This window comes from Sus scrofa, chromosome 1 (assembly GCF_000003025.6).
Source record: "Sus scrofa isolate TJ Tabasco breed Duroc chromosome 1, Sscrofa11.1, whole genome shotgun sequence".
In the NCBI taxonomy this organism is placed as follows: Eukaryota; Metazoa; Chordata; class Mammalia; order Artiodactyla; family Suidae; genus Sus; species Sus scrofa.
Genome location: NC_010443.5, coordinates 77,999,321 through 78,287,678, shown reverse-complemented (window position 1 = coordinate 78,287,678; position 288,358 = coordinate 77,999,321). Strand labels below are relative to the sequence as shown.

Here is a 288,358-nt window from a genome sequence, read left to right as displayed (position 1 = left end):
CACCCAACTCTGAGTGGCTCTCTTGGAGATTCCTTTGTGAACTACTTTATCTAAGAAAAACTATGAACGTTCATAAGAAATCTATAGTATACTTTTGTCTCTAGGTTGGAGCCATAAGCTGAGAAACACTGGTGCAACATGATGGTTGTGGTAAAGAATACATTTTTTAATAAATAAAATAAAGCGAACTGTTACGATGATTTCCATTGTGCAGTTCTTTCTACATACAGTTTTATCGAGATATAATTCATACATACTCTACATTTCACCCATCTGAAGTGTACAATGGTTCCTAGTGTATTCACAGAGTTGTGCAGTCATTACATCAGTTTTAGGACATTTTTATCATCCCCAAAAGAAACCTCATACCCATTAGCTGTTGCTCCTCATTTCCCTCCAACCCCCTCAGCCATAGGCAATCATCAACCTGCTTTCTGTCTGTAGGGTTTGCCTATTCTAGACATTTCATATAAATGGAATCATATGATATGCGATCCTTTGTGACTGGATTCTTTCACCTTGAGAATTTTCAAAATTCATCCACACAATAACATTAGTACTTCTTTTTATTGCCAAGCATCGGTCTATTGTATGAATATGCATTTTATTTATTTATTTACCAGCTGATGGATATTTTGGTTGTTTCTACTTTGGGGCCATTATGAATAATGCCTAGAAACAGTCATATACAAGTTTTTATACAAACATGTGTTCTTATTTCTCTCAGGTTTCTAACCAGATGTGAAACTGCTAATTATATGGCTTAAACTTATATTAAGCTTGAAAGAGACTGCCAGGCTGTTTTACAAAGAACCTGCACCATTTTACCCTCCCAAAATTAGTGCATGAGGGTCCTTATTTTTCACCCTCTCCATCTCGTTATCATCTGACTTTTTATTATAGCTACCCTAGTGGATGTGAGGTGATATCTCGTGTTTTTAATGAATAATGATGTTGAGCATCTTTTCACATGGTCAGTGGCCATTCATATGTATATAATATTTGGAGAAATGTCTATTCAGGTACTTGCCCATTTTTAATTTGGTTGTCTTGGTGTACAGTACTTTTAAAGTTCACAAGATGCATTAGTATATATCACTTCAAATATCTTGCACAACCCAGTGCTATGGGCATTATTATTATAATTCAAGGAAAGAGAACTGAGACTTGAGATGTCAACTGACATTCCAAAGTCACTTGCTATCAAGTAGCAAAGCCGAAATTTGAACCCAGCAGAGGTTTATCCCCTGACATAACTGTGAGCTCTGGAAAAAGAAGAAAGACAATTTTCCTTGTATCCCACCTGATCCTGACTGGGCAAACCAGTGTCCAAATGTGACTAAATCAAATGACACTAGAATCTCTACACTGAAGATAACTGCCCAGGAGGGGTCAAGCCAGAGCACTCAGTATGGGTTGCACAAATGACCATTCAGTTATATTCCTGAGCAAGAGTTCTTTACAGGGCTTTGCCATGAACTGCATTAATAGCAAATTACCCCCTTGGCAGTTCATCTTGCTGTGACCATAGATAGCTCTAAAATCATACTACCATACGAGGCCCTACAGATGCCCTGATTTTTTCTTCATTTCAGGTTGGAAAGTCTTCAGTTTTCCGGTGATTGATAAGAACTTTCAGATGCTTCCAAATGCTTCCAGATACAGTAGGTAGACCATTCCATGGGGTTACTGGAAACAATCAGAAACCATTCTCACAGTCTACAGAGTTCCAAAGAACTTTACATGGGACACAAATTAATGACTACCGAATAGGCACGTTAAGCCTTGTATTCATTTTAACATGAACATAGCATGAAAATTACATAGTTGGAAGGAAATATTTTAAAATGAAGAAAGGTAGAAAAATATGGGGTCTGGAGTCAGACCGTCTTGATTTTAATTGAACATTAAGTAATTTTTTTTTAATTTTATGTGACACAAGTTCTATTTCTCTTCTGTAAAATTTTGTTTCTTTGTTTGTTTGTTTCATGGGCACATCTGCAGCATATAAAGTTCCTTGGCTAGGGGTCATATCAGAGCTGCAGCTGCTGACCTGCACCACAGCCACAGCAACACCAGATCCAAGCCACATCTGTAATCTACACTGCAGCTTGAGGCAACACCAGATCCTTAACAAGTGAGCAAAGCCAGGGATGGAACCCACATCCTCATGGGGACACGATGTTGGGTTCTTAATCCACTGAGCCACAATGGGAACACCTCTTCTGTAAAATATTAAAAAAAATTTTTTTTTTTTGTCTTTTTGCAATTTCTTCGGGCCGCTCCCACGGCATATGGAGGTTCCCAGGCTAGGGGTCGAATCAGAAATGTAGCCACTGGCCTACGCCAGAGCCACAGCAATGCGGGATCCGAGCCGCGTCTGCAACCTACACCACAGCTCACAGCAACGCCGGATCGTTAACCACTGAGCAAGGGCAGGGATCGAACCCGCAACCTCATGGTTCCTAGTCGGATTCGTTAACCACTGCGCCACGATGGGAACTCCTAAAAAAATAAAAATTTAACTTATTTTATCCTCCGGGATTACCTCAAAGTTAAATGAATTGTGGGTGTAAAGTACCTGACACATTACACTCAGTAGTGGTGCCTGGTTTTTGAGAACTGAAGAGAACATCTGTAAGATCTTGGCAATATTTGTTGCATTTGAAAAGAACAGCTCTAAAAGGAGGAGTACTTTTCTAGATCTATATCTTTTAATATAGTGGAGGAAAAAAGATTGTTCAAGGCGATAAGAAAGCTCTTGGAAACATGGCATAGACTTTATGGCTGAGCAGCTAATGTATTGCTGGGAAGATTTATAACTTTGAACCAATAATACAAACCTACAATATTGACACAGCAATGGTTAGATGGAAATGAAAACATTTTTTGTCCTTTGCCTTCTTAAACAGCTCATCACTCACTCTTTCAGCAAGACCTGACATGATTTTGCCTGTCTTCCCCAGATTCTGTTCTTTACTGAATGAGAAATGACAGAAGCATTTTATGAATGACAAAACTTTTTTTTTTTTTTTTTGTCTTTTTAGGGCCACATTGGCAGCATATGAGGTTCCCAGACTAGGGGTCAAATCAGAGCTACAGCTGTCAGCCTACACCACAGCCACAGCAATGCCAGCTCCGAACCATGTCTGCAACCTACACCACAGCTCACAGCAATGCCAGATCCTTAACCCACTGACAAGGTCAGGGATTGAACCCACATCCCAATGGATACTAGTGGGGTTCGTGACCACTGAGCCACAACAGGAACTCCTGAATGACAAAACTTAATGGAAAGTTACATTCTCAGAAAATAGAAAGCTTGTGTCCAGCTGGTAGCCTCAAGCAAGCATGGTGAGGACAGTCCAACAGTTCGGGCTCAACATGAAGACTTCTGGGCAAGTTAATCAAAATTTTTCATGGAACGTGCTTGAAAGAAGTTTCATATGATTCTCAAATATTTCAAAAAGAAAAGACTAGGACCGAAAACTGGCCAGTGGCTTTGATTATCAGTGAAGTTGAACATTACAGGTATAATATTTGTATTTTCTCTTCTGTGATTGGTATGTTCGTGACTTTTGCCCATTTTCCTATTATGGTGTTTGCCTTTTTCCATGTTGGCTAGAGGTTTTAGTACAAGGAACATTAATATGATTATCAAATACATAGTAAATATTTTCCAAGCTTCTGTTTGCCTTTTCTGTTTATGATGTTTTTGATGAAGAGATGACTTCCATTACAATAATTGAGTCAAAGTTGTCTTTTCCTTTGTGAGCTCTTGCCTTGAGACATCTCCCTCTTGGATTTCCCATCATGGCACAGCAGAAACGAATCCGACTAGGAACCATGAGGTTGTGGGTTCGATCCCTGGCCTCGATCAGTGGGTTAAGGATCCAGCGTTGCCGAGAGCTGTGAGGCAGGTCACAGACACGGCTCAGATCTGATGTTGCTGTGGCTGTGGTGTACGCTGGCAGCTTCAGCTTCAATTGGACCCCTAGCCTGGGAACCTCATATACTACCAGTGGAGCCCTAAAAAGCAAAAAAAAAAAAAAAAAAAAAAAAATTCTTCTTTATTCAAGCCTGATTTTACAACTCAGCTCGGTGTCATCTGATATTACAGATAGGTCTGGGAAAATAAGGGTTAAAGAGTAGCTACTGGATTAAACAATTAGAATGCCTTCGATTACTTTTAGAGAACAATCTCTCTGTGCTTGTGAGCTTTGACACCAGACTGCTAGAGTACAAAGAGTAAGTACAGGAGTTCCCGTCATGGCGCAATGGTTAATGAATCCAACTAGGAACCGTGAGGTTGCGGGTTCGATCCCTGGCCTTGCTCAGTGGGTTAAGGATCCAGTGTTGCTGTGAGCCGTGGTGTAGGTCGCAGATGTGGCTCAGATCCTGAATTGCTGTGGCTCTGGTGTAAGCCAGCTGCGTAAACAGCTCCGATTAGACCCCTCGCCTCGGAACCTCCATATGCCATGGGTACGGCCCTAGAAAAGACAAAAAAAAAAAAAAAAAAAAAGTAAGTACAGACTAAGATTTCAAGAGCCTTTGTATAAATGGAAATAAATACTATCAAAGCCTATCGATGGGGAGAATGAAGAGCTGAGTTGACGGTAGCGACTCAACCTTTGACTCTGGCAGATCTGACATGACTTCAGAGAGAAAATGTCTTTTCCCCTTGGTGGCTATGACCCCCTTTGATGAATAATTATATCCTCAGAAAGAAATTCCATGACTCTATATTAGATGATTCTCAAGGGAAAAAGAAAGGAGGTTATGCATCATCAAAATAGAGGTAGCAAATGAGTTTGAAAGCTTTGAAGCATTTCTCCATATTATTTCATTTTAGCCTCAAGTGTCAAAACGAGATAGGTAGAGAGCTATCATTATCTCCATTTTACAGAAGAAGAAAATGAATTTCAGAGAGTTCAAGTAATTGTCTAAGCCCAATGTGGTACCCAGTGTGAAATACCAGACTACATTCGTATCCTCATAAATGTATAGTTCTGTGAGTGAGATAAGATATATTGTAGGAGTAATAATCAGAGCACCCAAGAGAATACACACTAGCATCAAATTAAATGCAATAAAATACTATGAGAAGTGGGGTTAATAATAAATGCTGAACAAATAGCTGTGAAAGTGTTACATCAATGTTGCCTGATGATTAGATTTGATGGGAAATGAGTATTTCAAATGGGAGTTGGATTTTGGCAGGTAGAAAGAAAACATTTCAGCCAGGAACATAATGAGAAAGCATTAAGGTAGGAATGTGAGGCCTGGTGTAAGGGAAGAAAAGGAGGCTATGAGGAGGCTGGACTGTTAGAATACCCTTGTTAGGAGCAGGATATTAGGCTAGAGAGGGAAAGTCAAAATTTAAAAAGCCTAGACTATCTGGGAGAGATACTTGAAATAGAATGTTTAAGAAACAAAGAAGCACTGTAGATATTTGCAAAGGGGAGGGAAATAAAGACTTCTGTAGGAAGAGTGGTATGATGAGAACATGCAGAGCAGATGCTAGAGGCTAGAAAAGGAGTCAAAATAATAAAACCACTGTCCAGATGTGAAGCAATAAGGTCTTTATTATGGTAGTAGGGATAGAAAAGCACAGTGGTAAATTCAGAATCACAGAAGCTGAAGAAACTTCTTCCCAAGAGCTGAGTCCCAGGGCATGAAGGTAATGAAGGTAGTCTGATACCAGTGAAAAAAGACAGGCAAAGAGACCTATTTTTATACCTAGATCTACATATGTTACATATATATGTGTGTGTGTGTGTGTGTGTGTGTGTGTGTGTGTGTGTGTGTGTGTGTGTGTGTGTACATGTAGCAGGCACCCAATAAATGCCCATTCTCTGTTCCCCCTCCAGGGCCCTGGAGATGACATTAGTTTGGACATAATAACTAGGATTGTGAGAATAGATGAGCCCTCAGATGCAACAAATGCAGAAATTAAAAAAAAAATTAAAGGCCCACAGAGAAAGATTCAAGGAACATGCACAGTTAATGAATGGGAGAAACGAACAAAGGCGATTAAAGGAGCAGGGTGAGTGTAGCTCCCTCTGACAACAGCACAATCACCTTCTAAAGCGTTAGGTTTAAAGCCTCATATGCGCTGTAAAGGGTGTGAATGGCTAAATTAATCGAGAAAGCAGAGTTATTCTGCCAAGGAGACCCATTTGAAAGTGAAATAGAGGTCAAAACCCCACTCTAACATGGAAATTGGAAACTGCCAGATGTTCCAATGCTGCGGTATAGTTCAAAAAGGGCAGAATTGACGGATTATTAACCGTGCCAGCTGGCATCATGGAATTTATGTTTTCTTTGTTATGTGAAATGTACAACCATAACAGAAACATTAAAAACCTGAGTAGGTTCAAGGAAGGGCACAAAACAATATAAATCAAATGTTACTGTAATAAATATAACTAACAGCAGAGGGCTCCCTTCGACACCTGGCAAAGTCTCAAGGCACACAAACTCCAAATGAAGGAGCTTTTTATTTTCTACTAGCAATTGAATATTTTCATATATAGGGTGAAAAAAAGCAACTATGCATTTGTAAGTAAATTACAAACATAATATTTATATCATCGGGCTCTTCAAAGTTTTTTTCCCACTGTGCTTTGGCTAACAAGAAAGTTAATCGGAAGTTAAATAAGTTAATACAGTAATTCAGGATTCAGGTCTAGTCATAAAATCCTCAAGACAGCAGAGTGACAACATGTTACAATCCAGAACAGGCAAATACTTGGCAACTATGATTTTGAATCATCTGATAGGATTTTTTAAAAATAAAAGTAGGAGTTCCCGTCGTGGCGCAGTGGTTAACGAATTCGACTAGGAACCATGAGGTTACCGGTTCCGTCCCTGCCCTTGCTCAGTGGGTTGACGATCCGGCGTTGCTGTGAGCTGTGGTGTAGGCTGACAGCTACAGTTCCGATTCGACCCCTATCCTGGGAACTCGATATGCCGCGGGAGCGGCCCAAGAAATGGCAAAAAGACAAAAAAAAAAATTAAAAAATAAATAAAAGCAATGATTTTTTAGAATTAATAGTTAACATACACTCAATGCGGGAAATAAAAAGAGAAAGAGAAAAAAATCAATAAGCTTACCCCCCAAGTATATCCTAAGTTAATGCTTCGGTTTCTTTTTTCAATCTCTTTTATGTATAACTTTGTTTCCATGTTAATACATAGTTAGATTAATTATAATATTATGTATAGAATTTATAATTTTCATCTTGCTTCCATAATTATTTTATAAACATGTCATGTTCCATTCAAAATGTATGTGTATACGTAACTTAAAAAGTACTTAACATTCAGTAATGTGAGCATATGTACTAAAAGGTATTTAACCAAATACAGTTGGATGTTGAAGCACATTCTAAATTTTCTTTTTACATAGTATAATTTTTTTCACTTAAAATCTCTTTTTTGTGTTGTGAATTAGTTCCTTAAGCTAGTTTCTCAGATAAAATTTTTTTTTTCTTTTTTTTTGCTATTTCTTTGGGCTGCTCCCGCGGCATATGGAGGTTCCCAGGCTAGGGGTCCAATCGGAGCTGCAGCCACTGGCCTACGCCAGAGCCACAGCAACGCGGGATCCGAGCCGCGTCTGCAACCTACACCACAGCTCACGGCAACGACGGACCGTTAACCCACTGAGCAAGGGCAGGGACCGAACCCACAACCTCATGGTTCCTAGTCGGATTCGTTAACCACTGCGCCACAATGGGAACTCCTCAGATAAAAATTTTTGCCAAGAGACTATGAAATACATACTCAGTTTATTTTTTTTTTCCCACTGTACAGCAAGGGGGTCAGGTTATCCTTACATGTATACATTGCAATTACAGTTTTTTCCCCCACCCTTTCTTCTGTTGCAACATGAGTATCTAGACATAGTTCTCAATGCTATACTCAGTTTAAACGTAACTTCTGTTTAAGTGAGGATGACACAGTTAACTGTAACACCTTCGTGAAGCAAAAAAAAAAAAAAAAATGACCATTTTTAATCAAACGGCTGTCCCTGAAGGATAGCTGATGACAGGTGGGAAATACAGCATAGAATAGAAGGGACCATTATTCACCTCAGATGCACATTACAGTTGTATCTATATTTGTGTATTTTTATATTGCATTTCAATGTATTTATATGTATTTATATTCATCTGGGAAAATGGACATCCTGAAATATAGGTACAATTATTTATAGGCATAATTATTTTATTAACTCATCATATTGTCACTTTAAAATCCTGAATTAAGGGAAAGAGTGGGCATTATTTAAAAGAGATATGTGAGAGTTCCCACTGTGGCTCAGTGGTTAACGAATCCAACTAGGAACCATGAGGTTGCCGGTTCGATCCCTGGCCTCGCTCAGTGGGTTAAGGATCCGGTGTTGCCGTGAGCTGTAGTGTAGGTCACAGACGAGGCTCGGATCTTGCATGGCTGCGGCTGTGGTGTAGGCTGGCAGCTGTAGCTCCCATTAGACCCCTAGTCTGGGAACCTTCATATGCCCTGGGAGCAGCCCTAAAAAGACAAAAGACAAAAAAATAAATAAATTTTAAAAAATAAAAAAATAAGAGATATGTGAGCCAGTTAGTACTCACTGACACTTAGAATGAAAATTCTGGTGCTTGGAGAGCAGACCAAACGCACACCCTTTAAAACATGTTGCCTGCCGGGGTGGGCTTTTGGCTTTGCACGGACCATGAAGTGTGAGTGGTGCAATGGACTAAGCACAAAATCTGCAGTCAGATGATTTGGGTTCAAGTTTCACCCTGATCATTACCAGATGTATGATTTTGGACTAGTTAGGTAATCCTTGGAATTCACTTAGGGGATTAAAAAAAAAAAGACAGCAGTGTGATTCCTCTAACCCCTGTAATGTATTTTAGGCTATTCACCTGATTACCTAGCGTTTCCATAAAATTGCAATTTGGGGGCCTGTAATTCCTGTATTCAAAGGCACAAAATAAAAGCACCAGAGAGAGAGAGGGCTGCACTCTGTAACCAGGGCTCTAACAAATCAGAGCCTGGAGAGAACCAACATCTGGTTAACCACTAAGATATTTTCAAATCACATCAAACAAAATCCTCGGTGCAGTGGGTTAAGGATCCTGCATTGTCACTGCAGTGGCTTGGGAGGCTTCTATGGCATGGGTTCAATCCCTGGCTGGGGAACTTCCACATGATGCAGGAGCAGCCAAAAAAAATAATCAAATCAAAATCCTATTTATATTTTTTATAAGTTATTTTTGAAGTAAAGTGGTTTGAATCATTTAAAAGCATATTACACTACATAATAGACTGTGTAATTCCTTCATATTTTCAACCAACCATTTTTAATTTATTATGAAAAATGAAGATACAAGTAGATTTTGCTCCAAAATGTTGTCATTGAATTTGCATGCTGTCCTTAGAAAGGACAATGATTTTTTTCCAAAGGCTAGTTTTATTGCCAGTTAAGTAGAAAATTCATTTGAATACTGATATTTTTATTTAAATTCCTATGTTTGATAGCTTCTTTGGATTCATCAAGGCATATTATTAGCTACAGCGGGAGTCAGCAAATTTCAGCCCTTCAACTCTGGGGCCAAATTCAGTTGGCTGCCTGTTTCTGCACAACCTATGAGTGAAGAACAATTTTTATATTTTTAAATGGTTGAAGAAAATCAAAAGAAATACATTTCATAACACATAGAAATTATATGAAATCCAAAGTTGTGTCCAAAAAGTTTTAATTTCAATAATAGAAAATTTGTGGAAATTTTTTTTTCTCTCTTGTTATGTAAGTACTTACATAATATCCTCAGTTTTTCTTCTTGGCCTACAAAGCCTAAAATATTTTATTTACTAACTAGTTCTAAACAGAATAGGCTTGCCAAACCCTGAACAGTGCCAACACCCAAAGTCACTATTTAATTAATGCTCCTTGGGTTTTTTTTCATAAATAATTAAATACTTTTCCCCTTTAGCATCAGAAGCAAATAGTCTATAATAATTTTTTGGTTCCCAAATTATCTGCACTTTGGAATTACTAGGGTAGCTTCAAAAATATTGATGTTTGGGTCCAAGCCCCAGAGATGGTGACTTAATTGGTCTGGGGTATGCACTCAGTTTTAAAGTTTTAAAAGATGCTCAAGTGAGTCTAATGTGGAATTCGGGAACCACTGGTTCAGTACCGATTCAGTACTAACCAAATGCACCCAGGCCCTTCCTTCTCCTTCTGCTGATTCCCCAGCACATGGCCTACCACCACTGCCCCAAACCCTCCAAACTCTCCCTAAGCTTCCATTCCCATTGCCCCAGGTACCATTACTAACAGCAAGTGACCTCCTCCCCAAGCTGATTGAGAAGATCAAGGCCAATTCATCACCAAATTTGCCCGTCTTACTTCCTGAATGGAATTCCTTCCTTAAGCCCATTCGTTTCTGTCCACCCCTTCTAAATACTATAGTGGTTAAAAAGAGGTCTTGGAATAGGCAGATATGAATTTGAATCCCTGTTCTTCTACCTATATGACCTTGAACAAATTATTCTATCAGTTTGACCATCAATTTTCTCATTCATGGAGTAGGATCAAAAATAATCCTTACTTCATAGGGATCTTTATGAGAATTAAATGAGATTGGCTTGCTACTTAATGCCTGGTCCTCAGACCAGCATCATCAGCATCACCTAAGCACTTGTTAGGGATGCAGAATCTCACATTCCACCCAGACACTCTGAATCAGAATCTGCATTTTAATGAGAGTCAATCATGTTCATACTAAAGTCTGAGAATCATGGTGCTAGGAAGCTTTTCATCTCACTGCCGGCCCAGGCTGGGTCTCTTCTCAGCCCTTCAATGATGCTGTATATATATGTCTTGCTGGTGCCTTTGAGAATGGTTTTTATGTACAAAAAGAGATTTGCTTAGTTAAAACAAAATTGATCTCTCAGCAATGTACAAGATAGAAACTAGGGTGGGGATAAAATATGGTTATGAAGTTCAGGGTTACCTTCACACAACTTAGGAAAAGATACTCCCTCTGAGCATTTATGGCCCCAGAGGCGCACACCTGGTGGGTTAACACAGTCCTTGTGCAATTTAGAAAAACATGCTCCTCTGGGCTGCTGCTGCCCTGTTTAAGAGTGCAGAGATTGCCAGATACAGCAGGGGCTCAGCCAGCTGGCCTCAGGCAGTATGTGGCAACGCTTTGGAGATGAGATTAGATGAGGCCCTGAACTAGCCTGTGGTCAAGTGGAATGAAAAGCAAGGATGGATTCCAGAAAATGCCAAAACAGTGGAGGGTAATGGGAGAAAGCTAGGGTGGAAAGTGGGCCTGGGGTTATTTAGGAAGACCTCTGGCAAGAGGTCAGATTCAACACAAGTATTTGTATAACCAAGGTAGGGGGAGGATGTTATAAACAGTACTGGACTCTGAGAAAGATGAAAGTTAGAGAGTGCCAGCCAGTGGCCACCAAAGCAGGAAGAACAATAGACAAGAAGGCAAGAGGGGTATTGAAGAGTCTCAATACATTAGGCTGTGACTTTGAAACCACATTTCTTTCTTTCACTAATGGCACCCAACTGTGCTAGACCAAGCCATCCCTCCAACAATAACAGCCCCAGTTTATGCTTTTGGTCACCTAATTTGATTAATATCTAATGTTATATCCTATTTGTCACAACTTTCTCCCTTCCTTTAGCCAGGGGGGGGGGTGCCTTTGTCAGATGCCTGCCCCCTTCCTCCTCTTGCCTCTTTAGAGTTGGGACAGGACAGAGGGAGGGTGCACACCTCCCTTTAACCCCCATCCCTGCTTGTCTCTGGTGCCAACGTGCTTCCCTCGCCAACACTCCCTCCAAGCTGTAACTCTAGGTGTTGGCAGTTCCTTATGAAATTGGGCCACATCTCTGGCTGGCCTCAGCTGGCACTGTTGTGTCACATTCTTACGTTCCTCAATATGAGATTCCCCTAGAGACACTTGCTCCCAAACTCTAACTTCCTTGGCTACTTAGTAGCCCTGCAACATGTATATGTAGAAACTTTTCAGTATCTCTTGAAAGGGACCACATGTCAATGGAGGGTTAGAAATTCAAGTGACCTCTCCACCTGAGAGTTCCTTCTCCAACATGCAAGTACATGTACTTGCACATCTGCACGTGCACGCACACACACCTAGCCCCTCAGTGGTAGTACATCAACTCTGCTAACTAGGCAGACATTCAACCAGGGAATGAAGTGTCAGTCTGCCTTTCTTTAGCTGCCTCCCAAGACAGAAATGATTCCATTAGATCTCTTTCTCTTGCCTTCAGGAAAGGAGGTGAAGAGAGGAAATGACCCCTTCACTACCCACAAAGGCTTTTCTTCTCAATTTTATTACATCATCAGGGGATGAGAGAGAGTGGAGCAGTAACACCAGGTTTGCTGGAATAATCCATCTCAGGAAAGCCTCCAAAGCAATAGCAGGTCCCAGTAGCTGCCATTCTCAGGGCTTAGAACTTGGGGGACGATCTCAGCTCTGGGTCTCACTGATGAGGATGGGAGAACAGAAAATTGCACCCAGGCCCTGATGTTGCACTGTTACAAGATTAAGAAATTAATACCAAGAGAATGGAAGATGTTTGCCCAATATCAAATAAGAGCTGTGATTTTAAATACCAACACCATGCTCTTTCCACTGGTTCCTGATAAGTCAACTTACCTACCTACCCATAACCTGAAAGCTTTTGAGGATGATGACTCCAGGAAAATGAGAGGGATCAGACACATTTTGCAAGCACAGCCACCAGTTTATCTCAGTGACTACGTCTATGTGCTTTTTACAAATTGATATGATTAGCCACAGTGCTGAATGCTGAGCCTAACTCATTCGCCACTTACAAGCATTTCAGCGTGTTATGTTTCTTTAAGAGAAAAAATAGAATTCACTCCCCATTATCCACAGTATCCATTACTTCACAGATTTGACTGGTGGAACACTGGGGCAAATGCTAAAGTGCATTAATACAACCAGCAAGGAAATGGGGAAGAACTTTCCTTGAGAACACTGTTCTACATACTCAAGACATTCTAACCTGTAGCCACAGACAGCTACACTTAAGCTCCCTGTGCCTTCAGAAAGATCAAGCTGGAGATCATCTTAAGTAAACATTTATTTTTACTTAAGGTCTATACAAGCAAAGGGAGATAGACTGTTTCACCATTAGCTAAAGCATTTGGTTCATCTCCAAGGAACAAACCAAGATCCTTTGCAGACATGTTTAGAGGTAGGACACTGAGCATTTACTTAAATCTTCAAGTTACTGAATATTTATGCAATCTTTCATTTTACTGGGGATTAGAGAGTCTGCCTACATGGAAATACAACTCTGAGAAAGCCAGGCCAGAGCTATGACCAGGAGGTCCATAAATACCACTGGGTCAAATGAAGGTGCTTTAGAGGCAATTCAAGTCAAACATTACTTCAGCAAACAAGTATTTGGTGAGCACCTGCTCTGTGCTGAGCTCTGTGCAGGGGTTGTAAATCATGACTCAGTATAACTTCTCTGTGAGCCAGAAGGATTTTCTATTTACTTTCCTCTAAAGGCACAATGCAGAGATGTTGTGGTTTGGCCAAACTCTCAATGCTTTGTTCATCCTTGTTATTGCACTGATCCATGCTGCTAGGTCCAAGATCTTTGGTGCTTTCCAGATGGGATGTTGGCTTTCCCTCTTTTGATATAATCCATTTTGAGCTGGCACCAGCTTGGAAATCCTTGCTTGCCTCACTTAATTGAAATGTTAGTCCAGTTCCCTATCTAGGTTTGTTTTTGTTTGTTTGTTTAGGTTTTTTTTTTTTTTTTGTAAATAATGGAGGAAAGGAAAAAAAGCAGGAAGAAAGGGAAGCTAAGGTTAATTCTAGCCCCTTGGTTTATAGTCTTAATCCATGGCATTCTGAAGTGGATTTAACATGCCCTTCTCCAGATGCTCCATTTTGCATGCTAAGGAGTCCCAAAGAAATGTTCAAGCACCACTACCAAAGTATCTCATTGTGGTCAGATGATGCATTTCCCTTATTTATAAGTGTGTCTTCTTCCCCCTTGACAAGAGGTCAATATTTAATGGATGAATGGAAAAATAAACAAATGTCCAAAGAGGCAAGCTCGGTGTTTTAAGTGCCTGCTCGCAGGAGCTAATGACCCATGACACCTGAGGAAAAAAGACAAAGGCACAAAGAAAAGGTTCAGCAGAGGGGTAGAGCTGCTCAGACACAACATTATTGGCCAGGGGATAATCTCTAGATTTATAACATTTAAAGCATGCAGCAGAAACAATAGAGGCTGTGAAACCTAGATCTTTCCTATGACTTGGAATAATGAAAATTTAACCAACTTCCTTCGTAGAATGAGCTCAGTCCTGTTTAATACAAAGAACCAAGCTATTCTTTCATTAGACATAAGATCAAAAAATAACAACACAGAAAGTAGAAGAGAGAAGATAAGCAGTGGGGAAAGGGAAAGGGAGGTAGGAGGAAGAGAGGAGGAGAGACTGAGAGACACACAGAGAGACGCAGGTGGGGGCAAAGAGAGAGAGACTAATTTCTTCCCCTAGAGCTAACCTGGGGATATAGACTCATTAAATAGAGAGTGTGTCTCTACTTGAGAGATGGCATTAGGCTTGAAATAATGCCACGAATAAGACATCAATTTTCTGCTAGTGCCACTATGAAAAGATGAAGAGTTTCCCATGGTTTGGGGCAGCTTAGTGATAACCAGGAATCTGCAGTCTGTTTGCCAAGTTTATTTCAGAAATGGACAAGGGATGAAATGAAACAAAAAAATTTATGTTCCCCTTTGGTCCCCAGCTGAAACATCAAGCTCCACTGTGAGAGATGAATGCACTCTCGTTCCCTGGAGTGTTCTGTTCTCAAGAATAAGTGCTTGCCTGCTCCAGGAGAACGGTATTTGGTAGAAAATGCAACTGTGTGTAATCCAACTAATGGACATCATTACAATGTCTGTGTTTCACTTTAAAATACTTCAGTACAAACAGCGAGTGTTAAAGTAAAGCCTTAGGCGTAGCGCGTTGTCCTAAGCAGAAATTCCTACCACCGGGATTGTCAGTAAGCTACTTAGTGGTTAAGTGTAAATCCACACTCCAGAGGAGGCTAGAACAAGCCTCCTTTTCTCCAGCCACACCAGAGACTTAGGAAATTAGTGTAATGAATATTAGGAATGGGCTTTCAGTGGTGAAACTAATGGCAACCTAGATATACAGAGAAGATGAAATAAGTTTCAAGAGACTCTCCGCCTATAATAAAAACTTAACCTGATCTGTAGACTGTTGCCCTGTGTCCTATATCAGCTGAAAGTTCACAAGACTTCTGTTTGCCTGACATAACCTATTGGGATAACAGAATCCTGCCACCAGGAAATCAGTGTGTCTGCCTCAATTAAACCTTCCATGTGATGGGTAGTTAAACCACTTAACGTCAGAGAGCTAGGACCTCCTCAGCCTTAAAGAGTAGGATAAGCTGGCCTGGACCTGCTTAGTAATAAATGTCAATGATCATCTATATGTGACTCAAAATTTTGTTTGAGAATTTCTTTTTTTTTTTTTTTTTATTTTCCCACTGTACAGCAAGGGGGTCAGGTTATCCTTACATGTATACATTACAATTACATTTTTCCCCCACCCTTTCTTCTGTTGCAATATGAGTATCTAGACAAAGTTCTCAATGCTATTCAGCAGGATCTCCTTGTAAATTTCTTTCATCATCGCTTCATATCAAGGTGATGAGAAAAGAGCATCAAACCGTGGGAATCTCCTATTATCTACCAAAACTAATTTAAGAGTTGGGCATTTCCAAAATGGCCTGGCTCAATCTGCTATAGACAATCAAGTTGAACAGTAAGAGCTGCTGCTGCTTTCAAATTTGTCTCAGATATGGTATGTTCAGCTCAAAGAGAGTTCCCTGGAGCAGCAGGCTGCTCAGCCTGAATGGTAACAATTCTGGCTGCTTATTATGGAGACTATCCCTGCTGTGACTTTGGCCTAACCCTCATGGTTGCTGAAATGAGTTGCCTCATGCCACAATGGCCAGTTGGTTCCCAGTAATGAACATTGCTTTCAGCACTTCAAGGCTGCTTTTATTTCCTATACTACAAGATTTATATGGCCAATCTCTCTCTCTCCCCCGCCCACCTCTCCCTTTCTGTCTCTCTCTCTCCATATGTATACATACATGTACCTAGGATATTAATGGGGAAGATTAGGAATAATGAGGGAGATCAGTGTACATTTTAGACAGAATGTATCCCACCATAATGAGCACTGGCTCCCAAGAATGACAAACGTGCAATTAACAGTTCAATATTAAACCATTTTAAACACACAGCAGCAACATAGCTTGTGTTCAACAAATAAATTCTTAGCTGAGACTGAATAGTAACTTTGAAAGAGAAATAATCCAGAGTGTTTGATTCAAAATTTGGAAGGTTCAATGAGGGCACACAGGCTCATCACAACTAACATTTTTTTTTTTTTTTTTTTTGTCTTTTTGTCTTTTCTAGGGCCACATCTGTGGCATATGGAGGTTCCCAGGCTAGGAATCAAATCGGAGCTGTAGCTGCTGGCCTACACCACAGCCATAGCAAATTGGGATCCAAGCTGCATCTGCAACCTACACCACAGCTCATGGCAATGCCAGATCCTTAACCCACTGAGCGAGGCCAGGGATCAAACCCGCAACCTCATGGATCCCAGTTGGATTCGTTAACCATTGAGCCATGACAGGAACTCCACAACTAACGCTTTTAAGCATGTTTCCTTAGAGGGTCTCATTTTACCAAGAGTTTTCATTTCTTAATTTCTAAAGCATTGCTCTGCTCACTTAGCAGTGCTTGATTAGCAGATGAGTAATTGAAGAATAAAAATTCCTGGAAAAAAAAAAAAAAGGAGTTCCCGTCATGGCTAAGTGGTTAACGAATCCGACTAGGAACCATGAGGTTGCGGGTTCGATCCCTGGCCTTGCTCAGTGGGTTAACGATCCGGCGTTGCCATGAGCTGTGGTGTAGGTCGCAGACACGGCTCGGATCCTGTGTTGCTGTGGCTCTGGCGTAGGCCAGCAGCTACAGCTCTGATTAGACCCCTAGCCTGGGAACCTCCATATACCATGGGAACAGCCCAAGAAATGGCAAAAAACAACAACAACAACAAAAAAAAAATCCTGGAGTTCCCGTTGTGGCTTAGTGGAAATGAATCCGACTAGCATCCATGAGCTTGTGGGTTCGATTCCTGGCCTCACTCAGTGGGTTAAGAATCTGGCATTGCCATCATGAACTGTGGTGTAGGTCACAGACGCAGCTCAGATCTGGTGTTGCTATGGCTGTGGTGTAAGCTGGCGACTAGAACTCTGAATACCACCCCTAGCTTGGGAACCTCCATATGCCACCAGTGTCACCCTAAAAAAAAAAAAAAATTCATTTGTTTGGTCCTCCAGTATGAAAGGACAAAGCCCAAAGGAAAGTGACATTTTGATCATATCTTCCTTCAAATCCAAATCATAGAGGTAGACATTCTAACAATTAACTAGTCCTACAAAAACTATAAATTAAATTTATGTAAAGAAGTCAGATTATGAAGAAGATAGAAAGTTTGAGGGGAACAACCTAAATGTCCATCAACAGATGAGTGGATTAAGAATATATGGTACATATACACAATGGAATACTACTCAGCCATAGAAAAGAACAAAATAATGCCATTTGCAGTAACATGGATGGAACTAGAGACTCTCATACTAAGTAAAGTCAGCCACAAAGAGAAAGACAAATACCATATGATATCATTTATATCTGGAATCTAATATATGGCACAAATGAACTTTCCACAGAAAAGAAACTCATGGCATGGAGGACAGACTTGTGGTTGCCAAGGGGGAGGGGGAGGGAGTGGGATAGACTGGGAATTTGGGGTTAATGGATGCAAACTATTGCCTTTGGAATGAATAAGCCATGAGATTCTGCTGTATAGCACTGGGAACTATATCTAATCACTTATGGTGGAGTATGTTAATGTGAGAGAAAAGAATATATATATGTATGTGTGACTGGGTCACCTTGCTATACAGTAAAAACCTGACAGAACACTGTAAACCAGCTATAATAGAAAAAAATAAAAATAATTTTTAGAAATAATAATAAAAAAGAAAGCTTGAGGGGAATTCTTTGGAGAAATTTATGCTTTGACAACCAGTTCTTTTTCCACCTAAAGGGCAGAGATGCGAGGTCAGTTTAAACTTCTTTAACTTCAAGTCCAAAAAAAGAATGGGTTTTAAAGCAACTGCTAAAGGTAATCACACATCGGCCTGGCGGTGGAACACACGTGGAAATGTTTCCAACTCCTGCCCAGGAATTCTTGAAGGAAAGAGAAGCCAGCAGGCCACTTTGGTGGGAAGACAGACAGGAAGCTGAGTTTGTGCTGAGAATTGTGCTCCCCTCTGATGGTGGGTCCAAAGTCCATGAAACTCAGGATCCAGGGGTAGAACTTTCTGAAAGTATGATGGACACAACCCAAGGTGACCTCCAATGAGTCACCATCCTATGTAATTTCCTCCTGTTGAATGTGGGCAGAACCTGTGACTGGCCACCAGCTGATCAAATATGGCAAAGGTGACTTGTTGCTGCTTTAATTGAGTTACACTGCATAGCAAAGTGTTGGAACGACCCTCCCTTGATTAGGCAGATGATGCAGTAGTCACTTGTGCCATTATATTACATTGCATTGCATAAGACTTCCTCTTTGCAAACAGGATAGAGATTCAACTTTTGTCTCTGACAGAGATGTTGCCGTGCTGTCAAAGGGCAATAGATGGAACGTGACAGAGAACTGCATGTTCTAGGAGCTAAGACCAGCCCCTGATTGATGGCCAGCAAGAAAGCATGGACCCAAATCCTACAACCACTAGGAACTGAATTCTGCCAACAATCTCATGAGGTAGAAGAGAACCCTGGGCTGCAGAAAGGAATGCATCCCATCCAAACTTTGATTGTAGCCTTGTGAGACCTTGAGCAGAGGACCCAGCTAAGCTGTATCTGGACTCCTGACTCATGGAAACTAAGATAAGAAATGTGAGTGTAGCTTCAAGTCACGTTTCTCGTAGTTTTTTACACAGTAAAATAAAACTAATATAATAAAAATTACTTTCTGAGGTAGTATCAGAAAGGATCCTGCCAAGAGCACAAAAGGACCTCCAACAAGAGGAATCCATGGAGTGATCATCTAAAACCAGAAGCTGATGGAGGGCTGGGAGTGGCCTGTCGCAGGACAACATGAACTGCTCATCATATCAGAAGTACCTGACAATGGGAGTCTCCAAAGAACTCGCAGGGCAAGGAGAAGAGGTGAACTCCCTGACAAGTCTAGAGAGCACAAGGCCACTGTAAACAAAGAAAGCTGTTAACAGGACCTATTTCAGAAATAGCGCTTTGAGTGGCTCATCAATGGAATCCTTTCCTGACTTAGGAACGAGCCTTCCTAGCACCGTGATGCAAATTGGTCATGAAACGCCTCCTAAACCCTGGTCAAATTTATGACCAACGAGGGGCACTGTGAAAAAAGAATGTTTCCCCCCATTCTAATTCTACAGGGATCAAGTCATTAGTCACTGCAGCTGCTGACCCTCAAGCATACCCCGAAAGGAATTCGGGATGAAGCATTCCATATTTTGAATGTATGGGCCTCTTGGTAGTTAAAATGCCTATCAAAGGAAGAATTTCAATAACTTCAGATTCTTGCATCTTCCCATACATAGAAAAGCACTAAAGTCATGGAGAGATCTGATCCTAGTGACTACCAGTAACTTTGCACTGAGATCTTGGCTGCATGTATATATACTGGCTCCTCCTCTGCCTCTTGGGAACAGTTTCTCAGGGCTAGCTAAGAGGCTGTCTCCTAGGTTATAGTCCTCAGCAAGACACTGAATCGACTCGACTCATAGCTCTTAGGTTGTGTTTTGGTTTTTTTGTTTTTTCTTTTCCAAGTCAAAACCACCAAGGGCCAGGGTAAATAATGAATGAATTTCCTCATTCTCTGACCTATGGTGTGTTAGTAAAATAGCTATCCAGAGGGGGGAAATCCTGATTTACAGCACCTGCCAGTTTCTGTGGTGTGAGTATACCCACCATGACTGATTTCAGGCTACCAACAGTTTAACAAGCCTCTCACAATTTTCCTGATATTCAACAAGTGGCCCTTGGGAGCCAGGGCTCTAACCTCTGCCTTTATTTCCTCTACCCCTTTCTTCCACCCTCGAGGAAGCCTCCAGGAGTAGTGGTGGGGAGAAGAGAAAAGAAATCTGACCTTCAACATTAGGTCTCCAGAAGAGAGAAAGGGTGAGAAGAGACTTAACCTTCATTGGAGGTTAAAGTGTTGATACCTCAGACTGGACTGCTAGAACATTAAGAGTCCATGTTCATGACTTAAGAAGATGTAGAACTGCCTATTTTACAAGAAGGAGGGAAAGGTCATAGGATCTGCCCAGATTTTCATACACATACTCACATGCACAGGAGCACATGCACCCGTACACACATAAAATGTGCTAACAAATTTAATTAATTTTCACTGTAGTTAACTATCTAATATAGAGATAAAAATTGCAGAGCTACCATTTTATTCTTTTTAAAAAATGATTTCTTAATAGTCTTTTTTCTCAAAATGTCTTTTTCCTTTTTTTTTAAGGCCATACCCTCAGCATAGGGAGGTTCCTAGGCTAGGGATGGAATTGGAGCTGCAGCTGCCAGCTACACCACAGCCACAGCGACACCAGATCTGAGCCCCATATGCGACCTGTACCACAGCTTGTGGCAATGCTGGGTCCTTAACCCACTGAATGAGGCCAGGGATTGAACCCACATCTTCACAAAGACTATGTCAGGTTCTTAACCCACTGAGCCACAATGGGAACTCCTCAAAATGCCTTTCTAAATGAGACGCCCCATAAATTCCAAAGTTCTAAATAGATGAATGATTAAATGACTAAAGTTAGCTTCCTAATGTGTTTGTTTAAAAGTGTCATCTCTGTCTCAGGAAGCCCCCTGCTTAAATGCAGCTATCCAGTTAAGGCATGCACGAAAGTGCACAGGTGTGGAGTGTCCCAGGAGATTCCCAGAAAAAAAATCTGATTTTAAAAGCAGTGAGACGTGAGTGGCTTTGCATACCTAACCGTACCTGACAGCTAAATGGGAAGAGACATGGGGCTAACATGAATATTTGCTTCAGGAAATTCACAAGGTGCAGGATCAGGAAAGACACTTAAACCTTGGGTGGAGCTGGGCCTCTAGGGTCAAGATGAATCTTTCTGCACTGTTTCCACTGGATTTCCACTCCCAAGTTCCCTGGTGAGTCATCTGGAGGCAGTTTGTGAAGTAGCTATGGCTTACCCTCCTTTAGAACATTTCTCAGAGGGACTGAAGCCCTGAACTTTCCCTCCACGTATACCAAGTGCTGGAAGAATATCATTTTGATTCATACATCAAACAGCTAGACATGAGCTGCCTGTGGCAGCTGTTCATTGTGTACATTATTTTGACACTTATGATTCACACTCATTCTGTTCAGGTGAAACTAGCAAAGTCTGCTTGATACAAGAAGCTCAAAAGTACTGAGTCTCTGACATACCTTTATCTTCATAGAACTAGACTTGCTCTCAGCTGCTAACCTTAATTCTCACTTTGCTGAGAAAAGAGAAGCAATTAAAGAAAATTTCCACAGGCGTCTATGAAAATGCCCACCCATATTTTCTGTGTTTCCACCACTTCTTGGATGAAATCTCTATTCTCCTAAGTATCAGTCCCCTCTCCGTGTACTAGACCCATCCCTCTTGCCTAACCAAGGATGTCAATCTATCAATTCTATCTCCTACACCATTAATTTTCACTGTCTGTTAGATCATTTCCTCCAGGATTCAAACATGCTATTATTTGTCCCATCTTAAAAAGAAAAACAACCCACCTGTTTTAACCCCATGGTACTAAACCCAGTGGGTCAATTCTCATGGTTTCTCTGTCAGCTTAGAATGTGACAAGGTTGATCACTCACCCCTCTTTTTTTTTTTTTTTTTTTTTTCTTTTTTATGGCTGCACCCATGCCCTTGGAAGTTCCCAGGTCAGGGATTGAATCTGAGCTACAGCTGCAGCAGATCTATACCCTTAACCTACTGCACCACAGTGGGAACTCCTCACTCTTCATTAATGTAGTTTATTTATATGCTTTCCAGCAGGACGCACTCCCAGGTTTCCTTCTTCCTGCTGTTCTCTCCTTCCCAGTCTCCTTGATCAGTTCTTCTGCTTTCCCAGAGGTTAGTGTTGGAGAGCCTCAAGCTCCGTCCTTGGCCTCTTCTCTTCTCCCTCTACCCTCCCTCCCTTAGTTATCTCATCAAGCCCAGACTTCCTCATCATTTATATTCTGATGACTTCCAAATGTAGATCTTTAACTCAGATCTTTCTCCCAAATCTAGACTCCTATAGCCAGCTTCTTCCTTCATATCCTCAGTAGGATGTTCACCCTCTCAAATTTAACAGATCCCAAACTGAACTCCTGATCTCCCCAAAGCTGCTCCACCTGCAGCCTGCTCCATCTCATCTGAGGACAACTCCATCCTACTTGTGACTTAGGCCCAAAACCTTGGATGCGATCCTTCTCCTCCCCAGTATATACAACCAGTCAGAAGGTTGTACTGGCTTTACCTTCTAAATACTCCAGACCCTGACCACTTTCCTACCATGTCCACTGCTCCCTGGTAGTCCACACACTGTCCTCTCTCATCTGAATTACTAGAATAGCCTTCTAAACAGTCTCCTGGCATCCATCATTGCCCTCTAGTGTCTTTTGCAACACAGCAGCCATTAATTTGAAACACAAACTCTGCTATCCTCTGCTTAAAACCCTGCAGTCTGCAACATCTCCTGCAAGGCAATTTCCTCAAGGGAAACCACTACAGAGTCTTCAGAGCTTCCTTAGTCAGAGAGGGAAAGCTGCTTCTACTAACAAAGTAAACAGAGTTTAGAGGTACATTCTATAGTTATATGAGATTCTACATGTTCCCATCCCCATTTTCAGGCTCCATTATGTCCCAATCAATGCTATCACTTCAACATAAGAGATCCTCAAAAGTTTTGAATTCAATGAATGGCTTCTGCATAGCATACTGATTATGTCATACAGTATTTTCTTTGTCGTTAGTTTTTCCCTAGTTTGTAACTGGATTTGATATACTTGTTAAATGAAGAGTTGTTTGAAAGAGTGCTTTTAAAATTCTAAATGTGGAGTTCTCGTCATGGCTCAGCAGAAACAAATCTGACTCAGCGGAAACGAATCTGACTAGTATCCATGAGGATGCAGGTTCAATCCCTGGACTCAGTCAGTGGGTTAAGGATCTGGTGTTGCTGTGAGCTGTGATGTAGGTCACAGATGTGGCTCAGATCTGGTGTGACTGTGGCTATGGCCAGCAACTGCAGCTCCAATTCGACCCCTAGTCTGGGAACCTCCATATGCTGCAAGTGCAGCCCTAAAAATACAAATAAAATAAAATAAAATAATTCTTTATAAATGCATATATATTTTTTAAAAAAACTTTTTTTTTGGCCACACCCATGGCATATGGAAGTTCCCAGCTCAGGGATGGAATCGGAGCTACAGCAGTGACACAAGCCACCTAAGAGACAATACCAGATCCTTAACCCACTGTGCCAAAGCAGAAACTCCTGGTTTCTTCTTCCTGGAATACATTAAGATTTTATTTGTATTCTAATGAAAGGACATTGAGTATAACTGTTTTCAGTGTGTTTGAAAAACAACTAAATTCTCTACTTTTATACCTGGTTAACATGTGAATTTTATTTACCAAATTCTCCTCTAGCCTTCCGTAGCTTGTGTTGACTTGATTTGTCAAATTCTGACAAAAGTATGTTAAGGTTTATATTTTTGAATCTATAAAAACAAATCAAGGAGTTGTCATCATGGCGCAGTGGTTAACTAGGAACCATGAGGTTGTGGGTTTGATCCCTGGCCTCGCTCAGTGGATTAAGGATCCAGCGTTGCCATGAGCTGTGGTGTAGGTCGCAGATGCAGCTGGAATCCTGCATTGCTGTATCTGTGGTGTAGGCCAGCATCTACAGCTCCGATTAGACTAGCCTAGGAATCTCCATATGCCACTGGAAGCGGCCCTAGAAAAGGCAAAAAGACCGAAAAAAAAAAAATCAAAACAGAAGAGAAAAATACATTCAGTGCTTCCCATTTCCTTACAGTGGCTGCAAAGCCCCAGCTGCCTCATCACTCTGATGGCCTCTTCGCCTATAGTGTTCTCCTCCCTCACCATTGGCTAGATTCCAGCCAGAAGTCTCCTTGCTGCCCCCCAAACACGGCCTTTGTTCTCATTGCTCCCTCCACTTGGAATGCTCTTCCCCAGGACCCACTCGCTAACTCCCTCACCTCCTTTGATTCTTCGTGCAAATCGCACCTCTGCAATGAGAGGTATGCTTTCACCGTATTTAATATACAAAACTTTTCCCCAATCCTAACTGGCAGTCTCAACCTCCTTTATCTGGCTCTATTTTTTCTCTTTGTCACAGCATTTATTTCACCCTCTAACATACTATGTAGTTTACTTGTTTTGCTTATTCTTTGTCTATCTTGAACGTAAACTCTGTGAGAGACAGATGTTTATTTGTTTTATCAACTAGTTTATTCCAAAACCCCAGAACTGTGCCTGGCACACAGTAAACACTTTGGAAACATTGTTGAATGAATGCCCTCCCTTAGACGGAAGATTTGGTTTTGGTCTTCCTTCCTGAGGATGTTCCTTGAAGTCCAAGACTTTTCTCAACTCTCCATTGGGAAAAATAAGTAAGACTTTATTTGTATTCCAATAGGTCATTAGCAATAGGTCTTGTTAAGAGATTAGATCACATTGCATCTATTTTCCAGCTATTTAATTTAAAAGTGTAGTATTTTAGTTAAAATAAATGTATGTTATTGTTAACTCAAAAGACTACACATGACCAACATTTCTTAACTCTTTTTGGCTTACTGTCCTCATTGAGAATCCTGAGAAAAATGTACATACATATATTTTCTTTCAATTTCAGAGAGTCTAAGGGACCCCTGACATCTTTTCACAAATCTCTAGGCATTCATTAACCACAGTTAGAAGTTCTGTGCACACATACACTCACAGAGACATGAACAAACACTTGGGATAAAATTTACATGGCTTCTCTGATTTCGATACTTTTTTCCAGTACTTTTTAACTTTTCCCTATATCTTACCAAGTTTCTTTTTTTCTGTTTGTTGAAAAATTTTCGAGGGTCACAGTTTCACAAAAAGCTTGCAAGTACAGGACAACCACATGAAAACCCTACTGGAAAGATATCTTGTGTAAATTTTCACTTCAAAGCAAATGCAATGCAAAATGAGGATGTGGAAATAACTTCCTGGCCCATAAATATTTAATAATCTTTGGGGTTGAGGGGTGTCAAATGGCAAGCTTAAAATGTACTGTATTTAGAAGTAAAATACCCAAGTCTCATGCAATCCTTAGTGAGATAAACTATTCAATCTACCAATTATATTCCTTATAGTCAGAATCATTTATGCCTTATAATTAGTATATTCTTAATTATAATTGTAAAAGGTGTTTCTGGTTGTGGCCTCTGAGCAATTGTTTTCTACAAAAAAATGTAAAGGTCTACATAGAGGAAATGTCATAGGCATTCTTTGTTTGTACTGTAGACAAGAGGTTTTGCAATACCTGGAGTATATGAGGCACTCCTGTGCTCCTTTACAATTATGGATTGTAGTTTTCTTGGATCGACCACAGTCCTACTGAATCAGAATTTCCCAGGTGAGGCCCAGGCATGAAATTTTGAAAAACTTCCAGATGAGTTTTTCTAGGCAAGTTGAGAAGCCCTTGTTCAAGCAGCAGTGGGATATATTGCTTTTTCTTTTCTTTTTAGTTTTTACCTTAGGGTAATATTTGATTTATAGAAAAGGTACAAAAACTATACAGAGAATTCCATATATCTTTCACCCAGCTTTTCCTAATCTTAACATTTTATATACCCATGGATTATATGTCAAAACTAAGACGTTAACCCTAATACTTTACCATTAATTAAACTTCGGACTTCATCTGGATTTCGCCTCACATTTCCCACTCGTCCCCTCATACAGAGGACATGAAGTCTCAATCTCTTCTCACTGGGGAGGGGATCACAGGGTTAAGGTGCTGTCTGCTAGTTTCCTCCACTGGACAGGGACACATTTTCCCTTCTTTTCTATCAGTACTGCATTAGAGAAGAGGCACCAAGTCTAGCCTACACTAAAGGAGAGAAAAATTAAGCTACACCCCACCCACCAAGAGAGGCATGGTATCTACATTATTTGTAATTCTTCTGCAAGAAAGATTTGCCTCTTCTCCTCCATTTATTTATTTATTCAACCATTTATTTATATCAGTATGAAACTAGAAATTTAATACAACTCATCCAATACCATGAGCCAGCAATAGCAAGATAACCACTGCTTACATTTTGGTGGACTGTGTGCATGTGTATGTGTGTTAATTTTTTTTTGAAAGTATGTATTATTATCACCATTTTATTTATTTGTTTGGTTGGTTTTTGTCTTTTTAGGACTGTACCCACAGACTATGGAGGTTCCCAGGCTAGGGATCAAATCAGAGCTACGGCTGCCAACCAACACCACAGCCACAGCAATGCCAGATCTAAGCCACCTCTGCAACCTACACCACAGTTCATGGCAACACTGGATCCTAAATCCACTGAGTGAGGCTAGGGATAAAACCTGCGTCCTCATGGATACTAGTCATATTCATTTCTGCTGAGCCATGTTGGGAACGCCCTGTGTGTTATTTTTGGTAATAACTGAAATTATTCCTTATATTCTTCTGTATGTTCTTTTTCCACCAAATACTATGAATTCTTAAAGAACTATAGGTTTATAGACAGAGGCTCTGCAGATAAAATTCATGTTGTAAAGGCCACTGTGCTGGCATGAAAAGAATACAGTGGGGGTGGAGGGAAGGAGGGAGATAGTGAAATCAGAAACACTAGTTAGGCAGATAGAACTAGACTGAGAAATAAAGTGACATGTTTAGAGTAACAATGGATTCAAGAGGCATTCAAGATAGCACTGCCAGGATTGTAGTGAATGATTTGATACTGGAGTGGGGTAGAAAGAGGAACTAAAGTACTCTGCGTATGCAATGGATCCATCCGCAGCGATGACATTTAGCAAATCCACAAAAAACACAAAGCAAAAGATAGGTTTGACCAGAGAAGATGATAGTTTTATTTTCTCATGTATTAAGTTGGAGATGCTTCAGGTTTTCTAGCTGGAACAGTTCAACAATCAGTTGGAAGTTTGTACCTGGTGCTCAGATCGGAGGATCAAGCGGGAGGCAGAACTTACAGAGAAACTGTTAATGTTCATGCCAAGAGATTGGGTGAAATCAGTCAGCATGATATGTAAAGCTGAAGAAAGAACAACCAATACAGTTGGAAATTTAAGTAACATTTAATATTTGGTCAAAGGAAGAGGAATCAGTAAAGGAAAGAGAAGAAAGGGGAAAGTGGTCCAAGAACTAAGACGAGAACCAAAGGTGAGTTGTTTCTAGAAAATAAAAAGGGTTGGAGAGCTCAGAGAATGGAGTGGGTGACAGTGCCATGGTTGTGGTTCCAAAGATGAGGAGGTTCCCAAGGACCGAAGAAGGCGAGGACATTGAGGTAACTGCCAACTTTCCTTCCAAGAATGGGAAGGTGGAAAGAAAGAAGCATAGTGTGGTATCCCGAGGAGAAGTCAGGATGGATGAGAGGCATTGTTTCCTTTCTCTCCCTCCAGGTGAAGACTGGGAACACTGACAAGCTAAAAGGTTGCGGTGAGGAACTCCCCAAAGTCTGGCTGGGCCAGGTGGTCTACTGTTATTTTTTTTATTTTATTTATTTATTTTTGTCGTTTTGCCTTTTCTAGGGCCCCTCCCGCGGCATATGGAGGTCCCAGGCTAGGGGTCTAATCAGAGCTGTTGCCACCGGCCTATGCCAGAGCCACAGCAACGTGGGATCCGAGCCGCGTCTGCGACCCACGCCACAGCTCAGGGCAACGCCAGATCCCCTAACCCACTGAGCAAGACCAGGGATCGAACCCGCAACCTCATGATTCCCAGTCAGATTCGTTAACCACTGCGCCACGATGTGAACTCTGGGTCTACTGTTATTTAAGTTACCCTTCTAACCGAGAGTCCTGGAGAGGAGTTACTGCCAAATGTGAAGAAGGTGGAAATTCTTAGTGGGGGGTTAGGTGAGGGCAGGCCTAACACAAAATATTATGTCTTCGCAATTTACACACACAGAAAGGCAAGAAGAAATAACAAAGAAGGTCAGTTGTTTAAAATTGTGTTGGGAGTTCCTATTGTGGCACAGAGAAAACAAATCCGATTAGTATCCATGAGGATGTGGGTTTAATCCTCACCCAGTGGTCCAGGCATCCAGTGTTGCCGTGAGCTGTGGTGTAGATCGCAGATGGAGCTTGGATCCCGCGTTGCTGTGGCTGCGATGTAGGCCGACAGCTGTTGCTCTGATTGGACTCCTAGCCGGGAACCTCCATATACCACAGGTGTGTCCCCAAAAAGCAGAAAAATAAAAAATAAAATAAAATTGTGTTTGGGGGAGCTGTTGTATAATACAGTTAAAGCTACAGTTAAAAATTCTGGGATTCCTTGAAGAAAATTATAAAAATACAACTTTGTGCTTTTTACCCATGATGTGGTTTTTAAACTCAGTCAATCTATAATGTTCAGATGGTTCAAGAACAATAATACAATGTGTTTCCTCAGGGTTTCAGATGTGTAATGACCTTGAGTATGAATATAACTCCAGTTAACCATTATAATACCGTGAGAAAAATCTAAGCCTCAAAAGAAAATCTATATTTTATCACTCATGTGGGAGTAAATGTTTTAGATTTGTCTAAACAAACAACTTTATTTATTTATGCTACATTTTATAGAAGAATGCATTGAAAACATAAACAACACTGAACTGAAATATGGGCTGTTTATTTATTGAATGGCTCTTTTTAAAGATGATAATAATGTGAGTCACAGAATTTAACTGTTCTCATTTATAATATGATGTGGAATTTCTTTTGAAGTGAGCAAAGATATGTTTATTTACAAGTAAAGTAAAAAGAATTTTTTTAATTTTTAAAATTAAGGTAAGTACACTGATTTATATCAAACTGTGAATACAGATAGAAATTCTACTCTACGCTCTGTACTCACTATACTACTATACCATGCCATACTATACTATATTATACTCTATACTTATATTAAAAAGTATATTCTTTTTTTTTTCTTTCTTTTTAGGGCTGCACACACAGCATATGGAAGTTCCCAAGCTAGGGGTCGAATTGAAGCGACAGCTGCCAACCTACACCACAGCCACAGCATTGTGGAATCCGAGCTGCATCTGCAACCTACACCACAGCTCATGGCAATGCTGGATCCCCGACCCACTGAGCGGGGCCAGGGATCAAACCTGTGTCCTCATGGATACTAGTTGGATTTGTTTCTGCTGCGCCACAACAGGAACTCCAACAAGGGAAGTATATTCTGTGGAAGAACCTTCATGGTGAGCCTTGAGTGCCAACCCCAGTTCCGTTGCCAAATGGCAAGTTACTTGCTGTCTCTGGATTTTGATCAGAGCACATTTTGCTAGTTCTTTGATTTCAGTGCTCTCACATGAAACATGTAATTCCACTCTCATCTCTGGAAAGCAGAGAGATAAAATCTTCTGATGAGATGACTAAGGCAAAAAGAAATTCATTGACTTAACAGAAGACAAAGAACAAAGCCATCAAAAGAACCCGAAGTAAGGTGGAAACTCGCAGGTCACACCAGCACAGCACAGTGGCAAACAGCAAGGGCTCAGGATTTGGACTGTCTGGGCTCAAGTTCAATACTTGTCACTTGCTGGCTGGAGCCCTGGGTGAGTTACTTAGCCTCAATATCCCCATCCTAAAAATGGGCTAATAACAGACCTACTGTTTAGGATTGTTGTGAGAGTTAAGGAGTTAGAATAAGAAAAATGTTTAAAATGGTGCCTACTTCATGCAAAGCCTCAAGAAATGTTAGTTATTGATATTACTTGCACTACCTTCCTCCTATTTAACCTTCAAGGGTTTAAATTTCTTAGTCAAACATGATATAGATTAAATCACTCATCAGAAAGTTACTCAACCAGGGCCAGATCCAGATAATAAATGGCCTGAAGATTATACAATTTTGGAGAACTATGAATTTTGAAGGCAGCAGATCCCCTGTCAGAATCCAGGCATCTGAGGAGCCTGAAGCATAAACATCATCAGCATCCTTTTCTCCCCATCCTCCTCTCCCCTCCACCATCACATACAGCATGTTGCTGTGACTTGGAAACGCTCCCTTGTTATAAAACAGAACAAATGTAGGAATTCTACAAATCAGCCACAGCCTAGTCCTCACTCCACTGAGAGGTTCTTGGATCCCCTACAACTCACGGCTAAGAGACTCACAGAATGTTTCAAGCTGGAAGGGACCAACTGGATGTTTTTATTATGAAAGCATGTTCTACGTGCAGGCCCAGAGGCCAGCTCTGTAATTGCTGGGTCCTGACATCCAGGAAGAGCAGACGGAGATGGTGAGGCTGCCAAAGAGCAGGGCCCCAAGCAGCTGCATGTGGCGTGTGGCGTGTGTGTGTGTGTGTGTGTGTGTGTGTGTGTGTGTGTGTGTAGAGCCAGCTTTCCCAGACAATGCTCTGGAGGGCTCAAGTTACCCAACGGCTGGGTAAGGTTAGCTGAAAGGATAGAGCTAAGGCAGGAAAAGGACAGGAAAGGGTAAAAGAGAAAGAAAGCAAAGATTGTCTCCTGCCTGTCCTCTCAAAAGGTAAGGATGAATTTTCCCTAATGGCCTCACTCTGACAGGACAACCAGGGGGAGAGTTTTCTTATTTAAAAAAAATGTTTTTTCCTTGCAAACCATCCATAACCCCTACAGTTGTCATTATTTATCTCCACTAAGCAAGCTTAATCATGAATATACTAAGGGAATTTCATCTTCCTTTGTGTGGGTCCAGGCAGGGGTGGTGTTATAGAAGAAGAAAAAGAGGAATATTGGAACTATCTTTATAGTTCATCTGTAAAACTCCTTCCCTTTTGAAGAAGGCAGTACAGCCCAGTGATTAACACGGCCGGCTTTCATCTATATCCTGGACAGTGGGGAAATCTTTCTTAACCTTAGTTTCCTTGAATGTGAAATGGGGAGGGACACTCATGGGGGTGCTGGGGAGGCTGAATGAGACCAGACAAACCAAGCTCCTAGCAAGGCACCTACTAAGTGCTCTCTAAAAGCTCAGTTGGATTATTTGACTATTAGGCATGACCTGATATTTTCTTAATCCAATCCCTTCACTGATCAAAGGAAATATGATCTAAAGCTTTCTTGAAACAATTACTAAACGCTTCTTCCTTTTTCTTGGTTGTTAACTTGTTGTTTCCAGATTTGTTTTTTCAGCTTTTAAAATGTAAAAAATCACCAACTGAAGGTCTCCAAGTTGAACATTTCCAAAGAACACTGGCTATGGCCGAAACTGCTTTAAGAAATCATGTTCTCAGTTGAGAACATAATGTTTGGAAACTTGTCATTAACATCTTATTGAAGTAATACTACATGTTCAAGTTCCAGCCTTCCTGAAATCTATTCTGAGGGGGACACTCAGATATGTTGCAGAAATAGAGAGTGTGGTTCTTGGCCCTGAGAAGTTTCTCATTTAATAGAGCAACTGGCTGTAGACAGAATAACATAAATAAATGTAACAGAAGCACATGAGCAAACATTTATACATAGCTGAGCATAGCTGCTTAGATTTGCACAGGTGCAAAATAATATATCAAGGAAAATTTTTAAATGGTTATTACAGTTCTTGGCAACTAGAATATAGAGCAATACAAATTTTGAAATTGCATAGAACTACATACACATGGTCTTCATGGTTGCTAAAAAGTATGTGGAACCTACAGAAGCTGAGAGATTAGTGAAGAAGAAAGGAATTCCAAACTCAAGGAAGAGTAGGTACAATGGATTGGAAATGAGTCAGGTTGAATTGTTATTGACAGTTATTCATGACCAACATTTGAGCACTTCCTTTGTGCCAGGAATAGAGCTTTAAATGAACCATTTCATTTAATTCACACAACAATCCAAAATGGCTGTGTTCTTATTACTCGCATGTCACAATGAGGAAACTGAGGCTCAGGGAAATTCAGTAATGTGACCAAAATATGTGCCTAGGTGTCAACAAGTGCCAATAGTAGAATTTGAACCTTCATCTGTCTGATTTTAAACCTGCGCTCTTAAGCTATTACTACATTTCCTTGCTGTCAGGAATGGAATAGATAAGAAAGGCAAAAGGGATCATTTTAAAAACAGGCAGGGAGATGAAGACTGTCTACTAAGCCCCTTAAAGCCCCAGATGATGCTCATGAGAGGACCAGATTCTGTGGAACAAAGAGGTGGGCATGAAGAAGAGGAGTCTTAGATAAGGAGAAGCCAGCAAGGATACCAATGTGCACAACCATCTTCTATCTAAAGTATTACTGACAAACTCTTCCTTCATTACTAAACAAGGTTCTTTACCTGAAAACTTCAACTCCCTAACAAAGACTGCAGCAGCATCACAATACCACACTATAAAGAGCAAGTCATCCCAAACATGCATGTAAGTAACCAGAGTGAGTACTAGTTATCCACTTGGTGACCTGGTCAGTTGGTAAATGAACTGGAAAAATAGCTGCTGCCCTGATAACCACTCTACCAAGTAATCTTCTCTCAGTGAGTTCTTTGTACAGCATTCTCTGTTTAACCTACCCACTAGTGTAAGAGTGAATCTTGGGGAAGGTTGGACCTAGACAAGGATCCGAGTTCAAATTCCTGTTGGCTCTGTAATCATAAGAAGTCTGGGCATCATCTCTAACATATGCTAATAGATCTATCCTAGGGTTTTGGAGAGGATTAACTGAGTACAATGCTTAGCCCATAGTAAGTGCTCAAACATATTAGCTGTTGTTATTAAAAATATTATAAGACAAGTAAAGCACTTCATAAACTCTTCAAAGCAGTCAGAAGCATCCTTTCTCTTTGCTACTGAAATTAGCAATGCTATTCTTCCACCGGGGATACAGAAATCTGCCATTTAGTGCCTTTTTATTAGGCAAGCACCACATTTCTGGTACCACAGCAGAAATGTGGGATAGAGATGCATTCATGTGGAATTAGACATCTAGTGAAGCACAATACATGCGAACTCCAACAGTCAAACTCTATAGCTGTAGTGGTAGATGGAGGGGGGCAGTGAGGAGGGGGGAGTGGGCATCACTGCTAATTTAAGCATATCCTCTTAGGTTTTTTGTTTCCCTCTGGCTTCCTGTGAAGCCTGCCCGGTACAAATGCAGCCAGGGTTTGCAGCACAGTTAAATTTCACTCCCATTGAACAGTTCACAAGGTTTGTTTGGGTGCTGTTTGGTTAAAATGATGTGGGGGTGGGGGGAGTACAATTTACTGCAGCTGTTCATCATTATCCAGATAAGCCTGAGCAGCCTCCCAATTAACCTTCGTGTGTAATAAAGCCAATCAGTACATGAAAACAAGAATTTCTCATTTACTGAAATGATATTTGGCTTGTAATTGCTGTCTGGGAATGTTGAACCAGGTAGAAAACATTAAGAAAATTGCCCTCCTCCCTACAAATTTACACTTGGTGATTATTTGAAAAAAAAAAAAAGACAGAGTTCCCATTGCAGCACAGTGGAAACGAATCCAGCTAGTATCCATGAGGATGCGGGTCTGATCCCTGGCCTCACTCAGTGGGTTAAGGATCCAGTGTTGCCATGAGCTGTGGTATTGGTCGTAGATGGGGCTCAGATCCCACGTTGCCGTGGCTGTGATGTAGGCCGGCAGCTGCAGCTCCAATTGGACCCCTAGCCTGGGAACCTCCCTAGGCCATGGGTGCGCCCTTAAAAAGCAAAAAAAAAAAAAAAAAAAAAAAAAAAAGACCAAGAATTTCATATAGTGTAGCCTAAGCTGTTAGGTAAGAATAGAAATATATATTATGTCTTTTGATGCAAAATAATATTCTAGAACACACTTGCAACTTAACACCTGAAATAAATTTATGGGGCATATAAATGTTTTCCTAAGTCCTTGTGGCTTAAAAATATAAATAATAGAAATTAATTCGGAAACATTTTCCTTGCAGATATGTTCCATCTTTTCAGAAAAAGAAAATAAAAATATAGCATTTATGTAAAAAAGGAATGGACATCTCACCATAAAAAATTAATAAAGCTAGTCAAATGATGATTTTTTTTTTTTTTTTTTTTTTTTTTGCCTTTTCTAGGGCCACTCCCACGGTATATGGAGGTTCCCAGGCTAGGGGTCAAATCGGAGCTGTAGCCACCGGCCTATGCCAGAGCCACAGCAACACCGGATCAGAGCCACGTCTGCGACCCACATCACAGCTCACGGCAACACCAGATCCTTAACCCACTGAGCGAGGCCAGGGATCGAACCCGCAACCTCATGATTCCAAGTCGGATTCGTTAACCACTGCGCCACGACGGGAACTCCAATGATGCCATTTTTAATGATACCATTTGATCTCATTTTTTGAGATCTTGCTGCGTACACATTACTGTGTTATGCTAAATGATCAATATAATACTAAGGGTGAGAAGAATAAAGCTCATTAATTTTGTGTCTAATAGGTCCTCAAGTGTTTATTGAAATGATTATATTGAATTTCATTAAAATGAATTTTATTGATTTGAATTAGGACAATTATATGACACTGTCACTATACTTAAATCTCCAAACTAGCTAAAGAATTAAAATATAAATGTATAAAATTTAAATAACACAACTAATCAATAACAATGCAGTACTATAATTTTTTTAAAAATAATGGCTGTTCTCCAGAAGAGTAGTTGTTTATTTCCATCCACCTTATCTCCTACTTGCCACCAACCCCATGGAAAACTCAGTGGACATAGGTATGAGTCCCCTGAGGCCCCAGAACTATCTTTTTGATTGTGAACTAAAAACTAACAAAGATAATCACTTTAAGGTGGATAATGATGAAAATGATCACCAATTATCTTTAGGATTGGTCAATTTAGCAGCTAGTACAAAGGATGAATTAAACACTATTGAAGCAAGGGCAGTGAATTATGAAGACAGTCCAATTAAAATCACACTGGCAACTTTAAAAATGTCTGTACAGGCAGCCGTTTTCCTGGAACACTTTGAAATAACACCACTTGTGGTCTTACTGTTAAAATGTGTTTCAGGGCCTGTGCATATTAGTGGACACACTTATAGTAGCTGTGAAGGAAGATAGAGATTCAGAAGATGAAGAGGAGGAGGATGTGAAGTTCTTAAGTATACATGAAAAGGCTTTCTGTCCCTGGAAATGATAGTAAGTTCCCACAGAAAAATGTAAAACTTGCTGCTGATAATGTTGATTTTGATTATGAGAAAGCTGAAGAAAAAAAGCTCCAGTAAAAAAAAAAAAAAAAAACTATATAAGACACTCCAGCCAAAAATGCACAAAAATCAAACCAGAATGGAAAAGACTCAAAACCTTCAACACTAAGATCGAAAAGTCAAGAATCCTTCAATGAGTTCCTATTGTGGTTTAGCGGGTTAAGAACCCAACATAGCATCCATGAGGATGTGAGTTCGATCCCTGGCCTCCCTTGGTGGGTCAAGGATCTGGAGTTGCTGCAAGCTGTGGCGTAGATCACAGATGTGGTTTGGATCCCATGTTGCTGTGACTGTCATGTAGGCTGGCAGGTACAGCTTCAGTTCGACCCCTTGTCTAGGAACTTCCATATGTTGCAGGAGCAGCCATAAAAAGAAAAAAAGAAAAAAATATCCTTCAAAAAATAGGAAAGAACTCCTAAAATGCTGAAAGAACCTAGTTAAATAAAGACATTAAGGCAAAAGTGCAAGCAAGTATAGAAAAAGATTGTTCTCATCCCAAAGAGTTCATCAATTTATGTGAAGAATTATTTCCAGATGACAGACCAGGAGTGTATCCAAAATCCCTGGCCTTGGAGGAAGTCTCTTCAAGAAAATAGTTTAAATGGCTTGTTAAAAATTTTCCACCTTATTTCATTTCTGTAATGGTCGACATCTGGCAGTCCTTTTTATAATGCAGAATGAGAACCTACCCTACCATGTCTGATGAATGTTTTCCAGGTTCTACTGCCAAGAATGTGTTGTCAAAAATGCCTGTTTAGTTTTTAAAGATGGAACTCCACCCTTTGCTTGGTTTAAAGCATGTATGGAGTGTTATCATAAGGCATAGTAAGAGTGGTAGTCAGACAAATGGAAATGGTGGGGAGACTAAAATATACATGTGCCATGAATCAATATGTTAATATAGTAAAAATTAAAAATATATAAATAATAAATAATGGTAGATAAACAGAAAGTTGGAAAAATGGTACAGAGAATCCCATGAACCCTTTAACCAATTTCCATGGTGCCATTTTATGACTGTAGTATAATATCAAAACCAAGGAATTGACACTGATACCATACTGATAACTAGACTGCAGACTTTATTCAGTGTTTCCCAGTTTTTCACCTGCTACTCAATTGTATGTATACTTATGTGTGTACTTATAAGTGCATGAAGTTCTATGCAGTTTAATCCCCTGTATAGATTTGTGGAACCACCACCACAATTAGGACACAGAACTATTCTCTCATCACAAAGGGACTCCTTCAGGTTACCCTTTTGTAATCACACCCACCCCCAATCACAACCACTAATCTGTTCTCCATTTTTGTTTTGTCACTTCAAGAATGTTATGTAAGTAGAATCATATAGTATATAACCTTTTGAGATTAGCTTTTTTCACTAAACATAATGCTCTTGAGATCCACCTAAATTGTTGCATTTGTCAGTAGTTTGTTCTTTTTTATGGCTGAGTAGTATTCCATGATATGGACAAACCAGAGTCAGTTTAGCCATTCATCCATTAAAGGACATTTGGGTTGTTCCTGATTTAAGGCTATTATAATTAAAGCTGCTATGAACATTCATGTGTAAGTGTTTTTTGTCAGTCTAAGTTTTCATTTCTCTGGGATGAGTGCCCAAGAGTATAAGTACTGGGTCGTATGGCAGTTGCATTGTTAGCTTTGAAGAAACTGCCACACATTCCCACCAGCCTATATGAGAGATCCAGCTGCTTCCCATGCTCTATAGTATTTTAGTTTTACTACTATTTTTTATTTTAGCAATCCTTAGCCTTAGTATTTTAGGTTTACTACTATTTTTTATTTTAGCCATTAGGCATGTAGTGATACCCACTGTAGTTTTCAATTTGCTTTTCCTTAATACACAACTACAATTTAAGGGATGTCACTAAATTGTATGGAAATTTTTTTCTTTTCTATTTTAGTGGTTGTCAGTATTGACTTCATGTTAGAATCACCTGGGCAGCTTTCAAACTATCTCCACCCAAGCTATACTTCAGAACTTTTAAATTTGAATCTCTAAGGGTAGACCCAGGCATCATCACTTACTTGTTAAAATTACCCAGATAATTATAATATACAGCCAAGCTTCAGAACCAGTGTTGAATCCAATTCTACACAGACACCAGAAAACTAATCATAGTTACAGCTTATTGCTGACTCCCCATAAGCTGTGCTGCAGATAAAACACAAGCTCATTGACTGGCTGCTCCAAATTTTGCTCCCTGCCTATTCCTCCAGCCTCATCAACCTCCACTTTCTGTCTACATTTTTATGCTCTGGTAGTAATGAATTATTTTAGCTTGCCATGCACATTGCTATGTTTTATGCAAAATCCCTGCAGTTAGAACCTTAGACTGTGCAGTTTTATCAAGGATTCTAAGTGATCCTGGTGCACAGTAATATTTGAAAGACACTATACTACCACTAATTTCAAAATGATTGGTAATTTTTTTATTATTCTAGTCTTCATTTATTCATTTATCAAAAAAATATTGAGAACCTAACATGTAGAAGGCACTGGAGAGAATGGCTTATGGTGCAGAGAGGGAAGGTCCTGGCAGACATGTGAAAAATGTGACAAGTACCAGGTGGGTAAACACAGGGTTCAGGGAGCTCACAGGACTGGCTCCCCACCTAGCTATATGTAACTTGAGATTTGAAGGATGACTAGGAATTAGGCAGACAGAGAGGCAAAGGAAGGGACAGAGTTTTTCTAAAAGAGAAAACAGCATGTTTAAAGGCTTAACAAGAGAATGATACAGCTTGTTCAGAAAAATTTAAGATAATTGGTATGGCTGGAGCAGGAAAGAAAAGGGATAAACACACACAAACATCAAATATTCAAATGTTTTCATCATATTACTTTAATGTCTCTAATAAAGTAATACCAATAAATAAGAATTAATGGCTCTGAATGGGTAAAGTCATTTTTCTTAAGCAAACAGTAATTTCTGATTGCAGCTTGAAGGGCTTTTGAAGATTCAATGGAAATGGATTTCACCTCATTAAACTCTATAACAGCATTTTTTTTAAGCTTCCGACCCTACCTAGTAGTTAACCTCAGCTTCAGGGTCAAGAGATTTGCTTCGGGCACTTACTTCAGACCCTAAATTTTATGGGAATGAAGTACTCTCTCTCAATCCAAGTGTTCATCTCTGATGGAGGAAATAGCTCTGTTCTCAAAATGACACTAACACTTCACTTTTCAAATACATGTCAGCTGTGTTGCTGAGCGTCTACAGATGCCATTCTGCTGCCTGATCAGTGACTCAGAGAAGCTGTCTTCCCAGCAGTGTGTGTGTGTGTGTGTGTGTGTGTGTGTTTGGGAGAGGGTGGTAGGGATTAAAAAATAAGATCTCAACTGAAGCACTTTAAATTGCTAAAACTGCTGCAGTAGTCCATAGGAACTAAATGGAAACAAATTCTTCAACTAAACTGCTCAAAAAGTTATCAAGAAAACTGAAAAGGAAAAGAAAATCAGTAAAATTTAATTTTCAAAGATAAAATAAATTTTTTTATTAAAAAAAAAAAAGCAAATCTCATCTCCCTGGGGAGCTATTGCTAGTCCAGAATGATTTTAAGTTCACTTAGGGATATTTCAGTTTTATTCATGTTTTGGCAAAATTTATGAGCTGCAGATCATTGCCTGAAAATAAGACATTCATATGGTCACTGCCAACCCTGGAGTCCATTTCATTTTATCAGGCAAAACTCGTCATGCTCACAATTAAAAAAAAATATCCCAGATGATAGGGGGGGATTTTTCTCTATCTTCTGGATCTCTGAAAACAGTAAAACCATAGTGTCCACTCAAGGGAGCGATTCTGCATTAGAAGACCCTGACCTGGAAGTCACAACTGACCGGCTGTGAATTAGGATGTCTCATTGCCATCACCACAAAGTTTTAATTAAGAATCTCTGTGAACAAGAGGCCATGCAGACTAACTATGGGGCAGATCTGATAAAATTGAGGGTATTTCAAGAGCCCACAGAGAGGAACATGTGAAATCAAGGCTATCTCAGAAAAATTGAGGGCATGTCGGCACTGTGCCTACTCTCAGCTGACTTACCGTCTAAACCCTGTTGACATGGATGAAGACCAGGCCAAAGACATCATACTCTTTGAACATGTATTAAGCATGGTTAAGAATTTATTCTAACCAATTATCTTTTTTCACTGTCAGCAGCTCGCAAATCCTTTGAATATTCAAAACTCTGACATGGAAGGGGACATTAAAAAGCCCCACTGGCCAGCTTCTCCAGCTACTTATTTTTGCCACTTTTAATAACAAAACTAAAAACAAAACTCCAGAATCGAGGCTAGGAAGATGTCTGTGTGTGTGTGTGTGTGTGTGTGGTGTGTGTGTGTGTGTGTGTTGTGTTGAGAGAGGTTAGAGGTTGAATACAACGCTATAGAGATCCTACCACATGCTTATTGAACATCTTAAGCCAATATCCATGCTATCTGTGATTTCCCTCTTCCAAAAGCAACTCAGAGAGGCCACCCCTTAGAATTTCACAACCCTGGTATTTCCCTGAGGACAGCCTGAGAGTAGCAGGGTTTTTCTCTCCTGCCTCAAGTCCAAGTTCACCCAAATTTGGCCCTTTGGTAAATGGAGCATTCAATATGAAAACAAATTAAAATGTCCTCCAAATCACTACCAACGTTGAGGCAATTTCTCTTCCCCAAACTCCTACATTATGTGTCTCCCGCCCATCTCAAAAATTAAGTAGGACAGGTAGAGGAGCAGCAAATTTCAAACTTTTTCCTCCCCTCCCCCACCCCAGCCCTTCCCTCCCCCTCCCCTAGTCTTTGAGTCTTTGGCCTCTGACCTAAAAGTGTCTTGTTTTTTTCCCTTCTTGTCATCTGGCAGCCAAGAATACTGAATGTGGCTTGAAGAAATAACATCATATGATGGAACCATTCTTTTATTAAGACAGCTGACAACATATGTTAGTGCATGTAGTCATTCTTTAGATTGCTATGCCATTTTAGGGCAGAGAGAGGGTTTGGATGAGGTCTTCACGCTATTTTTCAAATTTCATGTGCTGTGGAAAAAAAAGCAAAGCTTGCCATTTTTCATTTTTGCAAGGTTATGAGGATTAAGGAGTCTTTTTTCCATCCCATGATTTAACATGACTTTGAAAATTGCCTGTTAACTCTCAACATGATTTTGATATTGTAGAGCCCAAACAATCCTTAAAAGGAAAAAGCAGAATATAGCTAATTAACAAAGAAAGAAAGGTTCCTTTCAAGGAATAGGATGGTACATTTCCAGGGTCTGGCCCAGCAAAGAAGGGAAACATGATCTTCATAAATATGGCAAGTTCAGGCCTTTAGGCACAATTGTCTTTCTGCAAGTGTGAGCTTTCCTTTAAGCTCACCTGTGAAAGCCCTGTATGCAGGCTGTTCCCTCCCAGCCCTTCCCTCTCTTTTTTATAACCCTAACTCTTCTCTTCCATAAGAACTAAGCTGCAGGATGGTAAAAGGAAATGACTTCATTTGGGTGGAGAAGGGAAAAGATATAGCTTTAATCCCAAATCTTGTAAGTCAAATGTGCTGTGCAAGAAAAAGCAGCTGCCAAGCCACCAGCTGAGTCTCCTTAAGCGGAGGGCCTTGCTGAGCAGCATCCCCAAGGGAAGGAGAAGCACAGGGTGGGGACGTGGAAATGATAGTACCAAGACTTGCATCTTGGTTCCAGGTACATAATTCTTTCTCTCCTGTCATCCTTCCCTGCTTTGTTTTAGCAGAGAGGGGGCTCTCCAGAGATCTAGAGCCCTATGCTGGCCTCTGAAAACTAATCTGAGCAATAGACTCAGAAAGTAAGATGCTTTTCAAAACCTACATTTAAGATTCTATCTCAAGAGTTCCTGCTGTGGTACAGTGGGTTAAGAATCTGGATACAGCAGCTGGTGTCTCTATAGAGGTGTGGGTTCAACCTCTGGCCCAGGAACTTCCATAGGGTCTGGGGGCTAACATTTAAAGGTTTTTTTTATTATTTTATTTTATTTTATTTTGTCTTTTTAGGGCCACACCTGTAGCATATGGAAGTTCCCAGGCTACAGGTCGAATCAGAGCTGCAGATGCTGGCCTACACCACAGCCACATCAAGGCAGGATCCAAGCAGCATCTGTGACCTACACCACAGCTCACAGCAATGCCGGATCCTTAACCCACTGAGTGAGGCCAAGGATGGAACCCCTATCCTCATGAAAACTAGTCGGGTTTGTTACTGCTGAGCCTTGATAGAAACTCTTTAAAAAAAAATTTTTTTTAATAAAATAAAATGAAATTGAGTGTGAAGAGTTTTTTTTAAAAAATTATTCTAGCCCAAACCAGAAAAGCACAATTAATCCTTAGGAGGGAAAATATTACAAGGTATGTGGTAATTAAACTTACCCTTGCTTACTCTGTCATGCTTTCTCTTCGGCAAGCTTCAAAGAGGAGGAGAGGCAGAGTGCACTGAAATAGCCTGGGTTATTTTATTCTGGGTCACAATCACACCCAGAATGAACATTGGTGGGCTTCCTACATGTAGTGAGGGGAGTGGGCTTATCAAGCCAGCCTCTGGGGAGCTCAGATTTGTGAATAGCTGTGCACTCAACTACTTCAAATATCAATTTTGTTGGTGTGTCTGTTAATCTTTTTTTCTTTTCTTTCTTCTTCTCCTCCTTCTCCTTCTTCTTCTTTTTGTTAAAACTTTTTGGATGGAAATCTTTGAATGTCTGCATTTACCTCTGTCCTCATAAAGATAGGACATTTGAATTATTTTAATTGTTTGATGTCCAGGGTCTTTTTAATTAATGTTCACCATCTGACCCCCGTCTTTCCCTTTGTCAGCTCACTGCCTTTCTAACTCTTTCCCAAAGGGAAGACTTCGTTAAACTGATCCAGAAAATTGTAAGATGTTGACTAGGTGACAATTCACCTGAAGCAGGGTCCTTCTGCATCAACAGGCTCCTGCTCACTTGCTCCTCTTATGGTTTTTCTAGATAACTGCCCAGAAGTATTTGTTCCTTTAAACATCCTTCATCCATGCACCTAGTAAGCAGGTGCCTTAAAATCTACTGGTGGGCACTGCAAATACTACCCTAGGGGGTTTTATCATTAAGCCTTCATGAAAACCCATGAGGTATGTACTTTTATTCCATTTTACAGATGGGAAAAATGAATTTCAAAGAACGTCAGTGACATACAAAGTAGGTAGAGAGACAGCATTGAAAAGGAGGCAGTCTATCTTCAGCCCTTGCTCTTGACCTCTACACTATGCAGCATTTAATCTCACCCCCAACTGCTGGATCCTCCACATGAACCCTAATATTCTGCCAAGCACCCAGTGCTCTCAAAGTGTGTGTGTGTGGGGGGGTCCTTCTACAGGCCATGGACAGCTATATTTTAAGCAGAGGCAGGAAGAAAGCCACATCACCTACTTGGTTCTATACTGGGTCATCTGCAGGCCAAAGCAGCCATGCTTCAGTTCTGGTTTTTTACAATTCTTCATGAAAACCACCCTTCAATTCTGCCATAACCATTCTGAAGGCCAGGCATACATCTGTAGACCACAATTTTACCCACCACCCCTCTCCAGGTCTCCCATCAGCAGGCATTTGGAATATTGTTCTGTTTTCCTTGTGAGCAACACTGCTGTGAACATTCTCAAGCTTGAGTCCTGTTGCACATGTGCAAGTTTCTCCTGGGAATTCAGTGAGATGCAGAATAGCTGGGCCATAGGTATGAGGATGCTCAACTTTACAATCCAATGTCAAACATTCTCAGGCAAGCATGACTCCTAGTTTAGATTTAAATAGGAACCCAAGAAAGTAGCTCCTCCAAAGATGTGAGTCAGCAGCTCGTGTAGATCTACACTATGGAGAACGCATAGTGATGAGACCTAGACCAGAGATAGCTAAGGGCTTGACTAATTCTGGTGTAGAAAGGCTCTGACTTAACATGAGAACCATGCTGGGAAGATCTGTGTCTTGTGAAGTATTTTTTATGATCAAGTTAGCTGTTTAGTAAACTATGCGTGGTTATTTCCACAGTGTGTGGTCTCAGTCAGTCTCAATAAATTCTTTTATTGGTTTATACATCTCCAAATTAAGGAAGAACCTTCTCCAAGTATTGTTATGGCTACTCCCTGAACTGGAAGAGTGATGTGGGAGTGCTAACAAATACAGCAGAATTCTGTATCTGAAGAGAGCAATCAGATAAATCAGATACTACCTTACTGGCTCAAGTGGGTATGCTACATAAAATCACCATTGTAGAGATGTTTCTCCATGACAGTTAAATAGAACTGTTTTCATTTCAAGAAAAAGTCTAAAATGCTGTATTTTTAATCTCTGATTTTAATTTTTTTAAGGTTTTCTCTCAACCTTCCTGCCAAATTATACATGTTATTTCGCTTTCCCTTCAAATTGTGTCTGCTTTTCCCTTTATGAAATAATCTTGTAATTCACTCTGGGCTTAGAAGCCACAAGCCAAACCTGTTATCATTGTGGGTCATATAAGAGTAAATGAGGTCCGAGAATGAATCTAAAAAAGCCCTCTTCCAAGAAAAGTGAATTTCAGGGACTTAACATTTAAAGGCTAAAGACCTCTTTTGTATACTTATTCTCAGTTGTGTTTTGAGTGGTAAAGGTAATAATAAATGGCCAGATTCCAACTATTTAAGAAAACTGAGCAGAAGATTCAGACCACGACTCAGGTTCTGTTTCAATTCTGATATTTGATAGCTATGTGATTAGGCAAGAAGCTTCATCATCCTTTACCTCTCTAAGCGTATGGAACTAGAAAATGAAAATGGTCACCTCTCTTCATGTATAGAAATAAATTCTTGATTGTCACCATGTAACAGAATCTTCCTCTGGATAGCTTTGCCACAACATAAACTATTATCCTAATGAATTAAGATTACCTTAGAGCATGTTGGCCTCTGTCTCTAGAAAAGAGTCCCAAGTTTCTAAACCTTTTAGTAGGCAAGGAGCCAAGTACCTGAGCTTTCCTAACAGATATTCCAGAAAAAAATATCAAAAAAATATATACCAGGCCCTATGGCAGATAATTTATATAACTGAAAGAGAAAATTCCAAAATATTGGTATCTAGAAATCCCAGTTTTTCTTTTCTTTCTTTCTTTCTTTTTTTTTTTTCTGTCTTTTGTCTTTTTAGGGCTGCACCCACGGCATATGGAGGTTCCCAGGCTAGGGGTCTAATCGGAGCTGTATCCTCTGGCCTACACCACAGCCACAGCAACGCAGGATCTGAGCCATGTCTGTGACCTACACCATAGCTCACGGCAATGCCAGATCCTTAACCCACTGAGCGAGGCTAGGGATCTAATCTGCAACCTCATGGTTCCAAGTCGGATTCATTTCCGCTGCGCCACAAGGGGAACTCCTAGAAATCCCAGTTTTTCTTAAACTGTTCGTTAAAGTAGTGTTGTAACTAAGTGGATCAAGTAAAGGAAAATGGCATTGAGAATGGTACATTTATTCTTCTAATAATCTTTGGCTAATATTTGCTAAAGCAGTTAACAGCAAGCTCAGTGAGGTATATTGCAAATATGATCACAAACCTATCTACTTTATTAAGAAGTGGAAGCTGGGAGCTCCTATTGTGGCTCAGGAGAAACGAACCCAACTAGTATCTATGAGGATGTGGATTCAACTCCTGGCCTCACTTAGTGGGTTAAGGATCCAGCATTGCCATCAGCCATGGTGTAGGTCACAAACATGGCTCAGACCTGGCGTTGCTGTGCCTGTGGGGTAGACCAGCAGCTGCAGCTCTGATTCAAACCCTGGCCAGGGAACTTCTGTATGCCATAGGTGCGGCCCTAAAAAAGAAAAAAAAAATGTGGAAGCTATTTTCCTATCCTTTGAATCTGGGATAGCCATGGGTCTTTTTGTTGGCCAGCAGAACATTAGCAAACTGGACACAAGCAGAGGCTGAACTTATTCTTGCACGTTGGAACATGCCTTCTTATTTATTGTTCTTAGAATGTGTCTCCATCATGTAAAGAAGCCTAGACTAGCCCAACATACAGAGGAAAGAAGTACCAAGAGACCTGCAGAAAAGCTAAGCTGAATCCCTCACACCCTGTGGCTGTGGCTACACCCCTGCTTCCAGAGCTCTTATGATGGGAGAACCTGAACTTCCCTATAATCTGTACCAGTGTGAGTAGGAGTTTTCTGATTCTTGCCTTTCTTGAATACTCATTCCCTGTACAGCAGGACATGCCAACTGAGAGCTAGAAATGTGTCACTTGCAATAAATATTTAATAGCCATTGCACTAAAATGTGCATCTTTTTGGAATAGAAAGACATAACAAATAAAATATTCATTTTCCATACATTTTGATCTTATTAGATACTGGGAATATTCTTTGACGTGAAAAGAAACTTAAAATTATGCTATTGTAGCACTGAATAAAGTTTCTGGGCCATAGTTTCAGAACTACATACAGGCTTGTGCAGACACAACCAGTCAGGCCTAAGACCTAAAGAATAAAGTAATCTGTTTTTTCATCTCTGTCATTTTATAGAGACTAACTTTATCAGTTTATTTGAATAATCTTGGAGCATAGTTTTTCTACTTGGAGATACATGGGAATAGTAACTTTCAATAGACATTAGTAGATACCACTTAAAAGAACTCTTTGTAAACCCAAGCCAATACCAAATTAGAGACAGAGTGAGATGTCAGCAGACCACTTAAAAGAATTTTGAGCCAGAGTAATACTGAGTAAGTATGAAATTGTTTTTATCCATTTTTAAAAGCCTGCGCATCTGTGATTACTTTCACACTGATATGAAACTTGCCTGCAAAGAACTGCCAAATGTTTACTTTCCAGAATCAGAGACAATGTCAGGCAAAAAGCCCACCATCCATTCTGCATGGCTCTCACTAAACTTGGCCTTCACATAGCTTACTCCTGAATGAATTCAGTGAAATGATACATCAAAACACTTTTATAAGAAAAAAATCTTTACTTCCAGAGATTCTTCAATAGGTTTCTCTTGAAAATAAAAATAGGTTCCTTGATCTAACAAGTAGAGAAATGCATAGGGCCAGTGATTCACAACCTGGAGGTTTCCAGGCTAGGGTTACAACTGATGCTGCAGCTGCCGGCCACAGCCACAGCCACAGCAATATCAGATCTAAGCCACATCTGTGACCCACACCACAGCTCAGAGTAACACTGGATCCCACTGAGCAAGGCCAGGGATCGAACCCACAACCTCATGGTTCCTAGTCGGATTTGTTTCCACTGTGCCATGATGGGAACTTCTTTTTAATTTTTTAAACTTTATTTATCACATTATTCTGTAAAATGCTGGTTTGTGAAATGCTTCTTTAGTATAATCTGTTGACTTGGCAATAGATGGGAAATGAGGTTCAAAAGGAGACAGCAGTAAAAATTGTATTCACATGTTGAGGCTGAATGACTAGAAGAATGACGGTTCTTTTAATCATTAGATAGGAAGCATGAAAAAGGTATCAGGTGTGGGGAAATGATAAGTTCATTCTGAGCACACTGAGTTTGACTTGAAGATCCTTTTGGGGTTATGATTGCCCATCAGTTGGAATTTCAGAACTAGAGGTTACTAGCATGGTCCTGACCAGAAATGAAGATTTCATGGTCATATATAGAAGTCAGGGCAACAGATTAAATTGAGAAGAAACTGATAAAAAGAGAGGAAAGAACCTCAAAGGCAGAATGTCTCACTTATTTAGGAAGCCTAATCAGAGAATTTAAACGAGAATAAGAGTATATGTTCCTATAGAAGCAAGAAGAGGAGACAGTCTTAATGAGGAAGCAGTGCTGCCCAGAGGTTTAAAAGGCTGAGACCTGAGATAATAAGGTCATTGAATATGGTGATCTGAGGTGATAGAGGACCTTCTAGATGACATTGGTGGCATTATGGTAAGAGTCTAAGCCTTATGAAAAAGGCTAAGAACTGATGGAGTGCAGAAGGGAAGGCCAAGCAGCACTGGCTTAGTATGTCAATGATGAAGGGAATGAGAAGGATGGATTGGTAACTTCAGAAAGAAACTGGATTCCACAGAAAAGAAAATCATGGACTTGGAGAATAGACTTGTGGTTGCCAAAGTAGAGGGGGAGGGAGTGGGATGGATTGGGAGCTTGGGGTTAACACATGCAGACTATTGCCTTTGGATTGAATTAGCAATGAGATCCTGCTGTGTAGCACTGGGAACTATGTCTAGTCACTTATGATGGAGCATGATAATGTGAGAAAAAAGAATGTATACATGTATGTGTAACTGGGTCACCATGCTGTACAGTAGGGAAAAAAAATAACATATTGGGGAAATAAAATTAAAAAATTAAATACCAAAAAAAAAAAAAGAAACTGGATGAAGCATTCACATCTTTAAGATGTAGGATGGCTTAAGCTTTATTGTAAGCAAAGGAAGTGATCCCAGATGTAAGTGAAAAGGGAGATAATTGATAAAAGTTTCAAAGAAGCTGGGAGACTGAGGTCGGAGTCTGGTTGCTATTGATAGAAGATAAATCGATAAAGCTTTTTTAAGGAGCAATGTGACAATATCTATCAAAATTTTAAGTGTGCATACCCTTCAACCCAGAAATTTCACTAATATAATTCTGTCCCACAGAGAAACTAAGGAAGGTGTTCAAGGATATCCATTATAATACTAGTTGTAATAGCAAAAATTGAGAACCCAAATGTCCTTCAATAAAGAAACTTTTAAATAAATCATGGTAGACCTCTTCAACAAGCTATCACACAGCCATTGGAAACAATGAACAAAATCTGTACACACTGAAATGGAATGGCGCTCAGTACCTTGTTACTGTAATGCAAGCTCTATTGGAGCAAGAACCATCTCAATCTTCTCATTTTCTCATCTTGTACACCCATGCCCCAGCATAGACCCAAAGTAGGTACTCAATAAACACTTAAAAAATGGAATGTTGAGTTTTAAAAACATACTGTAGAAGAACACATAAGATGTGCAAAGATTCACATTTGTTTCATTTATACATATACATGCTTAAAATATGTATGTATAGATTTGTATATGCATAGAAAAATTCTAGACAACTACTCAACAAATTAGTTATCTTTGGGGAACAGAAATGGATAGGAGTGAAGCAAGAGAAGTATATACATTTTTATTTGCATTACCTCTTTATTCTTAAATTCAAACTTGGATTTCTTTCATAATTTCAAGATGTCAGTGAAAGAGACAAAAATCACTGGAGAAAAGGGAAGAAGAGTATGGCAAAATGGGTCAGACCTGCCCTCTTCCTGAAATATATTAGTGAATGATGGCAATGTCACAGAAAGGACAGAAACTCGGGGAACCCAATCATGTTTCTTGATAAAGAAGGAGCTAGTGTCATCAATAAGAGTGAGGGCAGTAGTGACTGGCATCTGTGAAAGGTTGAGAAGGCTGGGAACAGGGACACAGTTTTCGAGCTGGGGAGGCAGTGAAGACTATTCAATTTAACCACCCATTTTACATAAGGATTTGCCAAAGAACACACATTTTTGTGAGTGACAAATCTAGTCCAGTACAACGGCCTCATAAAAATGCACAAAAAGGATTCAAGGAGTTCCCACTGTGGTGCAACAGTGTCTTGGGAGCACCGGGACGCAGGCTTGATCCCAGCTCAGCACAGTGGGTCACAGCTTCAGCATAGGTGGCAACTGCAACTCACATCTGATACCTAACTCAGAAACTTCATATGTGTAAGGGCAGCCAAAAAAGAAAAAATAAAGTATTCAAAAGAGATGAATAAATGGATTGCCAGGCATTTATGAGGACTCTGATAAGGTTAAAAGGAAGGATTTGTGATGTAGCATCTATGCTATGCCATGGCATTTTGCATGGAGGCCAGGCAGCCTGTGATTTAGAATAGAGGCAGGAAGTAGGTAGAGAATGGGCAAGCTGGTAGGGGGAGATGGTGATGACTCTTGGAAGATAAAAAGTGTTTCAAACAGTAAAAACATAAATAAGAAGAATGAGGAGCTGGAACTTGTGAGCTAATGTGAAAAATTCTGAATTTAGGAAAATGGCGTCAAATTGGGAGATAGTGCATTGATGACTGACAGATGGAGATTTAGACTGACTGGCTCAAGAGTGACAGGCCACTGGATTGCTCCACTTTCATCCAAAGAATCAGAGCTATGCTAGTGTCATGTAAGTGGATGAGTGGACGGAGGTGAAACTTCAATCATAAAGGTAATATCCACTTGCTTAATAAAACATGAAATCACATCAGTAAATCAAATTGTCTGCCGGTTAGTACCTGGAATCCTCAAGGCAGACCCTGACCTACTACTTTGAACAGGTTTAGCTGGCAGCTCATCTCTTCATGAAGGCAGTTGCTGAATAAGGCTAAAATGCCCTGGCTGTTGTGCCTGCAGTGTTGAGTCACTCAACAAGCCTGTTGGACACCCTGTTGATATTGTGCTTTCTGGCCTGTTCCAGCCGACTTCTCCAAGACCGGTGTCCTTCCATGATATCCAGCCACGATGCAGCCATGGGATTGCCAGGGTAGATGGTAGACAAGAGCATATGATATTGCCCACCATTCCAAAAAGGGGTCAGAGACAACCGTTTAAGTTATTAAAATAAGTGGTGGCAAGGAAATGGAAGGCATAATGTTCTGACTTCTCTGTGATTGCTTTGTGCTTTAACGCTCTTGGCTTTTGGCTTTTTGTTTATTTTTAAATTTATTTTCCTTTTATGGTGTATCCTCATGTGTGTATCACATGTAGGTGAAAAGGGTTGAGTTTGCTGTGTCCTACTTTGGCCATGTGCACTTCTAAACCTACCCAATGGTCTCATATCCATTGCAGTTTTATTGGGTTAAATAAGAACACTTTCCATGAAAGATTGAATTTGACTTAGTCTGTATAGTAAATTACATAAAGGTTGTGAGTACATAAGGAATCAGTAGCTCAAATTCCATAATACTAATTCGCTCAGCATCCTGCACACAAGATGCTCCTTGTTCTCCACAGTTCCATCAGGCTTGTATCTACACCTGGCCTTGGGCTTATGAACTTCACATTCACTTGGTCATAATTTAACCTTTTGCATTTTACAAATTGTAATTGTATATTTAGCCTCTTCACAAAGAGAAAGGATAAAATGATTTATAGCTGAGAAAAAATATGGGTTAAAGAGGATGGAATTCAACTTCATCAAACATTGTAACTCAATAATTGTTTTTTGAATGGCTCTGCAGGTGACTTAATACCTGGGAGTGACCACTCTTTTCTGCCAGTAGTATCACAATTTCCTGCTCCAGTGGTCTGTATAGTTTGCCTAGTCTTTTTCCATCCCCAGCAAATGATTTGATGGCCTATTATTCTAAGAAGTACACACCATAAGGCCAGTGAAAGGTTGTATAATAGAGGGGTGAATTGAGGACAGGAGACATATTTTTAAATTCTTTTCCTTTTGTGGTCTCCAGCGGCCTTATTTCTTTTCTGGTCTTCAGTTCTGAATCTGGCAGAGTTTAAAATTATAACACATCTTTCTCTTCCCTTTGTTGCATGTAATTTATTACATGAACTGTCCACAGGCTTTCCTGAGGTACCTAAAATATAGCTTCAAGCACCAATTACTAGACCCTGGGCTTAATTATTCCAGCAGGGATGACTTTTCTAAACTATCCATCTGTCCTCAGCCATGGGCAGAATGGTCACGTTGTCTGGGGATATGTTCTTTTCTAGAACATGAAAGCCTCAGAGCTAGGTGGGACCCCAGGCTCATCATGGCTCATTGTTCTATAGAGGGAAAAAGTGAAATCCAGGGAGCTTATGAAACTAGTTCAAGACTAGTGAGGTGCAGCCCTGGGATGGAAACACCAGGTCTCCAGCCCCTAGGCTGGGCCCTCTTCTTCTCTCCCTCTGGCTCCCATGTTCTTCCTACACCCTCTATGGATCTGCTTGTCAGAACTCATCATAACACCAGGTTAAAAAATCACACTAGACTTTTCCCAAAGGCGATCCAGCTGAATTAAGCATGGAAATGTCATGAGCTCGTCTTGAGTAGCCAGCTGGAAGGAATGGTCTTTAGTACATAAGCATATTCACCCAGAAGCTCTCTTCCCTTAGAATACAAGCCTGAGCCATGATAAACCCAGCCCTTAAATTATCTGTGCTCAGATATCCCAGTTCACAGAGAGAGAGAGAGAGGATAAGACTTCATTTTTATTCAGTTGTTTAATGATGTCATGTGTCTCCTTTCAAACATACATTTCTTCTTTCCCATCCCAAAATCAATTTTTTCTCACTGGTATTTTATTTTCTGATAAATGTTAAGAATAGTAAGTGAACTGTTTCTCAAAACCTGATGGACAGCAATCTTGAACCCTGCTCTTACTGTATTCTTGCTGCTCAGCTCTGACTTAATTGGGGTTGTACATGTTTAAAATGTCAAAGACAGATGATGTCAGGAGCCAAGTGGGATGGAAGAGATCATGCCAGGCTGAGAACCAGAAAATCAGCCTTTGTGTCTTGGTCTGCTACTCCCTGGTGTTTTCATCTTTCTCAGTTTCAAGTTGGATAGTGATGCTTCCCACAGAGTTGCCAGGAGAATAACTTCGGAAAGTGCAGGCAACCACATTTCGCAGAGTCAAAATGATAAGAAATGAAAATCTACGCAAAATGCCATAATTCTAAGATGTTTTAGTCATTATAGAATCTGAATTTGAGTGCCTGAGAATACCAGACAGGAAACTGCCCCCTAAATTATTGGGTAGTTCCTGAGGAAAGCCTGTTCACTTCCAGGGACTTATCTTTATGGATTTTTACTATATCTGAGTTTACAAATGAAAATTCAAATAGAAGGTCTAGTCATTTGAAGACATGCTTCGGTCGTTTAAAGACTGAAACAGCCAAGTAATTAAGGACAGAGTAGTTGGAGTCATGAATTATCCGGATGGTGCTAAGGAGTTAGATGGAACCTGTAACAAAGGGCTAGATGTTATCCGAGCTTGATAATGAAACCACAGCCATGTGACTGACTGAGTAGTAGCCTCCATGAAAAATGTTAACATATATTAGATACTGTATTGATAATAAAGCATCTGCAATTAAGCTATAGCTTCTGAATATTAAAATTACTAAAAGAAAAGGGAAAAATGCTTAATTATGCTATAGACAACAGAAAATTCTATTAACTTTATCATCATCAACCTATCTCTCCATCTGCTAGCTTTCTCTGGAACACAGTAGTCATATAACAACATTAACAATACTAATAAAGTAGTAATAATAATAATAGCAGCTAAAGTTTATTAAGTACTCACTTTGTGTCAGGTATTATTCTGGACAATTTATATGCATTATCTTATTTTACCCACACAGAAACTCTATGAGATAGGTATACTCTCCATTTTACAGATGAGGCAGCTGAGGGTTTGTGACTGAAATAAATTCCCAAGATCACACAGCTGGCAAGTAGGAAAATTGAGGGAAACAGACAATCTGAATCTACAGACTAGGTTTTTAACAACTACATCTAAATTCTCTTTTAACACATGTCTCCAAATGGACAAACTTATAGAAAATTGATATATTCCATATAGTGGTTTTGCCTTTCCGATGACTCCTTCCAGAAGACTAACATCACTGCTCTGCCAGCCATCCCCTTCTATTTCTCATTGATACACTACACTCATCACAGTCTCCTTCAAAATCACATTTCTTAAATTCCTACTGTTCTTGTATCAGAATCCGTTTGTTTTTTGGTAACAGAAAATCTAACTCAAATTGACAACAAAAGGTATTTCTTGGCCTACGAAACTGGCAAGTTTAGAGTTCAGCTTGATTCCACAGCTAAACATCTTCCAAGACTCATTTTCTTCCTCTCCTCACAGTGCCTTCTGGGGGGACAGTTTCTCCTAAAGGTGGCTTCCCCTGGGACTCCTAATGAGTGCAAAGGCAACACAGGCCCTCTTGCATATAGAAGAGATAGGTGCTGCTCACCTCTAGAAGCACTCTCCAAGAAAAGGAGAAAGCCTCTTTCTAGAAGATCCTAGCAAATCTCTCCTTCCATATGACTGCCCCGTGTCAGTCACATAAGCATCTCTGACCTGTAATTATGCTCCAGGATGTGATGGGAGTCCTCTGATTCATTTAGATCTGAACCAAGTGCCCCCACTGCTAGAGCAATGAGACACTAGCGCAGGCACTATGTTGAGGAAATATAAGAGTAGTTACTAAGAACTCTCTTAATGTTTGCTAGAGTTCTCATCACTATCTCTAAGGTCCCAGTGATACTAGTCTAGAAATGTGGCTGTGCTTAAAGGTTAGAACCTATGCTGATGGGCCACCTAATAGTAAGAAACTGCATGATATGTATACATATAACACACGTTTTTACATATGTATACATGTATATACACACACTATTTCTTTTTAATTATTAAGAAGTTCCCATTGTGGTTCAGTGGGTTAAGAACCCAACATGTGTCCTTGAGGATGTGGTTTCAATCCCTGGCCTTGCTCAGTGGGTTAAGGATCCAATGTTGCTACAAGCTGTGATATTGCTGTGGTGTTGCAGGGGTCAGCAGCTTCAGCTGTCTGATTTGACCCCTAGCCCAGGAAATTCCATATGCCATAGGTATGGCTGTAAATAGAAAAAAATTTTTAATTAAAAAAAATAATTCAAACTATTGCATTTTTAGTGGATAAGTGGAGATTCTGCACAGGGAACTATATCCAATCACTTGTGATGGAACATGATGGAGGATAATATGAGAAAAAGAATGTATATATATGTATAACTGGATCACTTTGCTGTACAGCAGAATTGGCAGAACATTGTAAATCAACTACAATAAATAAAAAAAAAAGAAAGGAAAAAGAAAAGAGGCCTTGGGAGCTGATTTAATAGGAAAGATTATCTTTTTACTAAATAAAGTAAATATGTACTTAGCTTGAGATAAATATAATTAAAGACAGTAGGGAACTTTTGAGAAAGCAAATGAGGACCAAAAAAAAAGAAAGAAAGAAAGAAAAGAAAATGAGAACGAGAGAGAGAAAGGAAGGGAGAAAACCAGTAGTGGTTATTTGGAAATAATCAAAATAATCAAAGCAGACCCAGAACCAGTAATTAATGAACTTTACTTGAGGGTAAAGTATATGATGGATAGAGGCTGTCTCAAGCCACACCTTCCACTGATACAAGAAAAAGTGTTGTGGCTTGGCAAGTTCATGATGGCATATGTTGGCCAGGAAATACAAGTATCAAATATTGCTTTCTTTCCTGGCCTATCCATTCTCCCCAAGGGTGGGTTGGCGGGCTGGCGGGTGGGGGTGGTGCTGACTCTGTTGAAGCTAAAATTCACCTCCGTTTCAAGGAAATATAGGTTTTACAAACTGAGATGACTGTGAGGCAACTGGATTGGCCCAGGGATGGGGAGCTATGTTTGGAAGACACAGTGACAGTCATAAACATTCTTCTGTCTCCTGAGACCTAGCCCATTACTGCAACAATCTGGTCCCCCAGGCTCCAGTCTCTCCTCCTCAGTGCCCTGTCGGTGTGATTATCTGATTAACGTTTCTTAACTCCCCTGTGAGCCTCTCTTTGTCTTCCAGTAATAAACTATAATCAGGCCGCCCATACCTAGCAATTCCATCGTACCTCCCATTATTCACACAAATAAACTCTCACGGTAACTCTGGCCAGCTTGCTGAATACGCCTGTGTTTTCCCTCTCCTAAGCCTGTGTCTAGGCTGTCCCCTTTTCCTCACAATCCCTTCTCCATACCACCCCCCAGCAGTCTTCCCACACCTAATTCCTATACCCATGTGGAAATCCAGCTAAATCTACAGTGCCTTCTCTTCTTACTGAGCTCAAAGGGATCCCTTCCTGTTTAACCCCCAAAGCAATGGATTTGTGCCCATCTTGAGCACCTACTAACTCGAATTATAAGTACTGCTGTGCTGCAAACATCCCTCATTAGACTATAAGGTGGCCCCATAGTATTATCCACATTAGAACTCACTGTCTTAAGGATTCCACGTAAAAAGGCAATTTGTGCAATATCCATTATATATTATGAATTTATAATGTTTGAAAAATAAATCTATTTTAGAAGGAAGGAAAACAGTGTAGAATCTGATTTAAAAGGCCTCTCCAAATAAAATTTGTCCAAAACTAAACTCTTCATCATCTTTGCTGCCAACTTGTACCTCCAATTTTTCTTCCCATGTTAGTAATGGCAAATCAATCACTTAAGTCTGCTCAGGTCAAAAACATGGACCTCAGCCTTGAATCCTTTCTTACTTTCACTCTTCATATCCATCAAATCTTATTATTTCTATATTCAAAATAAATCCAGATTTGAAGACGTGTCACATCTAATGCTAACATGGTGGACCAAACCACTATCACCTCACACTTGTATTATTACAAGAGCCTCTGAATGGCTTCCCTGCTTCCCCCAGCATAGTCTCTTTCCCACATGGAAGGCAAAATATGACAAATCATATCACTAGTGTACACAGCACCTCCAAATACTTCCCATCTCACTGAGGGCAGAAGCCAGAGTATTTCCAATGATCTCAAAGGTACTGCATAATCCATCCCATATAGCCCCCCGGCTTTCTGGCTTTACCTCCAACTACTCTTTACTTCCATCACCTCGTTCTAGCCTCTTCCTCAACAAGGCCAGCACCTTCTCCACTCTGCAGTATTCACTCTCTATCCCATAGCACTTTATTTTTCTCTACAGTGCTTATCACTTGACATAACGTTTTCCATGCATATGTATTTCTGTTGCTTGATTGCTTATTCTTTCTCTGACCTTTGTTCAGCTCTTGAAGGCAGAAATTTTTACCTGATTTCTCCTTTGCTCTATCCCAGAGCCTATAAAAGTGCCAATTGCAAAGTAGGCACTCAAAAAATATCTGTTGAATGACCAGGGCAAGAATAAATATTACTTAGAGTGTTAAATATTCAGCAGCTGTAGACCAGCTAGGGCATGTGGAAAGACTTGAGAATCTTTCTTCTAAAGGTCAGAAGAAAGATTCTGTACATTTCAACTTTTACAACCAAATCTATTTTTCACCTTTTTTTTTCTTTTTTTGGCTGCCTCACAGCATATGGAGTTCCCAAGCCAATGATCAGATCTGAGCCTCGGTTGGAAATTTCAATGCTGGATCCTTTAACCCATTGTGCCGACCGGGGATCGAACCTGTGTCCCAGTGCTCTAGAGATGCCACTGATCCCCTTGCACAACAGCAGGAACTCCAATTCTTCACTTTTTCTAGAGGATAATGCAAAGGATGCAAAGGTAGATTATAGAGCTTTTGAGGTAGCATCTTACAGCTAGTCTGTAGCTGCTCACATAAAGTAGAAGACATTTTAGCCCTCTATCCTGCTTAAACAACCACCATGCCAACAGCAACCCTCCTCTTAAAGAGATCTTCTCCTCCCCTCGTTGTACTAGGGGTGGGGTGCATATGGGGACATGAAAAGCCCATTTCTCAGAACTCTTTTGAATGTTGCCCAACTATCCTTAATTATGTCATTTCATTATCAAGTCTCAGGTGGTCCGATTTTCTATTGATCTCATCACTGAGTTAATGGATGCTGGCTGGAGCCAGAATGAGAAGAAAGGGCTTCCCTTCCAGCCTCCTACTGGTCCCTCAGCGCTGCCTCATCCACACTAGCTAATCCCCCCAAAATGCAAATCTGAACACTGTGAGCTATTCACAGTAACATGGAGTTACAGTGACTTGGAGGAAAAGCTTTAAAAGGTTTATACAGCTGGATTAATTTCTTTTTTTAATTTTTTTAATTCAGTGAATTTTATTATATTTATAGTTGTATAACCATTATCACAACTTAATCAGTTTGATTAATTTTCTAAGAAAAAAAATAGATGGAATCTGTAAAGTGGACATATATTAAAATATATTTTATATACACAAAATGTATATATAATGGAATACATAAAATATCAAAATAGATGAAATCTCATTAATATAGCTGTAACAGAAGCCTAAGGGTATTTATATCCAGACATTTTCAGGGTTGTCAGTCGCTGTCTCAGACTGGTACAACTGCTGGTGGCCATCATTCCTTCTTGTTTGATATCTGGGATTTCCAATTTTACCACAATTATTATATTTGGTACGTCTCGAATTCTTTAAGTGCAAATAGGAATACATCATTCCTGGCCTTAAATTTTTCACTTAAAAAAATGGCCACAGTTTTATGATGGGATTGGTCAGAGCAGCAACCATAGCTGTCCCCTCCCATGAGGTTTCCAACTGTCCCTCAAGTGGCAGGAAGGTAAGGTGGGATCTGGGGTCTCTTTATGCTCACACTCCTCCCCTTTGTGAATGGTGCTGGTGGAGGAGCAGGAGCAACAGTAGGAGCGCTGGGAGAGTATGGGGCTTCTAAAAGTGGTTCTTCCCTGTACAACATTGTGCCTGTAGATAAAACACCACGTTGGACCCTTCAAAGCTGGTTAAGAGGGTAGGTGTGGTGTTCTTTACCACAGTGAGATTTAAATGTTTTTTATTTTAAAAAAAGTTGTTCTTCGGAGTTCCCATTGTGGCTCAGTGGTTAACAAATCTGACCAGCATCCATGAGGATGCAGGTTCAATCCCTGGCCTTGCTCAGTGGGTTAGGAATCAGGTGTTGCCGTGAGCTATGGTGTAGGTCAAAGATGTGGCTTGGATCCTGAATTGCTGTGGCTGTGGTGTAGGCCGACAGCTATAGCTGCAATTTGACCCCTAGCCTGGGAACTTCCATATGCCACAGGTGTGGCAAAGGAAGGAAGGAAGAAGGAAGGAAGGAAGGAAGGAAGGAAGGAAGGAAGGAAGTTGTTCTTCCTTCAATAGTTTTTGATCAGACATCAGTATCACAGTGAATACCCCCCAGTCTTCAGGTCTGCATTTTGAGAGGATCCCTCTGTTGGGCTGAGACACGACAAGGCAACTGGGAAGCCCTTTCTCTCTGGGCTTCACCCCTGGCCGCTGAAGGCCATGACTGAGTGCTGGGAGGAGGGCTCAAAGAGCCTTTGGAAGTCCCCTTGCTTTCTCACCCTCCTGTGGCATCTGGGCTCTGATGCATTTGTCCCGTTGCACATATAGTTCTCTTCCCTGGACCACCATTTTTCCCCTCCTCCCCTCAGTTAAGATAGCACCATGGCCCCCCCTGGACCCTCTCCCAACTCTCTCTCACTGAGCCCCACCCAGTAAAGAGCTTGTTCTAGATATTTAATTACCAATATGTGTGGACTTCTGCTTTCAATTCCTGTTCATCACTTTGCATTCCTTACAGGGTCTACTTATGGTCTGTCCTACCAGACTCTGAACTCCTAGAGTCAGGATCATGTTTTTACCAATTTAACCCTCAGCATCTCACCTGCCATACTGCAGAGTTCCATAAATGCCAATTCAATAAACGAATAGGTGAGTTAACGAACAAATAAATTACGTAAACAATGGATGGATGGATGGGTGGATGGATGGGTGGATGGAAAGGATGCAGGTGGCAAATGCTAAAAGCCAGATGAGGCTGTGACAAGTGTCATAATCAGGAGAAAAAACATAGAGAGCACAAGCTGCCCACATCCTGAACAAAAGCCTGGACAAATTCCTGGGAAAAGAACCACTTTTAGAAGTCCCATCCTCCCCTAGAACTCCCACAGTTGCTCCTCCTCAGGTTGCCGGAGCTCCCACCAGAGTCATTCACAGAGGAGACATGTGGCCAGAGAGGAGAGGAGTGTGAACAGGAAGAGAGACCCTGTCTCCCTCCTACCTTCCTGCCACTTGATTATCCGCAGAGACCTCAGGGCCAGGACAGCCCATGCCTGCTTCTCTGATCAATCTCCTCACAAAACTGTTGTCACTAGTACACTGTCCCCACAACAATCCTCCATCTAACTATGTCCAAGATTAGCACTGAAAGGTCCGAAATAGCATCTGACGTGACTTTCTATTTGCAGAAGGGCATGTGGGATGCATTAGCGACACCCCGGCTGGGTCCTTGGACACAATGGATGGGCCCAACAACCAAGTGCTGAAGGGAGTGGGCAGCTCTGATATTTATCTGTTGATAACTGTGGCATGGGACTCAGAATTCCAGAACCCTCTGTTGATAACGCCTTCAAACCAACAGATCTGCTGCTGCCAGAACTAAAAATAGCTTGGTCTGGTTGGGAAAGCATTGGTCTGGAGTTGGAAGGCATGGGGCCCTCACTCTGCACTAACTGGCTCAATGTCCTTGCCATTTAACCTCTTAGCCTGTCACAAATCTGAGCTCTCTTCTGTGCGTTGGGAATGATGGAGCAGCATCCCTTCCATGCCCAGATAGGTGGGAGACCCAAAGGAGAGAGTAGACACGAAAGTACTTGCTGAATGCCTAGAGATGGAGAGAGAGAGAGGGTCATGATAACAAAACAGCCACAGTGTAGTCACTCCCCAGTTGTCATGTGAGCAGGAGTAAAATCCTCCCACACTCAGGCCATGGATGGTCTCAGGGTGGCCCTTTAGTGATGACTACCTTTGTCTTAGTGCCTCCCAACTTGCTGCAAAATAGTCAGCAATCCTCCCTCCTCGCCTGCCTGCCCTGTTCTTCTAAGATCCATGACGGCCTCATTCATGGTTAAGACAGGGAAGTCCCAACTAATAGCCAGAAACCTGAACAGCTATTCTCAGCAAAGAGGAGGTTCCCCAGGTCACAGGATAAATAAACATGGTTATGTTTCCTCTTTAAAAATAGTGATTCTGGGAGTTCCCATCATGGCTCAGTGGTTAAAGAACCCGACTAGGATCCATGAGGACGAGGGTTGGATCCCTGGCCTCGCTCAGTGGGTGAAGGATCCGGCATTGCTGTGAGCTGTGGTGTACGTCGCAGATGTGGCTCTGATCCCGCACTGCTGTGGCTGTAGCGTAGGCTGGCAGTTACAGCTCCAATTGGACCCCTAGCCTGGAAACCTCCATATGCTATGGGTGAGGCCCTAAAAAGACAAAAGACAAAAAATAATAATAATGATGATGATTCTGTGATTTTTTTAAAAAAAGACTTTAGGAGTTCCCGTCGTGGCGCAGTGGTTAAAGAATCCGACTAGGAACCATGAGGTTGCGGGTTCGGTCCCTGCCCTTGCTCAGTAGGTTAGGGATCCGGCGTTGCCATGAGCTGTGGTGTAGTTCGCAGATGCGGCTCGGATCCCGCGTTGCTGTGGCTCTGGTGTAGGCCGGTGGCTGCAGCTCCGATTGGACCCCTGGCCTGGGAATCTCCACAAGCAGTGGGAGCGGCCCAAGAAATAGCAAAAAGACAAAAAATAAATAAATAAATAAAAGACTTTAATTTAAAATAGAATAGTTAGATAGTAAATATTGAGCACTGTCTCTATGCCGGGTTGTGCTAATACTTTATTCACATTATTTCATTTACAACTCATGAGGGGCATCATCATTCCATTTTACAGATGAGGAAATTGACATTCAGAGAGACTAAGTTCTGTCAAGCTCCCAGAACCACTGTAAACAGACCTAGGGTTTGAAGTCTATTTTATTCCATATAAAACCCATGTTCCTGTGTGTTACGCTCTTTTGCTTCAAAAATAATAATAATGTCTGCAGAAAGAAGATGAGGGGAGTTAGAAGCATATTTTTAATCAAAAATTAAAAATTCATAGGTCTTGCATAAATGCACTCCTACCCCCACTGCTCAGGCCTCTTAAAGAATCTAAACTGGTGAGGAAAGATGAAAAGAGACTCTGGGTCAAACAAAAAGTGTAAGACTAATTGACAGTTAAAGAAGAATGGGACATAATCCTTCAGAAAACAAATGTGAATAGCTTTTGCATATTGATGAGGTCTATATCTGAAGTCAGAATATGATGTGTATATTATTATTATTATTATTATTATTATTATTACTACTAAGGTTTTTTTAAAAGCAAAAGTGGGACAGGACATTTAGCATCATTTCTTCCTCTTCGGAGGTTGGCCATCTTGTCTCCCAATATAAGTCTCTTGAAAAATTAACCAAACCCACACATACTTTTTTAAGTTCTTTTACTTAATTTAGTGGGTTAACCAGCTTATTTGGAAGATGATCATAATTGAGCTTAATGGTTCATTGTAACACTGTTTTTATATCTTAAAATGAAAACATTACAGATACTTTAGGATGTATGAAAACTTTTTGCTTCTTCCAGCTTGGCACTTTTGTATCATACCATCTTATTGTTGAAAATCATTGACCTGAGCATCAGATTTACCTGGGTTCTAGTAGCACTTTTACCACACACCCATTACCAAATATGTATAACAATACCTATCTCATAATAGTGAAAATGGAAATAAACAAGATAATTTATGAAAACTTTTTGGCACCTAGAAGGTACTCAAAAAAATGAGGGTGCCATCTCTTCTAACTCTGAATTTGTGACCTTTATTTTGTGAGTTTCCATGTGGAATAGACATGAAAGATAGTTTTGGAAGCAGTGAGGATCAGATTCAGCTTTCTACCAGCTTTTACTTGGGCAAATGCCCTAGTCTCTCAGAACCTCCCTTTCTTCTTCTATAAAAAGGAAATAATAATTCTATTTTTCAAAAATGCTGTGAGGACTACAAATAACACATAAAAAGTATCAGGCATATGGTAGGTGCAAAATAAATGGCTGCTTTGTTTATCCTTGGATAAAATGATTTTTGTCCTTTAAATAGAGCTAATGGATAGGTTTTATTAAAACTTTTTTTTTTTTTTTTTTTTTTTGTTTGATTGTAAGCAATTTCAAACACCCAGAAACTTAAGTGGCATTTTATGGTTATCTCATCTAGTCCTTTTGAAGCCATGTGTGCGTCTCCTGGGAAAGTTTAAGGCTCCTTATGAAGCTAATGACTGCAAAGGTACCTATCAACTGTAGTGGCCATTGACCCATCCATATGGGTACCCCTCATAATTGTAGCTCAACTTGGCTCCAAAGTCTTGGAAGGTTACATGACTTAGACACATGCAGTAGCATGAGATTACAGGCCAAGAGGAAGAGGTTGGGGCTGTGAGCAGTATATTTGACAGGCTCATACACTGCAAGCCTTGTTCCTGGCCCTTTACAAAGCACCTCTTTAGGACGAAAACAAGATGTTCTTTGTCAATAAAAGTTCATGCATTTCAGTAATGAAGTCATTTTCCAGTGCTGCAGTGAAACATATTCTTCTCCCAAGCCCTCTGGGTGAGGACTGTCGGGAGGAAGAGGGTGGCCAGCCAGTCTCCAGGGAAGGTAGGAGCACAAAGAGGGCAGCAGCCTGTCTCTAGAAAAGGAGAAACTTTGTACAAGAAAGTGGGTGCCCTCCCCCCCCTGCCATCTGGGAGCCTCCACCTCCCAGCTCCAGCCAGGAATCCCTTTTACACCCACTTTCCTGCAAACTAGCTGGGCCACATAAAAGATCTACATAAATACAGATAAGACATCCGGCACCTTGGCTAAACAAATAAGAGATGTGAGGAAGCAATCACAAAAGCTGAATATTCATCTGGGACCCTTGAGGGGCCCCAAACTGAAAGGGGAGGGGAGGTCGCGAGGAAAGCCCCGCCAGTAGTGTCAGAAAGGCCTGCTTGGAGGGGGAGGGCCTGGAAGTGAAGGTAAAAAGGGAGCGGTGAGAATGGGTGTGGGAAGGAAGCCAGGGCAGCGTAGCCCTCAGTCGGCCCTCAGTCAGTCAGGGACAGGAGGCGGCCGGCGGCGCTCTCAGGACTCGCCCCAACCCCACCCGCCTTTTGATGCTCAGCTTTAAGCTCCATCCATCTGTACATTCTTCAGCCAGAGCCTCTGGGGAGAGAGAGAGAGAGAAAGTGAGAGAAACAGAGGGGGAAGACAGAAAGAGGGAAGAGGGGGTGGGGACAGGCTCTGGCTTACTCTCTCACTCTCCCTTTTTCTACTAAGTTGCTCCGCGGGCTGACTTGAGTTCCCCCATCTGGATACTGCAGAGGCAGAGAAGGTAAAATAAGCAGGGAGGCACCGCCGCACTACGGGGAGGGACCGGCGAGGACCAACAGTGGCTGAGCCCCTGAAGGAGCCCTGTCGGATGTCAGCGGAGAGATGGCTTTGAGCTCAGCCTGGTGCGCAGTCCTGCCCCTGTGTCTCCTCTGGGGCGCCGCCTGCTCCCGCGCCGCGTCCGGGGACGACAGCGCTTTTCCTTTTGACATTGAAGGGAGTTCAGCGGTCGGCCGACTAGACCCGCCTGAAACCAGCGAGCCCCGCGTGGGTCCAGGAAGCCTGCCTCCTGCTACCCAGGTACAGTGTCCCTGCCATTGTCACCCTGCTGGGGCACCTGTGCCCGGTGCGCTGTATGTACCACACTTGTCTCTCTCTCTTCCCTCTTTCTTCCTTTCCCCATCCGCCTTGAGAATTTCACTGGAACCAGGTCACCTCAGAAACTTGAAATAAAAGTTTCACTTTGTAGGCTGGATTTGGACATAGTGAGTTGAGAGCTGAGGCCTTGGAAAGCATGTCCCTGTTCAAGCTGGCAAAGGACACGTGTCCTGATACTTTAAGTAAGCTAGACTCCTACCTGGAGCTGCAGTGGCACGTCTATGATTTTGTGCCACTTATATGTCTCAGGGAATCATGTTTGTCAAGCCACGCCACTTAAAGTGTGTGCCCTGGCACTAGCTTGCTGCTTCTCTGTGATGTTAGGACAGTGAGAACAATACTACAGGGCCAATCCTTTTGTCACAGATTAAACAGAAGGTCCTTGGAGGGTGAAAGCACTAAAGAAGCTGTTAGGACACTGCAGAGCAGATACCTTAAATAGACAGGAGCCATTATATTCCAGAAACAAGAAGTTGTGGTGAAAGTCAAGCCCCATCCCAAATGTAAAAATGCTGGGGATATGCTGTTAATAATATGCTTATTCAAAGAGCTGCTGTTTGAATCCCTTACAATGACATTTATGTTGAAAGCATAACCAAAGTGTAGAAATTGGGTAAAGGAGGATGAATCCAGAGTAAGTGATTTAAGGGTCCCCTGAGCCGAGATGGACCACAGCATGTCCAGTGCGTGGGAGATACTAAGGAGGAGGAAAATGAAGTCACCTAAGTTCATGGGAAAGGAAAGACCAGTTGACCTAACAACACACACACACACACACACACACACACACACAAAACCCTGTAGCTATGGTTACAGCAGCTATAGAACCAAAGCAGTTATGGGGTTATTGATACCCTTTCTCACAGCACTGAAGTCTAAATTATTGCTATTAATCTTACTAATTGTTAGTATAAGTGTAGTAATTAATTACTACAGATAAAATAAGATGGATGAAGATGGTCCTTCTCCAGGAGTGAGCCCTATGCATGCATGCCAGCAAATGAAGGGAGAATGGGTAGGGCCAGAGCATACCAACCTCCAGTGTGGTGTGAAATGTAATCCCCATGAGAAAGAGGGGCACACCTTCTGGTCAGCTTTGTCCCCAGACATGGGGAGAAGCCAGAAGCAGGAGACACTCTACACAATGGGAAGGCTTCGCTTCTCCACAGGCTTGGAGTTAACCCTTGCCCCCCACCCCCCACCCCCAGAAGCCTTATCTCCACCTGTTGCTTTGAACTTTGTGGAAAGTTCCAGAATGAAATGCTTGACTTAAGAGTAGGATTGCCAGATAGAATACAAGACACCCAATTAAATCTGAATTTCAGATAAACAACAAATAGATTTTTGGTTGTGTCTCAAATATGTCATGGAACGTGTTTATACTAAAAAATTACTCATTATTCATCTGAAATTCAATTTGTCTGGGCGTCCTGTATTTTTACCTGCTAATTCTACAGAGACAGGCACACATAACTTTTTGTAACTCTCATCCCACAAAAAGTAAGAAAAAATTATTTTTAGGGAATCTTACATTTATTACTGAGATTCTGAGCAATTTCTTATATGCTCATATGTTCAGTGAAATCATAGGAAGGCAGCATAGGAAAGTGTTTTAGATGGCAAGCTTTGCAGTTTGATGGTCCCAAGTTCAAATTTAATTTACCTGCGCCTTACCTTGGACAAACTACAGATGCCCAACTTGCATATAAAGAAACTGAGGCTTAGAGAAGTTACTGACATCTACTTTATACTTCATACAGTTATTGTAATGAAATTAGACAAAATACATAGAGGGCTGTGTTTCTGCTGCGGCGGAGTGGGTTGAAAATCTGACTGCCACAGCGTGGGTCACTGCAGTGGCTCAGGTTCCATCCCCAGCCCTGTGCTGTGCGTTAAAGGATCCAGTGTTGCTGCAACTGCAGCGTAGGTCACAACTCTGGCTTGTATTTAATCCCTGGCCCCAGAACTTCCATACACTGTGGGTGTGGCTATAAATATATACATATATAGAAATATATACATATATACATATATACCAATATATGTATATACAGGGCTTAAAAAATAGTATACGTGACAAAGTATAAATGCTTTATATATCCTAAGTGTTGGTGTTATTAGCTTTATTTATAAAACATGGATTACTGGATTAAAAGAAACCCTTATGTGGAAATATTTTTCCAAATTTTATTTTTATGGTGCTATTTTCTTTATATTGCTTGTCTGTATCCTCCCAATCAGAAAGAATGGCCTGTAGTGAGTTAAATTTGTAATACTGTCAGACACTAATAGGTTCAGAATGTCCGTTGAGGGTTTTAGTTTAGGGAAACAGAAAGAAGCTATTAGTCACTCCAGAGGGTCAAAGTAGATGATGTAGAAAGGGTGGTACTGGGGTAATTACGTTCCCACTGCATAGTTTCACATAATGCCTCCAGTCAGCCTGCGGTCCCACAGAGATCCCAACGTCCCACCCTTTGGGTTTCCCATGCTCTTTGTAGCCAGTAAGGAGACCCGAAAGCAAATACATTCTGGAGATTTAATAACATGGTACAACCACGCTACTAAATTGGTTCAGGAGGTTGTATTTTCATCTACAGAAAGAGAACATGGACTCATATAAGACATTACTCGTGGGAGGTTTGAGAGGTGGATGGAAAGATAGTCTAAAAATAAAATCATTTTTATTTGAATTGCATTTATATGAATGGTTATTCCTCAATTCTCCTTCAAAGGGAAGGAAGGAAAATACTAAGGTGAGCATGGAGCAGTGGAAGGTGCCAGGCTGAGGGCCTTCTGAAGGCTCTCCCACGCTTCCCCCTAGCAGGACTGGTACCCTCTCCACCCCTGAGCCTCCACCCTCAACCCAGGTGAGGGCACACTGGTGCACAGAGTGAGTTAGAGGAACAAAGGCATTAAGTATGCACTGAATAAAATGGTGGGGAGCCCTGGCTGACCAAGAAGAAAGGCCCTTCCTTTCTTTCTAAAATAAGCACAGGTTTCCCCTAGGATGCAAAGAATTTGAAAAGAGGAGCACTCATGGGTAACTCTGTGCTAGTTGCTGAGATTTTCTCACCATTTGCTTTTTTACATGCAGGTAATGTGTTGAGTCCATTAAGAGTAATGGTGAGAGCAGTGATTCTCAGTAGGTGGGGATAGGCAAAGGGGAGATGAGGCAGTTTCAAAAAGTATATTTAGGAGTTCCTGTCGTGGCTCAGCAGTTAACGAATCCAACTAGAAACCATGAGGTTGGGGTTCCATCCCTGGCCTTGCTCAGTGGGTTAAGGATCCAGCGTTGCCATGAGCTATGGTGTAGGTCGCAGATGCGGCTCGGATCCAGCATTGCTGTGGCTCTGATGAGGGCCAGAGGCTACATCTCTGATTGGACCCCTAGCCTGGGAACCTCCATATGCCACGGCAGCGGCGGCCCAAGAAATGGCAAAACGATAAAAAATACAAAAATTTTTTTAAAAGTATATTTATTATTCCAGTATTTCACCTGTAATAAAAGAAAGTCTTGATTTTATTATACGCACTATAACAAGTGAAACTAGGCAGAAGTCTCCTTGACCAATACAGAGAGAGATGCAGAAGAACTGGAGGGAGTGCAGAGATGGGTGCAAGAAGAGCGACCTTCTTGTCTATCAAAAAGCAGCAGGAGTTAAACAAGGTCAAGAATACTAGGTTAGAGGTTGATTAAAAGAAGTCCTTAGTTGGGAATATTTCTCAAAACTTTATTTGATGGTGCTATTTTACCTAATATTGCCATGTCTCTGTTTGTTTATATCTTTCGTTGCTGGAAAGAAGCCACCCAGAGACTCAGAAGAAGAGTGGGGGAGCCTGCTGGAAGGTAAAAGCAGGAAGTGGTAGAGGACCAGGGTGCTCTTTCTGCCTTTGCTAGATTATTGAGAAAATAAGGGAAAGAAGTGGCAACATTAAGCAAACGTCCCTGAGAGGAGGGGAAAACAGGAGTTTATCTCCTGGTAACCAGACTGGGTTTTGCTGTGATCTGCAGTCCTGTGCTCCAACACATAGTTAGATGCCCTTCCACTAAAGGAATACAGTATGTTTATGAACAGACAGCTTAGATCGTTCACTATCTGCTTTCCTTTTCCTTATCTTGCTTCCTTACTTTGAAAGGGGCTCTGCAGAATCACATTAAGACCTCTAGTCACTGCCCTGGGCCATCCTTCTCTACTGGGGTTCCACAGTGTGGTTGGTAATTGGTCTCCCACCCCCACCCCAGTCTGCAGCCCTTATTTCATTCACTTAATATCATCCCAGAATACGTTTGAAGTCCTACCAAATGCAGAGTAATAAAGCAGATGCCAGGAGGCACAGGAAGAAAATAGAGTCCCATCCCTACCCTCAAGGAGTCAGCAATCTTAGAAAAATATACACGTGGTCACGATATAAAGCAGAATGAATTAATGTTCTTTAGGAGTGGCTATCGGCTAAGTGCCATGGGGGTAATGTGGAAAAAGTATTACTCCTGAGCTAGACCAGCAGGGCAGAGCCACCGGCTCCCCAAACACTAAAGAAGCTTCCTGGGCAACATGATTTTAGAAGGACTAGAATATAGTATCAGTAGTAATATTAATAATAGCGTGGCTTATAGATGATACTCACTGAGAACCACATGCCAGACACTGGTTTCAGCATTTTCCATGAATTATTTCCTTTAACCCTCATAACAGCTCAGTGGGACCGGTATAGTCCTCATTTTGCAAATGTCAAAACTGAGGCACAGAGCATTTGTCCAGCCACCTTGCCTGGTAAGAGGCACAGCTAGGAAGGAGATCATGAAAGTAATTTGACTGTGCAAGAATACCTAGGGGAAATGTGGTTAGGTAAATAGAACTATCTGTATGAATAATTTTAGTCCAAGTTTGGAAAATGGAGAATTCCATTTGCTATAATTCCAGAGTTCTCAGTTTTAACCAGGAGAAATGTTTTTTAAATTACGGTACAATGTACATAAAATTTATTATCTTAACCATCTTTAAGTGACATTAGGTACATTCGCCATCTATCATCATCCATCACTATCACCACCTCCATCTCCAAAATTTTTTCATCTTCCCAAACTGAAGATGAAATACCCAATAACTCCCATTAGCCTTTCCCCCCAGGACGTGGCAACCACCATTCTACCCTCTGTTTCTCTAAATTTGACAACTCTAGGTATTGCATATAAGTGGAATCTACAGTATTTGTCATTCTGTACCCGGCTTATTGCACTTAACCTAATGTCTTCAAGGTTCATGCATGTTGTAGCATGTGTCCAAATTTCATTCTTTTCTAAGGCCGAATTAATACTTTATTATATGCATATATCACATTTTGTTTAATCATTTTTCTGACAATGGATATTGAGCTGTTTTTCCTTTTGGCTGCTGTGAATAGTGCTGCTATGAACATTGGTCTACAAGTATCCATTTGAACCGCTGCTTTCAGTTCTTTTGCCTATATACCCAGAAGGGGAAAGGCTGAAACAGAGAAGATTTTTAAACTCAGATTTTTATAGAGGCCAAGCAGAAAATAACTGGGCAGTGAAAGGAGCACATCCTGTAAGTGATGGGGCCCAAGCAAGAGCAGAGGAAGGATGCCTCTCCAGAGCCCACACCCCCTCCCCTTCCACGGCCCCAGTGTTGCCAGGCCTTCGTTTTTTCAAGAGAAGACAGAATCTGGATTCTTATGTGAAATTGCTGACTCAATTTTTTTAATGTCCTGTGGGACAGACATCTGATGGCCTGATTCAGCCTGAGGACTGTTTATTTGCAGTCTCTGCTTTACAACATTTGAAACTCACCTTTCATCAAAGGCACAATGTGGGCATCTAGCCAGACAGATGTGCTATGAATCCAGCTCCCTTACTTTCTAGCTGTTTGACTGTAAGCAAATTAGTTCATCTTTCAGAGGCTCAGTTTGTTTGACTGTAAAATGAATACAAATGTATTTGCCTTGCAAGATATTTGTGAAATAACATGTTAAGCTGACTAACTCAATGTCTGCCCTCATCCCCTCCCTCTTTTCTCCTTCCCTCCTCACTCTCTTTCTTCCACTATCTGTTTTTATCTTCCTGAAAGTTCAGATTTGTAGTATCAGACTACTTTCATCTAAATTTTTACTTTTTTTTGCAAATTTGATTACTTTTAACTTTTGCTTACAAATTTGCTGATTATACAACATTGGAGAAGAAGCAGACTAGGTTAATTATTATAATCACTGTATCCCTAGTAGTTCTTTAAACATAATCTTTGCCCAGAAATAGGATAATCTGAGCATTTAAGAGACATGAAGGAGTTTTTCCAAATCACCAAAAAAAGCTAACCAAAAGAACCCAACATATTTGCTATAACAAGGACTATAACCTTTTTTTCCTTTCACAATTAAATTCTCAAAACTGACTTGTCATAGTTTGTTAAAGTACATTATGCCAAAACACTCCCCCTTTTTAGGTTTTTTTCCTTGCTCAAAGTAACCATATAAATATAATAACAGCCAGACATAATTTTGGGACATTTGATTGATTAGAAATTATTAAAATTAGATTGCTAGTACATGCTTTGAGCTCCAAAACTTATCATTCCCAAACAATTATTTGTGTGTTTTCTAAAGCAAGTAATCTGCTACTTGACTGAGATATAGTGACTACAGAGAATAAATTTAAATATCTACTCCAGCATTTGCCAAAGAGCAGCATTCTTTTTTCAGCTGTTTTTCTTTTTGCTCCTAGTGTGGTAAAGTTAAATTCTGGGAAATGGTTTACTAAAGGGAAGTTTAACCACAGATGTTTGTAATTCCAACTTAAGTTTCCCATCAAAGTCTTAATGAAATTCAGCTGCCAGTGGCTCAGCTCTGAATCTGAGTCTTTTTATCATGAGAAACTTGGGGAAAACAGCATTCCGAGGATGAATGGTAGTGGGAAAATGTCTGTATACAAGCCTAAATCCTCTGCATAAAGAAAAAAAAAAATACGTGAAGAAACAAATTCTGTTTTTTAAAAAAAAAGGAGAAAGAGGGGTGGTCAGATGTACTTTGAGTAACATGCAATATTACTCTTTTATTTCCAGGAATTTCTTAGTTTGTGTGTTGTGTTTTGTTGGAAGCTAGAGATCTAGTGTTTACCTAAATGGGTGAAGTATCAATGTTTATGATTCCATGAGAACCAATGAGTTGGAGAAATCCCATAACATTAACAGCTGCTTTAGCCCACGTCTCTTGGAGACTACAGTGGTGATCCAGGCTGCATACGACAGCTAAAGGGACCTTGGGCACATGCAGACTTGGTATAGGAGTATCTGTTTTGAAGTTATGCCCTCCATGACATCCAGGGGCATGATTACTTTAAAGGAAATCAGATGTCTAGAGATCAAAGATGTCTTCACTAAAACTCACCTCAGAAGTGACTATTACATGCAATACTGTTGTCTATTCACAAAGTAAATTGCAACATGACACACTTCACTAAGCAACTCTAAAGCCAAATGTCAACCCAAAGGAATGCATAATATAGACATCAGCAGAAGGCAAGACAAAGGTCTAGCAAGCCTTGTATCATGGGATGCCAGGGCTACAGAACCATCTAGAATCACAGCAAGAGCCAGAGCACAAATTCAGGGTTTAAAATCATGGCCATATTCTTGGTCCACAGCAGGATTATTCCACAGCTTTCAAGGTTCGCAGCCACAGTGTGTGTGTGTGTTTCCCTCTGATAACAGTGATATAATTCGACAGGCACACCCTAAATGTAACCTCTCTTCCTGATGAAATGTCATGAGTCCTGGGAGCAGCAGAAAGGTTCTGTCAGCTGTGATTCTGTCGCTCCCCAGCTCACGGGTGAGGTGCTAAAGGCCTGTTATTCAGAGACCGAACTGAATCTGAATGCCTGGAGATGGGCCAGCATTTCTCTGTGGAACATAAATAACTGCCTCCTTCTACACTGTTCCCTTGGAATTGTTGTCTGTTGTGACCAATGCCAGCAGACACCCTGAAATTCCACTCATCAGAGAAAAGCCCCAAAGCCTCTACTGCAGTACAGAATTCAGCATAGAGGAGACCTGTTTAAATGCAGAGCCATGGGCGACGATTATTGGAGGTATAACTCTACTGTACCTAGCAGTGGGAGCCATAAGATCAAAGGGATCATAGGATGTTTAATCTAGAAAGGGAGTTTAGGAAATTCAGCCCTCTCATTTTGTAGGTGAGGAAGCTGAGTCTCCAGGGGTTAGGGTGCTTCACTCAAGGACACAATGCTCATTGGCAGCAGTACCAGGAACTATGTCTTCTGACTTCCAGCCTTATGTTCTTTCAAATTGTTTCAATGGACATAATCGCCTTTAGCTTTAGAAGCTGGGATCATTGAGCAAAATATTGCTTAATGATATATGTATTTTTAAGAGAAAAATTGTTTATCCTCAGTATATCATTATCCACTTAACTCTTTATTGTTTCTACTTATCCTTAAGTTGAATTATCAGTAGGAGAATCTCACAGAATTGAATGGAGTGGGAAAAGCAGTGAAGTGTGAGTCCACAACTGACTATTCTGGTTCTTGGTTATGCCGCTAACAACCAGATCACCCTTACTAGTTAAAAGAACCTAGGCAAGTCCCTTCACCTCCTGGGGTCTCAATTTCTACAGCCTGAAAAGAACAAAACAAAATCAAAATTGCCTCTAGCAACAAAGTTCTGTCATTGTCTAATTTAGATCAAATTTTAAACTAGTTGAAGGGAAGTTGACTTAAGTAACAGAATCACTGAGAGTCACAGCTGCTGTCCTACTTAGAACCCCAAGATTTAAGATCCAGAGCCTGAAGGAAACATAAGGTCCTAATCTGTGAAGAGGGTGGGGCAGGGATGCTTTAATAGAGTCCTTTTTCCTGCTTCCTCACAACTCCAGGGGTGGGGCTGAGGATAGCCTGTGGGAGAGAGCACTGGCCCAGACGTGGACATGAGCCTTCCCAAGTGACATGCCCAGGGGGCTTCCCAGCTGGCATCAGCCACAGACACTTAAGTGTGTCCAGTGACTATCAAGGGTCTCCCACCCAGGGTTCCTGGGGAATGCCATGTGCCCTCTCCAGATGCTTCAAGGAGATGCTCCACATGGAGAAACAGGAAGGATGACAATGGACAAGATGAGGGACCTGGAGCCTCGTGTCCATGCATCCTTTTAACACTTAAGTGACATGTGACACAGGGTCCAGAGAGGAGAATATCTTTTCATGCCTTGATAAAGGAAGGAAAAGCCAGTTAGGGATTATTGATCCATTATATGTTTTATATATGTATGTACACATACATATGTATACCACTGTCTCTTGAGCCTTCATGACAAGGTAAAGAAGAAGTGTAATTTGATAGCCTGCTCTAGATTGGACAGAAGCAACATTTGGAAGAAAATATTTTCAAGGACCTTTCTGGAAGTCTGAATTGCCCTGGGGTGTGAGAGAGCCTGCCCTGGGGTGTGAACAGCTGTGGGGAGGACAGGTCAAAGTCGTCATGACTCCAAGTGTGGCCCCAGGACAGCAGTGCCAGCAGCACTCAAGTCTGTGTTGGGGAGGCAGACTCTCTGTCCCACTCTGATCAGAATCTGCATTTTCCCCAGATGCCCAAGTTGTTTACACACATGCTAAAGTATGAGAAGTGCTAGTCTCTAAAAGGCAGCTGGACTTGAGTTTCAGTGGACTTCAGGAAATCAAGACTCCAGAAAAGGAAAGCATTTTTTGACGTAATTATAGAGAGGCCTAAAATATAAAACTAAATCAGAGTTGCATGAGGCTAATCAGAGAGCTCTGGCCTGGAAAGGTACACTTTAGAATAAAAGAAAAAAACAAGCTTCAAAGCCATTGCTGTTTCTAGGCCTCTGGAGGAGCTAAGAAGGTAACATCAATTCCTGAAACCTGGCCCACACAGAGTAGCTGTTCAGGAAGAGGATTTAAAGAAAGACATGGGGAGTTCCCACTGTGGCTCAGTGGGTTAAGAGCTTGACTAGTATCCATGAAGATGCAGGCTTGATCCTTGGCCTCGCTCAGTGGGTTAAGGACCCCGCACTGCTGTGGCTATGGTGTAGGCCAGCAGCTGCAGCTCCAATTGGACCCCTAGCCTGGGAACTTCCATATGCTGCAGGTGTGGCTCTAAAAAGCCAGGAAAAAAAAAAAAAATGAAGTGACAGGGCAGTTTTTTCCTCTCTCCTACTCCTAATACACACACATACAACCTAGAAAGGGGCCCACTGGAGACTGAGTCCTTGAGGGAAAGGGAGTGGAAATGGGAAGAATTTACTTGTGGAATCTTCTTGAAAACAGGGTGTTGCTAGATTCTTAGGAAATAGTAGAACTGTAATGTTTATCTTGCTAACAAGGGAGGTTTTCTAATTCAGGATAATGTGTCTTCAGGGAGTGAGGAGTGTGGTCTCCATGTAAACTAGAAAGAGCCTGATAAGAGATACAGAAGAGCTAGTTCCTCAAAATGGAAATTGCCAAAGCTATCCTCCAGCTGGTACTTTTCTAGAGGGATTGAGATTTGCAGAAAAGCACTCCTGAGACAGAGTCTCTGCCTCCTCCTGCATCAGCGGAGTTGTCCCCATTTTCCTGGCTGATTCCAGGTCTCCTTGACACAGCCTCCACCCTGAGAGGACCCCTTGCTATTTTATAACAGCCTTACAGGGCAGCTGTCATCCTTTTGATTTTCATTCTTAAGCACTTGATAGCACTTGCTGTGTCCGAGGCCTTGTTCAAGGCACTCTATGTGTAGTATTAATTCACTTATTGCTTATAATGAGGAAGGCACTACTATTAGCTCTATTCTACAGATGAGGAAACTGAGTCATATAGAAGTTGAGGAATTTATCCAAGGTCACAGCTTAGGGAGTTTGGCTCCAAGCTCTTAATCCCTGTCCTGTAAATGACCTTCTAACATCTGTTTCTAAATCTCAGAGTTGTCTTACAGTAGCTCAACTAACAAGGGCCCCCAGTATCATCCAGGAATGCCAGAGTGGTCTTAGTAGCTGATGAGTCTATAAAGAGCATGTAAATTAGTGGAATGTTTATACTTTGACTTGTTTTTCAAGTTATATATGCTCACTCTATCATCTCAACAATGGGAGGCTCTTCTTTAGATATCATAGAAATAAATATTGACATAATATCTGAATGTGTACGTACTTATGTATGTCCAACTATACTAAGCATTAGTCATTTCAGTGGAATCCTGAGTTTACATCAGGGACCTACAACTTTAAAAACTTGATAGAAGGCTAAAGAAAACTCAAAAAATGTAGTAAAAGCAGGACCTCAGCAAGGGGTAGGGATTGGGGAGGGGGGATGATGAGACAAAGTACATCAATCATAGGAAAACTGAGTAAAGGTTTAGGAAGTTTACCCTTTAAGTTTTTTCTCTATAAATGAAATATGGAAAGAAAGGAGGTTTAGCAACAGAAAGGATTCGAGTTAGACCTAAAAGACACATAGGCTGGTGACTTCTTCCCTTGAAATTTTCAAGCACTATATAAAACAACATGTCTGAAATGAGTGAGTTATTCACTCAGAGCACTATCATTAAGAGCTGAGAGGCACCAAGCTAGGCACCAATGATTCCCTCTGGAACAGACCCAGGCAGTCTCTGCCCTCCTGGACCAGGATACCAGCTTCCAGCAGTCACTTGTGGAGTCCATGTTAACCTGGGAGAAGGGGAGGTGTCAGAGCAGTGGTCCCCCAAACTGTCACACCCAACAATCTAATGTTTCTCCTGTTCCTCTAGCCTCAGGTTTCAAAATGTCCTGCTTACTATATTAGTTTGCAAGGGCTGTCATACCACAGACTGGGAGACTTAAACAACAGAAATTTATTTCCTCACCATTCTAGAAGCTAGAAGTCTGAAATCAAGGTGCCGTCAGGGCTGGTTTCCAGTGAAGGCTGTCTTCCTGGATTGGAGATGGCCATCGTCTGAGTCATCACATCAACTTTTTTCTGTGCATATGCGGAGAAAAAGAGAGCTCTCATCCTCTTTGATAAAGATAGCAGTTCTACCAGACTAAGGCCTTGTCCTTCTGATTGCACTTAACCTTTATCATCTCCTTATAGGCCCTACTTCCAAATACACATACCTTGGGCACAGAGCTTCAACATATGAAATGGGGGTGGGGGTAGGGTGGACAGAATACCTACCAAGGGGAGTCTGTTACCCTGTAACTCATTTTTAGGGAGAGAAAGCAATTTATAACAGCAAAAGAGAGCTGATAAAATCATCAGTGTTATCACTCTGTATTAACCTCAGCCCAAAGCAAAAACAAAAAATTTAGCATTTCACTTTAGTTGTGCATTTTTCATGAGTATATCACAATAAATTTTATTTGATATTTTGAAATATGTAAAATATCTTACATATTGATATTTGATATATTGAAATATGTAAAACATGTCAGGCCCTGTATCGCCACTTTGTACTCTTTAGATGTTCAGGGACACCTGATGGATCAGCATTACTATCTTTATTCTCTTATTTTAAAAGGGTATCAACTATCTGAGCAAGTTTCATGTTTGTTACAAAGATGAATAAGCTACAGTGAAAGAGATAAAATGAGTGCATCAATAGTAATAGAACTAAATTGGTATCTTACAAACACTCTTAGCGGGGTTAGAAGGAAAGGTCTCCTGGTAGAAGTTCACGAGGGACTTCCTGGAAGAGGTACCATTCAAGTTGAATCTTTAAGACTGATGAAGATACAAGCTGAGGGGACAGGATGAGTAAAGACAAAAGACAGAGGGTTTCTTCTAGGAAGGGATATAGTCCTAGTTGTGGGATTGGACAACAGGAAGCCATGGAAGATTTCAGAGCCCAAAAGCAGCTCAGCGAGAATTCTTCATCAACATTAATCTGTAAATGGGCTATTGGATGGATTGAGCAGCAGGTGGTAGAGACCAGAATCAGGCTAACTTATATCATGTATTGGTAATTGTACAGGAGAGAATAAGAAGGGTCTGAATTTACACGGTAGCCGTGGTCTGAAAAGGAAAGCACAGATGCTGGGGTCATTGTGGAGATTCTATCAGATGACTTGCTTCTGCTGTTTGTAGAAATGTATTACATCATGGGGAAAAACTCTTCAGAGACCTTTTAACACGAGACCTACTAAATCAGTGGATTTCAAGCTGAGGCTTCATGGAAAGGCCTCAAATATAACTTGGGAGGAAAAAGAGCTTTGCTTCTTTCAACCAATGCATCTTCTTCCTTTTTTTTTTTTTTTTTTTTTTTTTTGCTTTTTAGGGCCACACCCACATGGAAGTTCCCAGACTAGGGGTTGAATGGAGCTATAGCTGCTGGCTTACTCCAGAGCCACAGCAATGCAGGTCAGAGGCGTATCTGCAACCACAGCTCACAGCATCGAAAAATGCTTAACCCACTGAGCTAGGCCAGAGATGGAACCCATGTCCTCAGGGATACTAGATGGGTTCATTTCCATTGAGTCACAATGGGAACTCCTGCATCTTCCTTTTTATCTGTTTTATTGATGAATTCTACATGAGATTTCATTGGGAAAAAAAAAGAGATTTCTCTGCTTTAAAATGTTTAAAAACCATGATGCTGGGGGCTTATGAGTTGATATTCTAAATCGTGACAGATATCCAAAATGTTGCCCCAAATCTCATCCAAATCAGTACCTCCTAGGAGTTTCTCAGTGCTACACACACCCACCTCAGGGCCAGTGCATGCTGCTGACTGCAAAGAGCTGCTGGTACTCTGAGCACCTCTGTTGCAGCTCCAAACACGAGCTAGGAATCTCTAAACAATTGGTGCTCTCCTGAGAGATATTTTTATGCTTCCTGTTCCCTGTCTGAAGATATTTTTGGCTCTTTCCTAGGAAATTAGGAAATTCCACTTTTGTCTTGGTTATTACCTGGGAGTGCTGAGGGAAAACAGCAAAGGAGTTTGGAGATGTTTTGGAGGGTGATAGTGGGTAGAAGAGATAATGGTATCTTTCAATCCTCATGACAACAGTCAGATGTTTGCATGGTTCTTATTATTCTAAACCAATTATTTTATCATTATTAATATCATCTAATCCTTAAACCTAAACCACACTTTCTTACCTGCACCCTAACCTAAAAAGATAGCTCTTAGTCTTACTTTCCCCTCCTTCAACAAAGTAGTACACCTATCTGTGGTCCTTCATCTCCAAAGGCCAAAATGCTTCTGCTGTGAATCTTATATATCTATAAAAGGGGAGAAAATAAATACTTAAAACTGCATTTTACTTTTACTTTTTGATTAGAATGAAAAAGTGACACCTAAGCATTTCACAGTGCCATGAAGGCAAGCTGCCACTTATTCTGCTTTATGACATATATTTATAACACTAAAAGATCACTGATCTGAAAAATTAGGAAAACTTCCTATACATCTTAACCCATAGTTTTAAAAGTATGGCTTTCAAAAAGCTATTGATATTGGAAAAATGTTATTCACAACTGAAAAATATTGGAATTTCCAATGACTACTAACTCAGCTGAGAAGCAGTGTAGTATTTACAAAGCTTCCATGATTTACAAGGTGTATTCCTACATAGTCCCACCTTCATTTCTCATAACCATCTTACAAACCAAGCAGCCCAGTAGTTACTAATCTAATCTATGTAAACATGGAGATGTTATATGATTTTCCCAAAGCTTCACAGCCTGGAACCAATATGAGACAGCAGGAAGGTTTATAGAATTCTAGGCTGTTAGGATGCCAGGAGCCTAGAATGTCATTGAAAGAGGAGGAAACTGGAACCAGAAGTTGTAACTTCCCTAAGGTCCCATAGCAGGTTTCTAGAACGGGAGCCAACCAAGTTTTCTGGCCCTTGGAGCAGTCCTTTTAGCCTTACTCAACCACACCAGGGATACTCTCGCCAGATCAAATAATATGGATGAAGAACTCCTGGTGATCTGTGGGTTGGAATATTAAATAAGCTGGATCAGACAAAAGCATATCCATCTTTAACTTCTTGTTGTGGCTATGTCACCATCCGTGCCTTAGTCCTAAGTAACCAAACTACTAAAATATTAGACATGCTCTAGGCCTTTTAGTGATTATATTTATCCCAATTTTGAATTTAATTTATCACCACATTATTCATACCTCTTCTTTCATTTCAAAGTTTTTTGCTTTGGCCCCATATGGCTATTGACCCCTTAAACTATGCTTTCAGCACCTATACTTAAAAAGAAATCTCTTAAGTGCAGTAAGCTTTCAGAATTTCCGGCTAGAGTGTTTTGATGGTCATACAAAAATAAACAACACATCCTGGATCTTAAAAGGAAGAAAGAAAAAAAAGTTCTATTTCAAATATGAACAATGACCCTTTTGTTTCAAAACAATTGAAGAACTAAGTTAAAAAATTCCCAGACCACATTATGTCTGCCATTCCCCCTGCACACAGTCATCATTCAGGTTTCCACATGACTTCAAGAAACTTCCCTATCATGTAGCAGAACAATTGCAACATGAGAAATTAATGAAGAAAATGAAACATGTGCTGGCACCAAAGCGGTCTGTTCTGGCAGTCAGTGACTGTCCCAACCTGCTCTCTAACAGTTCTGAGTTTCAGCCTCTCCATTTTTATTTGTGGAGCTTTTTCACTGCCATTTTCAAAGCTGAGCCTCCCTGCTCTTCTACCAGCCAGAAAATATATAATCCCTGTTTCTCAAAGACAATCTACCAATTCCCAGCAGAACTGGAGTTAGTGAGATCCAGGGACTGCCCCTAGAACAGCATCTGCTTAGATGTGCCCTGAGTCTAATAGAGGATAAGAAGTAAGGAAGGTTTCAGGGGTTAAGCAGCCCCCATGTGGTCAGCACAATAGGAAGGTCTTTGGGAACAGAACATCTCTAATCTGCTGCCCACTCGATGGTTCACTTTCAAAATGGCGGGCACTGTCAACCCTTGTTCTCTCCCCTGATCTTTGATGTGAGGAGGATCCTCAGTATGGTCAGAATAATACTTTATTTAAGGACAGATAATTATCTTTGTAAGATCAGAGTCATAATCTTTATGGGGGAAAGGATAACACTCTTTGTAAGGTGCTTAAAATCTCTGAGTTTTATTAAAGGGTTGGGCTCTTCCTACTCTCAAAGAGTATTTGTGATTATTTTGGCAGGTGAAGCACATTTTTTCAGTGACCTGTGTTTTTGGACCTGCAATATATCAAAATGTTCAGTGGAAATAAGCATTTTGTTGTTTTTTTGTGCCAAACATCTTTTTGTCTGTGCTTCCATTTAGTTATCTTGAAAGCTAACAAGTGTTGGACACTTAATTTTAAGACATTATATCTTCACTTCAGATTATCTAAACTGTTTTGATTTTCCTTTGACTACAATCTCTTTTTTTATAATCTGCTAACGTAAGTTCATGTTCATCTAGAAAATGTGCTTTCTCCTCAAAGTCATGAGCCAGCATAGATTTCCTCTGAGCTTAGTTCAAATCATCTAAGAAATTTACAAATTTTAAAAAAGGAGAAAAAAAAAAAAACCTGAAATATCGGTTGAAGCTTTAAATGAAGCTCGATTTTTTTTTTTTTTTTTTTGGCCAAGCTGACTGCATGTGTAAGTTCCCAGGCCAGGGACCAAACCCATACCCCATCAGCAACACAAGCTGCTGCAGTGACAATGCAGGCTCTTTAACCCACTGTGCCACAAGGGAACTCCTAAATGAGGATAGATTTTTGTTCTATTTCAGCTGCTCAGTGACTAGGCTATTGACAGTATTAAAAACCGAGTGTACCAGATTCTTGCTTTAATTACTGATAGAGTCCCAGTCAATTAAATCAATCTTATAGCTACTGAGAGAGCCACACAACCAAGTATTTCTATTACCATTTTTTTTTTTGCTCATCTCACTATGGGTGAAATGCATTAGCAGAATGAAAGGATAAAATAAAAATATTCTCTTTTTAATAGTTGAATGGCATTCTCCCTTTTTGCATATCACTCAAATTATAATCAATTCCAAAATTCCAACCTCTTAAGTTACATGAGAGTCCCTTATGGGATCCGGATGACCGCAAAAAATTAATGCAGCTTCTAGGCATACCTAACACTTAGTTCGGAGATTAGGGCATGCCTCTGGTATTACCTACAATGTGTGGAGACAGTGGTATCTCCATGTGAGTATACTGCAAGCCAGAAGGTTGCTGAAGATGTCACATGAGTTTAATCACTGATATTAAACTAATCCTTCCAAAGAAGATCCCAGAAAGTAGAAAAAAAAAAATTCAGTCCATCTGGCGCCTTTTACTGAAGTAGATTACAGGGGGGTGATGGGGTTGGGAGGTGAAGTCTGCCTGCCTTGAGCAATAAAACAGCAAGGGGAATATAAGTTTGAGCTTCTCTGACTTATAGGGATTAACTAAAAAATGCCCTATGTTGTCCAGCCTCTCAGCTTCAGCTTTCCTCCTTCAAGAAAACCCTGCACAAATGCCACCCTCTGAAGAAGCATTATTGATCCATTCCCCCCATTACTTTTAAGTAATTTCCCCTTCCTCTTTACTCTCTCAGCATTTCTCTGTACCTCTCCTACATTATGATTCTTAGTACTTTCTACCACATATTAGAGTAAGTTACATATACACCTTAAATGCCCCCACTAAACTCCTGGAGGCCAGCAGTGCCTATCATTCATCTTTTGATTCCCCAAATTGTCTGGCCAAGTGCCTTCAGTATAATAGTTGATCAAAAAAATAGTTGATGAAGTTCCCATCCCGTCGTGGCTCAGTTGGTTAAGAACCCATCATTATCTCTGTGAGGATGTGGGTTCGATCCCCTGGCCTCACTCAGTGGGTTAAGGATCTGGTGTTGCCAAAGGTTCTGGTATAGGTCACAGATGTGCCTGGGGTCCAGCATTGTTGCAGTTGTGGCGTAGGCTGGCAGCTGTAGCTTCCAATTCAACTCCTAGCCCAGGAACTTCCATTTTCTGTAGGTGTGGCCATACAAAAAAAGTTCATGCATCATGTATTCCTTATTTGTTGAATGCCTGCTTTGTTCCACACCCTAAACTGGGTCCAGGGTAAACAGTGCTGTGTGAACCAGAGACACAGAATGAATAAATGACCACACCAAACACCAAAAGCCAAAACAGTAAGTTTTCTGCTTGCAGCATGTGTCCATTCTGACATAATCCTGTTGTATATTTCTGATGAACAAATGGGCATTGGGCTTGACATCAATAGTGAACCATGGAGTCTCTCGGCTGCTCATTCCAGGAGCTCTGTGCTGCGGGTGAGAATGCCTTTTAAGCTAAAAGTTTTGTCTTTCCCACTGTATATGGAAAAATTGACTATGCACTTCCATGGAGAAGGTCTAGCTAAGAAATGTTTATATTGGAACAAGCCCCATCTCTAAATCTGGGCTTGCTGCTGAATGGTATTTTGTTTCCTTGGATCAGGGAAGGGGTCTGGAAACATCTGTAACAAAAGTATTGTTTTAAAATCAGCACAATTTTTCCCCCTCAAATGACAGATAACAAAATTACTTTAAATCAAACACTCTCAGCCTTCCTTATCCATTTCCTTTCATAAATGTGCATTATTTTGCTGCCATTAAAACGGCAGGGCAGAGAAGGATCTGCAGCACTCGAGGCACTGCCATCTCCTTTGCAGTCATTTTCTTTTCAATTTATTTATGACCCTTACCTTCACTTTTATAAACACACTCAGACAGAATAACTATCTGGATCACAACAGTAATATGTGGGTAAAATCTAAAAGCTACAAAGAGATAATATCAGATCCTAAAGTGATTCTGAAACGATCCTTCAGAATTTTTACTAAAAGAAAAATGTGCAGGTTAGTTATGCCATTTACCAATGTAAAACTGAATGAAATATTTAAACTAGAGTATGTAGGGAAGTTGGGAGAAAATCATAGGAAATATCCCAAATAACATGAAAACGATGGAAATTCGGCACCAACTTTGTATATTTTTCATGTTCTAATAATAATAGAACTTATGAACAGTTCGTGATATTATAATTAAAATTTTGTTATTACAGATTTACCAACCTGCTGCAAAAGTTTTTCTGTTGTTCTTTTGTTTTAATTAGCTCCCCCAATGGAGCTAAATGTTCAAGATGCCTTGCTTATTTGCCTTGCTTTCTGTAAACCGCTGGTGTTGGATACATTTGTTTATTTATTAACTGTTTGAAAGTGGCTCTGTCATCAGAATCTCTGAACAGATCACCACTCTGAAATACTTAAAATCATGGCGTAAAGATGCATTCTCCTAAGCCTTTTAGGTGCTTGACACATAGTAGAGATGTAAAATATTTGTTTAATGAATTCTCCTGCTCCTGTTTTACAAATAAGAACATGTGGGTTAAAATCTACTGTCATTTGTCTCATGAAACACATCAAAGTTGGATTCCCATTGTGGCTCAGTTGTAACGAACCTGATTAGGATCCTGAGGATCCAGGTTCGATCCCTGGCCCCACTCAGGGTTAAGGATCTGTCATTGTTATGAGCTGTGGTATAGGTCGCAGACACAGCTCAGATCCTGAGTTGCTGTGGCTGTGGCATAGGCCAGCAGCTGCAGCTCCATTCAACCCCTAGCCTGGAAAATTCCATATGCCATGCGTGTGGCCCTTAAAAAGACAAAAAGAAAAGTTAGCATGTAGGTTCAACTTAAATCCTAAGTTTTGAGCCAGTCACAAAGCTTCTGTAGGATCTAGCCTCCCTGAGCATTGAAGGATGAAGTTATTTTCATGGCTCAGTCAAAATTGTAGTGATGGTATTTTATGAGTACAATTTATAGGTCATAGTTTTCCTGTTAGGTGAGGCCAGACCTGTGTCAAAATGTCATACGCCCTGCCTAACCAGACATCTGCTTCTGATTCATAAGGGGAAACACCTGCACACCCACTAATGTCTATTATACAAAGGGGTACCCCTTCCCAAGGCCCACTGTCAGATCCCTCACATTAAAGAAGGGAAGTGTCAGGGACAGCTGGAATGTCATACAATAGCTTCTAACAAGAGTTGACACCTCTAATGAATAATCTACATTATTTACTTCACAACTTACATTTGCATTACATAGAAACTGTTAAAAATGGAAACACCAGCTATAAATTATATTTAATCAAAATAGATGCCATATAGCAAATCTAGTAATGACAGAGGGCTGATGGGAAATATTTCCTATCTCGACCAAGCCACATACTCAGAGCAAACCTGAGCAAAATTTAAAAGTGTTCTCCCAGAGTTCCCTGGTAGCCTAACAGTTAAGGATTTGGCATTGTCACCGCTGTGGCTCAGGTTCGATCCCTGGCCTGGGAACTTCTGCATGCTGAAAGTATGGCAAAAAAAAAAAAAAGGTGTTCTCCTCCCTCACCTGCCCCCACTTCTCCATCCCCTCACATCCACTGCCTCACCCACTACCATGCCTAGGGAGTGGTAATCAGACTTTTTAATAAGGGCATTCACCTGTGAAATAAGGGCACTGGTACCAACAGAATAACTATAATGAGACACTTGACAAATCTGATAACCATGAGCGAGTTGATTTTTATACCAGAAGTGTCTGGGAAAGGCAGAAGTGAACAATATGGGCCTGTTGGCAGCCTGAGAAGAGATAGGAGCTTCAGCACAACCCCCACAATTCTGAACACCACTTAATTATCATCGAGAAAGTGGTTTAGTGCAAGAAGCACTAAGGGTGCATTATCTATGTACATGACTTTAGATAAGTCCCTTACTTTTTTAGGTTGCAGTTTTCCAAATTTAAAATGAGGGGTTAGATGAGGGAACCACTAAGATCCTTAGCAGCTCTGGAATCCTGTGATTCTGTAAGGCCAAGATACATTCAATAAATATTCATTACACACCTGCTGTGCAAGGCACTGAGGCCACAGTGACGGATCAGCCAAATCCAGTTTCTGTTCTCTGGGAGTTAAGGCTTCTGAGGCAGGAAGACAATGAACCAGTGACTTCAGGTGTCATTGCTGAGCTCTGTCCCATAAAGGAAGAGGCAGAGCTCACTGATGAGCTAGCAGTTAGAACAGATAACCCTGGAACAGACATGTCCTAAAGGAAGGGAGGAGACTAATATCTCCTGAGCCCCTTCCATGTCCTTCCACGGGGCTTTAAATGCACAATAATAGTTGATCCTCCCAACCACTCTAGGAGACAATATGGTGATCACTCCCATTTTTTTTTTTTTCAGAAAGAAAAACTGAGACCTAGAGTTAAATAAGCCAGGGAAGGTCACCCAATAGTAGAATTGGAACTGGAATCAAGATCTCTTGCTTTTCGCTGCTCCACAGCTCCAGGGGGTGTAACTACAGGGAATTATGGCTTCTGCAAGGAAGACATCATAGTGCATCACATCAGTACACACAGCAGATGAGATGACGAGGTCTAGAAGCTGGGGGGTATCCTCACTGCAAACAAAAACTGATTTATTCACTCAACAAATATTTACTGAACTGAACGGCTCCCAGATGCTTATATGATTGCTAAAGGGGGGACTTGAACATGAATGTGTACTCCTTAAAATGCCAAAGTATAGATGTTCAACATATTCTGACAATTTGGGGGTACAAATTCTAAAGGAAAATTATCTAAAGGTATGAGTTACTGGAGAATGGGAAAGAGGATTTGTAAGCTGATGGAAGAATAAGAATAAGAGAAAGAGAAGAGAGAACACATTTGAAAAGAAAATTTCCCCCTACCTAGGAAATGCTCTTCATTTCCTTTATTTAACAATTATATTGAGAAACCTATCAAAATTGATTACTTGAAGGGGAATCCCACCTTTGAATACAAACTCTTATCTACTTGGATTCCCTGAAAATACACTCCATTAACTGTACAGGGGAAATATGTCACTTTTCCCAGAATATTATGAAAGAAGAATTCAAATATGTCAAGTGCAATCCATCTTTAGATGGTGCAGTTTCAATCTCCAGAAGGATAGAATTCAGTTTGCTAGTTCTTTTCAGTTCATTACGAGCTATTCCAAAAACATGTCTTATAAGAAGCACTTATATCCATGTTATTTCCTAAGTGTGGCCCCTAATGGAACCGCTTAAAAATCTGCTGTCGGGAGTTCCTGCTGTGGTGCAGTGGGTTAAAATCCACCTGCAGCAACTCGTTGTTGAGGAAGCTCAGGATGCATCCCTGGCTCAGCACAGTGGGTTAAAGATCCAGCATTGCTGCAGCTGCAGCAACGGTCACAGCTGTGACTTGGATTCAGTCCCTGGCCTGGGAACTTCCATATGCTGTGGGTGTGGCCATAAAAAAAATCTGTTGTCACCACCAAATTAATATTTAGAATAATTACAGCTAAAAAAAGATCTTTCCACTTCAACAAGGAAAAATTATCTCCCAAGAGTTGGTTAAATTTTTATAAATTGTAAAGTTGAGTTCAGAATGTTGGCAGATCACAGGTGTGGTTATGATTTTGCCTGTTTTAAGAGGCTTATGCCTGGGGAAGGCTGAAGAACAGGGCTCTCCAAGGAGGCAGAAAACATGGAGATGCACTGCTCTCTACCAACGAAGACAGGAAGGAGTGGGGCTGCAAGGAAGGTGTAATTAAGAAATAGCTCGATATAGATAAACAAGGTCCTACTGTATAGTATAGCACAGGAACTATATTCAATATTCTATAATAAATCCAAATGGGAAAGAATATGAAAAAAATATATATGTGTGTAACTGAATCACTTTGCTGTGCACCAGAAACTAACAAAACATTGTAAATCAACTATACTTCAATTAACGAAATAGCTGGATATAAATAATCCTAAACTTTAGGATTAGTTCTAGCTCAGTCCACCACAGCCACAGTAATTTCTGATATCACATTTAATAATTTTCTAACAAAAGCTGATTTTGCTTCTGTTTCAGGGGTTGAAACCATCCTAATTAGTAAATTAAGGAGTTTTAATGAGTCTTCAAAGATTTAGTAAAGGCAATTTGATTTTTTGAAAGAGTCTAGACTATCCGAGAAAGTCAATGTCATTTCCTACATCTTCGGACCATTTGAATCATCCCCAGTTAAAGAGCTAGCAGATCAATTATTTCCTATTGTTACTTGAGCACCTTCTTCAGCCACACCTCTGGGAATGAAGGTGTGTTGATTATTCTGCACCTGCCTCCATATATTCCCCCCAGATCCGAGCCTGCCCACCCACCTTTCTCTGCCTCCAGAGGTCAACCCCTGCAGACTTCACACTCAAGTTCCTTTGCTGAGCCAAAAAGGAGACAGGAGAGGTGGGCAGTTCTGCCCTGTTCCCCCTCTGCCTCAGCACTGCCTCCGGACCCCTGAGCCTGCAGCTCCCATGGCAGCTGCTCCTCCACAGTTCTGGCCTCTGCCTGGGTTAGAGTAACAGCTTTCTTTTTCCCTTAGGCCCTACTTAGGGGTGCTAGGCCTCTGTTCCCATTCCCTCTCCATTCCTTGCTGCTATAACCTGGTCATGTGTTTATAAACTGTCCGTCCATTCCTGTGTTTTCCTTCTCTTCATTTGAATCCTCTAGAATGAACTGTTTCCTAGTGGGCCCCAACTGACTGACTATATCAATAGCAACGCCTCTGTCAAAATTCATGGCTTTTTCCATTTCCTTTCTGGTGGAGGAACCCTTTCCAGAAGTATCTGTTGCAATTAGCTGTTGTAATTTACAAATTATTTTAGTTTCACATAAAGGAATATGGAGAAGAGATGATTCCCCCCAAAACTAATAAACTATAAAAACATAATCTTAAATTTCACATGAAAATTCAGATTCATTTTGTTTGAATCATTGTGCAATCTTTTCCCATTCCCCCCTTTCAGCTACAGGCTGTCTGGAGAGGACACCCTTTAGCCTGAGCTTCTGGGTCACTCTGCCATGCTCTGCCAGTGTAAAGCCAGAGGTGGTTGGGGTTCCCACTATTGGCTGTCTTCATCTCTGAGGAGGCAAGAGTCTGAGTTTGGACTCCAAATCTCTTCTTAGAACTGAAAAAGCCTGTAAACCATCTCACTTGGCTTTTAACATTTTAGTTTCTAGTCATTGGGAAATTGGAGTACTGTGCACTATTTTAAGGTTCTTTTACCCCTGCCTTAAATTAGTAAATCCCAACTAGAACAAAGAAGCACCCTACCTTCCAGATTGCATAGGGAGCCAGGGATATGAAGCTTTACTGATAGAATAAGTTAATTAGTGGAAATCAAATTAAGGAGACATTTTAAAATTTTACGAGAACTTAAAAGCAGATGTAAGCTTTAACTGAGACAGGCATACAGACACGTGAAAGGCTTCCACATGGGATGAGGTAACTACTAGCTGTATGATGAAAAACAAAGGAAGAACAAATTAAGTAAGGAATGTTCTTCTGCTTATTTTTTTAACTGTGTGTAATGATAATGGTACATAAAGTGAATAACAAGGAAGTGAGGGAAATTATACACAAGCATCTGAATCTATTGTCAAGACCACATTAGTCACTTCCTAGGGATGATGTTTAGAGACCTCACCAGGTCTAGACATGGAAATCCAATATCCAGCCAACCTGAGGAGGATCTTTTGTTTTTGCTTCTTCTTTTCTTCAGTTCTCTTTCTTTCTTTCATGAGCATTTGTATCCCCTCCACGTATCTTAAGACATAAAATACTGCAAATATAGTTAAGCCCATAAATCCTCAATCTCATTCCTCTCCTTTACCCTTAAATTGCCTGATTTCTTAGGTTCCCATTTATTTCTTATGCTTTTCTTTATATTCATGCTTCCCCATACAATGTGCCTCATAGAATTATTCTGTATATTTTAAATGCAAGATAAATATTGTACCATTTCTTTTCTGCAGCTGGTTTTTTCCCCTAATATTATTTTTTTAAAGATTCATTCATGATTAGAAGGCTTCACTTGTGAGATTTGCCAAATTGCTCTCCAAGTTTTTTTACATGATTTGCCCTCGTTCAGTTCATTCTTTATAGATTCAAATCTATTTCTTTCAACTAATATATTTTCAGAGTCTATTTGCTATTTGTTAATCACTCTGGTGGGTGATAAGGATTCAGAGATGAATAAGACACTATCCCTGTTCTCAAGGAGCTCTCAGTGATTTCAGGGAGGCTGGAGTGGAAAATAAAGCCTGTAATAGCATGTTGCATATGCTCTAATGTGTGTGCAGAGAAAAGCACCTAAGTCCAAGACCAAGGAGAGGATTGATAGGTGATGGAGGAAGACACCCCAAGACACTTTCCACAATACATGCAAAGTCAAGGTGGTCAAGAGGATGGTATATTGGGGGGAGGAGGGGAATATGTAATTTAATTAAGGCAGAAGGATCCAAGTTGAACCTGAAGAGATATAGTTAGGATTGTATTGTGAAATAGGAGCCCTGTATGTCATGCTGAGGAATTTTACTTACTCATGTATCCAGTGAAGGAAGAGCCACTGGGAGGTGTGAAGCAGAAAAGTAGTATGATAAGATTTTTTTAAAAATTAATTCTGGTAATAAAGAATGGACTGGAAGGGAGAAAGCCCATGACCAAGAGAGTAGAGTGAAGGTAATTATGATAATGCAGAAGAAAAATGCTAAGATTCTGAACTAACCGGTGGTATTCAGAACAAGGAGGAGAGTCATCTTGGTAAATTGTTCAGAAGAAGAGTGTAAACTCTGTGAAGTAAGTGTATAAGGGTGACATGAGGTGGGATCACTCTCACTCAGGTGGAGGCAATAAGGGGTGCATACAGAGAATTTTAAAATAATTAATAAAACTTACTAAACCACAGTCTGCTTTTTATTAGCACTGTGTGCCAGCAATTCTAAACAATGTCAATGACAAAACTCTCCTCCCTGACAAGTCTTTTGTTGTCTAAGTTCTAAGGAGCTGCTCTGGTAACTGTTGAGTTTAAATAATATGACAAATACATAACCTTCAAGTTAGCACATTCCAATTACTTAACCTTGATAAACATTGTATTCTACCCAGAAATCAATACAGAGATCATCCAGTCCTACAGTCCACACCAATACAGATAGAGATATTCATTCAGAGAGTAAATTATAACTGTCCAGAATTGTGTAAGGTTGTTTCTAACTTGAGACTCTAACCTCTGTGGTACTTCATCTACCTCCATTTAAACCATAGATTTTAAACAAACAATGATAGCGTAGTACTTGTAAAAAAAAAAAAAAAAGACGGAGAGAGATAAAATGTGAGTACTTAAACTTTGTCATTCTCTATGCAAACCATTCTCAGATCCTTCTAGAGTTCACTCTTTTGGAAGCATTTCCCAAAACTATGTTAATGCAAAATACATTCATGTGACTTAAAAATATGAATCCATTACTTTTTCCTTTTATGTTCCATAATTTTTATCAGTAACTGAGATATAAAGAGGAAAACCAATTGAAGAGAGATTATAATAAGGTCAGTCTAGACATACATTTAATTCCAATTGTCTATAGAATTGAAGGTATCTTGTCTAACAAGCACTTGAAAGCAAGGGCGTGGTATAAAAGAGTGAGATCGGGGTTATGTAAAGAGATTTGGGAGTTACTGGTATACAGATGGAGGACAAAACTGTGGGAGAAGTTGATCTCACCCAACAGAAGTGTGTAGATAGTAAAGAGGGACACAGAGTTTATCTTGGGCAACATCAACAATGCAGAGAGAGCAGAGGAAGAGGAATTACCTTCCTTCCTTCTCAACAGCCCCCACCCCCACCCCACCCCCAGATACTGAGAAAGATAGGCAGGAGAAAAATCCAAAGAGGGAGTTGTCCTGGAAATAGCAGAGAGAATTTCAAGGAGAGAATTTCAAAAATGCTAAGTACTGAAGTAAGAACAGGTAAGATTGGAAAAGCAAAGCCACAAAGACATCACCCGACAGTTCAGTCAGGACAATTTCACTAGCACAATGAAGCAGAAACAGATGGTAGACAGAAGCATAGGTTGTCAAGAAGGAAGCAGAGCCCATGTAACTGAGTTTTCGCTCACCAAGCCTAGCTGGGCAAGAATGGAGGAAAATGAAGGAGAGGCAGAGCTGAGGGAAGGTGTTCTGGGGGAAGAAGTCAGGGCTCATCTAACATGTCTAACAGGACCAGCACCTAATTGTACCCTGCCTCTCCTCACCTCTGTGGGTGCAAAGAGATGAGTGGCATGGCAAGGAGAGGCTAGATGATGGAACAAAGCCTTCAGGTCACAAGTATGTGGGTCCCAGGGCACAGATAGAAGGCTAGTCCTTCCCCAGAAGAGGAGCACTACCTCCTCTGAGGTGGGCAGAGACAGACATTAGGGTGAGTCAAGATAAAGATGAATTTTGAGAAAGAGAAGAGAGATACATGGTATGAAATTTTCTACCCAATTACCTCCATTTTCTCATTGAAAAAGGAACAATTAGCTCCTGAGAATAAATGGATATAGTAGAGGTTTGGGGTACACTTCTCCTTTTCTACTTATTCACTATAGCATTTCTTCAGTGATGTATAAACCCATGAGGAAGAACATAAAGAATGCTAGGTCCTGCCAGTCATGTTCTGCTTTGCATCCTGAGTGGTCCAGTGTGAAGGTAGCAATGAGGTACACAGGGCACCTTAAGACAGAAGCAGGTACATCTACCAGCAACAGAAGCTGATGGAACAACCCAACAAGGGAACTTGCCCAAGAAGCACTGCTGCCTCCCCTGGGCGTGATGAACAGAAGTCATAATGATTTTATAGACAATTAAACTTCCCAACTTCTTGTAAAAAGTAAAGGCAGGAGTTCCCGTCATGGCGCAGTGGTTAACGAATCCGACTAGGAACCATGAGGTTGCGGGTTCGGTCCCTGCTCTTGCTCAGTGGGTTAACGATCCGGCGTTGCCGTGAGCTGTGGTGTAGGTTGCAGACGCGGCTCGGATCCCGCGTTGCTGTGGCTCTGGCGTAGGCCGGGGGCTACAGCTCCGATTCAACCCCTAGCCTGGGAACCTCCATATGCGCGGGAGCGGCCCAAGAAATAGCAACAACAACAACAACAACAAAAGACAAAAAGACAAAAAAAAAAAAAAAAAAAAAGTAAAGGCAATTTAGGTAGACATTTGCAAACGTGGGCTATTAAATGGTAAGGATCAAATTGGAGTACCTATAAAGAGCACTTAACTCAGTGCCTGGTGTCTATTAATAAATGTTAGTTGTTGTTATTCACAAAAACCAGTAGAAGAGGACAGACATGCCTGTCATCTCACAACACTGATTCCTACTAAGTGGTTAAGGAGTCATATCAAAATCCCCTAGACCCTGTAATTGTGAAGTCATTTCTCTCTCCTTGTTCTTAAGGCTAGCCGTTGTGGTCCGCATCTCTTCCTTTCTTGGAAATGTGTCCATGGCATTTGCCCTAGTAAATTAAATAAAACTGAGTCAGTTTTCAGATATACATAAAAAAAAATAATCTGGCAGAGGCTATGTTTTGTAACCATAGCTTGGAAGGCAAGGAGTGAAAAGCACAAGCCAATTATATGAGCAATGTGAGGAGGACCCAGAGCAGAAAGCCAGATGTTAGCAGATTTTTTTTTTTTTTAAAGAAAAACTGAAGGAAAAAAGGCACTGCTAAAGCCTCCTTATGTTTTATAAGTGGCAATCAGTACTATAAATAGGCAACTTAAGTGTCTTAAGTAACTTTTCAAGGAGAAAATTAAAGAAATTTATCAGTATTTCAGTATTAATGAACATAATCATCCTCCAGTTCAACACTTCAAAAGGAAAATCTTTATGGCTTTAGGGCTCTAAACTTTCCTCCTTTGATCTTTTAGTTTTACAACTAAAGAGAGCTATTTATTAGCAAGCATGGTAAGCATTTCATCGTAGCCTGATTCTGTTGGTATCTATGAGTCCAAATAAGCATCTGATCAAGTGCAGGGTTTAGGGAACAGTTATTTGAGACCTTTGAGTAGAGCACTGGTTTCCACAACCAAGAGAATACCCAGAAGACCTATAAAGAGTGCTGAGGAATAGCCACATAAATGCCACCATAAAAATCTCTCCACTCTACAAAATTAAAGGTCCTGCCTTAACTGTGGACAAGATACTAGCGCTGTGCTCCTCAGAATTCCTTGGGGCCTAAATCATTGACTCTAGTTTATTTGGTGATTAAATTGAGGGCTGGAGTGTTTTGCAAGCTTGCCAAGGCATGGCAGATATTCTCCAAAGCAATGAGCACAAAGGTGGCTCTAAGAGCCAACTAGGAGAAACCATCATCACAGTTAGTGTTCGGCTGATACGCTTGCTTTATTATGCCAATCCTGAGAATAAATACCTTTGAAAAGGATAAACCCCTGAGGAATGTTGAAACCACTTTCGTAATCAAGCTATGGTGAAATCACTGTCAAAATCTAAAAATTAACTTCGACTATTGAAATGTGGGGAATTTCAATTACGCAAACAAGAGATTAAAGAGACCCAAGGGAGATACGTGGGTAATTCTCTCTATATTCAAGTAAAATCAGTCAAGGAGCCAACTTCTTGCTAACTGTAACCCACTGCATAATGTGTTTAACTTATTTTGGCAGTTTCATTATAGCTTTTTATAAGAACAATCAGAACATATTAAGCCCTACTTGAAAAAATAGAGAAGCAAAAGTTTCAATAGCTTAATTTGGGCTGCTTTCCATCCCAGATACTTTATCTTTTATTTTTATATACACAGAAAAAACAGCACGTGAGATCCTACTCATGTAATAAATTCATATGTTCTCAGAAGTCACTCTTCCCCAGCAAAGCCAAGACTGATACTTTTAAATAGATTAAATTGAACTACTAGTTTCTGTTAGAAGGTACTTAAATACTCTCTGATTCTTAATTCTGCCCAAGTTTTAAGCAGATGGAAGTCAGCACTTTGCAAAACCCAGGATTCAATAAAGGCACAAAGCTTTATTTCCTAAATGAGCATAATATTCAATCTTAAGGTGACTCATACTAAAACAAAACAAAACAAAACAAAACAAACCTGAATTCTCTAAAACTGAGAGCTGAAATCATCGTTGCCTGGAAACAGAGAAAAAGTGGATTCATTATACCCATACAAAAACCTAAGCAGAAAGATAATTGAATGTGGGCTATTAAATTTCAAGAATACCAATTTAGAAGGCAGCAATGACTCTGGATCAAGTGAATGAATTCAGAGAGAGATGTTTTTAAGCTTTCCACATTGAGCGTTAGTAAATTAAAGCAAAAGTTGATGAATCAAAATTCTAGAAGTTTAATTCAGAAAGCAAGACCAGTCAATATTTGTAAAATGTTTATAGATCTTTGGTCGAAGACACAATGTCAATATCTATTCCAAGTATAGGTCAAATCTCATTAGGCACCAGGGCTAAGGAGTGTGCTCTTTGTAATGGAATTTTATTATAATTAATTTATTATTGCTTGTTAGACTGAAGATTAGACTGTTTCTCTCTGAGACATCAAGTACCTACCTAGATAATGTGTCTCTCACACCCTCAGATGACAACTTCAGGCCCCTCCTAGGTCTGGTCAATTTTTGCCATTGTTAATTTATTTCAATGGGTGCTTGGGGACCTCAGATTCCTAGAGAATGCTGTCAGAGCATTTAAATTATTTAGTCAATTAGGCTTTTCAGCAGAAATTCTGATGGTCCTGGAGATTCAGTATCTATGCAAAAGTAGTGGCTTATGGCCAATTAACTGGCTCCTAAGTGACAATATTTGGAAAACACAGGGAGATTTTTGCAAGTTTTCAACCTAAAATGGTATTATGTAGCTTGGTCCTCATTTTGTTTAACAACTCCAAGAGACTTTTAGAAGTTTGCCACACCCAGAGGATGCAGACTGAACTATACTTCAGAAAGGCCAGATTTAAGAATTTTAAGGAATTCCCTGGTGCCCTCTCGGGTTAAGGATCCAGCATTGTCACTGCTGTGGTCCAGGTCACTGCTATGGCACGGGTTTGATCCCTGACCCAGGAACTTCTGCATGCTGTGGGCATAGCCAAAAGAGAAAAAAAAAGAATTTTAAGAAAGTTTAAAACATACTTTGTACAAGGACGGTATTATCGGTTTAAGTCTAGTGTTCTCAGGAGGACTTCAAATGAGGATAAAAATCACCAATCAGCTGTATAAATGTGATCCCCTTTTGTTAAGAAGCACTCTGATTTTTATCTAATGAAATAATTAATATTGTGATTATATGATAGACCTCTGGATATCAACATGTACATACTCTCATTCCCAGTTCTTTTAAACAGCAGTGGCACGTGGATATACCACACTAGTTTCCTCCTGGATTCCACCTAGTTCTAATTTCTATGAATATAAAATTAGTCATATACATTGATTTTTACTACAAGCCAGACATCACACTAATCACAAAGTAAGCAAATGGCAATTTTCATTCTTATTCTTCAAAGGCAGAAGGAAATGTTATTGATTAATCCAATCTCAGTATCAGAACAGGCTGAAAGCTATACTAAGAGTGGTTTAATGATGGAAAGCTGTAAAAGGTCTACAAATGATGTGGTGAAAAGCACTTGGGCAAAATGACAATGCGGCTGAAATAAGCTGTTTAAAAAGTAAATATTCTTATTCAACAGTATTCATATATTACTAGCTTTATGTATTTTCAAGTATGTATATACTTTTAAAAATTTTTTCTGGGGTTTAAAGGAGATATTTTTATAGTTTTTATAAATTTCATACTGCTTGGGATTGTTTATAACAGCAAAAAATTGGAAATAACGTAAATGCCCAACAAGAATGGTTGGTTACTATATATTAATGGTGACTAAAAGCTCAAACCTGGGAGTTGAAGGATCTAATTTCTGGGTCCACCATTTCTTATCTGTTGCACTTGGTCTGGGAAACAATCTCTGTAGGCCACAAGGACCTCATCTGCAAAATGAGGGAAATATAACCTACTACTTTGGACTAAAGTGGGGTAGAAATTCAAGAACTATACAACATGACCAATGCAGTGACTTATGCGTGTAGATATTTATGTTCAATTAATTAAAATGTCAATTAAACAAGTTTTCTAAACTTTAATTACTTGCGAGGAACAGCATGGTACAGTAGAGAAACAAGACTTGAATCAGTCTGAACCGCTTATATACCTATGTGACAGTGGATATATTTCTAATCTTCTCTCACCCTCAGTTTGTTCATTTCTAAAATGGAGGTAGTTATACCTGATTCACAAAGTTGTTGTGAAGAGCAGATACCATAACATGGATAAAGTACTTCTCACAATATTTGGTACATATACTCTCAGTAGATGGTAACCATATTATAATAATCATCATCATTATTGTCATTATTATCCTCATTATTGTCAGTAATTTTTTAAAGGTTGTGGCACCAAAAACAAAATCCCTGAGTGCTAAGTCACCCACCCACATGTTTATAAAGTTGTCTGCTGTAGGTCAGTCTTATATGGGCAAGAGAATTCAGGGTGGCATCCAAAAACTGATCATAACATTTCTTCTCTTGCTTAGAAACACAGACACACACACATACACATAAGTGTATTTTTGTTTAGTAAATTATGGAGAATATTCCAAAAGAAAAGCAAAGAGACATTATTTTCTTTGTGAGAAGACTATTCAGCTTCCATAGCCTCTAACTAGCACAAATCTTAATGTTACTTAGAGAAAAGATGGTTAACCAGGAACAAAACTAAAAAAGAGCCACTTTTTTTTCTTTTTTCTTTTTTTGCTTTTTAGGGCCCCTCCTACGGCATATGGAAGTTCCTAGGCTAGGGGTCAAGTTGGAGCTGCAGCTGCCAGTCTACACCACAGCCATATCACCAAGGGATCTGAGCCGCATATGCGATCTACGCCACAGCTCACAGCAATGCCAGATCTTTAACCCACTGAGCAAGGCCAGGGATCGAACCATCGTCCTCATGGATACTAGTCAGATTTATTATCCTTGAGCCACAACGCGAACTCCCCAGAACAGCCACAGTTTCATTCTTGAAAATATCTACCTTTTAATATTATGGCAAAGGTCAATTTTGTCAGTTCCTATAGAATTTCAACGAGAGATTCATCAAAAATTAATAGAACTTTCTGGAAAAAATGATGAAATGTTTTTACATAAAAGAAACAACTTTAATCAGCTGTTCCTGAGGATATTCAAACTTTTCTCGAACACTGAACAATTCAATATTCCAAGGAGTAGGTCTACAACACAAAAGCCAAGATATCCAGTGCATGGACTCTAGCAATGGCATCAGAAGCTCTCCTTGCCTCGGGCTTCCATTATCTTTTATGTGAATTTTAAAATGCTGCCTCCCCTCTGGATAGATGAATTAGAAAATATAATCCTTTCGGGTGTACAAAACCCAGCAAGAACATAGTCAGCCAGGCTTCCAACCCCCTCTGCCCTCTCGGCCAAAGGCCAAATGACTGTTGCATACAACCCTGTCCCTGCCTCCCTTCTTTTCCCCTCTCCCACAGTATCAGAGACCTAAGCCAAGTCATCCTTCACAAAAGGTCAGAGCCTAATACACTGAGGAGCGTAGATATGGATTATGACAAGTTCTCAGAGTGAATTCTCCTCCTAAACTTGGCATAATATAAAGATTTCATCTTATACACAGTCCAGTCTAGGCAGTGGCTGCCTGGTCTGTGTTGAGAAAGACTAGAGACCCTACCCAGCCCTAGCAGAGAGTGATAAGTGGATGAGCAGTATAACCACTGGTTTCCAAGAGCACATATGCCTCAGATGTCTTACCCTGGTCCAAACCATTCAAATCACAAGCATTCATTAAGTAATGGACATGTACAAGGCTCTGTGAAAGGTGCTTTAAAGCCATCCTTCCAAACCTGGTCTCATACTGGAATCATTATGGGTTTTTTTGTTGTTGTTGTTGTTGTTTTTTTTTTTAAATTTGGATCCCTGAAACTAACACAATATTGTAAATCAACTATACCTCAATTTTTAAAAAAATACTAAACATTTTTAAAAAAGCAGATCCCCTCAAAATTTTTCAGTAAACCTAAAACCATTCTAACATTTAAAAAAAAAAACTTCCAATTTTTTTTTCTCTATATTGTGACAATTTTATTTTTGTTTTTAAAAAATGAGCCTCAATTTAGCCAGGGCTTTGGAGACCTGAGTGGTTAGCCACTGTCATATTTAAAATGACACATTTTTTTCAGGCCAAAATCTTGATTTTCTTTGTCTTCTTCAGAAGAAAGAGCTGCAAGAAAGCCTGAAAGATTGGAGTTAATAATCAATTTAAAACATCCTTATTGAACCTTGATTCCTTGGGCCAGAAGAAGGTCTTTACTGTAATTGATGGTACAAGTGGTTCTTCTCATATACTCTTTCCAGGCACCACTACCAGACTCTCTGCCACCACCAGTGTGCTCTTCTCTCCCAAATGCACCTCCAATCTCAGTCCCCCTTACTGGAACTCATAAAAACAAAGACCAGAATGGCGGTTATAGGGGCTGTGAGTGGAGGGGGGAAATGGGGAGAGGTTGGTCAAAAAGTATAAACTTCCAGTTATAAGATTAACAAATTCTGGGTAACTAATGTAGAGCACCTTGATTACAGTTAATAATACTGTATTTATACATTTGAGAGTTGCTAGGAGAGTAAATAAATCTTACATGTTCTCACCACAAAAAAAAAGTAATTATGTGACATGATGGAGATGTTGGCTAATGCTATGGTGGTAATCATTTTGCAATATGTAGGTGGTAATCATTCTGCAATATGTAGGCAATAGATATGTATATCAAATCAATATGTTGTACCCCTGAAACTTATACAACGTTATATGTCAATTATATTTCAACAAGGCTGGAGCGGAGAGTTAATTAAAATCATTTTTAAAATACAGTATTTGTTTTATAAAAAATGTAGATTCTTTGGCTTCACCTATCAGAAGTACTGAATCAGGAGTTCCCGTCATGGCGCAGTGGTTAACGAATCCGACTAGGAACCATGAGGTTGCGGGTTCGGTCCCTGCCCTTGCTCAGTGGGTTAACGATCAGGCGTTGCCGTGAGCTGTGGTGTAGGTTGCAGATGCGGCTCGGATCCCGAGTTGCTGTGGCTCTGGTGTAGGCCGGTGGCTGCAGCTCCGATTCACCCCTGGCCTGGGAATCTCCATATGCCGTGGGAGCAGCCCAAGAAATAGCAAAAAGACAAAAAAAAAAAAAAAAAAAAAAAAAAGTACTGAATCATAAGCGCCCCAAATCAGCTGTCTGTAACTTGGTTAGTTAGCGGACTCAGAAACCACTGGTTTGGAGGCTCCTGAGGTAATTAATTACAAAGTCTCTCCCAACTCAGATCCTCTCCTCTTATAAATAAAACCTCCCTGATTGTCAAACTGCAGGATGAAACACATTCATAGGTCTTAAATCAGTGTTATGTCTTAGGACCAGGATATTATTTTTAAATAATATAGAATAGAGAAGTTTAAAGTAAATGACACACGGTAAGATTAATTACTGTTATGTGAGGGTTTTTTTTGGTTTCTGCGAATTCTTTTTTCTGTGTACTGCATCACAATGAAAAGATGTATTTTTTTATATTTTGAAATACAAGTCAAAAACATGAAAATAGGTGGTCTGAATTAAATGCTTCCTACTGCAGTTTTAGCATGTTTCCCTCTTTTTTGTTCCCTAGTAGAAACAGAAAAAGGCTTACCATCAACAACAAAGTCTTCGTTATAAATTGGTCCCCTCTCTTATTTTCTCCTCACTTAGAAAGATGGAATTTCTTTGCCTTTCCTTCATAGGCAAATGTCATTATTCCCTCCAAAAGAAACGCTTAAAATTTCAGTTTTAGGACTGTAGTGTTTTTATACTGAGAATAATGCCTAGTGATTCTTTGTGGAGAAAGAAAGAAAGAGGAAATGGGTTTGCATAACAGTCTGAAGTACTTCAGCCAGACACAATGAAAAGTTTCCTGGTAGCTAAGATAGTACAAACTACAATGAGTCAATTGGGCAGTAGGGGGTGCGGGCGATGTGAAACCTACTCTGTAAGTTTGTGGAAGCAACCCAGACTTATCTGCCTGGAATTCTTTAGATGTAAATCTGTCTGGTAGGTAAGGAGTGGACTTCCAGGCCTATGACCGCATTTCTGCCTCGCAGCATTGAAACATTCCGAAGAAACATAAAATACCTAGCCATATAAGCCCCATGGAATAAACCGGGAACAATCTCACAGTTTCTCAGATGGAGCACGAGTGACATTTGCGGAGGGCAAGTGCAAGCCAGTGTAACATAACCACAACCCACAGCACCTCTGGGTTTAATGATCTCACCACTAGAATGAAGGAAAATAATGTGTCTCAGTTATGAGGAAAAACGAAGTATAGGAACAGCACTCACACAGGACCTGACAAGTGTGGAGTCTCATTAATCTCCTTACCCCTCCCTTTAAAATTTTTGGATTTGAAATAATTTTTTAAGAGTTCAAGTTTATGAAAGACATATCCCTAAGTTGTCCTGCCCCAGCCAATGATTTCCAAACCCTAGGTCTTTATTCACAAAGAGCGTGGCGCAGCGCCTCATCCTGACTAAACATCGTGGTTTGGTTTGGTGTGTGTATTGTTTCGCATTGGAAGAAATCAGGAGATTTCTTCCCCCTTTACTGTTACCTAAGATTCTCTTATTCTTCTTCATAAAGACCAACGGTGTCAACTCGGCTCCAGCTGTCCCAACACGTTCACGTGGCGCCGGCTCGGACAAGAGGCAGTAGCAGGGTGGGGTAGGCGGACGGCAGGGCATCGCGAGATTTGGGCGCCATTTGTTCTCACCTGGGATTGGGTCCTTTCGTGCTGAGCGAGGTGCCGGGGCTGCGCTGTCAAAAAAGATAAGTAACTGAGAAAACTGGATAGCCATCGCTGAATGGTAGTGTAAATAGGTCACTTTAGTAGGTTCTGTAAGGAAATAGTTGGCTGGTTTACTAATCAGCACCTATTACTTTTCTCAGATTTTGGCCAAAATTGATCCTTCTGATCATGAAAATGCTTTTGTTTTGTCTGTTTCAGAAATGCGGTGCCGGATTCTTTCTCGCCCAGTCGGGAGAATGTTTGCCCTGTGACTGTAATGGTAATTCCAACGAGTGCTTGGATGGCTCTGGACTCTGTGTGGTAAGCAGGGGCCATCTATCCCTTTTCACGTTTCACTGAACCTTTGCACCTTGAGAGGGGATAAAATATTCTTCGTGGACCTTGGCGCTACCTAGGAGCAAACTGCTAATCAAGCTTTCTTTTTACCATTCACCTTTTCCTGCAAAACACCGCATATAAACTGCTTGAGATTTTAAGTGGCCGCCAAGGTGTATGTCTGAATGTGCACGTGTCCCTTGCGGTCACTGCCTCACCGCCCTCGGCAGCTGGTTTCCTGCTCTCATCGGTGATGGGCTTGAAAATAATACGCAGAGGAGGAAATCATCTATCCAGATTCCCCTGTAATGGTATAGTTTGCCATATGTTTGGCTTCTCTCCACATAACCCAGAGAGTAAAACAGTTGTTTCATAACCTATTTTTACAACTTAAGATAGTCAGGTCTATAGATCAAAATTTGTCTCAAATAATACAGGTTTGAACCAAGTACCTAAGAAAAATGAAAGCTTTGGCATTGTGGTCTTTATAACTCTGTGTTCAAGCCCCCGAAGACTTTTTTCCTTAACAGGGATAAATTCTCCAATAGACTGTTCTTCAGGGAAACATGAAACATGATAGAGATTTATGAAGGAGACTGAGAAGCCTTTTAGCAAAAAAAAGTACTTGCTACATATTTCCAATTTTCACTGAAGGGACTGACAACCTAGTGAAAATGGGGATTGAAATATTTACCAGAAGTGACTTCAGTAGAAGTCATAGGAGGCATTTTTAAAGACTTATGCCCTAAGATCATGTTTTCCTTCACGAGTCATACAACACAGCAGGAGAAGTAGATTATTCTAGTTCCTACAAGCAAAAGACTTCCCAAAACTGCAGGAGTATTTTTGCAAGAGCTGCAAGAATACTTAATTAAATATACCTATCTACCTTAAATTAGCATAATTCTCCATATTAAGCAGATAATTTTGATTATAAGTGATCTTCATGGTGTACACATGAAGGTGTTATTTTACTCTTGCATTACCTTAAGATGAAAAATAGAATGTTTTCATTTATTTCAAACCAGTTGCCAATTTTCTAGGAGCAGAGAGAATTAAGTGGGGAACACTAAACATTGCTAACTCTTTATAGTGTTTGTTTAGTCCTGGCATTTCTGTTTTCCCCCTTTCTCCATCTTCTTAAATAACTGTTACATCCAGGATATCCTCTGTAGCAGTGTAGGCACCCGCAGCTGCCAAAGTCTACCCCTTTCTAATGCTTCCATCTCCGGTTTCCTGTTATTTTAATCCCAGTGACATTTGAAAAGAAAATTCCATGGATGCACTTGAACTAGTAATGTACATCTCTGATAATTTGACCAATTAAAGCCTCTTTGTTACCTGGTTTATTTAAATATAAGGCAATAGGGACTGGTCAGTCACTAAGATGGCATATGGCATATGAAATAAATTGAAGGAAAGAAAGGTCCCTCCTGCTTGTGCCTATGGAGAACTATGACATAAGCCACTCTTCTTTACAGTGACCTTTTCAGAATAGTAGCTGTCATGGTTTTATCTTTGACCTGGACTTGAGCTTCTGAAGAGGCCAGTCATAGCATAATTCCTTCATAGTTCCTGGGGCATGCATACAAGATTCTAATAAAATTTTAGGGTTGGGCTAGGGTGTAAGTATTTATATGAACACTCGATCTTCCTACAATTACTTTGTTCCAAGATAGAATATTAAACAAAAAGAAAAGAAACAGACATCTTACTTATTCTGAGTGGTCCCCCTACTTCACCCTATCCAGAGGGAAATAATGGTTTTTCCCCGATTAAAGTAATACATGTTCAAAGTAAAAATAACAATAATGCACATATATACTATACATGAATTCAAAGTGAAAATCACCCATAGTCTTATCCCCAAGAGCTAAACTATAGATATATTCCTATAAATTTAATTTAGAAAGACCAAAAAAAGGTGAAATTTGTATTTGGTTAAATGTAAGTGAGGGAGCGAAAGGGGCTTGCCAATATGGAAAAACTATTTTGTTACTTAGTTTGGCAAATATGTTGTCTGTGGTGTCACACCGAAATAAAATATTATTCTGGTGCCTTTGACGTCCCTATTCTGGCCCACTTTGTTTTCAGCTCTGCCCCATAGCCCCAGCTCATTCGCAGCTCTCAGAGAGCCAGAGAAGACACAGGGACTCCAAATGGACATTTCCTTGCCGCTCACTATGGGCATCAGTGTTTCAATCAGTTCTTACAGTTTGCCTGGCCTAACTCATTTCTTCCATCTTCCATAAGCAACCAAAAATAAGTGGCCTTCTTTTATTTTTTTTTTTTGTTTTATTTTACTTTTACTTTGAAGGTTTGTCATGCCTATGTCTTATTTTCCCCCAGCTGTTTCTAATTCCTCTTCCATTCCCATGTTCAATTTCAATTTGACTTTATGTTTTACAGACTGATTTTAAGGAACTAAGCCATTTGACAATAAAATATAGAGAATAGACAAAAATTATGCTACCATGTTAGACATACCTAAAAATCTGAGATTTCTTCACAAGAAAAATGCCAGCTCTTCCAGTGCAGAAAGATGGCTAAGTGAAAAGTGGCTTAACTAATGTCCAATATGTATTGGTTGTTTTCCCAAAGGGCCACCTTGTGTCTTATTAGAGCTGGGGTACGTTGGACAGGATTCTCAGTGGAGTGAGCTAGGCAGAGCATTAAAGGCCAGGCCATGCCAGTGGACATGGCAGACTTTAGGAAAGCTCCCAAAGGAGGCATGAGAAAGGAATTAAGGGGTAAAAACAGAGATAGACAGATGGCTGGTGATACGAATGTCTGGTCACTGATATTTTATCCCGGATCCAGACACTAGGAACAAAGAACCAAGAAGAGGCCATGATTAAGGCCAGTTACCAGCTAAAGAACTGGTGCGTTGTCACTGGGAGAAAGCTTGGAGCCCAATGACCAAGCTTTGGGCATTTTTCTGTCTTGAAAAAATATGTCTTGAAGTCTGCTTCCAGCACAGGGCTTTTCAGGTTTCTTTTGATTAAGGATTGGTTTATCCATTAATTTCATTTATCCATTTAATAAACATGCATTTTTTGAGTTCCACCTATGTGCCCAGTACTATTGTAGGATCTGTGTTAAGTGGCTTCCACTGTGGGAGCTGGAGGGCTGTAGGGACAGAACATGTACTTGAAAATGCTTGTGGACATGACTAATGTAATGAAAGTTCAAAATGTGAGGACCATAGGAGCTTCAGAAGCATAGGCAGAAACCCTCATCTGCTCAGTGACAACAAAAGAAAAGCATTAAAAGATTTCAGGGTTGATGCCAGCATTTCAGGAAAAAAAATTAAATCTGAATGAAAATATTCAGATTGAAACCACTAAAAGAACTGCAAAACTGTAATTAAAATCCAAAGAGAAAACTGTCAAGCTTTTAAGTATTCACATCTGGCTGGTGGAAACATGGATGGATTTTTATTTTCTTCTTTTCATTTTACAGTGTACCTGCCCAAATGTTTTACAACAGCCCATAGTAATTTTATAATTAAAAAGATATTGATATTCAGCTGGACTTCTTCCCCACCCTAAGCACAATGAAGAAAGGGATGTAATTCAATATATTGAAGGCTAATGAATGTTTTTATTTCTCTCACAGCCTAATCAAAACTTCATTCAGGAGAGCAAAGATAGTACATCTCTAATTTCTGCAGGCAGTAGCATTTTTCTCATGATTTTCAACCTCTCCTTTATTATGTTTGTAAGGCTGAAACCAACCATTGTAAGTCTCTTTAAGACTAAGCATGTGTGATTGCTATACCAACACCCTCATTTGGTGTCCAAGAACAAGAAGAAATTGAGTAATAATGGAATTACTTTTCCTGTTTTACTTGCAACTGTAAAATTGGTATCTAAATCAAGTGCATTATTCAGTTTTACATTAAAATTTTGACAATTTTCCAATCTGTTGCAAACTTGGAAAAACCCAAATTTTGCTAATAGTGATGGATTTGGTTCCATGCCAGCTAAAGTTTTGAAATAAAGTCATAAGTTACATGTACAAAGGATTCTAAGGATGGATAGCTCAGAGGAGTCCCCCTGCTTTGTCCCTCTAGTTTAAGAATATGAAGGGAACTAAATGCAGATAATAAGTTCTCTATATATTCTTTGTCCTTCTTTTCTCAACCCTGAACACGCTCCTTCTCTCTTAATGAACAGCAACATTCTCCCAATTGCCTGTGCTTAGATGTCTCAGATTCTTCATGCTTCATTAGCTCCCTTTTTCTCTTCACCAGCCTTCAACTGGACACCAAATCCTGCCAATTCAGCCTAGGAGACAGACTCCTTTCTTCCATGCCATCTCACTGCCTTAATTCACACCCACAGCATCTCTCCTGACCACTACTGCGGCTTCCCTACTACTCATTATGCCCTGCCCAGGCTCTCCCTCCCCTAATCTGTCTCACTCACCGGCAATGGAATCATCTTTCAAAAACACAACCTAATCTATGAATCCTCCTTTCTAAAATCTGGAGAAATCAAGGATTTCTACTTCAGCCCTACTGAGCTTCTCACTGCCATCTAAACTGACTCTATACTTTCACACTCTTGTGTCTGAACTGGAATTTCCCTGTTCTCTGGCTAGGATTTCTTGCTTTTTTTTTTTTTTTTTTTTTTTTAATTCTACAACCTATTTATATGAAGTGTCCAGAGTAGGTAAATCTATAGAGAAAGAAAGGAAGTTAGTGGTTGGCAGGGCCTTGGGGGAGGAGAGGAGAGAGGGGAACTGCTAATAGGTACAGGTTTCTGTCTGTGGTGATAAAAAGGTTCTTAGATTTCTTGCTTTTCTTCAAGGTGTTTTTCAAATGCCACCACCTCCATTAAGTCTTCTCCCACTTTCTCAGGAAAAGCTAGACCCTTTCCCTCCTCTGTCCCCATGGCAGGTATGTACTTCATGCACACCATAGTCATAGCACCTAGAACACTGTATTTTTCAGGTTACCTCTGTTTCCTTCACAAGTTACTCACAGTGAGTTACTCAGAGGCAGAAACTAGGTCTTCATCTTAGTAACCATCACAATTCATTGTCTATCATGATATGAGCTTAATCCAGGTTTGTTAAGTGAATGAATAACAAACTAACTTAAAAGAAAAAACATCTAATATTATAATTTGAGACACTGGGGTCCCCTTTACTGCAGTGAAATTCACTGTCTTGTTATGCTGGAAATTCAGGCTTGGGCCCAGTGCTGACTAACTAGCAAACACTGCTACCTACACAAGGTGTTTCCATCTAGATCCTTACTTCTTAAGTATAGTCTAGACCAGAAGCACTGGTGATATTTGGGAGCTTGTCAGAAATGCAGAAATCCAAGCCCTCCCCCAGCACCATGAGTCAGAGTCTGCATTTTCACAAGATTTCCAGAGCATTCTGTGCACACTGGGGTCTGAGAAGCTCTGATCCAGATAGAACAGTGGTTCTCAAACTTTTTTGTTTCTTGAGCCCTTTATACTCACTCATAAGAATCACTCAGGGTGCCACCAAGCTTTTGTTTATGTGGATTATGCCTGTCTACATTTACTGCATTTGAAATTTAAAACTGAAATATTTTAACAATATTTTCTTGTTAATTTATTTTAAAAGAACAATAAAACATTGCATCTTAACATTAATAGTATGTTTTTATAAAATATAGACATATTTTACAAATTGAAGATATGTTTAATATCTGGCTTAATAGAAGGCAGCTGGATCTCATATGTGCTCCTGCATCAATCTGTGGTGTTATCTCCATGTCACATGACCTCAGGAAAACCCCACCTTACCCACATGAGAAATGAGAGTACAAAAGATAAATAAAAACTTAGTATTATTATGAGAATAGTTTTGACCTCCCTGGTCATATTTTGAGAACTACAGGTCTAGATAGACTGGAGTCATGCATAAAGTGTGACCAGTCACACAAAGGCTGACCTGATCCTTTCAAGGCTTTCTTCCCATGATAGACTGGTGCCCAGTCATCCAGCGGCTCCATCTCTCATGTGAAGGAGACACAGCTGGTGCCCAAATGTCATCCCTAACACTTATCTGCAGTCAGTTGTCTAGATGTAGCTTTCTTAACCACCAACCAAAGATTCAGAATGATTTTTTTCATTTTTCAGTGGGGTCAGTTTTATTAAAAAATAAATTCTTCTTCCTACCCCAGCAACAGCTTATTTATTTGTTGTTGTCATTTTTCTTTTATGTTTTTAAATGGTAGAGCAATGAAGGTAAAGGGTATTTGCAATCTCAGAATAAAAGATTTGCAGAGCTAGAAGAAATCTTACATAGTAGAGCCTTGTTTTAAAGAGAATAGAGACTCAGAAAGGTCAAGTTACTTGTTCACAGTTGACCAGCTAGAAAATGAAGGAGCTAGGGAACTCTGTCCCTGCTGCCAGCACTATCCCTGCCAGTCTCCCAGAATGTGCATCAGTTGCCTTTTAGGGAATTTAAAGAAAGCAGATGGAGTCAGTGTTTACACTCTGTGCATTTAAAGGTCATAATGATTTGGTGGCTTTACCCTTGAAGGTAATTGCTCCCTGTAGCTGCCATGGCAGAAGTAGAGCCTGGACTAGGAATTCAAAGCATCCATTGAGCCAAAAGGTGGCAGAATTTGGAATTAAATCACTTTGCTGCTTAGTAGGACCTTCAGGCAGGAAGAATGATCTGACATTTTACAATAGACCTGTTTTCTTCTGTACAGGTGGGTTTTTATCTGCCCAGCAAGAACTCAAACAAGTTGACCCCAGTCTAGAGTAGCACTACCAGATTGCTTATGGCTTAGATTCCTGGTAGTTGGGCAAGGCTTATTGGTTTTCCCTGGGATGAGAGACTGCCACCAATTTTGAGCTAGCTTTGGGTGCATGTTAATTTCCTTTACTTGCTCTAGACACTAATTTACCCTTTCCCACTTTTTCCTTCATTTTTTTCCTCAAAAAATATTTACTGAAAGCTGACTTAGCATTTGACAGGGCATTAAGAACTGTGAGGAAAATATGTAAACATCCTGTTGTCTGCACATCATGTTTTATTTTTCAGTTTCTCATTTATCTGTCAGGGTGGTCTGAGCTAGCCTCTTAGTTCTATTCTACTAACATAATTCTAATGAGGGGCCAAAGATTGTCCACATCTAATGGCTGATCAAATGCCCAAAGAGTATTTAGTCATGATAGCTTTGGCCCGCATCAGAATTCCTCCCTTTTGCCTAGTATGTTGTACTTGATTTGAAGCTTAAACTGTTAGTAAAATAGTCTGACACTTCTTTTTTCTTATTAAATTATAGTTGATTTACAGTGTTGTACTAATTTCTGCTGTACAGCAAGGTGACTCAGTCATTCTATATATATCTTTGCTTGTATTATCTTCCATCATGGTCTATCCCAAGATATTGGATATAGTTCCTTGTGCTATACAGTTGGACCTTGTTGCTTATCCATTCTAAATGTAATAGTTTGCATCTACTAACCCGACTTGGCAACCACAAGTCTATTCTCTAAGTTTGTGAATCTGCTTCTGTTTTGTAGATAAGTTATTTGTGCCATATTTTAGATTCCCCATAGAAGTGATATCATATGATGTTTGTGTTTCTCTTTCTGCCTTCACTTAGTGTGAGAATCTCTAGTTGCAACATGTTGCTACAGATGGCATTTTTTCATTCTTTTTTATGGCTGAGTAGTTTACATTATATATATGTAGCACATCTTCTTAATCCATTCATCTGTAGATGGACATTTGGGTTGTTTCCATGTATCAGTTATTTGAATAGTGCTGCAGTGAACATAGGGATGCATGTATCTTTTTTGAATTGAAGTTTTGTCCAGATATATGCCCAGGAGTGGGATTGCTGAATCATAGGTAATACTATATTTAGTTTTCTAATGTACCTCCATACGTTTTTCCATTGTGGTTGTACCAATTTACATTCCCACCAACAGTGCAGGAGGGTTTCCCTTTTCTCCAGACCCTCTCCAGCATTTTTTATTTGTAGATTTATTAATGATGGCCATTCTGACCAGTATGAGTTAGTACCTCATAATTAGTGACGTTCAGCATCTTTTCATGTGTCTACTGAAAAATTTCTTCTTTCCATATTTCTTCTTTGGAGAAACGTCTATTTAGGTCTTCTGCCCATTTTTCAGTTTGGTTATTTGTTTTTTGTTGTTGAGTTGTATGAGTTGTTTGTATATTTTTGGAAATTAAGCCTTTGTCAATTGCATCATTTTCAACTCTTTTTCTCTCATTCCCTTTGTTGTCTTTTCTTTTTTTTTTTTTTTATGGTTTCCTTTGCTGTGCAAAAGCTTGTAGGTATGATTAGGTCCTATTTGTTTATTTTTGTTTTATTTCTATTGTCTTGGGAGACTGACCTAAGAAAACATTTATAAGGTTTATGTCAGAATGTTTTGCCTATGTTCTCTTCTAGGCATTTTATGGTGTCAAGTCTTATGTTTAAGCCTTAAGCCATTTTGAGTTTATTTTTGTGCATGGTGTGAAGGTGTGTTCTAGTTTCATTGATTTACATGCAGTTGTCCAGTTTTTCCAGCACCACTTGCAGAGGTGACTTTTTCCCATTTTGTATTCTTGCCCCTTTTGTCAAAGATTAATTGACCTTAGGAGTCTGTGTTTATTTCTGGGTTCTCTGTTCCATCCCATTGATCCATATATCTGTTTTTGTGCCAGTACCACACTGCCCTGATTACTGTAGCTTTGTAATATTTTCTGAAGTCTGGGAGAGTTATGCTTCCTGTTTTGTTCTCTACCCCCCTCAGGATTGCTTTGGCAATTCTGGATCTTTTATGGTTCCATATAAATTTTTGGATTATTTTTTCTAGTTCTGTGAAAAATGTCATGGGTAATTTGATAGGAATTGCATTAAATCTGTAGATTGCTTTGGGTATTAATATTTTAACAATATTAATTCCTCCAATGCAGGAGCATGGGATATCTTTCCATTTCTTTTCTGAATCCTCTTTAATTTCCTTTATTAATGTTTTATAGTTCTCAGCATATAAGTCTTTCACCTCCTTGGTAAGGCTAATTCTAGGTATATATATATAGGTGAAATTTTAAAAGGTATTTTTAAATATTTCTTTTCTAATATTTCATTGTTAGTATTCAGAAATGCATCTGATTTATGATTGTTAATCTTGTATCCTGCTACTTTGCTGAGTTCATTGGTCAGTTCAAGTAGTTTTTGTGTGAAGTCCTTAGGGATTTGCATATATAGTATCATGTCATCTGCATACAGTGACAGTTTTAACTCTTCTCTTCTAATTTGGATACCTTTTCTTCTGTTTGTCTAATTGCTGGGGCTAAGACTTCCAATACTATGTTGAATAAAAGTGGTAAGACTAGGCATCTTTGTCTTGTTCCAGATTTTAGCAGGAAGGCTTTCAGCTTTTTTCTGTTGAGTATTATATTGGCTATGGGTTTGTTGTAAATGGCTTTTATTATGCTAAGATATGTTCCCTCTATACCCACTTTGGTAAGTGTTTTTAATCATGAATGCATGTTAAATTTTGTCAAATGCTTTTTCTGCATCTAATGATCATGTGGTTTTTGACTTTTGTTAAAATACTGTATTATATTGATTGATTTGCATATGTTGAATGATCCTTGTGAGCTTGGTTGGGATGAATCCCACTCAGTCATGGTGTATGATCTTGTTTATGTGTTTTTGGATTTGGTTGACTAAAATTTTGAGAATTTTTGCATCAATATTCATCAAAGATATTGTCCTATAATTTTCTTTTTTGGTAGGTCTTTGTCTGGTTTTTGTATTAGGGTGGTGGTGGCTTCATAGAATGTCTTTGGGAGTGTTCGTTCTTCAGTCTTTTGGAAGAGTTTAAGAAAGACTGGTCTAAGTTCTTCTTGATATGTTTGGTAGAATTCACCTGTGAAGCCATCTGGTCTTGGACTTTCGTTTCTAGGGAGTTTTTTTAATTGCATCTTCAGTATTATTTCTAGTGATTGGTCTGTTCAAATGATCTGTTTCTTCTTGATTCAGTTTCGGTGGGCTGTATGTTTTAAGAAAGTTGTTCATTTCTTCTAGGTTGTCAAATTTGTTGGCATATAATTGTTTATAGTATTCTCTTACTTTTTTGTATTTCTGCAATATCAGTTGAGACTTATCCTTTTTCATTTCTTATTTTGTTTATTTAGGTTCCCTGTATATTCTTCATGGTGAGTCTGGCCAGAGGCTTGTCAATTTTGTTTATCCTTTTAAAGAACCAGTTCTCCCCCCCCTCCGCCCCCGCCCCAGAAAAACCAGTTCTTGGTTTTGTTGATTTTTTTCTTTTTTTTTCTATTGTTTTTTAATTTTCTTTCTATTGTTTTTTATTGTTTTCTTTCTATTGTTTTTGCTATTTTTATGTTGGGTTTTTTTTGTATTTTTTTTAATCTCTCTTTTATAAATTTCCTCTTTATGATTTCCCTCCTCCTGCTGACTTTAGGTTTTGTTTGTCCTTCTTTTTCTAACTGTTTCAGGTGGTAGGTTAGGTTATTTATTTGAGATTTTCTTGTTTTTGAGGCAGGCCTGCATTGCTCTGAACTTTCCTCTAAGACTACCTTTTTGCAGCATCCTATAGATTTTGTATGGTTGTGTTTTCATTGTTGTTAGTAAAAAGGTATTTCTTAATTTCCTTTTTGATTTCCTTGGTGACCTGTTGTTTTTTTAGTAGCATCTTGTTTGGTCTTCATGTAGTCATTTTTTATCTCATTTCTCTTCCTGTGGTTGATTTCTAGTTTCATGCCGTTGTTGTTAGAGATGCTTGAAATAATTTCTATACTTTTAAACTGGTTGAGGTTAGTTTTGTGTCCCAGTATGTGGTCAATCTTAGAGAATATTCCATGTGCATGGAAAGAATGTATATTTTGGGTTTTTTGGATATAATGTCCTGAAAATATTAGTTAAATCTAACTGTTCTGTTGTATCATTTAGAATTTCTGTTGCCTTGTTGATTTTCTGTCTATTGGCTCTGTCCATTGATGAGTGGGTTGTTAAAGTCTTCTACTTTATTGCATTCCTATCAATTTCTCCTTTTATGTCTGTTAGTATTTGTCGTATGTATTTGGGTGCTCCTATGTTTAGGGGCATATATATTGATGAGTGTAATATGCCCTTCTTGAATAGATCCTTTTATCATTAAATAGTGTCTTTTTTTAATCTTTCTTTATGGTCTTTGTTTTAAAATCTATTTTATCTGACATGAGTATTGCAACTCCCACTTTCCTGTCATTTCCATTCACATGAAATATCATCTTCCATCTCCTCACTTTCAATTTATATGTGTCCTTTGCCCTACGATGGCCTTTGTTAGGCAGCATATTGTAGGCCCTTGTTTTTTTAATCCAGTCTGCCACTCTGTTCTTTTAATTGGAGCATTCAGATCCATTGACTTTTAAGGTAATTATTGATAAACATGCATTTATTGCCATTTTAAATGTTTTCCAGCTTATTCTGTTTCTCCTTTTTTCCTTTTGGATGATTTCCTTTTATTTTATGCTTGGGTCCTCTTATTTTTAGTCTTAATAAATCTGTTTTTTTGTTTTTGATCTGTGGTTTCCCTGTTTTTCAAGTATATTAACCCCTTCCTATATCTGCTTCCTTTAAACTGATAGTCATATAGTCTAAAATATATTCTAAAATAAAAGTCTAGATTTTCAAACTCTCCTTCCCCACATTTTATAATTTTGATGCCCTTTCACATTTATCCTTTGGTTATACCTTGTGTTTATCACTGCTTTCACAAATAAGTTTTTTTTTTTTTTTTTATCTGTATACTGGCTTATTTAAGTGATTACTTTCCAGTTGTGATTTCCTCCATCCTATATCTTCTTACTTCTTTTCCTGTTTAGAGAAGACTTTCACTATTTCTTTGGGGATAGATTTAGTGTTGCTGTATTCTTTTAGTTATTATTTATCTGCAAGTTTCTTTATTTCTCCTTTTTTTTTTTTTTTTTTTTTTGTCTTTTTGCTTTTTCTAGGGCCGCATCCACAGCGTATGGAAGTTCCCAGCCTAGGGGTCTAATCGGAGCTGTAGCTGCCAGGCCTAAACCGGAGCCACAACAACGCAGGATCAGAGCCACGTCTGCAACCTACACCACAGCTCATGGCAATGCTGGATCCTTAACCCATTGAGCAAGGCCAGGGATTGAACCCACAACCTCATGGTTCTTAGTTGGATTCATTAACCACTGAGCCACAACGGGAACTCCACTCCTTCTATTTTAAATGATACTCTGCTGGGTAGAGTGTTCTAGGCTTCAGTTTTTTTCTCTCTTAGAACTTTGAATATATCTTGCCAATCTCTTCTGGCCTGTTGTGTTTCTGTGGAGAAATCAGCTGATAGACTTATGGAAGTTCCCTTATAAGTAACTCTTTGTTTTTCTCTTGCTGCCTTTAGAATCCTCTCCTTATCTTTAACTTCTGCCATTTTTATTATAATATATCTTGGTATAGGTCTGTTTGGGTTCAACTTGTTTGGAGCCCTCTGTGCTTCCTGTATATGACTATTCCTTTCTTTAGATTTGGAAAGTTTTCAGCCATTATTTCTACAAATACATTTTCAATACTATTCTTTTTCTTCTTCTGGAATCCCTATTATGTGTAGATTGGCATGCTTTATATTATCCTATAGATTTCTTATATTGCTCTCATATTTTTTTCATTTGGCTTTCTGCCTGCTGTCCTGATTCAGTGATTTCCATTATTCAATCTTTCAAGTTCCCGCTGCATTATTCATTCTACTATTCAGTGCCTTTAACTCAGCTTTCATCTTTGTGAATGAATTTTCTAACTTTTCTTGGCTCCTCCTTATAGTTTCTAGTTCCATTTCAAAGTAATCTGTTTTACTGTTATAACCGTTCTTAATTCCTTCAGTATTCTCATCACCTCCGTTTTGAACTTGGTGTCTTTTAGACTGTAAAGGTCTGTTTCATTGTTTGCTCCTTCACGGGAATTCTCCCATTCTTTTACCTGGGAATGGTTCGTGTGCTTCTTCATTTTCACTTATGTTTTTCTTACTCTGTGAATTTAGGGGGAACAGTTATCTGCTATATTCTTGGAGGGCTTTTTCTATATGGGAGCGTCCCTGGGTAGCTTGTGAGAGTTTACAGTTTTTTTGCTATGAGAGCTGCTTTTGGCTTGGATGCTTGCTGTCTCTTTCTTCAGTGCACACAGGCCATTATCCCCTTGATGGGGGTGTGCAGGTGTATGGCCTGTGTATGTTTCCAGGGAGGTGGGGGCAATGGGCAATGCCTGGTCTCTAGGCCTTTGGCAGTGACAGGGACCCACAGCGAGGTGAGGGTGGCAGGGTGCTCCTGGTTGCTGGACCCTCGGCAGTGGCAATGATCCACACAAGAAGTGGGGGTGGTGGCTGGGGCCCTTGGTAGCAGCAACAGTGGAGTGTGTGTGTTCCCAGGGAGGTGGGAGCAATGGGCAGAGCTTGGTTGCAGGGCCCTCCACAGCAGTGACCCCTGAGGTGACTGGGGCCACAGATAATACCTGGTTATGGGACCCTTATTGGTGGTGACCATGCCCACCTCAGGAGTCCAAGATGGCTGTGGCAGTTTGTACCCACTCCCATACCCTGTGCAGGAGGTACTCTGCCACCTGAGAGACTGCGTGTGCACAGAGAAATATGTCCCTATGGCTCTCTCACCTCTCCTCCTCTGGCACTCCCCAACAGTGGCACCCTGACCCCCTGGTGGGCCCAGACCCCCTCCTTGCTCCCTAGCCCATGGCCCACTGCTCTAGCCCCCTCAGTCTCTTTCCACAAAGCCAACCCCAGTCCTCTCCCCAGAACTGACCTCTGTAGCCTAAGTCTCAGACCCCAGTCCCCACTCAGTGTCTCAAGCTGTGGTGTGCTAGGTGGAGTTACCAGTCATCTGTGCATCTCCCTCTGCTTTGCCCTCCTCAGACTGGCTGCTGTGCTTTTTTTCAAAGCTTTGAGCACACCCCCCCCGCCCCCACCCCAACCCCATCCTGGCTGATCTCCTTGTTAGGCGGCCTCCCAGGGTACAGATTCCTTTCCTCTTTCACAGCTGCCTCTCAGGAGTGCTGGTCCTATCCTGATTCCTTTTTTCTCTTTTCTCTCTCTTTCTTTTCCTTTTGTTCTGCCCACTTATGTGGAGGGTTTCTTGCCCTTTTTGGAAATTTGAGGTCTTCTGCCAGTGTTTAACGGATGTCTTGTGTGAAGTGTTCTACAAATACATAGTTTTTGTTTGTTTTGTTTTTGTTTTTTTGTTATTGTTGTGTTTGTGGGAGAAGGTGAGCTCCACATCCTACTCCTCCACCATCTTGCTCCCACCTCTAATCTGACACTTTCTAATGCAGTCATTTTATGACTCCTTTGTAAAAGGAGCCTTTTCTCCAACACAGCAGAGAAGCCATATAATATGGGAATTTCCAGCCTAACCTCTGTAGCCAGATTGCCTGAGTTCAGATCTCACTTTTGAGACACACCTACCATCTGTGTGACATTGGGCAACTTACTTAACCTTTCTATGTCTCTATTCATTTGTAAAATGGGGAAAAAATAGTAACTTACCTTAGAATTACTGTGAGCAATAAATTAGCTAATTCATATAAAATGTTGAGAACAGGACCTCACTATTATTTTATTTTGAACCTCAGCATAGAACATAAAGACAAAATAAAGAGCTCAGAGTTAAGTTTACAGTAGCTTCATTTTGCCTTCCCCAAGCTTCCTCCACATAGCCCTGATTAAAAAAAGTCCTCTGTTGAAGTTTCTATACATAGATGTTACTAAGGGAATTGCTCAAACAGGAGGGTGTCTTTTCAATAGTATTCTAACAGTAAAATTTTTCACTGAAAAGCCTACTCAAACTTTATGCAACTAGTGAATGTAAAGATGAAAATACTGTAGTGCTGCTGGAGTTGCTTTTGCAATCCAGTCCAGTCTGGTGGGAGGAAAATATCAGTAGACTAGCATCACTACCTTTTACAGAAGACTGGTCAGAAATTAAGCCGTCAGCTCAACATACAGCTGCTGAGTACCTGTTCCTTTCAAGTTGACGGCAGTACAGTGCTGAGAGACACAGTGTGGGGGAAACAGGGCTGATCTGATGATAACGGTACAGTGTGGGTGATGGAGGGAAGGATCAGAGAGGGGAGCGTCAGGAAGGAATCCTGAAACTCTCCAGGCCTGAGGCCTGGTGCAGATTTTGAATGATAAACAGGCATTCTAGGCAAAAGAATCAATTGTCTTGTGCTTTTCTTCCAGTGATCCCCATCACAAATGGAAAAATCACACAGTAAACCACCTTACTGTTTTTTTGTTTGTTTGTTTATTTGTTTTTTAGGGCCAGACCCTTAGCATATTGGAAGTTCCCAGGCTAGAGGTCAAATCATAGCTGCAGCTGCCAACCTACACCACAACAACACTAGATCCAAGCCATGTCTGCAAACTTCATTGCAGCTCATGGCCACACCAGATCCTTAATCCACTTATTGGGGCCAGGGATCAAACCCGCATCCTCATGGATACTAGTCGGATTCATTACCACCGAGCCACAATGGGAACTCCTACTATTTCTTATGTATCATCATCCAAGATACCAACCCATTAGCAGAATATTCTTTATCTACCTTATACTCCATTTATGCTTTACTCAGACACATTTTGTTCTTCCAAGCCCATAAATTCTTAAAGTGATCCCCCTGGTGCTCACCAAGGAGGATTTCTTTTTTTATTTCATATTCATTCCCAGTCAAGAAATGATGTTTCTAGGATATCCAGAATTTGATCAATCTGATTATCATTCTGAATTGAAATGAGTAACTGAGGAATAATCCTCTCTAAATAGAGTCCCCAGGCTACTGGTGCACACACAGAAGTCATCGCCATTGTCCATACTTGCTGGTGCTGATGGGGCCAGTGTGGCTCCTTTGTGCTGACCAGTACCATCATCACACACCCCCTGTTTTTGTCAAGCTCGACATCCCCTTTGCTTGAAGATCCATTTGATTCCCAGATTTGTTGTGAATAAAGTTTCTTTTGTGTCCTTGTCAATTTTCTTGTCTTTCTTCTTGTAGCACTGCCAGCGGAACACAACAGGAGAGCACTGTGAGAAATGTCTAGATGGTTATATTGGAGATTCCATCAGAGGAGCACCTCGGTTCTGCCAGCCATGCCCCTGTCCCCTGCCCCATGTTGCCAAGTAAGTCTCTTAAAGGAAGATGGTCTCTTCTACTTATTTTCCCCTTATTTTTCTTTTTTCCCCCCATCCAGGGTTCTGAGGTTTTTCCACAGTCAAAGTTGAGTATCTCATGTTGTAGTGAGAATGGAAAATATATAGGAAAGGTCTCTAACCTGAATATACTTTGAAGAAAGCTTAAGCACTTAGCTTAGTGTAGGTGATGACTCTGTTCCCAAAGTATTGTGTGCTGGGCACATCACAAAGTCAGAGAAGTTTCCCAGGTTTTATAAGCAAGGCTACTCTCATCTTTTCTTGGCCATCCCTTGACCTAAGGGAGATCACAACTAGTAATGCCAACAGACATAACTCAGCGTTTTCAATAGTAGTGTTTCTCCTGACTCTCACAGAGCAGACATTTTCCTACAGGTCCAGCCAAATAGGCTTTTCAATCAGAAATAGAACACAAGTAAACAAATGTGCTATAAGCCAGTCAGTCATAGAAGCTTTCCAAGAAAACTCATTTACACTGCTGGCTATGTTTTGACCTGAGTGAAATTGTTAGAGACAATATACATACATCCTAGTGGAAATAATAGGATTCTTTTCAGGCACATGGTATGTATAAATCCAGTAGTCAAGATTATCCCTTTTATTGGCTTAAAAATGCAGAATATAGAATTAAAATGGGGTGGTAGTATTTGGTTTTCCAAGTATCAACCAGTTCTCCAGTTCTCTGACACCAACTGGGTATCCTATAAGCTATTCAAACCTGGTACTAAGCACCGGAGTTAGAATAGACCCCATAGTTTAAAGGCGCAGGCCCACTTTGGAAGCCAGCCACAAATTTGGGTCCCAGGCTTGTTACGTTTCTGCCCAGATAACTACAAACTCATGGGTCCCACCAGTGCCTTTCCAGGTTAGATATTCTCTAGAATGACTCACACAACTCAGGAAAGCACAATACTTAAAATTATAGTTTTATTATAAAGAATATAATTGAGGATCAGCCAAATGGAAGAGATTCAGGGGCAAGGTATGGAGGGAACGATGGGAGGAGGCAGAGCCTCTGTGCACTTGCTCTTCAGATGCACCACCTTCTCAGCAAATCAGTATGTTTACCAACCGTGAAGCTCCCCAAACCTTGTTGTTTATGAGTTTTATCAAAGTTTCATTACATAGTCATGACTGATTGAAATATTGGTGATTGAACTCCATCTCCAGCTTGACTCCCCTCCCCTGAGGTTGGGAGAGGGATAGGGTTGAAAGTTCCAACCCTCTAATCTTGGGTAGGTTCCAGCAGACCAGCCCCCATCCTTAAGGTACCGAGGGGCCCGTCAGGAGTCACCTCATTAGCATAAACTCAAGTAAAATTGAAAGGTTGAAAAGAGCTTATTATGAATAACAAAAGACAGTCCTGTCAGAAAGAAATTCAGTAGGTTTTACAAATACCAAATATATGTTTTTTATTATACCGCAAGAGGAAGGAATAGTGAACCTTCTAGATTCATATCTGTGCCTTGGCACATAATAGCTGTGTGATCGCAGACAAGGTCCTTTCTCCCCAGGTCTTACTTTTTCTTGGGATTTGGGGTTGAGGAGACTAGATTCAGATTTTGACTCACTGTTGATTCCTGCTCTGGATCTCAGTTTTTTCCTTAGCAGATCAAAGTTGATATAAGGATCTGCCTCGTAAAGTTGGACTAGGAGAGCATGTGTGGAGCACTTGGGTTGGTACCACACACAGAAAGGTATATGCAGATGTTGGCTTTACTGAACACATTATATTTTTTCTGACACGTTTTACATACCCTATGTCAGGCACTGTTCTAAGGGTTTAGGTGTTAATATTTACCTGATAGCTGTTGTAAAGATTAAATAATGCATATAAAATAACTTTTAAAAGACCTGAATGCCACCCCTCACCACATACACACTTTTTTATAGAGACAAGAGAAGAGAGGACAACCAGATTTCCCTTACCAGTATCAACTAACATTTCACCTGATAGCTGGTGATGTGTTCAAATCCTCTGATGAGTCTGACCATGAAAAAGTCAGATGTTTTATAGCCCCATCTTTCTTTAGAAACCATTAAACTGCCTCAGCCCTGCTTTGTGATTTTTCATGTCTGATGGTATTAATAATGTGTGCAAAATGGATGGTACTGAGAGTAAGGGTAGAAAACTCAAGCATTAAATGTTCTATTATTTTTATTCAAGTGTGTCCTGATTTATGAGCTCCCTTTGCTTCATCTTGGAATATTATTTAATTGTTCATTAATATTCTTCTCTCAAATGCAAGTCTTAACCATATCTGATGAGATGTTCAGCATGCTGCTTCCTTACCATGGTATAGTTATTTGGTTAAATATATTTGCCTCCAATTTTCAAATAACAGTTTTCACTCATTCTCCCTTGTAAACAAAGATGTTCTGTAGCACCAACTGCTCAAAACAGGTTTATAAGCTTAGAGCGGCAGTTTCTTTAGAAACTAACGGATGGATTAGAAAGATCATCCCAAATTCTTCATTGTATTGTACAACTTTTGTACTTTTTGCTCTAGTCATATGATGAAACTTCCTTGTATAAATTACATGTTATTAAGTGTCTTGAGGTAAGGGTCTTCGGAGACCTCATTCCTGTGTGCTGAGAATCTTGTCTCCATGAAATCAGTAAATATTAGTCAAGCACTTATGTGCCAATCATGTACTAGTCATTGGTCACAGCAGTGAATAAAGTAGTCAGAAACTTTTATTTTATTAAAATAGATCAAATGACAGCAGTATTTCGAAACTCCTAAAGCAAAGGACCTTTTTACCTTTGAGCCAGATTGCCTAGTATCTCAGTTCATCAAGAAGCTCTTTTGAAGACTTTTAACTCTCTTAAAGAAGCAGAAACTTCCAGTTGAGTAATGAGCTTCCTGTCTTAAAAAAAGAAACAGTTTCCATAGGTACCAAGGATTACCATTTCCACCATGTTCTTTCTCTGCTTATGCAAGTACATCTGGCTTCAAGAGAGCAATTGAGGGACTTAGGAAATGGGCTGGGCAGTTAGGTGCATATTTACAGATATGAAAGCTGCAGTCTCTGGGGCTAAAAAACCTACTGCAAATTAACACAAAAGCAAAAATATACCACCTATAAGTAAAAAATCATTATGTGGGGGAAGTGTGGAAGAATTGAGAAGGGTTTGAGAGACCTGCTTTCTCTGTAGTGGCAATCATTCTACTTCCTGAATCCCTTGGAGGGGGAAACTGGCTACACAAAGGGGGAGGGGGGTAGTTTGCAGTCATAGAAGAGGACAAATTTTCTTGGACCCTATAAAGTGCTAGCCCTTGATCTGGTCTTATTGTTGACTGAGTTAACTAATATCAGACACTAATCAAATATCTTATCAAAAACCAAACTCCTCATTGCCCCTTTCAGCTTTTCTTAAAATTCATATTGCTACTTTCTGTAAAAACGAATACTCTAGGAATTTGAATTACATTTCAAAAGATATGTTAGTTGAGCCTATAGACCCAAGATTTGGATTTCCAGTTAGAGTAACCACATCAGAAAGCAAGAAAGTGATGCTTGAGGGAATTTTGCAAACAGTGCTGAGTCTATTTTCCTTTAAGTTCCCTAAGGGTTTTCCAAGAGCAAAAGACTTCCACTTGGAGAGGACACCATGGTTGTTAGTTTGGGCTGAAAACAGCGCAGTGTTTTCATTTCCCTAGCCAAAGCCCAACTTTAGCCTAAGAAAAATATAAACAATTAATGCTGATGAAGAAAAAAGAAGGAACTCTCAACGCCTCTACTGCCCATGAGGCTCCCTCCACCAAAACCAACAGTCACGCAGCTATTCCCAGGGACCATTTGCACAGAGCTCATTTATTTATTTTGGGGTTAGTCAGACATCCTTCATGTCTCCTAATAATTGCACCAAATAAAATGTCATCTGTTTGAAACAGTGGGACATTAGCTCAAAGCAGACAACTCAAGGCAGGTATTTCATTCCTTCAAGCCATGGGCGGGCTGCTGGGTGGAACATCTTCAAAGGAACATGCATGAAGATTTGTTCATGTTCTGGACACTTAGCTGATAGTGTTTCTTTAAGCAGCCTGAGGAATATAAGAGCAAGCAAAATAAAGGGTAAATGCCAAAGAAATGTAATTCATTGGAATGTTTTTAACCAAACTGTTAGAGGAAATAAATTGTGTGTGCTGCTTTTCACTGAGAAGCACACACAGCTTTCTAATTGATTTTATAAATGTCTTCACACAAAGCAAACACATCCATTTGCTTTCTTCCAAAGACCATTAGGCCTTTGCTGATACATGCAGGAATGTGAGACTAGCAGGTCACACTCCATGAATTGTAGAGTACCTAAGCCAGAACTAATTTAAAAGTCTTTAAAATTTTATACAACCCCCTCATAGGGATGGATTCATGTGTCAGTGTAGAATTTTCAAAACGTGTGGAGAGTAATATCCTCTTTCCCCTGCGTTAATAATTAAGATAGCTATTTTTTCTGCTGAAACAATGTGTTTCTTTTCTGTCCTGTGTCTTAATTCTTATTATCGAAAAAAGAAGAATCAAGAGAGGGGGTTTCATGGACTTGAATCCTTTTACTCTAGTTTCTATTTCTTGCTTGAGTACTTGCTTTGTGACTTTGATCAGCTGAGCCAGTTCCTGAACCCTTTAATCCCAATCTTTAAGGTACACATGAAAGAAATTAAGGTTCTGTGGAGATTATATAGCATAGTTTAGAATTGGTTCATGACCTTGAAGAGTGAAAGAGAGCTAGTGAAGAAAAAAAGACGGGAACTTTCAAATGTATACACTGAAAGTGGTGAGAATAAGAGGAAATTTTCGTATAAATCTAAACTCACAGGTAAAATATACTTATTTTATCTCTGGCTTTGGAGTACGTTTTTTAGACTTGCACTTAAAAATATACATATATGTTTTATACAAACATTCAATGCCTGATGTTCTTAAAATTCCCACTGCTTCAAGTAAAAATAATGATGTAGAGTTCCCATTAATGCTCAGTGGGTTTAAGAACTCAACATAGTGTCCATGAGGATGTGGGTTCAGTCCCTGGCCTCACTCAGTGGGGTTAAGAATCTGGCATTGCCATGCATTGCAATGTAGGTTGCAGGCTAGGCTTGGATCTGGCATTGCTGTGGCTATGGCATAGGCCAGCAGCTATAGCTCTGATTTGAACTCTAGCCTGGGAACTTCCATATGCCATGGGTGCAGCCATAAAAAAACCAACCAAACAAACAGACAAAACAAAAAACAAACAAACAAAAAAGATATGCTTCTGTAGAAAAATAAAGTGGGGATGGGAAATGGTGTCACGATGATATGTCATTTTTTTTTTTGTCTGAGCCTGATATTGTAAATTTTCTGAAAGGAAGAGGATTTAATTGAAATGAAGCAAATGATCACACCCATTTCAACTAGAGATAATATAATCAAAAGTTAAGACAATCTCTTCAGCGACGTATGGAAATGACTTCTAATATTCTCTTTCAATTCTAGTTTTGCAGAATCCTGCTATAGGAAAAATGGAGCTGTTCGGTGCATGTGTAAAGAAAACTATGCTGGACCTAACTGCGAAAGGTGGGCTGTAAAAAGTGACTGTGTTCTGTGAGGGTCAAAGGAGACTTTGTGTTTCTTGCACTCATCAGCTCCGCCATGTTCCCAATCAGTAGGTCTTAAAAGAGGGAGTGGGGATCACATTCCAGAACCCCTTGGGGGAGCTTTCCCAAATCTCTGCCTCAGATACAGCTCTAACAATGCTCCCCGTGCATCCAGGGCTATGTCTTGGGGTGTATAAGCAAGGAAAGAGGAAAACGAGTGTGCACTTTTTGAAGAGGTTTTCAAGATGGTTTCAAGGTTCCAGAGTGAGGGAGGGAGGGAGGGAGAGAGACAGGGAGAGAGAGAGAGGCTTCTTCAGTGATTCTTTTTTTAAAAAAATTAACAAATAGGTCAGTTCATAGAATGATACATTTGAAAAAAACATGCAAACTGGGAGTTCCTGCTGTGGCTCAGCGGTAATGAGCCTGGCCAGTATCCATGAGGATCCAGTTCAATCCCTGGCCTTCTCAGCGGGTTGGGGATTTGGTGTTGTCATGAGCTGAGGTGTAGGCCGGCGGCTACAGCTCCGATTTGACCCCTAGCCTGGGAACTTCCATATGCCTCAGGTGTAGCCCTAAAAAAAAAAGAAAAAAGATATTTAACCTGTTCTTTACAACATCTCCTCTCCTGAAAAGTAAACTAATTCTGTGAGTTTGAATTTTCTGAATCCCTCTTGAGTATTTACACCTATCCCTCTTTTTAAGTTTCTCTGGGCTTCGGTCAAACAAAGCAAAGGCTTGGCAAGCAAGGGTGTAAGGCTTCCTCCTGAATGATTGCTGGCAAGACATTTCCCACGCTTCCCACCATCAGCTGCTCACAGGTTTCTAAGATAAAATGGCTTTCACTGAACGAGTCTCACAGAGAGGTCTTCTTATTTTTAACAGATATGCCATTAACACTGGCTTTTGCATTGTGTTTAAGCAGAAAAATGATACATGGTACCTAAAGACGGGGGAGAAGGACCAGGAGGGACTAGCCAGACATCTAGTCCCACATCCCCACATCCACAGGATGCTCACTTCATCATAGCACGCTGCCTGCTGCCCTGGATGGGGCTCACAGATTCAGCCTAGGGCTCAAAAGGCAAGCCTTAAATACCATCTTACTTCCAAAGAAAAAACAACCCTCCATCTCTCAAAGAGTAGCTCTGGACTCTTTTTAAAAAGCCACAGTGTCTACAGTGGCATAGAAAAGCTATGAATTTTGAGAGTATTGCTATTATGATTATTAAATGTGCAAAACATAGACAGTTCTTTCTCTGAAGAGTTGTGGAATTCTCTCCATTTTCACTATAAGGGTAGAGGAAAGTGAAAGCTGAGGAACCTTTAGGAGGTGATCAGATGACCTTCAGTTGATTAATGATGGTGACACACTTATTCTATATTTCCTTGTGTAGGGACCAGGAACATGAGCCAACTGAATTACTCATTCTCTAGCTCAGTGGGGGTGTGAGAAGAGTGTTCATCAGCCAGGGATAGAGCTTTTCTTCCTCAATGTCTGAGGTTAAGCTCAATTTAGTCTGATAAGGATTGAGTAGTATTACCAGCTAATGGGTGTTTGATGGCTTCTGAGAGGAGAATTAATGGCTTTAAATAGAGTCCTGCTGACCAAATGCAAATTCCCTAAGAAATGAAGTAATCTCAGCCCCAAGAGCTGAGTCCTGCAAAAGCACACAAGGATATGGATAAGGGCTCTGTCAGCGTCAGTAGGGGCCTGGCCCAGGATACTATGTCCACCTCAGGCATGGGATTATAGATGAAAATCCCCTGGCCCACATCAGAGGCTCCTGGGACCTGCTATTAATCAGCAGATCTCAGGCAGATCTGATGCTTAGCCTGAACCTGGATTGATAGGATGAAGGAGAGAGCCCTCATTTGGGAAGTGGAGATAGTGTTGAAGATATGTAGCATCAGCCTGGCTGAATTCATCTCTCAGCCTTTCAATCCTCCTGGGCAAGTTATTTGACCTCTAAGTGGCAATTTCTAGAGAGGAAAAAAAAAAAAAATACCTACCTTATAGGACTGCTGTGAGGTAATACTATATAGTTTTTAGTATGGCACCTGGCACTTGATAAATCCTCAATAAATGGGAGTTCCCATTGTGGCGCAGCGGAAACAAGTCTTACCAGTGACCCTGAGGTTGTGGGTTCAATCCCTGGCTTTGCTCAGTGGGTTAAGGATCCACCATTGCCGTGAGTTGTGGTGTAGGTCACAGACATGGCTCAAATCGTGTTGCTGTGGCGTAGGCCAGCAGCTGTAGCTCCGATTAGACCTCTAGCCTTGGAACTTCCATATGCCATGGGTGTGGCCCTAAAAAAAATGCATAATAAGTGCATAATAAAAAAAATGCATAATAAAAATTAACTGGTGACAATACAAGTCATTGTGTCTGTTGTCCAGTTTCTGCCATTGGTGCAACGTGTATTTGGGACCAATTGGCTCATTTCCCTGAATCTCAATTTCCTTAGCTAGAAATTATGGCTTTGAACTGAATAGTGCTCTTTATTTATTGTCTCCTTTGTCCTCGTTGCTTTATATTTCTTATCTCTCAGCCTCATAACTACCCTGCAAGGAAGTTTTATTTTATCGTATTGCAGATGAAGAAACTGTGACTTGTCTAAGTTAGGGGAACCAGGATTTGTAAAGTCTGGCTTAAAAATCTGGATTCTTCTCCCATTCTGCTCTTCCTAAATGTATTCCTAAGGGTCTTCCATTTTAAACACTGACAATTAATGAATTCAAGGAACCTCTCATATGAAAAAGAATGGGTACTCTGTGGCTAGATTCCCTTTGACAGGAGACTGCATCTGCATGAGTTCTGGGAATAAGCATCCCTTCTAAGGCCTTTCATCTGCGTTGGAGAAGGATCAGTGTAAGCGACTTCTGCTCCTCTTTCCTGTCCGCCCTTCCTCACAGCCTGCTCTTTAAAGAGAGTGTACTGAGGTCTATTATGTCAAAAATTGACCTAAGAATTCAGGGGGCTCTTCCTCAAAATAGAAATGACCACACCAACAGCTTGTCAAAGGAAGTAGTGATGCCATACATCTAAGACATGGTCTCTGGTCCCCAGTGAAGTCAAGGCTAGAGAGGAGACAAACCTGAAAACCTTTCACTGTAAGGCAGCAAAAGGAATAGGTCAAGAGAAGGCAAGCAAAGGCCCTTCAAGAGCATAGTGAAAGGAGTGTTTCCTTCCCATGGAGGGGCTAGATCATTCCACAGGAGGTAACCTTAGCTGCTTTTGTTTTGTTTGACTCCGTACTGAGGGGGATTTCTGTTTTGAGTGTAATTAACAAGTTTTTTAAGTTGTCCCACATAAACTTCATCTAATATGTTTTCAGTGAATTTGTGGACTCACATCTCTCCACAAGATCTTTTCAAAATATATGGCCGATTTGTGTGGATATCTATCTCATTAGTCCAAATAAAAAACACTCTGGGTGTTTCCGTGCTTGGAGATTGTTTAATTAAGGGGTGGCTTTCAAGTCTGTGCACATATCCCCTGGAGACCTCTGGGTTCCTGAACCCTCCCCTAAGCCCATCTGTGGTGAGGCCTGGGGACCCACATTTTGACCCCCTGTTGGGTTCTGACACCAGTCTTCTCACTGCCCTGTGAACTCCTGCTCTGTTTCAACCTTCAGCAGCACACCTGTGAAATATAAAACAGTGTTTCTCAAATTGGGGCTTGAGGCTCTAGAACAGCTAGCTCCTCGAAAACATTCATGGAAGTTCATGGGTTCTCAGTATTTTCTTAATTTTGTGTATCATTTTGATGATAATCTTCAGAAAAGTTCATTGAAACATGTTCTGGGCTTTCTATAGTACCATTTTATAAAAAAGGACATCTTCCTAGGAGCTGAGGAGAAAATGGTTGATGGTGTGTCATTGAGACATTGTAGACAACTGGGGGCCTAATGGCATGACATTGAGGCAAGCTGAGTCACCACACAGCATTCAGCAGGTCATGCATTCTGAACTCAAACAGTCTTCTGCCACATCATGTTGCAAGTGGCCATTCAGACGCAACAAAACATCTATTGCCTTGAATTAACTGCTCTTAATTTGAATTTGATTCATTTTATAGTTTTATTGTGTGTGTTTTTTGTTTGGGTTTGGGGGGTTTTTTTTTTTGGTCTTTTTAGGGCCACACTCGAGGCATATGGAAGTACCCGGGCTAGGGGTCGAATTGGAGCTGTAATTGCTAGCCTACACCACAGCTCACAGCAGCACTGGAAGCTTAACCCATTGAGTGAGGCCAGGGATTGAACCTGAGTCCTCATGGATAATTATCAGGTTTGTTACTACTCAGCCACAATGGGAACTCCAGTTTTATTGTGTTTTATTTGGAAAATTTATCCTGGGTTTCCAAAATATGTAAAAGCCATAGGTAGGAGTTCCCCTTGTGGCACAACAGAATCAGTGATGTCTCTGCAGCAGCAGTGATGCGGGTTCAATCCCCTGGCACAGTGGGTTAAGGATCTGGTGTTGCCATAGCTGTAGTGTGGTTATATCCCTGGCTCAGATTTGATCCCTGGTCCAGGAACTCCGCATGCCGCAGGGCAGCCAAAAAAAAAAAAAAAAAAAAAAAAAAAAAAAAGCCATAAATATAGAAATTATTACTTACTTTTGTATTTGAAATATTTAAAGATAATTTAAGTGAACACTGGAAAAGATAGTCTATATAAATGTCTTTCATTTCACAGGGATCCATACTACATATAAGTTGGACAACATTGGTCTAAACATAAAACATGAGCCTCTTCTGTACTGTGAGGAACAGAAGAGCTCAAAACACATTTGTTTTCCCAATAAGGTTCTCAGCCAAAGTCCTTTCTTACCTCAATTCAAACTTCCCATGCTGGACCTGCTGCACTTAAAATCCACCAGTTCAGCTGTAAAGCTTGGCACATTGTATTGCATTTAGATGATAAAAATAATAACATTTCTGTGTGCTTACTGTATGCCAGGCACTATTGTAAGCACTTTACATGCAATAATACAGTTAAACCTCCAAAAAAAAAATCCTATAAAGATACCATTTTCATCCTTATTTATAGAGAAAGAAAGTGAGACACAGGTTTAACCACTTGTTCAAAATCAAACAGTTTCTTAATCTCATTAAACTATGAGCTTCTCAACAGAAGTAGCGTCTTATTTATTTCTCTATCTACTCTTCCTCCATCACAGTATCTGGAATGTAGTAGGCACTGAGTTATATCTGTTTCAATAATGCTATTTCAAACTTTTTTTTAACCAAAAATAAAACTGTTTAAAAAACCCAGAACTTTTAATATTCATCTAAAAATGCACCATGTAGTGGCAAGTCAGTCACCTCTTGCCCCATTTGACATCCCCCCACCTCCCACCCCATGCCTGGAGAATTGAGTGAGTCAAGTCACTGACTTCTGGCTGAATTGGAAGTTATCTTCTGATGCAAATAATCATAAAATGCACAACCGTATGGACACAAGTTTTGAATTCCCGTCCTTATCCCATTGTGCCCTTCCCTCTGTTCCTAAGTAGTACATTTTAAAGCTGAGGGGCCTGAAACTCAGAGCCATGAGGAGACTTTATCTAAGGTCATACGATTGACCTTCAAAATTCAATGCAAAGTTTACAGTTAATGAACGTATATGGTATCAATGCCTCAGTATTCCATGTTGCTTCTTGTGGCCACTTTAACAATGTACCTTTAGCCATCCAGTTCTGTGGAGGATTGAGAGACATGCTAAGACCATGTGAGGATTTATCATGTGGGTCTATTACTTAAGGATCAGGAAAGAAGAATGGGGCAAATTAAAGCAAATTCAGGGAAACTTGAAAATCCTAACAGGAAAGGCCAAATGCAGTATCATCAGAGATGATGATGACAGTGACAGTGATTTTGATGATGACTTTGATGTTAGAAAAGAATAACGAAGAGGAAGCTAACATTTATTAAGGCTTGCATTATGATTCAGGAATTTAGTCTAATTCTTTCTACAGGTACCAAAATTTTTAAACTTAAGCTATCGGCCCTGTCATCTGTACAGAATTCTTTTTTGTTCTGTTTTGCTTTGTTTTGTTTTTTGTCTTTTTGCCTTTTCTAGGGCCGCACCCACAACATATGGAGGTTCCCAGGCTAGGGGTCTAATCAGAGCTGTAGCTGCCAGCTTACACCACAGTACAGCAACTCAGGATCCAAGCCATATCTGTGACCTACACCACAGCTCACGGCAACACCGGGTCCTCAACCCACTGAGAAAGGTCAGGAATTGAACCCGCAACCTCATGGTTCCTAGTCAGATTCGTTAACCACTGAGCCACAACAGGAACTCCCAGAATTCTTTTTTTAATTGAATTATTTATCATGTGCCAATTTCTGCTTCACGATAAAGTGATTTAGTTGTTACATATATATGCATTCATTTTTGTATTCTTTTCCATTATGGTTTATCACGGGATATTGAATATAGTTCCTTGTGTTATAAAGTAGGACCTTGTTTTTTTTACCCATTCTGTATATAAAAGTTTGCATCTGCTAACCCCGAACTCCCACTCCATCCTTCCCCCACCCTAGAGTTCTTATTACTCTCTACTCTCAGCGTTGCCCCACTTTTGTTTTCTTGCCCTGTGACCTGGAATTGGTTACTTACATTTTCCAAGCCTTAGCTCCCAGTATTTCATAGAGAAGTAGAGAGCATTTATATGGCACCTACTATATAAATTTTTTAGTACTTAATTTAATTTTCCCTTAATTTAATCCCAGCGAAAGCTATAGAGTACCATCCCTCCTAGCAAAGCTTCTGTGCCAAATGGACTAGGAATTTTGTCACCTTTGTAAAAAGCCTTCAGTGACAGCTGTATGGCCCTGGGAAGAGAAGCAAAGGAGAAAGAGCAGAGGAGAGGAAAAACACTACAAAAATTCCCCAAATAGGAGTTCCTGCTATGACACAATGAGATTAACGATGTCTTGGGAGCACTGAACCAGACACGGTTTCAATCTCCAGCCCTGGCACAATGGGTTAAGTATCCAGTGTTGCTGCAGCTGCAGCATAGGTCTTAACTTCAGCTCTAATCTGATCCCTGGCCTGGGAACTCTGTATGCCATGGGGCAGCCAAAACAGAAAAAAAAATTCCCAAAAGAATGGTTTTGGTCAAAAGCATTTTTTCCCAAAAAACGTACCTTTTTGTTTCCCTTTTGCCTAAATGATATGGTCATTGAGATGACAGTTCATATGTCACAGTTCTTTCATTTACACTGTAAACTTATCAGCTCTCTGAATGAATCAAATCATTAATAAAGCTAGAAATGAGATTATGGAAGAAAGAAAAAAAAAGTGGATCAGTACTGGGCACCTGGGCCCCAATGCTGACTCCAAATCCAACTCCTAATCCTTTGTTTGTTGGTTTATTTTTTATTATAGTTGATTTACAATGTTTCTTCAATTTCGATTACACAGCAAAGTGACCCAGTCACACACAGCTCCCTGTGCTGTACAGTAGGGCCCCATTGCCCATTCCAAATGTAACAGAAACTCCAAACTTCCCATCCATTCCACTCCCTCCTCCCTCCCTCTTGGGATTCACACATCTGCTCTCCTTGGCCATGATCTATTTCTGTTTTGTAGATAGGATCATCTCTGCCATAGTTTAGATTCCACAAATAAGTTCTACTGTATGGTATTTGTCTTTCTTTCTGGCTTATTTCACTTAGTATGAGAATCTCTAGTTCCATCCATGTTGCTGCAATGGCACTAGTTTATTTTCTTATGGCTGAGTAGTATTCCATTTGTATATATATACCACATCTTCTTAATCCATTCATCTGTCAGTGGACATTTGTGTTGTGTCCATGTCTTGGCTATTGTGAATAGTGCTGCAGTGAACACAGGGGTGTGCATGTCTTTTTCAAGGAAAGTTTTGTCTGGATATATGCCCAGAAGTGGGATTTCTGGGTCATATGGTAGTGCTATATTTAGTTTTCTGAGGTACCTCCATGCTGTTTTCCATAGTGGTTGTACCAATTTAAATTCCCACCAACAGTGAGGGAGGATTCCCTTTTCTCCACACCCTGTCCAGTATTTTTTACTTGTTGACTTGTTAATCATGGCCATTCTGACTGGTGTGAAGTGGTACCTCATTGTTTTGATTTGCATTTCTCTAATAAACAGTGATGTTGAGCATTTTCAGTGATTTTGGCCATCTGTATGTCTTCTTTGGAGAATTGTCTATTTAGGTCTTCAACTTCTGGTCCTTTTGTATCCTTTATTATTTGCTCTTTGAGGGCAGGAATTTGGTGCATTGACAGATAGTATTTGATTCTCAACTGTTATAATCATTAATGGGTTAATTAGTTATTTCATTTAGCCCATACTTGTGGAGTGGAAAGACCCTCAACTTGGAGTCGCATATGATACTTGAGCCCTGAAGCACTAAACCAGTTGTCCAGCTTCTCCATGTTTGTTTCCTCCTCTGTATAAAGTCAGGGTTAGAGGGTGCTATGAATACAAAACCTTCACATACTTATTCTGTAAAATCATTAGGGTCGAAGTTGGGACTATGACTTCGGAATTTCTTCTGAACCTACCACCAAAAGATGTTCTTGAAACTCAAAGTATATTTCCACTGTGATTGAATTTCTGACTTACAAAAGAGAGACTTTGGTTTTCATCTTATTGAAGACCAGGGGACAACCTATGGTGATCAAACAGTAGCATGAAACAGAGAAAAGGAAGTAACTGTCATCTGGCTTCTGTGAGCTTGGACAAGTCCATTTACTCCCAGACCTCAGGCTTAGCTGCACAGTGAGGTGGCAGATCTGAGCCCCATTTCAGTGAGCCTAAGAGTCTAATATTCTGTTTGTTGAACCACACTACAGGATAAAAAGTCCAGCCATGAATTCCATAGAGGAATGATTTATGCTGGCTTGGGGACATGAGAGCCTATAAATCAGAGGTGCAAAGACATGAGTATGGATGACGAAATTCATTGAACATTTCCTCTAGGAGGTGTCTCTTTGTGGGTTGTGTGGCACTTATATTCATTCTTGTCTTTTTCATAGACCTCAGTTTCTAGATTTCATGGTGTTATGTATAATTATGCTTAACTTTTTTCCTGTTTTTTTTTCAGTGCATGGACTCTGTGTTTTTCCTCTTCCTGCCTCACTGTGCCTTATGCAAAATAGACATGAATTGTCCTTCTGTTGGATGAATTCACTCATTCATTTATAGTAGTGACACTGTGGTCCAGGGTGGAGTGAAAAAAAGAATATCAGGGTCAGAAGGTCAGGAATTTACAGTATAACTTCCTAGTTATGTGAACCTGAAAAATCCAAGTAGCCTCTCAGCCTTAGAATGCAAAAATGTTGAACAGTGATTTTGTTAGGGTCTTGGGATTATAGGTATGATTTTTTTTTCATTTCTCCATTTTTCAGATGTTCTGAATCATGATTCTCTTGCTTTAAATGGGAGCCTTGAAAAAATTGCGGTGTCGTCTTAATACTGGCTGGGTCTTATTGGCTTCCTTGGCAAGTCCTCCCTTCCTGTTCAGTCTCAAGACCAAGGACCTACCCCAAACCCTCCCCACCTCACCCCACTCTGCCACTCCAGCCATGGTCCACTGGCTTCCTTCACGATCACCTTCATCACACTCAGAATCCTTCACCAGATCTCTCTTTTGCTATCTCCTCAGAACTAATTCCTGTGCCTCACCTTCAACCCCATGATGGTGTAACTGCATATTCTTCTCAGCCAGTACCAAAGCATCTTGAGCCCATCTTAGCCAGTCTTCAGCACTAATTTAGGATCCACAGCAGAGAGGCCACAACCAACCAGAAAACATGTACTTTGGCTCATACGGTATTCTTAGAAAGACTGAGCCAACCTTTAAAAGCTGAGCTTTCACATTAAAAACCCAAATTTCAACTTTTTCCTTTTAAATAAGAAGACTTAGCAACACAGATCCTTCATTCCCTCAAAGCTACAATAAGAAAACTGTTGACAAAAGCTAAAAATCAGCTGTCCCTCTTAGATGGAGCCTATGGTCCCATCACTCACAGCAGGACCTCTGCTGGCTCTAGGGCACCTTCTAGACAAAGTAGGGAAAGGAATTTTTTCCTCGGTGCAGAGGCAGCCCCACCCAAAGTGCACATCTTGGCAAGGCCAGCAAAGGCTGGATGGATTTCAGTGTGCGCTCTCACTAAGGGCCAGCTGGCATGACCATAGGCATCAGCAGTGCCCCCACAGCAAAGGCAGTTATGTGCCTAGCCTCTGCAGGCTCATGTATAAACTGTACAGAATCATGGCATCTGGCTCCAATGCCATTTATCTGTGGTTCTCCCAGCTCTGCCCTCTACTTTGTCTGCAAGCTTGCTTTCCCAGTCACAGGATGGCTGCCAGAGCTGAGAGTGCTGCCTGCCCCTTCGTTCACCTGCAGATGGAGAGAATTGCCTTCCCACAACCCTAACAAGAGCCCTGAGCTCTGCTCCATTGAATCACTCCTAAGCCAAGCCATTTTGGCCAGGACAATGCCCGGCATCAATTGGCTCGGGTTTAGGGTATCAGAACAATTCACTAAGGCAAAGTGGAGTGTTTCTCAATAAAGGTATGACTAACATTTGCCCCAGACAATTCTTAGCTGTGCTCTAGTGGCATATCTCATGGCCACATTTAGCATATCTGGTACCAACCATCATGTGCCAGCTCTGCAACGCAGTCACTGGGGTAACCAAAAATTCCCACATACTGGTTATATCCAGATACTCATTCACCCAAAGGTCTAGCCGAACTCAGTAGGCTACAACACGGTGGTGAGGGGTAGTTGCTTAAAAACAAAGTCTGGTTCTATTAGGAAGATGGGAGAGTGAGAATTAATTCTGGAAGAGCAATCCACAAATATTCATCACACTGTCTTCTAGATAGGAAAGAAGATAAAACCATGGATGCTAAGTGTTTAACATGTGATTCCTCTTCAGATGTGCTCCCGGTTACTATGGAAACCCCTTGCTGATTGGAAGCACCTGTAAGAAATGTGACTGCAGTGGAAATTCAGATCCTAACCTGATCTTTGAAGATTGTGATGAGGTCACTGGCCAGTGTAGGAATTGCTTACGCAACACCACTGGATTCAAGTGTGAGCGCTGCGCGCCTGGCTACTATGGGGATGCCAGGAGAGCCAAGAACTGTGCAGGTACAGTGTGTGGTACTGCAGCAGCTGCCTAATCAGCGAATGTATGGTAGGAGCAGCTTCTCTGTTAAGGCTGAATTTAGATAAATTTATCTTGAGGAAATATTGCAAGTACCCCCTTGACACTTTTCCAGCACAGTCTCAGGTATGTGCATCCCATACTTGCAGGGATAGGTATTTTTATCAAGACTAATGTAACTTAGCTCGTGAGTAGAATGAACCATGAGACACTAACACTAGTGAACTGTTGTCTTATATTCTTTATGTCCTTCCAGTTTTGATCAGAGGAGGAAATCAGACTTCTCTAGATTACCTATCATTGACTGAGGACTGAATGAAAGTTTGCAGGTTCACATCAGTTTTCTTATTCTGCAAGCTGTGTCCCTTTTTTCAGTATGTTTGGTAAAATTGACATTTCAATGAAATAGATTAGCAAGCCAGGGATAGTTTAACCATCTCCTAACTTCCTCAAATTATCAGAATAAATATTTCAAAGATAGTATAAGAAATCTTCCCGGTTAGACTTCAGTTAGACTGAAAGGTACAAATTTTATTCAGGATTTCTCCAATCCACTTGCCGGTGGAGCTCTTTAGAAATAAAGTGGCCTTCCTTTAGGACTAGAGGAAGGCTAAGCCTGAATATTCCTTCTTTTATCAGACTTTGAGGGGAAGAAGAGTGAGGAAGAGGTATTGTGCTCTTGTGGCATGCTTCTGTTGGAGATTCTTTCAGTGAAACAGGTCAATCTCACTTGAAGAAACTTTTAGAAGTGAAGAGCTTGAAATTAAAAAGGAAATGGATTCAATCTACAGAAGTTACAGTAGAATAAACATTCTCCAAGAAAGCTATGTGCACAGACACATAACCCCAAAAACGCAGGGAAGAGAGTTGTTCTGTGCCTTTAGACTAAAAAGACAGGAGACGTCGGAAAGAGTATTGGCAAAATCAGAGACTTAAACATTGACATGCTAAATTCACAGTTAAATTACATAGGTGCAGATCACTCTTAAAAAAGAAGCTAATGTTAGAAGCAATAAAGCATGATCTTGCTGAATTGTTTAATAAATCTGCATTTTGTGGAATATTAAACAGCCAAAATGTAATAAGTGTACGTCCCCTTTAAAGCTAATTTTTTTATTATTCTATAAAGACAGTTAAGAGGTGGAGGGAAATTCACAATTCTATTCCAGCTTATTGCTAGCCTAGATATTTTAATAAATCATTTTTAAATATTAAAAATTAATTTCCATTCCAAAACTCAGTGGAAAATGAACAGTTTGGTGAGACTGAGGTTTTGTTTTTGTTTTTTTCCAAAAAGCATTCTTGAAAATCATCAGTAGATTAATAATGAGTTCTCAAGTCTTCTAAATTCATGTAAATATGTTCCCACTTCTTTCCACAATATTGTTCTTAGCTGTCCCACTAATGGCTATCATTTGGACGTTTGGAGTCAGTCTTGCCAAGGGTCAAGCACTGTAGGAGCCAAGAATGGCTCTTGGGTCTCCTCATTCATTTCTTGCTGGGCTGTTCCTTCCTCACACCTGGCAGTAATCAAACCTGACGTTGGATTAAATTGGAGAATCCGTTTGCAGTGAAAGGATGGCGTTCAGATTCCAGCTGAATGATGGACTCTGTGATCATTTTGTACCTTGTGAAACTGGCCAGGATCTCTTTGGACTAAAGCAGATGTAGAACCATATCAGAATCTCAGATAGTTGGGAAAGGAATCCTAAGACAATTAGACTTACTTTTGCTCCAGGGTCACCTTTGAAAATCTCACTGAACCGGGGCTTTTGGATGAGGGAAATAATCACTATAGCATAGGTTCCACATGATCTTAAGAAAGACTAGAATTAATCTCCATTGACGATTATATACTGATAGCCAGTATTTCTGCAAACCACAAAAACATTGCCAAATTTTAGGCATTAAGAAATGAATCCTTAATCTCTTGTTTTTGTTTCCCACAGTGTGCAATTGTGGGGGTGGTCCGTGTGACAGCGTAACTGGAGAATGCTTGGAAGAAGGTTTTGAACTCCCTACAGGCATGGACTGCCCAACCATAAGTAAAAATAACAGTACATGATTGACTAACCCACTTTCTCTAATGTGCTGCAGGTGTAGGATTAAGATAAGCTGTGTAATACCCTCTCTCTAGAAATTGCCAGAGTCCCACCCTTGGCTTTAACCCTGTCTGTGCCTCAAGCAAATGGGCTCTAAACAGAAGACATTCTGTCCACTGATTCCAATTGGCAGATAGGTGATTTATATTTCAACATCTCTATTTTAGAAAACTTATTTTATCAAGTTTAAAGTAAGTTCAGCATCTTACTTGGCAGGTAAAGGCAAAGTTGCAAATACAGTTCCCAATGACTGAGTTCATTTTAGCTCCTTTTTCTATATTATCTCTTCAGGTCCTCAGATAATGTGATCCACAGACAATGCTTTAAAACGCTGGGGAAACTGAGATACAAGATATTTAAGGTTTAAGTGGCTTTTCCCAAATGATTCCACATTCTGAAGTGGTACCCGAAATAAAATATTCAGGCCCTGTGAGATGGAGCTGCCCTCTTTCTTTCCTAGGTTTCTCTGTCTCTCCTGTGGTTCAAATCATGAGTAATCCTAATGGTGCAAGAACCTGCTGAAATATTTCAAAACAAATGCCCAGAGCATCTTAATGACCTCTCAAGTGTCCTTCGAGTCCTTAGCCTAGAAAAGTCCATGATTGAATCTTAGAAGAATTTAAGGAAACTTTGCCTTAGAAAACCTTCTACCAAGAAAGTAAGTAATATTTGGCTTTCGGAGTTCCCACTGTAGTGCAGCAAGGTTGGAGGCATCTCTGGAGTGCTGGGATCCAGGTTCTATCACCAGCCTGTTACAGTAGGTTAAGGATCCACCATTGCTGTCGTAGCAGTGTACGTTGCAACTGCGGCTCAGATCTGATCCCTGGCCTTGGAACTCCATGTGCTGTGGGTCAGCCAAAAAAGAAAAAAAAAAAAACATACATATATATACACATAAATAGATACATATATACAGATATCTATGTGTGTATATCTATATTTGGCTTTAAGTAGAGTGGTTTAAAGACTACTTTAACATTAGATATCTCCTCCCCCAAACAAAAGTACCTCAGACTCTCAGTCCCTCTGAGCACAGCACATCATATTACTGATGAATCCCATCTCAGAAGGTGACATAGGATATGAAGCACAAGCAGGGCAAAGTTTACACACTGACAGCACAGGTGGTCCACTAAGCAAAGTCACTTTAAAGACATCAAGATGACTGCCTGGCCCAACACAGCTCCACCAGCCTGATACACTGGCTGGGGAGTCGTTCCTTTGAAAGAGCATACGAGTTAAGAGTACGTTAAAACTTCAATAACACATTAACATATTAACAACCATTAACACTTTGGTCTCCATTTATCAGTTCTCTAGAGAAGAGCAGTCTAGGGGAAAGAGACTGGGAACAGGAAGCTTTCAAAAGGTGTCCTTGTGAGCATGTCACAGGAGGGCACTGGGTCCCTGGAGGGGATGACAGTGGTCAGAGGAACTCAAACATGCAATGCAGGAAGCAGCAAGAAACTGCTCCCTGCCTCACCACGTGTACAGGTTTGGCAGCTGTCAGGGAGTAATAGTCACAAACAGTGACGTCCTACAGGCCTGCTGCTTGCTGAAGCGTTCATCCAGCCACAAGGTCAGGCCATAGGGAGGTGCCGAGCCATCCCTGGGTGAGGCAAAGGTCTTAGAACCCAAATGGCCAGTAAGAAAAGCTGTGAGGAGAGGAAGAGTACCTGTCCATGCCTCATCACCAGCCAGCACCAAGCAGAAGCCCACAGCCAGAGGTGGAGAGTCACGCCAGACATCTTTCTCCCACCACCAAGCAAAGTCAGAACCGGTGCTCCCCGCCCACCCATCTCTCAGATGCTTCCCTCTGTGCTTCCTTCCCTCTCTCTTCAGCCTTTAGCGTTCATGTTAACCTACTTTTCTGTGGACTGTGTTTGGTTTTTGTTACGTTTTAAGCAGGGATAGTGCCTGGTGTACACTTTGGTTCATGTTAGGCTCTACTCTCCTGTGAGTGAGAGGGCTAGTGTCATGGCCCAGAAACAGCTCCTCAGAAAACAAAAACACAAATAGTATTAACCAAGGAAGTGCACACAGTGATCGACTTAAAGCGGTATCCTTTCCAGCTGACCCTTGATATTGAAGAAACGACATGTCCATTTTACCTGCAGGCTGTGATAAGTGCATCTGGGATCTGACTGATGACCTTCGGTTAGCCGCACTCTCCATCGAAGAAAGCAAATCCGGTCTGTTGAGTGTGTCATCTGGTGCCGCTGCTCATAGGCATGTGAACGAAATCAACTCCACCATCTACCTCCTCAAAGTATGCAGGAATGGTGTACCTTCTGCTTGTTTTCATTCTGACTTCACAGGGTCATTCCTAATAACTCTCATCTCTTTTAGTATCTGATTCCAGTGGCTATGTTATAGATTGTGAGACCTAGGAAACTCTGAAAAGTGGATGGTAGTCCAGGAGCTATCATCTATAAAAAAAGTTAACATGGCAAATGAAAGTACTACAAACTAGTATGTGTGTGCAAAGCTATTGATGGAGGAGAAACACTTATTTCCCTGGTGGAGCTGTACATTGGTTCTTCAAGTCAACACCACAGACGTACATTACCTTAGCTTCAGTTTGCCATGTTTTCAGGGGTTTCTCTCAAAACTTCCTCCCTCTCTCTCTTTCTCCTTCCTTCCCTCCCTCTCTCTCCTGCCCTTACCTTTCCTTCTCGCTGACACACATTCTTTCTGATTTTTTCGACACTCACACGCACACTCAAACACACAAGCATACTCACCATGCTTTGTTAACATCTAACAAGCAAGTTATAGTCAGCAGTTAAAAACTCTAAGAGTTCGGGATTAATAGATGCAAACTGTTACATATAGAATGGATAGACATTGAGGTCCTGCTCTACAGCACAGGGAACTATGTCCAATCACATGTGATGGAACATGATGAAAGATAATATGAGAAAGAGCATGTGTATAGATGTATGACTGGCCCACTTTGCTGTACAGCAGAAATTGACAGACCAATGTAAATCAACTATAAAAAATTTTTATTTTTAAAGATAAAAATATGTAAGAGCACTTATGTATCTAAGTTTTAAGAGGTATTTTTCTCCCTCTAAATTATGGGTTTCTATCACAACCTACAGATTTTTTTAAAAAACAATAATAATTAGCTAAAAGGATAATAGAATTAATACCGACACACTTTTTTACTTCGTTAGTCAATTTAGCATAATGGTTAAGAGCATAAACCTTGACACTAGAATGCTTGGATTCAAATATCAGCTTTGGTGCTTACTAGCTATGTGAACTTGTGTAAGTTATTTAATCTCTTTATTCTTCAGTTTCCTCATCTGGAATTGAGGGTAATTATTATACCTGTCTCATGGGTTGTTGAGAAAATTCAGTGATTTGTGACATGTAAGCAATTAGAACAGTACCTGACATAGAAAATACACATTACTCTGCTTTTTGAATATAAATAATACCCACAGCAATTGCCCAAATATGCAAAGTGTAAAACTAAACGAAAATCACAAAATAGGAGTTCCCGTCATGGCTCAGCAATTAACGAATCTAACTAACATCCGTGAGGACAGAGGTTCGATCCCTGGCATCGCTCAGTGGGTTAAGGATCCAGCATTGCCATGAGCTGTGGTGTAGGTCACAGAAAGCAGCTTGGATCCTGTGTTGCTATGGCTGTGGCATGGGCCAGCAGCTGTAGCTCCAATTTGACCCCTAGTCTGGGAACCTCCATATGCCACAGGTGCAGCCCTAAAAAACAAACAAACAAACAAACAAAATCACAAAATACTAGAGCTGGATGGAATTTGTGAGTCCTGTGTTCCCAGTTTAAGAATTGTTCTTATCTAAACTCATCTGTTTGGACATATGAAGGCACTAATTATCAGAGGAGTCACCCAGTCTCAGTCCTCTTGATACCACTCAAATCCTCTTTCCCCATAGCAAAATTTCAAGTTAGAAGTAATTATTATGTTTTAAATAGTGATACTATAGCTGATGAGAAGTCAGTGCTGAGATTGAAGGGCTTACTCCAAAGCAATCAGAGGAAAGCTACGTTTGGACCAAACTCCTCAAAAAAATGGAAGAAAAGGGGGCAAATGATCTGAAATAGAGTTATTTTCCTTATATCAAAAAGAGTAAAGTGAATTTTTAAACTCCACTTGATTTGATCCAGGTGGGCTATCATCTCCAAGACCTGTCAAAATTGAAGTTTTAAAATTCAGACACCCAAGACCACTGCCAGTCTGTATTGTGCCTTTGTGCAAGTTTGAAAAGGCACTCTTTCCCCAGAACCAGCACATCCAAGCCAGTCTCTCCAGCCTAGTAAGTGGGGTTTACAGTATTTCAGCCCCAGAGCCCTCAGGCCCCCTCCTGCAGATCTCAAACTTTATACCAGCCTATAGCAGCATTTGACTGCATTATTTTGACAGCAAAGGTTCACACTGAATCTTCTTACACTGAAAGAATTTTATGTATATTTTTACAAGCCTGATGTGCACACCTACTGACTGGAAAAATATGTTGTTGTTTTTTTCCCATAGACAAAATTGTCAGAAAGAGAAAATCAGTATGTCCTAAGAAAGATACAAATCAACAGTGCTGAAAACACAATGAAGAGCCTTCTGTCTGACGTGGAAGAATTGGCTGAAAGGGTATGTGTTCAGTTTTTGGAACTAACTTCAGAGAAAGGATTTAACTGGTGTGAGACTGGCTAGTCACAAATGACTGAGGCTTAACACAACCCAGAAAAAATGCAGTGACCCAGATGCCTTAAAATAAATCAAGGCAAGACCAGAGGAGAAAGTTATTATACTTGGTCTCTACTGTGTCTTCCTGTTTTGACTGGTATTCTTGAAAAACCATGTTTATGGGAGCTTTCATTGTATTTGCTCTTGGTAAATATGGTTGATATATGATTCAATTAGGATAATCATTCAACAGTTTGCCTTAACATTTTATGGCTAAGAGCTATAGAGCATCCATAAATAAACTTTATTATATAAAATATAAATTTTTGCTAAAGGATGCATTAAATAATAAAAGGAAAGAAGACAGATTGGTTGAGAAAGCAATTTTGTAGTTTGGCAGAAAAAAAAAAAAAGCACTTTGGGCTTTCATTTTATACTATATACTAAAATAGATCCCAGACAGGTTAAAGGTGAATTTAAATCTCAAATCTGGCATTCCCATTGTGGTACAGTGGAAACGAATCTGATTAGTATCCATGAGGATGTGGTTTTGATCCCTGGCCTCGATCAGTTGGTTAAGGATCCAGCGTTGCTGTGAGCTATGGTGTAGGTCTCAGAGGCAGCTCAGATCTGGTATTGTTGCGGCTGTGGCGTAGGCTGGCAGCTGCAGCTCCAATTCGACCCCTAGCCTAGAAACTTCCAATTGCCTCGGGTGCAGCCCTAAAAAGCAAATAATAATGATAATAATCATAAATCATAAATCCACAAGCAAACAGAACTGGATAATTATTAAACCTTTAAAGGAAGTAACAGTGAATTTATATTTACTGTTAAAGAGAGAATAGATTTGACAAGATAAATTTCAAATACTCAGTAAAACAACTTTTTTGTGAAAAAAGTTGAGACTAAGAAAAATGTTGAGGAAAATATGACTTGTTAAAGCTCTCACCAATTAACAAGAAAAACATTAATAAAACATGAGCAGAGTCAGTGCGAGAGACTATTAAATACCTTCCCCAATAGCCTAATGGAAAAATATCCATCCTCTGTACTAATTAAAAAAATAAAACTAAGCCACAAGGTGCTATGTTTAATGTATTAAAATGTTTAACACATTCTTTTCCTAATTATGTTCCACCAGTTCTGCCCAGAGTATTCTAGAATTTCTGCTTTCAGATACTGATGTTTGACATTATAAATTGTTGAAATTCTTTTCAAAAACAATTTTCATTTTTTATAAAAATAAAGGTAAGAATAACTGATCATCTCTTTTGACCTTGGGCCTCTTAAAATTTAAGAGATCATGCTTCTAAAAATGTGAATTATTCTAATTGAGTCCTTGGAAGATTCAGCTACTTTTAAATGCATATGAAAATTGTGTCCCTTTTTCCCATGCAGTGGAGCATAGTAATCCAACCATGAGTGTTTGAAGAGCTGTGAGACCTCTTAAGTTTCAAAGGAAATACCCAGAAAGGAAGCTTTGTGAAAACTTATCGTAATTTCATTGCAGTGTCTTGGCTAGAAAAAAGTGTCTCAAAATCTTGAGGAAATGTTTTCACCAAGATTAGTTCCTCCTATAGCTCAGACACAGAGTTACTGATCCTTTTGTTGTATGGTTTTCCCACTTCCAATATAAGTTAGATGCAGGCTTTCATGGGGAGAAAGTAATGCAAGCTTGCAAGGGATATCACAGTAGAAAAGGCTCCCAAAAAAGTACATACCACCAAAGCGAGAGGTTGATGATTATAAACTACTGGAACATCCACCCAGCTGTTTCCATTGATTCTTATTTAAAATAGCATCCTTCTGACTACAGTACCAATAGTACTGATGGTGCAGGAACCTGCTTAAAAATGGGGTTCAAAACAAATGCCCAGAGCTGGTCTTAATGACTTATCAAGCATCCTTCAAGCCCTTAGTCTAAAAAAGATTCTTAGAAGGATTTAAGAAAAGCTTTGTCTTAGAAAGCCTTCTATCAAGAAACTAATTAATATTTAACTTTAGTTAGAGTGTAGGATTTCACTGTAGATTCCTACATTGTGATAAAAATCGCAGAGTAACGTTACCTCATGAACTTGAAAATACAGTTGATCCTTGAACAACACAGGTTTGAACTGTGCAGGTCAACTTATACACAGATTTTTTTCAGTAAGTGCGTACTACAGTACTACATGATCCACAGTTGGTAGAATCCGCGGATATAGAACTTCAGACACAAAAGGCCGACTGTAAAGTTAAACATGGATATTCAACTGTATCAGTGCCCCTGAACCCTTGTGTTCAAGGGTCAACTGTACCTCTCTATGCAAAGTATCCGTCACATGAATCTCATATAACCCAAATCTCGCAATGTTCATTAATCTAAAGGTTTTTTCCCCAACCTCCAAATCCAAGTCTCTAGCTCCCTTTTGGGAAATCCTACAGCCCTTTCCCACTCACTACTTCTGGGATACCCCTAAAGTATGCCTATGCATTTGTGTCCCCAAATAGCCACTCCTCAAAAAAGGTCTCACTTTTGCCACTGCTGATCATGTCTTAATGAAGGTACCAAGGCCTGTGTCACGATTCCAGTCTCCCATGTTCCCAAAGCCACATGCTCAAAGTAAGAATGAGACTAGGCTACAAGCAGAGGTGAAGACGGTGGCCCTCTCCAACCTCAGTGCTGCCCTTTGCCATCTGGATCGAGAAGGTGCACTGCAGAGCCTGGTCTGTCAGGGCTGGCTCAGGCAGGTGCAACATCGTTCCCTCTACTTCTCCATCTCCTCCAACTCTTCCCTACTCCTGCAGCCACAGCAGAAGCTCCCTGCATAACAACATGTATGGATCTTTAGGGTTGAAAGGAAAGTGGGTCACTTCCATGCCTTAAAAACATCTGAGCTTCATCTCTGACCCTAACAAAAAGGACAAAAAATCAAAATGTTTCAATTCCAATGGACCAGAAGCATGAATAACCTTGAGCTTGGCCTTGTGGAAGATTAACTGTAAAGCAAGAAGCAGAAGACAATGCTAAAGATGTTCTCAGAGGCCAAATCATGAAGAACCTTACCCACCATGCTCATCTTGTGGACTTTGGAAAACACTGAGGCATTTACCTAGAACAGTGAGCTGATGAGATTTCAAATTTCAGAAATATTCCTCTGCAGTAGGGATGACAGATTGGTGAGTTTGAGACTGAACACAGGGACACCAGTTAGGAGATTGCCGCAGTAGTCAAAACAAGAGTGGTCGATTGCCACCTTGTCTTCGTTTCAAAAGAATTTGCAATGAACAGGGATGAACTTAGACTGTGGTGGGTGGTGGGGAACAGGAGAAGAGGCCAGAATGGCAAGTGGAATGAAAATGAATAGGTGACCAATTGGATGCAAAGAAGTGTAAGATGTAAGCTCTGATAATGGAAATAGTTGGCCAAGACTGAAAATTGATAATGGATTACTCTGGATCTTGTAAGGGTGAGACTTCTGTGGATTCCAGAGGGCAGGTAGAGATTGAGTCTGTAGCTCAAGAGAGGAGATCGAGGCTAAAAGGTATTTGGAAGTCAATGTTTAGAAGATAACTAAACCCATGAAGTCTTTATCCCTATACAGATTCTGACATGGCACACCAGTATTCCTATGATCATTTTGCCCAGCACTGTCCCTATGTATGCTTGTCTCCCAGAGTGACTATTAAAAGTTCCCCCTTCACTCTCAAAAGTGTCCCAGTTTAAACTAAATAAAGTATATGACCATTCCTAGATATTATCATCCTCACTTAATTTAATAGTATTCTAGATACACTACATGTTATGCACTGTATAATAAATAAAATTCCTGTCACTTTTTATATCAAATATATATAAGGAGAATTTACTGTTGAGGTTAGTAAAGGATTAATCCATTTGTAATGTTAACCATCAAATGGCTTATAGTTGTGAGAGAATTTTTTTATTAAAATATAGTTGATTTACACAGTGCACTATTTTTTAAATTTTAGTTGCTCTTAAAGCAAGGTACACCCATTTTACCATGTGCCCATATAATTATTTTCTTCCCATAAGAAAATTTAAAGAAAAACGTAATTCAAATAAGGTATCACTATATATTATGTGAAGGAATTTTGCAGCTTAAAGTGACGTGTTCCTCTTTGCTGCTGTGTCTTTAGTACATACAGCTAAGCGCCCTCTGGTGTTTGTCAGAAGAGATTGTATTAGAGCTCTGACATCCTCCAGCTGTCTTTCATTACTTCAATGAATTCAAAGTTTCCATATCAAGAAATAAATTAAATGAACGTGGTAATAACAATAAGCCTTGTCCCTGGAAGGATGAAGCCAAAGTAAAAATATTCATGTTGTATTTCGTAAATATAACTCAATTTAAACTGGACCAGAAATCAACTTGTTAAATTTTTTCAGTGTTTTATGTTTGTGTCCTTATTTTTTTAAAGCTGGAAGGAGTCACATCAAGAGTAAGATTCATTTTATTTTCTGCATCATCTAACTTTAAAATGGTGACGAATTTTGGTCTCTGGAAAGCATTAGAACAGGGCAAGAGGGAGAATAGAATTGGGGGAAAGAACACGTGACTCAGATGGTAGAGTCTGTTCAGAGAGCCCCCTCTTCAGGGAAGGGGCTGATGGCTGCAGCACTGCTACCCAGGGAGCTTGTATGGAGGGGATTTCAGATGAATCCTCTGGAGCTTGTGTTTGCTATGACACCATTTTTGCATTCTCTTCCTTGACCAAGGGCTGCTTGCTTGGGTTGTGCTTGGGAGATGTAAAAACATTCCAGGTAAAATCATGGCCTCCCTAACACCATACACAAAAATAAACTCCAAATGGATGAAAGACCTAGATATAAGACCAGACACTATCAAACTCTTAGAGGAAAACATAGGCCAAACATTCTCTGACATAAATGACAGCAACATCTTCTCAGATCCACCTCTTTGAGTATTGACAATAAAAACAAAAATAAACAAATGGGACCTAATCAAACTTAAAATTTTCTGCACAGTAAAGGAAACCCTAAACAAAATGAAAAGACAATCTGCAGAATGGGAGAAAATCTTTGCAAGTGAATCAACTGACAAGGGATTAATCTCCAAAATTTATAAACACCTTCTGCAGCTCCATACCAAAAAAAAAAAAAAAAAAAAAAAAAAAAAAAAAAAAAAACCACCTCATCAAAAAATGGGCAGAAGATCTAAACAGACAGTTCTCCAAAGAAGACATACAGATGGCCAAAAAACACATTAAAAGATGTTCAACATCACTCATTATTAGAGAAATGCAAATCAAAACCACGATGAGGTACCACCTTACACCAGCCAGAATGGCCATCATCAAAAAGTCTACGAACAGTAAGTGCTGGAGAGGGTATGGGGAAAGAGGAACCCTATTACACTGTTGGTGGGATTGTAAATTGGTGCAACCACTGTGGAAAACAGTATGGAGATTCCTCAGAAAGCTAAACATAGAACTACGATTTGATCCAGCAATCCCACTCCTGGGCATCTATCCAGAGGAAACCATGACTCAAAAAGATACATGTACTCCACTGTTCATTGCAGCACTATTTACAATAGCCAAGATGTGGAAACAACCTAAATGTCCATCAACAGAGGAGTGGATCCAGAAGATGAGGTCCACATTCACAATGGAATATTACTCAGCCATTCAAAGGAACGAAATACCGGCATTTTTAACAACATGGATGGACCTAGAAATTATCATGCTAAGTGAAGTCAGCCATACAATAAGACACCAACATCAAATGCTTTCACTGACATGTGGAATCTGAACAATGGACAGACTGAACTTTGCAGGACAGATGCTGACTCACAGACATTGAAAAACTTATGGTCTCCAGAGGAGACTGTTTGGGGGCTGGGGGGATGTGCTTGGGTTATGGGATGGAAATCCTGTGAAATTGGATTGTTATGATCATTATACAACTATAGATGTGATAAATTCGAGTAATAAAGAAGAAAAGAAAAAAAATCATGGCCTAATCCTCTAATTGGAAGACTGGATGAAAGGAGAGAAGTTCGAAACAGCCACTTTCCTGTCCTGGGTGTCTACCTACCAGCACTCTGTGTAGCACATCACCCTGCAGTCCAGTCAGGTACTGCAGCCCTTTGTCACAGAGCTGAGCCAAAAAGCACCAGGCAAGGCAGTGGGCACTGACCAAGTGCCAGACTGAAGAACTCTCCCCTGTTTTAAATATAACCCATGAATCCGTCTTTCTGAGGTCAAAGGAAGTATATGTCCCCATGCCATGTATACAGGCCAGTGTCTTGGCCTTGAGCCATTTCTTAAATCAGCTTCTGTCATTACACAGACACACACGGAATAAGCACATACACACAAACACCCACACATCCTTTCTTCAGAAGCCATGTTTGAGTTGGGATTTCATTTTGACAAGTCCTACATAGGCACTCTGAAACAATTGAGAGGATGAAATCAGCTTCTCAGAGAAGAACTCCATTTATTCTGAGCCAAAGCTGCTCGAGTTGTTATTTGTACACAAGTGCCATCGGTGTTGATGGGAATCTGGAAGGCAGCACTGAAAATAGCATTTAGCCCACTAAGCATAATCCTTTAAATCTCCATGGTAATTCAGTTGCAGCAGTGGCTGGACCACCCAAAAGCCATTGGATGCATAGAGCATTTTGAGATCTGCCTGCTTTCTCAACAAGTCTGTCTTTGAACCTTTAAGCATTTTAATCAGCAGAGTATCAAACTCATCAGCAGACATGGGTAATTCTCTAGTCTGGCATCTTGAGATTCAGTAAAATTCAAAGGGTAAATTACATATGAAAGATGATTGGTTTGACTTGAACTGTGACTGATGGCCTAAGAATAGTATCTGTAATTCTAAAGCTGGTCATGGTATCAGTCTTCATGCATGATTTCTGAGACCATTTTATATGTTATAGTTCTTCTAAATGTCAGGGAAATTTATGTTTATGGAATACATTATGCCCACTCCTCATATGCACATACACAGCCTTTCCTTCTTGTAAATTTAATCTGGTGTTTATGTGGTTTACTTATAGGAAACTCAAGCCTCAAGAAAGGGCCAGTTGGCTCAGAAGGAAAGCATGGATACCATTAACCATGCAACTCAGCTTGCAGAGCAAGCCCACGATTTGAGGGATAAAATCCAAGGTGAATATATTCTCTTCTTGTTCAGCTTCATTCATGTCAAGGAGTCATTCATGTTATTAACAACAGTAAAAATAATGGCTAATGTCAGTGTTTACTATGTGCCAAGACCTGTTGTTAGAGTATTATAGGTTTAAACTCATCTAAGGTCTTCTTTTAAGTTTGTTTATCTGGGACTTCTGAGCACTCTTCTCTACTTACTCTCTGTCTGCTTTCAAGAATAAATACAGAAAATCATTTACTTTCCAGGCATTTCACAGAAGTGGAATGCCACAGTACCTTTCCAGTAGAGGAAATTATATGCTGTGGTATCTCTGAAATGCAAGAGTTGAGTAGGAGTCACGATTTTCTCAATTATTTGCAGTGAAAAACCATGCCTTTAGAGTGGCAGTAAACTGTCTACTAATCCAAATGGTCCTAAACTGTCTCTGTGATACTTTCCCAAGGACCAGGCAGGCAGTGTGCTCTGATCCCCAATCCAGGAGAAAAGCCAGGAAGGGGTGTGGAAGATTTCTTCACCCTACATGTAAAATGCAGCAGATTTTATCTTTTTCTTGAGGGTTTACTTATTTGTGCTGTAACATCTCTTAAGTGCAGGCTGCATTGTGAAGACTGTCTTAATAACACACTAAAAGCCAGCCTTCAATTTACCAACAGAAAACAGGCAATTGTGTTTGTTCTAAGATAAAGACAAATTTCCTTGGGTTATAGTCAAATAAGATACACTATTTGTGTACTTCCATAGTTTTTATTATCCTATATATTAAGATCTAAGCGACAATTCCAAGTGCATCTCAAGGGCACAGTGAAAGTAAAGGGACCCACGGTGGGAGATTTGCATCTTTGTGCTGAGGTATAGAGAGCATATTCCAGGAAAAAGGATCTCTATATATCGAGCCAAGATTAATCATTTGTTGTATTTCCTTTGGTGCCCATAATACATAATAAAAATAAATGGGATACATTTCAAACATTCCCTGCTCCCATCTTCACTATCTCATGCTTTTGCATCTACTAATAAAATATTCTTTTCCTATAACATTTCAGAGTTAGTATTGACTTGTTCAAAAGTAAGATTGAACCTAGATTAGCTTCATCTAATTAAGAAATAAGTGTCCCTCTAAGCAGCGAATAAAACCAGCATCTTAGCCATTCAGAAAAAAATAATTCACCTTTGCTGTTGTAACTCAATTTTTGATTGAGTTGTTTCATTTAGAAAGAATCTAAGCCCTCTTATTTGATCCTTAGGACATAGGAAAAGAAGGGGGGGGAAGAAATGTAAACAGAAAACAATTTCCATCAATTTTTACCTTTTTAAAGTAATGTACAGTCTCCAAAGACCAAAGGCAAAAATGTTATTCTCTGTATTTCCTTTTTCTAATCTAGACCAGACATAGCTAAAATAAAACAAGCCAAATTGTAAATCTGATATCTACATCAGAATGCCAAGAAATTCAGCATTGCAAGTGCCAGAAGAAAAATATCTATGTTTACTTTGAGTTAATATTTTAGACTTTAATTGAAAAGTGAGTATTTAATCCCTTCATAATTTTTTAGCATAACTTGATTTCCCTAAAACTCTTAGAAATATTTTATAACATTGAAAACCTCTTCCCTCATTTATCTCCCTTGCTTCAGAATTCAGGGATGCTGCACACCAATAGTGTGTCATTCCTTATTCCCAACCATCTCTAAAATAACTACCAGCGACCTTCAAGCTATTACCCATATACAATACAAGCCCTTATCCTGGGATGATTTATGTGACACCAGTGTTTGTTTACCCATCTTATCTGGCCAACCACATAGATCATAGTAAACCACAGACACACAATTTCATTTATGCCAGAAAGATAAAATGCTTCCTCCTGGAGCTGCCGTAGGACAAGGTAGCAGTTACATAACTTTCATCTGATCATATGTAGTAGGAAGAGGGAACCAGAGACCTGCTCAGCTCCACCAGTATTCAGACAACTCATTTAATCCCTCTGAACCTCAGCAGTCCCTCCAGTTCTAAAATTCTCCATTCTGCTATAGACATGGGATGACAATGACCCAGAGTCAGAATGGCACCATCTTGACAAGCAGTCATGCCACAGAAGCAATTGCAAGAAAAAAATGTATCTATCAGTGAGCAAAAACTCACATCCTATTGTAACAAACCTCTATATTATATCTAGTCTGTTCAACAGTCTGAGAGGCTCACTTGGGCAACCGTCAGTATACACTCTGGCTTAGAGCTTGGATAAATTCCTTGGCTAAATTACAATTAATGTCTCTAATGCTTCCTACATGTGACAGGAAATACCTCAGAATATTTTCTCCAAATTGTGTATTTTATGTAAAGGTTTATCATAGACCCCAGATTTGTCTTTTAAATATTAATGGCTCTTTTAAGGTTTTTATTAATAGGTTTGAATCACAGTAGAAATCAGACTCAGCTGAAATCAAGGGAGGCTTTGTATTAATTCCATTCTGAAAACACCAAATGGGAAGTGAAGAAAAGCTATTTCCTTAGGTTAACCTCTCCTTCGAATGAATATAGGATGAACTCTGGTGCTGACAGCAATATTTGCAGGGTGAATATCACCACAAGCATGAGTCTCTTTCCATTTTAGAATCAGCCCTACACTTTGCCCTGTCTGTGTTTTCAGTGACAGAACCATCAAATGCCCAGTTCTCTCTCCCTGCTGCCTTTTCTCACTGTGTCCTTCCTTTCAGAAATCAACAACAAGATGCTCTATTATGGGGAAGAGCAGGAGCTTAGCCCTGAGGAGATCTCTGAGAAACTGATGTTGGCACAGAAGATGCTTGAGGAGATCCGACACCGTCGGCCATTCCTCACCCAGCGGGAACTTGTAGATGAAGAGGCAGATGAAGCCTATGAATGTAGGTGTATTCAGTTCCTAGAGTCCCACACATCTGCGTCCTTGGTGGGTCCAGGAGAGGACCTTGAGCCGCAAGGCAACATTTGGCCAAAGCAGCCAATTCGCAATATTCAGAGTTACTTAGAGCTTATATGTAGCCTCAGGGAGTCACTCAGGACTATATGATCAAGAATTTTAGGGAGTTCCCATCGTGGCGTAGTGGTTGACGAATCCGACTAGGAACCATGAGGTTGCGGGTTCGGTCCCTGCCTTTGCTCAGTGGGTTAACGATCCGGCGTTGCCATGAGCTGTGGTATAGGTTGCAGTCATGGCTCGGATCCCGTGTTGCTGTGGCTCTGGCATAGGCCGGTGGCTCCAGCTCCGATTCAACCCCTAGCCTGGGAACCTCCATATGCCGCGGGAGCGGCCCAAAGAAATAGCAAAAAGACCAAAAAAAAAAAAAAAAAAAAAAGAATTTTAGATCCAGGTCAAACCCTGAGCTTTGGAGAAATAGCTGAGATTCCACAAGGAATCTACAAAATTTTACTTCTGAGGAGAAGAAATAGGAACTTAGCAGCAGGTGAAAAAACAAGGGAAGGAAAGCTAAGGGAAACCAATTCCCGACTACAATAAGAGAATTCTCATTGAGAAGGCAATAAAGCCACAAGCCTGGCAACATTCATGTTCTGATGTCCATGAGTGACTTTTAACGACTTTGAACCTTCAGTGGAAATTTAACATTTTCTTTAATGATGAATGTAGGTGGCAAACCACAGTAGTATTGGTGAATCTGTGATTTGGTCACTGTATCAATTATCAATTACAATCTCACAATCCCCCCAAACATGTTCATTTAAAACAATAACCATTTATTTGCTCATGATTTCATAGGTTGGCAGTTTAGGCTGGACTCTATCTAGACAGCTCATGTCTACTCCATATGGCCTGGTCAAGTTCACTCACATGTCTAGGGTCTTAGCTGGGATGGCTGGGCCTCTCCCTCTGGGCAGGGCTTTATCCTCAAGGAAGCTAGCTGAGCCTTGTTCATATGGCAGCAGCCTTCTAGGAGGGAATGAATGGGAAGTGCAAGGTCTCTTGAGGCCTGGACTCAGAACTCAGCAATATCTTGTTCATTCCATTTATCATGACCACCCCAGGTTCAAGGTGAGGAAATAGACTTCACTCTTGATGGGAAGAGTTGCAAATAATTTGTATCCCTTTTAGTCTACACAGCTAACTAAAGAAGGTACAAATTTATGTATAGTATTTTAGTTGTTATCTCAACAGTAAGCTCATCAAAAATTCAAAATTTTAGTAGTTATTGGTCTCACCTCTAAATTTTGTAATGCATTAATGAAGAAGCACATGTATTATTATATTTCCAATTTGGGTGGTTTTTTTTAAACATATTTGTCTCCTTTTTGATTCCGTGTGTTTTATTTTGTACATTTTAAAGCACATAAGAAGGGATCTGAAGGCTTTACCAGATTGTAAAGGGGCCCATGGCACATAAAGGGTTAAGAGCACCTACATTAGATCATTTTCCTGCAATGGGTACTATCAACTTCTGTTAAAAATTGTTATGAATATTCCAGAAGAGGATCATTCTTGACATAAAGGCATATTGTGATAGCAAACTTAGAAAGTCTTAGAAACGGTAAGAAATAAAGAAGAATCTAAGTCCCCATTTCTGAGTTGGGACAAGGCTGGCAGTCAGGAAGGCTGGAGCTCTAATGGCCCAGACAGATGTTTCCAGGCTCCTTGCCTATTTAACAAAATGCCCTGGGGAAATGGCACCAATCACCTCTCCCACTTAGCTGCCTTCCAACTAGTGAGTGCATTTTCAACCACTTTCCTTACTCAGCCATGAACTTGTATCTTCTGCTTGTGATGATGAGAGTAAATACAAAACCTCAGTAAGGTAGACTGATAGTCCCTGGAAGAAAAATGGAAGGCTCATAGTCAATGCATATAACTTTGATCAGAGAATTAAGACAAATACAAAGTTGGAGAATATACCATTGCCATTTAATCTTCATCCCACTGGAAATTATGATTTAGGTTTGACCTAAAGGAGCTAACTAAAAACAGCTGACTGGAGAGAATATAGAAAATGAGTGGTTGTGAATATCATTGGTAAGTAACAGACACAATAATTTGGGTTGTCCTTATAGTATAGAAACTATACTATATCCAAGTTCCCTTTTATGTAAAATTATTAATAATCTGGGTAATAATAAACCTAGTTTAATAACATGGTTTCCAAGTAAAACATAACCTTGACAGAAAAACTAATCAGACTCTGTTTTTAGCTAGCGGTGATCCAGGGGCTCCCAAACCCTACAAAATAGTGTTTAAAACTTCAAGTATCGGGAGTTCCCGTCGTGGCGCAGTGGTTAACGAATCCGACTAGGAACCATGAGGTTGCGGGTTCGGTCCCTGCCCTTGCTCAGTGGGTTAACGATCCGGCGTTGCCATGAGCTGTGGTGTAGGTTGCAGTCATGGCTCGTATCCCGCGTTGCTGTGGCTCTGGCGTAGGCTGGCGGCTACAGCTCTGATTCGACCCCTAGCCTGAGAACTAAAATATGCCACGGGAGCGGCCCAAAAAAATAGCAAAAAAAAAAAAAAGACAAAAAAAAATAATAATAAAACTTCAAGTATCAAAGATAGGGCTATTTTTGTGAACAGTTTCACAAAAATACTGCTAAAGAAGGCATATTCTGATGGTTTGCCTCTTTGCTAAATGTGAGATGGGGTGGGAGGAGACAGAAGAAGCTGGACTGAGTTTCTGTGTACCTTTCTTCCAGTGCTGAGCCAGGCTGAGAATTGGCAGCGGCTGTACAATGATACTCGCTCTCTGTTTCCTGTCGTCCTGGAGCAGCTGGACGACTACAATGCTAAGTTATCAGACCTCCAGGAATCACTTGACCAGGCCCTTGACCATGTCAGGGATGCTGAAGACATGAACAGAGCCACGGCATCCAGGCAGCGGGACCACGAGGTACAGTGGATACTCTAGCTGTAAACGCATATGGGGCATATACAACATGAAGTTATACCAAGAAGGGAGAGTTGGTACACAATTTTCAAAATATTGGTACATTTAAACCTTTATTTTAAAAAATATCTGTACATTTTTTTTTGCCACTGCAATTTGCTAATGTGTGTACACCTAAAATAATGTTGAAACCATTATAATTCTTTATATGCATGATTCCTGTGCCTACCTTTTGTTATACTGAGAGCATTAAAAGTCACAAAGCATCCCAGAACCACGTTCCTGTAAGGATATGTATAATTTTGGGAAGGGCCTGATAAGCAAATCTCACATCCTGCCTAGTCATCAGCTGCCGAAATAGGGTCTAATTCAAACTAAGGTCATGCAGTTACAAAGAGGTGAGAAAAATTTCCAGACTTGGCCAGAGCTTGCTGGTAGTCACCTGAGAGGCCAGGACTTGTGCATGCCCATGCCTCAAGCTTAGAACTGGTGATGCTCACATGTCTGCCCTGAGCAGTGAACGTGCTCACAGTACCACCGAGATTGGTCGTCTTCTGGTAGGAAGACACCTGCCTCTTTATAAAGGGTTGAGTGAAAAGGCAGTGTCAAAAATAGAAAAACAGCTATGAGCCATCCATTACTTCAGTCATATTTATTTTTATTGTCAGTAAATCCAAATTAAATTAGGTCCTCTGCCCTGATTTTCAGTTATCACTACCTCTCAGTAAGTCCTTATAAAATTTCCTAAATAAAAGTAAATTATATGTATCATCACCAGTTTGCACCATTGGAACAATCCCTTTGTTAATATTTTTAGAATAATAATGGTAAGGATAGCATTATTTTTAAAAAAATAAAAATGCATGATTATCTTATAAAACAAAATCATATAGCACAAAATAATTTAAGCACAATTCAAAAAAATTACTGGGATTCATCTTTGTCCTTAAATTTTTCTCTTTCCTGTCATCACATCTACCAATTTTACCATGGGAATATTTTTAGTTCTCCTCCCTCTTTTCCATTCTGCTGTAACTTCTGTAGTATACGCCTTCCTCATTTCTCAACTAAAATAGCCTCCTTTCTGTCTCCTCCATTCTAGCTCATCCAACCCATGCTCCCCACCCTGCCAGAGGGGCCCACCTAAATCTGATAGTCATCTCTTGCTTTTACTAAAATAACCCTTCATTTTTTCCTTATGACCTATGGCAATACCTATGACACTACAGCTTGTGAACCATTTAACGAGTCATAAAATAAGTTTTGAGGATTGTGTCCAGCGTTTTTAAAAAAGAAAAAGAAATGAAATAGGATAGAAAATATCCAAGTGTATCACCTATAGAAGGCATGGTTTCATCACATTTCTACCTTAGAAATGTATGTGTACTGAGTTGCAGCATAGAAGAGATTTTTCACTCTGGTTCATGGATAAAAATATTCGCAAAGATACTTCCTATAAGACAGTCTGTGCTCTTTCATGTGGCATATGGGATCCTCTCTGCTGGGCCCCTGGCAGCTTCCTCTTTACATTTCCCCTGGTTCACACATTCCTTTTGGGTAACATCACATACCAGCGATACTTCTGCAGACTTTTTCCTCTTTTTTGCTTTGCCTGGATAATCCCAGACATCACCTCCTCCAAGAAGTCCATCCACCCCACCATTCGCAGGTCCATAGGAGCTCCTCTCCAGCAACCTCGTGATAAGCCTGTGCACATTTCTGTTTCTGTATCATGATCATCTATTGATGGATCTGTCTCCCCTACTCAACATGAGTTTTAATATCACATTTCACTGTTAGACCCTACAGCATGGCTTAGAAAAAAAAATAACTCCCAAATTCCAATCTTGTACAAAACCAAAAATAAAACCACATAGTTTAACTGTTTTAGTGTATGTAAATAGTAACCACCTAACTAATGATTACATTGTTTAATTTGCCTTCCTGCAAAATCCTATAAAAAATCCTTATCACATGAATGTAAGATTCTGTCTCTCTAGGGATTCTCATAAACCAAAGCTCCACCTTCCTAAGATTATTTCTATCTTTTTTTTTTTTTTAAGGATCAGGAAACTTTTTTTTTTGTATGTGTGTATGTGAAATGGATACTGAAGCATACTGAATAGTGCTAATTCTTTCATTTTCATAATCATTAATTTCTAAACCTTCTCTTGTTCAAATTGTCCATCTCTCTGTGGGAATATCTTTGTTTCAAAGCTAATTTTATTCATTTCTGTCTAATGCTAAGTGTGGTAAGTGACAGAACCCCTTTAACTTGAAGCGTATCATTTTCCAACTACTGCCAATGAGATTATCAGACAGGGAAGTTCACACATGGCTTTAAAGTTTGGTTGTTACTTCAGGGCATTAGCTGTGTCCCCATAAGGCAACTCAGATACAAGAGTTTCTGGAAAGGGTCACATCTCAGACTCTGTAACAGGAAAAACTGCTCTGAGAGAGCTAGATAATACCAATTTTTTTTTTTTTTTTGTCTTTTTGTTGTTGTTGTTGTTGTTGCTGTTTCTTGGGCCGCTCCCGCGGCATATGGAGGTTCCCAGGCTAGGGGTTGAATCGGAGCTGGAGCCACTGGCCTACGCCAGAGCCACAGCAACGCGGGATCCGAGCCGCATCTGCAACCTACACCACAGCTCACGGCAACGCCGGATCGTTAACCCACTGAGCAAGGGCAGGGACCGAACCCGCAACCTCATGGTTCCTAGTCAGATTCGTTAACCACTGCGCCACGACGGGAACTCCTAGATAATACCAATTTTTTTACCTCCCTTCCTTACATAACTTTAGTATTCATACTATCTGTGTAGAGCTGTATAACTGCCTCTCCTTATGAATTCAAGAATAATTAGTCCAACCTAATAGTCACACTATATTAACCTTGATGGATTTTGAGGGGAAATTGATTTTTGTAATGTTCTTGCTTTAAGAGAATGTCCAAATTAGGTACTTTTCTGTCGCTAGACCTTTGTCTTCTCCTGTAGCAAGGTAATTGGAGAAGATGGTTTTCATTATTCCTTTCCTCAAAATCAGAAAAGAGTGCAAGGAGGGAGAAAAACATTAAGATGAACTTGGAAAGTTTTAAAGTATGTCCTTCAAGTATAAGCTTCTATAATTATATCTATGATACCCTAGATTATACCATAACTTAGTTCAATTCCAATTTAAACTACCATTTCTTTCTTTTTTCTCATTTGTGGCCACCCTGTGGCATGTGAAGTTCCCAGGCCAGGGATCAGATCCGAGCCAAAGTCATGCCCTAAGCTGCAGCTGCAGCAACACTGGATCCTTAACCTGCTGTGCCAGCCTGGGGATTGAACCTGCATCCCAGTACTCCCAAGATGCCACCAATCCTGTTGCACTACAGCAGGAACCCCTAAACTAACATTTTTAAAGTAACCTCAGGAGTTCCTTTGTGGCTCAGTGAGTTAAGGATCTGGCATTGTCACTGCAGTGGCTCAAAATGCTGCTGTGGTGCAGCTATGGGTTCAATCCCTGGCCCAAGAAATTCCTCATGCTGCAGGTGTGGCAAATAAGATAGATGGATGGATAGATAGATAGATAGATAGATAGATAGATAGATAGATAGATAGATAACATCAGCTCATTTTTACTCAGATTATAAAATAAGTTTACTTTTCCATCTTAATGTTTCATTCTGTGTTGCTTTCAACCTCTGAACTCATCTGAAGCTCCACAATGTTTTTTCAGAATCACAACATCCCTGACTCTAAAACCCCAAAGTGAAGGTAAAAATTAAAGTATTCGTCAAAAAATATATCCATACTTAGGCAGTTTCCTTCCTCAGAACATATAAATATCTAACATAAAAAAGCTCTGAATAGGAAGAAGCAAGATCATAATGATATGCTTTTATAAAAAGGCAATTTTAAATTTTTAAAAGGAGGTAAAGACTCTTTTGTCTATACTTTATTCCTGTCCACGTGAGCTATTTGTTCCTGGCCCAAGTTAGCACATGATTAGATGCTTTTTGGAATTAACTCCTTTCCCAGTTACTGTGAATACAGAGCCTCTGTTCAAGCCTGTAACCCCAGAGCTATTCCATGTTTATGGAGAAAGCAGTCAGGCCCCTCTGGAGTGTCAGCTCTTCTTGATGTGGTGGCATTGTAAGTAATAATCATAACTATGTGGTTTGAATCTCCCGAGGTACTTACTTTCATTATCTCCATTTTATCAGTAAGAAAGCCGAGCCTGGGCTGGGTAGAAATCCCCAGAGTCGCACCAAAAATCAGTGGTGGGCCTGGGATGGGAACCCAGATCAGTCTGAGTATAGTGCAGCAAGCCGACAGCACTGTCCCTGGTGCCACTTTTATCTAAAATGACCTTGTCTTCCTCTCTGCCATGCTCTTCCTCCCGCAGAAGCAACACGAAAGAGTGAGGGACCAGATGGAAGGCGTGAACGCTTCTCTGAGCATGTCTTCTGACTCTCTGACAGTGCCGAGGCTGACCCTTTCAGAACTTGATGACATAATAAAGGTAAGGATGCATGTGACTTGTTCAAGTTTGTATTTATAGCAGGTTAGAACAGTGGCTCAGTCTCACAGAGGAATAACCAACTCCAGTCTGTCAGGTTAGCTGGCATTATCAAATAAGATCAGCTGACTGGATTTTTCAGTTTCTTTCATTGTGCAGTTGCCACTGGCCACACATGGCTACTTAAATTTGAATTACTTAAAATAATATTAAAATTTAATTCCTCAGTCACATTAGCCACATTTCATGTGTCCATTATACCACGTGGCTGCATATTGAGCAGCACAAATAATTGCAGGAAGTTCTATTAAAAGTGCAAATCTAGATCCATCCTATTCACTCTTGACTCATAAGCCATGTGTTTAATAAAGCTGGCACTCAATAAAAGTCACATTATTTAAAGTAGGCATTTTCCTACTTTAAATGTAATGAAACAAACCATCACAAAAGTACTCTTAGCTCATTTTTATTACCTTTGAAAAAATATCAATTTAAAGACATCTGATCACCATCTCATTCTTTGACTATTTCAGCACCAAGCTGCCTATTTTCCTCTCCATCCCTACTCCCATCACAATCCTTGATAGATAGAGACATCGAAATCCAGGTAGATGAGCCCACTAGCTTTCAGACCTATGGCTCCTTGAATTTTTCCTGCCAATAAGCTTTTCCTCTCTTCCAGCTCTGATAGCCCTCCTGTGACCAGACCCAAATCTTGTCATCAGTAGCAGTACCTCTCCCAAATCCCAGTTTTGAGCACCTCCCTCTCTGGGCATCACATCTGATCTCACTTATTCTAAAGTGCCGACTCCAGCAATTCTCTGGCCATGCTAAAACCTCCTCCATCTCATTCACCCTAGTCCTTTCATATCCTCTCTTCCTTAAGCAGCTAAAAGTATCAGTATAATCATTCTTTGCAAACACCCTTTACTTCCATACCTACCTCTTCCTCTGTTGTACTCTCTTAAGAGTTCTAATCTCATAACCCAGTAAGCCCAAGTGTCCTCAGCATCATGGCCACACAAAAGAAACCAATATGACCAGTGGGAAACACACCTTCCCATCAGGCAGTCTGGCTAGTGAATTTGCTTCCTGCTTCACTGCAAATAAGAAACAAAGAGAAGAGAACTCCCTTCACCTTCCCTCCCCAAATTTAGCAGCCTACATGCAAGTGTATTCACACCTCTGCCTTCCCTCCTATTATAATTAAGGAGATATCCCTTCTCCTGTCAAAGCCCAGTGCTTTGAATCCCATCCTTGCTGTGCTCTATAACACTGCATTTCCCTCCTAAACTATGCCCTCTCTCTTCTGTTTTGCCTGATTCTCACTCTTGACTGAATCATTACTGCTCACATACAGGCATATTCTAGTATCTCCTTTTAAAAAACAAAAAGAAAAAAGCTCTTGCTCACATCCCCTCTAATTTCTGCCCCATTACCCCACATCACAGCAAAATACCCAAATGAGTCATTTACATTTTCCCTTCTCCCCACTTATTGTACTAAGACCACTCCAAATGGGATTCTGTGTCCCTGCACTGAGACTGTGTTTGTCCAGGTCATCAGCAACCTCAACATAACCAAAACCATCGTTGCTTCTCTCTCCTCAGCTTTCTTAGTTCTGCCACTAATTACCCTTCCCTCTTTTTTTAAACACTCAGAGCTCCTGTCCTGGTACCTCCAATACCCCACTCACCTGGTTCCTCTCCCACCTCCGTGGCCATTTCATCCCAGCCAACTTTGCTGGCTTTGCCCTTGCACATCCTCTATGTAGTAAATATTTTCAGCTCTGCAAGCTACATGCAACTGCTGTCCCTTATTTTTCTTCATTTTGTTTTTTATTTTTATTTTTCATAACTCTTTAAATGTAAAAAAAAAAAAAATCCTAGCTAGGAGCTGTATAAAAACGGGCCTCAGTCCACACTTAGCACTGGGCCATGTTTGTCCCTAAGCTGGATGATAAATGGCCCAGTGCTCAATCCTGGGCTCTCTTTTCTACTTATGCTCTTTCCCTAGTTGATCCCATTGAATCCCATGACTTTAAAGAACAATTTGATAAATGATTCCACAATTTGTACCTCTAGCTCTGAGACCTCCACTGAGTTCCATGCTTCTGTATCCAAATGCTTATTTGACAGTTTTAAGCAAAAACTCAGTGGGGAGTTCTCACTGGACTCAGTGGTTTAAGGACCTGATAGATGTCATCTCTGTGAGGATGTGGGTTCCATCCCTGGCCTCACTCAGTGGGTTAGGATCCAGTGTTGCCACAAGCTGTGGCATAGCCTGCAGATGCAACTCCAATCCTGTGTTGCTGTGGCTGTGGTGCAGGCCGACAGCTGTAGCTCCCATAGGCCTCTAGCCTGGGAACTTCATGTGCCTCAGATATGGCTGTAAAAAGGAGGGGGGAAGAAAAGAACTGTGTGGTATGTGGCTAAAATCGTGATTACACCTACTACTTAGATGTATAATAGGCATACCAAACTTAACAAATTCTGAACAACACCCTCTTCCCTAGTCTCTCCTGATTTGAACAATCCAGTTGCTCAAATCAAAACTCTGGAATCCTTCTTGATTTCTACTTTCTCCTTGCTCCCATTTCAGCAAGGCCTGATGGCCCCATCTCCCTACTGAATTCTGATTTCTGACCACTACCTTCCTCTCTGCTGCTACTCTTGAGTATGAATATGAGTCCAAGTCTCCTCACCTCCAGTATGGACTGCTGAAAGAGCCTCCTACTGATTCATTTGCCTCCACTCTTGCCCCTCAGGATCCATTCTCTATGCAGCAGCAGAACAATCCTTTAAAAGCATAATCAGATGACATTATTTATCCCCCACAAAATGTCCAGTAATACTTATAGTAAAAAACAAGCTCGTGGGACATGGTCCACTAGGCCCTAAGTGACTTGACCCGGCCTACTGTCTGACCTCATGCTCCACTCTCTTCCTCTCTCTCTACACTCTAGCCTACTCCTGCCCATTACACTACAGCTCCTGTTTTTCAGACACACTATTCTTTGGGTTTTGTTTGTTTGTTTGTTTTTTGTCTTTTTGCCTTTTTCTAGGGCCACTCCCCGGCATATGGAGGTTCCCAGGCTAGGGGTTGAATCAGAGCTGCTCACTGGCCTACACCAGAGCCACAGCAACGCGGGATCCAAGCCGCGTCTGCAACCTACACCACAGCTCACGGCAACGCCGAATCCTTAACCCACTGAGCAAGGCCAGGGATCGAACCCGCAACCTCCTGGTGTCCAGTCAGATTCGTTAACCACTGCACCACGATGGGAACTCCCACACTATTCTTTGTTTTGCTTCAGGACTTTTGCACCTGCCATCCCCAGATTTTCAAATGGCCAATGCGAACATTCATTCCAAGTGGATCTCTTACCTTTAATCAATTTCCAAGCCATCCTATCTGTTCTAGTTTATTCAAAATCTTTTTTACTCCCTGAAGTTAGCTCGTTCACTTATTTGACCACTTGGGTATTACTGTATCTTCCCACTAGGTTATAAATTCCTTAAAAGTAGAGACTGTATTCACAGCTATGTGTTCTATCTCCTGAAAGAGTATCTGGCACATTATAGGCATACTATGAATGTTTGTTGAGTGAATTAATGAGTAAATGTAGGATATCCATAGTATTTTTCCTGTTTATACAATTTAAAACATTTTTTTCAAAGTATTGTTCCTCACGACTGGACCCCTAGCCTGGGAACCTCCATATGCCACAGGTATGGCCCTAAAAGAAGACAAAAAGCCAAAAATAAATAAATAAATAAAGTGGACTTTGATATTAATAGAGCCAAGAAAAAAAAACCAAAAACAAAGTATTGTTCCCTGGGTGACCAACAAAATGCCTACAAGCTTAATACTATCTCCACAAAAATAAAACTTATATGCTGGAAACTGTGCTATATTCTGGGAATACAAAAATAAATATAGGTCCTGCCTTCCAAGATTATGGAATATGATGGGTAGAATAATAATATAAAATCATTGCAGTCACGTGGCAGGTGGATAATTAAAATATGTGACAATACAACTCACCCTAGAAAGGCAAGCAATGGCTTCATAAAGGAAGTGATATCTGAGCCAAATATGGAAGGGTGAATAGAACTTTTCCAGGTGAATCAGACAGGCAATAAAGAGAATTTATTCCAGACAGATAAAATATGTAGAAAGGCCTGGGGCCAGAAAAAATATGGAGCATTAAAACAATAATCAGTCAAGTTTGGACCATGGGATGTAGTTGGGTGGGAAGTGGTAAGGAAAGATAAAATTGCTAAGAAGAAGAGTCAGATGAAGAATCCATGCATAGGAATTGGATTTCAAGCGAAGGAATTGGCTGATTTTGAGAAGGGAAATAACATGATCAGGTTTACTTTATAGAAGGTTCACCATTCCTGCACAGTGGTAGAGAATGTATCAGAAGATTAAAAGACTGGGCTCAGAGAGAGGACTTAGATCTTGCAGACAAGAAGGGGCTGAGTCTAGCCCTGAGGAACAGCAGCTTTGAAGGCTTCTGCATACCTAGAGCATAATGGGAGACTGGGAGAGAGCAGCATCACAGAAGCTGGGGAAAAAGAGGGTTTTAAGGCAGAGACAGTGATCAACTCTGTCACAAACCAGAGATAGACCCAGCAAGTACAGGAAAGTCTCAAATGGACCTGGTAATATGGGGTCTGACAGTGGGAACCTTGACAAGAACCATTTCTGTGGGGAGCACTTCATCAACACAAGAATCTGTAGGGAAGCTAGAGTCAAGGAATAAGTTTTGTTTATTTGTTTTTTAGTAGGAACTTGGGCATATTTGAGAAAAGCTGGTAGCTAAAGAGCAAGAAAGCAGAAAACAGAGCCACTGAGAAAACAAGGGAGCATAACCTGTAAAGAAAAAGAGCATTTTCCTCTTAAAATATGAGGAAGATATATGTATTGATATAGCTATAAGTATGTTATAGGGTTTGCTTGCAGGGAGAGCTAGTGAGTGGTGGAAAAGAGTTGGGAAAACTCTTCGTTGTCAGGTTGGAATCTCTGAGGGGCTCTCAATAAATGGCACCCCTGGAGTTCCTGTCATGGCTCAGTGGTTAACAAACCCGTCTAGTATCCATAAGGACGTGGCTTCAGTCCCTGGCCTCGCTCAATGAGTTAAGGGTCATCCATTGCCATGAGCTGTGGTGTAGGTCGAAGATGCTGCTCGGATCCTTTATTGCTATGACTGTGGTGTAGGCCAGCAGCTGCAGCTCTAATTCAACCCCTAGCCTGGGAACCTCCACATGCCGCAGGTGCAGCCCTAAAATGACAAAAGACCAAAATAAATAAATAAATGGCACCCCATTCAGTACCCAAGTTCTGAACAAGTTGAAAAATAAAAAGTAACTATGAAGACCAAGAATATCACCTTTATTTCTGGTGTAGTTAAATTGAGGGTATGGCTTTTTAAAAGATCTCTTAGCCAAGTGGGATGGCTGATACTCAATACCAGAATTAGGCAAATCTGCCCATCCAGACCAGCAACGCTGCAAGGTCACTGGAAGGAAGAGAAGAGGTGTATTCCCAGGACAACTTAGCTGTATGAAGAGGTATAGGAAAACTCAACTTTCTGCTGGCAGCTTGCTCCCAGGAGACAGAAGGATGGAGTTGAGCAGAGTCTCTACAGTTATCCCCCAAATTTACCAATCAGATAACGCACTCTGCCTCTCCAGGCAGATTAAGGAAATAGTGGAGAGATCTGGAATTTCATGAATTGAGCCCCCTTCATAGGGGAGGAAATATCACATTGGGAGCTTAAAGAAGTGTTCACCACTAACAGTTAGTTTGTCTTCTAAATTAAAAAGAAAAGAAAGACCTGCTAAGAATTGGATAGTGGTGGGGGAAAGAATAGTTCCTGGCTTGGGAATGGTGACAGTGTTTAGAATCACTGTGTTGGTGACTGAGAGAATAAACTCCTTTTCAGCATTGAGAGCCAGCAAAGTCTGGAAGTCATGGGTTTGTGGCAGCATCCTACGCATGGTGTTTAGCCAAGATCTTAGGTTTATGATTGAATTGGAAAGGTCACATCACAAGATGAGTTTCAGGGAGAGAGTAGTCAGCATAGGAAATGTAAGAAGAGATCGGGTAAGATGAGAATTGAATGATACCCATTAATTTAGTAACTTGGAAATCATTAAGTGAATTTCTGTGTTGGTGGAGTAGTGAGGTAAAAACCAGACTGGAGTAGATAAAAAGCTTGAGTTTTAAAATGATGAAATAGAAGCAGCATGCCTAAACCCTTTTTTTTTTTTTTTTTTTTCGGAGAAGGTCTATTTTGCTGTGAAGGGAATAAAGTAGGATAATAACATTAGGGAGAAGTGTGGACGATGGAGGGTTTGTTGTTTGTTTTTTGTTTTTGTTTTTTTTTAGCTTTCTTTTTGGATGGGAGATGGCAGAATATGTTTGAATGCTAGGGAAGCAATCAGTAGAGAAGGAGTTGAAGATGTAAATAGTAAATATCCATATATAGCATTTTAGACTCATGTAGATCTGGCCTAAACTTACTGAACTTCATAGTAAGGAGGAATAGAGATTATCTTTGGTGCTCCCTTGGAAGAATATTTTAAGTCTCTCTGAATTCATTTCTTTTTTAAAATATTTTCTTTAGAATGCATCAGGGATTTATGCTGAAATAGATGGAGCCAAAAATGAACTGCAAAGAAAACTATCCAACCTAAGCAACCTCAGTCATGATTTAGTCCAGGAAGCTGTTGACCATGCACAGAACCTTCAACAAGAGGCTGATGAATTGAGCAGGTAATATCCTGGTTTTAAAAATGTAGGCATCTGCATAGGCTGAATAACTTAATTTTATTCAATTCCACATGGCAGGGTTGCTGGGATACAGTGTTTGTAGGTTGGTTTTAGGGTTCAATTTGCTAGTTTGTTTATCTGTTTGTTGGCTGGCCAGTCTGATAGCCAGTTATTGTCTATTACAATTGCTCTGGAGAGACAGTTTTTTGATTTTTAAAAGATCTGTCAGATTTTAGATCTGTATTGTTGGAGTCAGGTACTATTCCACAGTGTTAATAGGATGATCTAACACATGTGAGTTAGGGACATAACTGCTGCACAGAATCTTATCAGGTAAATCAGAACCCTCTACATAGTCTAATTGTGCCATTGTCACATATTTATTCATAGACAGCATTAGCTTTCTACACCCAGGTGTAAAGGTGGTTGGAAGTTAGCAATGCAGTAGACCGTGGCCAATACTCTAGCCACTCCACAGTGCCCAGCAGGAGCTATTTGATTTCAACACCTATTAAGAGAAAATCAATTGATAATTTTCTTGCAGTATCTAGAAGAGAGTCATAACACTCATTTAATGTTAATTTGAAATGTACTAAAATATTGGACTTTGATTCATGAAGCTAAAAAAATAGATAAATATGAGATCATTATGGAAAAACATCACAAATCTGGCAGTTAGAAACAAGGATCAGTAAAGGTCATGAATAAAATAAGAATTAATATTCACTTCTGTTTAAAACTTAACTTACCTTTTTTTCCTGATCACCAAAGTTTTCAAATATCCTTCCCAATTTCTAAAAAATGAGGGAGCTGGAGTGGGAGTGGCGATGGAGAGACCAAGCGTTAAACCTTGGTGTGTGAGATGGTGTTATATCCAGTTCAGTGTCATGCTCCCAGGAAATGTGCTATTGATCAAGCCAATAAAATGGAGTTTGAAGAAAATACTGGTTTTAGTAGTAACAATATTGGTAGATTATTATTTTTGAGATTAATTCTATGACTCTCTTCATTGTTCTTTTGTCATTTAGTAACTACATCCCACTGAATAGCATCCCAACACAGACCTTCTCTAAATGCCACCCTGCAGCAAACAGTATTCTAGCTAGAACGTCTAAGGAAGTCATCCCTTGCTTTGCATGAGACATAATCAAAAATATCAGTCACCCTGAAGTCCCTTTTATGTTTATGATATTTCTGACTACATATATATTCGGGAAAACATCCAAATTTATAGATGTCTTCCCTTCAAAATGTGAGTATTCTCCAACATCCATCTAGTGTACCCATTGATCTACATATGCTTCAAACAAGGATAAACATAATTCATCAAGAAGCTTCCCTTTCAAAAGCACATTTTTATTTTGTATATTGATGTAGTACCTGTTTTATGTCTGGTAATGAAAACAAAGTAATAAAGGCTTTGTTTTAAGCTCTTTGAAATATCTGCTTATCACTCTAGCCAGCAAGATTTCTAAATATTAATAAATACTGGTAACATTTTATACCTTTTATCTCTTTCTTTTAAAACTTCCTTAGGTTTTACACTCTGTGCCATTTCTAAGAACAAGGGGTTGTGAGGAGATACAAGTAACAAGTATTTGGATCAGAATTATCACTGCAGAGCAGGGCTGCATTATGACTCTAATGGGCCATAAAAAAATTTTAATTATATGTCATGACTATATTAATATAAAGCTAATGTAATCACTATCGTTATCCTCATTTCTTCTTGTGATTAAAAAAAAATTAACATTGGAGTTCCCACTGTGGTGTAGCAGGTTATGGACCTGGTGTTATCTCTGTGGCATAGGTCACAGTTTAGGCTTGAATTCAGTCCCTAGCCCAGGAACCTCCATATGCCACATATGCAACTGAAAAGGGAAAAAAATTAACATGAAAGTGTATTTGTGGGCCCCTACTATGCCTGATGGATATCGGCTCTGCTGCAGAGGAACCAGAATGCTGATGAACTTGGACAAAAGAGAAAGGAGTTGCCGAGGAAATACAGAGGAAGTTTGAGCCTAAGCACCTGTACAGGGACTGAAACTGGATGGAGGAGGCTAGGAAGCACCTGGCTGAACTCCATAGGTCAGGGCAGTTTGAAGAGAGGAGGCACTGTGGGGTCTGCAGTGTCATATACTGCATCACAGAGTATCGTCTGAGAGGTTCCTAATGAATAAAATGATAATAGTCATCGGTGTCTGAAATTGGGAAAAAAACGAAGCTGATGGATTTAAGACTAATTAAAATTAAGACAAAGGATTGAGGATAAACTGCAAAAGGGAATGAGTTTATATTACAGAGGAAGAAGTGTTTGTTAGTTATATGAATTGTGTGGATAGATGCACAGTTTGAAATTTCCATTCAAGAAACAGTTTACATATAATGATAAACCCTGAGGTTTACTGGAGGACAGGCATGGTACCAAGCATTACATGTATCTCGTTCCTGTTGGATCCCACATCAATCCTCTAAGGCACATCGTGTTATCAGCCCCTATGTGAGGATGTACAGGGCATGATGGGTAACAGCAAATGTTAGAGGAACCCTACAGGGGCCAGAAGGGGACAAAGGCAGAGGACATGGTGTCAGGGCAGGGGTACTTGTGAGGTGGGGTGCTGTGCTCTTTGGGGGAGCAGCTAGGCCTCAGGGGTAAGACCAGCCTTGTCCATGCTTGTCCTGGGCAAGTGTTGCATCCTCTTTCAGAGCTTCAGCTACTTTTATGAAAAAGAAATAACAATGTCACCTTCATGGCTGTGGTAAGAATTATAGACTTAATATATAGAACAGGACTAGCCTAGTATCTGTACGTAGATGCTCAGTATGCCTTATTCCCCTTCTTAAATAAAAATATGATTCTTTATATAAAAGCAGGAAATAAGATTGAATAAGAGAGTGAAAACAAATAATACTTAACACCATGCTAAGGTTATATAAGCTCTGAGAGCCTTAGTTTCTCTGACAGGAAGGGAATAACAGTGCTGCTTAGGGTAAGTAATAGGTGGGGACGATTGTGGGTTCATTCCTCTGCCTGACACAACCATGTAAACAATCTTTTGCTTGAAGAGGTGCAGACGCTGTTTTTAAATCAGCATTTCCTTTCCCTGTGACTACTGCCAGGCAGGCAGCTGCCAAAAGCATAATGAAGTGAAATCTTTGGGGCACCAAAGGTTGAGGAATAAAAGAAAATGTGCTCCTAGGAAAGACAGCTGGGAAAAACCTTGCCCAGACATGTAACTTTAAATAACAGGAAGGAAGTACCTGTCGTCCCAGAATTGTTCAAATCAAGCCCTAAAAATGGCACTGTTTCCCAATGAGGTAAGGAAATAATGTCAGGTTTTTTCATTAACAGAAATTTGCACAGTTCGGATATGAATGGGCTGGTACAGAAGGCTCTGGATGCTTCAAATGTCTATGAAAATATTGCCAATTTTGTGAATGAAGCCGATGAAACGGCAGAACAGGCTTTGAACATCAGTGATAGAATTTATGATGTGAGTTTTATTCCCTTATTTTAACATTCATTTTTATGTTGCCTTTTCCCAACTTATGACTTTTCTGTTTCCTAATGTCATCTCTTGAGCTTCCAATGTAATAGAAAGAGTAGAAAGGGCAGGAGAGCTAAGAAAAGACCATTTTATTTATGTTATGAATGTTTCAGTAGTGCAAATTTAAGATGTATCATACTCCAGTCAGCAAATGCCAATTCTTTTGACAGCTTTTTTAAGCCAAAGTCCCTGCATAAAATATATTTGAGACTAGGATCTGCAGATAGAGAAGATGCTTTATGCATGCATTCAGATTTTTTTCAATTCAAAAGTTATTTATTCAGCAGCTTCTTCATGATAATCACTTTAGTGGTGCCTTGGCCAGGCACTACTCTAGGTTCACCGAATTTTCCTCAAAAACCATTTATCTTGAAAATGTCAAGGGTATTATTTTCTCATGTTCACATTTGACCTTGATTTTGAGCTGTGAAAATGAGCTATGAATTTTGCTTGGTGTTTAGCAGATAAACCATGTCATTTAAATCCTAGAACAATAAAAAGTTGATTTCTTCTGCTGCCATTCTTACTCTCTTCACCCAATTCCTTTGTAGGCTGTGAGTGGGATTGATACGCAAATCATTTACCATAAAGATGAGAGTGAGAACCTCCTCAATCAAGCCAGAGAGCTTCAAGCAAGGGCAGATTCCAGTAATATCTTCTCTTCCCTGTCTTCCTTCTGATTTATGGCTGCCTCCCGCCTTCACACAGTGTTTCTGTGTGTAAACAGGTTTCAAAATTGAGCATTAAGCAGGATTAAAGAATAAATTATATTTCATCCAAATAAAACATTAATAGTTCCTGCTCAGAGTCAAGGTATAAAAAAAAAAAGCAAGGATTAGATATTTTAAAGTAAATGGTGGTTTAAAAAAAAATTCCATGTAGTAAAATTACATGGAAAAATATTCATGCAAATCAAAAAGGCAAATTAATAGAAACTTCACTATAAATACCAGTTTTCAGAGTTCCCTTCGTGGCGCAGTGGTTAACAAATCCGACTGGGAACCATGAGCTTGCGGGTTCAATCCCTGCCCTTGCTCAGTGGGTTAGGGATCTGGCGTTGCCGTGAGCTGTGGCATAGGTTGCAGACGCGGCTTGGATCCCGCGTTGCTGTGGCTCTGGCATAGGCTGGCAGCTACAGCTCCGATTAGACCCCTAGCCTGGGAACCTCCATATGCCGGGGGAGTGGCCCAAGAAATGGCAAAAAGACAAAACAAAAAACAAAAACAGTTTTCAAGGAGACAGTACCATAAAATACACTCAACACTAGAATATATTGCACAAATTTAACCTTTCTTAAACAGTTCAGAAGGCCCTGTAAATTTTTATCATGAAGGGATTGGTCAGCACTGTGAGAGTCAGGAGGACAGGGTACCACAAAGCCATCTGGCTTTTTGCATTTTGTTATAGTTCGTGTTCTACACATTTGCTGTATTTAGGACAAGCCTAATGACCATATGGAAAGAAGCACTTCCAAAGGCTGGTGTCTGCATCTGCTAAGTCAAGCACATGGAAGAGTAGGAGAGGGAGGAAAAAGTAAAAGTGAAATCATTTTAGTTAATTTTGAATCTTATAAGTTACTCTTAAATACAGTTGAACTAAGGAGTTCCTGTTGTGGCACAGCGGAAACAAATCCAACTAGTATCCCTAGGATGCAGGTTCAATCCTTGGCCTCGCTCAGTGGGTTGGGGAGCCAGTGTTATGGTGAGCTGTGGTGTAGTTTGCTCGGATCCCATGTTGCTATGACTGTGGCATAAGCCAAAACAATTAAACTAAGAATTTTACTAAACAGTACTCATCTCTGAGGTCATTAGCTCATCTATAAGGATATTCAACCATTGACTAATGAGGTTGGAAATCCATTATGTATCTAACCTCTACCACCTAAAAACAAAGACCAAATTTGAAACTAAAAATTTCACATGATTTTTATCAAAGCAATTAATCTTGTCTGTGCATTTTCTCTCTTTTAAAGGTAGAGCCACTATACAGAGAAAACAAATGCATTTGTTTTTCATATGCAGACTATTTAACCATTTAAAAAGCTGTTTATTCATTCTAATTAATTTATTATACAAGCCTAGTCTTAAACATGCTCTTTAGAAAAGAATTCAAATACTAGCAATAGGGGAATTCCTGGTGGCCTAGCAGGTTAAAGATCTGGTGTCACTGCTGTGGCCCAGGTTACTGCTGAGACACAGGTTCAGTCCCTCGCCTGGGAACTTCCACATGCTGCAGGCATGGCCAAAAAAAAAAAAAGAATATTAGCAGTAAAGAATTAGAATATTAATATTAAAATATTTTTAAGTAAATGTTGCCATATCTATGTATTGCTTTTGTTTGTGAAGACCATAATATGTGGGTCTTCATGTTATGATGATGTAAATATTTTATTCTCCTCGATAATTTGCAAAGTATTTTCTCAAGCCTGTCATTATTAAGTTATTGAACCTCATGAAAGAAATTTTTCTGTTCTAATAATGATATCTCTTCAAAGTTCCATATTGTATATGCAGATTAATCTCTCTGCTTTGATCTCTGAATATTTTGCCGATATGATCACCTACTTCATGATCTTATTTGGTTAAATCCCTTAATATATTTATTTGCAAAAAGGACCTGATGGGAAGTTAGAACTGAGTGGATCAGAATTTGCCTCACTTTAAACAATGCACATGTTTGTAATATAAATTCAGATTTTCAAATTGAACTGTATTCATCTATTGAGTTACATTATAATTTCAGATTACTGTTAATTCTGTGTTTAAGTAATCAGTAGTCTTTATTTACCAGATTTCCTTTTCTTCATTATCTATATAAAACTTAGCAATCTATAATAAGTCAAGGAAGCTACTATTTTAAAAAGTCTTCTACTCAGTTCATTTGTAAAAAGAAAAATGTTTATGTAAGACAGTAAGTTCCAAATAGGACAGACTTTATATGAAGCATTTTGTCTTATAAACATCCAGCCCAAAATAGATTTTCTTTCTCCTATTTTTATCAAAAACTCCAAATATAGTTGATATATTCTTTGTGTGATATGTCAGCCAGTGTTTTTTTGCAGTAACAAGACCCAAGAGGAAGGGCTGAATAGATTGCTTATATACAGTATTCAAAACCTGAAACTGAAAGAGAGAGAGAGGGTCCAAAACAACTACAAAGTATGTTTAAGACTCTCCTTGAATTCTGGGAAATTACTGGCGCTGCCCGGAGGAAACAAGAAGTGCTTGTACTTTGGTTACATTGTACTCAGTACATCGACAGAATCAACTAAGCATCACACATTATATACCCATTACACACATGTATGGGGAAAAGGGTAGCTGAGCAATATAAAAAGCACACTGATACTATGTAATAGAAAAGAGTCAGTATCCCAAGGGAGGCTATATATATCTGCAAATCCATTGGAGAGAAAAGAAGAATGGGAAATGAAGATATTATCTTTATGTTTGTCAAGAAACATCCATTTTCTGGTGCTTTGGAAGTAGACAAAGCACAAAACAGAAATTCTTGGGAAGGTTTATCCTTCTGTTCCAATGATAAGATATTACATCATGACTTGTTTGGTTTTGTGCCAAGATAACTTCAGTTATGGTCTTTCCTACAAGCATACTTTAAAGAATATTTTGTAAGAAAAAGACTGATTATCAGAGTTCCCATTGTGGCTCAGCAGAAACAAACCCAACTAGTATCCATGAGGATGTAGGTTCGATCCCTGGCTTCTCTCAATAGGTTGAATACCTGGCATTACCATGAGCTGTGGTGTAGGTTGCAGACATGGCTTGGATTTGGCACTGCTGTGGCTGTAGTGTAAGCCAGCAGCTGCAGATCCAATTCGACCCCTAGCCTGGGAACTTGCATATGCCATACCTGCGGCCCTAAAGGAAAAAAAAGTAATTATCAAAACTGATACAAGAACAAGCAGAAAACCTAATAGAACTGTATTACATATGTATATTACATATGTACATATTACATATGTTTAAGAAATCTAATCAGGAATTAAGCCCTCCCACAAAGAAATCTCAAGGCTCATGTGGCTTCACCAGCAAATTCTCCAAAACATTTAAAGATGAAATAACACTGTTCACATATAAATTTTCCAGAAATAGAAAAGGAGGAAATATTCTTTTTCTGTGAAGCCAACAAAACTTAGATACCAGAACCTAAGAATATTATAAACAAAGAAAAATATAAGCCAAATTCTCTCATAAACAGAGATGTGAAAACTCCAATTAGATATTAGCCAATCAAATCTAACATACATAGAAATGGTAATACATGACCAAGTTAGGTTTATCCCAGGATTTCAATGGTATTTTAACTTTAAAACAGTAATAGCAATTCATCATATTTTTAGAATATAAGAGAAATTCATTTGTTTATCTCACAACATGAAGGAAGATCATTTAATGTAATGTATTACCTACTCATATTTTTAAAAAAAACTCAGTAAACTAGGAATAGAAGGAAACTTCCATAGTCTAATAAAGAATAATAAAATAATACTCAGCAAACATAATCACAATGAAATATTGAAAGCATTCCCACTAATATTGGAAATAAGACAAGGATGCTCCATGTTATCAATTCAGTGTGTAAATGTCCAGTTTAATTCTATGTAAAACAATTAGAAATTAACTTTTTTTCTTCTGAAACTTAACTCTTTAAAATAAACCATTTGAAATAAAGTAAAATGCCTAGGAATAAATCTGATGAAAGATGCTAAGATCTTTACGCATAAAACCATAAACCATGCTAAGATCTTTACACATAAAACCATAAAACTATTAATAAAACCATAACTCTTATATGGAGAGCAAAATAAGAGTTTAGATCTAAGCAAGAATAAATACAAACTGTATTCATTAGGTGGAAGACTTAGATTTGTAAAAACAATTTCTGCCAAAATTTGTCTGTTGATTCAGTATAATCTCAAAATATCAGAACTATACATACATATATAGGATGTTTCTAAAATTTCTTTGGGAAAGGGGGTGGGTAGGCAAGAACAGCCAGCATAATCTTGAGAATTTTTAAAAAGCTGGAAGACTTAAACTACCCCATGTCAAGATTTACTGCTTTACAGAAATTCAGACAAGAGATACAAAAGATATTTAAAAATACAATACTATATAATTTCTTTTGAATAAAGCTTAAAAACAGACACAACGAAGACAGAGATGGGATTCAGAGTAGTGATCACCTTGGGTAGTCATGGAGGTCCCAGTCTAAGGGATTAATAATGCTGTTTTCTTCACCTGGGCACTTGGTTGTATTTCGTGTTCAGTTTGTGAAAATTCATCAAGCTGGACCTTATAATTGTGTGTGCTTTTTTACATCTAGAATGTTATGTGCCAATTAAAATTTTGTTTTAAAAATAAAAAGAATTATTCTTAGGTAACCAATCATCACCATAAATATAGATAAATCTTTTCAGCTCTTTATCAGTTGTGTTGCTGAGTTTTATTAGTCACAGCAGTGCTGTATTTTTCAAGCAAAGAAATTAGCCATCATCTCTACACCCGTTATGAAGTTACATTATGGCGTCCTAAATCACTCCCAAACAGTGTTACAAGTTTTCTGCAGTCCTTTAACTCTTAATTGAAATCACTTTTCAGAATTGACATTCTGTGTTCATATCGCATTCAGAATATTGCAGATGACTCATGGTACAAATCAGAATTTTCCTTGTTGGAGTAGAGATTTTTTTCTCTTCCCCTGGCGTTTTGACCCTGCTTGTACTTTTTTCCACTTCTTCTTCACAGGCAACGATGAGGCAGTGGCTGATACCAGCAGGCGTGTGGGTGGCGCCCTAGCAAGGAAGAGCGCCCTCAAAAACAGACTAAATGATGCCATTAAGAGACTACAAGCTACAGAGAGAGGTGAGGATCTCAAACACAACTTAAGCTTCATCTGTTCATTCACTGATATTAAGATAAATGTTTGAGAAAACAGGTGATTCCTTGCTTATTGGTCTTTTTTAAAATAAGTATTTTCTGAAGACAAAAGAAACTGTGTTTAACACACACACACACATACACACACACACACACACACAAAGTCTTGGAAAATAATAAAAGCTGCAGTCAGATTACCTGGAGCTGACAATTAAATTTGAACATATTTTCCTCCAGTCTTGTGTGTGTGCATATATGTACATACACACATGTCAGTGGGACCATGCTTTTATACTTTTTGGTAACCTACTTTCTTGTGAACAACCTTTTTCATTAACACATACGCTCTAATTTGGTTGTTGGGTTTCTCTGGCCCTAGCAATAAACAGCTGCCCCCTGTTACATGCCATGTCTTTCATACAATGCAAGCAGGGAGGCCAGCAAGCCTGGGACAGAAACGAAGCAGTCTGGACTACCACAGAATCTTAGAAAGAGGTGACTGGAAACAGACTATGCCTTTCCTGGCCTTGTGTAAGTGAAAACAATACTGCTGGCTGCAGTATTTCACTACACGGAGCATATCCAGTCACAGTACTACAGGACACCAAAGCCCTGGCCAGGAGGGTGTCATCCATTGAGAAACCCTGTCTTTGGCATCATCAGAGCCACCACATGCTAAGCACTGAGCTGTTTTTTACAAACATGATCTCATGTGGGGAAGGATTGCCATTACTTTTAGGCTGATGTGAACTCTGAGACTTGTCAAGGTTAGAGAACTTGCTTCAAAAGGCACAGCAACAAAGAGTAGCAGACCCAGGATTCAAAGCTACGTCCATCAGAGTTCAGAGCATGTGAGGTTGAGTTAAATGTTTCTCCACTTTAAAAAAAAAAAAAATGAAGCTATAACTTTACCTGTTTGATTTTTAATTGCTTTTATTACAAAAGTAATACATGACCATTATAGAAAAACTAGGAGATATAGATAAGAAAAGAGAATGAACAAGAGAAATCTTTTATAATCTCATTACCTAGGAAAATGACATTTTTGTTATAAATTTAATATTGTTTTTATTTTAAATATGTAACTTACAAAATAGAATTTTCACTATAAATACTCTTTTGAAACTTGCTTTCTTATTCAAAAGTACCTTTTCTTACCAGTTTACTTCTGTACTAGAGAATCATGTTTATGGCAAAAGATATCCCACAAAGAAGAAAGCATGTGGAAGTTCCCAGACCAGGGATTGAATCCTCACCATGGCGGCCAGCCAAGCCACTACAGTGACAACACTGGATCCTTAACCTGCTGAGCCATAAGAGAACTCCACATATGTATTTTCTATGATTTTCTATCCTGAAGAAATACTAATTACTCTTTTTTTTTCTTTTACTTCTAATTTGAAAATGTTTTAAGTGAACTAGATGATTTTAATGAGACTTTAGAGTCTTTAAAGCTGATTTGTTAAAATTGCTCATAGGATTCTTATATACCTAACGTACACCATAACTAACATATTTAAAGGTCTCAGTTTGGGTGAAAAGTCTGGAATTTGAGGTGTTCACCCAGTGCTTAAATAGATACTCATGATTCCATCAAATGTCCCACTTCTTTGCAAAGTAAATGTCCTTGTGCTCTGTGTGAAGGTGACGCTCAGCAACGCCTGGGCCAGTCCAGGTTGATCACCGCAGAAGCCAACAAGACCACCATGGAGGTCCAGCAGGCAGCCGCCCCAATGGCCAGCAACCTAACCACCTGGTCACAGAATCTGCAGAATTTTGACTCTTCTGCTTACAACACTGCAGTGGACTCTGCCAGAGATGCAGGTATCACTTAATAGCTTCACAATTTGCATCCAGTTGAGAAATTGGCCATTAAACTCTACACATCTTGAGTTAAGAAACAATTTTTTTTTCATTTGAGTTAGATTAGAACATTGTAGAAGTTAGCTAGAAAAGGTTGAAAATTTTTGCTCAGTTCTTCTATCAATATGTATGTGTGTGTGTGTGAATTTTTTTCCCTGTAAAAGCTAGAGATACTGGTTAAAAGTCCATTTTTATCTACTTGAAATAATAGTAGCATTTGTTTTTTATCAGTTTAAGATTGATTCTTTGGGGAAGAGGGGCAATCACATATTAGAATGTATTTAATTCTAACATCACATATTAGAATTTAATTCTAACGTATCACATGAATTAAATTCTAACATGATTGAATTAACATTAACATATTGTTTAATGTTAACAGAACATTGGTTTGCTTTCAGGAAAAAAAATATACTAAATAGCATTGTCTGTTCATTACTTGAGTAAAGCTAATTATTACCAAGTACTGAATATGGCCAAACATAACTGAAGCTTCCCATTAAGAAGAAAAGTTTGTTGGCCAACTTTTTATCCCCTCCTTCTTCAGTCTTACCAGTGATTCCAATAAAACCATCTAGAACTAACACTAATTGTGTGCTTTCCTCAAATCATGTTTTGTGGCTCAAAACAAAGTGAAAAAGCAACCATAATATGAGACTTTATAAGACTCATGTGAAATGGATGCCTTTCTCTGATAGAAACTATTTTATATACATTTCATAATAAAATTTTAATGTCATGTTTTAATATACTTTATTATCTCTAAAGTTAAAGACTATTATACTGTAGCAATAGCCATTTTATAGTATTGTGATCAGTGATCCAAATAACGAATATTTACCTCTGTGTTATTACACTAAACTGATAGTGGCTATTATTTTCTTAATTTCATTCCTTGTACTGGAGAAGCACATTGTTTCCTAAGTACGGAAAATAGATATTTCCATCTAGTTTGGCTCCAGTAAGAGGATTGCTCTCGTCCAGCTGCTAAGCCTAGTGTCCATGCCCTGCCCTTAGTAGGAGTTTGCCCAAAGATGCTCATTCTCTAGTTCAGTGGTCCTGAAACTCCAGAGTGCATGGGAAACACCTGGGTCCTATCTGCAGAGTTTCTGATGCAGTAGGTTTGGGAGGGGACCAGAGAATGTGCTTTCCCAACAAGTTCTCTGCGAATGCTGATGCTGGTAGCCTAGAAGGACCACATATTGAGAACCACTGCTCCAGTTCATGAAACTTTTGAGAAAGTTATACCATTCTCTATGTTTGGGGTTTCTCTCATCAAACTGTATCCTTATGATTTGTGCTCTCCTCTCTGTGCACGTTATACACCTCCCCCCCAAAGGTAACCTCATAAGTCAGTATGACCTGCTCATACCATCACCTTTGTAGAGGTGATAGACCACAGCTGCTGCCCCCTCGCCTTGGCAAAACTGCCACTTTTCTGGGTGCTCCCTTGTTTCTTCCATCCTGTCTCTCCTGGGGCCACTGTGGTGACAGTGTAATATGTGAACCGCAGTCACATATCACTGAAGTTATGATATGTGATAACCTATCATATAGGTTGTGATAGGTTATCATATCCTATGATAGGCATCCTTGAAAACAACCTTTCCACCTCTTTTTGTGCAGCATCACTTTTGACCTGCTATGTCAGTTATATTAGAAATGCAAGCAAAACCCATGCTATAAGGTGAAAGAACCATCTGTAATTTATCATGGGTCTTGCCCTTTAGAAATGTGCATTATATGTCAGCTTGCTCTGTATACACTTTATAGGTCAATATGTATTATAAATGTCAAAGGATAGGAACTGATTATGCTTTGGGCTTAACTATTAATTTTTCATAATTAAAAATTATTTCTTATTTTTGTTGTCTATTTACCTGATTCCTGGAGTGGACTTAATATTGAGGTATTTACTCAAGTAATTAATTTTTATTAACTGCAGTAGGAAATCTGACAGAGGTTGTCCCTCAGCTCCTGGATCAGCTTCGTACAGTAGAGCAGAAGCGGCCTGCAAGCAACGTTTCTGCCAGCATCCAGAGGATCCGAGAGCTCATTGCTCAGACCAGAAGTGTCGCTAGCAAGGTAACCCATGAGAGCAGTCGATATCAGTCTCTCAGTGACAAGGAGAGTGTGAGGGCAGCTTCCAGGATAATACTAGGTATTATCCTACCTAGTAGTTCTCAGCTCGTCTGTTTATTAGAATCATGTGAGGAGCTTTGAAAACCAAACCAATTCCTTATCTTAACCTTAAAGCAATAATCAGGCCCTCTAGACAAAGGACTTAGAATCTGTATTTTTTTGAAGCTCCTCATTTATTCTAATGTGTAGCCAAGATTAAGAAGCACACAGTTAACCTAGTCAGCAAAGCTCATAGAGCCAAAGGAATGGAGGAAAGCCAACTCCAGTAAAGACCCAATTTTTAAATTATTATCATTATTTATTATCCTAACACCTGTTTTAATTCAATTACTATATGGAATAATCTTGCTCTTCTACCTCTTTAAAGAATTCTCTAACACAGTAGATAACATGAAGCTTTTACTGGCCTCTTCACAGGATTAACTGAGCAATCACATAGCAACTAAACTGAACAATTTCAGCAAAGACCCCATTCTGATGCTGTAACACAAGCGACACAACACCATAACCAGTGTCAGCACTGGTAGGAATAGTTAACATTTTCAGGGTGGCAAAACAGGGCTTGTTCTTGGCCTTCTTTTTAATTTGTTTTTTATTGATTTATAGACCAGCATCATTTTTTACAACCAAATTATATGGTTTTATTTTCTTAATTGAGATGCAGCCTGAACAGACCACTGGCCCTAATTACTGACAGAATTAAGAGTTGAAAATCAAGCATTTTGTAATGAAGGAAATGGTATATGATAATTGGTCCCACACCACAAATCACCTTTTTTAGACACCTTGGAGAACATTTCAAAAAAGATTTATCATCCTGAAATGGCATTTCCAAAGCTAGGTTTCTGTGTATGCCTTCTGGTAGTTTTATTTCTACGGAGTAGAATTGGGGGCCTTAATCATGTAAAATTATTTTCTAAAGAGAATCTTGACAATACCTTTGGTCCCAGTCAGCTTCCCAAAGAAGAGGTATTTTCTATGCAGATACACATCTTTTTTCAAATTCTCAATTTTTACAAAGAGACTTTAATCCCATATACTGCTTAATTGTTTATTAAGAATTATTGTCCTTTACACAACTGGCAACATAGGACAGCTGTACTCTAGGCACTTGGAAATATAATCTTGAACTCACTGAGTGAATATTAACCAAATTAATATTAATTGATGTAATAATCTAATTATTCATAAATATTTGCATAAATGGCATGAATATACACATTGCATCCCCACTGCTGAATACTCTGAAAATCACCTCAAATTAGACCAGTTCAGCACATCATATTGGGCCTTTTTAGAAATACATTTACTGAATTGTGCTTCATTGTGGTGCCTTTCCAAGAATCATCATAAGAAACATCTTGAATTCATCGTTAAAGTTATTATAATGATTGAGCCAGACATGGGAAAGCACTACACAGTTATCATCTTATTTCATTCCCAATTGCAAGCTTATTGTCCTCATTTTATAGAGGAAACTGCAGGTGAAGTGACTTGCTCATGGCTCCATAGCTGTGACAGAGGCATGTTTTAAGACCCATCTAAGCCTTCAAAGCTGGGTCTAGATTCCTCCCAACTTCTAGATATGGTCAAGGATATTGCTCACAGCCTCACCTCATGCTTCTCTTCTGGAGACCTTGGAGAGAAGGTCTTAGCTGTGTTAGTACCCAGGATTAGTTATTCTCTTGATCAGTTGGTTATAAATTTTATGGTCCTCATGAATTGTATAATTGACTGCGTATCCCTTCAAGGTGTTTAATTCACCTTAACCAAGTATGTTCATTGTCAAATTCATATTTATCCTCATTCTTGGTCCTGCCTTACCATCTTTTATTTCTTTCATCTCAATTTCAGTCTTAACTGTATTATCTTCCTTAAATCCTTTCTCCAACAAGATGAGGACACACTTAATCAAAGGCACAGAGAACAGTACAGCTCAGAGACCCCATAATGAATGAGGGAAGCCCATTGAGAACTATGAGAAAGCACTGTGCCCATTTCATCAGGGCATTTTTTTTTTTTTTTTTTTTTTTTTTTTTTTTTTTTTGCTTTTTAGGTCTGCACCTGCAGCATTATAGAGGTTCCCAGGTTAGGGATCAAATTGGAGCTACAGCTGCCAGCCTACCCACAGCCACAGCAACACAGGATCCAAGCCACGTCTGTGACCTACACAGCAACATCGGATCCTTAACCCATTGAGCAAGGCCAGGGATCAAACCGCAACATCATAGTTCCTAGTCGGCTTCATTTCTGCTGCACCACAATGGGAACTCCTCAGCAGGGTATTTTTAATGGAATAATTTTGTAACTCCAGATCCAAGTCTCCATGATGTTTGACGGCCAGTCAGCAGTCGAGGTGCACCCCAAAGCTAGTATGGATGACTTAAAGACCTTCACGTCCCTGAGCCTGTACATGAAGCCTCCTCCTGTGAAGCAGCCAGAACTGGCTGGGACTGCAGATCAGTTCATCCTGTACCTTGGAAGCAAACATGTAAGAGCATGTGGTTTCAAAAGAGGGAATGATAATAAAAGGCAAAATAAGTTGCTTTTATCGTGCCTTAAAACAATTACCTGGGCAAACAAAGTCCTCATTCTAGTACCTAAGACGATATAGACCATTTTAAGGCTAAGACCAAAATAGTGACTTAAAGACAAGTAATTCCTTCTCAAGTAATTAATGGAGTGTTTTAGCCTCACACTGCTAACTTTGAGGAGTCTGAATGTGCATTTCAAAGACATTTGTAGTATGAAGTCCTATTATGTTTAGTGCTGAAACCTGCTTGAAGGTGAATAGCCTTTAGTGTTGACAGGCTGCATCATAGCCTGGGTTAAGCAAGGAAGGTTAACACTCCTTTGGCAGCCATCAGATATTCGCAAGCCTGCAGTTACTGACCTTCCTGTCCAAGACACACTTGCCCAGGCCCAGGGGGTGGGAGGTGAGGCAGGCAGCACACTGATGCAGCCACAGGGAGGCTGGAAAGGAAGAGGCGCTGCCCAGTCTAACAGGCACTTTGGTAATAATTCATATTAGATGGGCCTTGTATTCAGCCAAGTTTTTAGCATGCTTATTGTCCTTTAAAGAAATGAGGAAAAAACATGATATTCATTCACATGGATTTTATTTAAGAGACTTCTTGACATTTCAGGCTAAAAAGGAGTACATGGGCCTTGCGATCAAAAATGATAACCTGGTATACGTTTATAATTTGGGAACCAAGGATGTAGAGATTCCCCTGGATTCCAAGCCCGTCAGCTCCTGGCCTGCTCACTTTAGCATTGTCAAGATTGAAAGGTAACGTGAATCTGTGACACAGGGCTCATGGGCACATTCCATAAGAAATCTACTGGATGCACTCTCTCACAGTCTTTCCGTGAATGTTGTAAATAGCATCCTTTTCCTTTTATTCATGCTCCTGTTTCTTCTGTTCCTGTATTCCTTTACAGATACCTTAGTGGAAAACAAAAAACTTAGGAAACATAGTCATCACTTCTAAATAGCAATCTGATTATTAGGGGGTTTTTTAATTCATGAATTAATTACAAAATGGAATTTTTTTTTCTTTTTCCCATTGATTGTTGGCATCCTATAAATGCTTGTGAACATGACAAAATCAGGTCACCAATTCTGTGATGAGGGAATGTTCACATTTTTATATTTTTTTTAAAAATCCTATTTTCTTCAAATTATCTGGCTAATAAAGAGTGAAAATTCTTTATCTGAACAGGGTAGGAAAACATGGAAAAGTATTTTTAACAGTCCCAAGTTTGAGTAGCACTGCAGAGGAAAAGTTTATTAAAAAGGGGGAATTTGCGGGAGATGACTCCTTGTTGGATCTGGATCCTGAGGATACTGTGTTTTATGTTGGTGGTGTGCCTTCAAACTTCAAGGTAAGCTATCCAGCTATATTTTGACTTAATTGCAAATCTACAGTGATTGTTTTTAAAAGTCCATAAAGCCTTCTGTGATTGGGGGTGGATAGAAATGTTGATATCTTTTAAAAAGAGTTTAGCTCAGTGGGTAGTAGATTTCTGAACCAGGATTTATAAATCTGCTGCATAAATCTGGTCTCTGCTACCCATATTTTCATAGGGTCACTTACTTTCAAGCTATAGCTAAACTTGAATAACAATTTGTTTGATTCTGATACATGTATATGTAATTAACATTATCCATACTGCCTACAGGAATGTCTGTGCTCTATGGACTTGTCTAGTCTTCAGGTTTACAGATGACAGTTTCAAAACCTCAGTTACCTCAGCTAATATACAGACATGAAATGAAGTACCTGCGATGAGGGAGGGGCTGGGATATGGTGGGGGGAGGATGAGACCTGATGAAGGACAGATGCAGGAAAGGCCTGGAAAGACAGGGATTCCATCTAGGATTTCAGAATTATTACTCACTAGTTAGAGGCACATTATTGAACCTCTCTGAGAATTACTTTCCCTCTCTTTATATGAGGACAGAAATACATACTTCACAGAGCTAGTGTGAGGATTGACTTTGGTTGTGAACACTGTTCAGCATGTGACTGGCACCTAATATACACACAATAAATCCTACCCTCTCTGCTAAGATACGCGCAACTAAAAAATTATTCTTTATCTAAATGGGTTAGCATAGAGTAGACACAAACTAAAGTCTAGGAAGACATTTTTATCTGTGGGACGGTCCCCTTGACCTGCTGTTTGTCTCACTGCCTGTTCTGTGTGGACTGGGTGAAATGTGTTCATGGTGAAATGACTTCATTTTGTTTGTTTCACAGCTCCCTGCCAGCTTAAACCTGCCTGGCTTTGTTGGCTGCCTGGAATTGGCCACTTTGAATAATGATGTAATCAGCTTGTACAATTTTAAGCACATCTATAATATGGATCCCTCCAAATCAGTGCCCTGTGCCAGGTAAGGATGTGTTAAGAATACCAAAAAATTTGATAGCCATCCAACGGCTGCAGATGAGACAAGTGTGGATCACTACTCAGGTTCCCCATCTTTTCTTGGGGGAAACCAGTTTTGAAACTTCATAATAGTCATGCTTGCAAACAACATTTTAGTTCTTCTCTACCCTAATTAGCATGCCCAATTATTAAAAGTGTTAAACTAATTGTTTGAAGCTTTGGTTTCAGATTCCAGAGACTGAGGTTTCACTATTGTCTTAGTACAGAGTGGGTAGAGAAAAAAAATCCAGTACAAACAATTCATTTAAATGTTTCTTTAAAGTTCCCATTTTGGCTCAGCGGATTTAAGAACCCAGCACAATGTGTGGAAGGATGCAGGTTTGATCCCTGGCCTCGCTTAGTGTGTTAAGGATCCGGTGTTGCCACAAGCTGAGGCGTAGGTTACAGATGCAACTTGGATCCAGTATTCCTGTGGCTGTGGCATAAGCCAGCAGCAGCAACTCCAATTCCACCCCTGGCCCAGAAACCTCCATATGCCACGGGTGCAGCCATTATTTTATATACATATATATAGCTTCTTTATGTCTCCCATGCAGACATCAGGACTTCATTTAAATTATGTAAAGGAGTTCCCATTGTGGCGCAGTGATTAACGAATCCGCCTGGGAACCATGGGGTTGCGGGTTCTATCCCTGCACTTGCTCAGTGGGTTGAGCATCCGGTGTTGCCGTGAGCTGTGGTGTAGGTCGCAGACGCGGGTCGGATCAGGCATTGCTGTGGCTGTGGTGTAGGCCGGCGGCTACAGCTCCAATTGGACCCCTAGCCTGGGAACCTCCATACGCCACGGGAGCAGCCCAAGAAATGGCAAAAAGACAAAAAAACAAAAAACAAAAAACAAACTGGTGAGGGTCCCCTTTGTCAATTGTGGGGGAACATTGGAAGGATGTTGATAGTTTGATTATTATACTCATTACATTAAAAAAAAAAAGGATGTAAAGTTTATGGAAGATGTCATGAGAATGGGTTAAAAGGGCCTCTCTTGAGAAGCATAACACAGACTGTCATGTTCATAAGATCCTTGCATTTTCATTTCAGAGATAAATTGGCCTTCACTCAGAGTCGGGCTGCCAGCTATTTCTTCGATGGCTCTAGTTATGCAGTGGTGAGGATATCACAAGGAGAGGGAAATTTGGTCAGGTGACTCGCTTTGACATAGAAGTTCGCACACCAGCTGACAACGGCCTTGTGCTCCTGATGGTCAATGGAGTGAGTAAAAATAAAAGTTCTGCATCTTTATTGCCTGTACTTTCTGCCATACATGTTTCTAGGAACCTTCCCAGGTTGAATGTGCCATGTCATCAGACTGAAGTTTTAATTTAGAAAGCAAAATTGGTGTTTTTTTTCTTCAGGGAAGTGATGTCAGCAATAAGTAAAAGCAGCCATGAATGCATTTCCCTGCACTGCATTTTAGATGTGTTTATCAAATATCTTTAGAAAAACTAAGGGAATTTTGAGGAAAATTAGGTGAGCATGTGTCTGGAGAAATTTAGAACTTTTAAATCATATGCTCTAATAGTTAAAAAAAATTTGCATGCTTAATATATATACATATACACATATGTATCCTTTATTAATGATATACATATGCTATATATGATGTAATACTCAAAACTAGGAATAAAAGATAGTTTATATAAAGCTAAAATATTGAATAAAAACCATTTTGAAGATGAAACAAAATAATTTTTGTTAATGACATAAAAATTATTAATAGTAGCAATAGTTAGAACAATGTAATTAAACATGCTTGACTGTTTTTGAGTCTCGTTAAACTCTTTGTGATACAGAAGTCTTGTCCTGAGTCCAGTTTATTTTAATACTCCTTTTTATTGGCTGTCATAAGTGTACAAGACACCTCACATAAATAAAATGTAGGAAATACATCATTAGCTGTGCTACTAAATCATGATACTGATATTCAGTCTCATTCACTGATGCAAGATTTCTTTGAAATTTAGCTGGTGAATCTTTGTCTTTCCTGATGTCAGTTCTTACAAGCCAATCAGATATTGTATCATTTTGTAAACTTTAGCAGAAGAGTTCAAAACCATTGAAAATCTTCATTTAAAAGGTATTTAAACAGGTTAGAAATTTCTTTCCAGAAATGTTTTAGTAGTGCCAATATGAGAGTTTTTATGGGTGGTACACTTACATTGTTTTCATCAACAAATTTACTTAACATTAGAAAAACTTCCAGACATATTTTTTAGAAATCATTTCTCCAGAATACAGTTTTCTTCCCCCCCCCCAAAAAAAACAGTTAGTTTCTCATCCATTGTTATAGTGCCTACCTTGAAATGACAGATAAAGTATTTTTTTTTTTTTTTTGGCTGGACCCCATGTACAAGTTCCAGGCCAGGGGTAGAACTCACACCACAGCGGTGGCCTGAACCACAGTAGGGACAACACTGGATTCTTTACCCACTAAACCACCAGAAACTCCTAGAATAATTCATGTTAAAAAAATTTTAAGCTTGACAGCATTTTTAGTAATCTACAAGAAGCCATCTGCAAACATCTGTGTGTCTCAAAATATTTTCACACTACTGCATCTCAATAGAAAATCATTTTAAATATTCTGTTATTAAGTCATCACACTCATAAATCCATGTAACAAGACACACATAAACTACAATAAATTGCAACAAGACAAACACAAAGAAATGGGTGGGGGGCCATGGCCAGCTTTCAAGGGTGGAACTTCAGAGTCTCACATACCATGTGAATCTGAATACCTCAAAAATATATCCAGAGGATGAAATGGAAAAAAAAAAAAAAAAAAAGGTGAGGGGAGCAAAGTGAAGGCCGAGAGTCAATCCATGCATTAATTTTTTTTTTTTTTTTTGTCTTTTTAGGCTGCACGCTTGGCATATGTAAGTTCCCAGGCTAGGAGTCAAATTGGAGTTGTAGCCACTGGCCTACACAACACTACAGCAACTCCAGATCCAAGCCACATCTGTGACCTACACCACAGCTCATGGCAATGACAGATCCTTAACCCTCTGAGCGAGGCCAGGGATTGAACCTACATCCTCATGGATGCTAATCAGATTCGTTTCCACTGAGCCACGATGGGAACTCCCTAAATTTTTTCTTTTTTTTTCTCCCTCTCTCTTTTTTTTTTTTTTTCCTTTCTTTTCTTTTTTTTTTCCTCAGGGCTACACCTGTGGCATATGGAAGTTCCCAGGCTAGGGGCTAGGAGTAGAATCAGAGCTGCAGCTGCTGGCCTACGCCACAACCACAGCAACACCAAATCTGAGCTAGATCTGTGATCTGTGCTGCAGCTTGTTGCAATATCAGATCCTTAACCCACTGAGTGAGGCCAGGGATTGAACCGACATCCTCACAGACACTATGTCGGGTTCTTAACCTGCTGAGCCACAGAAGGAACTCCATTTCTATCCATGTATTATATATTAAGAATTAGCTTCTTTCTCTATTTTAGAGCTTTAAAGTGAGTATAAGTAGAAGTTGAAATCTTTTCTTTCTATCTCCCAGTGGATCGTGTTCCACATTCTCAAGAGTTTACAAACTCTAATGAAGAAATCACTTTCTGCGAAATAGGGACTTTACCATAATACTTTATTTTTTTTTTTAGTATAATGATTTTTATTTTTCCATTTTAGCTAGTTTACAGTATTCTGTCAATTTTCTTCTGTACAGCATGGTGACACAGTTACAATACATGTATACATTCTTTTTTCTCAAATTATCATGCTCCATCATAAGTGACTAGATATGGTTCCCAGTGCTACACAACAGGATCTCATTGCTAATGCATTCCAAAGGCAGTAGTCTGAATCTGTTACCCCAAGCTCCCAATCCATCCCATTCCTTCCCCCTCCACCTTGGCAACCACAAGTCTATTCTCCAAGTCCATGAGTTTCTTTTCTGTAGAAAGGTTCATTTATGCCATATATTAGATTCCAAATACCTTATTTTTCAAATCCTTTCAATTCTTGTATCTATGAACTAAAGCAAACAAACCCGACTAGTAAATTACTTGGGTATTACAGAATTACTTTGGTTCTTGAACATCATGTGGTCCAAGTGCATAATAATACTCTATTTACATAAATCCAATGTTTCAAAATAATACAGAAATGACCTTTTTATTATATCTGTATTTGCTGGTAGTTTTTTAAGGTTATTTTCAGCATACCTGGGAATAATTTTTCAGTATTACCAATTTTGCTCTTAAAGGGAATTCCCGCTGTGTCTCAGTGGGTTAAGGCTGTAGCTTTGTTACTGTAGTGGCTTGGGTCACTTCTGTGGCACAGGTTCAGTCCCTGGCCTGGGAACTTCCACATGCCATGGGTGGGGCCAAAAAAAGGGGGCAGGGGAATGTAATCAATCTATTGACCTGTTATAACTTTCCAATGTTGCCTAAAAATGGGTCAGTTGAATACATATGGTCTATAATACTTTTTTCAAGATTTTTAAAAGAGCAATAAGATAAATATAAAATTTCATTAATGCACAAAGTAAATGAAAAACAATAGAAGATAGTTGTTTTAAATTGTGTATAAATATTAACTACTTCAGAATATGAATATGAGACATAACTGCTGTTATGGATGTAGTTGTGATTTTTATTTCATAATAAGAATTTCATGAGACTGGTCTTCAGATAGTTTCAATAATAAAAAATACAGTGTTATTTCTCAAATTCAGCTAAATCTGCTCTTTCACAATACCAGCACTTACATCTTATAACTTTTCTTCCTCTCCACAGAGTATGTTTTTCAGCCTGGAAATGCGCAATGGTTACCTTCATGTGTTCTATGACTTTGGGTTTAGCAGTGGCCCTGTGCATCTTGAAGACACAATGAAGAAAGCTCAAATTAATGATGCAAAATACCATGAGGTACCAGTCATTGTGGTTCCAGTGTTTTGTTTGTACTGAGATCTGATTTGATCAGATGGTCCCATGAGATAAGTGAGAAAGTAATTGAATGAAGCACCTTCACATGTAAAGACCAAGTGAAGGGGCCTCATCTACTCAACTCCAGGATAACACTTGCTTTAAAAGAATGGATATTTTTTGTCATATTGATGTCTCTAATAAAAGAGTCAAAGATTCGTTTTAATTGCTTCATTGACCAGAAGGCTCCTGTTAGTGCTCAATAATCCTGATTACAATGGCATTCCTATTGAATCCTCTGTACATTTTTGAAAATGCCATGGTGTAGATACATAGCCATATTTTTATTTATTTGTTGAATCTAAAAAGAGCAGATATGAGTAAATAATTTCTTTTTGAACCATTTATCCAGATCTTAGAAAATACTAACACAGATTTCCTTATAAGGAAAACTCACAAAGAATGCTCTTTGGTCTTGAAAAAGATGTGCAATGTAGTATTATATATTTCATCTATTTTCATTAACAACAACTTCAAGCCTATAATTTAATAAAATATATAAAAGATATAATGTCTTTTAAGTTGAACTGAAATGCAGAGAGTAGAAGGCTCAATTTCTCTTTTCAATTCAAAGTCCCTAACTTAACTTTCATGAGACTTATTTACAATAAAATAATATTTTAATTGTTTCTCTGACCAGCATTTTCCCAGATTCATTAAAGTTCTCACTATGTCACCAAAAAATGGCACCTGGAAACATGCAGTCTAGGGTCCAGAAGGTACCTGTTTATGATTATTTCCCAAATCCCCTCAAAGGAGCAAAACAAAAAAATTTCTCATTACAAAATTTTCTTGGGCTAGCTTCATCTCCAAATGGTAATTCTTCTCTCCAACAAATGTGAACTTCTGGTTATATAAGTGAGAGTTTTCATGTCTGTAAGAAAGGAGATCTATTCCCCATTCTGTCCAGCTGTTATAACCAGAATAATTACAATATGTAGCAGTCTTCAAAAAGCTGATTGTTAAACAGTGATCAAGACTTACTATATATTATTTCTTCCAGATCTCAATCATTTACCACAATGATAAGAAAATGATTTTGGTAGTTGACAGACGACATGTCAAGAGCATGGATAATGAGAAGATGAAAATACCATTTACAGACATATACATAGGAGGGGCTCCCCCAGAAATCTTACAATCTAGGTAAGCTGTTTGCTCCTAACGATGCACTGGTCTGAGTATTCAGCATCCAGGAAGGTGTAGTAAATGTTTGAGCATTCCCATGTATTGCCTCTACACACACGCGTAGGAGCACACACACAATCATGCACCTCAGCCCCTGTGCAGCTGGTACTCGTGACTACCTTAAATTAGCATGTAGTAATGTGATCTACATATTTCTTTAATTACTGTGTTACTCTTAGAACATAGTCTACTGCAGCATTTCTCATCTGCAAAGGGAAAGGTAGAGCATGTGTATTGTGTGAAAACAAAGAAGCACTGTGTCCCTTAATTTTTGATATAGTAAGTCTCTTACTTTAGACTTATTTGAACTCTCAAATAGCATCTGAAGGTAAACAGAAATTTTAAGCCTATCCCAAGGGTTGTAGATTATATATAATGAAACATTGTTGTAATTCAGCTATCTCATTACAGTCAGTTAATAGCATGAGAGACCCTTTAAACTGAAAGACAACTTTAGTATGTTCCAGTGCAGTCATTCTCAACCCTGGTTCTCATTAGCATAAGTTAGACAGGAGTTCCCTGATGGCCTAGTAGTTAAGGATTTGGTGTTGTCACTGCTGTAGCTTGGGTTTGATAAGTAAACAAAGTAATAGAATAACCTAGAAAACTTTTATAAGCATCATTACCCATGACCATTTTCCAGAAATTCTAATTGTTGTGGGATAAGGTTCCAAATTTAAGCTTCCTTTCTAAAGATCCTCTTCAGTTCCTTTAATCATGCCATACAGTATCTTTAACCATTGTGGCTGCTGTTACGTGCACCTCAACCTGTCAGTTAACATGGTCATCCAGGTATGACCTTGTCAGAGTAGAATATAATGGGACAATTACCCCTTAGTTTGGCCAATATTCATCTAAAATACATTGAAGTTGTTGTAATTTTTGCTTGAAATTAAGTTTATATTCATTTAATATCCAGACATGTTCTTGGGTAATTCCTATTAGGCATGGTGAGAGATACTAGGATTACAGTTTTGAGCAAAATGCCATCCTTGATCTTAAAGACAATGCATTTCTCACTTTCCTATTGCTCAAACGACCAACATTCACTATAAACTTCTCTACCCTTGGTTGATTTCAGTGTTGCAATTAAGGACATGAAGATGAATTCACGACCAAGTGGATTCGTGAAAGACTGAAGACATGGGCTCAAATCCTAATTTACCACTTGTGACATAAAAAAAAAATATTTCTTAGTTTCATTTTATAAGTTAAACCATGTCAAATTGCCAAGGGTTGACCATTTTTGATCCACACCTATGTCAATTTGTTATGCATCACCCTATTACTCAACTGTAAAAGGGAAATAATAGCATCACCATTTACTCCACTGAATTGTTGCTAAGATAAAATGAACTAATGCAAGTTAAAGGATCTTAAAAACTATAACGGAGTAAATTGGCTTCATGCAGAATAAAGATGTTCTGTATGCAAAGATTAGACATTACTGTGTGCGTATGAAAGCATGAGAATGTGAAAATAATTATAAAGCTATTAAAAATTAGTGTACATAAAATTTATACCCTACATGTGCAGGGTAACATCATTATCACCACATCATCATCATGGCTATATCAGTGATGACTAATTTTCTTTTGTAGAACCCTAAGAGCACACCTTCCCCTAGAAATCAACTTCAGAGGATGCATGAAGGGTTTCCAGTTCCAAAAGAAAGATTTCAATTTACTGGAGCAGACAGAAACCCTAGGAATTGGTTATGGTTGCCCAGAAGACTCTCTTGTAAGTATACAATCAGATGTTTTAAATAAATAGGTACATAATTTATTACTCTCAAAAGTTGAAAAAGCTCTTTTCTCTGTGGTCCTATATCCATCTTGGACTCCTTTCTGCCGCCAACAAAAAAGAAGAATTATTAAGCTAAAAAGGCTTGTGGGCTTCCTCTGTGGCTTGTCCACTTGCTTCATATATTGATGGTCGTTCTTCCAAAGTGCAAAGAAGCTACCCAGGCATCTTCACTCGCTCAGAGTGAGGAGATGGGGGAGCTGAAATGCTATCTGTGAGAGACACAAAATTCCAGTATAAGCCAGAAGTTAAAACATAACTGTTAATATAGGAGCTAGTGGATGAAGCTTTGGTATGTAAGAAATTGGCATTTTAAACATTTGATAATTATCAAAAACACTATATTCACTGTTTCTTGGCACACAGATATCTCGCAGAGCATATTTCAATGGACAGAGTTTCATTGCTTCAGTTCAGAAAATATCTTTCTTTGATGGCTTTGAAGGAGGTTTTAATTTCCGAACATTACAGCCAAATGGGTTACTCTTCTATTATGCTTCAGGGGTAAGTATTTCTTTTCCCCTACAGAAACTTCTTTGTGATAATTATTTTGTCTAATAAAAACACTTTTAAGCATATTAAAAGTAATTTTTGATTTAGATTAGTTTTTACTCACATGTACACATATGGACTGTCTCATTTCAGATACTTTATAAAATATTATATATATATATAATATATATTTTATATCAGGAGTTTTTAACCTAAGATTCATAGACCCACTTCTCAAAAACCCATAAAAATAATTCAGTGGGTCTGTGACAGGTGGGGAAAAAATTATATCTTTATTTTCTCTAGCCAAAATTTATTATTTTCTTCAGTTGTGAATGACAGCAACAAACAGCAGTAATATTGTCTGTGTGACTTTGTTATTAATAGAAATAACAGGTATTTTTCATTTCACATTACAGTTGTCACAAATATCTCAAAATATCATTTTTGCTCATTGCTACTTCTAAATTATAGTAATTAATAGCTCTGCTGCTAGATTTTATTATTTAGTGCCTTAATGAAGTACATATATATCACTTATTTATCGTTTCAGTATTTTGAAACTTTTTTCTTTCTATGTTGGTTTTCTTTGTGTTCCTACATACTTTAGTTGATGCATATTAAAATATTATTTTATGAAGGGGCCCATATGTATCACTGACACTGGGATGACACTACTAGTATGACAAAATCACCTGAAATTTTAGGTTCAAAGTACAGGAAATTCTTCTTTCCATTAAAACATATCTAATTTTATAGGTAATATAAAATATAGAGTATTTTGTTGTTGTAGTTGTTCTATTCATAGACTTATTTTATAAGGAGACTTCTCACACACACAGCGGTTCCTCTAAGCAAGCCCATTAAGTAAATGTTGAAAACGTGTCTGTCTTTTGGATCCCTGGCCTCCCCACTTCAAAACCTGTGCTTGCATTTCAGTCAGACGTGTTCTCCATCTCATTGGATAATGGCACCGTGACCATGGATGTAAAGGGAATCAAGGTGCAGTCAGCAGATAAACAGTACAATGACGGGCTGTCCCATTTCATCATTACCTCTGTCTCCCCTGCAAGGTACAGCTCCTCACTTAATATTCTTTCCACCAGATGGCTTTATCTGTAGGGCATGATTCCATTAGACTACCCATCTTTTTACTTTTCTAGTGTTTCAAAAATGGTAGAAGAAACAACTTACCTTATTTTTAAAAATTGCTATTAATTTTCATGACAAGACAAATAAATCACTATAAAATTAACAAGAATGTAAAGGTTTTTTTCCAGTAAAACCACAGGTTGTAATCTCCTTGAGGGAAGTGCCTGCACATAGCACTTATTGCATGGAGTGCAGTGTTTTGCACATTGAAGGGACTCAGCAAATATTGGTTTCATTAGGTTTTTTTTTTTTTTTTTTTTTTTTTAGTACTTTTAGGGCCACACCCATAACATATGGACGTTCCCAAGCTAGAGGTAGAATCAGAGCTATAGCCGCCAGTCTGTGCCACAGCCACAGCAACACGGGATCCAAGCCATGTCTGTGACCTACACCACAGCTCACAGCAATGCCGGATCCATAACCCACTGAGTGAGGCCAGGGATCAAACCCACATCCTCATGGATACTGTCAGGTTCATTACCACTGAGCCGCAACAGGAACTCTGGTTTTATTAGATTTTAATTAAACAATTGAGAATGATGCATTTATGGTCACATTTTAAAAGATCTACCTTTATCTTTAAAATATGTAATACTGAATTTCTTTTTCATATAAAGAACATTCTTTCTGGAAAAAGAAATAAATTTCTGCTGTAGACTGCTGGCTATTCTATGTCCACTTCTATGGAGCCCTCCTATTAAAAGAAAACATTAGTAAGTCTATTCTAGACTCCATTTCCAACCACTATTAAGGTTCATTACAATGAAAATCATCTCTCACAAATGTGATTAAATGATCACTACACCCTGACTTATGTTCTGACTTTTTCACACCAAAAAAAAAAATTGATGATAACTAGTCATCTGAACTTCTTCCTTCTCTGGGTTTAAATTCCAGTCATAATTTGGAGAATCTTCTACCTATAGAAATATTCAACCATTTTTACCCTGGGCCTCATGAAGATTCCAGCAACTTGTTATCTTGTCATTAACCAAATGTTCCTTTTTCCTTCTATGAGAAAACCTGCAACCTAGAATGGAACTTGAGGTAAAATGTTAGCTGTGTGGTATGTAAAGAAGCTTTTTCCCTTACAGGTATGAGCTGATAGTAGATAAGAGCAGACTTGGGAGTAAGAACCCTACCAAAGGGAAAGTGGAACAGACACAAGCAGGTGAAAAGAAGTTCTACTTTGGTGGCTCACCCATCAGTCCCCAGTATGCTAATTTCACCGGCTGTATAAGTAATGCCTACTTCACCAGGTATAATACTCTTATAATTCATAAATCTGCATGATTGATAAGGACAAGCACGTCAATAATGAAAATATGAACCCTGTTTAAACTGAGAGCTATGAAATAGCAAAGGCACTAGAGGGTAGTAATTAAAAGCTTGCATGTGCTTGAAAAATTGATAGACTTGAGATCGTGTGTAGGTTTTTTGCCTTTTAATTTCTATATGACATTGGCCAAGTAAGCTTTCATATCTTCACCTGCCAAATGCAGATAATAATAGGGCCTGCCTGGTAGACTTGTTATGAGGATTAAATGAGATAATGTGCATAAAGCACGTGGCATACAGCAAACCATAAATATTAAATGCAATTATTTCTGTACTTATTACCACATCTGCGACCTACACCATAGCTCACAGCAACACTGGATCCTTAACCCACTGAGCAAGGCCAGGGATCAAACTCACATCCTCATGGGTACTAGTCGGGTTCGTTAACCACTGAGCCACGACAAGAACTCCCTCTGTCCATCTTTTAATCAAATTGTTTGGGTTTTCTAATGTTGAATTGTCTTTGCATATTTCGGGTATTATCGCCTTATCAGATATATATTTTGCAAATATCTTCTCCCATTCTATAAGCTATCTTTTCATTTCATCCTTAATAAAGACAGTGAGGACCCCCGAGTTCAAAAATACGCAAGGGAGGAATTTAATACAAAGTAGCACAGATGAGACCCCATCATCCAGAGCGTGATGAGAGAAAAACATGTCCATCCATCAGAATGGTGGTGCCAGGCACAAAATTATTGGTTAATTGATTAAATGACCATTTAAAGGGTTCTAATCAAGATAGTGGTTGATGGATAAAGACCCATCACATACACACACATAAATTTTAATTGCTGAAGTTTTTTGACTTACGTAATTTTCATAATGTAATTCTGAACAATATTTTTAAGGTTTTTTTTTTTCCTCTGTTACAAACATAGGTTGGACAGAGATGTAGAGGTCGAAGATTTCCAGCGGTATGCTGAAAAGGTCCATACTTCTCTTTACGAGTGTCCCATTGAGACTTCCCCATTGTTTCTCCTTCATAAAAAAGGAAAAAACTCCTCAAAGCCTAAAACAAGTCAGAATAAAAAGGTAAAAGATAATGCTGTGCCAGCTTCTTGATGGCTGTTGTATTCCACACATGCAGTTCTAGACACTGATGCTTTATAGAATTTACTCTTTGCAACTGTGTGCATATGAAAGGTCGGATTCTTATAGTATCTGATATTGCAGTTTACCTGATTTGTTACATCAGTTCTTGTTCCCAAAGGAACAGTTTAAATCTTCTTTTACACCTGCTTCCAACCACTTTTCATTACAGTGGTTAAAATTGCTCTGTACCTATTGATTTGCATATATAATATATACTATTTATTATGATAATTCTCTAGTACCATTTGCTTTTGCATAACAATCTCGGTTTCTGTCCCAATCCTGGACCGATTTAGTTTCTGATCTTACCCTCTTTTCCTCTCCTTCCTTGACCTTCATTTTAACCACTCCTATGCACAGATGATTTGTGGTATCAACTGGAGCCACTCAATCTTGAGTCTTAAATTGCATTTGCTGATAACTGTTGTTTCTCCTTCATTTACTCCTAGCATGTACATTATTTACATTTATTGTAAATTAAAGTCTAATTCCTTCTCATTCTTTTAGTCTAACTCTCCCTACTCCTTCCTAGTCCAGTGTTAATGGTGCACTCAGATACCAGTGCTCTCATCCGGGTCCAGGCCATCACCATCTTTCACCTGAACTATTGTAATAGCCCCCCAACAGGCCTCCCTGCTTCCATCTCGCTCCCCAGTATCATGTTAACACAACAACCATATCTTTATAAACACACTCCTCTTCTCAAAGTAGTTCCCCACCCCCCTCAAAGTAAATGAGTAAATGCTCAAGTCCTCACAATGTCGTAAGAGGCCCTATATTTTCCAGACCTCTTTTCCTCACCCCCTTGTCTTCCTCCACTGGTCTCCTAGCTAGTTCTGAAACAGGCCACCACTCCTTCCTTAAAATCCTCACTTGAGCTTTCCTTTTACCTGGACCACTTTTCCCCCAGATCACTGCACAGACAACTCCTCCTTCTAGAATTGCCCAACTCTCACATGCTTAATGAGGCCTACCTTAATCCCAATTCTATTTTTTAATTTATTGTTTTAATTGAAGTATAGTTACTTCAGTTATAGTATAATATTATTATTACAGGTATACAGTATAGTGATTCACAATTTTAAAAGGTTATATCTGTTTATAGTTATTTTAAAATATTGACTGTGTTCCCTGTGTTATACTATATATCCTGCAGCTTATTTTATACCTAATAGCTTATACCTCTTACTTCCCTACCACTATATTGCCCCTCCACCTTCCTTCTCACTGATAACCACTATATCTGTGTCTGCTTCTTTTCACTAGTTTGCTGTATTTTTTAGATTCCACATGTGATATCATCCAGTATTTGTCTTTCTCTGACTTATTCGCTTAGCATAATGCCCTCCAAATCCATCCATGTTGCTGCAAATAGCAAAATTTTATTCTTTTTGTGGCTGAGTAGTATTACCTTGTATAATATATATATATGTATATACCTAGTGATGGACACTTAGCTTGCTTTCGTTTCTTGACAATTGTAAATAATGCTGCTATGAACATTGGGGTTCATATGTCTTTTCAAACTAGTGGGGTTTTTTTTTTTTTTTGCTATATACCAGAAATAAAATTGCTGGGTCATATGGTAGTCCTATTTTTAGTTTTTTGAGATACCTTCTCACTGTTTTCCACAGTAGCTACACCAGTTTACATTCCCACCAACAGTATAAGAAGGGTTCCTTTTCTCCACATCCTCACCAGCATTTGTTATTTGTGTTCTTTTTGACAGTAGCCTTTCTGACAGGTCATATGTCATTGTGGTATTTATTTGCATCTCCCTGTATTTAGTGATGTTAAGCATCTTTTCATGTGCCCATTGGCCATCTACAGTTCCTCTCTGGAAAAATGTCTGTTCAGTTCTTCTGCCCATTTTTTTAATTGGGTTTTTGATGTCGAATTGCATTAATTGTTTATATATCTTAACCCCTGTGTTATTCCCCAGCCCACCTGCTGCCTTCCACCAGTACTATTGATCTGCTTTGCCTTTTCCTTGCTCTTCTTTTTTCAGTAGCACTTATCACATTTTAATTTATTATAAACTTTATAAATTATGGTTATTATTTATTATCCATCTCCTCTGCTAGAATGCGAGCTTTGTTTTGTTCACTGATGTATTCTAAGAGCCTGGAACAATGCACATAATAGATGTTCAGTAAATATTTAGCTTTTTGCATCATAGAGTTGTTGCCAGAATTAAACGAATTAATGCATGAAATGCTGTTAGTGTAGTGCTTGGCACACAGTAGACATTCAGTGAACATTTGATGTTACATCTATGTAAGCCCTTCTGAGTGCTTCTGGAAGATTGATTCCTAAAAGTAGAATTTCTTGGCTTAAGGAAATGTGCATTTTCAATATTGAGGCAATATTAATTTATACTCAGAAGCAGCATTTGAAAGAATCTAATGTCCCTCACAATTGCCAACACTGGATATGATCAAATTTTTATACTTTACCCAATCTAATGGACAAATACAGCATCTCATATTTTAATTTTCTTTTCTTTGAATGCTCGTGAGGTTGAGCATCTTTTCAGGGAAAGACCTGATTTCCTTCTAAGGCTGGCTTCTGAACCATCAGTAAGAGGGCAGCATCCCCACCAGCTTCTCCTGATGGTTCTCACTGATTATTCTTTGGGGGGCTGAAATATGAGCTGTATATTTCAGCTTATGTGGATCATTTTTTAAAATCCCCATGAAACTTTTTCATTCACACATATTTCTTTATCAATGTTAATAAAATAATTTTGTTCGTGTATAATCAAAACTTAGTAGAGGATCTTGTACTTGCTTCAGGATCCCTTCCTTAAGTTCACTTGGAAGACTTTCTTAAATGATTCAGGCAGAGACATAATTTCACCAATTTTTATGAAGGATTTTGCTTAAAGATACAACGAAGGCTTTTTTCAAAGTAGACTATGAAATTCTGATGGAATCTTCCTGTCACCTTCGTGTATTTTTTAATTACTCTGAATTTTATTATATTTATAGTTGTACAATGATCATCACAACCCAATTTTATAGCATTTCTATCCCATACCGCCAGCACATCCACCCACCCCCAAGCCTGTCTCCTTTGGAAACCATAAGTTTTTCAAAGTCTTTGAGTCAGTATCTGTTCTGCAAAGAAGTTCATTGTGTCCTTTTTTTAGATTCCACATGTAAGTGATAGCATATGATGTTGGTGTCTCCCTGTCTGACTAACTTCACTGAGCATGATAGCTTCTGAGTCCATCCATGTTGCTGCAAATGCAGTTATTTCTTTCCTTTTAATGGCTGAGTAGAATTCCATTGTGTATATGTACCACATCTTTATCCACTCCTCTGTCGATGGACATTTAGGTTGTTTCCATATCTTGGCTATTGTATATAGTGCTGCAATGAACATAGGAGTACATGTATCTTTTCGAGTTGTGGTTTTTTCTGGATAGATGTACACCTTCCTATATTGATGTTAAAATGTTTATCCAGAGAATTTTTTGGCTGGGACTTGAGTGCTGGTCAGTGGGTCAAGGGCAGCAAATTAACATTACAGGCTAATGTGGAAAATCATTCCTCTAAAGCAAACATGGTTTTCTATATGAATCTATCAAATGTAGTTTCCTAACAAATATTCATGGTCTCAAGGTTACAATTAACAACCCTTAGAACTGTTAGCACAAACTTCAATGTTATAGGAAACCTCTTAGCCTTTCTGGTAAAAAGTCTTGGAAAGTCAACTTTGTAATAACATGACACAGAATCACTATAGATTTCACTTATATTTTTTGGTAACTAAAATCTCAGTGTTGGCTAATTTCTTATATTTACCCTTGTATCAGTAGCTTCTTAAATAGCTACCAAGAAAAACTTATGGCCTGTGGTTTAAAATTTTATCAATGTTGAATTATAGCAATTTGAGCTAATAATAATTTACTTTAACAATAACTTCCTAATATTCCATTTTACACATTTATTATACTTCATTTAACCATTAATAGTCTTTCAGGTATTTTGACATTCTTCCCTTTTATGAGTGAAGATCATTATACATTAATCTTTGATTATATTGATGAATGAATCTTTAGGATATATTCCTAGAGGTAGAATTACTAGGTCAAAGCCAGTTACTTTCAAGAAAAGGTAATATTTGTCTTATCATCTATGTTCCAGCCTGAATATTTCTCATAATTTTTGTGTTTTCAAGTTTAATAGGCAAAATAGTTTCTTATTCGATGTGTAATGTGATAATGAAATAAGAAATATATTATAATAGACATCATTCTAGGGTATCTTGCCAGTCACTCCCTTCTCTGAGAACTGATTCCCTACCCACTGGGCAGACCCAGTATTTTAGGAATATGACCCCATCTGTCTGGATATAGATGATTGGACCAGAGTAGATCATGTGAACTTAGCCAGGCTATCAAGTTCTCTTCCTTGGAAGCTTAGAACCCAGAGAGACTAGTCTGGGCTCTTCATTGAATGGAAAACATGTAAACCTAAGAGTTCCCTGTCAATCATGAACAGAGAAAGAAAGCTGCTGTATAGAAAGAGAAAACGGTAGAAAGCTGTCCTACAGAGAAAAGAAGAATAAAAGCAAACACTCTGAGAAAAACAAAACTGAAATACCAGAAGCATCCAGAAAAGGAGTGCCTTGATTCTTCCTAGCTTTACAAATCCTGATTCTTGCTCCTGGTAGGGCCCCACCACACTTTCTTCTCTTGGATTGTGGAAAATATTCCTATATTTTAAAAATTGGTTGCCCTCTTTGTCTTAAGTAGGTCAATCAGTTTATCTATAATCTGAAACAAAAGAATCTGTTACAAAAGAATTGGTACCCTCCACTGGTAAAGTCAAAGTGGGGTTCAGTGGAAATCCCCACACACATACCCAATTGGGGATAGCAAAATGAGCTTCTGTGTTATATGGTAACAAAGTAATTGATTAAGTTATAGCTTTTTAATTATTATTCAGAGCATATATCCACAGAAGATTTAGAATGTTTGGTTGCCATATATAAATTTTATTGATTTTTGCAGCAGATAAGAGACAGGTCTAGTCCATGTATTCCCACATTAAAGCAGAGAAAAGCAATGCTGGTAAATCCAGCCCGTCACGGTCTAACAAGCCATGCTTTGCTGAGCCCCTGCAGTCCAACTCACTGTTGCTCTCTACCTGCAGATAAATGGATGCACTGGTTGAGAAAAAGTGAGATCCTCTCCGTAGGGATGCAAAGAATGAGGAATAGCCAGAGTTGAGGAAAGTCACCTACCCCCACCAATCTCTCACCTCCACCTTCCATGCCACACACAAAGCATTTCCACCTTTGTCCCTCAATGAGACAAAGGTGACCACATCTCCCATTATAAGGCCTCTTCACTAGGGTTGGGATACAGTGTGGAGGCAGGGAGAATTTCCCAAGATACAGTAGAGATAAAGAAGCTCCCTGAAGCCCCAGTCCAATCCATTATGACATCCATGGCATTATTTATAGGTGAGAGCCTGGGCCAGAATCACACTGGTAACTAGGCATACTTCCTCCATCCAAGAGAGAAGCCTTGCTTCGGTAGCTTGAATCAGGTTCAGAGTCCTGACAACTGTATGAGGAACAGAGGAAGAAGGGATGGCAGGACCAGATGGTCTTATCTCTAGGATGGGTGAATCTCTGAGTACCACTTCACTGTCTCCAGTCTAACCCCCACTGAGAGAGGTTCTGCCACCAGAACCAACCTGTGACAGCTGCTGCCCCGAGAGCAGGGCACTGGCACAGCTGGTGTGCCCTTTAGTTACTTCAACTGCCCTCTGCTCACTGTATCTGGATTTTGAGGGGGTAATTCTGAGATTTGCCTGGGACAGTGATTTTCCTTTTTTTTTTTTTTTTTTTTTTTTTTTGGAGGTTTTATCTTTTGCCCATATGAGATTAAGAATTTTATTGTCGGTACATGTTATCTTCTGGAAATTCCACACCGCTTTGTTTGCTCATAGAAACCCTGCTAGACTTCCAGGACTACTGTGGATTTATTTTTATGTGTATAGGTCTTCTGACATTTCAGTGGGAATTAAGGAGAGGGAAAACTCTAAATGTGAGTTCAGCGATCATAAACTAGAAATTGTATTTTCCCCTCTAATCCTGTGTCTCCTTCTCACTCTTGCAGTGTTGTCCAGTTCTCCCTACCTCCAAACACTTCCTCTCTGTCCTTGCTTTCTTCCTAAGACCACTCCCTGCTTTTCAAACCTGTGTGGCTCCTCATCTCCTAAAAAAAGCAAAACCCCAACCTCTACCAAGTCATCTAAGGTCCCTTCTCTCTGGCACCAACCTGTCTTCCAATTTGCTGTTTACAATCAGTTTTCAGTTCTTTAAAAAAAAGAAACCATATCTCACATACCCTTCTCTTCCCCACCACACTGCCCATGGAAGGCATGCAGAGACATTGATTTCTTTCCTCTTCACTTCTCCCTAATAGGTACTCTGTAAACATTTGCTTGAACAAATGAGTAAATGACTGAATGCTCAGATTTACTTTGCTTCAAAAATTGACTAATCCTTAAATATTCATCTATAGTTTCACAACTCTAAATTTTAAAATCAGCAGTGCAATTTTAAGAGCACAAGATAAATTTTAAAAAATCATTTTGTATCCTGTAACATAAAGGTTGGCTACATATCTTATCACCAAAAATGTTCTTAAATATTTTGAAGGTGTTGGTAAGTATGCTAACTTTTTATACCATATGTGTAAATGATAATATGTGCATTAAAGTGATGTTGTTACCTATGATTTGAGGATTTTATTGATTGAGTTTCTCGGGGCTGTTTTATTGCCAACTTTTCATTTTTCACCATTGGTCAAGATGTGCCTTTAATTTAAATGATAGAGCACTTATCTCTATATCTTCAGTTTAACTCTGCTTTACTATCACAGACTAGAATTTTAGATTCGTTAACATACTCTGTTGTTTGTTATTACTGCTGCAGCTGTTGCTGGCATTTGCTTATGGTGTTAGAGGGAGGGAAGAAAGAGGCTTAGTACTTCATGAATGGAAAATGCACAAGTAATATACTCTTAAGTATTTATTTATTATTATTAATGATAAAGTCAAAAATGAATTTTTGCTACTACAGTTTTATCCCTTAAATGATGCATTTCCTGTTCTTATAGGGAGAGAAAAGTAAAGATGCTCCTTCATGGGATCCTGCTGGCCTGAAATTCCTAGAGAGAAATGTTCCAAGAGACTTCATTGCCACCTTTCCAACAGCCCCAGAGCCATAGCGCATGCCTATCAGTATGGCGGGACAGCCAACAGCCGCCAAGAGTTTGAACACTTAAAAGGAGATTTTGGTGAAAAGTAAAGTAACACACTGTTCTCACAGAAATGCAATGCCAGGGCTGGGCTTCATCCTCATTTTCTATATGTCATCTTTTTCCTACAGTCTCTCTGTGCCACCTTAATTGTATTCTTTTCTCATCAAAAAAACAAATAGTACATAATTCATACCGCCCAATGAATAACATTCTCAGTGACTTTCTTCACAAAAGTATGGTGGATGAAACAGCATTTTCCTAGGAGTTTGCTGTCTTTTATCAAAAAGAAAACAGTCAAAGAAAGGAAGGGTAAATTTCAAATGACTCATCATCTAACCTTGCTGTCCTCTCCCTCCCCCACATAAATTGCTTTCAAATTGTAAACGGGAATGCATCTGAACTGCAGGAAGGTTAATAAGGAAAGACACTGAAAATACAAACGCGCTTGTATCTCTCATGGCCTTCAAGCCGTCTCTGAACTTCATCACCTCTTCCTGGTATTTCACAAATCTCCAAGTTATTTAGTATTATAGAAGATTTCTTTTTAAAGTGTTAGCACTCAAATATTCTTCCACTGGTCTTCTGTAGCTCTTTCAAACAGTCATACAGGCAGTGCATTCAATAAGAAGCCTCTAATGCCTTCTAATTTACTATTTGCTTAATAGGCAGAATCAGTATTTTGTATTCTTTAGGAAAATTTATAGGTAGTCAAACTGGAATTTAGCCTAATAAATTTTATCTTATCTATGGCCAGGAGCTAAGTTTCTAGAAATTTTTATTTAATTTCTAGACAGTCTGGTAGCTGTTGTTAGCATGTGATATCCATTGATTAATTTTCACTAGAAAAAAATTGACAATCTGTATTTTACTTTATTTTTGTCTTTTTTTTTTTTTGTCTTTTTTTATGGCCACACCCATGGCATATGAAAGTTCCTAGGCTAGGGGTCAAATCAGAGCTACAACTGTTGGCCTATACCACAGCCACAGCAATGCCAGATCTGAGCCACATCTGCAATCTACACCACAGCTCACAGCAGCACCAGATCCTTAACCCACAGTCAAGCCAGGGATCAAACCCGGATCCTCATGGATACTTACCGGTTTGTTACCGCCAAGCCACGGTGGGAACTTCCTGAATCTGTGTTTTAGATGGTACACAAATCATATGGTTTCTATGCAAATTTATATATGCATATTATTTACTACTATTTTGTCCACATGAAGTTTCCTTGACATAAATATTTTTAGTAAACTAATTATGACTATATTTTTAAAGCAAGATATGATACTATCATTTACTGAAACAACACTTCCTTAAATATGGGCTGCATCCTGCTGTTTAAGGAAGTGGAGAAGGCTTTACATTTTGAACTAGCAGTGCTTACCCAGTATTCACTAATAATACTAAGAGGTAATTAGAAGTAATGTCTCTTGGGATTAAACAGAATGGCTTTATTCTTCCTTACACTCTCTTGCCTTGGGAAGTTAGAGATCACCCTCAGTCTCCTTTGACAGATGGTAAGCTTTTTCTTCTCCTTTACCAGATCCCAGTTTTCCATTCGTCTGAAAACACGTTCCTCCCATGGGATGATCTTCTATGTCTCAGATCCAGAAGAGAATGACTTCATGACTCTGTTCTTAGCCCATGGCCGCTTGGTGTTCATGTTTAATGTTGGCCACAAGAAACTGAAGATTAGAAGCCAGGAGAAATACAATGATGGATTGTGGCACGATGTAAGTTGAAGGCAAGGAATATTACTGTCAACCAATGTCCACCATTGTCAAATGGACTGACTCTAATACCCCACTAGTGGTTTCTCTAGAAATATCTATTTTAAAATTCTGTTGCTATAAGTTCAGAATTCAATTTCAAAAACTTTAATTCATTATAAAAACCTTGAAGCATATTTTTGTGTGTGTGTCTTTTTGTCTTTTTAGGGCTGCACCTTGGCATGTGGAGGTTCCCAGGCTAGGGGTCTAATTGAAGCTGTAGCCACCAGCCTACGCCAGAGTCATAGCAACGCCAGAGCCACATCTGTGACCTACACCACAGCTCACGGCAGCGCCGGATCCTTAACCGAGTGAGGCCAGGGATTGAACCCGAAGCCTCATGGTTCCTAGGCAGATTCGTTTCCGCTGCACCACAATGGGAACTCCCAAGCATATTTAAAAGATACAGAGTCTGAGTATAATATTTTTGTCAGATAAACTTTTTTTTTTTAGTGCACTCATTTTAAAAAGAGGATCCATGGCCAACATAAACTGATTTTTTTCTAAGGATTTTCCTCTTGACTGTTTTTTTTCCCCCACTGCCTATTATGTTCTAAATTTTCAACAATTGCTGTATTTTATAGAATAAACTATGGAAGGTACAAAGTGAAGAGGAAATCTGTTAGGTAGACAGGATATAAGAGGTAGAATTACCTAAATATATTGAAGTAAATCAGTGTGTATGTGGTGGACGGAGGAAACAAGGTCAGCTGCATTACAATTAATGATAATAAATTCAGAAGAGAGATCATGTGGGCTGGCCAGCTGCAGAGAACCCCATAAAGAACTGCTAAACATAAGCTGTTTTCAGAAATTAAGCCTGTAACTTTAAATCAAGCTTTAAAGGAAGAGTCAAACTTCTGACCTTCAGAGAAAGAACCACTTTTTTAAAGAACTTTGCAGTAGCGAAGTTAGGAGGAAAGGCAACATAGCCTTTCGCCTATCTTGGGATGTGCTGGAGACACACTACTGTCATTCTCTCCATGCAGGTGATATTTATTCGGGAAAAGAGCAGTGGCCGACTGATAATTGATGGTCTTCGAGTCCTAGAAGAAAGTCTTCCTCCTACCGGAGCTACGTGGAAAATCAAGGGTCCTATTTATTTGGGAGGTGTGGCTCCTGGAAGGGCTGTGAAAAATGTCCAGGTAAGCCAGGCATGACCACCTAGAGCCATCCACCTTTAGAGCTGGAATGTGTCTTAATCTAGCCCTCCTTTCATGATTAGGAAGCAGGCAAGGGTAAAACCATAGTCTGGCTGGAGATGGGATATCAAAGTGAGTATTGCCCTGCGGTTGTCTTTCCACCTGTAGCGTTAGAAAGCCTGGAGTGATCTTCTGATTCTAAGGTAGAGATGAGATGGAAAATGTTTCAGAGGTAAAACTGTCATGAAAAGTTATGTCTCCAGGAGATGCTTATTTGTTCAGCAACTACCATACTTTTAGTTAAAAAAAGAAACTACTTAAAAGAGAAAGTAAGTCATTCCCTTGTATGTTATTGGGTTTAAAAAAAAAAAAAAAAAACCTTTCATTATGTAAACTATGGGATCTCATTTTTGTTCCTTCCTCCTACCCCCAACATACAATTTATAAATGTGTAAGGAAATGCGGTTAACCATGGGGAGAAATGAGGATAAAATAAGAAAAAAAAAAACACATTTTGTAATTTCAAAAGTTTAAAATATTGTCCCTTTGAAAAAATATTTAGCAATAAAGGAATGAATCGAAGGACTAAATTTTTCCTAAGCATAAATTTGACTTTAACACAAGAATTAATACACTTCTAAGATCCATTAATATATGTGGATAAAGCAAAAGGGATGGGGGGAATGTTCATGTTTAAGTAGATTTTAGGTAAGTAACCCTAATTCCATGATAACTTCTTTAAAAGAAAGATTTCCAAAGCAGCGTGAAATCGCTTGTCTAAAGTGGCCTGTGTTTCATGTCCTGTGGTATGATAAATGCTCAACCACAAAACAGCTAATGAAGCAAGCTTTCTACTGTTTATTTAACCATGGTAGATTTAACATTAAGAGCTTTGCTAGCCCTCTTCAGCATTTTGTTATCTAGGGTACAGCTGTCCTTGAAGAAAAACACACTGGGATATTTCTAATATTCAATTTGAAAACCACTGCTGCAGTTTGTCATGAAAGTAAAAATTGTCATAGCTTAATTACTGTAGGCTGACATTATCAAATACAAAATTCCAGCTTTAAAGAACTACCTGGAAAACCATTGATCGATTGTTCAGATAGCTGAGATAACTAAGACAAGAAATGACTTGGTTTCTCGCAATACTTAAACTCCTTCATTTTGTTTCTCTTTGGTGGATCTGTGAGTGTTGAGAAAATGGATTTTAAGAAGTGTCTTCTTTCAGATAAACTCCGTCTACAGTTTCAGTGGCTGCCTCAGCAATCTCCAGCTCAACGGAGCCTCCATCTCCTCTGCTTCTCAGACATTTAGCGTGACTCCTTGTTTTGAAGGTCCAATGGAAACAGGAACATATTTTTCAACAGAAGGGGGATATGTGGTTCTAGGTAACCATGACTTATTTTAAAACATGAATCATGAAGTCTTTCCTGAAGTGGCTAACAGGGATATTGGGCTCAAAGTTAAAACCAGAATGCCGAACTCACTCAGCCCTAAAATGGCCTCTTTCCATAAGGACCCCCTTTCTCCTCCCCTACCCTCTGAACCAGACACATGTACATGCCCGTCTCCATTTACTTTCCAAGCCAGTGTTTCTCTGCAGCTGCCAAGCCTCTGGAGGTGGAGCATCTTGGCTCCATCAGAATTTCCTAGGCTGTACCATGGTCTAATCTGTGTTGGCTCTTGGCCACTTCACTCTCTAGGTCTTTTTCTTCTCCCTCTAAACATCACCTACTGTCGCTACTAAAGGAAGTTCTATTTCCTCCTCCTGCCAGCAACTCCAGCAGACAACACTGTCCTTAAGAAATTTTATTTCTGGATTTTCATTCTCCTCAACTGTTACTCTCTTGCTCATTCAACAAAGGTTATTGTATTGTATGTCTCTGGTATGACAGTCCCTATGTCAGGTGAAGAAACATAATAGTTCTAAAAATAAATAGATAAAATCCTAACACAGAGTTCCCGTCCTGGCTCAGCAGAAACAAATCTTATTGGTATCCATGAAGATTCAGGTTAGATCCCTGGCCTCACTCAGTGGATTAAGGATCTGGCTATTTCCATGAGCTGTGGTGTAGGTGGCAGATGTGGCTCAGATCCCAAGTTGCTGTGGCTGTGGCATAGGCCGGCAGCTACAGCTACGATTCGACCCCTAGCCTGCAAACCTCCATATGCCACAGATGTGGCCCTAAAAAGACAAAAAAAAGCATTCTAACAGACTACATGCAATCACCATCCGGTCCATCCCAACAGCATTCTATAGAGCAACCATTAGGTATGAGGAAGGCAGCAGAACAGATGCTGGGAAAGAAGATAGGAGTGTATAAAACCACATGTTCTCTGCCCTCAAGATCCCAAGTGAAGACATTACAATGCAGCCAAGTGTACTTTCTTAAACCACACCATGTCCAGTAGAATAACCAGAGGTAATATTTCCTCTCCTTGTCAACCTCATGATTTTTCTCTTCTTTCTCCTTCTTTATCCCTACCAAAACACCCGTAGGCACACTTCTCAGCCCTTCATTGAATTTTGATGATAAGAACTCAAAGGCTCAGACAGTTCCAAAAGCATAGCAACCTGCACAATTTATGTTCTCAGTAAACGTTAACTAATAGCAGGAAAAATTAAAAAGTGATTTATAAGGAGACATGTCAAGTGAATATTATTAAGATGCCCCGGTTTGCAATGAGTCTTTTGGAGTGAACAGAGCTATTCTAAAGGAAAATTCATTTTCTTGCATCACTGCAATAGCAGCTCCTAACTGTTTTTGCTGATCTTTCTCCTTCCTCCCAAATGTGCTGCAGCACTGGCATGAGTTACCTTTCCTAAGTATTATTTTAAATACAGATCTGATCAAGTCAGCTCCCTTGCTCAGTGATTGCAAAGCGAAGTCTACCATCCATACCGGATCCCTAGGGCTCTTCCCAGTGTGGCTTCCACTGGCCTTCCCCACTCACCATGTCTCCCTCTACACTTGCAGGGGACAGTCCAGCCAAACTGGCCTCTGCATTGCTCTCCTAATCCAGCCTCAGTACTTGTGTTCAGACTACTTTTTCTTCCCAATTTGCTCTTTCCACCTTCTCACTTTTGAAATATTTTAAAAAATGGTCCTGCTACTTGGAATCAATTTCTCATCCCCCGAGTTCCCATAGCCATGCTGTTCCCAAACCATGCCCCACAAAAGGAGTGATATACCAGTTATCTCAGACCCCCACAAAGCTTTCCATGGTGTGTTTGACATGGAAAATGATACTTCCTACTTAACTACTGAAAATTTCATCAAACTTTCAAAAAATGAGCAATTACAAAATCACACCATGGTTAAAAATTTTGGATTGCTGTTCTTAAGAACTAATAGTGTTTCTCTCCACAGATGAGTCTTTCAATATTGGATTGAAATTTGAGATTGCATTTGAAGTCCGTCCCAGAAGCAGTTCTGGAATCTTTGTTCATGGCCACAGTGTCAACGGGGAGTACCTAAATGTTCACATGAAAAATGGGCAGGTAGTGTGTTAGAAATTACTTTGTCTGTTTCCTATGATCTTGGATTCTAGACCCGGAGCAGGTTTATTTCACAGAATTATTTCTTTTTTCTTTCTTTTTTTCTGCTTTTTAGGGCCGCACCTGCAGCATATGGAGGTTCCCAGGCTAGGGGAAAAATTGGAGCTACAGATGCTGGCCTACACCACAACCACAGCCACACCAGATCCAAACCACATTCACAACCTACACCACGGCTCACGGCAACGCTGGATCCTTAACCTACTGAGCAAGGCCAGGGATCAAACCCTCATCCTCATGGTTTCTAGTCAGATTCATTTCTGTTACACCATGGTGGGAACTCCAGTTTCACAGAATTATTTCATCAAACTTTCCTAACGGGGGGAGGGGGAACAAAAATGTTATAAGGAAGCTATACATTAAATTTAAATGCAGATAATATTTGGATTCAGATTCATATGCTGGAAATTGACTTGATTAGAGCAGGGAGCCAAGAAAATATGGCAAAGCTTAAAAAAAGGTTACTAATAATTAAAGGATTTCAACAAAAGAATTGGAAGAGAACTTTTAGAAGTGGAAGCAGCAAACATATTCAGCTCTCAAAACCAGTAAATACTAAAACATCTATCTTCCTGTCTATAATGTGTATACCAGATGTGTATATGTAATTATATATATATTGTATATGCTTTATGTAATGTATATAATAACATACACATACATATTTTCAACTGCTAAAAATTTAAAAATTCTAATTAAATATTACTTTCATCCTTAAATAATATTACTAAAAAACATTCATGAAAGTATTCAAATAAATGTGAAGGAAAAAATAACATTTTCAATGAAGTCACTAACTTAATATAACTATTTTTATTTGAGTTCCAGTATATTCTATTAAACCATGTAAGAATAAAACAAACCCCTATACTATGTTTACTGTGTATCAGAAACTATTCTAAATGCTTTATGAGTTGATCCATATAAAGTTGCTCCTCAAAGTAGGTATTATAATTTTCACTTTTATTTACAAACGAGAAAATAGGGCACAGAGTGAGTAAGTGGGGGCCCTGGGATATGAGCCCAGGCAGACTGGTTCCAGAGTCCATGTTTTTCATCAGTACTTGAACCTGCTTGGTATGATACATTCCATCTTTAAGATGAAAGAAATTCATTCCTTTATCTTACTGTTCCTCTGCCCCCTCCTCTTTCTTGTGTCATTATTTCATTCTCTCTCTGAGAAATAGTTTAAACTTTCTAGGAGCTCCCACTGTGGCACAACAGGATCGTCAGTGTCTTGGAAGCGCTGGGGCAGAGGTTTGATCCCCGGCCCAGCACAGTGGGTTAAAGATCCGGCATTACCACAGCTGTGGCTTAGGTTGAGACCATAGCTTGGATCTGATCCATGTCCTGGGAGCTCGATATGATACGCCGTGGGGTAGCCGAAAATGAAAAAACACAAACACTTTGGATAGCCTACTCAAGAGTGACCCCTTGTGTTCAAATTGCAAAGCTAATCATGTCTGGATGTTAAAGTACTGCTTCCTTGTGGTGATTTTAAGAAATTTTGTTTTATCACAATGAGGAGAAATGAAATGAAATTCTGTAATGTGCTCTGTCTTTTGCAGGTCATAGTGAAAGTCAACAATGGCATCAGAGACTTTTCCACTTCAGTGGCACCCAAGCAAAGTCTCTGTGATGGCCGTTGGCACAGAATTACAGGTGAGAAAAGCTGAGTGTAGTGTCCTGGGTTTCATTTATAGTCAGCCCTCACACCCACCTTTGGAATGATGGCTTGGCATAACTTAAACTGTACCTTATATGACAGAATAGGTGATAGATGACAGTCTAAAAGTGGTCAAGAAAAGCATATCAAATGTTACTGTACTAAAATGTGTATGTTAAATCTACATGTGATTTGAAAATATCAGTGCTGCCAAAATAGTCTTAGGGAGTTGTTTGAATAATGCATAGCTTATGGAGCAAAAAAATGTAGCAGAAAGACTCTCCTAAATATTCTCCCTTTCAAAGGAAAATGTTACAGTGATTGTTTGGTTAACATTGAGTTTACAATGATTAGAAGAAAGTGTGGGATTTATTCTGGAATAAATAAAAGCCATTTCTATAATAAATCATTCCCTTTCATGTGAAAATTAATCACTCCAGTGCCACTTATGACACTCTTTTCCCTGTATTTCAGTTATTAGAGATTCAAATGTGGTTCAGTTGGATGTAGACTCTGAAGTGAACCACGTGGTTGGACCTCTGAATCCAAAACCAGTTGATCACAGGGAGCCTGTGTTTGTTGGAGGTGTTCCAGGTAAGAGTTACCATAAGTGACAAGTTTCCCCCAAAGAAACAGTAAGTTCTCATAATTGTTATTATAGTATTAAGAACTTAGCTATATGTTTTCATAATTCACCTAATAACCAAAGGATTTTACACACAATGTCCTTTCATAGGAAAAAGTATACTGACAATTGTTAAAACTTATCCAAGAATCAAAACAAAGTAACACATAAGAACTATACCCCAGCATTCTGACCAGTAGAAACTACTCTCCCTGTGCCATATATGCTTAATTTTTTCTCTTTTCCCTTTATATGCCCTCCTCACATACCCACAGTGAAACATCTGCTCTATTTTATCTCTAACACAAAGAAAACTTATTTACCAATACTGCTCTAGGATCTGAGAACCTTGGAGGACTGAAAGATTGCTAATAATTGTTCTCCTTCCATCCTAAGAGAGAATACACAGTTCTTTCCATCCAGGACCAATCTGAAGTGTGAAAACAGCTGCAGACCATAAGTTCTGTTGTTCTTAGGTAGTGACATTCCCTAAGAGAGGATCCCAGCTGCAGTTCTATAAACATCATCAGTAACATCACTGTTGTCATCTGCCAAGAATGGTGTATAATTCAGGATGGTGACAGGACACTTCTGGACTCCCCACAATTTGTTTAAACCTCTGAAGCAGGGACCATGACCTTATGTTGAAAGTGTTTGTTTCACACACTTCATTAACTTGGAAAAACTGAATAATAAAGCTAGCAGGAAGGAAAATCAAGCTTGTACATCTGGAATTCAGTGGAGATTTTAAGGAAAGACTTACCATGGTTTTTCCTTGCCTCCTAACTAGACCATTTTAGACTGACCCACGTAAACACAAATAATGCTTTAATTAAGAGAGTGAGAGAGTTTAAGCATCTGTCCACTCTTGGATACCTGCAAAATAGTAAAAAACCAAGCACCACTCTGCTTTGTAATGTGAATTTTTCAAACTCAAGTATAGACAGTAACAGTCACACTTATGAAATATTTGTGACTCTCAGAAAGCAGCCCTTCCTCTCCTTTCCTTCCACTCTCCACCTGCACCTCCATTCCTCAGTCGTCTCCTGCCCTTGGCTTCAGTTCTGGACTTGGTGCAGGTACAGTGTGGAAGGTATGCCTCATCACTTCTTCCATTTTTGCACATTGCTTTCTTCCTGGAAATCACGACTGAGTTTAAAATATGTACAGGTTCTCAGGGGCCTGCAGGATCAAATTCAGCCTAGCATACATGGTCCTGATCTTCTGGCCCCTCCTTACCCCTGCCTCTAAGGTAACCCCCCTCCTCCGGCCCCGGCCCTGAACCTTCTGGGCCTTGCAGTTCTCTGAATATTCGATGATGGTCTCTTTGTTCCAGGCCTTTACACAAGTGCACAGGGCCTCAGTTTCTGGAAAATGTTTTTCTTTCTTCTCTCCCTCCCTGTACCTTTTCAAGGAACAGCTTGTCCCACTCCTCCCCCAACTTTACTCCTATTGACCAAGTTTAGGATCCAGCTCAGACTTCTTACAGCCCCTGTCACACAGGATGTACTATGCATACCAGTTTTGTAGCACATCCCACAGAATATCGTGGAAGCTAAATAGTTCCCTTGCTCCCGGAGATGGACAAAATCAGCATGGCCTCCCTCAAGGAAGTTACAGTATTTGTTCTTTACTTTGCACCCAAAGTGCTTACTATACCGTTTAAACAAATATTTGTCTGTCTCATTTGTGTTTGTTTTCAGAGCCTTATCCCACTATTACACACACTGCCATCATCTCTCACTATAGGAACTGCTAAGCTCCACAGCCTGGGTGGGCAAGATATAACTGAAGCCAACTGCCTGAAACATATAATGAATAGCAAATTTTAGCTAATGAGCCAGCACACTTGAACTAGCAAAGCCAGGGGGCACCTACCCCCCAGCCCACTACACCACTGCAGCTTTTAAATTCCACCTAGAAATCATGCCAGCAAGCCTAAAACAAAAGCAATTATAAGTTAAGCTAAATGTAATTAATCACATCGTTTTGAGCTGTTCAAGATTAATTCTACTAAAATCACATCAGAAAGTGGGGCTTAAAAAAGAATAACTAAAGGCAATTAGGCATAAATTAAACCCCTATATGCACTGAAATCTCTTGGAATCCCAACCAGACAGAACCCTGGTTAACACATTTCTATGAATAAAAAGTTAATACACTAAAATTCAATGAACTATATGACAAAAGACAACTTTACTATATGGCATTTAAAAATCAAAATTAGAATTTTTTGAGTTAATGACCCTTCATTCCTCTACTGAAAATCCTGTATTATCCTGTATGTAGTCAAGCTTTCAACCTGAGGAATGTTTGCTCTGAAAATCATGTGTTGATTTTATTGTTAATCAATTACTTAGGATTCTGGGGCACTTTATTGTCACTACCTACAATAAATTTTGAGGTGAATTATGCAGTCCATAATTTCTATATGAACTATTTCCTCTAGAATTAATCTACCCCATGAACCAAAGGGTGGTAAGCATGGGCAGGATCAAAATCCATGTTCTAAAACTAGTATCCAAGATGAACAGAAGAAATAGATGTTACTACCCCTTATATTTTCTCCTGTTCGCTCATCTTAATTCTGATGATGAAGTATACTGAACGGGCTCAATAATATATATAGCATACTAATCTAGAGACAAAGGGAATTGATCTCTTAGACCTCTTCCAAAACTAAAATTTGACAATTATCATTCTGACTATGAAATGCCATTTCCATAATTTATTTTCAGTACAAAGCTTCTGCATATTCTTAATCTACATTGCTGAGAAAACTTACTACGGCTGCTGGATGGTATTTAATTTTCTGTCCTGTTATATGTTCCTTCCTGTGTTACTAATTTCTAAGTGTTTTCCATCTTTTATCTACTACTGCTCACATAGCTGTTTTGTACATAATAAGCTTTGACTAAATGGATTTTAATTTCATGATATTTCTAAGCTTTCTAAATTGCTTTAATTATATTACTTCTATCATCTCAACACATTTAATTGTGTCTGTACAATTAATAAGCATAAGACTTCGTCTAGATCTTTAATTAAGATAAGGGAAGAAAGTTCCCCTGGCATACCCCAGGGCACCTGTACCCACACAAAGACTAGGCTATTTATCATTATCATATTTATAGTTCTTAAGCCCTGAGCTCAGAAAAATTAAAATTTAGTTTATTTGAATTCATTATTTTCTCATTATATTTTATGAGCTTGGCAAAAATGTGGAGGATTAAGGATGAAGGGTAATGATACAAATTAAACAGAAACATTAACTAAGTACAAGAGTGTTGAAGCTAAAATTTCTTTCCACTTTCTGAGTAAATCACACAAAATAAGAGGCCTGGGTGAAATTAACTCTGAAAAGCATAGATATATTCCCAAAATTCACTGCTGAGGCTGTACATGTAAGCTGTAAATTTTAGTGGTAAATATACAGTTGAATTATATCCAGAAATTTGATCACAGAAAACATGGCAAAACTTCAAAATTACCATATGTTTAAAATTAACCGTATGTATTACTTCAAAAGCAGATAATATTTCAAGGAAATTGATAAATTTGACAGGTAAGTCATCTTGATAATGTGAGCAGGTATGATGTATGTTTTTGCCACAAAGTAATATTTGGTTTTGGAATGCCTTAGCTGCAATCTTTGTGTCCATTTCTTTTTTCAGAGTCTCTGTTGACACCACGCTTGGCCCCTGGCAGACCCTTCACAGGCTGCATCCGTCACTTTGTGATTGATGGGCGCCCAGTGAGCTTCAGTAAAGCAGCCCTCGTCAGTGGTGCCGTGAGCATCAACTCCTGTCCGGCAGCCTGACACAGCAGAGCTCCCCAAGTACAAAGTTCTTCAGAGCACTGAAAGAAACAAAGCCAGCCAGGAGAGGGGACTCTTCCTCTCAGTGGAAGCTTTCATCTAGTTGAGCAGGACTTAAATGAATCATCAGGGACTGGATGTTTATAATTTCTTATTCGGATTCTTACTTTGGATCCAAAATGTCTGCCATGGACAACAATCAAAGGAGTGTTAAACTTTCCTGCCTTGTATTATTTCTTGCTGGTGAAATTACTGTTCCTGTTTCTAATAAAATAGAAAGGATTCTAAATAAACACTGGTACACATTTTTAAAGTGTGGCTAGAGTCTCAGATTCATCTTTCATTTAGGGAAAATAACGTTGAATCTGTACCAAAATACTTTTGGTATGCTTTCTTTATCCTGAAAAGATTTACTAATTTTCATAAAATCTAAAATTAGATGATAGAGTTGCTTTTAGCACTTTTGTTTGGTCTGTCAGTATAGCAAGAATATTTTAGGTTTATCAAGGTTTAATAAAGCAAATTTCTAACAAATTATCAAAAAATAGTAATACGTTTCTAGATAAGAAAAAAAGAATGCCTCAATCAAATAAATGCCTACTTTTTTTTTCCTTACCTCCTTAAAAGAAAAATAAAGTTGTATCTGAGGGAAGGTTCTTGTAGGATACTGTTACTGTGTGTTCTGTAGGAATCATGGAGGACATTATAGCAAAAAGCATAAGACAAAATCATACAATTCAACTTAAAAGTTCTTTTGTTAAAAGTTTTTTCCCATGTACCTGCAAAATAACTAGTATTATTTCTAAAATGTTACAATCATTTCTTAGGTATTTATATTAATAAAGTCTAGAAAAGGAAAAAACAAGCTTGATGGCTTGTAGAATATTACAATATAGAGAGTGAAAAAAAAGAATTATATTTGAAAAGATAATCTACATTGACAAAATGTGAGAAAATATGCCCTCATAACAGGTTTGAAGGTATTGTAAGAGGAATAACTTTGGAGTAAGGGAAGGGAGTATAACATATTTTGAGGAATTACTAAGGGACTAAAATAATCTCTTACATGTATATGCAATTATTTACATTCCCCTGTTGCCCTCATGTCTCAGGTTCATTAATGATGATGATGATAGATGAAAATAGCTAACATCTATTCAAAGAAGACTTTCTAAGAGCCTGCCTCCACAATTAACTAAATTAATTTCATTTGATCATCACGCTGATCCTATGAGGTAGCATTTGTACATGAGAAACCTGAGATTTAGAAAAGTTAAATAACTTGCCGGCTGTCATTCAGCTAGACTGGGGAGCCAGAATTGGAAATAAGGCTGCCTGCCTCCAGAGGCAGCATGACTGTCCCTTTGCTTCTTGCCTCCAGAGGACAGTCAGGCTAGTTCTCAGCTGGTCTCTACAGCTGGAGTCAAAATCTCAACTGCCTGTAGAGTCAGGCATCATAAAGGACCAGTGTTGGTGGGGACTGACAGAAAATCAAAAGGGCACTTGCCATGGCTCATCTAGAAAGGCAGCAGGTACTTAGCCAGTTATTACAGGCTAGAACACAAGTCTTGAAGGGCCAACATTTCCAAAAGAAGCTGGAACCATGAAGTTTGAGGGGTTTGAAATGGCCTGATTTTTCGGTTAGTAACTATTTAAAATTAAAACAGCAGTAGTCACAACAGCAAGATACTGAGCTGACCAAACAAAACCTTCTGAGAGGCTTATGTGGCCTTGGGGCTAAAGTCTGAATCCAATGGTCTAGGGCCTTAACCAGTACAGACTGAACCAATGCTTAAAACATACTAAGCCTTCAAAGTTTGCCCTCCATCGGACCCAAGCAGGGCAGTAGTTCTAAAACAGCCTACCATTTTCTTTTCCAAAAGACTCTTGGGACATCCTAGAGTGCCATTCTATCCCTTCATTTCTAGCAGTGACCCCAAGTAAACTAAACCAGCCATGCTACAGACCTGGCTGCACCTCCAGTAGCTCCAAACAGGGTGTACACAGACTCATATATATGCAGACTAAAACCACAAAAATTCGTCTCCCTTCTCTACAATTTACGAGGCTGCTTTTTTGCAGAGTTAGTATTTCTATTGACCTATATTTGCTGACCCTCTCAACAATGACCTTCTAAAATAGCTTCAGTTCTTAGAAAGAACCCCGTCTTCTCTCAACTTCTAAGGAGAAAGTAGTAGGATGTCTTTTCTTTGAGTTAAACCTAGTATATCAGAACTTCATATACAGAAATATGCATTAAGTGTTCAAAGTAATTTGGACCAGTTGTCATTCATGGCCCCTGGAAGTTCAGGGCCCCTGCAAAATGAAGAGGCCTCCCTTAGCCCTAGTTTGAAGGAGCAGCCCTATTTGGACCTTGTCCCACTTCCATCCTCTCATGGCCACAGCCGAATGGGTGAGGGCACCATTCTGCAGCTTCCCAGTGAAGCAACATCCTATCATCTGCTTGTATTGAAAAGATGAGTTCCAAAAATTGAAAATTTTATCTTGAAATTGTGACTTGGAAAACACAAAAAGAGTCAAGCACGTAGCAACAGAAGCTGAAGCCAAAATGATGTTATCAGGAAGTATGGTTTTAAGTGTTTACCATACACGTTTATAGATACACACTTCCCATTCTGTAAGCCTAGGATAATATCTCTATCTACCTACCCTTTGTGCAATAAGAACCACCTCAATTCTCAGCGTACACTTTGTAAGGGGGCATCTCAGAAGACACTGGGGTATTTCTGTTCCCTGGGCCATTTTCTTGTATGTAACATGGTAGAATAGGGTGTCAAGTCTTTTGAATAGGGTCTTTTCTTACTTTAATGGTGACTACAGCCTATAAACTAGGACCATAAAGCAGTAAATACACATTTTAGTGTCACCAAACTGTGAGGTGTGGAGCCAATCCCTTCTCTTTCAGAACTGGCTCAGAAGCCACTTCAGTATAACCACCAATGTGAAGCCACAAATGCCCCCAACACACCATAAACACATCACACAGTCTATATAAAGAAAGGCCACAGAAGTGGTACTGTCCAGAATGTAAGCTTCAGGAATTTTTGCCTGTTATCCACTGATATAAGAGCCCAGAACCGTGCCTGACACGTAGCTATATGCTAAGTAAATATTCATCGAGTGAATTTCAGGGGAGCAAAGTTTCCATAGAAGTTGCCCCTCGTCTCGCCTCCCAAGGCCATCACTTAAAAAGTGCCTGACAATCTTCCGAAAGGAAAAAGTGATAGTGACTTCTCCACTTGGGTTCCTGAGCTTCTGGAATCTCTGATTTGCCTGAAGATATGGAAAGGAGATGGGGGAAATGGCATAGCCCATCAGAGGGACGAAAGGCATCCCCTCAAGTCTTTGGTAACCTTTCAAGTCCTGAAGTAAGGGGAAAGGTTGGCTACCATTGATGAGGCCACTGAATTTATAATTCGTAACGCCAGACGATACTGTTCCCAGAGGACACTGCTAGGGGCAGGAAGGGGTAGGCAGAGTGTAAACGAGTTTTAGGGGTGAAAACCTGATGATCTGCTAAATCATACAACAGAGAGGCACACACACAAGAGGAATGTAACATGACATGGCCAGCCAAAAAAGCAAACTGATTCCCCCAAGGAAGGAAGGGCAGTGATGACGGCTGGTCAGCATTGAGTCCCTCACCAGTCCAGCCAGTTTATAGACTTTGAGCCCAATCAGCAACCTCGGAGAACCTGTTTTCAAATGATGTTTTCTAGAGATGGATGATTCATGAGATGATGTCAACCTGAATGAAGGTTATGAAAGCATGATGCCATGGGGTTGCCGTAAGACCTGTTTATACTATTCCCTTCACAGAAAGCACCTGCCTAGTAAGGGATGTGGAAGGTATTTACTCAAGGTAGAAGCCTTAGAAGACTAAAGAATTGATACCAGTGAAAAATCTGTTTATCCTTTTAGTGGTTAAGATTTGTAGTGATATACCCATTCTCATTCCTGATATCAGTAATCTGTGTCTATTTGCCTCGTAATTCTACCTAGAGGGTATCAATTTTACTGATCTTATCAAAGAGCCAGATTATGGCTTCATTAATTATTCTCTATTATTTATCTGATTTTTATTTCCTTGATTATTAACCTTATTTCTGCTTATTCTGGGTTTGTTTGCTCACCTTTTCTGCTTTCTTAAGGTAAAAGCTTAGATAATTAACTTGAGACATTTCTTCTTTTCTAATGAAAGAATTTAATACTTTAATTCTAAGTACTACTTCAGTTGCACCCCATGCATTTCATGTGTTGTTTTTTCACTTTCACTCAGTTCAAAATACGTTCTCATTTCTGCTATCATTTCCTCTTTTATTCATGCGTTATTCGAAAGTATATCATTTAGTATCCCAATATTTGGAGAGTCTCCAGACATTTTTGTTATTGATTTCTAATTTAATTCTGTTGTGGAACATACTTTGCATACTCTTCATACTTTGTTTTGTTGCCTACATCATGGTCTATTCTTGGTAAATTTTCCATGCTTGAAAAGAATGAATAGTCTTCTGCTTTACTGTTGTTCTTCTACTGGCTGTTGAAAGAGGTTGAACTATAAATGTGGAGTTGTTATTTTCATCAGTATTTGATTCATGTGCTTTGAAGCTCTGCGTAACTTTTAAGATTGTATGACCCCTTTATCATCATGAAATGGCCCTCTTTATCCCTGCTAGTATTCCTTGCTCTAAAATCTTGCCCGTTTTTAACATAGCTGTTCCAACTTTCTTCTGATTAATGTTTACATGGGCGATCTATGCTTATTCTTTTATACTTTTATCTGTCTCTTAGTTTTTAAAGTAGGTTCATGGAGTGCCTGGATAGCTTAGTCGGCAGAGCATGAGACTCTAAAGTAGGTTCATATAGATAGCATCATCTTTTCTAGCCAGGCTCACAATCTGTCTTCTAATTAAAGTATATGCCTTTTGTAATTGATGCAAATATCAATATGGTTTGGTTTATACCTATTATCTTTCTTCCTCTTTTCCTGCCTTCTTTAGGATTGAGTGATATTTATTCCATTTAATCTCCCAACTGGTATACTATCCCCCTGTTATTGTTTGCTTTTAGGGATAACTCTATGTTTTTTCTTTTTGGTCTTTTTGTCTTTTGGGGGCCACGCCTGCAGCATATGTAGGTTCCCAGGGTAGAGATCCAACTGGAGCTGTAGCTGCTGGCCTACACTACAGCCACAGCAATGTGGGATCCGAGCTGCGTCTGTAAACTACACCAGAGCTCACAGCAACACTGGATCCTTTAACCACTGAGGGAGGCCAGGGATCGAACCCACATCCTCATGGATGCTAGTCGGGTTCACTAACCACTGAGCCATGAAGGGAACTCCTAGAGATAACTCTGAAGTTTACAATTACGTATTTACCTCATCCCAACCTATTTTCAGATATTATTATGCTATTTCATAGATTGTCTAAGACACTTGAAAAAGTAAACTCATTTTCCTCCTTTTTTGCTATTGTTACCATATATTATACTTTTATATAAATTATTATTATTTTGTTTTAAACATTTATGTTAAATGTTTAAAAATGAGAAAAAGGCTTTTATATTTATCCACATATTTTCTGTTTCTGGTGCTCTTTATTTCTTTGGGCAGATCCAAATTTCTGTCCGGTATTATTTTTTTTCTGCATGAAAAAACTTCATTAAAGATATCTTAATAGTACAAATCTGGTGATGAATTATCTCACCTTTTTTTTTTTTTACTGAAAAGTCTTTACTGTTTTTAGTGATATCACTCCATTGCCTTTTTGCCTGTATGTTTTCTGGTTTAAAGTGCCTCTCATTCTTTTGTTGTTGTGTTGCTCCTCTAAATGACTGTCCTTTGTTGGGTTTTAAGATGTCTTTATCTCTGGTTTTCAGACAATTTAATTACATGGCTTTTTGTTTGTTTTGTTTTGTTTTCTTATTCTCCTTGGGGTGAGTTAAGTGACTTGGACCTTTGAGTTTACAGATGTCATCATATTTGTTAAAAAAAAAAAAAGTAGCCATTATTTCTTCAAGTATTCTTCTTCCTTCTGAGAAGCTATTTACATATATGTTAGACTGTATCATATTGAAATACAAAATTTACGCTCTTTTTCTTCAGTTCTTTTTCTTCATATTTCATTCTGGATAATTTGTACAGCTCTGTTTTCAAGTTCATTAATCTTTCCTCAGTGTCTAATCAGTTCTTGATCCCATTCAGTGTATTTTTTTTATTACTGATACTGTATTTTTCACCACTGAAAGTTCAATTGAGTCCTTTTTATATTTTCCATTTCTCTTTTCATTATGATTATGCTTTCATCTACTACTTGAACATTTATGACAGCTTGTGTGCTAATGCTATCATCTACCATTCTGAATCACTTTCTTTCTTTCTCTCTCTCGTTCTTTCTTAATGGCTGTACCTGTGGCATATGACATTCCCAGGCCAGGGACTGAATACAAACTGCAACTGCGCAAGATCAGATCCTTTAACCCCCTTCACCAGGGTGGCAGTCAAACCTCTGCACCACTGCAGTGACCCAAGCTGACCCAAGCTGCTACAGTCGGATTCTTTTTTTTTTTTTTTTGTCTTTTGTTGTTGTTGTTGTTGTTGCTATTTCTTGGGCCGCTCCCGCGGCATATGGAGGTTCCCAGGCTAGGGGTTGAATCGGAGCTGTAGCCACCGGCCTACGCCAGAGCAACAGCAACGCGGGATCCGAGCCGCATCTGCAACCTACACCACAGCTCACGGCAACGCCAGATCGTTAACCCACTGAGCAAGGGCAGGGACCGAACCCGCAACCTCATGGTTCCTAGTCGGATTCGTTAACCACTGCGCCACGACGGGAACTCCCTACAGTCGGATTCTTAACCCACTGCACCACAGTGGGAATTCCTGAATCTATTTCTATGAAGTAATGATTCTCTTGCCTATATGCTGAACTTTCCTTCTTTTTTGCATGCTTGGTATTTTTTTTTTTTTTTTCCTTTTTATGGCCACACCTAAGGCACATGGAAGTTCCTGGGCTAGGGGTCAAATCAGGGCTGCAGCTGTGGCCACACCACAGCCATGGCAACACCAGCTCTGAGCCACATTTGCAACCTAGCCACAACTTGGGGGAAGCTAGATCCTTAACCCACTGAGCAAGGCCAGGTATAGATCCCGCACCCTCGTGAACACTATGTCGGGTCTAAACCCACTGAGCCACGGCATGAATTCTCTTGCCTCATAATTTTTTATTAGACACTGATCATTATGAATTTTACATTTTTGGTGCTGAATTTTATGTTCTTTAAATTTTGAGGCTTTCTCCCTACCTTGGATGCAGTTTAGTTACATGGAATCAGACTTTCTTTCATGTCTTGCTCTTAAGCTTTGTTAGAGCAGGTTCAGAGCAACCCTCAATCTAAAGCGATCTTCCACTCCACACCCACCTTCAATGAGTTATATCTTGCTGAGAACTCTTCTCAATGCTCCATATGTTAAAAGATCCTTCCACATAGTTGAAACACATTATGCCCAGACTTGTATGAGCGCTGAGGAATTTTTCCTTATTCCTTTCCCTTTTCCCATCATTCTTTCCCCAGCTTTGAGCAACTTCTTTATGGATTTTGTTCCTTTCCTTTAAGGTGTATCAAATTTTTATTTGGCAGATAAATAAGTTACTCACAGATCACCTTGATTCTCTCAAGTCTTATTTTTAAGCTTTGTTAAAGCTGCCTTAACTTAGCACTTAGTCTACTGCTAGTTCAGACCTCCTACTAAGACATGACCTTTCTGAGCACTCCACCCAATGCCCTACATCTTCAACAAGGTTTCCCCTTTGTGGATGGTTGGCACTCAAACATCTCCCAACACTGCATGAGCTCTCAGAATTTTTCCATTTATAATTCCCTGGCAGTTTTTCTTTTCTTAGCACATATGCATCTATGTCCATGTAATTATAAGCTAATAAACCTTTCATTTAAAAGGCTTATACATACATCTTCAGGAGCAGAAAAATAGACAAGAAACTGAAAGACCTATACCTCATACTGAAGTTAGTCTTTTGGAGGAAAAAAAAAATGTTGTGGGATGAAAGGTGGCAACCATCAAGAGGAAAAGAAAGCAAGCTGAATTTCTTGGGACTACTGAGAAGAGGAAAAAAAAAAAAAATAGAAGGAGCTGGCCTGGAAGTTCCCATCAGAGCTCAGCAGTAATGAACCCAACTAGTATCCATGAGGACATGGGTTCAGTCCCTGACCTCAATCAGTGGGTTAAGGATCTGGCAGTGCCATGAGCTGTGGTGTAGGTTGCAGATGCAGCTCGGATCCCAAGCTGCTGTGGCTGTGGCATGGGCCAGCAGCTACAGCTTCGATTTGACCCCTAGCCTGGGAACCCCATATGCCATGGGTGGGGCCCTTAAAAAAAAAAAAAAAGAATTGGCTCAGACCTTAAGTCTAATTGAATACAAAAATCCATCTGAAGTTTCTCGATACCAACTGTAGACAATTTCAAGATGACTGGCTGGGACTTGAGGTATGGTGGGATGATGGGGTGTCATTTTTACTGGGAAAATATGGGTTAGAATCATAGCCTTGACCTCATTATAATAAATTTCACCAATAACCTGAGCTATCATATGACAGCAGTGTATATGTTTTGCAGATTAACCATGGAATAAGAATTTTCTTGGGTCTTGGATATTCTGAAATGCAAAACCCACAGGACTCCATTTTTCACTCAAAATAATCATTCCTGAGCAGAGTATTATCAAAAGATAGAAAGACAGAAACTGGCATAGGGTATCCAAGTAAAAGGATTCAGCTAATTAGCAACCCAAATATAAGCAAAGGAAAACCAGCCCAAACACATTAAGCATTTATAATGGGCCCATCCTGACTGATAAGCAAAGTGACTTAAGCTTCATCATGAAATAAAGATATTAACGATCCACTATGAGCAAGATGATCTCTAAGACACTTTCCAATTGTGAAATATTATTCTGTCCTATCTAACAAATATAACTGATGGCTTATCACTACACATGTTTTGCAGACTACATTTCTGTCTTTACCTACTAAAAGTAAATATTTCAACTGTTGTCATCATCCAAAGGTGCCACCACTTTTATTTGTTTACCAGATCATAAGATGATACCGGCCCATTACCCTTGACCTAGTCAAACCTCTACTAAAGACTTAATGATGCTATTTGGGATGCATTTCCTTGCTGCTTTGTGCAGGTGGCTTTCGCATTGTTGCATAGACAGTGATGGGAACATCAGTTATTGTCAGGCAATGACTTCCAGGGCATCTTCGGAGTTGCCTAAATAAAAAAAGCAAACGACACATAATTAGATACTAAAATAGAAAATTTTTTCAGAGCACCAAACTTTGAGTGCATATTCAGCTCTTTTAAGTCATTCTGAAATCTTTGAATGTCACAAAATAATTATAACACAGTGCCACTGATGAAGCAGACATTTTAGACTTGCAAAAAAAAATGGTCGTTAAATATTGTTGCCATACATTTAATCACAGGAAATTCATAAATACAAAGATAACCTTCCAGCTGTTCATTTTGTAAGGTATGCAGTGATTGCTAAGTGACAAAAAAAAAAAGTGAGGGGGCATGCATAGTTGTAAATATAAATGATACTACTATGGCAACTCGTGTGTATGTGTTTATGTGTGTATATATATATGTATATTATATATGTATGTGTGTGTATATATATATATATATATATATGACTCCAGTTGACTGACTTAAAAAACTAGAATATTTGTAGGAAAACACAAAATTGAACATATTATTCCACATACTATTCAAACATTAATAGAACTTCAGTTTTAAAAGCAACTTTAAATGACATTCAGTCCTAAAATACATCTAGTGCTTGAATTTCCTCTATCATTTCCACCAAATAATAACCCAGTCATAAACATTCCAAAAGATTAGTGCTTAGTATTTCCCAAAGTATTTCCCTATTTCATCCTTGAATAATTCTGATCTTTAAAATACCTACCTTATTTTTTTGACCACACCCACAGCATATGGAAGTTCCTGGGCCAGACATTGAACCCATGCCACAGCAGTGACCAAAGCTGCTGCAGTGACAACACTGGATCCTTAACCCTTCTGCACCACAAGAGAAATCCTAAAATACCTTATTAAGCTTAAATCTGTGTTCTAAAATTTCCAAACCATGAGAAATCGAACAATGTAGTATTCGAAGTTTTGCCGTGGTAAATGACAGAAAAGCAGAACAAATCCTATGTATTACAGTTCTTCAATTATGCAAAAATGATTTTATTTTACAGAATCTTCATACTCTGTATCACTCTCTTTCTGCCAAAGGTCAAGTCAAAGCCAAAGTGACACTAAAACTAAGGTCTGAGTCGTCTTCATATCTGTAACCTTTTCCCTAGCACAGCACCCTGCATGCAAGAGCACTAAAGGTTTGCTTATTTGATTGACTGTTATCTAATCTTAAAACTATTAATGAAAAAAAACTTGCTAAAAATTTACTAAAAAGAATTGGTCTATAATAGCAGTGGTACAATATACAGACCCATGCTAAGAAAATCTAAGATCTGTTAATACTAATTTAATAACAGCAATGTTTGTTAATACTACTTTCATAAAAGCAATGTCCCCAGGCTTTTTTCTCATTAATTGAACTTCTGCTAAAGCTTGTATTAATGAGCACCAATATATGCTTCCTCGGTTATTGGATAAGGAGAACTTTCACCTGGTTGGCAACATCTCTTTCCCGTTACAGGCAGCACTGGAGCTCAGCCCAACTTCCAGTCCAATAGAAGAATCTCCCCCTTCTACTGGAAATCTCCTTGGCTGGGTCCCAAGCCGAAAAGGCATAATTCACCGAAAACCTAGATTAGAAAGTTAAAATAATGGAGAGGTAGGGAAAATTGTCTTCAAATAGGTCTTTGGGAATTTTTTTTTTTTTTTTCTTTTTAGAGCCATACCCAGGGCATATGGAAGTTCCCAGGCTAGGGGTCAAAGTGGAGCTGCAGCTGCCAGCCTACACCACAGCTCATGGCAATGCCAGATCCTTAACCCACTGAGCAAGGTCAGGGATCTAACCTGCATCCTCATGAATCCTAGTCGGGTTCGTTAACTGCTGAGCCACGAAGGGAGCTCCTGGGATTTTTAATATTAATTTTGTTATAGGCATATAGACACATTCTGAAAATGACATATTTTAATATATATATGTAAAAGTATATAGTCTATTACACATCTCTCCCTTACATACAATTTTAAATCTTGCAGCAAACACAAAGTAGCCCCTAGGTGATAAAAGTAAAGTGAGCCCTTGGTTAACATAACTGAAGACCACTTCTGTTGTGTGAAAAAATAACTCTATTTGCCTTTAAGTGGTCATGGCAATTGACAAGTTAGACCTCCCACTGCCTCTCTGCCTATCTAAACCCTTCTTTTCCTTTGAAGTACAGGAGTTTCACATCTGCCATGATATCTACAGCTAATCCTCTGTTCCTGGTGGTCATTCATTAACTCTTGCCTCTTTACAGTTATAGTGCATTAAATAAGAAAGTGCCTTGGAACAGTTGGACTAACCTGGGTTCAATTCTTATTTCTGGCTCTTCCCATCTATAGATCTTTTTTTTAAGTTTGTTTACTTTTAATTTTGTTTTTTAGTTTTTGGCCTTGCCTGTGGCATGTGGAAGTTCCTGGGGCAGGAACTGAACCCATGCCACAGCAGTGACCCAAGCCACTGCAGTGACAATGCTAGATCCTCAACCCACTGTGCCATAATAGAACTCCCCAACTATGTGGTCTTAAGCAAAGTATATTTCTCAAGTGTATATTGAGCATAATACTAATATTTACTTCTAGGGTAATAGTGAGGATTAAATAAGGCAATACATCTAAAATAAAGTAACCAACACATACTAAATGCTCAATAAAGTTAACTAGTGAGCATTATTAAATATATATACATATATAATGTATATATGAGATATATACAATATGGTGATACACATACAAACGCACATACACATGCACACAAAGCTACACAAAATCAGCTCCTTACTGACTACTGTTGCCTCTGCTTGGAATTCTTCCCCCCAACCACCCCATTGCTCCCTCCCTTTACTTGTTAGGGTCAACTCATTCATTAAGCCTGAATTTACATTTCACTTTCTCAGAGAAGCCTTATATAACCCTCCATTATATGTTTTCTTAGCACTCTTTATTTCTGCTCTGTAACAGTTCTAAACACTAATTCAGGATTTCTCAACTGTGACACTATTTGACATTTAGGGCCAGGTATTTTTTGGTGGGGAAGGAGGAAGGTGTGCATATCCTACAGGATGTTTTGAGCATCAAAGGCCTTCACCCAATACATGCCAACATCACCTCACCCCCAATGTCAGTCAAAAATGCATCAAACATTGCCAAATGTGCCCTGATAGAAAGGGGGAGTAAACTCCCTGTGTTGAGAACCAGTGCTCTAATTTTTTGTAAATGTTTTCACTTAATCATTGCCCCTTCCCCACTCCCATTCCTTGTCTGTCTTTGTCACCATTGATTGAACCCCTAATACCTAGAACAATGCCTGGGACATAGTGGGTAAATAATAGCTTTATCTTGTGTAAATCTGCATGTCTTCAACAAAGACAGGAGAAAATGAAAAATGCCTTATAACTGTTTCCTATGCCTAGTATATAATATTCTATGCCTAATAATGTTTATTATTGTGATAATAAAACTAATTATTAAAGTTTTAGAATTTGAATACTATATAATGGCTTTTATAGACTATTTGTCAATTATCAAGGAAAAAAGTGTTATGCTCAATGACAAGTTAGTAAAACAATAGTAAAACCTATGGTTTAGTATAACTATTCTATGTAGGTATTACATTTCAACCAACTTGATCAAGGATATATAGACTTACCAAAATAGGCCGAGTATGATTCCTGTAGAGGTCAATAAATCAATTGCTTCTACTGACCTTTCAGAGAAGGCTGGAATTGCCAAAGGAAAGATGATCAAATGTTCCAGTGACACCCAGAAATTGTGACATCAGAAGATTCTTTCACATAGTTTCCTACCTGCTAACAAATAAAATGTCCCAATTCATAGCTTCAGCAACAGGCTGAAACTTGGCTTTAAAATTGTCTCTAAAGCTTGTGAGAAGGTTTTATTCTTGTTGTCACTGCCTTGTTTATTTCCCAACAATATTAATTTTATTTATTTATTTATTTTTGGTCTTTCTAGGGCCGCACCTGTGGCATACAGAAGTTCCCAGCCTAGGGGTCCAATCAGAGCTATAGCTGCTGGCCTGCACCACAGCCATAGCAACCGAGATCCAAGCCACATCTGCGACCTACAACACACCGCATAGCAATAGCGGATCCTTAACCCACTAGTGAGGCCAGGGATCGAACCTGCATCCTCATGGTTACTAGTCAGATTCATTTCCTCTGAGCCACGATGGAAACTAGAATATTAAATATTGTAATCTGTAAATGACTTTATATCTACTCTAGATCCACACTGTAATCAATCTCTACAAAAGAAATTCTTCTCACTGTATATCCTGATTTTCCTCATTATCTTTATCTTCTAGACTTTACCTTAACTAATATCCCCAATTCATCCAGTCTACCTATGTCCTCATCCCACTCCCAAAGCTTCAAACTGCACCTTCACAAATTTCTCTACAGATTTTCCTATGTAAGACTCTTCATGCCCCTAATGCCCAGACTACCTCTTCTTTCCTGTTTCTTCAAAAGAAGCTTGAAATTCCCAAATGACAGGAAATATAGCAGCTGAGAAAGGAAGAGTACATCTTGTACTGTCCTCTCTATTCTGTTCCCTGGACCTGAGCTTATCTTTTGATCATACCATCTTCACCAAAGGAATGATGATTAAATATCCTGGTGACACCCAGAAATTATGACATCAGAGATTCTTTCACATAGCTTCCTACCTGCTAGAGAATAAAATGTTTCAATTCATAGTACCAGTAACAAGCTTATCTTCTGCACTGACTTCTATCTCCTAATTTCTATATCAAGAGCTTACCTCACTGAATGTAATACTTAAGTTTAACTCTGAAGCCAGGACATTATGCTTCAGCTAATCATTTTTTTTTTCAGTTTTCATAGCTGATGACTGAATTATTAAATGCTAGTGAGCATCTTTCACCTTAATGAAAATCTTTTTTACTACCTTCATTTTATGCTAAGTCCCCACTGTTTTGTTTTCACATGCTTTATGCAATAGGAAATTGGCACATTATATAATTAAGTTGATGTTAGACAAAATCTTAACTCTACCTTCTCTTTCTTACTAGGGTGCTATCTGTATACAGTTGGTTACAATTTTTAGCTTAGAGACACCATTTAATTGACTGTGTCTATAGTCAGACAAAGTGAAATAATTGCTGGCCATTGTTAGCTAATATATCACTAGGACTTAAACATTTGATCCATAGAGATGGCAAAATTTTTAATAGCCTGAGTTTTTTGTGGAGGTGGCAGCTGGAAAATGGTGGGTTTTGGCACTGGGATTAGTTTTTAAAATGAACACTGTGTTCACTCTGAGGCTTTGAGCAAATCACTAAGTTTGTAAAATGGTATTAATTTCTACATCATAGACTCGTTTTGGGGAATAAAAAAAGCCAATGTCTGGGTTACATAAATGCAATCAGCACATGTCTTTTTGCATAATTCTTGAAATCAGAGTGTTGAGGCACTGATTTCACTTTTTAATCACTGCTATACTATCTTTAAACTGCAAAGTTAAGTATTTGCATGTGAAGTATTCTTAAATTCCCCTAAATTACCACCATTTTAAACTATTTTATTTGGCACAAGTTGTGCCAAGTTTCTTCTTAGTATGGGTGATACAATGCAACAAAACAAAAAGTAGCCTTAAAGATAAAACTTTCCAGCACTGGAGCAAATACATCAGAAGACAAAATGAACTTGACTCTCCAGCAGATCTTTACAGAGAAATGGATGAATATAAGTGAAGTATAAATGGTGAAATCTTAATTCTTATAAGCCCAAGAATAATGATCTTTCAATCTTCAGGATATTGAGTCATGAGCTATGGAAAAATAGTGATGTCTGAATTGGGTCATATCCTAAGAAAACAGATACATTGTTAGAATTACTTTATCATACAATAAACATTTGCTGATAATCCACCATAAGCCAGGCATGTATAAGTGCTAAGGAGAAAATACTGAGCAAAGCAAATACAGTGTCTATCCTAGTGGAGTTTATAGGTTAGTGTCAGGTACGTCCTAGACTAGGAGTAAATCTGAAGGACAAGCAAGCATTAACTAGGTGGAAATAGGTGTAAAGCAAAGACACTGAGACAGTTGGGAAGGGGGCAATCAGAGGAAGCAGCATGTGCAGAGGGCATGTGCAAAGGTCATGTGCCAGGAGAAAGGACAACAGATCAGAAAGGCCAGGATGACCACAGCAGAGAAAATAAAAAAGAAACCAAGTAAGAGAGAAGAAGTAGTGGATAAATCAGGCAGAAACATGAACCCAAGGTTAAAGATTTTAGAATTTATCTTATGAGCAAGGGAGCCCACAAAAGAATTTTAATCTCCTGGGAAACATACTTAGGTTTCAGTGATTTTTCTCTACTTCCTGTTTTCTATTTATTTGATTTCAACTCCAGTCTTTAGTATTTCCTTTTTTCTGTTTACTTCAAGGTTTAATTTGCTTTTCTTTGTCTAGTTTTTCAAAATGGAAGCTTAGGTCATTAATATGAGACTTTTTTTTTGGCCATGCCCATGGCACATGGACGTGTTCCCAGACCAGGGACTGAACCCGCACCATAGTAGTGAGAATGCCAAGTCCTTAACCCACTGAGCCACCGGGGAACGCCAAGGCCTGTCTTCTTAACATAAACATTCAATTCTATAAATTTCCACCAAAGCACTACATTAGCTTCATTTCACAAATTTTGAGGTTTTGTGTTTTCATTTCCTTCAGTTAAAAATTTCCACTTTAGTTTTTTCTTTGATTTATGGGTTATCTAGAACTATGATATTTGGTTTTCAAACAATGGGGGGTATTCTAGTTATGTCTCTGTTACTGATTCCTTAGATTCCATTGTTACCAAAGAACATTGTGTATTATTTCAATTCCTTTAAATTTATTGAGACCTGTTTATGGTCAGAATATGTACTATCTTGGAAACTGTTCCATGTACACTTGAAAAGAATGTGGGGAGTTCCCGTTGTGGTGCAGTGGGAACGAATCCGACTGGGAACCATGAGGTTGTAGGTTCAATCCCTGGCCTCGCTCAGTGGGTTAAGAACCCGCTGTTGCCATGAGCTGTGGTGTAGGTCACAGACTCGACTTGGATCTGGCATTGCTGTGGCTCTGGTGTAGGCCAGTAGCAACAGCTACGATTAGACCCCTAGCCTGGGGAACCTCCATATGCTGCCAGTGCAGCCCTAAAAAGACAAAAACAAAAAAAAAAGAAAAGAAAAGGAAAGGAAAGGAAAGGAATGTGTATCCTGCTATTGTTGGGTGATATGTTCTATACATGTAATTAGTTGATTGACAGAGTTGTTAAAGTCTTCTGCATTCTTACTGATTTCTGTATATTTGTTTATCAACTATTGTAATAAGGATGTTGAAATCTCCAACAATAATTATTTATCTGTTTCTCTTTTCAATTCTGTCAGTTTTTGCTTCACATGTTTTGAAACTCTTATTAGGTACATACATTTTTAATCACATTACATTCTCTTGATAAATTGATATTTTAATTATTATAAAATATCTTTCTTTATCCCTGGTAATATTCTTTGCTCTGAAATATATTTTGTCTAAAATTTATATAGCTACTCTCTATACATTAATGTTAGTATAATGTATCTTTTCCTATATTTTTAGTTTTAATTATATTCAATGTGGCTTTCTTAGAAACAGTATATGGTTGAGTCTTGTTTTTTAAAAATCTTCTCTGGTGATCTCTGACTCAAATCAGTTTTTTTTCTTCTTAGGGTCATACCTGCCACATATAGAAGTTCCCAGACTAGGGGTTGAATCGGAACTGCAGCTGCCAGCCTACACCACAGCCACATCAATGCTGGATCCAAGCCATGTCTTCCAACTGCACTGCAGTTTATGGTACCGCTGGGTCATTTAACCCACTGAGGGAGTTCAGGGATCAAACATGCATCCTCATAGATAAGTCAGGTTCTTAACCCGCTGAGCCACAGTGGGAATTCCTGTCTCTGACTTTTAAATTAGAGGGTTTTTTATTATTACTTACATGTAATGTGATAGATATGATTGAATTCAAACTGCCTTCTTGCTATTTGCATTCTATTTGTGCCATCAGTTTTTTTGTTGTTGTTGTTGTTGTTCCACTTTTGTTCTTATTCTGTACTTCTGAAACAACTGGATGTATTTTATGCATCTATTTTATCTTCATTATTGGTTTATTGCTATATAAACTTGTGTATTATTTTGCTTTGTTTTGTCTTAAGTTACTTTAGGTTTATAGTATACATCCTTAACTTTTCAGTTTGCCTTCAATAACATGAAAAGAAAATTACAAAGGTATATTTTCTATTTCCCCTCTCCCACCCTGTATTACTTTGTTGTCATATATTTTACTTTTACATATATTATAAATGCCCCAACACATTATTATTAGTTCTCTTTAAGCAATCATCTTTTTAAGAAATCTTTCAAGAGAAGTATTTTATATCTACCCACATATTTATCATTTTTAGCATTCCTTCTCCCCTTGAGTAGGTCCAGATTTCCATGCAACATCATTTCCCTTTTATCTGAAGGTTTTCATTTAACAGTCTTGGACTGTTAGTTATTGATTCATTCAGCTTTTGTGCGTTTTAACTTCATTTCTGAACTTCATTTTTGCTGGGTATAGAATTCTGACAGTTTTATTTATTTATTTATTTTTAAGTAGTCTTCTACAGTGTTCTCCAGCTTGCATTGTTTCCAAGAAAGTCTGCTATTGTTATTATCTTTGTTTCTCTATACATAGTGTGTCTTTTCTTCTCTGGGTGATTTTAATGTTTTCTCTATCACCAATATTAAGCAATGTGATTATAATGTCCTTGGTATAGTTTTCTTCCTGTTTCTTGTATATAAAAGTTCACCGAGCTTCTTGAGTCTGTGGATTTATAATTTTTAATCATATTTGGAAACTTCCAACCATTACTTCTTCAAGCTTTTTTTTTTTTTTTTTTTGTCTTTTTGCCATTTATTGGGCCGCTCCCACGGCATATGGAGGTTCCCAGGCTAGGGGTCCAATCGGAGCTGTAGCCACCAGCCTACGCCAGAGCCACAGCAACGCGGGACCCGAGCCACGTCTGTGACCTACACCACAGCTCACGGCAACGCCGGATCGTTAACCCACTGAGCAAGGGCAGGGATCGAACCCGCAAGCTCTAGTCGGATTCGTTCCTAGTCGGATTCGTTAACCACTGCACCACGACGGGAACTCCTTCTTCAAGCATTTTTTGTTTCCTTCTTCTGGAACTCAAATTACACATACTAAAGCTGTTTAAAGTTTTCCCACAGCTCACTGACCTTCCTTTTATTATTTTTTGTTCTATTTTAAATAGTTTCTACTGCTGTGTATTCAAGTCCACTGTTTTCTTTTGCAATGTCCAATTAGCTCTTAACTCCATTTAGTGTATTTTTCATCTTAGAGGGTATATATTTTATCTACAGTAAATAAATACAGGTCTATTATGTCTATTATATTTGTCTCTTCTTAATCCGTTCATGTTTCCTTCTACCTTCTTGAATTTATGGAGTACATTTGTAATTTGATTCAAAGTCCTTGTCTACTAATTCTTTCATTTGTCTCATTTCCTGGTATGGTTTTACTGACTGATTTTTCACATCATCATGGAGTATACTTTTCAATATCTTTGCAAAGTTTGCCATTTTTGATTTGCTATCAGACACTATTAATTTTACATGATTGAGTTTTAGTCCTCTAGGTACTTTCAAATTTTGGTCTGGGACACAGTTATTTAGAAAGAGCTTGGTCCTTTGAAGACTAGGTTTGATGCTTTTTTAGGCTAGATCAGAACAGTTTTCCATCCCTGGCTAATTTGTCACCATTATTTAGACAACACCCTTCTGTGTACTCAACTCAGTGTCCCCATATATTACAAGGTTCCGCCAAGATATTGGAAATGTGAACTAGTCCTAGCCCTATGCGAAGCCCAGGGATTATTCTGCCTGCTTCTTTCCAGTGGTTCTTCAGTAGTTTCCACACCATGCATGTACTGATCAGTATTCAGTTTAAGGCTCATGAATAATCCCCTGAAAATCTTCAGAACTCTCTCCGTACACTCATTCCTCTCTGACATCCTGCCCTGCAATTCCTAACTGCCTTGGTTCCCTCCAAATTCTCTGTCTCCCCAGATCAGGGTGCTGCTGGGCTTTGTCTGGGGTCTGATCATTAGAAGGAAGTCACTAGGTCCAGCCCAGCGTCAATGGGAGGGGATTTCACAAAGACAAGAGGCAGAGATTACTGGGTACCATCTTTGAGGCTGCCTGCCACAGATGCTATGTTTTGGTGTCATGTTTGAGAGTGCTTGTGATGTACTTGCAAATGTTGTTCATCAAACATTTCTGGCTTTCTGTCTTCCAGAAATTATAATTCCTGGCCCTGTTATTACTTGGAGCTCATGTGACTAGATATGACCAGTGAGTTAACAGTAGCCATTAATGGCAGTGCAAGATCCTCCTGAGTTGTTTTCTCTCTGCCACAAAAACCAGGAATGAATCAAATAGTGGTAGCTCGGCAAGCTGGGTGCCAGAGTGAGGATTAACATAAAGAATAGCCACCAGACACCCCTCAATGGACATGTATCATGTGCAAAAAATAAACAATTGTTGTGTCACATCACTGAGAGTTAGGGGGTAGTTGTTATCATAGCATAACAAAATTTATCCTGACTTATGCAGAATTAGGTACTGCCATAACTAAAACATGTAAGTCACCAGAATAGTGGTCCTGCAGTATGTGTCAGGAAATTATTACTGGAATTTGAAAGGATAGTTGTCTATGTTATTCAGTGGCAAACCTATTAGAAAAACCTTTGGAAAGTTCTGTGATAATCTAGAAGGCAAATAATTTACTAATAAACTTGAATGTTAGGTTGAAAAAGTTGGAAGGTAGAATGTCGATAACATGTTAGTTGTTGTTGGCTGTGTTTGTCTAGTTATATGAAAAAGAGATGGGCTCAGAAATGTAGTGTGCAGGAGTTCCCGTCGTGGCGCAGTGGTTAACGAATCCAACTAGGAATCATGAGCTTGCGGGTTCGATCCCTGCCCTTGCTCAGTGGGTTAACGATCCGGCATTGCCGTGAGCTGTGGTGTAGGTTGCAGACGCGGCTCGGATCCCGCGTTGCTGTGGCTCTGGCGTAGGCCGGTGGCTACAGCTCTGATTAGACCCCTAGCCTGGGAACCTCCATATGCCGCAGAAGCGGCCCAAAGAAATAGCAAAAAGACCAAAAAAAAAAAAAAAAAAAAAGAAATGTAGTGTGCAGCAGAAATAAAAATGAATACAGTGCACACAAATTCAAATTGTATTTAAACGACAAATTGAAAAGCTATAGGAGTACAATTTTTCTTGGAACATTTTTTTCTACCCCTCGAAACTTTGTAGCATCTTTTTAATGTCTTCCAGTACTGAATGTACTATAGATGAATCTAATTGTCTTTTCTCCATGCAACACCCTTTTGTTTCTTACATGTGTACCTAAAGAATTCTTTTATTCTGAAAATTGAGTAACTTAACCAGGAAACATACCTTAGTGTTGACTGTTCCATAGAAACTTTTCCATGTAATATAATACATCCTTTTAATCTATAGAGTTTTGTTTACTATTTTTTATATCAGTAAGAACACTTCTTCCATTTGCTCAGTTCTCTATTTCAGGGGCACTTAAAAATCTTAAGTTGAACTACCTTTGTCCCTTTCATATATATTATCTTCTAAGAGCTTTAGTATCTTTGTCTTTTACCTCAGTACTCTCTGTGATTATCTCAAGTCTTTCCTCTGTATCAGTGATTTGATTTTCAGCTCTCTAGTCTGCTTCTTTGTGCTTCTAACTATTCATTATTCCTTTAACATGTTTTAGTCTTCAGTTAATTTCCTTTTTATTCCATTTTATTTCATTTTATTCATCAAATATTTATTGACTGCCTATAGTATACCAGGCAAAGTTCTAGGTACTAAGGATATAGTAGTGAGCAAAACAGTGCAAGAAATCCTTCACAGGGCTTACTTCTCAATACATTATCTTAGCATCTTGTCTTTATGTCCCTATATTACCAAATTCACATTCTTATTATTAATAAGATCCTCTAGAGCTCAAAGATTACATGAATTTCCCCCCTTAGACAACATTTTGTCCAGGTCATGTACTTCATCTTTTACATACAATTTTACTTCCATCCTTCCTTCCTTTTACAGTAGTAGTCTGCATAATTCTCAGTAATTTTTTCTCTTACTCATATTTAGCACATTAAGTTTTGCCCCATCTGTTTTCTTGGTCTGTTAGACAGGTATTGCTCCAATGCTATTGCACCCCCAAATCTCACAGCTTCAACCAAAAACATTTTTCTTGCTGTTAATCTTGCTCAGCTAATCTCCACCTGCTTCACCTAGGTGTGGCTAGGATTAGCAGAACTCCACCTTTCAGTTGAGATTCAGACTCAGATCTGAGTCACATGTCTTTATCGTTTTAGAAACAGCAGCCACCTGAGGTAGTTATTCTTAGGAAAAATAGCAAAGACCAAGAGGCAAAAGCATGCAAGCATACCTAAAACCTCTGCTAGTTTCATACCTGATATTCCACTGGCCAAAGCAAGTCAAATGACGAAGCCAGAGTCAATAATGCAAAAATGTATACTCTGCCCACTCCACTACACCATGCAGTAGGGCACAGTCATGTGCAAAAGGAGAGTGAAGAATTCAAAACAATAATCTAATCTACCATTCCCTGCTCTGCTGTGGATAACTGTCTCCTTGATTTTTTTCCTACTTACTTGCAACCTCCTCTTCCACTTACAGGCTAGGGTTTAAAAGGTAAATCATATTTTCTTTTCCATTGTGTTGGCATCAGAGGAAGTATATCAGAGAGAATTCCACTAGAGTTATGTATAGCCTTCCAGAATGGCTTGCATTCTCCTTGCTTTTCTGAAAGTGTGTTGAATATTTTAAAAGAAGTCTCACTCCGTCTAATTAGGAGTATCTTCAACTACAGAATTCCCTCTCAGTCTGATTCTCTCCTGACTGAAGTTATTAATTGCACTTGTTAGGGCTTTCTTAATTTAACTTTTCCCATGTATAACCTCTAGGGAATAATGACAAGGACCTAATCACTGTATGAGAGGTAGAGGTCTTCAGAGGCCAAAATATCAGATGATTTTAGCACCGTACCCCACTGTTACAAATCTACTCACATCACCGCCTACAAACTGGACCAAGCTTTGCAAATTTTGGAAGCCCAAGACTTTAAGACTTCAATGTCAAGATCTGAAGTGAAGTGTTGGGGGTGGCTAACTGCACCTCCATCACCAATTCCATGCTCTCAATAGCAGCTAAGAGTAAAGTCCAGCATATGCAAACAATTCTTGGTTAAAAGTAGCCTATTAATCATAAGATATGTGAGTAATAAAGTGAAAAACATCTAAATGGAAATGTGGGAAAGCCTCAGTATCGTAAGCCACCCACTACAAGTTCAAGCTTACCAGATATCAGAGAAATATAGTAACAACTGTTATTTGTATTGTTAGGGGACTAAGATGTTCCAATCATTTGAATATTACAATTCCTATTACCAGACATTAGTTGCACATATAATTAAACTTTTTTGGGGGTGGGGTAGGAAAGTCTTCCTAGTATTTCGTAGTTCCTCAGAATTTTTGTGGAAAATATTAATTTCATTAAAGTGCTTGAGATCCTAATTGAAATCTGTTCTAAATTGATGAGAGTTTACAGTATTTTTCAATGTATGCCAATTTTAGGAGTTGGTCGTTTTCAGGAATGTTTGATTTTTCAATCTTCTCCTTTGTCCTACCCAAAAACTGTACATCAATCAAATGCCTAGTTTTAATTTCATCTCTTCCATCAGATTTCTATTTACTTGTCTCATCCACTGAATCATATTACACTTATGGTCAGCACCACACAATACCGTCACAATTTTTTGCGTATTTTGTGTCTTCAATTACACTGAGGCTTCTTGGAGCAGGATCTATGTCTTAATTTCTTTTTTTTTTTTTTTATGTCTTAATTTCTTTTGAATCCCCAGCGGGCCTAGACGTTAATGTTGAGAGCATACAGCTTCAATATCCACTGGTTGGGTCTCTGAAGCGCCGTTTTCTGTCAGTGTGTTTAACCACCTAGTATCGGTTGTACACGTCTATTTGTCTGGGGTTTCTTTGTACTCGTTGACATTACTCGTTTTCTATCAGAACAAAGGCTTGTTGAATAGATAACTAATGCACCGCCCAGGTGAATTGGAAAAAACGTAATTTGACCCACTGCCCCGGGTATTGAGACTGTGAACGAAGACTAAACCTCTGTTCATAAATAACTTTAAAGACACACGTCTTAAAATCCCACTCCAAAGCCTGGTTACCCGCCAGTTACCCCGGCCTCCAGAGCTGCCGATGCTCAAAGATGTTGACGAGGCAGCGAGGATCTGTGGACCGGAGGCTCAGTCGTTATGGCAACGGTGAGACGCAAGAGCCCTAGCGTCGCCTTCTGACGGAAAATCTTAGCCTGAACCTATAGAAGAGCGGAGCGACAGCAGCGACTTGCGGCAGCGGCGTGACTTACGGCTGCCCCGCCCCCTCAGAGAGCGCTGTTAATGGGCGGGAAATACGGAGGCTGGCGCCCTCTCTTTATGCTGTGAGCCGGTGGCACCTCAGCATGACCCAGTCGGTGGTTGTGCAGGGTAAGACGCCTTGGGAAGATGGGGAGTCGGTTGCCGCCAAGCGGAGCGGCGTTGTTTACTGCCTAATGTCTATTTTTTTTTCCTTCTCGCGCGCAGTCGGCCAGTGCGGAAACCAGATAGGCTGCTGCTTCTGGGACCTGGCGCTGAGGGAGCATGCCGCGGTCAACCAGGTACCCGCCCGGGAGGAAACCCCCCCCCCCGCCCGGGCTTCCGCTTGTCACCGAGGCTCTTCCAAAAAATAGGGATGACTCTATAGGAGCTTTTATCTGGCCGATATAAGTTGTGTGAGATCTCGGTGAAGAGCAAACGGGTTTCTAAACGTATGTTGGCGTTAGACACACAATAACCTAAAGGAACACTGGCCAGAGACCTTAGCCTTAAGATGCCTTAATTCTCAGGGTTTCATCTTTATCAGGGTTCTTGTGAAGAGCAATGAGATAGCATATGGGAAAATACTTTGTGAAGCAGGTGCCATGTGTGGCGTTATATTCCTTAATTTAACCAGTCAGCTTTTTATATGATGGCCAGACCAGGGGAAAGCTCTCATTTGATACACCTGTTCTACAGTTCTGTGGGAACGCTTTTTTTTAACACCCTCAGCTGAACCTAATCTGTAGACCTCAAGGCATTTACTCATCTCTAGATTGGAACCATCATTCCAAGCGTTTTATTATAATTTTCTTCTAGTTGCTGTGTACCAGCCATTAAAGTATTGTGGAAATGTTAGATTGAAAGGACTTTATATAGGAAAGAGGAAAAACATAAAATGCTAATTTTTTTTTCTTTTTAGAAAGCAATTTATGATGAGGCAATAAGCAGCTTCTTTAGAAATGTGGATACCAGGTAAGGTGGGGTTAAAGTTTGTCACATAGCGTAATGATTATTTTCATGTAAACATTTTAGGAGAAAATTCTTCAAAGGACAGTAAAAGCAGTTGATAATTGTGAAGAAGTTGTCCAGCTTTTTTGTTTTTCTCATTATTGAAAACATATTCTCATTCTTTTGTCCTTAATATTCTTGTATCCTTCGGTAGAGCAGGACTGCAGATTTCCTTTAAAAACCATATTAAAGAACAAAGAGAACCTTTAGGGTGCTGTCTAAAAGTTAAAAAGTTAAAAACTTGACTTTGAATTAAAGTTTCACTAAAAGGAATGCTGAAAAGTTCCCTGAGTATCTTGTTAGTGCATTCAGTAATGGCTAACTTTGGAAAGAAAAATATATTGTTGACATTTCTGTGATACTACTTGTGGTCAGGAGTATTTTCTCTACAAATAGAATGTGCTATGCTAAAAAAGAGCAAAGCAGTTGTCAGATTACTTTTATTTAATAAATGATATAAGTTGATATTCAGGATATGTTCTTAAGCTTTTAATGTTAAATCATGAAGTTCATGCATTTTCAAAATACTTTAAACTTGATGGCTTAAAGTGAAAAATATATACTTTATATCCACCTTTAATCTAACAATAAAAATTTCAGAGCTAGAAGTTTGAATTAGCTGGCTGGATATTTGAGGCAGTTATCTCCTAGAGAAGGATCTTTAGGTGCCACTTCCTTGGTGAATTCAGAATCTGATCTTCATGAGGGCCTGCAAACTCAGAAACCTCATTGACACCTTGAGAAAAGGTCTGAGCTTTCTCATACAGCTAGATAAACCAAACTCAGATGGGAGATTAAAAAGCAGGTCAATGTAATAATGGACAGTAGGAACTGTAACTTAAGAAGACTAGATACTCATTTTCCTTTGAAAGCACATTTTCTTCTGTAGGAAATCAGAAAGGCTAAGTAATAGATGGTTGCTTGGTGACCATGGAATCAGACTAAGTTAGGTATATTACCTTAATGACTGGTGTTATTTATCTTTATTATTTGCAGACATCTGTTTTATAGACTAAGTTACCTCTTCGTTTGTAAACTAGAACATCTCCCCTAAGTACTTTTTTTTTTTTTTTGGTCTTTTTTGGTCTTTTTTGTCTTTTTAGGGCCACACCTGTGGCATATGGAGGTTCCCAGGCTAGGGGTCTAATCAGAGCTATAGCCACCGGCCTACGCCAGAGCCACAGCAACACTGGATCCAAGCCACGTCTGCGACCTACACCACGGTTCACGGCAACGCCGGATCCTTGACCCACTGAGCAAGGCCAGGGGTCGAACCTGCAACCTCATGGTTCCTAGTCGGATTCGTTAACCACTGCGCCACGACGGGAAATCCTCCCCTAAGTACTCTTAAAAAACTCAAATTTGCCTTTGCTTTTAAGTGCTTTCCATCTAACTGAATCTTTAGTCCCATTTCCTCTGTAATGCTGCAGTACTCCTTTCATTGAGTATTACATAGTCAGCCTGGAAGCCATTCTCTCTTAATAAGGTGACTTTACATACCTATACTCTCATCTGCTTTGTTTCATAATTTTACCAGAGCGCATTATTTCCCCAACATTGTTTGAGTAGGGGTTTGACATCTTGCTCTCCTTTCCATGTACTGTCCACATATGCAGTATCTGTTACACAAGTTAGTAGAAAAATTCTTTTTCAAAAACAAGACCACATCTTTGTCATATTTCTTTATCTATTGTAGGAAAGTGTCATATTTCTTTATCTATTGGAGGAAATTATCATACCTTTTAAGTAGAATGATAGGAATTTTCCTATACCAGGAGTTAGCAAACCTTTCCTGTAAAGGAACAGACGGTAAATATTTTAGGTTTTGCAGACCATAAAGTCCATGTCACATCGCTGGAGTCTACTGTTATAGATAGATAGTACATAAACAAATGGGTGTGGCTTTGTTCCAGTAAAACTTGTTTTCACAAGTAACTGGGCAGACTTGGCCTGAGGATTGTAGTTCATCAACCCCTGACCTATAGTGTCCTTTATGCCCAATTTAGCTTCCCTTCATATGTTCTGACTTGTAAACTGTATTGTCTTATACACTATGTGTGGTCATAGATTTAGTTACTTTGGTGACATATTCAACATGAAATTCTAGAAACAGTCTTAGCTACTCAATGGTATATAAGTGGTATATCAGTTGATGTGTGTTTGGCTACAACAGGAAACCCCACTAATGGTAGCTTAAAAAACAGATGTCACATTCACAGAAATCTGTGTTTGGAGAAGTGCCCTAAAGACCAAGATATTGTTTCATGTGTTGACTTTTTGACCTCATGTTTTTTACTTCCTAACTATAAAATAATAGCCTCCACTGCCAGGAATCACATCCTCGTTCATGTTCAAGGTAGGGAAAAGGATGAATTGGTACCAACTGCCTCTGGTCCTTTTTATCAGAAAACTTCCCAGAATACCTCCTTTTTATCTCATTACCCAGAACTGGATTACATGGCCAGCCTTGAACTACACAGAAAGCCGGGGAAATAAGTACCTCACTTTTTTAACCTTATGGGGAGTGGACAAGGGAGAAGGAGATTAAGAATGGCTCCTTTAGGAAGTTCCCATTGTGGCTCAGTGGTAAGGAACCTGACTAGTATCCATGAGGATGTGGGATGGATCCCTGGCCTCGCTCAGTGGGTTAAGGATCCAGTGTTGCTGTGAGCTGTGGTGTAAGTCACAGATGCGGCTCAGATCTCTCATTTGCTGTGGCATAGGCTGGCAGCTGTAGCTCAGATTTGATACGGAGCCTGGGAACTTCTATATGTTGCCCGTGCGGCCCTTTAAAGCAAAAAAAAAAAGAATGGCTTCTTTGTTGCCTTTTGTGTCTGCTTCACTTAGCCTATAGTAGCTTAACTTTATTACCTGATAGCACACAATTAGCCTTGAAGTATCTTAATGAATTTTTCTCATCCTTTATCTTTTAGAGTGGCTGATGGTGGCAGTATTTCCAGGGGGAAAATTTGTTCTTTAAAAGCACGAGTAAGTTGTAAGCACTTTGATTCTTATATTGCATGTGTTTTTAAAATAACTATACTTTTATAACTAACATGAGAATAAAATTTTATTTTTTTATTTAATGATTTTTATTTTTTTCCATTATAGCTGGTTTACAGTGTTCTGTCAGTTTTCTACTGTACAGCAAAATGACCCAGTCACACATATGAATATACATTCCTTTTTCCTTTTTCTCACATTATCAGGCTTCATCATAAGTGGCTAGGTACAGTTCCCAGTGCTATACAGCAGAATCTCATTGCTTGTCCCTTCCAAAGGCAATAGTTTGCATATACTAACCCCAAATTCCCAGTCCATCCCACTCTCCCCCTACACCTTGAAAACCACAAGTCTCTTCTCCAAGTCCATGAGTTTCTTTACTGTGGAAAAGTTCATTTTTGCCATATATTAGGTTCCAAATGAGTGATATCATATGGTATTTATCTTTCTCTTTCTGACTGACATCACTTAGTATGAGAGTCTCTAGTTCCATCCATGTTGCTGCAAATGGCATTATTTTCTTCTTTTTATGGCTGAGTAGTATTTTCTTGTGTATATATACACCACATCTTCTTAATCCATTCATCTGTCAATGGGCATTTAGGTTGTTTCCATGTCTTGGCTACTGTGAATAGTGCTACAATGAACATACGGGTGCATGTGTCTTTTTTAAGGAAAGTTTTGTCTAGATATATGCCCCTCAAGAGTAGGATTGCTGGGTCATATGGTAGTTCTATATATAGTTTTCTGAGGTACCTCCATACCATTTTCCATAAAGTGGTTGTACCAGTTTATGTTCCCATCAACAGTGCAGGAGTGTTCCCTTTTCTCCAAACCCTCTCCAGCATTTGTTATTTGTGGACTTGTTAATGATGACTAATCTGACTGGTGTGAGGTGGTACCTCATAGTAGTTCTGATTTGCATTTCTCTAATAATCAGTGGTGTTGAGTGTTTTTTCATGTGCTTGTTGGCCATCTACATATCTCCTGTGGAGAAATGTCTATTCAGGTCTTTTGCCCATTTTTCCATTGGGTTGTTGGCTTTTTTGCTGTTGAGTTGTATAAGTTGTTTGTATACTTTAGAGATTAGGACCTTGTAGAGTAGCATCATTTGAAACTATTTTCTCCCATTCTGTAAGTTGTCTTTTTTTTTTATGGTTTCCTTTGCTCTGTAAAAGCTTGTCAGTTTGATTAGTTCCCATTGGTTTATTTTTGCTTTTATTTCTGTTGCTTTGGGAGACTGACCTGAGAAAACATTTGTAAGGTTGATGTCAGAGAATGTTTTGCCTACGTTCTCTTCCAGGATTTTGATGGTGTCTTGTCCAACATCACAACCCAAATCTTATTCAGTGAAAAACGATGACATTTCCTGGACCCCTCCTAACTTGAGCTTTTCCTCACCACCACATTAGTGAGCAAGGTGGAAAATAGAGGCAGCATCACTGGAAAAAAATAAATCATGTTTCGGTAGCCTTTGACTTTTTTCCTGGAAGGTATTCTTCCATTTCTCATTAGAAGTCTTGGTATCATGTGGCTCTGATCACTGAAGAGTCCAGGCTTCAGAACACAGCTTGGTGATTGGGTCCCTCCACTTTGTCCAGTATCTTCGGTTAACAAGCACATGCTCAGAATTTTGTAAATGCTGTTTTACAACTAAGGGAAAGCTCAAAGCCTTGAAAGCTCTCACAGGTGGCTCTAGAAGAGAATAATAAACAACAAACCTTGAAACAGTTGTGACTCCAGACCTTGGATGGCTAAGTGAGGAATCCAGAATAATTCCTCCTAATTGTAATTGATTTCCGAGGGAAGATGAATTAAAGGCCTGTTATGATGAAGGAAAGGTTCAAACAGTTGCAGATTGTCAGGGTTTAATGCTCAGTGACTGTGATAGTGATGATTCTCTCAAAACCAACTTCTGGAGGTGCTTGAAAGTCAGTTTATAGTCTCTATTCTCCTTCCTTTGCCTAATTGCAAGGTAACTGAAGGTGTGGCTTAAATGTGTTTAATCTTCCACAAATCATTGCAATAAATCTGGGACAAAAAAATTTTTTTTTCCATTTTGTAATCTCACACAGCAGTGGAAGAAGTTCCTCTTATATGGTTGATTATGTGTTAAAGTCAGCATTTAAGATAAAAATGCATATTATCAAAAATATCCTTGAAAATCCCTAAAATTGCCAGGAAATAACCCATATCATCCTGTGTAAGTATGTTGATTGATATACGTAAAGGGGCACATTTGTAAAACATAATTTTATATGGTCTTCCTAATATACCACTAGAAAGTGATAATATACTATGTGCTATACTATCATACAATTAGAAATATATTTCTAAAGTACTGTAATAATACTTTTTTTTTTTTTTTTTTTTTTGTCTTTTTGCTATTTCTTGGGCCGCTCCCGCGGCATATGGAGGTTCCCAGGCTAGGGGTCCAGTCGGAGCTGTAGCCCCCGGCCTAAGCCAGAGCCACAGCAACGCGGGATCCCAGCCGCGTCTGCAACCTACACCACAGCTCACGGCAACGCCGGATCGTTAACCCACTGAGCAAGGGCAGGGATCGAACCCGCAAGCTCATGGTTCCTAGTCGGATTCGTTAACCACTGCGCCACCACGGGAACACCTGTAATAATACTTTAATTGCCAGCTTATAGTAGCATAGTTAATTACTTTAAATGAGCATAAATTGTAACCCCACTGTAATCAGTACTAGGTAAGTGTCAGACTTTGACTGTCTCCCTTTGATAAAATGGTAGAGCATAGAATTTGGTGGTTAAGAGTGAAGATTCTGCACCAAGCTAGCCAGGTTTGAATCACCTCTACTACTTCCTAGCTTAAATCACAGCCAAGTTATTTAACTTTTCTAGACCTCAGTTTCCTCATGTATAAAGTGAGAATAATTATGGCACCTTTGCATAGCATTGTGGGGATTAAGTGGGCTAATACGTGTGAAGGACTTAGAACAGTGTCATGTGGTAAGTACTTGGTATTATGTGCTTACCAGAACTGAAAAAGCCCAGAAAGCAAGCACTTTCTGACACTGAATCAAGGCTTAGCTTAAAGTACACCCTAATATTATTTCAGATTATTTTTTTTTAGCTTTGCTTTTTTATTTAACTCAATTTTACTCTCCTTTTCTTCCTCGGTGTAGAAAATATGGGGAATGAAATACAGAATGCTGGGGTAGAGGGTATATAATTCTACTGCCAAGCTATCCCTGCTCACATTTTGCTGTATTTCCCTCCAGTTTTCTGTTTTTCTCACCATAGTTAATTTTATGTTTTATATTCTCATTTCCCTCCTAATAATAGAAGTCATTTCCCATGTCAGTAAAACTCGTGATATTTAGTGAGTTTGTGAATTTAGATTGTGAGTTACTTGGGGGTGGGGACCCTCTTGTCATCTTTGACATCTGTCCAAGTGACCTGGCTTTGCACATGATGGTAGTTTACTGATTTGAATTGGACAGTTTTTGGCTATGATTCATAAAGAGCAGAAAATGCATTAATGCACCTTACATTCAGTGAGAATTTTTTCTGGTTAAGCTTCTAGACTTCTGAGACTTTATTCTCTAGAATTTATAGTCACATAGACATATAAATAAAAGAATTGTTAGAAAATCAGTAGAGAGATTTATTCAGTTCCTTTTTTTCCTTCTTACTCTTAGAGTAAGAGTTTAGAAGCCATCTTCATTGGATTCTGCCTTTCGAACAGAATGAAATTATTTTTTAATTTTTATAACGGATTCTACATAAAGAGTCAAAGATTTGACCAAGCTTAAACTGTAAAAAGAACCATGTAACTTTTCAGCTCAAGAATTCTTTTTATTTACAGAGTGACTGAAGAAAAATATACTAATTACATTTTATTTCTCTTTTTTTTTCAGGCTGTCTTGATTGACATGGAGGAAGGAGTAGTAAATGAAATTCTTCAGGGACCATTGAGAGATGTATTTGATAGTAAACAGCTCATCACTGATATTTCTGGCTCAGGGAATAATTGGTGAGAAAATGCTGAACATAAAAATTAAATATCATCTGAAAAAAATGAGGAATCTTTCCTTCATTCTAGTAGATCCTGCTGATGTGAAAACAATGTATAACTTGCCATACCTAACTCTAGGCCTTTCAGCCCACCGTCTTTTCCATGATAAATGATGGTTTTCACAATGCTTAGAAGCTATCTGTATGCTAGTTCATTCTCAGTTTCTTTTAAGAAAAATGAATCATTAAAAATTGATTTACTAACTTTCTCATTGTAAGTTGATTCTTGCATAATGCTAAGTAGTGACAAAGCTGTAAGTATTTTTATAAACTATTCTTTTACCTATAGTATTTGACTCTCTCAGGTTCTCACATTGGTCAGATTTAATAGAATTGATAGAGAGATGCAAACCAGACCAGTGTCTCAGCATTCAAGCTCAGCCCAAGGCTATATTTGGCCCTTAAATATATAGTGATCTCTTCTCAATGGGTAAAAAGCTCTAACAGTGATCATTTAAAAATTTATGTTGAGACTGGTTCTGTTTTTTTTTTAAAAATTAAGTAACGTCTTATTTGCAAATCTGTTGTTCACTATTTAATCTATTTGTAGTTAATCCCTCAGGTTTATAATGTGTAGTATTGTATAATTTTATTGAAGCATGCATGAAGTTTTGTGTTCTGAGAGACTCATTTGGGGAAGAAGCAGTCACTGAATCCGACTAACCATCCAACCAGCCTTTCTTTAATGCCATATAACTTATTCTGTAACCTTTGAGTGACACCTTGACTGCATGTTATGTAAATCATTCTTACATTTCAGTTCATCATAATGCTATTTGCAAATTTGTGCAACCAAAAAAGCTTACAGAGCCTCATGAATCTCAGTTTTCTGCTCTGTGGCATTTCATCTAGTAATAACATGATGTGACCAATGTTTTTCTCATATTTTAAACCAAAGTTAGGTCAGTTTCAGACTTTTTATTTTTTATGTCTTTCTAGTTGACCGCATTCTGTGTTTTAATTCATAAAGTTCACTGCAATCAGAGTTTATTTTAAATGAAGATGAGAAAAAAAAAACTATGTAACTAAAACCTTGTTTTGATGTAATTATACCTTAAAAGAAGGTACATTTTAAAAACCATAGTTTAATATCTGTCAATAATGAACTATTTTATTTAGGATATTTGAGGGTTATAGATATGTGTGTGTATACATATATGTGCTAAATTTTCTAGCTAGTGTCTTTGAGACATCGTAATACGATTTATTGCTATTAAACAAGAATTGAATACTTAATGCAATAAAAATACCTTTTCAAGTATTCCTCTGATCTTTTCATTAAGGTCAGAAATAATAAAATCTCCAAGTAATGAATGCAAGTATTTTTTTTTTTTGAAATCTATATTCATTTTTTCAGGGCTGTGGGTCACAAAGTGTTTGGCAGTCTTTATCAGGAAAAGATTTTAGAGAAACTCAGAAAGTCAGCAGAGCACTGTGATTGTTTGCAGTGTTTTTTTATCATACATTCCATGGGAGGAGGTAAGTTATTCACTTATTTGCCTCTAACAATGTGAAAGTGAAAGTGGGAATTCATTTTGCCATTAAGTCTTGTTTTCTAGACCTTTGCTTAATAAAGATAGAACTTTTAAGAAGAGTATATGTGTTTATGAAGTATGTGCATAATAGTTTTTAGAATTTTTGTCAAATTGTGTCACTGTGACCATTTTTTTAAAATTTAGGCCCTTTTAAAGAACCAGTAGAGTTGAATCTGAACAAATTTTTCTTCCATTTTTAGTAGATGGTAGATTTCAGTATTAGCTTTAGGGAGTGCTGCCTTTCTCTTAAGAGTTGGCTTGTGGAGTTCCCGTTGTGGCACAGTGGAAATGCATCCAACTAGGAACCACGACGTTACGTGTTCAGTCCCTGGCCTCACTCAGTGGGTTAAGGATTCGGTGTCGCCATGGGCTGTGGTGTAAGTCACAGACACGGCTCGGATCCTGCATTGCTGTGGCTGTGGTATAGGCCAGCAGCTGTAGCTCTGATTCAACCCCTAGCCTGGGAACCTCCAAATGCCATGGGTGAGGCCCTAAAAAGACAAAAAAGAGTTGGCTTGTGCAGTTCTATATCCTATATCCTAACTCGAGCTGAGTATTAGTGGTATATTCATAGATATGTTTGCAAAAAAAAAATATCAGTACCCTTTCTTTAATGACCTTCAAGCATTTTTTGTATCCAATAAAAGAAATAAGTAAAAGAAACTTTTTAAGTCAACTCCTTTAAATCATTCCTTATATGGTAATTAATCACCTTGACCTAGAATAAATGATCTGTATTATTTTCTTTCCCGGGGAAGCCGGTATTTTACAAGTCAAGTAGTTTTCTCTCCATTCCATGAAGTAGAAACAGATCGTAATTTGCTAATTTCAAAAGAGGATTAGCCTATTTTAAAAGAAAAAATTGCCACACTTTATCCCTCCAAACTGAGAGCAAGATTTTTATATTTAGCAGGCTATGTACAATTGACTTTCTTATATATATCTATTCAGTATGTTAGCATTTGAAAAATTAAAGTTAAAACTGCTTTGTAACCATGCTTTTAGAAGACAATCATAATCATTAAATTTAGAAACTAATTTTATTTCTACTGGTATAATTGACCTGCAGATTTGAGTAAGTTTTCAAAAAAACTGATTCATAGTTCATTATGGTGCCTTTTTATGTCTCTCTGTTACTTAGAATCAGTAGATTATACTTTATTCATAATCCACTGAAAATGGCAAAAATAAATAATATCGAAGGATAAAATTAAGTCTTTTTCCACCTCTAATCCCTAATCTCTCCTTACAAATTATCAAGTTTGCCATTGTGTCTCTTCAGATAGTTTTTGTGCCCATTGTGTGTGTGTTTTAACATAAACAAGATTATGCAATACATACTACTCTGTAATGTTTTCACTTTAGGTCTTTCCTAAACATCTTTCAGTATCAGCTCTAATTGTGTGACTGTATTAATTTTTCAAGTCATTTCCTCACTGATAAATATCAAGCTCTTTATGGCTTTTAGTTATTACATGAAATCCCCAGTGAACATATTCATTTGTGCCACAATACCTGTAGGCAATATTCTTAGAAGGGAAAGAGGGACCAAAGAATACTATTTCATTTAATTTTAATCTTTTGTCTTTTCAGGGCTGCACTTGGGGCATATGGAAGTTCCCAGGCTGGGGTCGAATCCTATGCCACAGAAACATGGGATCTGAGCCGCATCTGCAGCCTACACCGCAGTTCACAACAATGCTGGATGCTTAACCCACTGAACAAGACCAAGAATCAAACCCATGTCCTCATGGATACAGGTTGGGTTCTTTAACTACTGAGCCACGATGAGAACTCCCAATTTTATAATTGTTTCCCCATACTCTTACCAACACCAAATATTATGAGACATAAATCTATCTAGTATGTTCAAAATGATATGTATTATAGTTGATGTACAGTGTTCTGTCAGTTTCTGCTGTACAGCAAAGTGACCCAGTTATATATAAATATGTACAATATATAATATATATATTCTTTCTCTCACATTAACCTCTATCATGTTCCATCATAAGTGACTAGATATAGTTACCTGTGATATACAGCAGGATCTTATCCCTTCCAGATGGAATAGTTTGCATCTTCTAACCCCAAACTCCCAGTCCATCCCACTCCCTCCTTATCCCGCTTGACACCCACAAGTCTGTTCTCCACGTCCATGAGTTTGGTTTTTCTTTTCTGTAGATAGGTTCATTGGGCCATATATTAGATTCTAGATAAGTGATATCATGTGGTATTTGTTTTTCTCTTTCTGACTTACTTCACTTAGTATGAGAGTCTTTAGTTCTATCCATGTTGCTGCAAATGGCATCATTTTATTCTTTTTTATGGCTGAGTGGTATTCCATTGTGTATGTTATGCCACATCTTCTTAATCCATTTATCTGTTGATGGACATTTAGGTTGTTTCCATGCCTTGGTATTGTAACTAGTGTTGCAGTGAGCATGTGGGTGCACGTGTCTTTTCCAAGGAAATTTTCCAAGGAAGTGCCCAAGAGTGGGATTGGTGGAGCATATGGTAATTCTATATTTAGTTTTCTGAGGTACCTCCGTACTGTTTTCCATAGTGGTTGTACCAATTTACAGTCCCACCAACAGTGCAGTAGGGTTCCCTTTTCTCCATACCCTCTCCAGCATTTGTTATTTGTGGACTTGTTAATGATGGCCCTTCTGACTGGCATGAGGTGGTACCTCATAGTATTTCTCATTTGCATTTCTCTAATAATCAGTGATGTTGAGCATTGTTTCATGTGCCTCTTGGCCATCTGTATGTCTTCTTTGGAGAAATGTCTGTTCAGATCTTATGCCCATTTTCCAATTGGGTTTTTGGGGGTTTTTTGCTGTCGAGTTGTATAAATTGTTTATATATTTTAGAGATCAAGCCCTTGTCAGTTACATCGTTTGAAATTGTTTTCTCCGATTCCATAGGTTGTCTTTTTGTTCTTTTTCATGGTTTCTTTTGCTGTGTAAAAGCTTGTCAGTTTGATTAGTTCCCATTGGTTTATTTTTGCTTTTATTTCTGTTGCCTTGGGTGACTGACCTAAGAAAACATTTGTAGGGTTGATGTCAGAGAATGTTTTGCCTATGTTCTCTTCTAGGAGTTTGATGGTGTCTTGTCTTACGTTTAAGTCTTTAAGCTATTTGGAGTTTATTTTTGTGGGTGGTGTGAGGGTGTGTTCCAGTACCACTTGCTGAAGAGACTGTCTTTTTCCCGTTTCCTATTCTTGCCTCCTTTGTAGCAGATTAATTGACGATAGGTGTCTGGGTTTATTTCTGGATTCTCGCTTCTGTTCCATTGGTCTGTATGTCTCTTTTTGTACCAGTACCACACTGTCTTGATTACTGTAGCTTCATAATATTGTCTCAAGTCTGAGAGAGTTATGCCTCCTGCTTGGTTTTTGTTCCTCAGGATTGCTTTTGACAATTCTGGGTCTTTTATGGTTCCATAGATGTTCTTGAATTGTTTGTTGTAGCTCTGTGAAAAATGTCATAGGTAATTTGATAGGGATTGTATTGAGTCTGTAGATTGCTTTGGTTAAATGGCCACTTTAACAGTATTAATTCTTCCAAACCAGGAGCATGAAATATCTTTCTGTTTCTTTGAGTTCCCTTTAATTTCCTTGATTAATGTGGGGTTTTTTTTTTGTCTTTTTGCTATTTCTTGGGCCGCTCCCGCGGCATATGGAGGTTCCCAGGCTAGGGGTCGAATCGGAGCCATAGCCACCGGCCTATGCCAGAGCCACAGCAACGCGGGATCCGAGCCACATCTGCAACCTACACCACAGCTCACGGCAACGCCGGATCGTTAACCCACTGAGCAAGGGCAGGGATCGAACCTGCAACCTCATGGTTCCTAGTCGGATTCGTTAACCACTGCGCCATGACGGGAACTCCTGATTAATGTTCTATAGTTCTCAGCATATGTCTTTCACCTCCTTGGTCAGGTTTATTCCTAGTTATTTAATTTTTTGGGTGCAATTTAAAAGGTACTGTATTTTGATATTCCTTTTCTAATATTTCATTGTTAGTATACAGAAATGCAACCCATTTATGAATGTTAATCTTGCATCCTGCTAATTTGCTAAATTCATTGAGCAGTTTGAGTAGTTTTTGTGTGGAATCCTTAGGGTTTTCTATATATAGTATTATGTCTTCTGCATAGAGTGACACTTTTACCTCTTCTCTTCCAATTTGGATACCTTTTATTTCTTTTGTTTGTCTTATTGCTGCAGCTAGGACTTCCAATACTATGTTGAATAAAAGTGGTGAGAGTGGGCGTCCTTGTCTTGTTCCAGATTTTAGTGTAAAGGCTTTCAGCTTTTCTCTGTTGAGTATTATATTTGCTGTGGGTTTGTCATAAATGCTTTTATTATGTTAAGGTATATTCCCTCTGTACCCACTTTGGTAAGAGTTTTTATGATATGAATGGATGTTGGGTTTTGTCAGATGGTTTTTCTGCATCTCTTGAGATGATCATGTGGTTTTTGACTTTTCTTTTGTTAATGTGTATGATGTTGATTGATTTGTGTATGTTGAACCATCTTTGTAAACTTGAAATGAATCCCACTTGGTCATGGTGTGTAATCTTTTTTTATATGTTGTTGGATTTGGTTGGCTAAAATTTTGTTGAAAATTTTTGCATCTATATTCATCATAGACAATGGACCTATAATTTTCTTTTTTGGTAATGTCTTTGGTTTTGGTATTAGGGTGATGGTGGCCTCATAGAATGTCTTTGGGATTATTCCTTCTTCACACTTTTGGAAAAGTTTAAGAAGGATGGGTATAAGTTCTTCTTTGTATATTTGGTAGAATTCACCTGTGAAGCCATCTGGCCCTGGACTTTTTGTTTGTAGGGAGTGTTCTTATTATATATGCAATTTCATTTCTAGTGATCAGTCTATTCAGATGATCTCTTTCTTCTTGATTCAGTTTTGGTGAGCTGTATGTCTCTAGAAAGTTGTCCACTTCTCCTAGGTTGTCAGATGTGTTGGCATATAATTGTTCATAGTATTGTCTTAATGATTTTTTGTATTTCTGCAGTATCTGTTGAGGTTTCTCCTTTTTCATTTCTTACTTTGTTTGAGTTCTTGTCCTTTTCTTGGTGAGTCTGGCCAGAGGTTTGTCACTTTTGTTTACCCTTTCAAAGAACCAACTCTTGGCTTTATTGATTTTTTTTCTTGTTTTTTGAATCTCTATTTTATTGATGTCCTCTCTGATCTTTATGATTTTTTCCTTCTGCTGACTTTAGGGGTTTTTTTGTTCTTTTTCTAATTCTTTTAGGTGGTAGGTTAACTTGTTGATTTTAGTTTTTTCTTCTTTTCTTCTCAATGAACTTCCCTCTAAGAACCACTTTTGTGGCATCCCATAGATTTTTGAATGGTTGTGTTTTCATTAGTCTCAAGGTATTTTTAATATCCCTTTTGATTTCCTCCTTGACCGATTGGTTTTTTTAGTAGCATATTGTTTAATCTCCATGTAGACAGTTTTTTCTCATTTCTTTTCCTATGCTTGATTCCTAGTTTCATGCCATCATGGTCATGGAAGATGCTTGAAATAATTTCTGTACTCTTAAATTGGTTGAGGTTAGTTTTGTTTGCCAGTGTGTGGTCAGTTCTTGAAAATGTTCCATGTGTACTTGAAAAGAATGTATATTCTGGGTTTTTTGTATGTAATATCCTGAAAATATTAATGAAGTCTAACTGTTCTATTGTATCATTTAGAATCTCTGTGCCTTATTGATTTTCTGTCTAGAGGATCTGTCCATTGATGTGAGTGGGGTTTAAAGTTTCCTATTATTGTATTCCCATCAATTTCTCCTTTTATGTCTATAATATTGTATATATTTGGGTGCTCCTACATTAGGGGCATATATATTGATGATTGTAATATCCTCTTCTTGAATGGAGACTTTTATCATTAGTGTCCTTCTTTATCTTTCTTTATGGCCTTCATTTTAAAGTCTATTTTGTCTGATATGCATATTGCCACTCCTGCTTTCACATGAAATACTGTATTCCCTCCCCTCACTTTCAATTTATTTGTGTCCTTTGCCATAAGGTGAGTCTCTTGTGAACAGCATATTATAGTCTCTTGCTTTTTTATCCAATCCACCACTCTGTGTCTTTTGATTGGAGCATTTATTCCATTGACATTTAAGGTAATTATTAATAAATAGGAATTTATTGCCATTTTAAACCTTGTTTTCCAGTTGATTCTGTGTTTCTCCTTTGTTCCTTTCTTTTTTTGGTTGGATGATTTCCTTTTATTTAATACTTGTGTCCTCTTTTTTTAGTTTTTGTGATTGTAGTGTTTGGTTTTGATTTGTGGTTGCCCTGTTTTTCAAGTATGTTAACCCCTTCCTATATCTGCTTGATTTAACCTGATAGTCATATTGGTTCAAACACATTCTTTAAAAAAAAGTCTTTAAAAAAGTGTTTTTTTTTTTTTTCCTTTTGGATCTGTATACTGGCTTATTTAAGTAATTACTTTCCAACTGGGATTTCCTCCATCCTATTTCTTTTAGAATGGGTTTAGTGTTGCTGTACTCTTAGTTTTTATTTGTTGGAGAAATTCATTATTTTTCCTTTCATTGTAGATGTTCTTACTGGTAGATTATTCTAGACTGCAAAATTTTCCCTTTTAGAATTTTGAATATATCTTGCCACTCTCTTCTGGCCTGTAGTGTTTCTGTAGAGAAATCAGCTGATAGCCTTATGGGGGTTCCCTTATAATTAACTCTCTGTTTTTCTCCTGCTGCCTTTAGAATCCTCTCCTTTAACTTTTGCCATTTTTATTATAATATGTCTTAATTGTGGGCCTGTTTGGGTACAACTAGTTTGGGGCCCTCTGCTTCCTGTATCTTGATATCTGTTTCCTTTAGATTTGGAATTTTCAATCCCCTTTTCTTTTTCTTCTCCTTCTGGAATCCCTATTATGTGTAGATTGGCCTGGTTTATATTATCCCATAGAATCTCTTATATTGCTTTCATATTTTTTCATTTGCTTTTCTGTCTGCTGTCCTGATTGGGTGATTTCCATTATTCCATTTTCTAAGGCACTAATTTGTTCTTCTACATTATTCATTCTGCTGTTTAGTGCCTTTAACTTGGTTTGAGTCTCTGCAAATGAATTTTATAGTTTTTCTTGGCTCCTCCATATATTTTCTATTTCCTTTCTAAAGTATCTGCTCTTAATTCCTTCATATTTGCTTTTTTTGGGGGGGCGGGGGGTCTTTTTGTCTTTTTAGGGCCATACTCATAGCATGGAGATTCCAAGGCTAGGGATCTAATCTGAGCTACAGCTGTGGGCCTACACCACAGCCACAGCAATGGAGGATCTGAGCCATATCTGTGACCTACACCACAGCTTACAGCAACGCTGGATCTTTAACCCACTAATGAGGCCAGGGATCAAACCCGTGTCCTCATGGATGCTAGCTGGGTTCACTAACCTCTGAGACATGACAGGAACTCCCATATTTGCTCTTAATTCCTTCAGCATTTTCACTGTCTCCTTTTTGAGCTTGGTGTCTATTAGACTGCAGAGGTCTGTTTCAGTGTTTGTGCCTTCAGGGGAATTCTGTTCTTTTAGCTGGGAGTGGTTCCTGAGCTTCTTCGTTTTGCTCCCTAGCCCCTTGGTCTGTCTCCACACAGCCAACCCTAGTCCTCTTCCTGGAACTGACCTCCAGAGTCTGAGTCTCAGTGCTCAGCCCCTGCCTGAGCATCTCAGGCTATGGTGTCTGAGGCAGTAGTATCAATGATCTATGTGGCCCTCACTCTGCTTTGCCCTCCTTATTCCAGCTGCTGTGCTTTTCTCGGAGACTTTGAGGTTCCTCCATCTCAGCAGATCTCCCCACAGGTTAGGTGGCTTCCCAGGGTGTGGGTTCCTTTCCTCTATCACAGCTCCCTCTCTGGACTGCTGGTCCCATCCTGATTTATTCTTTCTCTCTCTCTCTCTTTTCCTTTTGTTCTACCCATTATGTGGAGGATTTCTTGCCCTTTTTGGAGGTTTATGGTTTTCTGTCAGTGTTCAGTAGATGTTCTATGCAAATCATTCTATAGGTAGATGGGGGGTTTTTTGATGTGTTTGTGGGAGAAGTTGAGCACCATGTCTTACTCCTCCACCATCTTGATCCCTCCCCAAAATCATGTGTTAATTTGCATTTTCTTTTCTTTTTATGGCTTCGCCTGCGACATCTGGACGTTCCCAGGCTAAGGGTAGAATTAGAGCTACAGCTGCAGGCCTATACCACAGCCACAGCAACACAGGATCCAATCTGTATCCACAATCTATGCTGCAACTTACAGCAGCATTGGATCCTTAACCCTCTGAGCAAGGCTGGGGATCAAATCTGCATCCTCATGGACACTATGTCGGTTTCTTGACCTGAGCCACAAGGGGAACTCGTTCACTTTTTTAATTAGAAGAAAAGTTGCGCATCTTTACATCTATTTGCCATTTGATTTATTTTGAGTTACAGTTTATATCCTTTGCCCATTTTTCCATTGCATTATTTGTATATTTTGTTGTTGATTTGTGACCCTCTGTATTAAAGACATTCAGTCCATCATATGTTTTGGAGATTTTTTCTTAGTTTGCCTTTTTATTTCATTTATGGGTTTTTTTTTTTTTTTTTTTTGGAGAAAGTTTTATTTTTAATGGGATCCTAATTATCTTTTCTGTAATCGCTCTGGTTTTTTTCAATGCTTAGAAAGTCCTTCTCATTGAAGATTATCCCCTAGAAATCTCCTTTGCTTTCATCTATAGTTCTGACATCATAACCTGTTAATATTTATCCATATGGTTTAGAGCCTTGGCTTTTAAACTTTTTCATCAAAACAGCAAGAAATACTTTTTACATCACAACCCAACACACACACAAAAACACACAAACTAAGACAAAAGATTATTTACCCACACTGTATGTGATACATTGATATTTCTGTTGTTCGTTTAAGCAAAGAAAATACTGGAGTTCCTATTGTGGCTCAGTGTGTAAAGAATCCTACTAGTATCCATGAGGAGTGTGTGTTTGATCCCTGGCCCTGGGTTAAAGATCCCATGTTGCTGTGGCTGTGGCATAGGCCAGCAGTGCAGCTCTGATTCGACCCCTAGTCTGGGAACTTCCATATGCCGCAGGTTTAGCCCTTGGAAGAGAGAGAGAGAAAGAAAATATTTTATAAATTAGTTTCACAGCTCGCTAAGGGTTCATAAGCCATAGTTTGAAAAGCACCAGGGTAAAGGAATCCAGTTTTCTCTAATTTTAAGGTCTTAAAAATATCTGAATTTATATAAGTGTAAGTCTGTGTTAAAAAGTTACCTGAATGGGATTCCCAGAGTTTCTGTTTTTAGACAAATAGTAAAAAAAAGTTTGCTCTTTGAAAATTTTGTAAATTCAAGTTGGTCATACTAACTTTAAACAATTTTATCAGTGTTTAAATTGCTCAGTGTTGTGATAGTGTTCATCATTAAGAGTCTGTAAGGGCTAGACCAAAGATGCCAACATAGCTTGTTTTTTCTTAAGTTGCTTAACATCAAATATGGACTAAATATTGTCTTGAATTTTTTACTTTTCAGTCAGGTTTTTTTGGCATCATACAGATATAAGTTAAATGTAAAAAAAATGTAAAATGTAGAGGTCTTTCATCCTTGCAGTTGGACCCAGAGATTGAATTTATGACTATAAGCTTCATTACTATATTTTCTTCATTTTTTAATCTGAAGTTAATATATAATCATAGAAATAAGTTGAAAATTGTACATCTTTAATAAATACATGTTTTTACCAAAAAAAAAAAAAAAAAAACCCACACCCAAATTTCTTACAGTTATATTCTGAACCATTTATGCTGTTTTCTATTTGAAATCTTAATCCTCAGGAACAGGATCTGGACTTGGCACATTTCTTTTAAAGGTGCTTGAGGATGAATTCCCAGAAGTATACAGATTTGTGACTTCAGTTTATCCTTCTGGTGAGGATGATGTCATAACCTCACCTTATAATAGCATCTTGGCAATGAAGGAACTTAATGAGCATGCAGACTGCGTGTTACCCATTGACAACCAAGTAAGAGATGCCATTGTGATTTATGGAAATATTGTGTATACACTCAATCCAGTGTTACGCTTATGTGTTTATGGGAAACATTCTCTTCACTTTTCAGCCTTCCCATCTAAGAGAAAAAAATAAGTTTAAGCTTTTTATTTTCCTCTTCTTTCCTTCCTGGTAGAATGGCATCTATGTCCACTCTTCTTAATAGCTTCTCTCCCAATATTTTTCCTTTAAAAGTCTTTATTTGACATCATTAGCAAACTTAACCTCATGGTGAATTCTGGAAAGTTGGGTACAGCTATAAAGCCAAAGAGCCTGGTTACTTCAAGTGCTGGGGCTTTTAAAAAACGACAGGAGAAGCCCTTTGATGCAATGAACAACATTGTGGCAAATTTGCTGCTCAACCTAACCAGGTAATCCTACTGATGGTATACCTAAGGGCAGTTTAAAAACTTCACTGTGCATTTGATGATGTTTTGCCGTAGCATTTTTGTTATTCTTTAAGTTTAGAAGCTTATTTTTTTTTATTTAAAATGAAAAATTTTAGTTTGTCTAGTGTTTTCAGATCTTAGGAAAGTTTACAGAATATAATTAAGTAGTTATTGAAGTATTTTTAATTCACTCTAAAATCTCTTTTACATAAGATATTTTTATGTATGTAATGAGCAACTATAGTGTTGTGTTTGGTTACACTTCACATAATCCAGAAATAAGAATTTCTATAGATATTGTGTGTTTTACTTATATATGATCTTCATGATGCTAAATTTCTCTAATGCAAGAATAAAAAAAGAGCCTACATTCTCTACTCAAGTACAGTGTACAAAAAGATGTAAGGCAATGTTTGCTGACTAAATCAAGGTACATTCAGTTAAATATTTTTCACGCTTTAATGTTACTTTTTTTAGCTCTGCAAGGTTTGAAGGATCCCTTAATATGGACCTTAATGAAATCAGCATGAATTTAGTTCCTTTTCCTCAACTGCATTATCTTGTGTCTAGCCTAACACCTCTGTATACACTGGCAGATGTTAACATTCCTCCTCGAAGGTAAGATGCAATAACTCTATTCTAGTACTTGAGGACTTGAATAACTTTAAAAAACACACAGTTTTTAGAGAAAAGTGTATAACTAATCTCTTCATTATAATTTTCTTTGTGAGAAGTATATTAAATACCAGTTGATAACAGCCATTTTTCCATTAAACGAATGCTTTTTTAGAAGTCATTTTTAAAATGTCAGTGTTAAGCTATTTGAAATTAAATCTAGCTTAATAAAATTAGTAAAAATATTTATTGAAAAAGACTTAAGAGCTTCAAAGTCTTACTTAAATATGAATATACTTTCAAAGACATACTTAAATGTGAATACTAATTCTGTCCCTAGCGTCAGGACCTTGGGCAGGTGACACACTTGTAGTTTTTCTCATCTGTAAAAATAAGAGCAAGAGTATTTACCTCATATGCTCGTTGGTTTTATTAAACAAGAGTATCATTTGAAGTTCTGATCAGTCTAGCACCACAAAAAGTTTTCAGATTATTACTCTCTATGACAGCCATTACCATCATTTCCAGAGCATCTTGTGTTGTAACTATGTCATTTTTAAAGTGTAAAACTGATGTCAATTTACTTTAACAATGTAGTTGAAAATGGCCTCGGCATATACAGTGATGATGAGTTTGAAAAGGTCACACTGACATTCACAGTTGACTGACGGAAAAGGTCTTGTCAAACTCTGTTAGAGGAAAGTACGTAAACGATCAAGTGAAAATTACAGATCTTTTTAACAGTTTGAATTTTAGCAAGAAAACAGTTCTATAATGTGGGAATGTCACAGTGATATTAACTTTTATTTAAGCAAGTAGCAAATAACCACCTAGGCCAACTAATAACTACAGACTTTTTCTGTGTGGGACACTGATGAGCTTAAGAAGTTAAACAACTTACACACTGTATTGAACATGGGGATCATTCATTAAATGTTCACTCTTTATTATCAACCCAGCATATTAAAAGTGAGTGTATTTAATAAAAGATATGCCTCTAAAGTGAACATATAGAATGTTAAGTTGGTGCTATACTATTGTACAGTGATTATCCAGACATTTAAAGTTAATCCTTAGAAAATAGACATGTAATTTCTAATTAAGTTCAGCATATACCACCTCCACATTTTAAATTTGTATTTATATAATTATAACTTGTTGAAGGTTTGTTTTTAATTAAAAGGGTTAGTGGGAAATCTGTAAGGAACTTTAAAAGTGTTAGACTCTTAAGGAGCGTTTCACAATGTTCTTTCTAGCTTTGTGTTTTTTTTTCTTTTTGCTTCTGCTGTATTGTAGATATTTCTAAGGCTGTCGTATCCATATATGGACACATTTATCCTGGAGCAAATAATAAATTGTTTTAAAAGGCATAGTTTTAAATTTTTAATTTTTTTTTTTTTTTTTAAGGTCTCACCTTTGGCATATGGAAGTTCCCAGGCTAGGGGTCGAATAGGAGCTACAGCTGCTGGCCTACACCACAGCTGCAGCAACACCAGATCCTTAACCCATTGAGCAAGGCCAGGGATTGAACCTGCATCCTCATGGATAGTCAACTTCTTTACTGCTGAGCCACAGTGGAACTCCCTAAAATTTTAATTTCTTATTAATGGTTTCCAAAGAACTGAGGATGGTTTTTGGTTGTTCCTTACATTAATAAATGTCATCTAGTCTATTTTTATCAATGAAAATAATAAAGCATATATTAGGGTGTGTATATGCTTCTTTAAGTTCCTCATTTCCACTGTAAATAAAGATAAATATGTCAATAACTGTAACTAGCTCCTTGCTAGTTTTTATTTGAGACTAAAGATAAGTCGAGAATGAGTTTGCCCACGTGTTGTGTAACGGTTCTTAATCTTTCTGGGTTTCCTTGACATCATAAAAATGCTCCAAAGCACATATGCACCAAAATTTTGAACACAGTAGAGGAGTCATGAGTCCCCCAAAACTCACCATCCACAAAGGGAGTCTTCTATCCCTGCTGCAGGAGAATCAGGATAGAATGTAAGCTCCATTACAGTATGAGATTTTTGTTGTTCTTTGCTGATGGGGGTCTCGCACCTAAAATAGTGCCTGGCACGTGGTAGACACTGAGTAAATAATACCTACTGAATAGATAGGCAGCATAGTGTAATTTCTGTGGCTCTTCCCAGACATTCTGCAGATTCAGTGCACAGATGTCTGGCTAGAGTTATCTAAGGAACCTAATTTTATTTATATTAGTGGGAGTTAAGAACATATTGGGGACATATTAAAGGCCTAGGAGCCCCTGTATTGTTAGATATAAACTTCATCAATCACTTTTATTTTCCTCTCTAACTTGAATGATAATGCAGTTAAAAGATGTCATTCACTTCAAAGTCTCCCTTTTCAGGAATAGTACTGCAGAGTTGTGTCTTTGGGGGCGGGGAGAGGGAGAGCTTAAACATTGTCCTTTGATAGTTTCCTCTTAATTATTCCTAATTAACTTATGGTATATTTTATAGAGACAGTAATCTTAATGTAGTAGATTTTAATTAGTTTTGATAGTCTTGATACTATGAAGTAGATAAGCATACCAAACTAAGTAATAATGACACAAGTTTCAGAAATTAGTACTACATAGAACTCACTAATGATGTAGTCATCATACCTGAAATCACCCATGTATTGCAGAACCTTTTTATTCCCCCCAAAAAAAAAGTATTGTATGATCTCCCCTCTTCTTATATTTACCATCAGGTTTGCCTTGAGAAAATGATGAGATTCAGAGTGTATTTGTGTATGAAGTTTGTTCACCTATAGATGACTGTCTCTTCACTTTATAGTTACACGTAGCAGAAAGATAGTGTTTTGTATAAACAGTGACTCTTTGATTGTTCTAGGTTGGATCAGATGTTTTCAGATGCCTTTAGTAAAGATCACCAACTAATTCAAGCTGACCCCAAACATAGTCTCTACCTCGCCTGTGCCCTCATGGTTAGAGGAAATGTACAGATTTCTGATCTTCGCAGAAATATTGAAAGGTTCACTTTTATATTTCTCAAGATAAATTTCTTATGTGTACTGTTTGCAACAGTGTAGTATATTAAAGTGTTATTGTCACTTAACTAAAGTGTGACCTTGAGCAAGCTACTTAGTCTCTTGGAGCCTTATTTTCCTCAAAGGTAGAGTAAGAAAAATAATAGTACAAAGTTGTTATTTATGTTAATTGTGTTTTATACATTAAATGATGAGATGGTATTTTCTGAAAGTGTTCAGAAAATTTAGCAATTCTTACTGTCTTTATTACCACCATTATTACCACTACACTGCTTCTAGGTTTGTGTTACTATTTATTGATAGTCTGCATTTTAGGAAAACTACTCTGTTGAATTACAAAGTAAGGAAAATTAGGGAGTTCCCGTTGTGGCGAAGCGGAAACGGATCCAACTAGAAACCATGAGGTTGTGGGTTCAATCCCTGGCCTCGTTCAGTGGCTTAAGGATCTGGCGTTGCCGTGAGCTGTGGTGTAGGTCGCAGATGCAGCTCGGATCCGGCGTTGCTGTGGCTCTGGTGTAGGCCAGCAGCTATAGCTCTGATGAGACCCCTAGCCTGGGAATCTCCATATACCGCAGGTGCGGCCCTAAAAAGACAAAAGGCAAAAAAAAAAAAAAAAAAAAAAAAAAAATTATAGTAACTTTCTTTTCATCCCTAGATTTCTGATGTAAGGAATATGCTTCTAGCTTTTTGGATCACCATTACAGCCTATCTAATGTCCCTTAGTTCATGGTCAGACTGTACCAAGATACTGCTGATAGTAAAAAGTAGATAATTTAACATTACTAAGAAATAGATAACAGTAACATAAACTGAGCACTTAGAATGGTACCATTAGTAATGCCCTAGTTGAACTAATGTGGTACCTTAATTTTAGTACCTTAATTCTTACCTTTGAGTTTTTGTATCTCAGATTAAAACCTTCTCTACAGTTTGTCTCCTGGAATCAAGAAGGCTGGAAGACCAGTCTGTGTTCAGTACCTCCTGTGGGCCATTCCCATTCCTTATTAGCTTTAGCAAACAACACATGTGTGAAGCCTACCTTCATAGAACTGAAAGCACGATTCAGGAGGCTCTACAAGAAAAAGGTAATCATCGTACACCTTCCTAACCATGTGTGTTTATTTGGCTATTTAAGTTGTTTTTGCAAGAAATACTCTATTACAAATCAGGGGTGATCCTGACTGCTATATTTGTGTATTGATTATAACTGAAGAGGAGAGGCTTACACTCGAAACAAGAAATCTCATGAGTAGGATTTGGGTTCTCATTTCTCTTGTAGAGCTGAATAAACTATTTTATTTTGTATTTTTTAATTTTTATTTTACGTTGGAATATAGTTGATTTACTGTGTGGTATTAGTTTCAGATATACAGCAATGTGAATCAGTTATACAAATACACATATCCATTCTTTATCAGATTCTTTTCCCACAAAAGTTATTGTGGAATACTGAGTAGAGTTCCCTTTGCTTACAGAGGTCCTTGTTGATTAACTGTTTTGCATATAATGGTATATATATATTAATCTCCACTCCTAATTTATCCTTCCCCTCAACTTTTCCCCTTTAGTAACCATAAATTTGTTTTTGAAGTCTATGAGTCTGTTTCTGTTTTGCAAATAAGTTCATTTGTGACATTTTTTAAGATTCCATATAAGTAATATGATATTTATCTTTCTCTGACTTACTTCACTTACTGTGATAATCTCTAGATCCATCCATGTTACTGCGAATGGCATTATTTCATTCTTTTATGGCTGAGTAATATTCCATTGTATATAGGCACCACATCTTCTTTATCCAGTCCTCTGTCAGTAGACCTTTAGGTTGTTTCCACATCTTGTCTGTTGTAAATAGTACTGCTATGCATTGGGTGCATGTATCTTTTTTTTTTTTTCTTTTTTGGCTGCCTCACAGCATATGGAGTCCTGGGCCAGGGATTTTTTTTGGGGGGGCACATTTGTGGCATATGATAGTTCCGAGGCTAAGGGTCAAATTATAACTATAGCTGCCAGCCTTCACCACAGCCACAGCAACACCAGATCTGTGACCTATACCATAGCTCACTGTAGCGCTGGATGTGAGACCAGGAAACTAACCACATCCTCATGAATCCTAGTCTGGATCATTGCCACTGAGCCACAACAGGAACTCCCCTGGGCCAGGGACTATATACAAGCCACAGTTGTGACCTGTGCTGCAGCTGCTGCAATGCTGGATCCTTAACCCACTGTGCCAGGCCGGGCATGGAACCTGCATCCCAGCACTCCAGAGATGCTGCCAATTCTGTTGAGCCACAGCGGGAATTTTAGTAGCTTTTTGAATTATAGTTTTCTCTGGATATATGCTCAGGAGTGACATCGTGGGATCGTATAGTAGTTCTAATTTTAGTTTTTTAAGAAGCCTCAATACTGTTCTTCATAGTGGTTGTAACAATTTACATTTCCACCAACAGTGTAGGAGGTTCATTTTCTCCACCCACTCTCCAATATTTATTGTTTGTACAGGTCTTTTTTTTTTTTTTTTTGTCTTTTGTAGGGCTGCTCCCACAGCATATGGAGGTTCCCGGGCTAGGGGTACAGTTGGGGACCTCTAGCCGCTGGCCTATGCCAGAGCCACAGCAACACCAGATCCAAGCTGCATCTGTGACCTACACCACAGCTCACGGCAACACTGGATCCTTAACCCACTGAGCGAGGCCAGGGATCGAACCTGCAACCTCATGGTTCCTAGTCGGATTCATTAACCACTGCACCATGACGGGAACTCCTATTTGTACAGTTTTTGATGATGGCCATTCTCATCGGGGTGAGGTGATACCTCTGTGTAGTTTTGATTTGCATTTCTCTAATAATTAGCGATGTTGAGCATCTTTTCATGTGCTTTGGGGCCTTCTGTATGTCTTCTTTGGAGAAATGTTTATTTAGACCTTCTGGCCATTTTTTTATTTGGTTGTTTGGTTTTTGATACTGAGCTGTGTGAGCTGTTGATTTATTTTGGAGATTAATCCCTTGTCAGTCACTTCATTTGCAAAGATATTCTCCTCTTCTGTAAGTTGTCTTTTCATTTTGTTTATGGTTTCTTTGCTGTGTAAAAGCTTTGAAGCTTAAATAGGTCCCTTTTGTTTATTTTGCTTTCATTTTCATTACTCTAGGAAATGGGTCAAATAAAAAGATACTGCAGTGACTTAGAGTGTTCTGCCTATGTTTTCCTCTAAGAGCTTTATAATGTCCAGCCTTACATTTCAGTCTTTAATCCATTTTGAGTTTTTGTGTGTGGTATTAGAAAATATTTAAATTTCATTCTTTTATGTGTAGCTGTCCAGTTTTCCCAGCACAACTTCTTGAAGAGACTGTCTTTTCTCTATGTATATTCTTGTCTCCTTTGTCATAGGTTAACTGACCATAGGTGTGTGGGTTTATTTTTAGGTTTTCTGTCTGTTACATTGATTTTGCGCCAGTACCATACTGTTTTGATTACTGTAGCTTTGTCTGAAATCAGGGAGCATGATTCCTCCAATTACATTTTTCTTTCCCAGGATTGCTTTGGCTAGCCAGGGTTTTTGTGTTTCCATACAAATTTTAAAATTGTTCTAGTTCTGTGAAAAATGCCACTGGTAATTTGATAGGCATTACATTGAATCTGTAGATTGCCTTGAGTAGTATAGTCATCTTGACAATGTTGATTTTTCCAATCCAAGAGCACGGTATATCTTTCCATCTGTTTGTGTCATCTTTGATTTCTTTTATCAGTGTCTTAAAGAGTTTTTCAGAGTATGGGTCTTTTGCCTCCTTAGGTATTTTATTCTTTTTGATGTGACAGTAAATGGAATTGTTTCCTTAATTTATCTAATTTTTCATTGTTAGTACATAGAAATATCAGATACCCTGAAATTGTACCCTGAAATTTTACCAGATTCATTGATGAGCTTTGATAGTTTTCTGATAGCACCTTTAGGATTGTCTATGTATAGTATCATGTCATCTGCAAACAGTAACAGTTTTACTTCTTTTCCGGTTTGGATTCCTTTCATTTCTTTTTCTTCTCTGATTGCTGTGGCTAGGACTTCCAAAACAATGTTGAATAAAAGTGGGAGAGTGGACATCCTTGTTTTGTTCCTGATCTTAGAGGAAATGCTTTCAGCTTTTCACCTCCAAGCATGATATTAGTTGTGGGTCTGTCATATATGCCCACTGGTGAATAGAGCTGGGTCTTGTTTCTGTGGTGGGCAGGGCTGTATTAAGGGGTATGGTTAGAGGTGACTTTGGGCTCAGAAGGACTTTAGGCAACCTCTCTGCTGATGGGTAGGGCTGTGTTCCCACCCTATTGGTTGTTTGGCCTGAGGCATCCCAGCACTGGAACCTGCAGGCTGTTGGGTGAGCCAGGTCTTGTGCCAAAATGGTGACCTCCTGGAGAGCTCATGCTGATGAATATTCCCTAGGGTCTCTGCCACCAGTGTCCTTTCCCCCACGGTGAGCAATAACCAACCCTGTCTCCCCAGGAGACCTTCTAAGACAGGTAGGTCTGGCCCAGGCTTCTATGGATTACTGCTTTGCCTTGGGTCCCTGTGCTCGTGAAACCTTGTATGTGCCCTCCAAGAGTGAAGTCTGTATTTCCCCCAGACTGTGGAGCTCTTGCACTCAAGCCTCGCTGGCCTTCAAAGCCAAATGCCCCCATTTGAAAACTCCTCCTTCCAATGGAACACCCTCCCACAGAACCCACTGCAATAACATTATTTTCCAGTTTGTGGGTTGCCCACCTGGCAGGTATGGAATTTGATTACCTCATGAAAGTGCCCCTCCTGTCATCTCATTGTGGCGGCTTCTTTGTCTTTGGATGGAGAATATATTTTGGTAGGTTCTGGTCTTTTTTGTTGATGATTGTTCAGGAGTTGTGATTTTGGTGCTTTCATGAGAGGAGGTGAGTCTTTCTACTCCACCATCTTGTCTCCTCCCCTGAAAGTCACTGAACTATCATTTTAGTAAGAATATTTACAGGATAATTGTCTGTATTCAGTTTCCTGAAAATTAGTCATTATTCAGTTTTTTTATTTATAGGCTCATCTTCATCACTATCTACAAATTGAAGGGATGGAGGAAAGCTGTTTCACAGAAGCCATGTCATCTTTATCAACACTCATAGAGGAATATAACCAACTGGATGCCACAAAATGCATGCCTACAGAAGATGTACCTAGACTAAGTGTAGCTATATAAAAAAGAAATCCCAAAGATACAACTTTCTTTTCTTAATTTCACATTTTTCATCCCCTCTCTGTTTCATAATTTTTGTGATTCAGAAAGCCTAATGTATGTTTTTACTATTGGGAAGTATATTTATCTAAAAGAGTGGTTTCCATTTAATCACAATTTGTTGGTGCTACCTCTGTGTGAAATTAGCCAAGTCTGAGTAACTTAACTTCAAACATTTGTCTTCCACAAAGTCCTGTTTTCTAAAATTGAAAGAACAGAGTTCTTCAACATTTTACTTTGTTTATAGTCTTATATTTATGCATTTATACAAAGATAATCATGTCTTAGGTAAAAATCTTATGCAGATATATTTTTATATGTATGCGTAATTTATGTTTTCATATTCTGTTTAGACTTTTATTCTACTCCCATATATACTTTTAAAGAGTCAGAAAAGAATATAAATATTTCTGTGTAATATCCACTAACTTTTCACAATAGTCTTTTTGGGGTTTTTCTGGCCATGCCTACAGGGCCAGGATTGAACCTGCACCACAGCAGCAACCTAAGTTGCTGCAGTGACAACACTGGATTCTTAACCTGTTGTGCCATCAGAGCACTCTAGGAATAGATTTTATTACAACTCTTAAGGAGGGTTTCTTTCTTTTGTGGGCAACCACTTCTTTGCACTCCAAAGAAACAATTTACACTTATTTTAACTCATGTATGTATTAAGTTATTTCTAAATATAATGCTTTTTTAATCAAACTGGTTGATTTTGTAATAATGCCCATATTTTTAAACTATGCAACTTAACAGTTTTGCTTGTCACTATTCATAAGTGAATAGAACATTATTACTGAGCTTGATAGTTTCTTTCAAACTTTGCAGCAAATGAGTATAATAGTCTAATGAAAGTATTCCATTTACTATAAATCTCCAGTTTTAGTCTTCAGCATTTATTTTTAATCACAATTTATATTTAAAATGCATATCATTTAAGGAATTTTTAGGAACAATTTATTTTCAAGCCGAAAAAATTGTCACGTGCTTTAATGTTTTTTTTTTTGTTTTGTTTTTAAGTTTCTTTCCTTTTCAGAGTAAAGATACTGCTCATGGTCATTATTTTCGAAATCCAATTTTTTACAGTATTTGGTATAAAAAAATTAGATTACAGTTGTCAACAGTGACCAAAGAAAGTTACACTTTCTCCTTCCAAAAGAAATCTTAATAAACAATATTTAGGATAGGGTAATTTAGAGCTTAATCTTACTCCTATTTAAGATTTAAACTAGAATCTTGCTCCCCCTATAATGATTATCATGTGATTGGAACCTAGGCTATTTGTCAAAGTACAGATAAAGTTTTAAAAATTTAATATACTTCTTTATACCTTTACCAAATTATTCCATATTAGAATAAAATGTTCTCATAAATTGTTCATTATATGTGGAATATGTAGATGGAAACAAGTATCTGTGTATTACACAGTTACACATTTCAAAGAGTTCAATTTTAAGGTTTTCATATATTACATATATTTTTAGGAGAACCTTTTTAAAAGCTTCTAATGCCTTAAATACAGTTAGTTATCTGAGAATAGCTAGGCATTCTTACTGCTTTAAACTAATAAGGCAGATGTGCCACACTTTTAAAACCATTTTAAAGTTTGATATAATGGCATGATGAACCATAACTTTTCCCCCATGTGCTTGGTTTCATAGGATCTTGAGCTCAGAAAATGTATCTCCTGGATCTCTGCAGTTTCTCTGACATACACAAGATGTAATCCACAGCATCTTCCATTTAAATGACCCTTCATTTGGGCAGTCAAACTGAATGGTAATCATTTTAGACTTATTAGGGACACAGCATCTCTTATCCAAGCATATTCCACAGAAAGTGGGTCTATAACTCTGAGTGCTTGAACATCCAGAAAAGACAAATTTTTCAGCTTTGAAGAGTTGGAAAGTAGGTTGGCATGTTTTTCCTTTGGGGATCTGAAAAGATACATAACATTAAAGAAGTCTCTCTTTGAACTTAATTACAGTAGTTCAGAAAAAGTGATACTTTATAGAATATTACACAAATATGCAGATATAAATATTTTCAGGGCATTCATAGTTGCCAGTTAGTGACATCCAGCCCTCGCTTCTCTACCTTGAAAATCCCCTCTCACCAGAGGACCTTGAGAGTCCTCCCCATGCTTTATCCATCATATTGTAGGACCCAGTGGTTTTTGCTCTCTACCTCTGACGCAGTTCCACAATAAATGAAAATGTCTCTATTCTATTTAAGATCAAGGTTAATATGATAGGGAATAACTTGGCAAGAAAATTGGTTTTGTAGCATTTCTGAAAATTACTCTTGAGATAGTCATCTTACCTAAATCCAAAAGCAGGATCAGCTCTGATTTTACCAGTCATAGAATAAGTACTCCATCATGGTCCTTTGGCAAGTGCTAGCTAAGCAGAGCATTTTGGAAACCATGTGGTTCCCTCTCCAAGTTGGTGATAGGAAACTAAGAGCAGAACTTCTCTGATGCTCATAAAGTCTTTTCATTATTAGAAGGTAGCCACCAAAAGCTTTTATCACTTGTTTTGATTCCAGTACACAAAAATAATATAGAAAAAAAGAATCTTAAAAGGATCTACTCTTAAAAACAACGTACATGGTGGGGTACAAAAACAAATCAAGCTCATCAAGACCCATACTATTAAACTGTGAGAGTATCTAGAATCAGTAGTTTAACATTACCACTCTGCTTGGTAAAATTTTTCTCACAAAGTACAGTTAATATTTGCTTTCCTCCATAATAGTTTGACTTTGTTACAATGAGGTGGTTTTATTAACAAACACCTCCACACAGACACAAACTTTTCAGGAGTCTCCATTCTGAATTCTAATGAAGTTAAATCTAATTAAACTTTACCTTTATTGTCTTTGATATATTACTGTCACAAGGCTGAATGTAACACAGTCTCTTCTCATTTCTCATTTGACAGTTGCTATTTTCATTGGTTATCCTGTTAGATATTCCCATCCCACATGTCCTGGAGCAAGGGGTCCACTTCGTTGCTTGCACAAGACACTTTCTTTTCCAAATAAGGGGGAGGTTCCTATACGCTAGAATAAAGCGGGGGGAGTACATGTGTATTAATATATGTACTCATGTAGATAATTTTTAATCATTTTTAAGCTAATAGTTAATAGGTCTGAACTTTATAACTCAGAATGAAATGAGCTTATGGTCTAATGCATCATTTTTCCAACACCCCAAATCACCTTTTGATCAAGTGTTTCCAACATCTTAGGGGGAATAAAAACACTTCCTCTTTGAAAAACTGAGTAATGTACCCATTTGCTTCTTTCTTCTTAGCCCATCCGCCAAGTACTGAACTTATGTTCTGATGGATATCTGCCCTGTCTCTGGTTCTTGCCTCATGCTTGCTATTTTCCAACAGACATTAAAACAGACATTAGGAGTTCCCATTGTGGCATAGCAGAAACCAATCCGACTAGGAACCAAAAGGTTCCGGGTTCGATCCCTGGCCTCGCTCGGCGGATTAAGGATCCGGTGTTGCCGTGAGCTGTGGCATAGGTCACAGACTCGGCTTGGATCTGGCATGGCTGTGTCTATGGCTAGCAGCAACAGCTCCAATTCGACCCCTAGCCTGGGAACCTCCATATGCCGCAGGTGCGGCCCTAAAAGGACAAAAGAAAAAAAAACAGACATTAGTAGGATTAAGGAATTTAAGATACTAATCAGAACAATGTCACATTTTGTGATGTGTTAAAATCTGAAACACAAAAGTTACATTTGAAAATTGATATCATTGAGACATTTTTCTCCACTTTAAAAAAAAAATTAGTCTTTTAGAAAATTCCCTACACTGAATTAATCTAAATCACATAGTCATGGAAAGTATGCAATCTGTTTTATTCATTCTGCTTATTACATTGCCTATGGTGTCAAGCATATGGTATTCTCTCTGTTGGCTAGCCATTTCTTATCACTTCAGAGATGTGGGGAATGAATGGATGGAGCTGTGGGTGGATGAGTGGGGTGGATAGATGGAGGTCCCTCCACTGCCTACAGCTCAGTAGAAACGAGGGAGGGGAAGGGGATGGTTAATGAGACTATGAAGAAGGCATCGTAATTCTTCCATCTCCTTGTAAATCCATCTTGTGCTGCTCAGGAATGAATCAGGCACTTGGTTCATTTTAAGCAAACTACATATTGTTGTCTCAAAACATTTCCTTCAGGTTAATATGCATCCTAAAGTGGATGCTTTGGGAGTAAGGTGGTGGTTTGAATCTGCAACTGAACACAGCAAAATTCTGGCTACACTACTTTAAAATGTCAATTTTAAAAGGACCTCCCCCCACCCCAAATGCCTTTTTGATAGGAAATATCAGTCACTTTGAAATGTGTGCTGTCTTTGAATAAAACTACTTTGATACTGCTTTCGGCATTTTTACAGGAGGATCTGGCAATCGCACATAGAACTGAGGGAGAGGAAGCAGAAACAGAGATACCTGGAAGGTAGACAACAGTTTAAAGACCTCAGCGCAGGAAGCAGATTAAAAGCTTGGTGCCCATCTGCAATAAATAAAGGCAGGTTAGATCATTGTATTACCAATGGCCCCACTTAAAGGTAAGCCAAGAGCTGCAGTTCAGGGATTTGCTAAACATTCATTGAAAGGCAGGAAAACTAGAAGAGATTTCTAAAGTGAAAATTTAGTGTTTGGTGAGCAGTGAGAAAAGCATGGGGGCATTACATCATGCATGCTTCCTGACAAGCAAAAAGCAGATTCCAGCCACAGACCATCTGGAATTAAGCATATAAATTACTGTCTTATATATATCTTAAAGTGTGTGTCATTGTGCTTAATTTTAAAAGCCAAACTCCTGGCCCATAAACACCATTTCAGAGTTAAGTGGAGGAGAGATATTAAACTGAACCTGTGCTTCCTTTGAAACATGTCTAGGCCTCTATCTTAATCACCAGAGAGCACTTGGGAGATTTTCATTTCTGTAATGAAGCCCTAACCACTAGGAATGACCATCTGACGTCTTCTCCAACTAGGTTCCAGGTGAATCCACTGAAACAGCTCTTAACTTCACAAATGAGACCAGCTTGACCTTGACTCAAAGGCCGTCATTTACAAGAGGACAACTGCTACTCTCACCAGGGAGTTTCACATGCGAGTTCTAAGAATGCACATTGAGTCATTCAAATCGAATCCAGAAAAATTGTTACACATTTTGAAAAAAATAATTTGGCTCAAAATTTCAAAAGTTTCAGAGCATTGGTATCATGTTGTTAGCTGAATATGTAGAGTAAATGCCAATTCACCACAACCTGTTGAATTTTTTTTCCAGTTATAATTGGAGTCCCAGAGGATGTTCCTTTAAGGGTCTTTTAAGTATCTAAAACTCATTTCTCTGATTGTAGTTGTTTTTAATTAACTATCCATATAATAAGTGAACTTAGGAGTTTTTAACATATATTAAATACTCCATATTCCCACGGCATTCATTTACTAAGCTCTAAATTCCAAGAAAAAAGCATTCTTGATTTCTGGATTCAAACACAGATGTGAATGATAGCCAGGGAGCAACATAGGCCCTTTTCAGTCTTTCTTCACCTGTGCTTCGTTTGCTGGTGTTTTTGAAACTCCTGTCCCCCGAATAAAATGCTAACTTAGAGCAGACCAAACCGCAAGGTGTAGGAATATACTGACACCAGCTGTAAATGGACAGGTGCTCAAGTAACCCAGAATCCCATCACAGGCTTCTGCCCACACACATACCTGGGCAACCTACTTACTGTTAATTGTTACTGTAAATGTGTAATTGTTAAGCTTCATTTTCAGAGTGAATGAAAGGGTAATTTTGTAAATATTTCTAAAAACAGAAAATGGATACAAGTTCAAAACATAAACAAATGTTTTCAATCAGTAGCCTTCCATTTCTGTTTTTATCCTCTAGAAAAGCTTATTTTGGAAGTGTTTAGAACTAGATGGTTCATACTTCTTGCCCATAATATAACAATACAAACGAAGTTTCTCCAGGCCAGGGTACATATGAAAAAGATTTGGTCAGTTTTCCTGAGAAGAGGTTAAATGGAAATAAGCAGAGATAGTAAGATTTTAGAAGCGTTTTCCTGACCTAGTAGAGATTTCAAAAACTGTAGTATTTTACTGCAAAAAATCTACAACATAAAGTTCCCTTTTCAGATACTGAGAGGATACCTGCTTGGGGCAGAGACTGAGTACAAAGCACAGTCCGACTAAATCTCAGTGACCACCCATCATTAGTTACTGAGGACCTGTAGTACAGAAAAGAAACATGAACAAGAACCAGGCAAAGTCATACATGAGACATAGTCCTCATTCTAAGTACCTGGCATGGTTCTGTAGCTTGTTGAGAGCTGCTGTTGTGACGGTCCCCGGCCACATTTTGATTGATGGGTCTTCTTTCCACCTTTAGCCCCAGAGCAGTGATTGTCAGCCCGCTTTGGTATGAACAGAGGTGTGCAGCCGATGGCCCCACTCACACAGAGGCAGCTAAACAGGGGATTGGGCTGAAATACTTGGCCGTTCTGATAATGTACCCCATTGAACTCACATCCCACAGCTACAAGGTCTGAGAAGAGAAAAGAGCCAAGTCACCAAGGAGGCCATAACTGATAGTCTAGACCTTCAGTCACAAACTAGAGAGGACATCGCTCTCTCCTTTATGAAATACAGGTCTCCGTTTCTTAGGCCCTGTCTGGAACCTCCTTCACAGAACATCTGTAAAAAGTGAAAATGAGACATTTTCGTTATATCATAGGTTATCAGCCGCGCGTGTTCACCTTCAGAATTAAGGACCTTGTTCTCCGTTCTAGGGTAAAGTTAATTTAAAAATCACCCTGAGTACAGCACCGAATGGGCACCAGTTTTGGTCCCTGCACCATAGTTTGTGACCCCAGTCATAGAACATCCCTACCCACATCCTCATTACAGTACTCATCACACTGCAGGCAAAGTCACTTGTGGAAAGAGCTGACACAACAGACTTTGTGAGGGCAGGGCCTGTACCTTTTTTCCATGTGTCCCAGTTGCTGGTCACAGTGTCTAGCTCAGTAGTGGATGCTCCCAGAGTGTTTGTTAAATAAGTGAAATTAACTTGCCTTGCACTGTTTGGGAGAGGGGTGTCCGAGTCTGCAAGATCATTTCAATGCAATAAAAACAACAGGTTTCTGAACATGTGTAAACATCTGCTAATTTCACAGGATGTCCATTGTGACAAGGCTGGTCTCAACTGGGACAGGAAAACTAAACCTACCTCATGTTTAGTTAAACTAGGCTGATTATTCCAAATTAGCAACTGCAGGAAAAAAATCCTGTCTCGACTCGACATTTTCCAGGCAATCCAGAAGACACTTACATGCACACACTCCAGTCTCGTACCAGGGCCCATCTGCGGAGTAGTCACAGTACAGCCCTTTGTGGGGGTCGCAGACGTCAGCTTCGTTGCAGGTGTCCCCCGGCTGCTTGGCGCAGATTTTACAGCATCCACAGCCGTCCCTCACCAGGCTCACTCCAGGAGGGCAGCTGGGCTTCCGACGAGGGCACTGACAGGGCCAGTGACAAAACTGTTTGCGACGGTGCACTTCAGCCACCTCTGCAGGCCTGCCTTCAGGTGCCGTGTCTAACAGCCTGGTGCCCTGGGCCCTGCAGCAGAACTTCATTTGGTAATAAAAGTGATGTGAGAAATTGTTCCTCTAATTTCAGAGGTTTTCTAGAAATACATTTCCTCCAAATTACATTTCCCCCAAGCACAGTGCAGTGAGTTTTAATAATAATATCAGTATTTGCTATGATCACTCTCTCATTTCTGTACTCAGCTTCCAGCATATGCCTCTCATGCTCCTCTTTTCTCATGAATGGCTCTTTCTCAGTCTCCATGGCTGGCTTCTTCTCATTTTCAACTCTAAACACTGGAGCCTCCTGTGGGTAACCTCTGAAGTAACTTCCCTCATTGAATCTCTTATCTCCACCCAGGTTCTTCTTCTGAACGCAGACCCAGATTGCCTGCTTCACAGATCTCCACTTAGATACTTGACAGGTATAACAAACTTCACATGCCCAACAACAAACTCCCAGTTCTCCCCTCCAACCTATTCTACCTCAAAAGGGCAAAAGAGGCAGGTGAGTCAGAGAAGGTGTGATGCCGCTGCTGAAGGGGGCCACAAGCCAAGATGCAGGCAGCTTATAAAAGCTGGAGAAGCCACAGGGCAGAGTCTCCCCCTAGGTGCCATGGAAGGGACACAGCCCTGCCTTGATTTTAGCTCAAGACCAGTTTTCAGACTACAGATGTCCAGGACTATACATAATAAATTTATGCTGTTTTAAGCCACTATGACTGTAGCAGTTTGTTTCAGAAGCAACAGGAAATGACATGCCCCATTTTATAAATGAGGACCATGAGGCTCAGATTGCTTAACTTACCCAAGGTCACGTATCAAGTAAGCAGTAGAAGGATGTAAACCAGGCAAGCAACTCTCAATCCTTACCCCACTCCCGTCTCTAGGCCAGGTCTTGCCACAGACCAGCTTTGATATTCAACAGGTCTCTAAATCTCTGCATCTGTTTCTCTTCTCCAGGCTACACCTCCCTGAGCTCAAAACTAACCCATTAATTTCTCAGTATATCTCGCTTTGATGTCAGCTCATCTCCCTGCCCCCCAAGAAAATGCTCCTCAGCTCATCCCCATTGTAGCAAATGGTGGCATCATCCACTGAGTTCTGCAGGCCAGGAAGCCGAGCTCACCCTCACCTGCTCCATCTCCATCCCTCACCCTGGAGTCACCAATACTCCTGAGCACAGCCTTCAGGGCCCTCCTCTCTCTTGCATTCCTACATTCCTCACCCTCCCCTCTGGCAAGTGCAAGTGCATGTGGTTCCCTGTGTATCTGATGCTGTTCCTTCTGCCTGTAATCTTCACCTACCTTTACTCCTTTAATGAGTTGCTGCCTTTTCCAAAGACTTTCTATGAACTTCTCCACACTCCCTATTACCTGTCTGTGTATTGAAATTATCTGTGTTAAGTGTCTGTCTTCTCCACTCACCATAAAGCTACCCAGCCTTAGGGCCTGGAGATTCACTTACTGGTGTACTGCTAGCACTTAGCAGTACTTGGCAAGTCATTTCTGTACTTAATTTTTATTTGATGCAACCGAAAGCAGTTGGTCTGATCCAGAGATCTAAATTTCTTCCCAACCCCAAAACCCTACATTTAAAAATATCTGTTTGAGGAGTTCCCGTCGTGGCGAAGTGGTTAACGAATCCGACTAGGAACCATGAGGTTGCGGGTTCGGTCCCTGCCCTTGCTCAGTGGGTAAACGATCTGGCATTGCCGTGAGCTGTGGTGTAGGTTGCAGACGCGGCTCGGATCCCGAGTTGCTGTGGCTCTGGCGTAGGCCGGTGGCTATAGCTCCGATTCAACCCCTGGCCTGGGAACCTCCATATGCTGTGGGAGCGGCCCAAGAAATAGCAACAACAACAACAACAAAAGACAAAAATAAAATAAAATAAAATAAAAATATCTGTTTGAGAATTCCCTAGTTCAACCTTTTTAAAAAAAGAAAAACCACTGGTAAAACACATATTCCAGAGTGGCACATTCAGCTACTCTTTGAGTTGCATGTGAAATATGAGAATAGACTTTGAGGATATAGTAGTGCCGGGCTTTTGGAGGAAGAGGAGAGGAAATTCAAAATGTAGAAGGGTATAGAAATAGCAAGGCTAGAAATAGTGCCTACTTCTTCTTGGCCAGGTTCATCCCTGGTTACCAGGGGCCCCTTGCTGCATTAAGTGGCCTCTCAGCTGGGATAAAGTTCATAAACTCTCTGTTCTTCCCTTGCTCCACTTCTCTAAGCCTTTGGACTCTCAATTCTCTGCTCTCCCTAGGATTCCATGATACCAACCCCCTTACTGCTCCTCCCGACACCAGTTCTACCCCTACCTCTAGACATACTTTTTCAAAATCCTTTGCCAGCTCCTATTACATGAATTTGACTTAGATTTAGGCTCATTGGTGTTTCATGACCTTCACATATTGTTGTCCTCACTCTGCACACTGTCTCTTGCTGTTTTATCTACCCCTTTGCCTTCAATTTCCACCCTGTGCAGCTTCAAAACTAAATTTCCATCCAGGACTTCTCTACTGAGCTCAGATCCATATAGCTAAGTGCCTACTAGACATCTCCATTAGAATGTTCTACAGGAAAAACTCACATCCCAAACTCATCATTGGCCCACCCACCCAGACAGCTTCTCCAGACTTGGGAGTTAGGAAGCCAGGGGTCATCCAGGTCATCTTCCTCCCCATCACTTCCCAGAGTCATTTAGTAACTAAGCCCACTTATCATCCTCATATCCCTAAAACTAGTCACTCTTCCCCAATTTTCACCGCTACCAAGTACTGTTACCGTAAGTTGCTAACTGGTCTCCCTCCTTCAAGTATGACTTCAGCAAAACCACCATGTCACAGCTGGAAGGATCTCTTAGAAAACATAACTGATCCTTCTCATCTCCTTAAAGCCCATCATCAGTAGTTCCCTACTGTCAACAGCATGCAGTCCAAACTTCCGAGCATGGTACCTGAAGTTCTGTGGATGCCGGCTCCTGCCTTTCTCTCTAAACAAAATGCTCCATGCGCTCCCCTCCTATGCTGTGCACTTGGCAAGACACACTAGTTGGCTTCTCCTCATATTGTTCCCTCTATTGACACTCCTGAAACTGCCCACCCCAGAGATATCTGTTTATCTTTCCACTCTTGAAGCATTTCTGCATAATCTCCGAGGTCACAAGGTATCAGTCTTGATGCCCTAGGATAGAGAGAAAACCTTGCAATCAGTCTGAGCAAAGGGGAGTATTAGACACAAGAAGATGAGAATGAGATCTGACTTCTCATCAAAAGAAGGAAACCAAGATGTCCTTCAGCAGGTGAATAGATAAACTACAGTACACCCAGACAATGGAACATTATTCAGTGCTCAAAGGAAATGAGCCATCAAGTCTTGAAAAGATATGCATATTACTAAGTGAAAGAAGCCCATCTAAAAGTCTACACGCTGTATGATTCCAACTATGTGACATTATGGAAAAGACAAAACTATGGCAACAAGTAGAAAGATCAGTGTTTGCCAGGGATAGGGGAAGGATGAAGAGGTAGAGCACAGAGGATTTTAGGGCAGTGAAAATACTCTGTACAATACTGTAATGGTGATATGTGTCATTATACTTTGTCCAAACTCACAGAATATACAGCACCAAGAGTGAATGCTAAGGTAAAGACAGACTCTGGATGGTTACAATGTATTGGTGTGGGCTCACCAGTTGTAACAAATGTTCCACTCTAGGTGGGGATGGTGATAATGGGGCAGGGGGAGGGCGCATGCATGTGTTGGGGCAGGTGGTATACAGGAAACCTCTATACCTTCCTGTCATATTTGCTGGAAACTTAAAACTACACTAAAAATTAAATCTTTAAAAAACAAAGATAAGGAGAACAAGACACCCAGACACCGTAAAGAAAAAAACAAAACTGTCAACCTGGGATTCTATTTCCAATGAAACTATCTTTCAAAAATGAAGGTGCAATTAAAGACATTTCCAGATAAACAAAAACTGGGGGAAATTGTTGCCAGCATACTTGCCTCACAAGAAATACTAAAGGAAGCTCTTCAGTCTTAAGGGAAAATTACAGTAGATAGTATTTAGAAATACAAGAAGAATTGAAGGGTTCTGCAAATGGCAAGTATGTGGGGAAATACAAAGAATTATATATAATTTTCTCTTGTCTTTGGACGTCTTGGTTCTTTTTAAAATTAAAATCTCAAGATAACAAAAAAATCATCAGAATGATACAACAGAAAGAACAAGGGTTTTTATCACAGAGCCAAGCTTTCGTCTAGTTTTGGGATCTTAGATAACTTCCTTTCTTTTATTTGATCTTTGACCCTCAGCCTCCTCTATGAGGAGGAGGGTTAATAATATCCATTTTGCAAGGTTATTTTGTGGATTAAGATAATGACTAAAGTGCCTATTGTAGTGCTTGGCACATACTAATGTTCAATAAATGGTAGATATTATCAGATGCTTCAGAAACTCACAATGGCAAAGCAATATTTTTTATTGCTCTATCTATAACCCCCCCTTTTTTTTTTTTTTTTTTTTTTTTTTTTGCTTTTTAGGGCTGCACCTGAGGCATATGGAAATTCCCAGGCTAGTGGTCTAATAGGAGCTATAGCTGCCAGCCTACAGCACAGCCACAGCAGTGCAGGACCCAAGCCACAACTCAACCTACAGCACAGCTCATGGCAACGCTGGATCCCCCAACCCACTAAGCAAGGCCAGGGATTGAACCTTTGTCCTCATAGACACTAGTCAGATTTGTTTCCGCTGTGCCACAATGGGAACTCCTCTATAACCCACATTGTGTTCCTTTTTGTTTTATATTTTGGGCACACCTCTGTGTGTTGGAATATTTGCTGCTTAGGGGTCCATTATAGCTTTCAATCCCCATGAGTGACTGACCTTTTCTCCAGCTGATGGAACAGGAGGTAGGCAGTCCCATCTCACCTCAACTGGGCAGAATACCCCTCCACATAACAGAACCACTGACATTCTCATGTGGTCCTTTTAAAATCTTAAATTTCTCCCTATATAATAATTTTCAATCCCTGGTTTTCTAAGATACATCCACTACTGACAGCCCCAATCAAATGTTAATTGACAGACATGTCCCTGCTTTCTAAATCACCAGGTTTCAAAAGCTCTGTCCTGTGGGCTAGCAATAACCTCCACCACTTACATAAATCCATAAATAAGTCACCCTGTTTTAACCTTTCTGTCAAAAAATACCAAGGCAATGAACTGCTCACATGACATCAAACTTCCCTTTGGTCTGTTGCTTGAAATAAGTCACCATGAACAGATTCTCTTTCACCAAAAGGAGAAAAGACAAGTAGAGCATTTTAAAAATATAAATGTTTGTTCTGAAGTGCGCCTTTCAAACAAGGCCAGGTTTAGTTGAAGAAAGTGGTCAGGATCATTTTTTCCAGAGGCTCAGTGGAAAGCCGAGCCCGCCCCAGCGTCCGCTGCGGGCACCGCCACCCCGCCCGCAGGGCTGCTGCACCCCGAGTGTGAATAACACACCTTATGAAAATATGGGAGCTGCTCAAACATCTCCGAAGCAGGACTTCGTGCCCTTACCTGAAAGGGAGAAATGTTTTCCACTCTCCCCTGAAGCTAATGAACTAAAACAGGGCTCATTTTGGAGGGAAAAAAAAATGGCTCCGTATCCGTCAGCAAGCATTTCCCCAAGGCATGTTTCCCTCCTCTTCCGCATCTTCTCGTCTTTTTTATTTTTGACCTCAAGAAATAAGGGCTGCAAGAGTGCCCTGGGGTTGGGCGGGGGGGAAGATCTGGGACTTACCTGCGACAGAGCAGCCAGGAGAAGCAAGGAGAGGAGTGGCCCCCACATGGCAGCCAGGACTGGAGGCCGTTGCACAAAGCTCTCCTCTGTCTCCACCGCCCAGCTCCCGGCTTGGTGCTTCTGCTCTCAGACGCTGCTTTCGCTTTCCCGGATCCCTTTTAATACCCTGTTTACTTTCAGGCGACTCTTCTCATATTTACCTTCACGTGGTCTGGAGCGTGCTCTTCCCGGGACTGAGAAGAGCCTGTCAGTGGTGACTTCCGTTCTACCTGTTCCCAGAGATCAAAGCCCAGCCTTGGGCAAAACGGTGAAGCACTTAGCCTCCTGACCCTCAGCGTCTCTCTGGGTCTGCCCTCCCCAGCCCTCTCCGTGCTGCTTGCCTTCCGCAGGCCTTCAGACACAGGGTACCAAACTGGCCTCTGCCAAGGGCACCCATCACAACCAGCTGCAGAGTCCTTGCTCCCCATCCGTGACAGGTTCCCACCTGCCATCGCCGAGGCCCCCAGCTCCTAATTGCAGTGCCCTTGCTTACCTCTATTACAGCACACGTCTCACACCAGGTGGATTAGGTTCGGAAAAAATGTAGATGGAACACAGGTGGACACCTCCAGTACCAGAGAGAAGCCCCTGGGGGTTAAGATAAAACCATTACACTACTAGCAATCATTCATTTAACAAATAATATTTAAGAAATTTATTACACATTTGTATCCCTTTCTCCTTCTAATTCTCACCTCCCTGGCCTGTGTGGTCACCAGCCCATCACCTCCTGTGTCTGGTTGTGTGTGACATTTGCTTTTCTCGCCTTCTCGACCTTTGTCTTTCTCCATGTAGCCTGATGTGCATCTGTGATGGGGCTTTGTCTTCTTGTGGATCCCATGTCCGGTCCACCTTCCTGACCCCATTCCAGGGCCGATTTGTATTCCCTTTCACCTGCTGCCTATCCTCTCTTTACCTGTTTACCTCTCTTGGGTTCACTGTTCACCTTTGTTTCCGTGCATTAAAATGGTGAGTGAAGCTTACTCAGGCCCAGGCCCAAAACCTGGGGAAAAATTGGGCTCCCTGCCGACCACAGGGAATCTGGGGTCCTGAGAGAGCCAGGGATGCCATAAAACATGCAAACAGACTCTGCAGGGTTTACTAAGTAGTCAGTTATGCCATAATTCTGTACACACCAAGCAATAAGGAATATGGTGTCAACTCCTCATGCTTCCTCCCTGAGAAACAGGACAAAGACTGTGCAATAGAGAAGAACCTTCATGTTCTACTACAAGTTCATCACTAAAGGGATGTTGCCTATAAGCTTAAATTAGACATGATGGCCCATCTCTGGGAACCCTGCTTCCAAGGGGAAAAGGGTTAAGCTAAAATACCTTTATTTAGCTCACAAGAAAAATCCTGACCAGGCCCACCTGTGAATGGCTGCAGGAAGAAAAACCAATACATCCTTTGGGAACCTGGCTGGAACCAGGACTTTATCCCCTTCCCTTTTAGTATAAAAGAAGTCTGAATTCTAACTCCAGGAAGATGGTTCTCTAGGACACTAGTCCACCATCTTCTTGGTCTGCTGGCTTTCCGAATAAAGTCGCTGTTCTTTGCCTCAACAACTCATCTCTTGATTTATTGGGCTGCTGCGTGGAGGAGCACTATGAGCTTGGACTCAATACACCTCAGAACAGCCTAGTGAAGGAAGATGGATCTGCATTGGTCCAATTTGATCTATTATTTTTATCTCTCTGGTTTAACACCATCTGCCCTTCAGGTTCCTAGCCTCAGAGAAGCAATGTACCACACTGACCATGAGAAGGGATCTTTTCTCATTTCCTCGCTGGTCCATCAAACACAGACGAATCTAAGCCCAGGATCATCAGCATATTCATCAGCTATATCCTTCCTCTTGCAAATGTGATACTGCACCGATCTGTTCAATGTTTGAACTTAAAGAGAGTCATCTTCCTCCATGGGCTCTCTGTGAAATGCAGCCATTTTTCTGGAAATGGCTTCCCTCCCACAGGGTAGAGGAGGGTGCCGTACTGACCATCCTTGCCTGTCGATAGGAAAGGAACGTCTTAGTTGAGAATGAACTTGCAAATCCTCTGCCAGTGCACAGAATAGATGGGCCCTGGATTACTTGCTCTGGCATGTGTTTAGACATCTCCAGCCATGGACGCACTCTTATTTCATTCTTCCAAGCCTTCTGTGCATGGACTAAGTGGATATGCTATCTCTAGAGGTTGGGGCTGCCACCTTCTACTTTAGACAGGAGCTATCACGGTGTGCACCCTGCCCTAAGCACTTTCCTCCATTATCTCATTTAACAAAATGCTGATCCGCCTTGGAGTTCATTTCACAAGTGTTCAGCTCGTGATGTACACTCAAATAGACATGTCACTGAGCCTAACTAATATTTGCATCATGTTTCATGATTTATAAGGAAGTTCACATGTATCATCTTTTTTAATTTCACAGCTCAGTGAGGTGGGCAAAAGCAGTATTACCATCCTCATTTAACAGATTAAAAAGTTGAGGTTAAGTGATTGTACTTGGTCCACACAACGCAACTAATCCGTGCCCTCTGGAGCTATAGAACCTACCTGGAGAGAGCACGCTAAACACATAAACATGCAAAGTATCCATAATTAAAAACTGAATAAAAGCTGAAGGTTAACAATAAAGTACAAGAAACTGCAAGAGGGAAGGACAGATAGGAGCTAATTTAGATGAGGAAGGTGGCGTCCTTGAGGAGGTGACACAGAGAGTGGAAGCCAGCTGAAGGGTCTGGGATAACTTCCGGTCTAGGGCTCTCTCCACTGGCAAAATATGCACTCGGATGGTGAGTGACAAGCTCCACCTGCAAAGAGCATGTCCCACGGCCCTTTCCATAAGGTTCCTGAACTCATTCCAGCAGATTGGTCCCTTTCCCTGGGACGCTGGGCCGCCTGGGCAGGCAGAGATCAGCAGCTACACCTCCATCCCTGCACTAGGCACAGCCTGAGTCTCCCTTTCCTCATCCCCTCAGCTGCCTTTTCCTCTCTCACTGGTTGTGGAGAGGGAGCTATTGTCAGCCAGAGAAGAGATGGACATTGAAACCGGAGCTTAAATGATAACAGCAGCTGAAAATTATCGAATATTGAGGCTCTCAAAGCTCCACTCCACTATGCCCTGAGCTCTATAGAGATGGACTCAACTGCTCCTCCAGCATCACTGCCGGGAAGGTGTGGGTTATTACCTTCTTGGTTTGAGGAAACTGAGGCAAGGCCACATGGGCAGCAAGAGGAAGAGCCAAGATTCCAAGTATTTAATCTCCCTGCTCTGCTGCCTCTCCGCAGGGCCTGAGAATTCCAGAGTGAATCTGCAGCAAGGTGATTTATTGAGATGTTAATTTGCAGTGTGTCAGAGTTCCTGTTGTGGCATAGCAGAGATGAATCCGACTAAGAACCATGAGGTTTCGGGTTCAATCCCTGGCCTTGCTCAGTGGGTTAAGGATCTGGCATTGCTGTGGCTGTGGTGTAGGCCAGCATCTACAGCTCCAATTAGACCCCTAGCCTGGGAACCTCCATATGCCATGGGTGCCTAGAAAGCCAAAAAAAAAAAAAAAAAAAAAAAAATTGCAGTGTGTCCTCTGCGTTTTCTTTTCCTCCTGCTCCCCTTTCCACTTTCAGAAAAGTGAGTGAGGCCTTTTGTATTTCCCTCCATCCATCCTCCAGCTGAAGGATCCTTCTGCAAATGCTTTCTCTTGCCTTTTAGGGAAACTGGATCTGAAGAGGTGAGGCTGGGAAAGTTAGGGGGGGCGGGGGAGGGGTGAGTTTGAGGCAGCCAAGGGGAGGAGGAAGCTAGTGAAGAAGGTGGGGTGGGGACGGGACATCCAGGTTATCTCTGAGCCTGTTCCCCAGGGACCTCTGTGTGTGTAGAGCCTTCCGTGCTCGCACAGATGTGGACCATTTGGAGTGGGCAGGAGGCTCAGAAAATGAAGACCAGTGAATTCCCATCCTGGTTCAGTGGTGAACGAACCTGACTAGGATCCATGAGGACGCAGCTTTGATCCCTGTCCTCGCTCAGTGGGTTAAGGATCTGGTGTTGCTGTAGCTGTGATGTAGACCGGCAGCTGTAGCTCCAATTCGATCCCTAGCCTGGGAACTTCCATCTGCCACAGGTGCAGCTGTAAAAGGCAAAAAAGAAACAAAGTGAAGACCAGAGGCTTGGCCTTTTTTCCTCCGGGATTGTTGTCCAACCTCTGAGGATGGTAGGGGTGATAGTGGGAGGAACCTGCCAATGACAACTTAGAATAACAAATTTGACTCCAGATGGAGATGGGGGAGAGGAGTTTGGAGCCAGGTTTAAGCTAAATTTTAACTTAATTAACATTAAATGATCTAATTAAAATTTTAATTTTAATTTGAAGAAAATGAAGAAGTGAATATTTCCTACCCCCCTGATCTGTGGCTTATTCATCCTCTCTGCAAATCCCGTCTCACAAAATCACCATCCATCTTGAAAGTTCATAGGCCTCAAGAACCAAAACCAATGCTGGGAACCTCAATTCCATCTCCTCTGGCTCTGTCTGCTCTGCTCCACCAGGGCCTGCAACTAGATCTCCAATGAGAGATTCCTCCAGCCAGGTTGCCACCACAGGCCTGGTAGTGCTAAAGGGCATTCAGAAGGCAGGTGTTCCAAACAAACCTTTTTAAAAGGACTCCTTTTAAAAATCAACCTGAAGTAGTTCCCATCCTGACTCAGCAATAACAAACCTGGCTGGTACTGATGAGGACATGGTTTGATCCCTGGCCTTGCTCCATGTGTCAAGGATCCAGCATTGCCGTGAGCTGTGGTGTAGGTCCCAGATGCAGCTCACACCTTGGGTGGCTGTGGCATAGGCCGGCAGCTGCAGCTCTGATTCAACCCCTAGCCTGGGAACCTCCATGTGCCGCGGGTGCAGCCCTAAAAAGACAAAAAATAAATAAATAAAATCAGCCTAAAACTACCATAGCTACGCATGACTATAATCTTGCATAATTTACTCCCTGCATCATTTGTGTCCTTTTTCTAACTCTTACTGTTGCTCTTCTCACCATGTGTGTATTTTCTGTTAACGTCTCCCCCCACCGCCCACTTTTTTAAACAAAGCTCTAGCCTCAAACTCCTGACATGAGGAGTTTCCCCAGTGGCTCAGCAGGTTAAGGATCCAGCATTGTCACTCGTGGCTCTGGTTCCATCCCTGGCCCCCGGAAACTTCTGCATGCCATGGATGCAGCCAAAACAAACAAAAAAGATCCTGACATCGATCTCATGATATAAGCCTGGGGAGAGCAGATTTCCTCACTATCCTCCCCCACTACCCCAGGCTCCTGGCTGGTGTACCTGAGCACCCTCTGAGGGGCTGGTGCCTTGTGGCTAAGGTGCTGCAATCCCTCCACCTCCGAGGTATCCAGAAGGGTTGCCAGGCTCTGCTTGGCCTTCCGTCCAGCTTTTAAGTATACCAGGTCCAAGTAGGAGCAGCTCCAGACCACCGCAAAACTCTGGCCCTGCCATTGTGTGGGCCTCGCGGCAAAATCTCTTTGAAAAGAAGCAGGTGCCCTCATTCCCAGGGCATCCGAAAGCCAGGCTGTGGCCCAAGGAAAACAGGCCAAATACCTCGGAGGATCTAATGCACTTTGTCACTTGGCCCTGTTAGACTGGTTTGCGGGGTGAGCACTGTGTGGGAAAGGGCGCTGAGTTAATCAGATGCAGGCCCCTGACCAGTAGGAAGGGAGAGAAGAGGAGGACAAGGAATTTCCCACATTTCCAAGTGGAGCTCATCTTTCAGGGAAGGGAGAACATGCATAATGTGGTGTCGTTCCTGAGCCTGACAATGACTGCGTGTGTGAGCTATCAGCCAATAGACCAGCAGGCCTGTTGGCAGGGTGACAGGCTCGCTGGACTTGGAGCCAGTGGACCCCAGCGCACATCCAAGTTCTGCTACTTAGGAGCTCGCTGACCTTGGGCAGCGTCCTCCACATTTCCACCCTGGGTTTCTTAACCCTGCAACCCATCCTAACACTGCTGCAGATTTATCTTCCTTAAACATAAATTTGACCATGTCGCTCTCCTATTCAAAACCTTTTCTAACTCCTCCTTGCACGTGGGGTAAAATCCAGCTCCTGGCTAGCACAGTGGAAGGCCCTCTTGTGCATCAACTTCCTTTGGGCGCCCCTCCCCTCCTCCCTCCTGCACTCGCGGCGCAGCACAGAACTGCTGTGCTGTGTGTTCCCCCAGACTTTTGCCTTTGCTGATGCAATTCTGCCAGGAGAAGCCTGCGCACGGTTCACTTCTCTGGTGAACCATTCGAGTTAGTGACTCTTGAGAAGCTTCCAGTAAAGGTCCTCAGGCCCCTTGTGCACCGCCAAAGGCCTTGTAAAACCTATATTGCAACCATGTGTTGCCACAGATTTAGTTAAAAAAAAAAATCGTGGTAATAGGAAGCCCAGTTAATTTTTTAAATGTATATGGGATATATTTATAACTAAAAAACATTTGTTGTTAATATGAGCCTCAAATTTAGCTGGAGGTATGTTTATATGATTTTTCCAACTAGATTTAGTCACAAGAGAATCGAGGCTGAAGAGACCCATAGGTATAGCCTTGGTACCCATAAAATGACTGGCAGGTGCTTGATAATCTTTATTTACTTTACATGATCGTCACCTGGAATTTCTCGCCTTAAGTTACTCATTTTACAGCCAAATGAATAAACACGACATCC

The 288,358-nt window shown here is 39.4% G+C and overlaps 4 protein-coding genes, 1 long non-coding RNA gene and 1 pseudogene across 14 annotated transcripts; 4 read left to right on the top strand and 2 right to left on the bottom strand.

Annotated features, from left to right (window-relative positions):
• On the top strand, nt 35,065-37,112 carry LOC100157812 (annotated as a pseudogene).
• LAMA4 (laminin subunit alpha 4) lies at nt 63,115-215,689 on the top strand. Its single transcript, XM_013992761.2, is given in 41 exon segments — nt 63,115-63,256; nt 63,555-63,905; nt 100,942-101,043; nt 117,113-117,237; nt 122,746-122,826; nt 133,795-134,009; nt 135,975-136,070; nt 138,245-138,396; nt 140,654-140,764; nt 147,838-147,949; nt 150,668-150,835; nt 153,621-153,814; nt 158,204-158,320; nt 164,955-165,103; nt 168,453-168,594; nt 169,200-169,296; nt 174,417-174,533; nt 176,193-176,372; nt 178,357-178,496; nt 180,868-181,044; nt 181,700-181,845; nt 182,279-182,441; nt 183,320-183,453; nt 184,545-184,612; nt 184,615-184,715; nt 188,245-188,376; nt 189,437-189,579; nt 191,223-191,361; nt 191,791-191,928; nt 192,856-192,989; nt 194,163-194,327; nt 195,291-195,444; nt 202,646-202,718; nt 202,721-202,832; nt 204,334-204,523; nt 205,549-205,704; nt 206,933-207,092; nt 209,076-209,206; nt 210,832-210,925; nt 211,404-211,523; nt 215,229-215,689. Coding segments are annotated over 40 exon segments (5,469 nt in total). The 5' UTR covers nt 63,115-63,256; nt 63,555-63,710; the 3' UTR covers nt 215,375-215,689.
• On the bottom strand, nt 224,468-239,183 carry FAM229B (family with sequence similarity 229 member B). 5 transcript variants are annotated; one of them, XM_005659393.2, is made up of 4 exons: nt 239,049-239,183; nt 228,310-228,379; nt 226,117-226,255; nt 224,468-224,687 (listed from the first exon to the last, which is right to left on the bottom strand). In XM_005659393.2, the coding sequence occupies exons 3-4, from the start codon at nt 226,239-226,241 to the stop codon at nt 224,570-224,572; spliced, it is 243 nt and encodes an 80-aa protein (XP_005659450.1). In that variant the 5' UTR covers nt 226,242-226,255; nt 228,310-228,379; nt 239,049-239,183; the 3' UTR covers nt 224,468-224,569. The 5 variants fall into 5 exon arrangements, with proteins under 5 accessions (XP_005659450.1, XP_020947067.1, XP_003353338.1 ...); XM_021091408.1 differs by having other exon boundaries at nt 228,367-228,466; nt 239,049-239,177; XM_003353290.4 differs by having other exon boundaries at nt 228,310-228,469; nt 239,049-239,176.
• On the top strand, nt 239,213-269,566 carry TUBE1 (tubulin epsilon 1). 3 transcript variants are annotated; one of them, XR_001306070.2, is made up of 12 exons: nt 239,213-239,355; nt 239,452-239,525; nt 240,146-240,198; nt 243,168-243,222; nt 247,124-247,239; nt 248,638-248,759; nt 258,696-258,883; nt 259,106-259,281; nt 259,777-259,917; nt 262,779-262,919; nt 263,865-264,020; nt 267,991-269,566. XR_001306070.2 is itself a non-coding variant. In XM_013992758.2 (12 exons), the coding sequence occupies exons 1-12, from the start codon at nt 239,331-239,333 to the stop codon at nt 268,147-268,149; spliced, it is 1,425 nt and encodes a 474-aa protein (XP_013848212.1). In that variant the 5' UTR covers nt 239,213-239,330; the 3' UTR covers nt 268,150-268,888. The 3 variants fall into 3 exon arrangements, 2 of the variants coding, with proteins under 2 accessions (XP_013848212.1, XP_020947017.1); XM_013992758.2 differs by having other exon boundaries at nt 263,846-264,020; nt 267,991-268,888; XM_021091358.1 differs by lacking the exons at nt 239,213-239,355; nt 239,452-239,525 and having other exon boundaries at nt 243,168-243,229; nt 263,846-264,020.
• On the bottom strand, nt 267,084-282,237 carry WISP3 (WNT1 inducible signaling pathway protein 3). Of its 4 annotated transcripts, none has more exons than XM_021091387.1 (6): nt 281,620-282,116; nt 275,564-275,861; nt 274,535-274,777; nt 272,665-272,728; nt 271,058-271,251; nt 267,084-270,125 (listed from the first exon to the last, which is right to left on the bottom strand). In XM_021091387.1, exons 1-5 carry the CDS (start codon nt 281,665-281,667, stop codon nt 271,245-271,247), a joined length of 660 nt encoding a protein of 219 aa, XP_020947046.1. In that variant the 5' UTR covers nt 281,668-282,116; the 3' UTR covers nt 267,084-270,125; nt 271,058-271,244. The 4 variants fall into 4 exon arrangements, with proteins under 4 accessions (XP_020947046.1, XP_020947037.1, XP_020947031.1 ...); XM_021091378.1 differs by lacking the exon at nt 272,665-272,728 and adding an exon at nt 282,152-282,237 and having other exon boundaries at nt 267,970-270,125; nt 281,620-281,888; XM_021091372.1 differs by lacking the exon at nt 272,665-272,728 and having other exon boundaries at nt 267,970-270,125; nt 281,620-282,107.
• On the top strand, nt 269,837-274,089 carry LOC106508925. Its single transcript, XR_002343864.1, has 2 exons — nt 269,837-269,967; nt 272,610-274,089. It is a non-coding gene; the product is annotated as an uncharacterized LOC106508925 (long non-coding RNA).

Excerpts from the sequence above, each read along its gene's own strand:
- FAM229B (XM_005659393.2), bottom strand. The coding sequence starts at position 226,241 with ATGCCTTTTCGGCTTGGGACCCAGCCAAGGAGATTTCCAGTAGAAGGG. Across the intron at positions 224,688-226,116 it reads AAAGAGATGTTGCCAACCAG|GCAACTCCGAAGATGCCCTG; the intron begins GTGAAAGTTCTC and ends TTTTTTATTTAG.
- TUBE1 (XM_013992758.2), top strand. The coding sequence starts at position 239,331 with ATGACCCAGTCGGTGGTTGTGCAGG. Across the intron at positions 259,918-262,778 it reads GTTAACATTCCTCCTCGAAG|GTTGGATCAGATGTTTTCAG; the intron begins GTAAGATGCAAT and ends TGATTGTTCTAG. Across the intron at positions 264,021-267,990 it reads GGAGGCTCTACAAGAAAAAG|GCTCATCTTCATCACTATCT; the intron begins GTAATCATCGTA and ends TTTTATTTATAG.
- WISP3 (XM_021091378.1), bottom strand. The coding sequence starts at position 281,667 with ATGTGGGGGCCACTCCTCTCCTTGCTTCTCCTGGCTGCTCTGTCGCAG. Across the intron at positions 271,252-274,534 it reads AAGCTACAGAACCATGCCAG|CGTATAGGAACCTCCCCCTT; the intron begins GTACTTAGAATG and ends GCTTTATTCTAG. Across the intron at positions 270,126-271,057 it reads ATATATCAAAGACAATAAAG|ATCCCCAAAGGAAAAACATG; the intron begins GTAAAGTTTAAT and ends GTATCTTTTCAG.